General features: G+C 44.8%; 2 protein-coding genes and 1 long non-coding RNA gene across 8 annotated transcripts; 1 reads left to right on the forward strand and 2 right to left on the reverse strand.

Annotated features, from left to right (window-relative positions):
* Positions 1 to 20,763: 20,763 nt before the first annotated feature.
* Positions 20,764 to 41,849, reverse strand: Cep55 (centrosomal protein 55). 3 transcript variants are annotated; one of them, XM_048438938.3, is made up of 9 exons: positions 41,724 to 41,849; positions 38,454 to 38,648; positions 36,975 to 37,250; positions 34,402 to 34,470; positions 27,702 to 27,852; positions 26,489 to 26,799; positions 23,810 to 23,881; positions 23,041 to 23,166; positions 20,764 to 21,863 (listed from the first exon to the last, which is right to left on the reverse strand). In XM_048438938.3, exons 2-9 carry the CDS (start codon positions 38,634 to 38,636, stop codon positions 21,663 to 21,665), a joined length of 1,389 nt encoding a protein of 462 aa, XP_048294895.1. In that variant the 5' UTR covers positions 38,637 to 38,648; positions 41,724 to 41,849; the 3' UTR covers positions 20,764 to 21,662. The 3 variants fall into 3 exon arrangements, with proteins under 3 accessions (XP_048294895.1, XP_048294894.1, XP_048294896.1); XM_048438937.3 differs by lacking the exon at positions 41,724 to 41,849 and adding an exon at positions 41,507 to 41,694; XM_048438939.3 differs by lacking the exon at positions 41,724 to 41,849 and adding an exon at positions 41,450 to 41,693.
* A 7,967-nt stretch (positions 41,850 to 49,816) lies between these two features.
* Positions 49,817 to 197,733, forward strand: Myof (myoferlin). Of its 3 annotated transcripts, none has more exons than XM_087907939.1 (54): positions 49,817 to 49,997; positions 70,963 to 71,018; positions 73,845 to 73,936; positions 99,216 to 99,324; positions 102,360 to 102,447; positions 109,564 to 109,727; positions 110,298 to 110,426; positions 111,945 to 112,007; positions 112,097 to 112,147; positions 113,173 to 113,203; positions 113,676 to 113,791; positions 114,619 to 114,745; positions 116,946 to 117,049; positions 118,278 to 118,346; positions 118,446 to 118,489; positions 120,244 to 120,326; positions 122,614 to 122,652; positions 124,133 to 124,257; positions 125,423 to 125,539; positions 130,037 to 130,214; positions 131,512 to 131,636; positions 134,637 to 134,743; positions 136,555 to 136,747; positions 137,843 to 137,998; positions 140,859 to 140,990; positions 142,905 to 143,068; positions 146,118 to 146,232; positions 148,884 to 148,989; positions 150,145 to 150,290; positions 154,220 to 154,393; positions 155,495 to 155,603; positions 157,489 to 157,566; positions 159,244 to 159,425; positions 159,519 to 159,677; positions 159,795 to 159,893; positions 160,859 to 161,020; positions 162,082 to 162,247; positions 165,483 to 165,559; positions 169,669 to 169,680; positions 171,406 to 171,504; positions 173,150 to 173,275; positions 174,787 to 174,942; positions 175,454 to 175,545; positions 179,962 to 180,132; positions 180,870 to 181,018; positions 183,143 to 183,282; positions 185,516 to 185,604; positions 185,693 to 185,788; positions 189,050 to 189,191; positions 191,346 to 191,445; positions 192,848 to 193,038; positions 194,885 to 194,994; positions 195,465 to 195,612; positions 197,176 to 197,733. In XM_087907939.1, exons 1-54 carry the CDS (start codon positions 49,910 to 49,912, stop codon positions 197,215 to 197,217), a joined length of 6,186 nt encoding a protein of 2,061 aa, XP_087764065.1. In that variant the 5' UTR covers positions 49,817 to 49,909; the 3' UTR covers positions 197,218 to 197,733. The 3 variants fall into 3 exon arrangements, with proteins under 3 accessions (XP_087764065.1, XP_087764066.1, XP_087764067.1); XM_087907940.1 differs by having other exon boundaries at positions 109,567 to 109,727; XM_087907941.1 differs by lacking the exon at positions 122,614 to 122,652.
* LOC125403526 (uncharacterized) lies at positions 85,103 to 93,619 on the reverse strand. 2 transcript variants are annotated; one of them, XR_015738349.1, is made up of 3 exons: positions 92,776 to 93,619; positions 89,990 to 90,183; positions 85,103 to 86,001 (listed from the first exon to the last, which is right to left on the reverse strand). It is a non-coding gene; the product is annotated as an uncharacterized LOC125403526 (long non-coding RNA). The 2 variants fall into 2 exon arrangements; XR_007232983.3 differs by having other exon boundaries at positions 85,103 to 85,722; positions 92,776 to 93,613.
* Positions 197,734 to 288,358: the final 90,625 nt, after the last annotated feature.

The raw sequence follows: 288,358 nt of genomic DNA on the forward strand, positions 1-288,358 counted from the left end.
GCCCGCACAAATAACTATCTACACCCCTGTGTAGTGGCACCTACCTGTAATCCCAGCTCTTGGGAGGCAGAAGCATTGTGACTGTTGAGTTCAAGGCCAGCCCTGGTGCTACACAGTAAGCCACCACCTGTCTCTCTCAGTTGGTGAGGGAGGCGGTAATGCTGAGGTTGAGAAATTCTAGTCTCCTCAAACTTGACAAGATTACGTCCTACTCTCTGCTCTGTGGTAGAATCTCCTTCAGTTATGAAGGCCAAAAGAGTTATCATTTTGTCATAGAGGCTTCACTCCCAGTCCTGGAAACCCTTCACCCACCAGGTGAGACTCGATTTGGGCTATGGCCCCAGACATACACGCTGTGAAATCCCCTTCATCCACACGGCTATGTAGAGTCACCGGGTCATCTACACCTTCCGTAGACACCCAACCAGGAAACTGTGGGCTGAAAGTCAACTGATTGCTCATGGCCATTAATTACTATTAGCGTGCTCTCTTGCCTCTTCCCTTCTCCCGTGGAACCATGGAAACAAGACAGGGAGCCACCAAATGTAAATATGAACAGTAGGCTTCCGAGTGAACGGGAAGTCCAGCATTGTGGATGATTTTGTTCCTCTTTCCCTCACATTTTCAACCAAGCCAGGGGCGGGTAGTGGAGGGGATTTTTTCTTCATGTAGTTTTATTTCTCTTCTTGCAAAAAAAAAAAAAAAGTTATCAAGTTTGTATGGCAATGCTTGCTGCTCTATCTATCACTCTTTCTGGTCTCCCGTGCTGTGTCAAGTGTGAACTCCCTGTCTACACTTTCATACCTCTTCTGTGCTATTATTTGAGCCTGAATACCACCCAGAGCCTTGTTCATCAGAGATCTCTTAGGTTCCTTGAAGAAAGCGCAGTGAGCATTGGTGGGTGGGGGACCTGAGGATGTCTCCCAGGTGACAGAGTGCGTGCCTGGGATGCAGGAGGCCCTGGGTACAATCCCCAGCATGACTAAAACCAGATGTTGTGTATACAGCTGCATCTCAGCCTTTTGAGAGGGGAAGACATGAGGATCAGCAAATCAGAGCCGTTCTCCGACGACATAGTGGGTTCAAGGCCATCCTGGGCTGTATATGAGACCCTGTCTCCAAACACAAAAGCTAAAGTAAATTTCCCAAATGGGGGAGGTAAGAACAACCTTCCTGGGAGTGCAAGATGCCCACCACTCAGGGGCATGGGATCCTATCCTGAGAAGATGGAGCAAGAAGCAGGAGGAAAAGAAACTGGTTTTCAAAGGTGGCAAGGTGGGGGGGGGGAGAATGCTCTGTCTTCTGCTCTGCAATAGATCCTGACTGCAAGGGGAGCAACTGCAGCAATGGAACCATTCAGAAAATGAAAGGCTACAAGGTGTTGCTTGTGCATGCCTCAGACCTGTGAACCTATACCTAAAGCTAATAAAAAGAAGTCCAGAAACTGAAACTCATCAAAGTGATGAGCTACTTCTTTCTGAATTGTTCACAGGTAAAACCAGGGCAGACATGGGAATCATGGTGCCTAGGCCACAACTAGCACACCAGTCTTTCCATCAGACACAGAACCTGCTCTGAGCAGGCCTGTTAGGAGGAGGAGGCATCACTTCTTCAGGGTTGATACAGCCAAGGCTCCGGGGTTGTCAAAGCCTCTACAAACTGTCCTAGGTTGCAGGGGACAGCCGACACACTGGAGAGGGGTGGTTCTGTCTTCTTGCTGATGGATTTTGTCCAAATTCTCAAATTTCACTCCACCGTGTCACACGTGGGTAGCAGATGGGCAAGGGCCCTGAGTAGGTCCCACCGACCGGACCTGGGTATTTCCCCAGGCTTGTTGTTGTGGGCATCTGACTGAGGAGGTGAAGAAGGAAGAGCAAGGGCCAACCCTTCAGCAACCATGAGGATTGAGATGGCCCACCATGGGACAGCCCTGCTTGACCCCTGTCACGACTGGTGTGGCTCAGCAGTACATTTCCTGGGAGATAATCGATTAGGGTCAATCCAAAGAAGCCGCTGCCACTCTCAGTAGATCCCAAAAGTCAATAGAGGGGGCAGCCTCCAGTGCTGAGATAACTTAGGGAGAGAGAACTGAGGAGCAGGCAAGGAAGGCAAATAAAGCAGTAACCGTAGTAACAAGAATAGTATGAATGGCAGTCACTCGGGTGTAATGACCACGTGACTGGCGGTCTTCAGCAGTCACTCGGGTGTAATGACCACGTGACTGGTGGTCTTAGGCACTTACTTGCATTAATTCATCCAGTGTTCACTAAAGTCCTGGAGGTGTGGCGGTTGTGAAGTACAGTTGCTCACTGAGATGGGGAGGGAGACACAAAGTCCCAGCCTTAACTGTGAAGCTGTCTGCAATTGAAACCTGTTGGGAAAGGAAAAACCAGTCTTCTCTAATTCAAATCCAGAGCATCACTGGGTATATCAGCCATACTTGAGGAAAGGTCCCAAGCCCAGAAAAACAAAAATAAAATGAATTCCAGGTTTTTTTTTCTTTTTCTCTTAGGGTTTTATTTTTGGTTTTAGTATTGGCTTTGTCTTATTGGGTTTTTTGTTTGGTTGGTTTTTGATAGCCATTTTGGTTTTTGGGTTTTTGTAGGATTTTTTTTTTTTTTTTGAGAGAGAGAGAGCGCGTAAGGGCATGAAGTTGGGTAGGTAGGATTTGGTAGGAGTTGGAAGAAGAAGAAAATTATGATCAAACTATACTCTATAAAAAATGTAAATAAATTAAAAAAATTAAAAGATAAGGACAGCTGCTGAAAGTAGAGGCTTCTCCCGAGACATGGCAATGCTCAGATCTATGCCTATCATGAAACATGTATGTTCATATATGTTGTAGGAAGGCCGTTTGATCATTCTGGTCTCTCGGCAGCTCAGACCAAAAATAACCACATAAAAACTGAATGAATTAAATCACTGCTTGGCCTATTAGCTCTAGCCTCTTATTGGCTAGCTCTTACATGTTAATTTAACCCATTTCTAGTAATCTGTGTATCACTACGTCCAGCAAAGTGCAAAGCTTCCTCATGTCTGTCTCTGGCAGCTACAGTCTACTTTCTGACTCCACCTCCTTTCTCCCAGCATCCAGTTTAGTTTTCCCTGCCTAACTCTGTTCTACCCTATCAAGCCAAGCCAGTTCCTTTATTAACCAATGGTATTCACAGCATACAGAGTGGAATCCCACATCACATAGAGAGATAAAATTATTAATCATACAAATTAAGGGAACTGGGGTTTTGCTGTAGGAAGCTTGTATTTACCCACGTACTGGAGCGTGGCCTTTTATACTATTTATGAGAAAGCTGAACCTGCATGTGCCTTTTTTGTTCTCCTTCCCCTTGCTCTGTGCCGGCTGCTCCTTTGAATCACATGATTTAACCGGTAAAGCGGAGGATTCTGATTTGTGAGTTTACCCCTTAATAAATGACTACCTATTTCTTGATTCTGAGCTCGTGTGGGATTTCTTTTAAGCGTCCGACCACTGTAACACCTGGCACCCACGTGGGTTTAAACTCGACGCCCACCGGGTAGACGGTTTGGTCCTTCTATGGCCCAGACAGGCTTACTTTTGTCTAAGTGTTTTGTTTTGTTTTGTTTTGTTTTGTTTAAGTCTCCCTTTGAGGGTGTGGAACTGAGGTTATAGGATTTGCCTAAAATCCTGGGAAGTCAGACTTGAACCTGAGCAGCCTGGTTCTAAGGTCATGTCAAGACTCTGAATTGTAAGACAACAGGTTCTGTTTGGGAAGAAGGACTCAGTCTGTAGCTGGGTGACTGCTGGGTGGCTCTCCAGTCTCCTCACTTGGGCTCTACAGTCTCCCTGTCCCAACTGGGAACCCTCTCCTGCTGGGACTGGCCAGAAACAGTCAACTGCTGCCGCTGGTCACCAAGAAACCGAACCAACAGAAAACCTTCACCACCTTCCATTTTCTCTTAATAAGGGTCAGCCTGTCCGGATGTAGGAGCCTCTATTATCTTGCTCCTTCTACAGAAAGATTCAAAGCCCCCAGAGCAAACTTTTAAACTCAGGAGGGGAAGTCCCTTTCCACTTCAACGGTAACTTTCCTCTGTCGGCTTCCCTTGGCTAAGAGCCACATGGATTACCTAGTGGGAAAGAGGGTCATTCAGCACATGCTGCTGAAGCATGTACTTCAGGCCACCGGTGCCAGGACCACAAAGATGGAAGGTGAGTGACGCCAGAGCCAGCCCCAAAGAGCAGGCTGCAGCCCAAGACCCATTGGAACTGTGCGTGTCCCTCGGAGACCATGGTCTTGCGCATGATTGCATGATTCCCCTTGCAGCACTTTTTTTTCTTTTCTCTTCTTGGCTTCTTTATTTATTTTGTTTCCAATTGCAAAATATAAGTTTACTCAGGAAAAAAAATAGAACTATCCATTCTTCTATGCAGAGCTTACCATGTGGGATTTTGCTGGAAAAGATAGGAGTTATTTGATTAGTTCTGTGGGGCTGTCTACATGGAGAAGAGTCTTCTTGCCCACAATGGAGATCATGGTGTACATGCCTTTATTGTAATATGCTGCTGTGATTTAATCTGACCCTAAAAGGTTGTCTGTGAGAAGAACTATATAGATCCACTTCCCTCTTCGTGGGTGCTAATTGGATATGGGGTATTTAGGGAAGTGACTAAGATTGGGTGAAGTCTAAAGGGGGGCCCCCCATGGTGCGTGCAATAGATTTTACAAGAAAAGAACATCCCCAGACACTAATCCTGTCTCACCATTCATCCTCCACCATGTTGTGTTGTTATTTAATTTTAAAAAATAGTCCTCATCAAATGCTAGCACCCAGACGTGTGAAGCAAACAAACCTCTATTCTCTTTAAACCACCTACACTCAAGTATTTTGATACAGCAACAGAAACTAGATGAAGGCACACGCGGCTGAAAGTTTGTATGTCCAGCATATTTTTTTCTATTCTAGCCTTTTGTTCCCTCAATGCATACAACTAGCATGTTTAGCTTTTCTCCTAGGACGGGGCTGCTAGGCGAAAGGAACCACCCTCCAGCAGTGGCTCTCGGCTACCTGCTGCTGCTTGCCTCTTTCCTGAGTCTAAGGCGAAAAGGAAATAAAAGGATCAGGCGGTTTCCCCCTAGGCTGCAAACCGCGCCTACTTTTTTACTAGAGCAATTATGTCCTGATTTTCTGTTAAAGACAGGGTGTTTGTGTCAGTTGGAGTAAAGGGGAGATGAGAGGAGGGAGTGAACAAGAAAGCAACCTTATGCTTTAAAAAGAAATGGCAGTCTTGTATGAGCTCCAAGATCTTTGTTTTGCTTTCACACAGAGCCTCACACCAGGTAGCTCAGGCTAGCCTCTAGCTTGTGACAATCGTCCTGCTTCAGCTCCCAAGTGCTGGGACCATGAGTGGGAGCTGAAGCACATAGCTGAGTGACTGATTTTTATAGTACAAAAGTAGGACCCAGTCCTGTGCGGTCCCGAAGATGAGCAGTGACAGCTTGCGGCCTGGCTCAGGCCTCAACAGCCCTTTACCCCGTGGTAGGAGGACTCCTGCTTCTACAAGGAGAAAGGAGAAACCTCAGAATTTAAAACCCCTTTTCCTGGGGCCGGGGTGTGACTCAGTAGTAGAGCACTCACTTGTCCAGCGGATGTGAAGTCTTCAGTTTGATCCCAGACACCACAAAATAAATAAATAAATAAATAAAATTGGGGGAAAAAAAAGCTTTTCCCATTGATGTTCTTATCTCCTCCTGTGGACAGCCCTCTGGGCAGGTGGGAAAGTCTTCCGCTTCACAGATGAAGCAGGGGAGGGCTCAGCATGCCTGGGGAGATGCTCTAGCTGGCATGGCTCATCAGGCTCAAAGCCAGCTGACTCACCAGGTTCCTGCCTCAGCCCTGTTACCATGATGGGCCTCCTCTATGGCTCTATAACTCTGTGGTGATGCTGGGCTCCCCAAAACGTCCAGGGAGGAAACTGAAGCCAGGAAAACATTCTGAAATTTTATTCCAGGAGTCAGAAAGTGACAAGGCACTTCTGTGGCAGAAGCCTGGGTGGTGGTGGGACGGCTCTCTGCCTTCCTGCTCATCCTGTGCCTCTTGTGGTTCTGTTCCTAACTAACACTTCACCTTCAGTGGAGGTGCAGCTGATTTTTGTGGAGACCGAATCACAAGACCAATAGAGAACATCTTCAGAAGCGCCCAGTCATGGACAGCCAGCCACCTCCTGGTTCTCCCAATAGGGACATCTTCAGAAGTGCCCGATCATGGGCAGCCAGCCACCTCCTGAGTTCTCCCTGACTCTGTTTTTCCAGATCTCTGTGACTGACGCTGCTCCCCGAAAAAGGAACACTGCTTTTCCAGAACTCTGTGACTGAAAGTGCTCCCCCGAACAAGGAACAATACAGTGTCACCAATTAGATAGCCACCTTGAACTGCATTTCTTTATCCATGGCCTGCGCTTCTCCCAGGGAGGAGACCACTGCAGGCAATTTCTAAGCACTACCTATCCCACAAACTGGATTTTATCCGATGTAAATCCAATCCCAGGTTTTAAAATTGCTTGTAGGAGCTGGAAAGATGGTCCAGCATTTCAGACCACTCCCTGCTTTTGCAGAAAGCCCAGGTTCTTTTCTCTGCACCCAGTCAGACTGCTCACAGTCACCTGTAATGCAAAATCCATGGAGTCTGACATGCTATTCTGGCCCATGTGGGCACCTGTACAATGCAACACTAAACAACATACATACATACATACACATAAGAATGAAAAAAAAAGTCTTTGTTTCTTTCTTTGCTTGTTTTGGTTTTCAAGACAGGTTTCTCTATGAATATTCCTGGCTGTCCTAGAACTCGCTCTGTAGACCAGACAGGCCTCCAACTCACAGAGATCCACCTGTCTCTGCCACCTGAGTGCTGGGATTAAAGGTGTGTGCCACCACCGCCCAGCAGGAATCTTTTAAAAACTTGCTTCATGTTTTTATCTTAGGCCTAACGTTCAAGTTTTCTTTGAAGATTCTTTGAGAGGGGCTCTAAGTCAGTGCTTTGGTAGCCTCTCACAGGACCTCAGGGAAATCAGAGGGTTGAATCCTAAGGGAGAAGAGATAATTAGTCAGATTCAAGCTTTTCCACCGCAGAGGTGCAGGGAACATCTTCCACACAGGCCTGGCGTATCTTTGAGGGTGTTTCACTGTTTCATTTAACGGGTAGAGGTGGGAGAGGGGACTCTGAGTCCACATCTGGGCCACCTACAAGCAATTCACCTGACAAGGAGAAGGGTGGCTGGGTGACGCTTGGAGCAGTGGTCTGGACTTAGAGAAAGGAACACTTAAGCAAGGTGACAGTATTTCCTGCTGTCGGTAGTGGATTTCCTAAAATCCCAGGGGACCTAGGAAGGGGACCTAGACACAGTTATATACCTACTCCATGTATGCATGCACATATAATACAGATACTTGGCAGTGGGGTGTATACCATACTTAAAATGCCTCTTCAAGGTACAAGATCAACACTAGCTTCTCCGGCACCTTACAACATGGCCTCCTTCCTGAACTTAGCCCTTCAGACACATTGAGAGAGATGGATTTCAGGAGAATGAGGGAGATCGATGTGTATAGAAGGATGGGACACAGACACCGTCCTGGGCGGCTGGCACACAGAAGTGCAACACCAGCGACAGGCGTGCATTAGGACAGCCCCAGCGTGTAGACACGGGTTCAGGCTGGAGTATCTCCAGGGCCAGTCCTGTAGTCCTCCCAACGGAGAGTCTATGAACTACATACAGAATGCCCTTTTCTGTGGCCGCAGCCAGGGTGTATTCCTCCGCATGTGTGCGGGAGCTCACGTCTATTTCAGTCCTGCTGGGCTAACATCTGGCCGAGTTTCAGACAGAGCCCTTGAGAGCCTTGGCTTCGTCATACCCGTGACACCCTGCTCAAAGCACCAATCTTCACTGAGCCGGTGCCCAGGGCCAGGACTGTGTCCTCTACTTCTAGAGCCAATGCAAGGCAGAGGCGCTGAGGCCAGGCTAACTCTCCCCTAAATTACTGTCCTTCCTTCTCTCCAAACTGTATTGCAAAACCAGCCGCTTCTGTGCTGCCAACCCCTGCAGCTCCCATCCTCCATGCCCGATTAATCCTCCTGCTGTTTCTAATGACTGCTGACATAGTGGCTTGGGTTTCCCCTGACCCAGCACCATCTGGGATCCCGAGAGGGTGAGCATGTGTGTTCATGCATGTATGCTCGTGCACATGTGTGAAAAAGGCGGGGTTGGGGACTTTCAAGCCATAAAGTCTGAACTCTCAGCTTGCTGGTGAGCTCATTAACCTCTTTTCTCACGCTCTGGGCTCTGCTTTGCCTTCGCTTTTTCATTTTTAGAAAGGAACGTTTTCCTGAATTCAACTTTTCCTGAGGCCCTAGAAGCGATGGGTGGCACTTACCGATGCCCCAGAGCACGGTAAGCTCCGTGCTTATCCTGATAATACTGATTCACGCAAGGGTTACAGCCTGTGCAGAACTGGATGGTATTGTCGCCCTCAGTCTAGAGAGGAGAAAACTGAGGCTGCAGAATATGTTTTTCATGAAACACGTTGTTGATAGCTAACAGAAATCCCACAACAACAAAACTAAACCAGAAAAAAAAAAAAAAAAAAAAAAGAGGGCGAGAAGCAAGAAGAACGGTAGGAATGAAGGAAGGAAAAAGTAAAGTTGTCTCACATTCACAAGTAAGCACAACGTCCTAGGGGCAGATCTTCTCTCGGCACATCTGAACTGAGCTATCTATCCAAAGACTTGGCTGGGTGCCGCCTTGCTTCCGCCTCTGAACTGGCTTTGCGTCAACACCCTGTCCTGCAGGGAAAGCGAGGCCAAGGCAGCACTGGCCTGACTCCTGCTCAGGCCACAAACGCTTTTCTAACATTGCTGGCAGGATTCCTAGGCAGACTCCTGAAGGCGAGGCTGGAGTCACCCGCATCTGGAATTTGGACAGAGACAGAGGCGCGCAGGTTTCCAGTGCCGACACCACCGAAGGATGGAGTGATGGATTCTGGGTAGCTAAAGTAGCAGGGAGGCAGCTGGCACAGCAGGAGATGAAGTGGCATAGAAAATGGATTCTCCAAAAGCAAGCATGAGCTTGCAATGTGTTGTGACAGCATCTGAGGCCCTGGAGATCTGGCTGTCCCTGGCTGCAGTAAGTAGCCAGGTTAGCTTCACAGACTTACAGAAAAGACACTGTGGTCCAGTCTTCTGGAGTTGTAGAAACCAAATTAGACCTCAAATTAAAAAGCATTTGAAAGAGTCAGATGTAAGTTTGTAAGGTTCTAGACTGTCCGTTCGTATACTTTCCATCTTGGTGAGTGAGATCAGTTTAAATCTGCCATTTTTCAATAAATAAGTAAATCAAAGGCTTTGATCAAAAGGAATGCCTGGGCCTATGAGAGGGCTCACTGGCTAAAGCACCTACTGCACAGATCTGATGACCTGAATTTGATTCCAAGATCCCACAGTGGAAGGAGAAAACTGATTCCTGAATGGCGTCGTCTGACCTCTGAATGCATGCCCTGCAAGCATGAACCTGCACACACGTGCACGTGAGCATACAGCACACACATACACAAATAACACAATGGTAGCATCCGTTATGTGCAATTTGAAAATACAAGGAAAAAGAACAACAGTGAAATGAACGATGCACCAGTCGGAATTTCCGATTCGAGATGAGTGTCATTACTACTCTCCCCCATTTCTTTTATGGACTTCTCTTCTGCATGGGATGGTAATGTGAGTGCATGAATGAAAAAGAGGCCTGGAAGGATGGCTCAGCAGTTCTGAGCACTGGCTGCTCTTCCAGGGGACCTGGGTTCAATTCCCAGTACCCACACAGCAGCTCACAACTGTCTGTAACTCCAGTTCCAAGAGATCTGACACCTTCACACCAATGCATATGCAATAAATTTAATAAATTATAAAAATTAAAAAGAAGATAATTTTATATTCTTTCAAAAGTCTCCTTTTTCCTTGTAAATAATGCTGTAATCATTTATGTTGAGCTAAATATTTTTTCTGCAGCATCATTTAAAAAGAATAATATTCTTTGATGGTTTAACAAACTCTTTCTTAATAGACATTTAATTTTTCTTGTTTGTCTTATTTTGTCTTTGAGACAGGGTCCCTTCATACATGACCAAGCTGGTCTCTGAATCACTAGGAGGCTAAGGCTGACCTTTAACTCCTAACCCTCCTGCCTCGTCCCCAGTGCTGACAGCAATGTACCGCCATGCCAGACTTACTTAGATACTTCATTATTCCTGATTTTTAACTTTAACTTTTAATGCTTTTATTTAAACAGGGTCTCACTATGTAGTCCTGGCTGACTAGAAACCTGCTATGTAGACCAGACTGGCCTTGAACTTAGAGGTGTGCATTACCATGCCCAGCTACTAAGATTTAACTCCTAGAAAAAGCCTTAGAGAGCACAAAGCAATAGCTGAATATTTCTGGATATTCATGTAAAGGATGGGCCCATAAATCACAAGTCATACCCTGGGAAGTGGTGGGTCCATGTCAGTTTCCCAGCATCTATTTAAGTCTAGTCATGTGTCAAAACGCTTACCATTGTGCTTGCCTTCATGTTTTAAGTGTTGGCTCCATAGTTCCATCCCCTTGATTACACTGAGCTGGTGGAGACTCTGTCTTCTCCCCATTTCATCCAAAGTGCCCAAGAGTTCTGAACCTTGGCGATTTAGGTAATTCTGTGAAGTGCATTGGCCTAGGAGTCTGAACACCAAAGTTACAGTCCTATATTCAAGTAAAGAAATGGCATGACATGATTTTTTGCAAAGAAATCTCTCTGTCTCTCTCTCTTTCTCTCTCTGTCTCTCTGTCTCTCTCTCTGTCTCTCTCTCTGTCTCTGTCTCTCTCTCTCTCTCTCTGTGTGTGTGTGTGTGTGTGTGTGTGTGAATTAGAGATCTACTTGACCTTTTCACCTCACAGGCTATAAAAGACCATTACTTGAGAGATGGGAACTCTCTCGTGCCAGAGGGTTCTGTACATTTTGCTCACTTAGAGTTGCTCACAGAACTGCCAGTCTCTAGGACAGTTCCCAACAAAGGGTGGGCCCTGGCCATCATTCTCTTGTGTAGTCTTCTCCCCTGAAAACTAGCTTCATGTTGTGGCCTTTTCCAGAATGCAGTAGATGTGGCATTGAGTGGCATTCAAAGCTAGGTCCCAAGATGATCCAACATCAAGTAAATGAGAAACTAAAAGGGATCACCCAGCTGAACCTGTCAATCCAGGAACACATGCATGGAAAGAGAAATACAGTGTTGTTACAAGCCAGGAGATTTGGGCCAAGAGTTTCCAGGACCAGAGCCTGGATCCAGCTTAAGCTTGATTAAAATCTGTTGCTTTTGGAATTGGAGAGATAGCCTGGTTTTCATCTTCCTCACCATCATTTCAGACGTTAAATAATCCCTCTGGAGCCATCAGCAGAACAGGCACAGAAATGGAACCTGACTCATGGCCGAGTGGGATCATTAGGTCTGATGCCTTGCAGAATTAATCCTCCATATGTTTTGACCACAGTAGTGGTGACAATCCTTACTGGTAGTGTACCTTACCACTTAATTAATTTTTCTGGAAATTTAATTTTTAACCTCTTTTTAAATTATTTCTTTTATTTTTGAGATTACATCATTTCCCTCCTTTCCTTTCCTCCATCCAAACACTTTGCTTACTCTCCTTACTTACTCTCTTTCAAATTCATGGCCTCTTTTTCACTAACTGTTACTATATGCGCATATATATGTGTGTGTGTATATATGTGTATATATATATATTCCTTAATACTATATGCTTGGTGTGTATAATATTAATTGTATGTATGTTTTTAGGACTGGTTATTTGCTATTGGGTATCCAATTGATGTGTTCTTCCCTGGGGAAGACCATTTCTCCTGATCTCAGCATTTCTTAATTGATTACAGCTCTTGTGTAGACTTGAGGCCTCGTGGGCTTCCCCATCTACTTTGGCATTGTCCATGTTCAGCTCATGCTTGGCCAGTCACGTTGGTGAGACTTTATGGGTGTAGCTTCTGGCATGCCTAGAAGACACAATCTCACAGCAAACTCCCCGATCCTCTGGCCTTCACACGCCCTCTTTCTGTCCCCTTTTCCACAATATTCTCTGAGCCTTTGGTGCCAGAGTTGTTTTGTAGCTGTGTCAACTGCGACTGGGCTCCACTGCTCTGCATTTTGATTGGCTGTGGCTTTCTGTCAAGGTCTCCCTCTGTTGCAAAAAGAAGCTTCCTTGATGAGGGGTGAGGACCACACTTATCTGTGGGTGTAAAGATAAATGTTTTGACTGTAGCTAAGGATTATGCTGGCTTAGTGAAGGTTGTTGGTTCTGCTCCGAGATCTATGACGAGCCCTGGGTAGGTTAGGTTTCCAGTACCAGGCATTGCTTCCCTGCTGTATCAGCCACCATTGCAGTGACCATGTGCTGGGGCACGTAAGAAACTTCTAACACCAGCCTTGGAGAAGGACTTTTGGTTGTAGCTCCAAAGCCAGGTATTTTAAGACCGTTTGAGTTTCCAAAAGTCAGTTCCTTTAAAGAAATGCCTTTCCCAGGTCATATCATTGATCAAATATTGACTTTATTTATGGCCACATGTCTGAGGTAGGCTTTATAGTCTCTTTTACAGTCATGTTTGCCTACTGGCTGATTCATATCCCTTGCTCTGCCATGATTCTACTGGAAATTCTAAAGATTAAAAAAGCCAGGCGTGTCTTAGACACAAATGGTTGAAATCATTGTTTATAAAAAATGCTCATTCTTTTGGGGGTTCCTTAAAACATCTGTGGCGCTCACACCATGTGTCAGGCATGGAACATGGGAGGGAAACACAATCTCTGACCTTATAAAACTTACAGCTTTTTGAGGGTGGGAGGATGGTATGGCAAGTGAAAGATGGAAAGACGACCACAATTCTGAGAGAAAAGGACCACTATGAAGAGAGGCACAAGAGAGACCATGGAAGCCCAGAGGAGACTTTCTCTTTTCTTTTCTAGACCGCATGTTCTAGGTGTTACAGCTACAAGGCAAAGAAGACTCCCGGCACACAGAGATTGAGACACAAGTAAGGAATAACCCCATCGTGCCTAGATACTGACATTTCAGGGCTTACTGGGTACCAAGATCTAGTATGATCTTGTTGTTTATATACAACATTCTAGTCAATAGAAACAGGGGACATGCGCCACTTAGTTCCTGTCCAGATTCATTGCTCCAGCAAGCCATCGTCACAGTTTTAGACAAAGTTTGTCAGACTGTGAAGGTAGAAGCTGCTGCAGCCATAATGCGAACACAAGGAAGGGACAATAGTGTCACAGAACTTGGAGACCTAACGGTGTGGGATTGATGATCTAAACCGGCATTGTCTGGGGCCACCCTTCATTTGATCATTTCTAAAATTGTAATTAATTTCTTAATTACTGGGGTGGGGCGCATGTGTACCACAGTGCATGTCTGCGGATCATAGGACAGTTCTCAGGAGTCAGATCTCATTCCCCACCTTCGAGGCAGGCTCTCTCTTCCTGTTTCTGCTGTTCTGTGTTCAGGCTAAGCTGCTCCACAAGCTTCCTCTGTCCACAGGCTATTCTGCTGACTCCATCTGCCAAATCACTGTAAGGATGTTGGGCTTACGGATGCATACCACCTCACATCTGTCTTTTTACATGACTTCCAGGGATTAAAATCAGGTTGTCAGCTTGTAATGCCAGTGTCTTCATCTTCTGAGCCACTTCTCTGGCCCATTTTTTTTTAAAGCTTATTACTGTTGTATATGTGTATTGTGTGTGTGTGTGTGTGTGTGTGAGAGAGAGAGAGAGAGAGAGAGAGAGAGAGAGAGAGAGAGAGAGGCCAGAGGACAGTGTTGTGGAGTCTGGTCTCTCTTTCCACCTTACATGGCTTCCAGGGATTGAACTCAGGTCACCCGGTTTGGGCAGTAAGCACTTTTATTGGCTGAGCCATCTTTCTGACACTCTTGTTTTGGAAGCGGTAAACATCTTGATTGTGTAGTTCTCGGTTATTCATATTTGCGTGCCTCTGTACTGACACCGGGAAAGGACGAAGAAATGCAGTTTCGACAGATGGGCGAAGCGAATGGGGCTCTTGGGGTCAGGTGGTGTCACCCTCTTCTCCCGTATTCTTTCCCCCTCCCCCACCTACGCTGCAACCATTGCTAGAAAATGGAACTAATTCTGCGTGTTATTCTCCATCTGCAATGTTCTCTCCCCTATTTTCTGGCTTTGAATGCTCGAAAAGTGGCGGCCTGAATGCTTGGGGATGGGCGGCCGTAGCTCGGTCTCTGGAAGCAGAAACACATATTCACATTTTAGCTGCCACTGTCTTCATTGTCACCTTGAGCTCGTCACTTACATTCTCCAAACACTGCTTCCTTATCTGTGTGCTGATCACAGAATTGTCATACAGCGTGACGATGAGAATAAATCTACAGGGTCCATATGAGGTGTCACTGGAATATAAAGTAGACCCTGAGGGTCAGAGCACCCTATGGTGATAGCCGGGTGCCACCAATCCTATCTTGGAGCTGAGGAAACTGAGGTACAGGAACAGTTAAGTGGCTTGCTCAGGGTCAATGAGCACTAGAATTTCTACCCGGGCCAATGGTTTCCCTGCCCAGGCTTTTTCCAGGGCTCATGTTGTTTAAGATACAAAAGAAACTTTCAAATGGAAGTGCTTCCCTTCTCGTCTGCAATCAACAGACTCATTTCCGTAAAGTGCATTCCTGCAAGGAAAGAATTCATTACCGCCATATGTATCCATTAAATTCAGGAACACATTTAAACCTAATAAACATCTGATGAAATTAATATTGATGATGACATGCTCAGGAAGGCTGTCCTTAGTTCTGCTGTCTGCGGCCTGGTACTCACCTCTACCTCATGGAGATGAAATGAAAGGTACATCTCATCATCTTCGCCTTCATGCTTCTCCGTCATCCGTGGGCAGTAGCTTGCCCTCAGTGTCCACGTGAAACTGCTTGCCTTTGTCACTCATGCCTTCATCACCCACACCAGGTTGCCTGCCTTCATCATCAACGGGAGGTGGCTTACCCTCATCATCCACACAGAGGCTCACCTTTGCCTTCCATACAAGGTGGCTCATGTCCATTAGCATAACTTATGACCAAAATGGCCAAGTGATACTTTATCTGTTCTTCTTTTCCTTCTGCAAAACCCCAGTTAATTTATTTTCCCATATACCAGGTAAACATTTAAGTTTGCCTTCCATATATTTGAGACTATGTGGTTCCAAACATTAAGACACTAGGCTATGGGAAACACCCTTTATTATATCAGAATCTGGGTCAAAGCTATTGCCCTTCCCCTTAGACATTGACATCAGAAATTTACCCATATAACACAGGACATGTTTTCTTTCAATTCTGTTCAGCAATTCACTTGTAACAGCAAACATGATCCTTGCTTGAAGAGTTGTTTCCTTAACTAATAAACTGGCCATCACCTTGTTTGGAAAGTCTGTTTTCTCTCGACCTTGGGGAGACATCAGCTGGAACCCTCCAGTTTCCTCTACAGCTGTATAGCACCTTATCGGCTGCAGATGGTTAAACATTTGATGGTCAAGTGATGAGGTCTGGGCTTGGTAGTCTCTGAGACGGATAAGATTCTTCAGGAAATATAAGCCAGCTTTTGGTCACTAGAGAAAATGGTTAAGTTCAACCCATAAAGACAGTTTTATCCTGGGTATTTCAGTCATGATTGTTGGACCCTGTTTCTCTGGGGCCTGTGCATAGTTGGGAGCATGGAACAGAGCAAAGCCACTCTCCTCAGGGCCAAGACCACAGTCCCACAAGTTCCCTTCAAGGAGATGCTCAGATGATCTAAAGACCTCTCACGAAACTCAGACCTTTAAAGCTTCTACCCCTCCCAACAACGACTCCCTGATCATCAGTCCTTCAATGCACACATCTTTCTGGCATATTTCAGACCCAAACTCCAGCAGGGAGCTTTCCTGTAAGGGCTGCTAAGTGGGTGAGCCCAGAAGGTGAGCGAAGGCCGCTGTCAGAAGTCGACCTGTTCTTTCTGGCACGCCTTATTTCTTCTCTGGTTGTTTGGTTTGAGTGGCACTGTATGAGTTTGGTTCTTTGGGGATTCCCACTTTTTCAGGACTATGGGACAATCTCAGGGCTGTGTACCCTCAGCTCACTCTCTGTAAACCTTGCCCTTGGTCCTTGACCTCTCGGCCTTGTTTGAGCATTACCACTGGAAGCAGACAGGAGACTTCTCTTGAATGCCAGCCCTGGTGTTTCCCATTCAACCATCCAGAGCCAACAGCACGAGAGCACAAAGGACAAATGTGAGTGAGGCCCATAAATGAGTAGATCTGACTTAGGAGACGAAATACTGGAGATCTCCAACAGAGTAATTTCACTGGGATTTCACACACAAGGCCAGACAGCTCCTCCCTTGAAGAACCTGGGCTCTCCCTTCTTCTATGACCCTGGGTAAAGGACTCCATCTCTAGGATCTGTTATATCATAACGTTGAATTTATTCCAATCAGTAACGCCCAGAATGCTCCAGAGAACTTTTTAAGTACACACTTTCCCAATTATTAGATGGAGATCTGGAGGCCTAAGGATCAGCATTTACAAGAGGCTCTGAGGGCATTTCCTGGCCCCAAAGCCGGTGCATAGATGGTCTCGGAGCCAGTTCCTCCCACAGCTGACCTGCCTTCTGTGTGGGCCTGGGGCGAAGAGAAGGTAATCAGGAAACGCTGGCTGCTAGTCACCTCTGTCCAGAAATGTAGTCACTGACAGCTGCCAGATGGCAGGTGACAAGGGAAGGGCTAGGGAGGCCTGTGTCTGCCATGTGGCTCAAACAGCACCTGGTGAACTGGACACAAGGAAACCTCAGTGCTCACATGGCGGGCAAGAACCCTGTACTTTCCCTGGTTTCCTTCCCATCGCAAGCAAGTCACAAAGTGAAAGTTTTGTTTTATTCTGTTTTTGTGGGAGGTTTTATATTTTAAAATTTCAGGTTCCTCTGAGCAAGATCTAAGTTAAGTCATCGTGGTGGTTTCGCTGAGAAATGTCCTCCACAGGCTCCAGTATATGAACACTGGATCCCTTGCTGGGGGCCCTGTTTGGGGAGGAGAGGTATAGCCTTGCTGGAGGAAGTGCGTCACTGGAGGTGGACTTTGAGAGCGTATAGTATTGCTCCACTTCCGGTTTGCTCTCCCTGCTTTGTGCTCAAGTTTAAGAGGTTTAAGGTCAGCTTCCCGTGCCTGCCACCATGCGTCCTGTCATACCTGCCCCTTACTGCCATGCCTTCCCACCATGATGGACTCTTACCCCTCTGGAACCATAAGCCAAAATAAACTTTTCCTTCTAGAAGTCGCCTTAGTGATGGTATTTTATTATAGCAACAGAGAAGTAACAAGTACAGCCATATTACATTCATTATTCGTCGACAAAGAGCTCCCCTGTAAGAACATGCACTTCCAGCCTCCACGGTAGCGGCTACCCCATCTCATTGCCGGCCAGGCCCCTGAGATGTGGTACTCCTGCTCTAAAATGTGGCTGGGATAAGCCAGGACAGACAGCTGGAAAGAGTTTGCGCCTGAGGACCAGGGAGTTGCCTCTGGGCCTCAGGTTTTCACCTATGCAGAGACATTAAGCAATCAGTGATGTATTTATAGCAAAGTTGTCGCAGAAGTCACTAACTGACCACTGTGTACATGGTTCTTCCCTGAAGGGGCCCATTGGAAAACAATTCCTTTAGTCACTGAAAAGTACTGTTGGGTGCTTGTCAGTAAGGATAAATATTACCTAATATGACCCATTGTAAGCATTTTCCTAATAGAAATGAAAAAAATAGGCCCCAAAATATTTGCATAAGAGGATTGGGCTGTAGTTCAGCAATAAAGTATATACAGAGTATGCGTAAGGGTCTGGGTTTGATTCCCACACCACCAAAACTAACAAACAAGTACCCACAACACTTATGCAAGGTAAGGTGCAAATTCCTACCAAGAGAAGTACAGAAAAAATAAATAAAAATATAGTGTTTATAAAATGAAATGTTATTCAGCTATTAAAAACCAAATTATATGCACATGGAAGAACTGTGTCTGTGAATGTGTCTCTGTGTGTGTGTGTGTGTGTGTGTGTGTGTATGTATGTACACAAATGCACGCCATCATGAAAAAGGAGAATATATCTTAAGAATGGAATGGCAACACTCAGGAGGCAGAGGTAGACAGATCTCTGTTGAGTTTGAGGCCAGTCTGGTCTATAGAATGAGTTCCAGGACAGCCAAGACTACACAGAGAAACCAGTCTTGAAAAACAAGAAACAAAAGCAAAAAAGAAATGGAAAGGAAGAATAACGCAATACATGTGGATGAAAGCGGAGGTTTCTAAGACTATCTGGAGGAAGGAAATAAAGGATTTTTAAAAAGCATGACACACACATATACTATGATGAAACCCGTTACTTGTATGCTAACCTATACTTTTAAAAGAAGGGAAATTAAAAAAAAAACACGGAAGAGTTGAAAGCACTAGTGAGTTAAAGAAGCAAGATCCAAATATGTATATGTGAACTTTAAGGCCCTGCATGGTAACAGACACAAGACTGCCTCTGTGAGGAAGGGATTCGGGACTGGAACCAGAATAAAGAAACTTTCAGGGATGGTGCTGTGGTCTGCATGTCTATTTGGCTGAAAGTTACAAGTATACATATGTCAAAACTCATTAATTTGGTGGATGGGTTAGGGTTAGGGCTGATCTTCCAGAGGACCCAGGTTCAATTATCCAACCACATGACACTTTAACCCTCTGGGAATCCAGTCCCAGGAGATCTGATGCCCTCTTCTGGCCTCCGTGGGCACTGTAAGCATGCACAGATATCCATGCTACCAAATGCTAATATAAGATAAAGTCTCAAATATTATTTAAGAAAAACCCACTTTGTATACATTATGCACAGAATATTGTTTTTTTCCCCCTGTGGGCTTTTTTGTTCTATTTCTATCAGTCTTGCTATGTAGTAACTGGCCCGGAAGTCAAGAGTCTCCTAAATCAGCGTCCTAGGTGTTAAGATTACCTAAGTGTACCAATATGCATGGCTATGGGGAGACTCCTGAAATGACAGCCCCAGTGTGTGTTTGTTGGAATTAACAATATGAAAGAGAGGGATGATGGATCCTTCTGTAGAGACACTGTCTTTTCCTATACATTAGTGACGGTCCTGGGTGTAGGCAGTTTCTCTGTGCCCTGGCAGTCATCTTGGTCCTGTCAGCTGGCTCCCAAATAACCACACTGAGACTTATTATTAATTATAAATTCTCAACCAATAGCTAGGCTTTTATTAACTAGCTCTTACAACTTAAATTAACCCGTATTTCTTATCTATGCTTTGTCACATGATGGTACTTTTTCAGCACAGCATGGTCATCTTCTGCTTCTCCTGTGCCTTCTTGTGACCCCTTGGCTCTGCCCTTCTTCTTCCCAGCATTCTCTGCCCCCAAAATCATGTCTAGTTATTGGCTGATCAGTTTTTTTTTTTAATTAACAATGAGAGTACCACATCTTCACAGGACAGAAGGATTACCCCATAGTACCTGGGTGCACTGCTTAACCTCTGAATGTTGGTATCAGTACATACTTCAGAGCTGCGATTAGGAATAAGTATTAAACACCTAAAAGTTTCTGGCACAGCATATTTGTCCTCCAGAACCAACCATGGCCTAAGCACAGGTGGCCATGTGCCATACAAAAGGTAGACAGTGAAGAAACAGAACTGAATTTGACCCTTCAAGGTTTTTAGGTCTTAAACACTTGACTGACCCTTGCTTCTCTAACATGAACCGGTGGGCGGGGGGGGGGGGGGGGGAGACTGTTCCTGTGATCATCTACAAATGAAAATATGAAAAAAAAAGCTGCTGAACATAGGGAGTACTTCAGAACTGATCCATTTTCTCTATGTCTGAATGGGCAAGCCATCACCCACTGCCATATTCCACATCTATAAACTCAAGGTAGTGACAGATGGGCGGTGGTGGTGCATACCTTTAATCTCAGCTCAGGAGCAGAGGCAGGTGGATTTCCGAGTTCAAGGCCAGCCTACGGTGTGAGTTCCAGAATAGTCAAGGAAACTTGACTATACACAGAAACCCTGTCTCAAAAAAGTCAAAAACTGAACCAAAACAAAAACAAAAAAGAAAACAGCAAAAAAACAAAACAAAACCCTCGAGGTAATGCCTAGCTTCCTGAAATATTACAAGGGGAAAAATTTTCTTATGACACACATTTACACATTTAGAATTAAATACTGTGGCCACTTGGGTCAGACAGAGTAAGACCTATCTAACCAAAAAGTATCTCTGTATCTTTTGTCCAACTGCAGTTGAAGATACTAGACATCTGGGATGATTAACCCCAAAGACAAAATTTTATTTACATTAACAGATCTACGCAACTTTTATGCCCCCAAAATTCAAAAGCCAAAATTCCATATACCTTTACAGGCTCACTACTTTGCCTCTGTAACAAACAGCTCAGAAAAGTATTAGGAGTTGCAATCTGTTCACCAGAGGCACCTCCTCTCCTTTACCTCCCTCACAGCATGGCTCTGGTGTCTCTAAATTCCCCTGTCACCTCATGAGTGTCAATCCAGAACCCTAACACCGCTTTGTGATTAGAGATCTTAAAACTATATATGTACACACATATACAAGAGACAAGGTAAATTTATTAAATAATTTTATTATTTTCTCCTTCATATCGCTAACAGCAGCCCAGGTTTAAGCATGTTAGAAAATCTGAAGAAATAAAACATCTTTTGGTTTACATAAAGCATATATAAAAATATTTATTCAGAAAACAAATATCTGATAATTACACTGCTCACCCACCTTTGAGAGTGCCAAAAAAAAAAAAAAAACCCACCAAGATATAATAAAATACCTGCAAACTGAATGAGGAGGCAAGATAATTTTGTTAAAGTTTTGTTCATTTTGGCACCAAATTGTGCTAATGAAATTTAAGTCAGTTATGGTCAGATAATATGAGTGAAAATGTGCAGCTACTAAAGGCCTTCTTCAAACAAAACCTGCTTTGTGCCTAGAAGAGTTAACAGCAATGGAGATTATGAAACTCCCCAACTTTTCTAGTAACCGTTCGACAACAGCAAGAGGTATCAAACTGGAAGTGACAGTATACTAAGCACTTACATAAAAAGTATCAGCACAGTAAGATCCATGGTTAATTACTTCCCGATTCTCTGAAAACCCCCAAAGCATAAAATATGTGATTGCTGGTCAATAGTTTAAAGCCATAATCAATAACCCAAATAGCTCTTGTTTTTCGGGTACTAGAACAGTGTGAAGTGCTAGTTAGAAGAACAGTGTGAAGTGCTAGAAGTCTGGGTACCCACTGCTCACCACATTCTGTCACTGTGATGAAGCCTATGATGAAGCAGCTCAGGGAGGTACCACTACCAAGGAAAATGCCAAATGGCCAGAAAAATATAAGGATTCCCTCATATGTCAGTGTGCAAAAGATGTAATCTGTGATTCAAAGTGCCCATAAACTGACATAGGATACAGTGTGGACTTCTTCAGTATAAAGGTGAGAACGGTTCTGCTACTTCGTGCAGTATTCAACATGGACGAGCAGGTCTCGATGTTCATTGGCTGGGTACTGTACACTGCAGTTGGGACATTCCACCAGGCTTTCGTTGAGTGCAGATGTGGGACTTTTGGGTGAGGTAACTTTCACTCTGTTTTCAGGCTCTCTCTGAAGTGGGAACGACTGCTCTGTGAAGGCAAACCCATGTAGCTGCTTCTGCAGAACAAATTCCAAATGAATACGTTTGAACGTAAGATTGGGAGTTCAGCAGTTTGAACTGCTCTGTGCACCCTCTGCATGCTTCAGTCCTCCAAATGGTTTATTTTAGATTTCTGCTCATTAATATTTTAAGGGTAACATGTGAGGTCGTTATGAATAACTTGGATAATGTATTGTAATCACTCAGGAAAGGAGTGAGTGAGTGCTCATACAGATGGCTTTGTTAAGAGGCATACAGTCAAATGTAAAGGGAAGAACATTCCTTTTACTTTTTCAAATTCATGGTACAAAATAATGGGATTCATCATGACACTTTCAAAAGTGTGGATACATTTGCCAGTTTTGTAAAACAGAAGTAAATTAAGGAATAAAGAAGTACAAAGTTCCCAGCACCAAGGAGGATGAAGCGGGAAGACGGAGATGCTCTCACTGGGGAGTGTTTCACACCCTGAAAGTAAAACCATAATGCACAAAAGAGAGCAGCAACAAAACCCTACAGATCAGAGAGCAGAGGAGTATTTCAGCAGCTTAGATAGGTGATACACACAGTGACCAGGATGCTACATACCTTTGAGACTTGGCTGTTTCATTTTTCAAAAAAATTTAGAATAGTCAAGAAAGCTTAAAATTTTATAGCACATTATAAAGATATTTATTTTATTAACATATAAGTTATGTTACTTTAACAACTGCTTTTTTCCTTTTCCCTTAGAAACTAGGGCCATATTTATAATATTTTCCCACTTCCAAATATTCTGAAGTTCTAGGACAGAATATGAATGAGCACTGACAGGATATCTGGGCACACTGACAGATACATAAATACACACAAATTCCTTAGAAATATGAAAAAAGAATGCCACGATGTCCTCTTTTCTACCTTATGCCTTCTTTGCAAGGTACTGTTGGACATCTCTAGAATGGCAATACCCAACCTGAAATGAGATGATTCCAGACACCAGTAAAGTAACTATGAGCAGAGGCTTCATAACGCCCCTCCTTCTGAGTCCTGGGTTAATGCTGTAAGGTTAAGTGCCACATAGGGGCAACTGCTGACTGAGATAGAGATCATCTTAAGCTATACTACTGGTTTGGGGACTGAGCTGACATGTCAATGGGGAGGTAGCAAAAAGAGAATAAAGAGTAAGTTTCAAATTAGCCATTCAGAACTTACCAAGGATTCCAACTGTGTTATCTGACTTCTTGCTTTTCGAAGTTCCTTAAGAATCACATACAGTTGATGTTGCATATTCTGGCGGTCAAGTTTTTCATTTTCAAAGTCTAGGGTACATGCCTGCATCTGGAATGTCAGGACAAGGCAGTTAGATCCTGCCCAGTTCTCTTCATTGAATGTCTTTATCAGCACAAGAGAGTACTTGCTGGGACTGCTTACCAAAAACTCATCTGAGCACAGCAAGATTATTAGTAAATGCAGCTTATGGCTAAAGAGCTGGTTTATGAACTAGCAAAGCCAAAGCCTAAGGGATGGATGAATGGAGGACAACTTAAGAAGTTGCTGGTTGGAGTTATTCCTTAACATTCTTGGAATTTTTAGTGGAGGGTGGGAGATGGCTACTCCCTGGTTTAAAATATATTAAGAAATTCTAGTATACATTGAGAATAAATGGTGTTCACTCTGCTTGAATTCAAGGGGTGACCTAGTAAGAGATCCTGTTAGGCTAGAGTAGGAACTACAGCCATGGAAGAACAACATTTGCCAAAGCCAACCTGTCAGGAACATTGTCACCACATCTCTAAGAATCCAGTTTTAAAGAACAGTTACAGTATCTATGAATGGTACGGCGTCTCTAAGAAAATGTGTGTTAGTCTTTTAAAAACATTTTGTTATCAAAATTTCAAACAGTTCTTCATAGAACACTAAAGTACCAAGGGAAGTTCTGTTTTTTACCAGCAAGTGAACTTTCAAGCTTCCACGTAAGTACCTGCTGCTCCAGCAGAGCCACCCTGGTCTGTTCCTCTTGGTGCTTTAACAGAGACTCGTAGAGAATGCGGACCTGGAGGATGCAAAGACAGCCATCATCATCTCACCTGCCTCTCCTGACTAGACTTGGGATAGATAAGGAACCTACATCACAAGCCCCACCTCTATCCAAGACACCCACTGAGCAGGTTGACTCATCCCTGCTGGTTATCTGAGGCCTCTCTGGAAGCAGGATGAATAGTACCATCCTGACTGTTCTCTGAGAGCCAGACTGAGAGATGAAAACAGCTCCGTGTGGCCACACCCCCTTTCCTGGAGGCTTTGGTGTCACTCATCATTTCAGAGTAGGGTAACAGAGTAGGGTAACAGATGTGCCTCATCTACGCTACAGAACTAGAGCAAATTTACTTCTTTCTGTTTAACCTTTCCCAAATGTCACCACACTCCTACAGGTCAAAGTTAGCAAAATGAAGATTAGGATTACTGACTCGACCTCAGCTCTCAACTTCTGCAGGATGTTAAAAATTACAATTATAGCAGCAATAATCTCCACTGGCATCTACTTAGTTTACAAAGCACTTTCATATTACTCAGTAACCCCATATAGAATTTGACTAGTGAATGCTGTGTGAGTCAGAGAAGACAGGTGATTTGCAGCAGGCCATGTACTGTCTGGAGTCCAGGTGTGAATTCTGAACACCCTTCTTTCTATAGGTTTCTATGTTCTTTCTAAGGTGCTCTGGGAATTCATTTGAGCACAACAGTGCACTCAAGAGTACAGCCTAGGAAACAACTGGATCCCTTTCATTGCCTTTACTTTCCCATAATCTACCTCTTCACTCAAGCCTTAGTGTGTGTGATGTCCTCCACTGGTGTGGAAAGTCCTTCTGTCTATGTATTGCTTTCATTGGTTAATGAATAAAGCAGTTTCAGCCAGTGGCTTGGCAAAATAGAGCTAGGCAGGAAAACTAAACTGAATGCTGGGATAAAGAAGGCAGAGTCACTGAGACGCCATGTAGCCACCAGAGGGGAAAGACACGAGCTGCCAACTGGAACCTTGCTGGCAGGCCATGAGCCGCGTGGAAAAATATAAAATAATGGAAATGAGTTAATTTTAGATGTAAGAGCAAGCTAGCAATATGCTTAAGCTATTGGTCAAACAGTATTGCAAATACTATAGTTTTTGTGTGATTATTTTGGGAGTCTGGGCTGCTGGAAAAATGAACAAGTGGCCTCCAACAACAGATTGGCTCTCCAACATGTGCTAGCTAAATCCACATAAAACCTGAGAGGGCTTGGAAAGGAATTCTAGAAACTAAAAAACAAAGTTTAGCCACGTTTTTTTCAGAAGGGCTCTGCTTGCTGGTGCATGCTACAGCTCTTTTAAAAGAGGTTTTCCTGATTCAGTGGTAGCAGAAAAAAAAAAAGCATGATTTTGAAACAACGGCTTCCTAGGTCCTGCTGCGAGTATGAACTCTGGCTCTTTCAGAAAACCTAGCATTTAAATGGGGTCTATTCCCAAATATTGTTTATAAAGGTTTACTTACATTTAAAGGGGAATATGCTATAGAGATGGATACTTTGCATTGGCATGGATCTTGCTTTATTGATACAAATTTAAGGTCAATTTTGTTACATATATACTTCTGCTCTTGATTAAGGTATTGTGTTTGTGCAACTCTTTTAAAAATGTAATATAATTAAGAAATATAGGTTAATAGATAATCATATATGATTAATAATCAAGCTTGTAGTAATTTTAGTTAGGCTTTCTAGATATATAGAGATATATTTCAGTTAGATAGGTATTCTTCAAATCTTTCAAAAACCTTCAAAATATGGCATTTAAAATGTTTTAGAAACTTAAGACTTTTCATGACATGAGACACATCTGCTCCTGGCAGCACCAATTACTTTGAGGGGATGATGGGCAATAAAGAGGTTCCTTATGGCATTGTTTAGCCATTTGGGAAAGAAACCGCTCTTGCCTGGACTGCTTGGTGCTATGCTGTATGAACTGGACATGCAGGACCCACAGAGAAATGACTGATGAACTTGCCTAAAAATGAGACGATCCTTTGGGGTTCCTGCTTCATAAGAGTCTGCTAGACATTCTGCAGGGCACAGAAAAATGTGACTGACAAACTGCCAATATAGGCAGAACTGTCTTGAAATAGGAGGCAGAGTCAGGGCAAGTCATGTAGCCTCGCTGGAAACAGACAAGCCTAAACCTTGCTGGTAAGCCACTACCACGTGGCGATACATTAATGGAGACGGGTTAAATTAATATGTAAGAGTTAGCCAATAAGAAGCTAGAGCTAATGGGCCAAGTAATAATTTAATTAATACAGCTTCTGTGTGGTTATTTTGAGAGTCTGGGAGGCTGGGAAATGAACAAGCAGCCTCATACAACACTCCACTGAAGGGGAATTCCCAGAGAGTCACTGTGCAGGATACCACCAAAGTCTCTAAATTCCATTACTTCTATGAGGCTGCCAGAGCCCGTTTTCTTCACCTCACATCATCTTGTTTTAGGTACTAACTCGTGATCTGCTTCCATGCTAGACTATGAATGCCAAAGGGAGGGAGAGACTGGTTCTGATTTATGGCTCCTAGGTCGTCTGGACTCACTGACCCTTGGTAGAAATGTGAAGAACAGAGACCTCAGTGGCTGACTCACCTGAGATACGAGCTCTTCAGACTTTTTCCTCTCTTCTTCCAGCTTTCCCTTGAACACATTGCTCTCTTCCCTGAGCTTTTGGATCTTCTCTGTCTTATGTCTGTCCTCTTCCAGGTGTTGTATGTCTGCCTTTCGTTGCGCACTCAACAGCTGATGTAAATCTTCAACTTCTTTTTGAGTTTCTTCATATTTTCTTCTAAATTCATCAAGTTCTAAATGCAACTGAGTTACGGTTTGTCGTTCAACTTCAAGATCTTTTTTGGCACTTTCCAAGAGATGATCATATTTTTGTTTCTCCTCTTGAAGATAACCTGTAACAAACAACATGAAACAATGCATTTTGTAATATCCCACAAAATTAAAACTTCAAACATATGCCCACAAGTGAGACCTCAGCATTTCTCTGGCTATAAAATGAAGAGTCAGGAGGTGGAGGCTATAGCTGGCATTTGAGATAGTAGATCTTTTCTTCCTGGCTTACCACCTGCTGAGCCTACTTCTTCATCTGTTAAATATGACCCTTCTTGGCCTACCTCCTAAGAGGTGACGTCTAACTCAGGGGAAATCAGTGTAAGGAAAACTACAGGATTCTGGGCAGAGAGACAGCATCATGGGTAACTACTCAAGCTCACAGCAAGGATTAAACAGTTGAGCATCACCCACAAAGCCTGTTCTTTCTCCTGGAGCTAATATAAGAGCCACAAAACAAAATGACAACTGATGTCAATTCTAAGTATCACACATTCATAATTCTAGAACCTAGGAGATTGAGGCAGGAGAGTGCTCTGAATTAGAAGCTAACCCAGGATACATTTTAAGTACCAGGCTAGCCAGGACTATGTGACAAATCCTTATTTCAATACATCATCCTCCCCATCTATCCCCCCATCTAAAAAGGAAACCGGTGCCCAGGTCAGCTCTGGAGGGACTGAGGACTTTGAAGAGGCAGAAAGGTGTTCATGTAGAGAAAATCACCATGATTTCAAAACTCTGTGATGGATGTCTCTCACCTGTGGCCTGTGGCCTCTTCTATCCAAAAACAAGGGGATCGGAAACAGACTTGTCAAATGCTATTTCTTACTTCAGGCTTAAAGGACATGATGTTATTTTACTTTCTAACACATATCTATAAAAAAAAAATCTAAATTTGATGAATCACTCCTGTTGGAAAATGTCAGGCTTATCCCAAAAGAACACTTTTATAGCTCAGTACCTTCTGATTCAGTCTTTGTCGTCTGCTGTGGGAGTGAAGTAGCGGCTGCTGCCGTTCTCGTCTCCAGTTCAAAGATTTTCGCTAAAAGTCCTTTAACGTAAGCCTCTCGCTGCTGGTCATACACAAGCCACTGCTGATTTTTCTCCAGAGCCTTATAATGAATGAAAAATCAACAGCATAATAAGAATCCCAGATCTTAAAATGTGTAAGTACGGGAATCCCCATGACATTGTTTTCTAACATGTACAAAATCTTATGGCTTATAAATTACAGGCAGCCACTGCATGTATCCCTTTAGAATACACAACAATCAGTTTCCAGGGGATTAATTTTGCCTGTATGCTAAGCGGTGTTTTAGCACTGTGGACCCAGAGCCAGGAGTATCTCTTGAGAGTTTGAGACCAGCCAGGGCTATATAGTGAGACATTGTTTCAAAGATTTAAAAAAAAAAAAAAAAAAGCTAGCCAGAGAAGACCACGAACCTGCTGTTAATGGGGGAGGGGGACAAAGTCTAGACACTAACACAGTGTGAATACACAATGAGATCACGACTCCTCTCCAATCTATTTGTTCAGTCTAATAGGATATAATTGCCTCCTCTTGTTCTATGATCTCGAGAGGCTGGAAATAAGTCTTAACAATTATTTGTGCAAAAAGGCCATGCACATCCAAATCTGATACCATGTGCATGCTGAATGTTTTGGATGAAGGATTCTAAGAGACAGACACATGGTGATGCATGCCTTAAGACCAACGTTCCTTCTCAGTGGCCAGGATCCTCTGAATTCAGTCCTCATGAGGACTTTAGGCTCATGCCCAAATTTAGTTCTAAAAAACACTGTGTGTTAGTGGGCCTAATGATGCATGCCTTTAATCCCAGCACTCAGGAGGCAGAGACAGGTGGATCTCTGTGAGTTGGAGGTTAGCCTAGTCTACAGAGTGAATTCCAGGATAGCCAGAGCAGTTACACAGAAAAACCCTGCCTCAAAAAACAAACAAAACAAAAGAACACCATCTGACCCAGAGAGCACGTGTATATCTATTCAATATTATACGTTAAAGATATCTAATTTTATATCAAATTTTATATTTGTTCATCTTTAAGAAGTAGTAATACAATTTAAATCTACATACATTAGATGACCATCAATATTTTTCAAATGAACCTTCAATACTTTACTCAAGTACATGAACTAAAAATATTTAAGATTTCAGTTACAGGCAATTAATGATTGTTGGGGAGGAACCAGTCTTTCCGAGGGATGAACCACCTAACTGGCTATCCAATACCAAATGATAAACCCTAAAAACATATACATATGGACAACACTAAATGAATTCATCAGAGTGTATTTATATTATTTATATTTATATGTATATATGCATGTAACAATAATAAACACAATCTTTTTAAAGATTTAAGAAGCAATGCTCTTAAAAGCCACATGATGGCAATGTTACTTAAAAAAGTAAGTTCTCTTCCCTCCCCCCACCCCCAACTTCTGCTTTTTCTGGCCTTGAACACACTATTGTAACCCAGGCAGGCCTTGAACTTGTGATCCTCCTGCCTCAGCCTTCCAAGGAGCTAATATTACAGGTGTATGTCACCATGTCCAGCTAAGTAAATGTTGCTCTTCTTTACAATTCTTCTATATGCATCTGCCCTTTCTTCTCTAATGTTATCAATGATCAGACTAAAAAGCTCTCAATAAACACTGATATGGGGTTGAACATCACATTAGCTATTTCTTCTAGCTTTGGGTCATCTATATGTAAAGGAGGCATGCATTTAACATTTACCTTAAAAAAGACAAGTGAAGGGCACGGGGGTGCATTTCACCTTTGGCCAGGGGTTGCTAAGTACTCTGTGAACAAAAATTTCAAAATAGAAGAAAATGCAAGCTGCAGTGGAGGAATAAAAAATATGTGAGTTTATTCATAACACTGGATTAGGGATGGTATGCTAACTAGAAGTATTGTATCCATGTTAAATTTATTAAGTTCCTCTTTAATATATAAGAAATGCATATGTAGGTAGTGCTAAATAATTACATATATGTGCAGCTACCTTTTTGTGGGGGGGTTCAAGACAGGGTTTCTTTGTAGCTTTGGAGCCTGTCCTGGAACTCATTCACTCCAGGAAGTAAGGCCTTAAAGTCATAGAGATCTGCCCGCCTCTGCCTCCTGTGCTGGGATTAAAAGGTGTGCACCACCACTGCCTGGCTCCCTCCTGAATGGCTCAGGAAAAAAAATACTTTGTGTATTTGTGTAGGTAAAAGATAAGAGAAAAAAAAATCAAAAAGGGGATTAAAAATGTCATGAACAGTTAAATTTAGGTAAAGAGTATAAAAGTGATATAAGTACCATTCTCATTCATAGAACTTTTCTTTATATTTTAATTTATATTTTCTAAATTAAAAAAATTAAAAATTACATATCTTCTCAAAGTCGTTTGAAAATCCAATTTTGTAACATTAAGACCAAAAAATGCCTACTACTTTTGGCTAGTTTTCTAGTTGGTATAGTTTGCACAAAAAAAATGGTAACAGTTTTGACATTTGACAACATTTATGACATTACTGATAGCTTCCTAAAAAAAGACTATACTTCCCTGCCAGGTAAGCAAACTCCCCAGAAGGGAAGGACTGAAGGAGGGAACTTAATAAACGGCTAGTAATCATTTCTACCCCAACCTTTTCCATGGGCATTTCCTCATCTGCCTGCGTGCTGTGAGATGTATGCACAACCATCCACATGGGTGAGTTCATGGCCCTTCCAAAACACACATGTCACAGAGCAAAGTGCTGGGACAAGGTAATCTATCAGACAGAACTTGGAGGAGACCTAGTTAGATTTGGGGGCTCCCCATATTGGTCAAAGATTCCAAAAGCTTTCCACTGGCTAAGATTGGCCAAGAACTGGAATTCTCCACTGGCCAGTGGCTGAAAGCTCTAAGAACCTTTACTGGTCTGTGGACTATTTGAATCTGGGATGACAGAAGTAGAAGACGCATCACTATTTTTATGGGACATATGGCTCAACTACCCATGTGGATGAGATTATGTCCCTGGCCTTGTGTCCACCTATAAACATAGTCCCGCCTAAGGTCAGATGCACACTCCCTGTAATACCTGGCTGGGAAGCCCCTCCTACTGGGAGTCACCTTGGTCCGGACTCCACCTCCAGGAAAGCCTGCCAAGAGCTGACCCCTACCCAGGGAGGGTCAGGACCACTCCCACAGGCTATTTAGGCTGCGGCCCAGTGATTCCCGGAGTTTTAGGTGGATCCCTCTCTCCCTCTCACCATGTTGTCTCAGACACCCGAGAGTGCTACATTTATTAAATATGGGCATTGATTTGGTCTAATCTGGTTTAATTGGAATTATTTGCGGAGAGGCTCCTCTTAAGATTATACTTTCTGCTTTTGTGTCTCTTTAAGATGCCTAAGAAATCCAACAATCATTCACCATCATTTACACCCCGGCAATGCTTAAGCATGCATCAACAGTACGTTTTTGGAGGTTCCCCAGTTGTTCCTATCCTAGGCAGTCCTAGATGCAAGTGTTATTGTCACACCTAAGGTTCCACAGTCTTCCTTTATGCTGTCTATCCTGCGTTTCATCAACTTTAGGAAGGTATTCAATAGCATTTGGAGAAAAGAACTTTGGAAAACAATGCAGATCTACAGGTACCCAGAGAAAATCATAATACTAGAAAATGCCTATAAAGACACCTTTGCATCGGTCAAAGTCTGTGGAGAACTAAGTGATCAGTTTAAGACAATCGTAGGAATGTTGCCTCTCACCACTACTCTTTAATATATTCCTGGAATTAATAATAGCAACAGCCTTGGAGGATGAGGAGATAGGCATGCATAGATAGTGTGTAAATCAATTACCTGTGTTTCACCCACAATATCGCACTACTTGCTGAAATGGGGTAGGAGGGCCTTCTGTCTATGTGTTACTTTCACTGGTCAAATAAAAAAACTGCCTTGGCCTTTTGATAGGACAGTAGCTTAGATAGGTGGAGTAGACCGAGCAGAATACTGGGAGAAAGAAAGCAGAGTCAGGCAGACGCCATGGTTCTTCTCTCCGAGATGGACGCTGGTTAGACTCATGCTGGTAAGCCACAGTCAAGAGGCAATACAGACTATTAGAAATGGGTTGAATCAATATGTAACAGTTAGCCAATAAGAAGCTAGAACTAATAGGCCAGGCAGTGTTTAATGAATACAGTTTCCGTGTAATTATTTCAGGTATAAACTAGCTGGGAGCCGCTCCTTATACAACACTGAAAGTTCAAATGAGCTGCAGGCCATGCTAAATAAAGTGGTGGAAGTAAGCGAAAACCTTGGTATGAATATAAACATCAAGAAGATTTAGATACAACACACGGGAAGGGCGCACAAGGATTTTAGCATTGTAATAAAGAATCAGAACCTAAAGCAAACTGTCAAGCTTTGCCTATCTGGGAGGAAACCTCAGTTCAAACAAGGGAATTATTTCAGAGGTAAAGAGCCGGAGAGGGATAGCAAGGGTTACATTCCAGGCACTAGGAAAGGTTTGGTCAGCAAGAGACATAAAGGCAACAACAAAACTACAAGTATATGAGACCTTGTCTTGAGCCTTCTTTACAACTCCGAAATCTGAACAATGAAACGCTCCTAGAATAGCGGCTGAATGTGTTTGAGATGGCATGTGTCAGGAGGAGTCTAGGCATCACACAAAGAGGTAGGCTGTGCAACGAGGACGTTAAGAAACATCTCCATCTACAGAAGGAAGTAAACTGCAGGATATGTCAACAGCGTGCTTCAGATACTTTGGCCGTGTCATGAGAATGAATGACGGCAGATACCCGAAGATAGCATTGCTTGGAGGAGTGAACGGGATAAGGTGAAAAGGAAGGCCCAAAAAACGCTGGATAGACAGTTAAGAGTTATTATTACCAGGTAATTATTTCAAATTGTATGACAGACGGTGGCTGAAAAATAAGAAACATATTTTGGCTTACTTCCACCACTCTATTTAGCATGGCCTGCAGCTCATTTGGACTTTCAGCAAGTAGTGCTGTATTGTCAGTGAGACACAGGTTATTGATTTGCACACTACCTACCTGCATGCCTATCTCCTCATCCTCCAAGGCTGTTGTTATTAATTCCAGAAACATACATACGTTTATGTACTCTAAAGCTTATTTTATTTTAACTAATACTAATTCTTAATAAGACAAGCTTCTAATAGAAATGGGTTAATTTAAATGTAAAAGTTAGTAATAAGCCTGAACTATAAGCCAAGCAGTTTGTAATTTAAAAGAAAAAAAAAAAAAGACAAGCCTCCTTAGGCACTTCTCTGGGAACTCTGAAACGGAATTAGTTTCCAAGCTCTCACAAGACAATCATGCCAGTGTAGACCGAGGAATGAGTGAGATGTCTCTCTCTCTTTTTTTCCAAGTCTCCCAGCTACAATATTCCTCCTCCTCAAAGATTTTCTGAGATTTTCAAGAAACCAGAAGAGCTGAACTGCCTGGAGCTCTTCAGAAGTTAGGAATGATTCAAGTGTGCTCCAGGGACCAGCAGCTGCAAAAACTGCAAGCTTCCCCAAGACCCATTAAATCCAAATCTACATTTCAAGAAAATCATCTAGATTCACAGAGCTTAACCCCACCCCTCACCCCACTTTGAATTTAGCTTGAAGGTGAACTGAGTTAGAATTTACTGCACTTGTGTAAGTCTTTCTCATGTAAATGGGGCACCAGTCAGAGGAAACAGAAAGTGAAAAGGCTATTCCTTTCCAGGTTTCCAGGAAACCAAGCAGAAGCAAACAATGAGAAATGAAATGAGTATAAGGTAAATAACCTAAATACATACATCTAATTGGTAGGTACTAGTACACAGGGAGGGGCCAAATTCACTGTAAAATATGACAATAAACCCTATTTAATAATTTTAAAATTATATTTATTTCAATTACCTCCAAGTAAATACTTTGATGAAGGTACTACAGTATCCTGCAGACACTCAAGATATTTACATTCTTCTTTTGAAAGTCAAATAGGCTTCAAGGGACACTTGCTAGATTAAATAAAACAGGAATCTTAAGAGCACACTTATCAGTATCAGGATAGATACACCTGTAGACACACAGGTAATATCTCTGTAATCAGAATAGCTACCTAGTGATCTAATAATAAAATCAACAACTTTACACTTTACATATTTAATCTGAAACTTGAAAAAAACCAAGTACTCCTGTGCTCTCAATTATTCAATTTCCAGCAAAACTTATCCATTCACAAGGTTGAAGTAACAAAGCTTTCTGGCGCAGCTAAAGTAACCTCATGACTAATTCTAGAGAACTACTGAGCATACACAAAAGTTTCCTTCCCAACTATTCTCAGAGAAAGATCTGAAGATAATGAACACATACCAAACAGATAAAAGAAAATTAATTAAAATAAATTAAATCATATTATAAAGAGAAATATTTGGGCAAATTAGACTTAGGTGAAAAAGAACACTGGTAGGGTAGGTGAAGTTTATTTCTGTAACTTTCTAGTCTACAGATACTCTTGACGATCATCTCAAACACTCAGTTCTCCTGTCTCATTGGATTTGTTTTTTAAGACATAATACTAATTTCAATTTCTATGAAATTTAAGAACATATGAATTAGTCCTCTTTACAAAAAAAAAAAACTTACATCTTTCAGTTGCATTTCCTTTTCATGAATACTGCTCATTGATGAGTTGAAGCAGTTTGCAGGCCCGCTCTGTAAATAACCCAATACCAGTTAACATCATCCACTTAACAAGTTTCATTATATTTAGTTCCATAAAAATACAAAACATTTCTCAAGGCATCCCAAACACCCCTCTATCTACTGCTGAGCCACTAAGCCAGGTGAGAATCACCAAAGGACTACTGCCAGAACTACACTCCCCAGGAAAGCTCCTAAGCCAGAGTTCTCAACCTGTGGATCAGAGCTCCTCTGGCAAACCTCTATCTCCAGAAATATTTACACTATGATTTATAACAATAGCAAAATTACAGTTATGAAGTAGCAATAGAAGTCATTTTTATGGTTGGGGGAGTCACCAAAACATGAGGAACTATATTAAAGAGTTGCAGTGTTCGGAAGGTTGAGAACCACTGTCCTAAGCGATCTGGAAACCCTGAGACTTCTGATCTGAGATTTTCGGAATTCCACAGTCCTCAAAACAACCTTCAGTGCATATAAGTAATCCACTTAGTTTTCACCAAAAGGGGACAAACAACTAGTTTATTTCAAAGAAATAAATCAAACTGACAAATACAAATTTTTAGTATAAGTTGAGTATTCTTAAACTGAAATGGGATGGGACTAAACTCTAAATGTGAAATTCATTTTTCCTTTCTTTTCTTCCTTCCTTTCTTTTTTCTTAAAGAAAGGGTTTCTCTACGTAGCCCTGACTGTCCTGGAACTCACTCTGTAGACTAGGCTGGCCTCGAACTCAGAGATCTGACTGCCTCTGCCTCCCAAGTGCAAGGTATGCGCTACTACTACCAGGCCATTTCTTTCTTTCTTTCTTTCTTTCTTTCTTTCTTTCTTTCTTTCTTTCTTTCTTTCTTTCTTTCTTTCTCTCTCTCTCTCTCTCTCTCTCTCTCTCTCTCTCTCTCTCTCTTTCTTTCTTTCTTTTTTGGGGGGTTTTCTGAGACAGGGTTTCTCTGTAGCTTTGGAGCCTGTCCTGGAACTAGCTCTTGTAGAGCAGGCTGGCACTGAACTCAGAGAGATCCGCCTCATTTGTTTCATATACACATAACCTGTAGACAATTTTATACAAAATGTTTAGTGTGCTTAGATTCTGACTGTGACAGTTATGTGAGGTCAGGTGTGAAATTTCCCACTTGATAACATTCAAAGAGTTTCAGATTTGGGAGACCATAATAATATTAATTAGTAACTCTTCAAATAGATTTCATGGAACCCAAAACATAATTTCTTAATAGTTTTCCTTTCTTCATTCTCCCATAGAGAAAAAGAGAAAAAGCAGGTGTGACTATAATCCCATACTAACCAGCAAAGTCTAAAAATCCTGCTTTTCAGGGCTTGGGAGGATTTTGATGTTTCTCCTAAGTATCCATAAGGATAGTCTTGTGTGGACACTGGGTTGTTTGGGAAGGCTGAAGAGCCTTTAGGGGTGGATGGAGAAAGTGGGTCACTAGGGCCAGCCTTGAAGCTTTCTAGGCAGGGCTCCACTTCTGGTCTCCCTCTGCTTCCTGAGTAATGGAACCTGTAATGGCCTCTGTTCTTGCTGCCATGCCTTCCCCACAATGATGGACAAACCTTCCTCCCTTAAACACAGTGACAGAAAAAGTAACTAACACAGACAGCATCAGACCCCTGAGAAGTCACAGTTCAAACTTACTCTTCTATGGATAGTTTGACTAGTTGTTAGTAATATTCAAATGTCAAAAGGATCAAAGATTTGGTCGATAAGCAAGCACTTAGTATATTCCAGGCTTTCTGCAAGGCACCTGTCAATCATTATCATATGGAATCATCAGGGTTCTTGGTTTGGTTTACTAATGTGAAATCAAGGCTTATAAAAGGAGACTGACCAGCTCAAGCACTGTCTCTCAGGCCAGAGAGGCTAAGGGAATTAATGATGTCAGCTGGCAAAACCAAGATTGAGACTCAGATGATTTTTACACAGATCTGTGTTCATTCTACAATATAGTTTCTCTCAAACAAGAGGGAGAGAAAATGTATGTGCAGTTAGGGAAAATATATTTGGTTAACGCTTTATCTCAAATATGAAAACTAACCAAAAACTTAAACCTAATGTTTATATAATACAAACTATTGAAGTAAAATCTCAGCAAAATCTTTCTTGACTTTTATAGCTACAGCATGGGCTGTCTTCTGAATATTCATTTGGGTGAACCAATTATGTGAGTGCAGGGAATCACAATATTATTTCTGGAAGAAGACTCAACTAAAAACCAAAAAGAAGTGATCCTTAGGTACACTAAGGTGTTGCATCATTTCACAAACTCATTCTTCCCTGGATGGCAGTGGTACACGCCTTTCATCCCAGCACTCGGGAGACAGAGGCTGGTGGATCTCTGTGAGTTCTGAGTTTGAGGCCAGTCTGGTCTACAGAGCCAGTTCCAAGACAGCCAAGGCTACACTGAGAACCCAGTGTGGAAAAACAAAAACAAAACCTCATTCTTCCTTAGAATGATAAATGACAGCAGACAGAAAAACACTCAGAATAAAGGAAGTCCCGGCACCTGTGACAGATGGAGTGTGCAGGCTTTGCTTTCCAGTTCAGAAAGTCTTTTCGTCGTGGCAGACAATTGCTTCTTCAGGACGTCTGTCTCTTTGGATAAGGACTCCAACAAATGCTGCTTCTTCTCACATTCCTTCGTTTTCTCTTCCAGCTGCTCCAGCAGTGAGGAGGAACTATATCTTGCCGTTAGCTGATCTTTGAGTCTCTGTATTTCTTTGTCCTTCTCTGTGAGGTAATAAATGTTCTTCTCTCTCTCAGCTTCAAGAACTTGGATTTTCTAAACAGAAACTAAGAAGACTCTTAGAACTCAGCCAGGTCAAGCATCCAGCTAAACAATGTATTTCCACAAGCATTAATGAAGTATTTACTACACAGCAAATTTGATTTTATGATATCAGGATCAAAACCATATGACTATGGAGGTAAGTCAATCTCTCTCTCTCTCTTTCTCTCTCTCTCTGTCTCTAATTACCCAGTCTGTAGCATCATGTTATAACAACACAAAACAGACTGATATTGTATAACAAACTTTTATCAAGAATATTAATATAATTAAAGTAAATTATCAATAAGTTACATGATGAATGCCAGGAAAAAAAAATGTTAAGTGTAATGGCACATGACTATAATCATACTTAAAGGTAGAGGCAGGGGAACCAGAAGTTTAAGGTCATCTTCAGTTAAATAAGTTCCAGACCAACCTGGGCAACGTGAGACCCTATCTGAAAAAGTAAAAGAACAGCAAAAAAATGTGAGGATCTGTGTCTGGAGATTAGGCTCAGCAGTTAAGAGTATTTGTTGCTTTTGCAGAGAAATCATATTTAGTTCCCAGCACCCATACTGTAGCTTAAAACCATCCAAATTCCAATTCCAGGGGATCCTGTGCCTTCTTCTGACCTCTGTAGGCACCAGGCACACATGTGATACACAAACATACACACAGGGAAAACACTCATACACATAAAGTAAATCCTTTTACAGTGAGGGTTAAAAAACAGATCACAAGATCACAGAAATTAAAGGTACAAAACTATTAATCACAATGTATTATTTCTGAAACAACTTAATATCTGATAATCTCAAAACACATACTAAAGAACATTTTAAAAGAGAGACTTAAGACAGGTGGTGGCGGCACATGCCTTTAATCCTAGCACTTGGGATACAGAGTCAGGTGGATCTCTGTGAGTTCAAGGCCAGACTGGTCTACAAAGCAAGTTCCAGAGTGGCTAGGGCTGTTACACAGAAAAACACTGTCTCAAAAAAATAAATAAAATAAATAAATAAGAGAAGAAAATAACTAAAGTTGACTAAAAATTGGTAAAATCAAAGTAGGAATTTAAGATTCCAAATTCAAGATCAATTTTCTAGAACTAAAAAGAACAGGTCAAACAAGAACAAGAATAAGAATGTAGCATCAGAGAGCCAATAGCTGCTTTCTAAAATGTGTGTATCTTTAAAGGAGTCTATGACCATTTACCTCCAAAAGTCTGCATTTCTCTTTCTCAGTCACTTTTCCTTTCCCACTTGTGATTTCATCCAGTGATGTTTTAAAGGCAGCGATCTCGCCCTTGAATTTCTCTAATGCAGTGTCTGATTTGGAGCTGCTGGGCCTTGATCCCCACTTGCTTTTAATCAAATCTTTGGGGCTTCTGGAAGACATCTCTGAAATGATCTATGAAAAACAAACAAATATTTTAAATTCAACTGCATTTGAAGTCTGAGTTTTAGATTTTATATCTCAGATCTGGAAGAGGCCTAATAGCCTATTTGTTCTAAATAGAAGTGATTTATCTAAATCAGTGGGATACAGAAAGAAAACTGAGGAATATTTCTGGTGTGTTGTAGTGAATTTTGTTTTGTTTTGTTTTGTTTTTTGTTTTGTTTTTCGAGACAGGGTTTTTCTGTAGCTTTGGAGCCTGTCCTGGAACTAGCTCTTGTAGACCAGGCTGGTCTTGAACTCACAGAGATCCCCCTGTCTCTGCCTCCCAAGTGCTGGGATAGATTAAAGGTGTGTGCCACTGATGTGGGATGTCCCTCTGTATGTTGTGATTACCATGAATAAAGAAACTGCTTTGAACCTATAGCAGAGCAGGGCGGGGCAGAGCAGAGTTAGGCAGGGAGGACTGAACTGAATGCTGGGAGAAAGAAGGGCAGAATCAGAGAGAAGCCATGGAGCCACCAGAGATAGATGCTGGAAACTTTACCCGGTAAGCCACAGCCATGTGGTGATATACAGATTAATAGAAATATAAGAGTTAGCCAATAACAAGCTAGAGCTAATGGGCCAAGCAGTGATTTAATTAATACAGTTTCTGTGTGATTATTTCGGGGCTAATGGCCAGGACCAACAAGCAGCCTCCTCCTACATGCCACCCCTGTCCAGTGTTGCAGTGAATCTTTAAAAAGGGCAATATCCACTTTCTAATGATATGACAATTCACATACATTATATTTGTTATTGCTTGAGAGCAGACCTCTCAATATAGCCCAGGCTGGTCTGGAACTCACTATGTAACCAGGATGGCATTGAATTCACAATCCTCCTGCTTTAATCTCCCAGGTACTGGGGTTATAGGCTTGCACCCCTATGCCTGGCAATGTTCTTGAAAGTTTTTGTTTACAATTAATGGCAGGGCCTCCAGACCTTACATTTTCAAAGAGACCTACCACAAAAACAAAAAGCTAGTGGTAATCTAATTTTGAGTTTACTAAAACTCATTAACATGTGTCCTCTGTTTTAGAAGCATGTCTAGTTAAACTCTGTCTTAATAGTCTTTTGAGAGTATGGCAGGAAGAAGTGAGGAAATCCAACGTGAGATTATACCTCCAAAAGAGGTATAATGGTCAGGGATTTGGGGATGAAAGGAATTAAGGAGCCAAATGAAATACGAACATAGAAGACAGTTTAAAAGCATATGTATAGTACTAACTCTAAGCAGGCAAATGTATAGTAAAATACACTGTACATATAGTGTAGAAATAGCTCTTCAAGCTGGGTGGTGGTAGTGCATGCCTTTAATCCCAGCACTCAGGAGGTAGAGGCAGGCTGATCTCCATGGGTTCGACACCAGCCTGATCTAACAAGAGCTAGTTCCAGGACAGTCAAAGCTGTTACACAGAAAAACCCTGTCTCGAAGACACAAAACCAAAAACAAAATAAAATAGCTCTTCATTAAGGAGGCTAGAAAACAAACAAGCAAACACTTTTCCACCTCTTATGTCCTGAGATAAAAATGATGGCAGTGTGATTAAGGAATCTAAAGGAAGATGAGACCATTAATGCATTCAACTACTATAGAGCCAGGCATGGTGGTGCAGGCCAATAATTACAACACTCAGGAAGTGGGGGGAGGACGACCAGGAGTTCAAGGATAGCCTCATTTGCATATGAGTTGGAGGGCCGCCTGGGCTGCACAGACCTGTTTAAACAAACAACAACTAATTACTACAAAGCCTATTTACCAGGTAACCTATAGAGGGACTGCATATAAGCTGGTTAAAGCAACTGGAGGGGGAGGAGACAACAGTCTCTGAAGCCAGGAAGCCTTCGGCACAGTGAGGCAGGCAACAGCAATACACCAGCAGAACCCCGATTCCCACACTCTCAAACTGTACTAAACACGAAGAGGAGATGATGGAGTCATAAAAGCTACTGATAAAAACAGGGAGATCTGTTTAGGGTGGTCAGCGTGAGGTCATCCTGTGTGAAAACAGCCTAAAAATATACAACTGTGTAGACTAAGTCGAATAAAGTCTGTATCAAATCATTCATCCTTGATTTTGGCACATTAGCCCGTCAAAAACTAAGTAAGGTAGCTAGTACAATCTGCTGAGGCAAATGCAGCTATGCCTTAGGACTCTGCCACCACAAAAGTTTCTCCTTGCGCTTCTTGGTGTCACAGGGAGGCCTTGATACCCTCCCTGGGTTGGCAGAAAGGAAACTACCAAGTCATTGAGACAAGGATGGAAGAAAGATAGATCAACACAGTTTGAAAGAATCCTCACATTTGCTACCTAACTTTTGGAAAGGCCTCCTAAATGACTAGTGTTCCTGATTCTGGTCTAGCCTGAGCTAGCCCACTTTTCCCATTCATTCATAAAGTTCCATTCAGGGGCTCTCCAGTCCTAGAGGCATCTTCTTCAGGAGGCCCTCTCTGAACTCCAGGGGTCGCAGAATTCAGCACACATACACTTAGACCTGCTACTAACATTTTTTTTTCAGTCAATAACTGTTCAAAAGAACTATATTTTTATTTATTTATTTATTAGTCATCCAAAAGCTTAGAGGCAGATGCTCGGAAATCTCTGACTGACTGGGCTGAAGGGACCTAAGCCATTCTGGTCAGGAAGAGACCAAAGAAGGGTTTCCACCCAGTAAATCTCACCATTTATCTAAGGGGAGGGGGGAGAGAAGAGACAGGAAAATAAAGACTGCAAAGAGAAGCGCTAGCTAACAGCAAAGGCCAAACGCACGAGAAACCCGCTTCGGGCTACTGGGCTCTCGACGCCGGTGTTAAGAAGTGATAATACCGCAAAGCCGAATAGAATCGAAAGGAGGACGGTCGACGACAGGCACCCAGGGTGGTGTCCCTCAGGAAACGAGCATGAACTCCGGCGAGCCGAGACCGAGTCCTGGGCCGTGATCTGCCCACGGACGCCGCCTCCTGTGAGGTTCGGTCCGGCCCCCGGGCTGCGGGCCGCGGCTGTCCTCTCCACCCTCCTCCGCCAAGGCTGGGCTACTCAGTACCTCAGACCAAACACAGCGTCCGCGTCGCTGCGTCAGACCCCCTACAACTCTCCAGCCTGGACGCCGCTTCCGGGAGTTTGAATCCCGCGGCTGCGGGGCGGGACACGTCACTGCCGGCCGTGCAAAGGGCGGGGTCCGCAATCTGGGGGCAGGCGGGAGAGGGCGGGGCCTACAATCTGAGCGAGGGCGAGGCGGGGCCTGGGAGTCGAGGTTCGGGGATAGAGGGCGGGCCCAGGAGCCTGAGGGCGGGGCCTGGACTCGAGGACGGGGGAGAGAGGGCGGGCTCAGGAACCTGAGGGCGGGGCCTAGGACCTGTTGGTGGGCGCGGCAAAGTCTGGAACCTGAGGCAGGCAGGCTCTGAAATTCGGGGAGGGAGCGGGAGCGGGGTTTGGAGCTAGTGGGATGACGGGGCGCAAAGCGGTACTAGGGCTCCAGCCCAACCTGAACTCTGAGAAGGACGACACGTGTGAGGGTGGTAATGCCAAAACTGCAAAGAGAAGCGCTAGCTAACAGCAAAGACCGAACGCGGTTGAATTGGGAGGGAGAGGGAGGCATAGGAGGTTGTAGGGGCGGGCCAAGGACAGAATCGGACGTCCAGTTAATTCTGGGGCTGCCTGCTTTTTTCTGCGGGTCTGACACTGCTGTTTCCCATAGGACAAGCTCTGTGACCCTCGCCTGGGAACGACTAGTGTTCTGTGTGCTTTGAGCGGCGGTTTCTCTCTATATAAGACAGAGCCCCTCCACCTCCGGGATAACTGGATTCCCCAGGGAAGCGTAGCTTCCTATTTCCAGAGTCGGGGGCGGAGCAGTGCGCTGATAAACTCTCCCAGTTTGAAAACGGATTGTGAGCCCCCACGGCGACTCTGGATTGCAGGCGGTTGCGTCTTTATAGATCAAGTCTGGGTCTTAGTTGGCTTCCTTGAGAACTTTATTGTTTGCTAGGGTGTGTGTTCCTTAGACCCAGCGGGGGCGCGCCCAAAATTTACCGCGGAAAAATACTCAGCCTGGCGGTGGTGGCACACACCTTTAATCCCAGCCCTCGGGAGGCAGAGGCAAGTGAGTCTCTGTGAGTTCGAGGCCAGCCTGGTGTACAAGCGCTAGTTCCAGGACAGGCTCCAAAACTACAGAGGAACCCTCTCTCGGGGAAAAAATAAAAAATACCCCCCCCCAAAAAAAAGAAAAGAAAAATGCTCAGTAGCAAAGTATCCTAGGAAGGTTGTGTAGTACAAGGGTTAACCTCCTGAATGTCTCTTATGTGTCACCTTGAATACAACGTTTTCTGATCTATACTATCTCATAGTGTGATGGAGGGGTAAACGACAGAATGCTTAGGGTCTAACAAATGCAGTATGGTAAATAAAAGGTAGCAAAACCTCGTGTTATTGAATGAAGTGAATGAGAAACCATGTAAGGAATTTCAGATTTTTTTTTTAAGCAGGAAAATGGCAATCCAAGAAACTAGAATTCTCTTCTAATCTTAGAGGGTTCCGCTTCCTCCTGCCTGGAGTCTATGTTAGAAGACCGCAAACAGGCCTTTGCCTTTCCACGACCATCTTGCCCCCTGTCCTCTTTTTCAGGGGAAGGTATGTGGGCCCAAATAGGTGGAGTTGTCAATAACCCAGTGTTCCAAAGAGTAACCTGCTGTGGTGTGCTGGCTGTGCTTAGCTTCTTTACGCAGAGCCACAAGGAATACAGTTCAACACTTCTGTGTTGACTACAATGACATGTGTGGTTATTGCTGTGACTGGCTTTTCTGGCAAGCACCCTTTCCGACAAATTATTTTAATTACTTTTTTAATTAATAAAGACTGCCTGAAGATCTTAGAGTAAAAGTCCCAACTGGTCAACCTTACAGACCAGATTATGGTAACACACACCTTTAATCTCAGTAACAATAATGACAGGCACCTTTAATCCCAGTAGCCACACTAGTTGCCATAGAAACTGGGTGATGCATGCCTTTAGTGATGGTGGTACAAGCCTTTAATCCCAGCCCTAGAGAGGATTATAACATGGGAGGAAACAGCTCTCAACACAGTCTCATTCTGAGATTCCTGGAGGCAGGATCGCCATTTCAGACTGAGGTTGATGTAGCCAGTGGCTGGCTGTTTTGCTTTTCGGATCTTCAGGTTGAACCCCAATTTCTGACCCTGAGGTTTTATTAATTGTGCTTCAATTGACCTCTCATAATTTGGGACTAGGGAGTACTCAGGAGCGGGGAGACTGAGTTTCTAGCTAACTTTAGTGAGCCAGTGACCTACAAAAGGTGGATTTCAGTGGGCAGCTAATTCTGGAGAGTGCAGGATGGAGCGAGCAGAACAGGGACTTGGTAATTGTGTATGATTTCATTTCCGGGAAACAGTTTTCTTCATATTTGTGTCAGATGGAGGGATTAGGGGTGGGAGAAAGTTTGTCATAATGAAGTCAGGATGTGAATATTTGCTGTCCAGACTCCAGATAAGAGGCAAAATTAGAATCAAGAGTGGGGATCTCTCTCTCTCTCTCTCTCTCTCTCTCTCTCTCTCTCTCTCTCACACACACACACACACACACACACACACACACACACGGTGGGGGGCTTTAAAGTCAAATGGGAAGCAGAGCATAAAGGAGTATGGAAGGAATGGTGGGGAGAGGGTAACAAGCTCACTCTGGGACTGACACCTGACACCTGGTGCCCCATGGGGCCTGTGGGACCATACACTGCAATTCTACACCCACGCTGGGGAACTTGGTTCTGTTGGGAGCTGCCCGGATGAATAGGGACTACTAAGAGAGAGGAGCAGACTGGAGGGTCATTGTGAAGCTCAGTAGATTCTGTAAACGCGGTTCTTGGTTCTAGACATCAGTCTTGAAGCTTCAAGTAGCTGGCTGTTTCCATCACATCTCAAGGTGATCACATTCTCTAGGTGGTGCTGACAGATCCTGCAGGGCTATTCTAGGATAAGGATTCAAAACTCATCTTTATTCATGGAAGGAGAAAAATGGGACAGGCGGCAAGGTAAGGCTTTATCTCAGCAGGAGAGCTCATTTTCTGCCCAGTAGGAAACTGTTCTTAGGAAACAAAGAACGCCAAAGGCTGCTGAATGGCTTTAGACTAGTAAGTCTAAACCTGGAGGCTGCTTTGATTTGAAGGGTTGCATCTTCCAAAGGGTCTTCCATGATTCCACAGGATGCTGCCTGATGGCAGACCTCCATGTCTCATAGAATATTCTGGCACAGTTCCCCATGCTCTGTCCACCATGGCAGCGCTGGCCACCTCTCCTGATAACTGCTTGAAATGTGGCTGCTGTGAGTGGGACACTAAGTCTTGAATTTTACTTAATTGTGTTTTAGAACTGACACCTAATTCCATTATTAGGAAAAAAATTAAGTGTGTTTGCAAAAAATAAAACTTTGGGTACGGGAGCTAGTGAGATTGTTCAGAGGGTAAAAGCTCAGGTCACCGAGACTGAAAACCTGAGTTTGATCCTCAGGATCCACAGAAGAGAACTGACTCTGTAAGTTTGTCTACGCACAAAATTAAAGAAAAAATGTGTTTTAAAGAAAAGACATATGCGTATCTTTTGAACTGTAAATCTTATAAAAGTTAAATCTAGATCAAATACATCTGATGAAAATTTTATGTCCAAATTGAGATCTGGGACACTTATCAGATTTTAAAGACTTAGTGTAAAAAAAAGAATATAGAAGATTCTACTAATTCTTATTTATCGTCTTATATATTAAAAATCATAGTATTCTGGATTGACATTGAAATCAGTCTTAACTGTTGTGTTTATTTTTTTACTGTGACTACCGGGAAGTCTAAGATGGCAAGTGTGACTCATGTGAGACTCCTGTAGGACAGCACTGGTGTGCATAGACAGAGGGTCCTGTCAATGTGTTAGACTCCTGTAGGACAGCACTGGTGTGCATAGACAGAGGGTCCTGTCAATGGCTGAATCCTTGAAATGAATTCATATTAGGATGACATTATTGAGAGGTAGTGAAACGTGGGAAGTAGGGCTTGGGTGGAGACCATATTCTCAGGACTGCATTTCATCCTGCTCCCTTCTTGTTTTTGAGACAGGGTTTCTCTGTGTAGTTTTGGAGTCTGTCCTGTAACTTGCTCTATAGACCAGGCTGATCTTGAACTCACAGAGATCTGCCTGCCTCTGCCTTCTGTGTGCTGAATTAAAGGCATGTGCCACCACCGCCCAGCCTGGCCTCTTCTTACATCTTTTTCTCTGTTTCCTCAACCACACGTTCCCACCACCATGATTTTCTGCCCAGCACATCCTTTCCCCAGCTTGGTTACTTGTCAGGAGTTTTGTAACAGTAGTGAGAAAAGTAATGAACACCACTAACACCAGAACACCTCCCCCACAGACACACGTAGGCACACACACAAGCAGCCCAGGCACACACAAGCACACAGGCACAAACACACAAACACACACACACACGCACACATACACACACAAAGACACAGGGACACACGTTTAATCACATTTGCAGCACACACACACACACACACACACACACACACACTTCACAAGCCACTGTGATGTCAGACTGGAGCAAATTGACCAGCAGTCTCCACACATTCCCCATCTCCCACACAAACCCATGCAGCTGCCCCTCACTCCCAGAGTTCTCTTCTCAAACTCTTCTCCAGGAAACACAGATCAAGCTCCTGCAGTCGAGTGTCAATCCCTACTTGACTTCTTGTTTAGTTTAAGCGTATTTCCGGCTTACTCTTATATCTTAAATTAACCCAGAGGCAGATGGAGCTCAGTGAGTTCAGGGCTACCCTGGGCTACACAAGATGGATCCAGAAACAGATTCAGGTGGTGGTGGTTTACACCTTTAATCCCAGTGTTTGGGAATCACACACCTTTAATCCCTGCACTAGGGAGGTGGAGACAGGAGCGATTTGGCTGGGCAGAGAGCCGAATATAAAGGGGGAAGAGACAGGAACTCAGTGGAGAGTGGAGTCTGAGGTTTGGGGGAGACCCAGTGCAGGCTGGAGGATCACCCCTTCCTTCGGTCTGAGCATTGGTAGAGGTAAAAGGTCTCTCTAGTGGCTTATTGCTCTGCTTTTCTGATCTTCAGCTTAGATCCCAATAACCATCTCTGGGTTTTTAATTTTTCATGCTGCAGAGATTTATGTACCACCCTTGTGATTTGTTTTTTCCGAAGTTTTATCATCCCCACTGACATTAGCCCAGTTGACTTCACACAAAAGGAGTAGGGCATTTTCTTTGATTGATGATTGACGTGGAAGGGCCCAGCTCACCGTGGGTGACATTATTCCAGGGCTGGTGGTTCTGGACGGTGAAGAAAGCAAGCTGAACACACTATGAGGAACAAGTCAGGAAGCAGAACTCCTCCATAATCTCTCGTAACTTCCTGCCTCAGTGAGGTCCTGCCCTGGCTTCCCAGAATGATGAGGTTCAACATGTAAGATGAAATCAACCCTTTCCTCCCATGCTTCTTATGACCATGGGGTTGATCGCACCAGCAGAAACTCCAAGACACAGACTCTACTGACCTACAGAGGGCTGGAGTTCTTGGGGATGACAGTACCTTTCTACCAGTGTGTTCTCTAGTGAATTCTGAAATGACAATTCCTCCAGGAACTGAGAGGTGAACTAATATTTTTGTACACACATCAACAACCAGCCACAGATGGAGGAAGGGCTCAGAAAGCCCTACTCCTTCTTGATGGACTCTTTGCTTCTGACAGATTTGAAGACGGCAATAGTCATTGCCTTTAGTTGTGTATCTGCTGGTGGCTCCACCAGGCTTTAATGGATAGTCCTCATTCAGTGGTCCCACAGATGGCTCTGTTTAAACTAGATGGTCACAAAAATAAAAGTCATAAATCTAGGAAAGGAGAAAGGAAGGATTGAGGAGAGTGAAAATGGTGTAAGAAAAGGTTGGGGAGCTGGGTGGTGGTGGCATAAACACACCTCTAATCCCAGCACTCTGGAGGTGGAGGCAGGTGGATCTGATTTCAAGCCTGGTGTAGTAAGGAGAGCCTGCTTGTTAGTCCCGGCTGCTAGCTCAGCCCTAAAACAACCACACGGAAACTGTATTATTTAAAACACTACTTGGCCCATTAGCTTAAGCTTCTTATTGGTTAACTCTCATTTTAATTTAACCAATTTCTCTTAATCTATGTATTGCCACGTGGCAGTGGCTTACCAGCAAAGTATGTCCATCTCCTGTGGCTGATCCATGGCACCCCCTCACTCTGCTTCCTTCCTCCCAGAATTCAGTTCTGTCTTCTCCACCTACCTAAATTCAGGCCAAGACACATTCTTTATTCATTAACCAATACAAACAACACACAGAGGAGACTCCCACATCAGGCTGGTCTTCAAAGTGAGTTCCAGAACAGCCAGGACTAAGCAGAGAAACCCTGTTTTGAAAGCAAAGCAAAACAAAACAAAACAAAAAGAAAGAAAGGAAGAGAGAGAGAGAGAGAGAAAGAGAGAGAGAGAGAGAAAGGATGGAGTGGGGAGAATGTAATCAGAATGCATTATTTACATGTATGAAATTACCAAAGAACTAACTTAATAAATAAAAATCAGGGTGATTTTCCAGAGGATAAAAATGCCCTCTATTCTGCACAGTGGTGGCACACACCTTTAATCCCAGCATTTGGGAGACAGAGAAGGTGGATCTCTGTGAGTTCGAGGCCAGCCTGATTTACAAAGCAAGTTGCAGGCTAGGCTCCAAAGCTACAGAGAAATCGTGTCTCAAAAATAAATAAATAAATAAATACCTTTCACATGTGTGGTACACCTAGTGGCTTGTGCAGTGTGACATACTCTGTCATTACATTGAGAATTGTTAAGTGGTAATATTTATGATGTATTCATTTTTAGAGACATGTTTCACAGTAAAAGGAGAAAAACACTTAAAATTAATCTTTTCTAAACGACACTTAGACTTTCTGTGGCCACCAAATACAATTCTTTCTATAACTCCCGACTTTGAACAAGAATTTGAAAAACATCCTGAGATAAAATTCTCTAAGTTTAGTCCTACTTTCCCAATACACTTGCGCTGCCTGCTTCCAGTTGGTTCTTGATTGTATGCCAGAAGCAAAAATAGGTTCTATGTTTCCAGAGTCTGGTCTGGCCATTCTGAAACACAATGATCTGATTTACCAACTTGCATTAACAGTAAGACGGTGGAAATTATGAAATTCTAGTAAGACAACTGTGGTTTTCTACAATGCTTCCTGTCAGGTCCCACAGAGCTTGCGTCTTACAACACACATCCACTTATATCTATTTACAAATAAGGACATGGAAGGAGAGAGTGGCTAAGAACTTTGCCCCCCCTCCCCCCCCCGTGATGTAGCTCTCGAAAGTAGTAAAGAATCTCTTATGTGCTCTAACCGCCTTACGACACCCTCTTCAAGAGCAGACAGTGTATACTGACAACAGTGGACAGCCCTTTCTCCGTTTCCACGGAAGACTTTTATCTTTCCGTGACCCAGAGAAACTAGGATCCTACTTTCGAAGGGTTCCTATAGCGAATCTGTTGGGAAGGAAAGGGACCAAAGATAGTGAAATCTGTATAATCCGTTTCTTTCAGGTCCCGGACTTTAACTCAGCTATTCCTGCATCATGCAGTAGGGGGCGCCTCTTGGCAGCTTTTTAAAAACTCTAAAGTTGCGGAGGGGGCGTGTCCACCAGCGCGAGAGGAAAAGGCAAAAGCAAAATTAAACCCCGACTAAGTAGTTTTAAAACTCCACAAAACTCGGTAAACATTGCAAGAAGTGGTAGAAAAACAACAAATTAGGTTTCACGAGTTACTGCTAAGAGGCAAACAACATTCCTGTGGTTTTCCTGAACTGCCTGCCGTTTGTCCCAAATCCATCACTGTTTCATTTGCTGCACAAAAGTACTTTTCGTCGTGGTGTTCTTTTTCAGGTCCACATTTTCTGAATTCATGAGCCGTGCCTGCGGCCCTGCGTGGACTCTGGGAGTGTGGATATCAGTTTACACTGGGCCTTCTGCAAATAATCCTCCAGAGCGCCCCCACCCCACCCCGCCTCCTCCACCCTCCCAGCCCTGGAGAAACCCTCCCCTAGCCTGGAGATATCCTCTCCTAGGGCGGAGGGCCCAGCGCCAGCGCCCGCGTCTTCTCCGCCGCTTGGCAGCAACTTGCTTTCTCTAAGAGCCATGCTTCGAGTGATTGTGGAATCTGCCACTAACATCCCTAAAACGAAATTTGGGAAGCCGGACCCTATCGTTTCTGTCATCTTTAAGGGTAAGACAACGTTTTCTTCTCGTTCTGAAGCCCTTTTCTTGAAGGCGAGGCACTTGGATCTCATTCTTTTCAAATCAGCAGTTGGCCGAGGGTGAAGCGACTCTCTGTTCCCCTGGCGGTTCCAGGTTTACCTGGGCAGGTCAGGTTCGGATCACTGCTGAGGGCATTTAACTTGCTCTAGGGCTTTTGAGACTCAGTGAACGACCGGACATATCTGTGAACTCGTTGTGGGGAACCTCCATTTGCCACGCTCTTGAGTTCAGGTATGAAGGGCTTTGCTGGTTCAAAGTTTGTGTCCAAGGATGAGGGTGCATTTTTAAAACTTTCTCTCCTTGTGAGAAATGAGTAACGGAGGAAGAAGAGGAGCGATTCATTAACTGCTAGAGGCACCTTTACACTATTAACTAGTTCGATGCTGCTTTTACTGTCCTTTGTACTTTTGGAACATTATGAAGCTACTCTTTGTAATGTTCCGCATCTCCAGGAGTTGGATGTTTGCATAAATTCTGTAACTTTGGGATTGCCCAGCCCGAAGGAACTCTGAAGCGTGCACGCAGACACCTCGGGCGTCTGGCTGTGTGACCTTGGGCGAATGACTTCAACATTCCTTCGCGTCTCGGTGTTCCTCTGCAAGGAACAAGGGAGGAAGGTTTAGACTGGCCGGTCTTCAGAAAGTCTCTTGGAATTCCAAGCACTTATTTACGACACTAACAGTGTTTGCAGTGGAGGGGCACCAGGAAGGGTGAAACACCCTCCTCCTCCCAGGCGAGGCAGGTGACAGCAGCTCAGGCTGGAGAACAGGGGCAAACCTTGACTTGGGGGCTTCTTCTCTTTTCCCTTTGGCCATGGTCCTAGTAAGGTCACCATTTCACTTCTCGGTGGGGGCACCCTGCTTAACTAGAGCTTTGACAAGCAGGTATTTCCTTACCACACCTTGGCACATTTCCCTCCAACCCCAGGAATTAGACAACTTCTTCCTCACAGGTTCTGTGTGGCTTACCCCTTTCTCCACTCTTGTGTCCATTTCTAGTTTTCTTCTCAAATCTTTTTTTCCCCCTTGAGGGCAAGCAAAAAAAGGAAAAATACAAAATTCAAAGCTGCTAAATGGATGTTCAGTTAGAACGAGAAAAAGAAGGAAGGAAGGAAGGGAAAAGGAAGGAAGAAAGAAGGAAGGAAGAAAAATGAAGATTTTTGTTTGAAGAAAACAAAATTAAGACTCTTACAGGACAGTGCAGTTTACAGTTCTTACTCTGCTCTGGATTACCGGGAGTCATATGGAACTCATTTGCATATAGTACTTTTAAAGTCTATTTATCTTAAAGTTGGTACACAACACTGACATCACTTGAAGAATTTGTGCCTTTCATCACTGGCACTTAAAAAGGCGCTGGAATTGAGAGGTCCCTTTTGAGGCAAATTGTACAGATTATGGGATAATCTGGAATTATCACTTAAAAATCTAACTTATCTTGGAAGAATATGTAGTATCTGCAATTTCTAATTGTCCAAAAATAAATTGATGAATGAGAACACTCAACTGAAATGGGGATATTTTAAACTGGCAAATGTGGTCTAACCAAACAATCATGTTTCTGATTCCCTTTAGGTGTGCAGATTGTGTGGTAAAGTCATTCATTCATTCATTCATTCTTCATTCTTTGAGCACAAGAAAGATCATTGAACTCAATGTGGGAACATTTGAACTCTAGGCAAACATTCTTTTTGCTGGGGGTCTCCCCTTTTTTTTCCATCCTGGAGATCAAACCTAGGGTCTTGCACACACACAGTGCCCCTGAGCTGCACCTCTGTCCTGCACATCTGGGCACTAGCCAGCATTCCTAAATAACTGATAACCTTGGCTATCCCAGCTGTTACCATCCGGATCTCAGCTTTCTTAGCTATGGCATGCAGCAGGATGCTCTCTTTCTTGCTTTAAGATGATGGAACTTTCTAGTACCAAGACTTTGACCATGTGTTCTCAGTGAGTTCTGAGAGCCATTGTCTTAGACGGTATGGGAGAGACAGTAACGGATATGATTTCTTCTCATGCCTTCCTTCTTCCCCAGCAGTCTGAAAATTTTGGTGATGGCAAATTCTTCTCACTGTGTATCCAGTGTTGAGCAGGACTAAGTCCTGATAGAACTAAGGATCTTACATAGTAGTATCAATGTTCATAAATGGCCAGCGGGGGAAACCAGCTCTGCATACTTTCCATGACGGCAGGGAACACGGCTGATTGAGAGGAGGACACGGGGCTGATGATGCTCGTGTGGCTACTGTGAGGCTGTGTCCCCCAGTTTTCCATCGCCGTGACGACAGAGACAACCACCCAGGAAGAAAGAGCCTTGCTTTTGGCTGGGGGTTTTGGTGGTTTGCTCTATGACTGATCAGATCGATTGCTTTGGCACTTCCTGGTAGGAGTGTGTGCCAGAGTAAAGCTGTTCACAACACAGACAGAAAAGGAGGGAAAGGAAGAGATAAGGGTCTTAGCCTCTTTACAAACACACCCCAGTGATCTAAATCCTCCTACCAGTCCCCAGCTTTTACAGGTTCTACCCCCTAGGTTCTGCCACATAGTAGGCTGGAGAATAAGTCTTTTGCTGCTGGAACTTTGAGGGCCACATCTCTGAACCCCAGCAGAGGTCCTGCTGGCCTGCAGCTAACACTGCAGCCGGGAGCATACATACTGGTTATTAGGACTAGTTTGGAGCTGACCTCTGGCTTTGTGTAGCCTTCCATGCCGGCTGTGGAGTTGTCGTTCTGGACCTCATGAATCAGGAAGGCAGGTTGGGCTTCTACTGTTGGAATTGGAATGTGCAGGCATAGATTAGGAAGGCAACAAAGCCTATGTCATTTTTCTTTCTCCCTCTTGGGTTCCACGAACCAAATTCTAAATTTTAAGCCAGCTTGTCTGAGGGCTAGAGGTAGTCATCTGCTTGTAGACAACCAGAGTGTGTAGCTGAGTCCAGCAGGAATTAGACTGTACGGAGCTCTGAGACCTATGAACTCTGAGACACAACCATTTAGAGATTTTTAAGTATGGGCTGGTGAGGAGGCTCAGTGGTTAAAAATGCTTGCTACCAAGATGGATGACCTGAGTTCAGTCCTGGACGCACATGGAGAAAGAGAACGTACACCTGTAACTTGTCCTCTAATCACCCCACCAACACACACTCTCATACACACACTCACACAGGGACAGAAACTCACAGACATACACACATAGACACACACTCTCACATATAGACATACTCTCACACACATATACACACTCACACACAGACACACATATACATACACACACTCACAGACACACATATACACTCACATGCACACATAGACACACTCACACACAGACATACACATACTCACAGACACACATATACATACACACACTCACAGACACACATATACACTCACATGCACACATAGACACACACACTCTCACAGGGACAGAAACTCACAGACATACACACATAGACACACACTCTCACATATAGACATACTCTCACACACATATACACACTCACACACAGACACACATATACATACACACATTCACAGACACACATATACACTCACATGCACACATAGACACACTCACACACAGACATACACATACTCACAGACACACATATACATACACACACTCACAGACACACATATACACTCACACACACATAGACACACTCACAGACACACACATATAGGCACACACAGACATACACACACTCAAAGACACACACAGACTCACATACAGTGACACACACATAGACACACTCACACACAGACATACATTCAAAGATATACACACACATTTCCATACAGGCACACAGACATACACACACTCACAGATACACAGACACATACACGCATGTACACACACACTCACAGACACACACATACCACACACAGACGTATACACACAGACACAAACACACACACAAACAAAAGAAAAATTTAAATTTTAGTTTATGTCATATCTTAATTCTTTGAATATCAGCAAAATAAAGTAAAAAAACCCAGCACTATAGAAGGGATTATACAGCTGAAAAGTGAAAATTCTCACTCCACCCCTTCCTAACGTTCCCACTCTCCCGGGAATCTGGTCCAAATAATTTGTTTGTTTGAGGCAGGGGCTTATGTAGCCAAGCTCAGCCTTCGAGTTCATGGGTATCTGAGGATAAATTGAAATTTTCTGATATTCCTCATTCTCCGTCTCTCACCCGTTTATTCTGCACAATTAGGTTTATATCTCTTATAAGCCTCTTGCAGCAGACCTGCAAGTGGCTCCTGTCTTGTGAGCATGCGCACTTGTGAGCATGCGCACAAAGGGCTGGTGCTGTAGGGGTTTTTGTTTTGCTTTGTTGGTCTATAATTTTTTAAAGGTCATTTTGCTAGATGGATGTTACCATGCACTTTCATGGTCCCTCTGGCTCATCCCTTGCTTCTGTGTGGAAGAATTCTTCTCTTGAAAAGGTTTAGTGGAAAGAACCCTTCCTTGTGTGTGCCCACCCTGCTGTGCCTGTACAATGTGGCAGCATTTTATAGGGTCATCCCACTCCCGGGAAACAAGGCTGCCACAGTCACAGTTTCCCTATCCTGTCCTTACGATAGGGTCCTTTTGCCACCAAGTTTCCTGTCTTCTTGCAGAACTTTTCCTTGTGAGTTGTCATCTGCCAACTGTCCAGATGTGCACTTGGTGATTGTTGGCTTAGCATGTAGTTTTCTGCACTCTTCTTATGTCCCTTAGACATGTTTTAGTGTGCGAGCCTAGACATTTTTAGTGCCTCTTCCCATCAGCACAGTCAAACTTTGTAATCTCCGCCCCCGCCCCCTTTTGTTTGTTTGGTTTGTTTTTGAGACAGGGTCTCACTAGGTAGCTCTGGCTGTCCTGGGCTCACTCTGTAGACCAGGTTGGCCTCAGACTCATGGAGATCTGCATGCCTCTGCCTCCCACGTGCTGGGATTAAAGACATATACCACTGTGCCCAGCCCCAATTTAGAAAGCTTAAAGAAATCACTTCCTCTCCTTAAGAATCCTTGGGGGTGGGGGCGGGGATCAGTAAGGGCCGCTCTGGAAGGAATGAGTCTGTGAGTCTTCTGAGAGTGACTTGCCTGTCCTCATTCACCTGGATCCCTGAGCCATCTCAGGCCCCGCTTGCTTGTTTCTTAGCAAGAACCACTTTGTTATTTGAAATTACTATCTGAAACTTTATCATAAAAAACTTGCAAGTAAAAACCTCACACATTAAAATTAACCAGACTGGAAAGTCTATGCATCTCAATGAATTTACTGAATTTTACTGAATTTGATTGAATAGTCAATCAAATAGTTATGATAATCAAATAAGTAAATAAATACAATGCTGAACCAAAATCAAATAAATAAAAAGGAATTGTTATCTGCAATTTGTTTTTTGATTTTATTTTCATTTTGGGGGGTATTGATATAGAAGCGTGTGTGTGTGTGTGTGTGTGTGTGTGTGTGTGTGTGTGTGTGTATGTAAAATGATAAGGCAAGTTGACATAATTACCACATCAAGATTTTTTATTTCCTTGTGTGAGAAACATTCAAATTCCTGAGACATTTTCCTTCCTTCCCTCCTTTTTTCTTTTTCTTCTTGTGCGTGTCTGTGTGTGTCTGCTTTGTGTGTATATAGTGTGCATGCCAGCAGCACTTGTATGGAGGTCAGAGGTCAGCCTTGAGTGGCACCTCTCATCTCCCACTGTGGAGGCAGGTCTCTTGTTCGTGGGTGGGTGGTACGCACATTCCTGGGGACTCTTCTGTCTCTTCTGTAACAGAGTTTGAATGATAGAACCACGCTGTGTACAGCTCTGTGTAGGCTGTGGAGAGTTGAACTCAGATCCTTGCCCTTGCTCAGCAAGCGCTTTACCCACTGAGCCATCCCCACACTGTCCAGAGACACTATAACCTCTAAAAAGCTGTGAGAATTCATTAAGGCTGATGAAATCCGATGGGTGAAGGGTCTCCCAGGGCCCATTCTCTGTAGTCTGTGAAGGTGTAGTCCATAGAACTTTTGCCCTCCTACGGTCCATTATAGAGTCTAGAAGATTCTTCCTGGCTAATGATGGTCATGGAGCACGGATAATTTCATAGAACCATGGTATTGTATGGACAAATACTCAGGAAGGCCAAATTGTTTAATCTACTGAGTCATCCTCCTCGCTTCCCGGAGAAAAGGGCTTGGACACTCACTTGCTGAAGGATGGTGGACCCGCCCTGCTGAAGCACGATCATTGTACGTTTCCCAAAGGCACATTCTTTGGCGTTCAGTCATTTATAAAACCACAGTTGCCTTTAGAAATTAATTAACATGTCCCTTTTCCCTTTCCTCCTTCACGACATAGCTCACCCCGATGCCCTCAGTCAGGGACATTGGCACTTTTCTGATTATTGGTTTCTCCCTGCCCCTAGGGTTTCTAAGCCCTGTCTCAGTGGTGTGGTAGGTTTATGCCTTCGCCAACACGTGACACACTGGTATGGAGTATGCTTTTTCAGTGTGAATCATTGAAAGTAAAGAGCTGGCAGAAGATTAGAGACATCACGAATAATAAAACCTTTGCTTGCTAATTCTGATAAATTAAAGGGGCCGTGACGATTGGCCCATCTTCCTTTCTCAGGAAGAATCACACTTAAAGTTCTCTCAGGTGCTTGGTGGGTGGACCTAGGTGAGGAGCTACTGCCCCACATGTTCCTGAACACTGAGCACAGCTGCCTTGGAGCAGCTGCCTAGGAGACAAACTGACATGTCTGCAGGCTCATGTCTGGGAAGAGCCATGAGAGGCTGCTGACTTCCATGCCGAAAACAGATATGGGAAACACTCACTGGTCTACAGCACAAATGCTGCCTGGCACAGTCTGATGTGACAGCAGCCACCTTGGTGACTTCACAGTCCACTGAACAGCTGCTCTGTTGAACAGGGGTGTACTCTGAGCACAGGTCCCACAGAGACATCTGTGGAACATCTGTCTTAAGCCTTTGTCAACTAACTTCTAATTGGCCATTGCAGAGCAAAGGGCCTGGGCTTTGGAGCCAGCAAAGGGAGATCTGAATGAGAATTTTAATTGCCACTTCTTATTTCCTAATTGCTCCAGAACAGGTGAAATCTTCAGTGTTTTAAACAATACTCAGTTTTTTTTTAATCAATTTGACACAAACTGAGTCACCTGGCAAGAGGATCACTTCAAGTTTAAGGCCAGTCTGGTCTACATAGCCAGTTCCAGACCAAGCATGTATAGGGAGACCTTGTCTCAAAAATCGAACCAAACCAACCAACCAAGCAAACAAAAAGAATACATAGAAAATGAAGTTTTAAGAAGATGTTGACATTTAATTTGGTCTTAATTAAAGGATAAATGGAAGTTAGGAGGCAGCTGGACTGGGTTTACATCATAACAACTAGGAGGCTGAGACAGGGGGATCACAAGTTCAAGGCCTGATTGGGCGGCATAGTGAGACCCTGTGAAAGAAAAAAAAAGGAGTAAGGGATGGAGGGAGGAGGAAGAAGGCATTCCAGACTTTGAAACAATCACAAAGGACAGTGGAATTGTGGGTTTATGTGGTAAGATTAACAAGAGTAGTCTGGGGCTCGGCAGTGGTGATGCACGCCTTTAATCCCAGTACTCAGGAGGCAGAGGCAGGTGGATTTCTGTGAGTTCGAGGCCAGCCTGATCTACAAAGTGAGTTCTGGGACAGCCAGGGCTACACAGAGAAACCCTGTTTGGAAAAATCAAAACCAAAATCAAAAAAAAAAAAAAAAAAAAAGAGTAGTCTGGTCAGGGAGTTGTGATTCACTGGTAACTACTGGGAAGCCTTTCCACGAAAGGCATCCCCAGAGTCTGGTAGATTGCTTAGGTTTATTGATTGAGTCAAATGCTCCCTAGGGCAGAGGAAACGCCTTCAGGCTGCCATTGGAAGGGAAGAGCTAATGAAAAATACTAAGGAAGCATCCTGATTGATCCAAGTTAGGAGGAAACCACACCTCGCTGGCAAATTGGGCCCTCCTTCTTGCACTTCAACGCGTGTGAAATGGAATACAGTTACCAGACTGACTGCCCTGTGTCTAGTCAGAGTGTTTACCCTGCGGGTGAATGCAGGCTCAGTGGGGTGGCTCTGTAAGACAAGGTCATGAGGGAGGCTCCCGAAGGTCACATGGGGAGCATTTCCTCGTGGGTCTCATTCCCTCCTTTTCCTGCACCCCTGTCCAACCTGGAAGGGTAAGGTGTCACAGTCATTCTGCAAGGAGCCTGTCCAGGCTTGTGCAAAGAAACGGGAGGTTTCTACAGCTACAGAGAAATCTTACAAAGTATAGGTTATGTGCACACAGGAGTCAGACGCATGTCAGGCAAGGGCCGTGTGAGTGAGTATTTCCTGCTGGTCCAGTTGTCAGGTTGGTGCACCCCAATTAGCAGTGGCCAAAGAGAGCAGCAGCCCAGGACATACAAAGCAGGTATACCGGAAATATCTACTACAGTATGAGCTCTGAAGACCTAGACGTTGAACCACTTGGCTCCTCTCCTTTCAGCTCAGGGAACCAGACCTGTTTTCAATCAATTACTTGACCCAACCCTGTATAAAGAGTCCCCTTTTCTATGGTCAACACAGTGTGTGGAAAGTCTTTGGACTGGGGGGAGGGTAAGTTTTGCCTCCGGTTTTACTACTAGGAGGTGAATATCTTTGGGTAATTACATTTCTAGCCTTCATTTCCTCATCTGTAAAATGCTGGGAAAATGTTCCCCTTCCACGGTGTTATAAGGGGCAGTAGCAATAAAAATATCTAATACACTTTCAAGAGTTCGTTCCTTCCCCTTCCTGTGACTTCTTCTTCCGTCTCTGGGGGCATGCATAGAATCCTGGGGGACATTTCTCAGGGACAGCCCAGGCTTAATTGCTCAGAATAAGTGGAATCCCCTTTAGCTATGACTGCACCAGAATCTTTTTTTCTTTAGGTTTAAAGTCCCTCATGTTTGTTTTTATAATATATTTATAGTTTGATTGAGAGTAATATGATAAATGTTCACACACATGCAAAGAGGTCAGGAATATTTTTATATGGTAGGTTTGTTGCTTGGTTAACACCTATTAAGCTCTACTTACATCTATACCTATAATGCTGCCTCAACACACATACACATATAATGGTAGTTTTTAAATGTTTCTGAAAATTCCTTGCAAACTTTGTTGTAAATTTTGCCTCCAACCATGAGGCAGTGTCTAATAGTCCCTATACTTTGATGTAGGCTGCCTTGCCGATTCTTGCTAACAATTAGTGTGTACAGCAAAACAGCTCATGACATCCAGGGCTGTACCATCATGGGAAACATATCCTCTGTCTGGTTTTCTTCTTGGGATGTTCATCTTGGGAACTGAGCCAACACATAAAAAGTTCAGCTGAGGTTACCATGTTGATGAGATCACTTCCGCACAGAGAAATGCTGAGGAGTCCAGGCTTTCCAGTCCCCAGGGACTGCACCAGAACCTTAAGGCTGGGCCTATTCTGGTTTATTGTTGAGAGTGTGTCAGGCCCTCTCTTAGGCACAAGGTTAAGTTCTTTGTTTTTCTTTGTAGTGAGAGACATATAACATTTATCATCTCAGCATTTTAAAGTACACTGTTCTGTTATGAAATATTCATGATGTTGCTCTTACCTTTAGGCTATGGTAAATAATGCCGCTATGAACGGTGGGATGCAACATGGGCCTATATGCATTTTGTGTGTGTGTGCGTTGGGGAGGGGACACGACTCAGAGGTGGAGTAACTGGACCCTGCCATCATTTTGTTTCTAATTTACTGCTGTGCTCCCCAGCAACTGCTCTACGAGCAGCGCATGGAGGTTCAAATGTCTCAGCATCCTTGACACTGTCTCAATGAATGGACCATATAGGTGCTTAGCAACTTCACTTGGAGTGATCTTGCAGCTCGTTTGCCTCATCAGCACAATGGCAAGGGCTACAAGGTTATCCATTCCTGAGGTTCTGTAGCCAGAGTTTTGCTGAAGGTACATGGGAAACATACTTGGTCCTCTGCACAGGTCTCTTCCAGTCTGGGCTCCTCAGCCAGTGCTGAAGGCAAAGGCCACTCTGCTCTTGCCACAAAAGTATGTTGGGAGATGAGATTAGCATTATCCTTAAGTCAGGTGGTCTTGACATTCTCTCCTCACCCGCTGCACTCCCTGGTAGTGGACTGTGGGCTTGCTGTCTGCCCCTCTGTTAGACAGTACATTTCATGAACACAGGGCGTAGGTCTCTTTTCTCTAGGAACTAACTGGTTGACTGGCAGACAGGTAATAGGAAACACGTAGTAACTGAATTAACGACCTTGTCTCTTCTCATTCATCTGACTAGGGAGTCACAGACCACAGGAACCAAATGGGACCAGATCTCTGTCCCCTAACTACAAACCTGATTTTGAGTGTTTATGGCTTTGGGAGTTTTACAGACTGATTGGGATCAATGAATCTGTACCTGAGAAAGTCAGGTCTCACCAGACCACTCCCAACCCAGACCTTTACTTGTTTTATTTTGAGACAGGGTCTCTGTGTGACAGCCCTGGCTGTCCTGGAACTCATTATGTCGACCACGCTGGCCCTGAACTCACAGTGACCTGCCTGTTTCTGATTCCCGAATGCTGGGATCAGAGGCCTGTGCCACTATGCCCAGCACTAGAGCTGTAATCTTAAATCTCAAGAACCTCAAGTCTCTGTTTTCCCAGCTGTTGTTGTTGTTTTGGTTTGGTTTTAGTTTTTTAAGACACAGTTTCTCTGTAGCTTTGGAGCCTGTCCTAGAACTTGCTCTGTAGATCAGGCTGGCCTCTAACTCACAGGCTGGCCTCTAACTCACAGAGATTTGCCTCTCTCTGCCTCTCAAGTGCTGGGATTAAAGCGTGCACCACCACCACCCAGCCCAAAGATCTTTTTTCTTTTTTAAAGATTTTTTTTTTTTTTTTATAATACAGAGTTCTGCCTACAATGCCCACCAGGAGAGGGCACCAGATCTCATTACAGAGGGTTGTCAGCCACTATGTGGTTGCTGGGAATTGAACTCAGGACTTCTGGAAGAGCAGCCAGTGCTCTTTACCTCTGAGCCATCTCTCCAGCTCTCCCCCATGATCTTTTTATAAAAATGAAACAACTTGGTGTGTCTCAGGTGTCTGGACCTAAAAGGCTGTTTATTGTCACCCCACCTCTTGAAGTCCGGCTCTCTTTGCTCATTGAGAAGTGAAAAAGCCAGTGAGCTATGTTAGGGACTAAAGAGACAGGAAGTTTGTAACTCAAGTGAGGACAACTGGGAGGAGCCGGAAACTCTCCTTTAGAAGGCTAACCTGAGTCTAGAGAGGTTTTTACATTATATTAAAATAACAAATCAGTCTGTTTAAATCAGAATATTTTATTATTTTTTAAAATGTCATAGCTATTATGTTCTGTGACCCTACTGTGTGCTTCACTATCTACAAACACACTGTCCAGTGGAGCTCCTACTGTGTGCTTCACTATCTACAAATGCACTGTCCAGTGGAGCTCCTACTGTGTGCTTCACTATCTACAAATGCACTGTTCAGTGGAGCTCCTACTGTGTGCTTCACTATCTACAAATGCACTGTCCAGTGGATCTCCTACTGTGTGCTTCACTATCTACAAATGCACTGTTCAGTGGAGCTCCTACTGTGTATTCACTATCCACAGACACACTGTCCAGTAGAGCTCTTACTGTGTGCTTTACTATCCACAGACGCACTGTCCATTGGAGCTCCTACTGTGTGCTTCACTATCTACAGACACACTGTCCAGTGGAGCTCCTACTGTGTGCTTCACTATCCACAGACACACTGTTCAGTAGAGCTTCCTATGATGTGGAAATAGTGGAACAAGATCTGGCCTAGATAGGAGGCCACGAGTCACATGTGGTTGCCATTCACCAAAATGCAGCCACTGTGACCAAGGGACTGAAGTTTTAATGTTAACTGTAACTAATGCAAATGTGCCTAACTGCATGTGGTTACCGACGACTCTAGAGCCGCACAGATCGCAGGAGATGGCCACAGTGGCTGCGAGTCCATATCTTCCGCTTGTTCATGGTGGCAAGCACCTCCAGGTCCTGGTGACCTCATCTGTCAAATGCAGAGCATAGTAGCCACTAACCCACACAGCGCAGGTGTGGGGATTCACACTCAGGCATTAAGAGCAGAGATTACTGAGTGTTGATGGCTTCTGAGTCTTCTGGAGGCTTGTAGTAGACAGCCAGCCTGCGGGATCATCTCAGGCCACTTTACCGCCCCTTACTCCATCAGCTCCTGCACCTCCGCCGTGTGTATTATCGAATCCCCATTGTTTTCTTAGGGAAGTCTTTCATCTCCATCACATGCTGGGAACTTGGGCAGAGGCAGGGCTGGGTTTAATTGGTTCCAGATTACTCCTGGGCTCTGACAGAGCTCAGTGTAGCAGAGGTGACTGCACACAACTAGGCCCTGCCATCAAGTCAGGTGAATGAGTACTCCGGCCCCCTCTACAAGGATTGGGTTGTTCAGTATGCTGGGGTCATTTGGATCTAGTTAGAAAGCAGTAGAAAGTTTACTGAGAAAAAGACATTTTTTTTAAAAAAAAAAAAAAAAAAAAAAGGAAGGAAAAAGAAAACCTAACCTTCCTGCCGGAGCTTTGCCGCAGATAAGGCAAACATTTATGACAGGCTGTGACTCAGACCCAGAAGTGACATGGCTTAGCAGTGAATCAGTTCCACTGATAAGCAAGATCGGACTATTTTATTAGCAGGAACTAAGGCCTAACTCTTATTCATCAAGTGTTTCTTAAAGTCTCATATTTAACTGGCAGGGTGAAGCCTCATTTTATTTGACCATAAAGTTTTATTTTTGTTTGTTCTTTTGCCTACACCATCGTTTTCATCCCAGTACCACTACATGTGAACTAGGAAAACAATTTTGTTTCCTTCCGTCCTTCCTTCCTTCCTTCCTTCCTTCCTTCCTTCCTTCCTTCCTTCCTTCCTCCCTCCCTCCCTCCTTCCCTCCCTTCCTTCCTTCTCTCCTTCCCTCCCCCCCTTCCCTCCCTTCCTTTCTTTTTTCAAGGAGGGTTTCTCTGTGTAACAGCCCTGGCTGGCTGTCCTGGAACTCTCTCTGTAGACCAGGCTGGCCATGAACTCACAGAGATCCACTGCCTCTGCCTCCCAAGTGCTGGGATTAAAGGCCTATGCCACCACCGCCTGGCCTGCTATCTTCCTTCTAATAAACAACATAAAAGTTATGTTTCTGCTCATCCTTCCTCATTACCTGCGTGTGTCACCCCCCCCACCCCCCGCCCCGTCTCTGCCTATTGATAGCATCTTCTTGGGACTTAAAAGCATGGATAATTCAATAACTATGGGTGAGGGATGCTATGTCAGATATCACCGTAGCTCTTCAGATAATGGGGAGCAAGCTGAGCTTATACCCTACCCACAGGCAGCCTATAGACTATGCTGTTAGCAGAGCAGAGTTTGATGAAATCAGCCGGAAAAGTTGTCCTCGTGTTGATGACAACTGTTATCTACTGTGTAACAGTTTCACACCTACTAGCTTCATTCTAATTCATTTATTTTTATCACTGAAAATATGTAGGTTTTTGTTTGTTTGGTTTTGGTTTTTGAAGACAGAGCTTCTCTGTGTAGCCCTAGCTGTCCTGTCCTGTAGACCAGGCTGGCCTCAGACTCACAGAGATCCACCTTTCTCTGCCCTCCCACGTGCTGGGATTATAGGTGTGTGCTGCCAACCACAGCTCTAAATATTTTTTTAAGTTGTGCTGGCGGTGTGTCTGTTCGTACACGGGTACAGGCAGGGAGGTGTGCCTGACGAGCACGTGGAGGCCGCGGAGGACACTGCGCATCCTCTTTTGCGCTCCACCGTATCCCTTTGAGGCGGTCCCTCACTGAACCTTGTGGTTTTTAGGCTAGGTTAGACTGGAAGCCCCCACACCGTTCCCATCTTCCCAGTTTCCAAGCCATGTTGCTAGGGTCACGGGTATATGCAACCACATCCATTTCATTTTTCTTAAGATCCAATCTCAAGTCCTGCCCTGGGCCTTCTCTTCAGCTCTTTCAGTGCTGGAGAAATGGTTTTGGATAGAGTAACTACCTAGTCTCATAGCCGGTCCCAGGGAGAGCTGGGGTTCCACAGTGTGCTACCCTCTGGGGAGGCTGTTGCCTTGTTTCTTATGCAGAGCTGAGTGAGTCTCAGCCACGTCTGCTCTGTCTGCTGGTGACTGACCCTCTCCTCCCCTCGGCTTTTTCAGCACTCTGTTTCCTCCAAAGGAGAATCGTAATACCGTGGGTTTTTGTTTTGTTTTGTTTTAAGCAGTGTCTCTCTATGTAGCCCTGGCTGTCGTGGAGCTTTCTATGCAGACCAGGTTGGCCTCGAACTCACAGAGATGCTCCTGCCTTCACCTTCCAAGTTTCTAGGATCAAAAGTGTGAACCCCCATGCCTGGCTCCAGGCTCTTTTCTACCATTGCATTTCCTTGGGAATCTCAGCCCTTGGGTTTCTTACCCTACTGGGGTCACAGACTGGGCGCCGGGGCCTTCAGTCTGCACACTTCTGACCTCCAAAGCCTTATCTGAGACTCCTGATGCTATCTACAGGAGTGGCCTGGTTTGAAGAAGCCCTTCCCCCAACGAGGTGTCCAAAGCCATTTCATGGGTGTGGTATATTTGTTGTTCAGAGCCCTTGGAGCAGCTAGGGTGTATTTCTACGTTTGTAAGTGAGGAGGGTACATACCTCAGCGAGACTGAGGGAGAGCAGAGCTGTGTGGCCAGGAAGAGGCAGAGAAGGAAGAGAACCTGGATTTGTATTTGGGTTCATAGTCTGGACATGACCTTTCCCACAGCTCAGGGCCCAGCAGGTCCTCTCTGTGCATCCAATCTCTCACTTTAATTCCACACAATGTTCCGTCCTAGGCTCCACTGACAATGAGCAGCCCACCTCCACCCCTGACTCCAGGTCCTTCCTCAGATCTGTCGCTAACAGCTAGCCAGCTTATTTAGGAGCTAGAGGCCAGAGCCAATCACAGCACAGGAAAGAGGGCTGAGATTGTTTTAAATTGTCGGCAATGATGAGACCCTCCTCAGAGATAAGATGACCTATGATATGAGATATTGCCTATTGTGGAGCACGGGGGCTGAGGCTTGGAGTAAATTCAGTCATTTTTTTTCACCAAGGAGTAACAGGATCTGATTATCATAATCTCTACTCTGTTTTTGTTTTCAAATTTCTCTTCTGGGGTTATTTGACTTCCTCTTGGTACGATGTCTTGGGTAGAGACTGGCTGAAGCAGTTACTGATTCCGATTCACAGAACTTCCCATGATCTCAGGCACATTTCTGTTCTTTCATTTGATTCTTGGTTGCCTCCGTCCCTGGTGGGCTTTTAATATCTCCCTTTTACAGAGGTTCTGGGTCCCCTAAGATTCAGGTCCTCAGCTGCCCTGGATGAGAGTTGGCTAAGGACCAGCCCGGATTCACTCTCTAGCAAATTATGTCTCAGAAACCAGCAGGAACCGAAACTCGTGCATTCAAATAAACTGTTTAACTTTATTGTGTCTTGGAATGAAGGTGGTGAGAAAAGGTTAGGCAGGGAGTGTGTGTGTGTGTGTGTGTGTGTGTGTGTGTGTGAGAGAGAGAGAGAGAGAGAGAGACAGACAGAGAGACAGAGACAGAGACACAGAGAGAGACAGAGAGAGAGACAGAGAGAGGATAAAGTGCTTACTTAGCATACAGAAAGCCCTGGGCTCAAGTTCTGCATAAAGGCATATATATATATATATATGCAATCCCAGAATGTAGGCTGAGTTAGGCAAACTATATATCAAGTTTATGGCCAGTCTGGGGTACCTGAGACCCTGTCTCAAACATTAAAATTAAACTTAAAAAAAGAACAGGTGACCTCTTACACCCTACAGGTGTCTGGCAGATTATAAATCCTACACGAGGAAGCTGGTTCTCATGAATATTAGATACCAAGGCTCACTAGTGGAGACATCCAGATAGAGTAGGGGGAAGCAGCTTATATGGCTGGGAAGTCTTGAGAAAGACATGGGTTGCTGGGTTCCTCAGCCTACAAAGGCGTCTCAGCGTGCAGGCTTAGAAGTGAAGCTGACTTGAGGTGAAAGACTATCCTGCCCTTTTCCCTGTAGGAAGCCTGGGGCAAATTAACATCTCCTGCTTCTGTTCCTTCATCTATAAAATGGGCACTCTAGTACCCCGGTAGTAAAGTTGGGCATGGGTGTAAAGTGCCTACATAGGGTGGAGGCTCACATATAAAACCAGCCTACTACCAGTGGGGCTGGATACCATTCCCCAAGTGGGCTTTAAGAGGGGGCTTTTGTGAGTCTTTCAGATGCCCAGGGTTCACTGCAAGTCTCTTGGAGGACTAGTGTTTCCTTCAGGAGCTCACAACCCAAAAGGCCATCTCAGAGGCCTGTGGGGCATTGGGCTGCAGACGCAGGAGCAGGAACCCAGGCTACTTTGGCCTGGGGTGTTCCTGTGTCTGTGTTATCAGCCGTCTCAGAAATGCACAAAGCTCCTTCTCTTCGCATAGCGGTTGCGGTTTGGCCCCAAAGCATTTTCCTTGAACTTGTTTGGCGACATCTTTCTGAAGCACTGGAGCAGCCAGGGTTGGGGTGAAAAAGTCAGGCATGCCTCCAGGAAGCTCCCCCCCCCCCCCTGGGTGGCTTGCTAGGACTGCCTTTAACTCCTGGTGACTGAGAACTGTCCCTTGCCCCACTACAGACGGCTCTGGCCTCCGGTTCTTGTGGGATTGCCCCATCCTTGTGGTTGTCAGGCTGACTGACAATCAGGACAGTCACTGTCCCGTGTACCAGTTGCCCTAGGTGGTCACTGAGATCTGAAATGGAGCCATGAAGGAGTTATTCAACTAGGGCTGTCCCTTGCTTCACTGAGCACTTCCTGTCCCTTGGGACTCTGGGGCCTGGGAATGTCCTAGGGAAGGCAAAACGGGGTGCTGCCCTGGTATCTTAATGAGAAACACTAATGGCTGCTGTTTGCTCAGTGCTGAGACTCAGCACTGTAAATCTGGTATTCATGTTCTCTTTTTTTTTAAATATTTATTCATTTATTATGCATTCAATATCTGCCTACATGTGTGCCTGCAGGCCAGAGAGGGCACCAGATCTCATTACAGATGGTTGTGATCCACCATATGGTTGCTGGGAATTGAACTCAAGACCTTTGGAAGAGCAGGCAATGCTCTTAACCACTGAGCCATCTCTCCAGCCCCCTCATGCTCTCTTTTAATCTCTGAGGCAACCCTACTCATGACACTTAGGCACACCTGAGAAGTTCAATCACACAAATCACGGAGAAGCTACTCACTAACAAGCACTCTGTGGGCACCTGCATAACAGTAGTAATACAGTATAGTTCTGACCTTCAAGGAGGCCTATTCTTTTCTTTTAAAAGGTATTTTAAGGGTTATTTTTTCCTTTTTTTGAAAAAAGTTTATTCTTCTCAGCCAGGTGGTGATGGTGCAGGCCTTTAATCCCAGCACTCAGGAGGCAGACAGGTGGAGATCTGTGACTTCGAGGCTAGCCTGGTCTACAGAGAGAGTTCTAAGAACAGGCTTCAAAGCTATAGAGAAACCCTGTCTTGAAAAACAACAACAAAAATTTATTCTTCTCTTATAAAATACATCCTAAGTTCATCTTTCCCTCCCTCCACTCCTCCCCAACCTCCCGTATAGGACTCATATTCTTTAAGATTGATTTTTATTATTTGTATGCATCTGTGTGTGTGCATGTGTGTGTGTGTATCTGTGTCTGTACACATGAATGCGAGTGTCTGCAGAGGCTGGAAGTGTTAGGTCCCCTGAGAACTGGAGGTAAGTATGGTTGTGTGCTGTCCAACGTGGGCGCTGAGAATGAAGCTCAGGTTCTCTACAAGAGCCCTCAGTGCTCTTAACTGATGAGCTGTCTTTCCAGGGCCGAGGCTCCAGAATGAATGTAAAGACAAAAGAGCCAAGCACCAGCGTCCTTTTCTCTCTGCCTCCCGACAGCAGGAGCAGTGTGACCAACCCCCCTCTGGCTCTGGCTGCCGTGATAGACTGTCTCCGGACTGTACCCCAAAATGAACTTTTTAGTTGCTTTTGTCACAGCCACAAAAGAGTAACCAATAGAGAGAGTAAATCTCTGTTCAACCGATTGTAAAATGTCAACTCTACCTGCGCATCCCAGCTGGTCTCTGTGCACAGCTAAAGCAGGCTGGTCAGCCTCGAGTTCTCTCTCAGGCCTCATCTGCAGGGTCTGTCCTGGATTCATTCCTGTGGCCCTGATATAATAGCCTGACAAACTCTACACAGAGGAGAAAGGGCGTGTTATAGATTACGGTTCCAGGTTGCTGTCCATTGTTAAGTATGGTGACAGGAACTTGAAGCAGCTAGTCACAACACATCCACAATCAAAGGCCTCAAGAAGTTAATGCTGCCGACTTGCTTGCTTTCTCTACTTTATACACTTCAGAACATCGTACCTAGGGAAAACTTCCAGATGTCTTGGTCTTCACATATCAGTGAGTTTAATAGGCGAGTCCCCCACAGGCACTCCCACAACCCAAGCCAATATACACATTCCCTTGATACTCTTCCTGGGTGATTCCTGGCCATGTCAAGTTGAGTCAACCATCACAGTGCAAACGGCAAGTGGCCAGCAAAGGAATTATCCTGTGAAAACAGACAGGGGTGTCTGGGTCTCTGGCACGGAGGCTGGCAGACCGCGTCAGCTTTCCAGAGCTGAGTCGGAGGCAGGCTCCACTAATCAGAAAACAGGAAACGCCCTGAAGAATGCCTTTAGCCGTGGTCCAGGGTGTTCTGCTTTTGCGACTGTTGTTTTGTTCTGCGATGAAAGTGCTCAGTTCCTTTCCAAAGGAAGGGACCGTTATCTTACTAACTGCAGAGGTGGCAGCCCACCGATGTAGGTGATGGGGAGATTGGAGAGGGCATTTCCGGTCATTTAATCTGACGTTCAGCGTCTGGCCCTCTGACCTTTGGTAGGAAGAAAAGAGGCAGAATACACTGAATGGAATAATTACCTGCCTGTGGCTACTGATAAGAATTTTTTTTTTTTTGGACTCAGACTAGGCCTGACTAGAGGCCTTCTTCCTAGCTCTGTGATCTTGGGTAGAGTTCGTGAAAGGAGCCTGTAGAAGCTCAGCAATACCTGGCTCTCGCTAAGCCCCCTGTCTCCACCCCAAGGCAACGCTTTTAGTATGTCTGTCATGTGACCAGCCTGGAATCTACTGGAAGTTCCAGGTGAATAGCTCCACCTGGTCTGTGGTCAGCCAGCTTCTGTTTAGCTTCACTGAGTAGCCATTGTTCTCAACATCTGCTCAGCGGCATGTGTTGGATGTTTTGGGGATAACTTGGTTTTCCTCGTTGGGTTGTGAACTTCTGAAAGTTCTTAAGGCTGGATTCTAAAATCCTCTTTCCTTTATCGCTTATATCAGTTAAATGAAATGGTGTGGAATTCAAGGCTCTCGTTGTGTCTGGCTATAACCTTTCTATACAGCCCCAAGCTCCTTTGCTTCCAGCCAGCTGACATCATCTTTCTTCCTCTGAATTTTCCGTTTCTGTAGCCCTCGGATGGTAACTGAAGTCATCCTGCCCTCCTCCGTGACCTCTGGGCACACCCCCAGTAGGCCACCTGAGGGTCACCTATTTTCTCAGTGTCCAGTTCAACGCCTGGCAAGTGCTATTTTTAAAAAGTCATTTCTGGGTGGAGGAATGAAGGAGTAGGTTAATGTCTGTGGGAGACCTCACTTGGAGAATCGTTGCTGTGAGGCGCCTTGGCCTGAGCTGACTGGTCATTTCTCCCATGATTTCTCTTCCTCTAGGAGGGAAGCTTAGGAAAGAAAGCCAGTTGGACCATGTGAGGCCCACTCAAGTGGAAAAGTTAATGTTTAGCAGAGCGAGGTTCCTGACTCACAGTATTGCTGTGCTGAGGTCTTGGAAGAATGAGGTGGTTAGGCCCTCAGCCGGCTGTGTGCTGGGAGCAGAAGTGATGTGGCAAGTGACTGAACAAAACCCACCTCCCCCACATTCCTCAGCGGCAGGGCAAAAGCAATGGTTAGGCGCAACTTCAGAGTGTGGCTGCCAAGGCACCCTGCCTAGGTTCAAATCAGAACCACACCACTTAGTGACTGGTGACTGATATGTAATTAGCCTCATTTTCCTTAGCTGTGAAGGGAGGTATGACAAAAGTAATAGTAAAAAATACACTGTTTCCAAGGAGATGAGATGATACTTTTAATGTATATGGTGCTCAGAGGCAAGCATTTATCTTGGTAAGTTTTGGAGGATAGACACAGGAGCCCAAGAAAACTCAAGGCTAGATTTACCCATTTTCTCATTAAGGCACAGACACAGAGAAAAAAAAGATCTTAGGTCTCAAAAGGTGGTCCAGTAGTGAAGGGAACCTCCAAATCTTCCACTGGTCATCAACAAAACTGCTTTCTGGATGAGTGTGTGGATGAGGCTTTGGGAGAGAGCCCAGCTTAACTGCTAAGCCATGATGTTGTCTTATCAACTTTGGAGCAGTGAGGGCTTCAAGGTTGAAATCTCTGGCCCCACTGCCAACTGTGAGCTCATTGTATCACATTCCATCCTCAGTGTGTTCATCTGTAAAATGGCCATCCTAGTGTCTCAAAGGTCAGTCAGTCCCTTGGGTTCTTTCCACAACAAAGTGGAAACACCAGTTAGGAGGCCTGAGTGAGAGAGGTGGAGCTGAATCCTTATTCCTTGGAAGCTGACTCAGGTGCACCCCACAGCTGTCAGACAAAGGAGTAAACGGTGGCATGAGAGACTCTGGGGAATGGTTTTTAGGGGCGCCAACTAGATGGTACACGATCTTGAATTATTTCTAGGTAATTGAGTCTCTTACTTTTTTGTGTTTTCAGATGAGAAGAAGAAAACAAAGAAAGTTGATAATGAACTCAACCCGGTCTGGAATGAGGTGACTGCATTGCTTTTTTTCAACTCTCTTTTAAAGGATAAGTTTTGTCCAGTTGTCCCCTCTTTGGGTTGGAGGCTAATGCTCTTCTTTGGAAGAAAATCTCTATGTGACACCCCAGCAATGGCCTGACTTGTGCCATTTCCTGAACACCAGAGGTGTGCGTACAGTGCCTGCCCAGGAGGGAGGGGTCCTAGCCTAGTCCACTAGCTTGACCTATGACCCCATCCACTTCTTTAGCACAACAGTGAACACTAGAACACCTCCAGTCTTGGAGAGCTCCTTGTAAAACCATGTGTGCATGCCATTTATTAAAAGACAAGCCCTTAATACTTGATATTTCAAGTATCTAGCTGAGTGATGGCATTTACTGACTTCTGGGACAAAAGCAAAGTTCTCTAATAGAAATCATAGGACTTCAGGTCTTAGTTAGAGTTTCTGTTACTATGATAAAACATCATGATCAAAAGCAACTAGGGAGGAAAGGGTTTATCTCTTTCAGCTTGTAGCTTCCATCAGAAAAGTCAGGACAGGAACTCAAGCAGGGCAGGAGCCTGGAAATAGGAACTAGCAAAGACCACAGAGGAATGATTCTTCTCACCTGCTCTTCATGGCTTGCTTAACTTTGTTTCTTATAGCACCCAAGACCAGCAGCCCAAGGGTGGCACACAGTGAGGGGGCCCTCCCACATCAACCACCAGTCTAGAAAGCACACCACAGGCTTACCTGTAGGCCAGTCTGGTGGGGACATTTTCTCAATTGAGGTTCCCTCTTCCAAAATTACTCTGGCATAGCTGGGCATAATGGTGTACACCTTTAATCCCAGCACTTAGGAGACAGAGGCAGGTGAATCTCTGTGAGTTCAAGACCAGCCTGATCTATCTAAATAGTCAGTTCCAGGACATTCAGGTCTATAGAGAGAGACTCCCTCTTTCTCTCCCTCTCTCTCAAAACAAAAAAAAAACTACTTAAAAAACCAAAAACAAATAGACTCTCACTTGTGTCATGTTGACATTAAACTAACTAACCTAGCATTGCAAAAAGAAGTTAGACTTAACTCTCTAGAAGAGCAGTTCTCAACCTGTGAGTTGTGACCCACATAGGGACCAAATAGCAGACATCCTGCATATCAGATATTTACATTATAATTCATAAAAGTAGCAAAACTACAATTACGAAGTAGCAATGAAGATAATTTTATGGTTGGGAATCACACGAGAAACTGCATTAAGGGTCACAGCATTAAGAAGGTTGAGAACCACCGCTATAGAAACAAATAGTTAACTTCTACATGTATGAATAGTTGCTTTCTCAATGAACAAATTTGATGCCTGAAATACTGTTATGCATCATAAATTAATGACTTCCTATGCTATTTCTTCTTACTATCACATCCCAAGTGTGTATTATTATCATTCAACTCAGAAGTATTTTCATGGCTATGTAATATTCTGCTGAAGAGAAACCATGTAGCTTATTTACACCCTGACACACACTGTTGACTTTGCATTTATTTTATAAGTGGCTCAGAGTTTAGTGTTTTTAGAGACAGACGAAACGTTTCATTTTTCCCACAGAGTAGGATTTTCCAAGTCTGACTAATTTTTTGATGACCAGTCCCATTGTTTCTTTCAAAAGCCGGGCTAAACCTTCCTAGACCAGAGCAATGTCTTTGTTGTTGCTCCTGAATCATCAGCGGGAGATTTCCCTTTCACCAACCCAAATTCTTCCCTCTGCCAACTGCTTTTAATAAGTCTAAATATAAGGACCATATCTGGGCATCAGTGAGGTGAAGTTGTGAAGCCTTTTGAAGCCTCTGTGGGAAACCCTGCTGGTATGCAGGCTGTGAGGAAGTCTACCCTCTGTAACTCACAACACAATCCCTGGACCTTCAGACCTGTGAGAGCAAGAAGCCCCTGGTACCTTGTGCGCGCCTAGCACCTGGCACAGAGCTCCAAGGATAAAACAAGGCAAAACCATATTTGTATGCTTTCATTGCTTCTGAGTTGTATCAATCTGACATGAGTCTTAATCCACATGACCCAAGGAGAAAGGTTTGTTTTCATGTGTGGTCATTATCCACCTTAACTCCATTTTGTTTCCAAAGTGTTTCCCCCATTCACTTTGCAAATGTAGTGAACAAGTAAGTATCTTACCTGCTGTTTTGTGGCTGAACCCAAACCTCAGTGAAATGCTAGCCCCACACTCCTTGGGATTGGTGGGTGTATTCTCAATTCTCAGAGGGACTGTGAGACAAACTTCTTTTATCCTAAAGTCATTACAAAGAGGCTCAAATTGCTCACTTTGAATAATCAGTTGATTATCTAGTCAATCAAAGGCATTCATGGTGTGTTGTTAATACTTTTGCATCTATTATTAGAAAGTAAGTTACTGAATTAAAGTGAGAAGCTGAAGGGAAAGAAACAACTGTATAAATCACAGCCCTGACCACAATGGGGCTTACAGTAAAGAGCTAATGAGTCTTAGAAGATGGGTTTCTGGCTTATTCATTACTCAATAATAATGCCTAAAAGAGCAGGGTTTAAAAATAACCATTAAAGGAAGTATTTTCTCAACAGTTTTGGTAGGCGTTAAGTTCATTTTCTGACCATGAGTCAGAGGTTTGGTGACCCAGCTATAGCCCTAAGATCTAGAAAATGAGAAGCCAGGAGTGGCCCACACATTCCCTGAATCTCTATCTAGTCTGCCTTTTCACCACCCAAACTATAGAACTTAGTAACTCAAAAGATTGTTAGTGAGGATTACTGCCCAGTATATCTTATATTCTGTTTAACGGCCTTCTTGTTTCCATAACCTTTCTGTGAACAGATCTTGGAATTTGACTTGAAAGGGATACCACTGGACTCCTCGTCTTCCCTTGTGGTTGTTGTCAAAGATTTTGAGACAATTGGACAAAACAAGTAAGTTACTTCCAGAGACTATATCATTTTACATATTGTGGTACTTTGAATAATTGGCCCCCATAATTTCATAGGGAGTGGCACTACTAGGAGGCGTGGCTTTGTTGAAGTGGGCATGGCCTTATAGCAGGGAGTGTATCACTGTGGGAGCAAGCTTTGAGGTTTTCTATGCTCAGGATACCGCCCAGTGGCTCAGTTGATTTCCTGTTGCTTACAAGATGTAACACCCACTCTCAGCTCCAGCACCACATCTGCCTGCACACTGCCATGCTCCCCATCATGATGATAATGGACTGAACCTTTGAAACTCTAAGCAAGCCACCCCAATTAAATGTTTGCTTTATAGCAGTTGCCATGATCATAATGTCTTTTCACAACAAAAAAGAAAGAAAGAAAAATCACGTCATGGAAGCTGTAGTGTGACACAGTAACACAATATACCCTTTGTCCATATATCATTACTTACAAGTGTTCATTGAAGTCATTGGTTTATTTTGAGGTCTCTGGTTTCTGCTATACTATTGATACTGGGATCTGACTGGGACTCCTCTTAGTTATTTTGTTGTTGCCCTGTGTCGTGGAGATCCTGCAGCTTTAGGTCTGCAGGACCAGCCCATTCATAAGCTCCAGCAGATCACAGATGGGGTGGATATTGAGGTGGGCCAACTCATAGCCCTGGTTCTGGAACTAGGTGGTTGCAGGGTTGTTCAGGTCACCAGCTCTCCTCCATCCTCACCACTAGGGTGAGCTCTCCAACACTGCCCTAGTTAGTTCACCCTAAACAACAAGGAGCAAAGGGTATGGCCAGTTCTCCTGCTTTCAAGCCCTCAGGGCAGGCTCACCCACACCAGCTCTACTGTGTTGCCCAGGCAAGGTGCAGGACTGGCTCTCCTGAATGCTGTAGCTGGTAAGGGGAAAGAACAGCTCTCTTGCTCTCATGACCTCAGGGCCAGCTCTCCCATTTGCCACAATAACACACAGACACACACAGACACACACACACACAGACACACACACACACACACACACACGACATCTCTCCCTCATCCACTATGGTGTGGGGGATGGGACCAGGCCTCCCCCAATCACATTCTTACTCCCACCCCAACAACAGGGTCAACTCTACTGTACTGCCCAGGCGAGGTGCAGGGCCTGCTCTCCTGTGTAAATGGATACTGTTCGTTCATTTTCCCATTTCCCAGATCCAAATAATCACACAGAAACTGTATTAATCACAACACTGCTTGGCCTATTAGCTCAGGCTTCTTATTAACTATCTCTTACATTTTAAATTAACCCATTTCTGTTAATCTGTGTTTTGGTAAGGCTTACTGGTAAGGGTCCAGCATCTGTCTCCTTCAGCAGCTACATGGCATCTCCCTGATTTTATCTGCTCTGTTTATCTCTGTTCTGATTTCCTGCCTGGCTTTGCTCTGTTAAGCCATTGACTGAAATAGCTTTATTCATCAACCAATAAAAGCAACACATATACAGAAGGACATCCCACATAATTTCCTCTTTTCTGTCTAAATAAAAAGGAAGGTTTTAACTTTAAAATTGTAAAATTACATATAACAAAACAGGTATCAAGCAAGAATTACAGTTACAATATTTAGTCTATTTGTATCTGGCAAAATTGAAGAAAATATTCTATCATCTATTTTATCTTTGTAAGTCTAAAGTTTCACATCTAATTTATATTTTATTATAACTAAGAAAAACTTTAAATATCTGTCTTCAACTCTTCAAAGACCAAAGAAGGATATAATATTACCTAAGTAAACAGGAGGTGCATTGTAAGCAACTTCCAAAGTTCTAGAATTGACAGAGACATCTTACTGCCTGGACAGTCAGCCAAAGTTCTGTAACATCTTCAACCTACAGGCCCATATTATCCAGCAGACTTTTCCATGAAGCAGGAAATTTGAAGATCTGTTCTGCCTTATAATGGCAAAGTTCATCAGTTGCTTTTTTATGTTTCCTTCAGAAAGTCTGGCAGACTCTTTAATGAAACAGGAACGCTGAAAGACTGTCTCACCTTCTTTAGGCAAGTTCAGCAGTCATTTTTCTGGGTCCTGAATGTCCAGATTATATAGCATACCATCAAGCAGTCCAGGCAAGAACAGTTTCTTGCCCAAATGTCTAGCTTTGTCACATCGAAGGTAAATTCTATAACAAGTTTCTTCAATACCCATCAACTCTCTGAAGTAATTGGTGCTGCCAGAAGCAGACATGTCTCACTGTAGAGAAAAGTCTAAGTTCTTAAAATATTTTAAATGCTATGTTCTATAGGTCTTTAAAATGTTTGAAGAATACCTATCCATCTGAAATATATCTCTGTATATTGAGAAAGTCTAACTAAAATGACTACAATTTGACTATTATAGATGACTATTAATCTGTATTTCTTAACTATACATTAGATTTTCAAACTGGCTGTACAAACACAATACCTTAAACAAATGTGGAAATATATATACACAGTATAACATAATCAATCTTAAATATGCATCAATAGACCTAGATCCATACCAATGCAAAGTATTTATCTCTATATCATAACCTCCTTTTTCCCCTAGAAATTGACTGTGATCATTAATTACCTATAATCAACCCTTTTAAAGTGAAAATTATAAACAATCATTTTGGGAATTTGGGTTTCCTGCTATTGTTGGACTAAGTATTTTTAGGCTTCACAGAGACCTTTCAGGTGGTCTTGTTCCATCAAATCACATTAGTCTGGAAGGGATTCACAGGTTTTCGTCTTCTGTGGAAACAAAAGCAGAACCTTTTCTCCAAAGTAATTTATTTTTAGACCCAAATTTTGAAATCAAAATACCTTTATGTTGGTTTAACTTAGCAACCCCCTCTAATGTCTCTCTGCAGTCAAAAGACTCAAAGAAAATACAATAATATATATAATCCAGACTCTCTGTGTATTTCTCATCTTTACATGGCTTATTTTTCTTTACTCCTTTAATCTATGACTGTCTGTACTCTTTGTTACTTTTACTGCCTCTTTAAAGACTTTGTTTTATTTTTTAAAGCTATTTATTTTTTTTATAACTGTCTATATCCTTTTTCCTCTCTCTCCCAAACCTATGCACACACATTAAACACCCTGTGTCTTGTTTAGAGGTCTTTTATGTCTGAATCTGTCCTATTGTGTATCTGAAACCTTTTTCTAACCAGGAGAACTTTTCTTTTTAATTGCTATGTGGTGTGGCTAGAACCAATTCCGTGGCCCTGCCTATTTATTCTGCCTAGTCCAACATGGTGGAGGCATGTTCACCGCTTCTGTGAGCCATGCACAGCACCCCAACTCCATAGATGCAGCGGGTCTCTGTCACCATTAAGCAATTTGTAACATGCTGCTCATAGACCCCATTTAAGCGCAGGACCTCCTGAAACAGAGCCAGATTTTGTTCTGTCAGCGCAAACCAGGAAGTCATGCAATTTTGCTGTTTATGCTGAGTCAGGAAGCCTTCTCTTAAAGAAGCTGCACCTCTGCTCGCCACCGGCAACCAGAGCCTATCTGAAAAAAAAAATGTGGCTACTAAGAAGCTGTGCTTAACTCTGTTCTTTTGTATCCAGAATTCTTTCCCAAGCTCTCTTAGTTTTTATGTGGATGTAGTTGCCCCACGTTGGGTGCTGTTTTGTAAATGGAGACCGCTTGTTTATTTGATGGAGACTGCTCGTTTGTTTCCAGGCTGCCCAGACCCAAATAATCACACAGAAGCTCTATTAATTATAACAGTGCTTGGCCTATTAGTTCAGGCTTCTTATTGACTAACTCTTACATCTTAAATTAACCCATTTCTATCAATCTGTGTATTGGCATGAGGCTGTGGCTTACAGGGTAAGGTTCTGGTGTCTTCCTCTGGCAACCACATGGCATCTCCCTGATCCCATCTGCTTTCTCTATCTCTGTTCTGATTTCCTGCCTGGCTTTATTCTGCTAAGCCATTGGCTGAAAGAAGCTTTATTCATCAACCAATAAAAGCAGCACATATACAGAAGGACATCCTGCATCACTCCTGAGTGCTATAGCTGAACCATTGTCTCTCTTTCACCAATACTCCACCATATATTTGCTTATCACAACAGGGCTCTTGTGGCACCAGACAGGCCCACGTTTTCTCCTTGAAGGTGGCCACCCTGGACAGATGTGTGAGTCTCCTCCCACTCCCACTGGGTCTTTTTGCTTTTTACTCGTTTGTTTTTCTGGAAAGGATTTCTCTGTGTAACCTTGGCTGTTCTGAAATTTACTATGTAGGCCAGGCTGTCCCCAGACTCAGAGATCCTCCTGCCTCTGCCTCCCAGGTACTAGAATTAAAGGTGTGTGCCTGGCCCCTGATCAGTATTTTTTTTATTTTTATGGTTTATTTAACTTTATTTTATGTGCATTGGTGTGAAGGTGTCAGATCCCCCGGAACTGGATTTTCAGACAGTTGTGAGCTGCCATGTGGGTGCTGGGAATTGAACCCGGGTCCTCTGGAAGAGCAGTCAGTGCTCTTAACCGCTGAGCCATCTCTCCAGTCCCTACCCCCCCCCCATCAGTATTAATGACCTCATTTCACTTTAAAAATTTTTTTTTGAGACAGGGTCTCTTCCTGAATCTGGGACTAGCTGGCAAATACACATCTCATTCAAACTCAACCCCCTGCTGCTTTTCTGTGCAGGCATCTCATTCATCAGACCTAAATCAGACCGCCCGTTTTACTTACTGCCTTTTGAGTTTCCAACGCGGTGGGGGGCGGGAGGCTCTTGGTACCCACGAGACACTGAAGCATGTCCTCTAGATTAAGCGTCTCAAGTACAGCTAGCTCCACAAGGCAGGATGGAATCCCTCTCATTCCCAGAGCATGGCATTGATCTGAAAGACTCAGAACCCAGTCTTGGGTTCGTAACTCAGAGTAATGGAATCCTTTGATGAGTCCATAACTCATGGGAAGGTAGATTATTCTCAGCCATGATTATAAGGTGTCATTGTTTATCAGGTGTATTCCTACATTAAAAACATATTTGGAAGAAAAAGAGATCCCAATGTTCAATTCCACATGAGTCATAAGAAACACCTTGACTTTCAGTGTGAGTGCATTTAAAAATGTAAGACCTACCTCAAGCACATTTGGCACAATCAGAAGGCTGCAGTGAGAGGAATTAGGAATTTGAGAACAAGACCACGTGCTCTGGTTTGCTCGGCTCTCTCCCAGCACAGTGATCACTAATGCCTGTTTTGCTATCGGTAGGGACTTGGCTTAGACAGTAAATTCTATGATCAACATAATATGTTGGGATCTTATGCTCAATGGTATCAGGGAGTCTTGACAGACATCTACTCCCCAGATAGAGCTTTGTGTGTGTGTGTGTGTGTGTGTGTGTGTGTGAGTGATGCACTCTTAGTTTGAAAATATTTGGCAATCAGAGGCTGACATTGAAATGTCTTCCTCAATTGTTTCTCCATTATGATGATGATGATGATGATTTGAGGCAGTGTCTCTCACTAAATCTGGGACTTTCTGGTTAGACAAGGCTAGCTGGCCAGTGAGCCCCAGGATCCACTTGTCTCTGATCCCCAGTATCAGAGTTACATTACCATCAAACCTGGGTTTTTATGTGGGTGCTAGTGATCCACACTCATGCTCATGTACCCTGCCCTGACCCATTGACCATCTTTCCAAACCCACTTTATTGTTAGCCTTTTAAAATGTGCTCCAGCACGCATGCCCCTGCGACAATAACAGCTTTTTAAATTATATAAATTTGTTCTAGAATGTTCTGGTCCTATTCCCTTTCTTAGACTGAAAAGCAATGTGCACTGGAATTTATGCTACAACAATGTAATGTTTTGTTTGTTTGTTTGTTTGTTTTGGAGATGGGGTTTCATGTAACCCAAACTGATCTCAAACCTGAGGAGATGACCTTGAACTTCAGGTTCTCTTGCTTATACTTCCCAAGTGCTGGGATTCCAGGGGTGCACTACCGCACCCAGCTCCAATCTAGCCTTTTAAGGTTGTTGCATATCTTAGTTCTGAACCATTATATAAAGTCATCTTCCCCCTCAACCTCCAGAAGAGAGTTTTAGTTCCCATAATCCAAAGTTCTGGGGAAGTGGTTAGGAGAGCCCCAGAGTAGCCTCCGACTGTCACTAGCAGTATGGACGCCCTTCTCTTCCTCTCTCTGCAAATGAGGGTGCTGTCACTCTTCCAGACAAGCCCCCTCCACTAGGAAGAGTTAGAGCGTGCACATGCGCACTAGCATTTTCTAGTGGTTACATTAGCAAAATGAAAATGAAGCCAGAGAGAGGATCCTACTTTTTAATCCAAGATGGCGTGATCTCAGGGTGGGATCAGTCTGCCTGAAATCGTCCAGACAGCTCTTGCACAGACATGAAATCCACTCTACACGCTGTGTTTCTCACTCCAAGTACTGTGCCCATGCGTTTCTGGACAGAGTGCTTGTACAGTTTCTCTCTGAATCTCTACCTTCTTTTTTCTAGTCTGAAAAGAGGAAATATCGATGGGTTCTGTTCTAAGAGGACCCACCTAAATTTGGGGATTCTGCACATCTTTCTTAGATACAGGTTTTTATAGACAACTATTTATCGCAGGGATTGAGGAGGGCAAGCTATGTCGCCATACGAGGTCTAAGGACAGCTTTCGATCGTTGGCTCTTTCCTTCTACCGTGTAGATACCAGGGATCTGATTCCAGTAGTCAGGCTTAGCAGCAAGAGCCTCCGTCTGCTGAGCCTCCTCTTCTTGTTTTGTTTTGTTGTGATGCGATCCCATGTAGTCCCTGTTAGCCTTTAACCCCCCCAGTAACCAAGGTCGATGGTCAAGTTCTGATCCTTCTACCCCTGCCTCCCAAGTGCTAGCATTACAGGCATGCACCACCATGCCCAGTTTTATACGAGGCTAGGGAGTGAACTCATGCATGCCGTGCAAACACTCTACCGCCTGAACTATAGCTTCAGACTGTGGCTGAGATAGGCTACTCTTATTTCTGGATATTAAGAACAAACATGAATAAGTTCACTATGAGACCACACAAAACCCATGTTCACTACACAGACCACACGACACTCATGTTCACTATACAGACCACACAAAACCCATGTTCACTATACAAGACCACACAGAACCCATGTTCACTATACAGACCACACGACACCCATGTTCACTATACAGACCACACGAAACCCGTGTTCACTATACAGACCACACAGAACCCATGTTCACTATACAGAGCACACGAAATCCGTGTTCACTATACAGAGCACACGAAACCCATGTTCACTATACAGACCACACAGAGCCCATGTTCACTATACAGAGCACACGAAATCCGTGTTCACTATACAGACCACACGAAACCCATGTTCACTATACAGAGCACACGAAATCCGTGTTCACTATACAGACCACACGAAACCCATGTTCACTATACAGACCACACAGAGCCCATGTTCACTATACAGAGCACACAAAATCCGTGTTTACTATACAGACCACACGAAACCCATGTTCACTATGCAGACCATACAAAACCCATGTTCACTATACAGACCACACGAAACCCATGTTCACTATACAGACCACACAGAACCCATGTTCACTATACAGAGCACACGAAATCCGTGTTCACTATACAGACCACACGAAACCCATGTTCACTATACAGACCACACGAAACCCATGTTCACTATACAGACCACACAGAACCCATGTTCACTATACAGACCACACAGAACCCATGTTCACTATACAGATCACACAATACCCATGTTCACTATAAAGATCACATGAAACCCATGTACACTATGCAGACCAGATGAGCAGAAATAGGTCAGTTCTAGGCAATACAATAATCTGGTCCTCAACAGTCTTTTGTCTCTTCCTCCCCCCTTTCCTCCTAGTGACTGAGGTACCCAATGTCCTTGATTTCCAGGGATCCCACAGGGTGCCCACCAGCCTGTCCTTCTGACTGTACCCTGTATTCTCTGCCAGTTCTTTTCTCCCGAGACTGTCACCTGGCTTGCTGCTCCAAGGTCTTCACGGTTTCACATTAGGTGCTGTCTGGAAACCTCAGCTGAGGGATGGTGTATGGGTGCCAGGAGCTCACGGGTTATCTTGGTTACAACTGTTGTGATGAAACACCATAACCAAAGGTAACTTGGGGAGGAAAGGGTTTATTTCACACTCAGTTCCTTTTAACAGTTCATCTTCAAAAGCAGTGAGAGCAGGAACTCACGCAGGAGCTGAGGCAGAGGCCGGGGAGGGGTGCTGCTTCCTGGCTTGCTGACCATTGCTTGCTCAGCCTGCTTTCTTACAGAACCCGGGAAGTCAGGATAGCCCCATCCACAATGGACTGGGCCCTCTCCCATCAATCACTAATTAGGAAAATGCCCTACTAGAGGCTGGAGAGATGGCTCAGAGGTTAAGAACACTGTCTGCTCTTCCAGAGGTCCTGAGTTCAGTTCCCAGCCAACATGTGAGACGGCTCACAACCATCTGTAATCCGATCTGGTGCCCTCTTCTGACCTATACGAACACATGCGGGCAGAACACTGTATACATAATAAATTAATAAATCTAAAAAAGAAAAGAAAAGAAAATGCCCTACAGCTAGATCTTACAGAGACATTTTTTTCCAGTTGAGGTTCTGTGGTTCTGCCTTTCCGATGACTCCAGCTTGTGTCACCAGTCAGCGCACAGGTTATCATCCCAGAAACACTAAGACCAGCTCACCTGAAAAACTTCCCCAAATTGGTCTTAGTCTGTACTGCTCCTTCATGGGGGCAGGTGTTTCTTCAGATGAGGTCAGCTCTCTGCCCTGAAGATATCTCTGTGTAGTTGCTTACAGTCTTGAAATTCTGGCCTGAGTTAGCTCAGCATGGAGCAGAGGATGTGTTTCCATCATCCCTGATTTATCCAACTAAGAGCAGGTCCAGGACCATGCACACCCTTGGCTCTCTAGACATTCTCATCAATCCAAAGATACATCTATGCCAGTCAAATAACCTGTACATTCTAAGAGGGAAAGCCATCTGGGAAAAAACTGTATGTTTGTACAAACTATCTGTATGTTTGGCTTTTTCCCTAGGGATTTGGCCTCAAGGATCTGCTGGCTGCCCAGGGAGGAATGGTTTTATCAGGGTGGGGCTGAAGGTTTTTCTGCCAGTTTGAGAATGTTCTCTGTGCTGACTTACCTGTTGCCATGGAGACTGGCAGTACAAATACAAGTTCCTACTTGGCTTCTGCTGTCCTATTGCTTAGGGCCTATCAGCAAACAGTGCTAGGCAGCCTGGGGTGGCCTGTGTGAGGCTGCCACACCTACAGGGATTAGTCAGACAGTCCCAGCATGCTCTGCATTGGCTCAGTGGCAGCAGGGATATTGCTCCAGGCTAGGAGCTAGTTGATTGCTCTATGCTGCCTCCAGCCTGCCTCTCTTCAGTCATCTGAACCGAATGAGGGCAGCAGAGAAGCCGAAAGCCTCCTGCTCATAGGAGGCGCATAAAGGGATATTTTTAGAAGTCCATTCTAAGATGCCAGATTTTTCCAGTTAAAAGATAACTGGACAAGCAGGGGCCTCACTTGGTAAGGACTTAGCAGAGACTGACGGCTAGCCCAGGATTCACAAAGAGGCACCCAGTGAGTCAGGGCCTCTTTCTTCAGAGTGGCTTGTTTAAGCTTACTCAGAAGGCTTGAGATGAAGTCAGGTTATTTTTATCCAGACTTAAAGTTTTGACATTTTTGTTACTCTGGAAGTCTCGGACCTGTTGGAACAAGATTATAGGTAGAACAACAGATTTGTCTTTGCTAAAATGGAAGCAATTTTTCTCCCCATTCTAAAAGAAGAGACAATCCCTTTTCAACAAAAATGTTAACCACTCTCAGTGTCAAGGGTATTAGTGCCTTTCCTGGGGTCCTCCTTTAAGAAGGCCTGTTTGTGCTGTTAGATAGAAAGTCTCTTGTGCTCACATACATCACTGGTCAAAATGTGGTCCAAGATAGTTCTGCATCTCATTTAATCTTCATACCAACCTTAGGAGCACAGAGGACAGTAGAGGAACTGTCTCCATCCACTGGAGTTCCTACAGAACAATGGTTCTTGGATGGATAGGAATGAGAGAGATTGCTAGGTCCTCAGATGCATGTATGTGCACACATACTCATTCAACAAAGAAGCCAAGGAGGAAACAGCACCCACTCTGCATGGGATGCTCTTTGCCTTACACTGCAAATGTAACATCTTGTCATGGGGTCCTTAGCAACTCTGATCACCAAACCATAGCACAGGAGCCAGGCCTCTCATTGCATCATTGCCCTGTCCTAGGCAGCTCTTAATGAGTATGGGAGTAAGATGGGAAAGCAGATATTAGGCTGGGTTTGTGCTAAAGCGCTCAGCATATGTGCTATCCCCATAACTGCTGTGTTTACCTTGGCATTTAGCTCCATCTTCAAGGCTCTTGTGTAAATTAGTCATTTATGTCATTCTGCTAGACTATAGGCTAGTTGTTTTGATCAGTGTTATAGCATATACAGTGTAACAATGCCCAGCATGCATGGGGTTCTCAATAAACGTTTGTTGAAGGAATGAGTGAGCAAGTATGTTCATGACACTCCTACATGGGTATCATTTAACAGTTACAGTTACCTTGTGGCTGTCATGCCAACCCACTAATGACAGGTCATTTGTGTAGAATCTCTCTACCTCAGCTCTCTGGAACAGTTCTCAGATAACTTGCTTTTGGCTACAAAAGGCTCAGGACAATTAAAACACAAGGGATACAAGTGTCCTCACAAGACCATCACCCTTTTAAAGAGATGTAGAACTGAAGATTGGGTTGATAAGAAGGCAAGAAAACAAGATAAACGTGATATTCTGGAGCCAGAATGAAGCCAATTAGAGATCCAGCCCTCAGTCACTAGGGAGTGGGCCTGTGGCAAGTTGTTTGTTGTTTCTCAGCATCTGGAGCCCCATCCTTAAAGTACCCATACTTTAGCAGTTCTGCTTTGGTGAAGCAGTATTACAGGGACCATATTTACCCTCCCACCAGACACAAGTGAAAACCTGTGCACAACACAGGTGGTGGTTGTAGTATAAAGGCCACTTGTTTGCTCCCAGCTGCTCAGCCCCTAAATAATCACACAGAAACTATATTATTTAAATCACTGCTTGGCCCATTGGCTGTTAGAGCCCATGTGGCTCCAACACAGATATTTATTTTCCCTAACTCGACTGATACGGAGGTGCAAGGAATAACCAGACATAGCTTACACCATTATTACGGAAAAGGGCATCTCAGGCTTCTTTCTAACAGTTGGCTCTAGCTTCTTATTGGCTAACTCTTACATCTTAATTTAACCCATCTCCATTAATCTGTGCATCAGTATGAGGTCGTGGCCTACTAGAAAAGTTTCAGTGCGTCTGTCTCCGGCGCCGGCTCCATGGCTTCTTCTGATTCCACCTCCTTTCTCCCAGCATTCAGTTTAGTTTTCCCCATCTAGCTCTACTCTACCCTATCAGGCCAAGACAGTTTCTTTATTAACCAATGGTATTCACAGCATACAGAGGGGAAATCCACATCAGGTGATAGTCTTCAGATATTAGATGTTTTTGACAGAGTGCCATGGTCCTGAGAAATGATGTGAGCCAACTGAGTACGCTCGTACAGTGTAGTGAGAGGGTCCCAGGCAGATTCTGGCTGTCACCCAGTGTCAGAGAGATGCATGTGGATTCTATAGATGCCCAGGGAGCTGTCGGGTCTAGAGGGGGAGACCTACAAAAGAGTGAGAGAGGGGGAATAGTGACGGACCTGGATGATATTGTTATAGATGTGACTAGGGGACCAGGCTGTGGCATTCCAGTCTATAGATTAAAGCAGAGGCGTGTGTAGGCAGTAGAGACAAGGGCATTATAAACAGGATCAAAATTGGCTGCTGGAGAATGAAAATGACAATGTCTGTGATACAATGACCATAATTAGCTCTGCAGGAACCTGTGTTTCCAGGGTTCTTTCCCCATTTGCATGTGTGTATGTATTTATGCAAAGCCGCCACTACACACACACACACACACACACACACACACACACACACACACAGAGGGAGGGAGAGAGAGAGAGAGAGAGAGAGAGAGAGAGAGAGAGAGAGAAGTTAGCAACAGTGCTGGAATGTTGGTCCCTGGGTAAGGCTCTGATTTGCTATACTGTGCATAAGAAGGAGGTGATGGAAAGCCTAGTTGTACACCAAGAAGGAAAACTACCAAGCTCTTGCATAAGAGACTGCAAAGAGCTCAGCTTCCTGATCCTGGGCTTAGCTGGGACTTTGTTTTGTCAGTCACGAGTTGGGTCACTCTTGAGGAACTCCTTCACCTTTACAGTGGGAACGCCAGTACTTCCTCAGTAGAGGCTAGCTAGGGCACATTTGATGTAATTAGAGAAGCGTTACTCCAACTTCCTGATGAACAATATAATTGCTGTTTTTGTGGGTTCACAGAAATCCAGGGATTGGGTTATAAATATTTCACATGTAGCTGCATTTAATCTTCGGAACAATTCAGTCAGACAGTCACATCCTCGCTTGACAAATGAGGGAAATGTGGCTCAAGAGGTTCAGCAAACCCTGAAGGTCACTTGGCTCCCTAAGTGGAAATGAATGGAGTTAACTGGGGAATGCTAAAATCCTCGTATACAGAGGCCAGAACTGTTCTTCCTCTGTGTGTGTGTGGCTGTGTACACACCTGCTCTGTGGGTGTTCTCCCTCTGTGTGTGTGGCTGTGTGCACACATGCTCTGTGGGTGAGAGTCAGGATGCAGCAATGAGTGTGAGAGGACAGCCCAGTAGGCATATGTCTGGAAGTGTGCATACATGGTTTGGGGGAGATATGAAATAGAAAATGAAAATGACAAATTTAAGTTGTGAAATATACCAACTTCCTGAGCAAAAGTGCTTTCCAATTGCAGAAAGCAAAAACTGTAGTTTGGAATGAAAAGAATTCTGTTCTGGGGCAAAGTGTGGTCTGGATTGTGAGAAGTTTTGGTTCTGTGGCATGTCAAAGACCTTGTCTCCTAGCTTTTAATCCTGATTTTCCTCGGAGCTTTGGCTTCCTCCTGAGAATGATGTGATTGTGCTGTCCTCTCCGGAGAGGGTTTGGTGAGAGGTCAGCAGCTGTGAGCTATACAGTTTTGCTTAAAAGAGAAAAACGTGGTGGTGGCGCACACCTTTAATCCCAGCACTTAGGAGGCAGAGGCAGGTAGATCTCTGTGAGTTCGAGGCCAGTCTGGTCTACAAAGTGAGTTCCAGGACAGCCAGGGCTAAACAGTGAAACCCTATTTTGAAAAGCTAAAAATAGACAAACAAACAAACAAACAAAAGGAGGGGGAGAAACTCTTAGGGAAAGTTTTCTTAAAAGGGAAAAGCTGGGAGTAGCCCTACCATACCAGCTGTGTGAAAAACCTGATCAGATACTGGGGGACTGTGGAGTGAAATCATCAGTTTTGATTAAAAACAAACAAACAAACAAAGCCTGTATTTTCAGCAGAGAAGCAGTATGAGAAGGAATGAGATACTCATGTTCCTAATGAATATCTCTGAATGTTGGAGAGGTCTCAGAAACATAGACAAACATGTCTGTGTATTTCTATAGTGTCCAGACTTATGGACTAATAGTAAAGCCATATAGTATGGTGGCTTTGTTGGCAACCATTTGCCAGATAATACCACTTCCCTTGATAGCTAGAACTGAGACAATCACAGATTCTTTTATTTCAACCTTAATTACTAATATGATCTCTTAGAGCACATTATGCATCACGCAATAAATGTTTGTTTTTTGTAAGTATGTATATATGCATGCATGCATGTTACATAATTCCAGAATGGCTACAAAGGGCTAAAGAGACAAGGCATTTCAGAGAAATTCTAGAGGTCAAAGCCAGAAACCCATGGAAATGTAAAGGAGACCTGCTGGACGTGAGACAGGAATCAAAGGAACCCAGCTGCAGGAGAGGCTGGGAAGCTGTTGGCTGCTGGCCATGGAGTCTGGCTGCAGGATTTCAGTGGAGCTGCAGCAGTGAGGCAAGAAGGGCCAGACCTGGCCTGGGCAGATGGCCAGCTGAGCAAATGAGTAGACAGCAGGTCCAGATGGGTGAGCAGATAGACAGGCAGATGACAATTCCAGTAGGTGGCATCAGTAGTGGGGACCCAGTGAAGCTGAGGGCCTTGGGCAGTGAGGAGTTCACTGGCCTATCCGTCCCTTGACCACATAGAAGGTGATCAGATGGATGGGTCACCATCACAGAGTTAGAAGTCCATCTCTTTTTGGGGTCTATAAGAGGGGGTTATATCATTCCTTGGTCTGGTGTGTCTTATAATTTCTTGGCCCTCGTTTTCTTACTGTGATTTTAATATGCTTACATGGTATCAATTAATGTAAGAAATTTTAATATGGCACCCTCTGTAGTCCTAGGAATAGGTTGTTTTTTGGTTAGTGCAGTGAAGGTGATGTCAGACGGATGGTGCCATTCACATGTCTACCCAGGGGCAGAGTTATCCTGCTTTCTCAAAATGGATTCAAAAGCTGCCTGTAAATGCAATCTCTTAAGGCAAACTGCAGCCTAAAGAAACTACTATTTTATATGAGTCAGTGCACAGCCCAAACTAATAAGAGACTGAACTACGGGGCCTGAGACATTGGGTCTCGCCTGAAGGGTCTGTACATTCCAGAGGAGGGGAGTGTGGATTGAGAAAGAAACAGACAAGAGACAACAGATACAATCAGGAGGGCATCCAGTGAGTACCATGTTCTGTCCTACGTTTGTTACTCAAAGTTCTTAAATACTCAAATCCAAAAGAAGGTAGGAAGGCAAAGACTTCTTTACCATGATACAAAGAAAAAACAATGTAGTCTCCTCCTCACATTTTCAAATATCAGGTAATCATTCCCTAGAACAAAATATCCTTTTTGTCTAGGTAAGACATCATGTAGCTCTACCTTAGGTCAAGCATCCTGTCATATAACTTTGAAGGAGCAAGAATAAGTCTGAACTCTCTGACCTTTAGTCAAGGTGGAATGGATTCCATTCTTAGGGTTCCCACAGTTCTTCCTTTTCAGTTTAATTATTAGTGCCTGTGCTTCTGCCACAGGACAGACAACTGTGCCTATCCTAGGTTATCTTCTTCTACTTTCCAGACTTACCCATCATTGGTGTACGCATTCCGTCACACAAGTTCTGTCTTAGGTTGACTGGAGGGCAAAAGATCTTACTCATCTTTGACTACCAACCTCTGTTTACAAAGGGCTAAGGGAGAGCGCACAGCTTGATGACACATCCATCTGAGCCAACTTTCCATTGAGAATTCACAAGTCACTATAATCATAGGCAAGCAGATAATGCCTATCAATGCACATGCTCCTATGGCTGCAGTACATCCTAATACTCCTCTCATATAAGTTCTGACCTTTCTCCAACCAGCAACATTTTCATAGTGAACAGAAGTGGTTACAAACATTAACAGGTCAATGCCATAATTATATTATAAACATTAACAATAAACACCCAATTGGTCAAATTACAACTCTGATGACTTTTGTTCTAATCAAAAGAAATGTTCTTGTGATGGGTGAGGTATGAGTTTTTATCCTCTCCTATAGTCTAATTGCACTGCTGCTATCAGCTTTCAAAGATATGTTTGAGCTGGTACAGTCCCTGAACGCCAAATATTAGCAACAAAATCTTTATTCTTCTTCTCCTCATCTACTGAAGATGGATCTTAGTCTCTCATCACCTACAAAATAGTGTTTGATTGCTTCAACAGGTTTCTTTTTCCCACAGAGGGGAAATTTCTGAGGTCTCAGTTCTCCAGGCCCCCTATTTCAACATCAGATGATGCACTACACTGGCAAAGTTAACATCTATGTCCCAAGTTATATTGCAGATGCAAGGCCAAACATTCAGTCAGCGTTTCTTGGCTGGATCTAGCGTAATAAAACTCACAGTGTTCTGGGAGGTTTGTGCAGCAGTTCTAGCAAGAAACTGGGACTCACCACCCACTGCTGTAATCTCCTGCCTTTCTCAGACTGCAGCATGATGACACTGGAGGGTCAGGAGCATCGGTTCAGCAGTTTCACTCCAGCTCCTCTGGGAGGGCCTCAGCAGCTACAGTGTTGTCAGGGCTCGTATTCCTCTGTTGCACACAGCATACCAAGTGTTCAGGGAGCCCTCAGACTTCATATTCTTCCTGTGGGAAAAACACAAACATGCCCTCAACCCCATAGTAAAACAGGGTTGGATCCTTTCTATAATCCAGTGTAAGGATGTTTCTATTTCGCTTTAGTGAAATTTGCTCTGGTGCCATCATGCCCAAATCTATCAGCAGATTGCTTTTGGGCATCCACATTCAAGACATTTAGAGTAAAAAGGGCATGATTCAATGCATTATGTGGTGACAGGGGGTATAACTCCCCCGTATTTATTTTTTGAAGTTGTGTTTTCAAGGAGTCATGGGCATGCTCCACAATTCCTGGTCCTCATGATTGTTCAACAAATGCTATTATTATTAACTTCTGAGCTTTTTCTCCAGGCACTTGCTTGTTTGAGACAGCCTTGCTATGTAGCCTGGGTTGACTTCAAACTTATGGCGATCTTTTTGTCTCAGATTCTAGAATTCTAGGATTGCAAGCATGGACTACTATACCCAACATTTTCTAAGAAATCTTACATTCATGCCTACCTACTCTGCCTCATGTCTTTTGAGATTTGGGCATGACATGGGTCTGGATCAGAGGTTTCTCTACGTATCCTTCTATGCTTTTCTTAGCTTCCTTCTCCAGAGTGTATCTGAACTAGTTAAAGATGATTTTTAAGTACTTTATAGATTGGGTTTGTTCATTTTATTTTTTAGGTTGGGTTTTTCTGTGCAACCCTTGCTATTCTGGAACTCACTCTGTAGACCAGACTGGCCTCAAACTAAGAGATCCACCTGCTTCTGTCTCCCAAGTGCTGGGATTAAAGGTGTGTGCCACCACCATCCAACTTTGTTATTATTCTTTTATCTCAGCATCATTAGATAAGATCTGTCATCCCCATATAAAGATACAAAATCTGGAGCCCCAAGAAATCATATAGGATATCTAGTACAAAGTTGAGTCCAAGTTACTTAAGTTTCTGTCTTCATAATCACTGTACTGTGCTGTCCCCTTGCCTTCTAAGGTCCACGTGTGAATGGATGAAGGAATGTGTTCATGAATGATTAAAAACTGATCTGATTCTGAAGTCCAGGGAATTAGACAGCCAGACTCTGGGAACTCCACTGACCTATTGCAGAGGGCAGAGAAAACAGAATTGGACAGGTAGAAAGAGAAAGGTATCAGGATATAGTTATTAATCACAATTATATTTATCTAATATGTGTGTGTGTGCATGCGCGTGACGCATGCCATAGTGCCTATGAGGAAGTCAGAGGACAACGTGCAGGGATCAGTGTTCTTCTTCTACCATATGGGTCCCAGGGATCAAATTCAGTCATCGTATTTGAAGGTAGCAGCCTTTACCTGCTGAACCATCTCACCTGCCTGAGTACAGTCATTTGTAAGAAATAATATTGAGGGTGTGGAGTTTGTGAAGAGTGCATGGAAGGCTGGCCCACAGCAGGTTTGGGAACATTGTGGAGGACCACTATGTCTGTGTTTTGTTTTTGGTTTTATTTTTAACTTCATGCTGTCTTTAAAAGGCCAAGAAGAAAATCTTGGAGTTGCAAAAAGGCCACTTGTTGGTTCCCAGCTGCTTGGCCCTGAAATAATCACTCAGAAACTAACTGTAAGCTTTCTCAGGATTTATGTGGATTTAGTCAACCACATTGGTACTATGACCTACTGTCATGGCTGTGTCCAAAAAAAACTGTTCTGGGCCACCTGTCCAGGAAGAATAACCAGGGCCATAGCCACAGGAACGGGATTACAGGATGGATGAACTTCAGTAGAGGGGAGAGATGGGGTTCAAGTCCTTACACAACATAGCCAAATGTGAACTTACAGTCAGGGGGTGGGGAGGGCTCAGTGGATGGAAAGTCTCTAAGAGGAAATGCCAGGGATAGGGGGTTCTGGCAAACCTCAGAGGATTCTTGCTGAAGGCAGGCCAGAGTGATCCCTTTGTCCCATGGGAGAGAGAGTCTGAAGGTTATTAAAGGGGCCATATCCGGGGTGGCCAACCTACTCAACCCAGAGGGGTCCCTTGCCAGATCTGAACCTGAGGGTGAAGCGTATACTCTGCCTAGAAGGGTCCTGGGAAAAAGTTGGGCTGTGTTAAGAGCCTTGGTTGGTTGGCCGCCCTGCTTCTCCTGCCAGTCTCTGGGGTTTCTCTGGGGGGTGGGGAGAAGATGACTGTTCCCTCCCCTATTCTTAGGACCCAGGAGGAACTTGAGGGACACAGGCCCAGAGGAGGGAGCAGTGTGGGGAAGTTATACAAGTCATACAGGTCCAGCCAAAATGATAAACTCAGGCAGCTGGAGTCTGGGCCTTTAAAGAACGGATTAGCAAAGTCTCTTCACATCTGCACAGGTCGCAAACTTTCTGTTCCCAGCCCATTTGCAGGCTATGATTCCTCCCAGAGGATGGCAGTCCTCTGGCTGTTTACAGTCCCTAGAGATGGCAGCAGTGAGTGTATGATTTATTCGCAAGCCTCCAGAGGATCTTTCCTTCCTTTGTGAAGGAATTTCCAGCAATCCTCATGGGCTGGGTCCGGGCTACCCAGAGAAGGGACCTGGTGTGCTGTGTATGTGAACACCCCCTCCCCCGCCCAGCTGAGGCCCTCAGCCAGCAGAGTTCTTACTCACCACAGAGGCATGTGGCTGTAAGTGTGGGCCCAGCCTGTGGGGAGAACATTTCCATTCCTCTTTTTAAAAAGCAGATGCGTATTTCCAGAGGCACCCAGCGATGGAGAGGTTCTTAAGTGACACCACGGAGCTAACCTGAGTGGCTTGACTTTCCGCTCCCTGCCCCAGGTCCCTGTCATGCATAGGCCTGACTGAGTTCTTCAGTCACAAACTGAATGGGGCGGTGACCTGAGTTTCCTGCAGTGTCCGATGCACCCGGAATTTGTTAGTTCCCCAAAGAGCTGCAGAGTCAAGTCCCAGGCATTTCTGGCACTGTAGTTTCCTTTTGGGACTGCGGCCCATCAGTTGTAATCTTGGGACAGTCCATAGGCGGCTCCTGGTTTTCTGGGGGAACGCAGGGCAAGGGGTCCCCATTGCCGGCACATCGTATCATCTTGGCCTATTTCCAGTATCGCATTAGTATCGAGGAGGAAAAGAATCCTTGGCTCGTTGTCACCTCCTTTAAAGGAAACCAGCTTATGGTCAGACTGAACCGTTCCTGTCCCCTCCTTGTGTAAGAGGCCAAGCTATCATTCCTCATGTTCTCATAGTTTTCTGTATCCAGGCAACGGCCCAGAAAACAGGCCTGGCTGGCTGTCCTGAGGGCTCTGCAGGACTGGCGGTAGGCAGTCTCCTTCAGTTCACAGGCAAAGGTCTCGGGAGCTACATTCCTTTACATCTCTCCTCAACTCAGGCTCACTGTGAAAGCGTCTTTGAGATTATCTTCTAAGGCTTTTACCAAAACACAGTCTTTCCACGCAGTCTCGCACGCATGCACGCACATGTTCACAGATACACACAACAACGCATGCACGTGCGCCCCCCACCCCCCCCACATCAAGTTTTCTTTGACATGCCCCCCAATAAAACCATCGGGATTTTATAACAAGAAAGTAAACCTTAGGAAATGGGGTTCAAGCTTTTTAAAAGCAGGACTTGAGTTTAGGGTTTATAATTGGCTGCTTTCACCTTCCTCCATCCCTGCCCGGTCATCTGATGCCGCCCTCTCCTCGGGAAGGAAACCCAGCAGACTGAGTCAGAACAGGTTCTGAACCACTGAGCAGCATAAAAAGATTAACAGATGGGCTTTGTGTGTACGCAAGCCTGTTCTTTCCAGCTAGCCACAAGTCCCACTGTCTGCCATGGTATCGTGTAACTTCACTGCATTTTATGGTTCTCTTCTGACTTCATCTTTGCCCCTACGCCATGTGTGAATTAGTTTTGATCTGTGACATTAGAGAGCAGTAATTTGGAAGGCAGAAACCCTGCCTTTCATTATGAAGTTTCCAAAAGAATTCTAAGAGATTTTAAACACACACACACACACACACACACACACACACACACACACACACACACACCAAAAAGTGGCAAAGTAAGAAAACAGGTATTTAACATGCAGTAGTTTCCTAAGTAGACCCTTAGGAACTACTTAGGCTCATATGCATAAGCCCAGCCAGTGAAATGGTTCATGTCTGTTCATTCGTTTGCTAATAATGCAGTGCCTCAAAGAATGGAGGGCCTAAGGCGAGGCCTCAGAAGGAACTGGAATCCAACGGTTGGGCCTACAGTAGCAATTTTTCCCCACCTGGTGACTTTGTCCTCCAGGACACTGGGCAATGCATCTGGTGGTCACAGCTGAAGGCACTGTCCTGGGCATCATCGAGTGGGTGGAGGTCAGGGGTTCGGCTGCATGTCTGACGAAGGGCAGGACAGACATAGTCTCAGGTTCAAAATGTCATTAGTGTCAAGAATTAGGATGCTGGCCCAACCCCTCATCAGGCCTTTTTCCACATGACCTGGGCATGGCCCCCTGCCCTGTTCTCAGATTTGTTTACTACTGATAAGAGGCTCAGGTCATTCTAGCTGTAACTGGCTTTACCAAAAACAAATCAGTACTTGTTCAAATATGTGATGTCATTCTCTTAATCATAGAACTGTACCATGAATCATGAACCGTGAAGGATAACGTTTGTTCCCCTGTCTGCCAGGTGAACACCATATTTAGGCAAATCCAGACAGATTTTCTATAAAAGAAGGAAAAATACATATTTTATTATGTGTGTGTGTGTGAGTGCCTGTGGTGTGTGTGTATGTGTATGGTGTGAGTGTGTGTACGTGTGTGTATGGTATCAGTGCCTGTAGGGGATGTTTACATGGTGTTTATTCCTATAGGGTGTGTATGTGTATGTTCGAGTGGATGGTGTGAGTGTTTGTGATATGTGTGTGTATATGTGTATATACTCATACATATGTATGAGTGAGTGTGTGTGTGAGTGTCTGTGATGTGTGTGTATGTGAGTGTGTGTGTGTGTGTGTATGTGGAAAGAGAGAGAGAGCCTGTGATATGTGGCCCTATGCACATCCACTGTGCAGAGTGGAGGCCAGAGGACACCTGTGGGAGTGGCTCTCACTTTTCCCCTCCTTAAGGGAGGGTCTCTCTTGGTTTTTGTCCCATCTCCATGGACCACAGGCTAGCTGGCCCCCAAGCCTCTGTCCATGCCTCCCACCTGCAGGCAGGAGTGCTGAAATTATAGATGTGTCTACTACACCTGGCTCTTAACAAGGGTCCTGGGGATCAAATTCAGGTCACCGGACTTGCACAACATGCAAGCACTCTTAAACTCTGAGTCAGCTCCCCAACCCTCCCAGGCGACTTTTAAGCTATTTTTAATGATTTTCTTAAATTTTTGAACTTGTAATTTTAATTTTTTGCGTATGTGTGAGTGATGATCGTGTGCACAGATGGACTCGTGTGAGAAGGTCAAAGGTTAACCTTGGGTGTCACTCCCTGGGAGCCAGCTACAGTTTTGGAGATAAGATATCGTTCTCACGGACACCTAGGGTACTTGGTTAGGCTGGGCTGGCTGACCAGCAAGCCTCAGGGACCCCAACCTCATCTCTATCTTCTCAGCAGTGGATTACAAGTGTGTACTTCAACATAAAGCTCTTTAAACTCGGGTCCTTGTGCATTGGCAGCAAACATTTTACTGACCTCAGCCCCCCATTTCATTATTCTTAAAATATCAGTTTGGTCCACGCCATGACTGATTGCCATATTTAAAAACCATGAGTCAAAACTCTCCTCGGGTTTCTGTGAGAGTTTGAGAGTGTGGTGGAAATAGTAGGGCTGTCATCTTGTGTTGTGGGGTAACAGTCTTGTCTGGTGGAGGTGGAGCGAGGTGTGTATCTCTGTCTTCATCATGTTAGAGAAATCAAACCCAAGCAAGGAGAAACAATGCTCCAAGTATATTAATCATTGTTTTAATATGCTAATATTCCTTAAGGTACTGTGTAAAGTTCCCGTAAGTTCTCAGCATTGTTTGGTAGACCTGACTGCTGTATGGACCCACAAGTGAAAAGCTCGCCCATCCTTCTGGAGGAAATGTCGTTCATCTTGCTGCCTAGCAGCAGGCTGTCTTGTGCTGTATCAGAGAAAGATGAGAATCTGTGATGGTTTTTCTATGCTGAGAGTTGTATGTACACGCAGCTCTGTATCACAACATATACTCTTCCAAGAAACCATGGGCACATAGGCCAAATTACTGGGCAAACTGTGTGAAGCTGCCTTGATGCTCCTGTGCAATAAAATCTTCCGTTCCCAGAGTAAGACAGCTCAATACCCAAAGTTACTAAAGTGTGGAGGGCCACAGATCCTACAGTCTGAAGTCTGCGAACATGGATGTACGTGTGTCACTCCAAGAATGATGTGCCTGCCCCACCACCAGAACTTCAAAAATGACATGTCCACGCCGACCTTAGTCTTCACTTCTGGTTTTGTTTCTGGTGGGGCAAGAGATTGAACCCAAGACCTTGAGTGTCATAAGCAGGAGCTGCATACTCCAAACCTACTTCCTGGTTTTTGAAGAAACTTAATACATTCTAAGAGGAAACAGTTTTCTACAAAATCAACTTTTCTGACTTTTGCTTATGCCTAAGAGTACACTTTGCCTAGAGTTACACAAAAATAATCAACCAGTCTCTCCACCATGTGCTGGTTTTTTTTTTTTGAGACTGAGTCTTACTATGTAGTCCAGACTAGCTTTGGACCCTTGATTCCCCCGTCTCTATCTCCTGGGTGCTTAGATTACAAGTGTATACTGCCATGCTTGGCTTATGTTGATATGCATATACTGCATACACATATACTCATATATACATACATATGCATACATACACATGGTGGTACATGCTAGTACTGCCAGCACTGAGAATACAAAAGTAGAAGGAGTATGAGTTCGTGATCAGCCTAGGCTATGTAGTAAGTTCAAGTACATCCTGAGTTACTCAGTAAACCCCTGTGTCTTACATTCTTTTCTATTTCTATGACAAAGTGTCATGACCAAGGAGACTTAAAAAAATAAAACATGGATTGGGCTTACAGTTTAGACAATAGTGGAGCAAAGACAAGACATCAGGAACTGCTGAGATTTCATATCCTGTCCACAGCAAGAGGGAGAGGGCAGTGCACACTAGAGGTGACAAGTCCTTTGAAACCTCAACACTCAGCCCCAGGGACACATCTCTTCTAATATGACCCAACCCTTAATCCTTCCCAAACAGTTCCACCAGCCAGGGGTCATGTATTCAAACATACGTGCCTATAGAGACCATTCTCATCCAAACTACACACCCTGTCTCCAGAACCAAACAGAATGAACATAACTATGATTTTTGGCTTGGAGATATAGCTCAGTGGGTTGGGTGCTTCTCTAGCACCACCTAAGACCACGCCTAGCACCATAAGCACAAAAATCATGTCCTCCATTGCTTAGGGTTTGGTGCTTAGTTTTCTATTTTAATGTTAGTAATGTTCTGTTCTATAACATTGCTTCCTACTAATGAGTCACTGCAAACATCAGCGAGCTGTAAATAACTGGACATCCCTCTTCCTATTTCTCTATCCCCTTTCTCAGTCTGCACATTGAAATGAAAGCCCCCAGGTTCTGTGCCTCTCTGGTCCCCTCCTCCACCCACATTTCAGGTCCCATCCTCCAAGTTACAGACAATTTTCCAAGGGTTCCTTTCCCCTTTAAACACTTTAATACTAACTCCCCGAGAGTGTGTGTTCTATATATTTAAAAAAGCCTTTTAAAATAGACCTTAATTATATAAAAATTTCAGCTATTCATTCGCAGCACCTGTAGACTTACTCACTCTTTCCAATCATCCCACAAAGACCTTTAAGCGCCTGCCATAGTCCAGACAACGGGCTGAGCAAAACAGAAGCAGCCAGTGTGCCCAGGGAGCAGATGCGAGGGACAAGCACACCGTGTACTTTTCCGCCCACTAGACTTGTGCAACAGGGAACCAAAGAGGCAGTGACAGAGAGCTGCAGTGATTGCTGGGACCAGGAAGAGAATGCACAGAGTACATCCTCCTTCCCATGCTGCAGCAGAGGGTATGGGCTAGCCAGCGAGTCAGCCTGTCTGTAAGACTGACCCCAGCAGCCTAGACTGGACGTGACTATCCGAGAAGGTTGACACGGGGAAGTGCTGTCCAGTGGGCCGTGTCCGGGTCCTTTTCAGTCCCCATGACAGAGGACTGCTTCCCTTGGTTACTGAGGTTTTTCTTACATCTCTCTTTCTGGAGTCTGGAGGGCTGTATTCAGTTGTCCCCCACCCCCACCCCCCATTCACGACAGTCAGAATTTCATGTTTTAGTTTGACTCCCTGATGACCTTGTCATGGAGAAGTCACGCGTGTTCTGTTCGCTGTGAAATACTCTGGCCCACATTTGATATGTTGTGGTTTTTTTAATACGATGTTATGGGTCAAAGCCTGGACCCTGGTGGCCCTAACAAGCTAGGCTCAGCTATCTGCCCTCAGGAAGTCGATTGGAGAGAGACCTAGCAGCAAAAGGCAGAGAAAGGAAGATTATTTGATGTGGCCACACTAGGGAGAGTAACAGAAGTGAACTGCATCACCGCCCCCCCAGTCCATCTTTGGGGTCCAGATTTGTGGTTTATGTTAGTAGGGGGCAATAGGTACACAGAACTAAGTAGGTCCTGATCAAGTGGTGTGGTCCCCACCCATTGGCGACCTATCCTCGCTAATCTCCCACAAATTCCTCTTCTGGCTGATACATTTTAACTTTTTTCTTCTAGCAGGAGTCACCCTAGGGGAATTCCAATTTCTTGAGAACCATTGTTTCAATAGTCTGAGAGCCAAAGGCAGGGTGCATTCCTGCCAAGGCGGTTACTGGCTGAGTAGATGTGAGGACACCGAGTGGCCTAAGGGTCCGTGGACGCACGCCCCCACTAAGTGGCCTAAGGGTCCATGGACGCACGCCCCCACCGAGTGGCCTAAGGGTCCGTGGCGCATGCCCCCACCGAGTGGCCTAGGGTCCGCGGACGCATGCCCCCACTGAGGTTGCTGTGTGCTTTCTTGTCTCCTCTGCAGATTAATCGGCACCGCGACTGTCTCCCTGAAGGACCTGACCGGGGACCAGAACAGATCTTCACCCTACAAACAGATCCCCCTGCTAAATGAAAAGGGACAAGACACTGGGGTGAGCTCTCTACTCAGTGGAAAGACAAAATAGGATGGTTGAGTAAATACTCACTTAGGAAAGACTTGACAATCTCTACCCAAAACACTGGAAACCTGGTTTCATGATAAATGGATCCATTTGCCAATTATTTGGACCTTAATTCTCAGTCACAGAGTCAGCAAATTTGAGATTTCATTTGATTTGACAGACCTTTATATGGTAAGCTGGACCCCTCTGGAGGTAGCTCAGTGCTATCCATGTGGGTGTTGGCGTTTGAGTGGTTGCCGTTAACTCTGGGTAGCTTTGATAACACAGCAGACAAACAGAAGGTTTTTGTTACCGTCTGTGTTAAGACAGTAATGTCATGGCCACTGTCACCACACGGGTTTCCGACTACTTTCCGATCCCAGCCCCTCTATGTACGTATATATTGGCTAACGTAAAACCAAAATTCAAAGCAGAGTGTGGTGGTGCACACCTTTCATCCCAGCAATCAGGAGACTGAGGCAGGCTGACCTCTGTGAGGTTAGCCTGATCTACATAGCGGATTCCAGATCAGCCATGGATACACAATGAGATCCCATGTTAAAAAAAAAAAAAAAGAAGGGCTGGAGAGATGTCTCAGAGGTTAAGAGCATTGCCTGCTCTTCCAAAGGTCCTGAGTTCAATTCCCAGCAACCACATGGTGACTCACAACCATCTGTAATGGGGTCTGGTGCCCTCTTCTGGCCTGCAGACATACATACAGACAGAATATTGTGTATGTAATAAATAAATAAATGTAAAAAAAAAGAATTATTCAAGTGTGTTTCACTCAAGCAACTCAGGTTTAGAAGCTACATGACTAAGAAGTCTTCAAACACTCTCATGCTCAGCCCATGACTTCTAACCCCTTTATTTTCCAACCAATTTATTTTGCTCCTGAACCTGAGCATTTTATACTAGAGGCATCACTGTAAGCCTTGTCACAGCCGAGGCCTCTCGGGACCCAGGGGAGACGATGCCAATGTGGCTGTGCTGATCCCTGGGGCTATTGGCTCGTCTTGAGTCAGGTTTATGATCATAACATGTGCACCCAAAATGCCCTCTGCCATCTCACTACAGAGAGAAATGATACTAAGGATACTAAGGCAAGGCGGGATGTCTGTATTTCTTTTTTTTTTTTTTTTTTTGGCTTGCTAGTGTTTTTAAAAAGCTTAGAAGAGACAGTGAGAGAGTTCATGGACTATCCAAAGCAGCAGAAGTGTTAGGACTGAGATGAACATCTCTCCTCCCCTCCCCCCCACCTGGGATATCTTCATCCCTACTGAAATTCCTAAGTATCCCTAGGAATACTGAGGCAATTGAACCACAGCGTGTAAACCAGCAATCTGGGGATGAATCACCATGGGCTCCGCTGGGTTTTAAAAGTACAATTTCTCTTGTTAAGCTTGAGTCCCATGGTGCCGGCACACATAGCCTTCATGCTGAGCCTTGGTCTGTGGAAAAAGTAGCCATCGATGCTGCACTTGTGACTGCTGGCTTGACATGGAATTGTGGGTGTCCCCAGGCCAGTCTCAGGCACCGAATGTGCTGATCCATGAGTAAACACTCACTGATGAACAGACAAGAAAAAAACAGGAGCAATACAGATATGTGTCTATGCATGCACACATGAGAGTCACTAGCCATAGCAAGCCTGTAAATGAAGGAAGAAAGGTTCACTTAGATTTAGACTTCAGAAAAATAACTAATAATTCTAGCATTAATATGTTCTAAATACTAGAATATCTTATTCTTTATTTTATCTTCTTTAATTTTTTTTTTTCCAACACAGGGTTTCTCTGTGTAACAGCCCTGGCTGTCCTGGAAGTCTCTTGTAGACCAGGCTGGCTTTGAACTAAAATCTCTTTTTTAACCTTTATTTTTATTTTGTGTATATGACTGCTTTGCCTGTATGTGTCTCTGTGTAACATGTGCATACAGTGACCACAGAGACCAGAGAAGGTATCCGATCACCCGAGACTGAATTTACAGAGCTACCGTGTGGGTCCTGGGAATCAAATGTCAGTCCTCTGCAAGAATAGTTGGTGCTCTTAACCACTGAGCTACCTCTCCAGCCCCTGCGTTTTATCTTCTAACCTGACATGTGTCTTGGGGTAGTGGATGGAGGTGGAGAACCCTCCTTTGCAAAGGACTTCCTTAACTTTCAAGTTTGTCTTTCCTTGCTTTGGGTATTTAAAATGCCTTTCTTTTAGCAAACGATTGTGGTAGTCAACAGGCAAGTGTTTGGTGAAATAAAAGTTAGCAACTCGTCCTCAAGGTTGAGGTGAGGCTCAGGGGAAGACCAGTTTTCTAGCATATGCAGGGCCCTGGCTCCCATCAGTGCAACTGAAGGGAAGGGGGCAATTACAAATTTTTTTCCTAGCAAACTTTTTTGAAGACTTGTAGGTTCATGAAATATAAAGACATAAGCTTTGCTTTGGTGCCCTTTTTGTTTGATTCCTAGGTGTCTTGGGATCACAGTTAACACGGGAGGGATGACAATTATGTTTAACTTTATGATTTGTGCATTTGTCTTTAATCAGGCTCAGTTTCCCCTTTCATTCTATCTTAGGATTATGCTATTATGCACCTTCTTGCTAGTTACTTAAACTTCTTTCCTGGAGAGAAGTATAAAAACAAATCTCAACCATCAGTATTCATGAGCAGCAAGTGAAGTAAGCGTTCTAGATGAGCATGTCCATTGGTAATTCTATGAGCAGAGGCCATCTCCAGTGCAGAGCAGGAGCTAGCTGCAAGTCACACATGCTTCTTACTGCTTTACTTCAGCCAGTGAGGTTGCCCTTGGCAACCTGTGACAAAGCAGCTTCTTTCTCACCCTCCCCTGGCTCACGGGGTTGGGAGGGGGGAGATAGGAATAGTCCAATGTGACATCACCCTCACCACCTCTCCTGTCTCACTTTCTTGGCCAGTCCTCCCAAGACGGCTACCCCTACTGAATTGTTCATGCTGCACATATAATGTTCTTTCCCTCGCACTAATGCTCTGTGCAATGGGTTCTTTCTATTCAGGCCACCATTGACCTGGTGATCGGCTATAACCCACCTTCGGCGCCACATCCTAATGACCTGAGCGGGACCAATGTGTCAGGCATGGGTGGTAAGTTGGCCTTCCTGATGACCCAAGGAGAATCAGCTAAAGCATGCAGAGTCTCAAAAGAAACTGCCTTTTCAGTGCCCATAGCCTGCCCACCAGACAGGTGCAGTTCTTTACAAAAATGCCCTTCCAGTAGAGGGGAGACTGAGCAACTCCCGTGGTGAGCATTCTCACAGCGCTCATCCAGTCCGCACAGACGGCAGCACCACTACGGAGCTGCCTCAGCTTTGTGGTTTCCGCTGGATACCGTGTGCCAGGCTGTGAGATTCAAGAGCAGTTTCTCTGCTCTCCTCCATATGCCATGGCTCCCACAGGTGTGACTGATGGAACGTGTTCTCAACCACTTGCCCTCGGCCTTTCTTTCTCTGAGCTCTGGTCCTCTTTCCTCCCCCAAACACTCACTCTGTCTTCTAGCCAATTGTTCCTCAGCACAAGCCACTTGTCCTCCTGGGTCATTTTGTCATCAGACATCACTCAGACAGGGGCAGCCTGGGGCCTCTGGGAAGGGGTTCAAGCTCAGGTAGAGGGAAGGTCTATAACACAATCCAGTCTTTCACAAGGCTGAGTTTGACTTTTCCTTGATGTTTTCTCTGGGATGACAGTGGAACTGAAAACAAGTTTTATCCCAGTGAAGTGGGAAGGTTTTCAGAACAAGCAGTTTATTAAACTCTCTAAGGTGGAGGGAGATTTTTGTCTCTTTAGATTGGCCCTAGGAGCCTAAATTACTCTGTGCACAAAAGTGATTTCCCCAGAGTGGTGGGCTCTGCTTTCTTAGAAGTGACGGACCCTCACAAGGAAGACCACCCCCACCCCCTGCTGCCACCAAGGCTCCCTTTCCCTAGGCTGTTTCTTTTTTAGAGGGGAGGGGTTGAGACAGGGTTTATCTGTATAGCAGTCCTGGCTGGTCTGTAACTAGCTTTGTAGACCAGGCTGGCCTAGAACTCAATGAGATCCACCTGCCTCTGCCTCCTGAGTGCTGGGATTAAAGGCTTGCGCCACCACTGCCTGGCCTGAGACTCTTAGTTCTTGGAGTGATGTTATCTGTGGAAGCCTGGTCCTGGTAGCACTGTAGACTGGAGAGTCTACCCAGGCCCAAGAAGCTGCGTCCTGACAGCTCAATGGCTGGCCCTGGGCAATCACGTGCCAGGTCTCCTACAAAGGTTCCCACCATCCTGATCAGCCTGCTAGGCTGGTCTGAGATGGAGATGAACCAGCACTTAGGTCCCTTGGATTGGGGTTTTAAAGACATCACTACGCACTATACTACCAAAGAGCAGGCTGGGTCATGGACAATGTAAGTATAATATGACAAGATGAAATGTCTTGGTTTAGAAAAGAAGCTGATTCCCTCATCTGAGAGTGTGGATTCTCTCTCCACATATAAAATGATTCCTCACCAAGGCTGGGTCGGGGTGACGTTCAGAATGCTGGCTTCACAATCAGGCGGAAAGTCACTTTTTTGAGAATATTCAAAAAAGGGAAGGAAGACAGAAAGAGGGGAAGGGAGTGGGGAAAGAAAACTAATTTTTGGAAGACAAGACCACACTGCCAGTCTCAGTACTGCACACCTTAATGGCATGCGCAGGACGTCTGGTCTAGAATTATTACCCCTTGCTCCCCTTAACTTACATAGCTATTTTTAATTTTTTTTGTAATTTTAACATGTTATCTTTTTTGAATACAAAAGAAGTATCTGCTTATTAAAATACAAGCATTGCAGAAAGGACCTCAGAAGACATAGGAAGAAAAAACAAACCCTCATTCCCCTAAAATATATCTACCAGCAGCTACTACCAGTGATGAGTGCTGCTAAAAACATCTCCTCACACAGCGGCTGCTGCACACAGTGTGACATCTTAACAATAGAACAATGCTAAGATGGGCAGAGAACGCCCTCTGCAAGTTGAGGAAACTGGTTATTACCATTGACCAAGGAACTCTGCCGGAGCTCCCTTTGAAGGATGCTTTCGATGAGCCCTTATGTCAAAGTGAGAGATGTAGCACCTGGGGCATTGGTGGTTGACTGGCAGTATGCTGTGTCAAAGACGTCCCCTTCACTGGCCACCTTGGAAGCTGGCCCTCTAACAAAAAGATGGGCTATAGGCTTTGCAGCCAGGAAATTTGTTACCATGGCAACTTGTCCACCTTCTGCCAGTCAGCTTGACTGGAGTGTACATTTCTGTTACCAGAATGAGCTATTTTTAAAACCTCACATCTATTTTTAAAGAACCATCTGTCAAATGTATGTTTTACCCAGCTAAAGAAAAGAAAAAATTCATTCATAGCCTGACTCCAGTAGTTCAAATTTATATCGTTTCATGAACAATAAAGCACTTTTACTTGGAGGTAAATTTGATCTACTTCAGAAAAGCAATTACTGATACCTGTGCGTGTTGCTTGCAGAGATGAGTAAGGCAGTGCTTGACCACAAGGAGCTCACAGTCAATACAAAGATAAGATATAAACTGAGTAACAACAGCCCAGTCAAGGTGATAAATTCTTCTTCAAAAATGAACCAAACAGGGGCTAGAGAGACGGCTCAGTGGTTGAAGAGCACCGGCTGCTCCAGAGGACAAGGGTTCAATTCTTAGCACCCACAAGCCAGCTCTCAGTGATCTGTAACTCCAGTTCCAGGGGATCCAATGTCTTCTTCTGGCTTTCTCTAGCTCTGCAATGAACATGGCGCACAGTTGTATACACAGACAAAACACCCAAATGCACAAAAGAAAATGAAAGCCACTTTTTAAAGGAGCCCAACAAATCAGTGCCCGTGTATCCCATCATCTTCTGTCGACAGGCCCATGAGGTAGTGTGTCCTACGCTGTGCTAGCAAAGGCAGATGTGTTTCTCTCACTAAGTACTTTTCTTCAGTAGTACGTGTGTGTGTGTGTGTGTGTGTGTGTGTACCAGAATCATGTCAGCAGTTTCTTGGGGGTACACTTATCCGAGAGTTGGGTGTAAGGATATTGGACATCTCACAGCAGCAAACAGTTATATAACTTCTAACAACAACAGTAAAGAAAGACAAAAGAAACCCAGAAATATTGTAATTAGACATCCTGCTGCTATGTTACCCTTTTGGGCTTCGAAGCTTCCTTTTTTATGTTCTATAGTATTTTTTTAGTATAATTCCTTTTAAAGATCTATTTATTGGGCTGGAGAAATGGCTCAGAAGTTAAGAGCACTGGCTACACTTCCAAAGGTCCTGAGTTCAATTCCCAGCAACCACATGATGGCTCACAACTTCTGTCATGAGATCTTGTTCCCTCTTCTGGTCTGCAGGGACTTATGCAGGCAGAACCCTGTATACTTAATGAATAAATATTTTTTTAAAAATATCATTTATTTCTGTATTTTATGTATTTGAGTACTTCATGAATGTCTACAGGCCAGAAGAGGACAACATATCTCATTACAGATGTTGTGAGCCACCATGTGGTTGCTGGGAATTGAACTCAGGACCTCTGGAAGAGCAATCAGTGCTCTTAACCACTTAGCTATCTCTCCAGCCCCTCTCTGTTATAATTTTTAACTTACTCTGAAGATACTGTTCTGGTTTACAATGACCTTTGTTTCAAAATCATGAGATTCTGCCTTGACCACTACAGATACCTAGCTAAACTTCATCATAAGAAGCCAGATTAATATCACAGACGAAGAAAGTCGGCATAGTGGAATGGGAAAAATGATAAATATTGACCAAAGGAGTGGCAGGAAAGAGACTATTCTAGAAAGGCCTTTTTATTGGGAACAGAAAGGATTAAGTGGGTGCTTAGGCACAAAGGACTAGTGGAGAAAAGGTCTGTGTGCCCTGGGATGAAGGCCTGGGTGACTGGGCTAGGGCTCTTTCTCAGTGCCATCCCTAGGCAGCCCTGTCTACACTGGGAACTCTCTCCCTCCCCAGCAGTGTAAGGGCAGCGGATGGCCTGCAGATACGGTGCCATCTGTGCTATCTTCTGCTTAGTGGAGAAAGTGCGTGAGGAGAAGAGCAGGCTGTATGGAAGGCGCACAGTGGTTGGCACCTATGGAGAAAGGGGCAGTTCGGATGCCAGAGGCTAATGTGCTCAGGCGTCTGACCGTGGCCAGCTTGTCTGTGGTGGGTAGGAAACGGTACCTGTTACCAGGACTGCACATAATGGTGGTCTTCAGAAATACTATTGTTGAGTTTCTAAAAAGAAGATAATTCATTTTGGTATTGGGCAGACTCGTGTGGTTGAGTTGCTGGCGTTATGATGGTGGACCAGTCCCAAGTATCAATGGAAACATCCCTGGTAGGGTAAGGCTCACACAAGGAGCTACTAGCATTTGGGAAGGGCACAGGTGATCAAAGCTTGTGAGGATTTGACCTAGGAATATTGTTAGGAAGCAGGGTGGCATTTGCACGGGGTCACAGCTAGATGGGGACACGAGGACTCTGAGCTGCAATGACTCAGCAGATCTGATTCTGAGCATTGATGCATCCATTTTTGGGTTGTCAGTCTTTCTGATCCTCTAATTCCCTGCACCATCAGGAGCCTGGATTAAATGACACATAGGGGCTCTAACCAGTAAGTTCTATTTGCTGTTGTTTTAAGCAGGGTTCCACTGTAGCCCAGGCTGGCCTGGAATCTGCTATGTAGTTGAGACCAATTTTAAATAGCAAGAGGAGATAAGGGTCATTTAAGTGTGCTAGTTGGTCTGAAGTTGGGAGTCGGTTATTTCAAGAGAGAATACACATTAGTAGGATGGTTGATTTGTAGTTGAAAAAAAATGGAGAAATTTGCATTGAGGATTTGTTATCTCACTGAAATAAGCAGGATCATTAATGGAGAATGAAACTTTCCGGGTAAAAATAACTGCTAGGTGCTGGAGGCTGGGAGCGTAGCTTGGTGGTGGGATGCTTGCCTAGCTTGTGCAATATCCTGGGCATATTCTCAACAATACGAAAGGTAGGAGTTGGGAAAGATGAACCAATTTGACCTTCGTGGCTTATAGGGGCCCTCTCAGGTCAGGATCCAAGCAAGCCTTGTCTTAGAAATGTTGGAGCTAGCCAGGCCACCCTAGATGTCCACTTCAGGTTTGTGAGGCCAGTTGAGGCAGTGTGTACCTTTCTCAGCTGGGCTGAGCTGTCTAGGAGCAGAGGCAGAAGAAGTATAAAGTTGAACAAGCACGTGGGAATGATGCATAAGAGGAGGAGATGGGTTGAAGGGTGCGAAGGGCAACCACAATGTTAGATCACAGGCTCCAGAACCTAGGAGACTACAGAAGGAACCAGGGGAATGCCAGGCAGGCCGCTGGTGTGGGTGGTATGGACTGGGGCTGCTTGTGTAGAGAAGTAGCTAAGCAAACTAGGAAGAATCAAAAGATGCCTTCTCTAGTGGGTTGAGTAATGCCCCCTAGAAAGTCACGTGTATGTGAAACTTCAGAACCCATCATTTGGAAATAGTGCGTGGATGTGGTTGGTTAAGATGAAGCTGTCTTGGATTACGGAAGACTCTATATCCCATGACTGGTGTCCTTAGGAGATGAAGTAAGGACACTCAGATATGCAGGGAGTTGGTCACGTGACCACAGGCAGCAGTTGGAGTGACGCCTGGCTAAGAACCTCTAGGAGCCTGTGTGGGAAGAGCTAGGAGGACTCTTTCTCAGAGTCTCCATGTGGAGACTCTGCCAACTCCTGAGATTTCTCTTCCAGCATCTGGAGCTGTCAGAGAACATTGCTTTAAACCATCCAGTTTGTAGATCTTTGTCAAGATAGTGCTGAGAAGATGCCACACCCATCCACTCGGCAGTTCCTAGCCTGGCATTGTGCTTTCTGGTCATGACAGAATCAGTCATTGTGTGTGGCCCCGGGTTACGTCCATGCCTGGGTCTCATTAGTGTGCCATGGCAGCATAGGCATTAGCATGTTGGAAGGGAAGCAGCCTGTGTAGTGGGTGTGTTCAGCAAGGCCTGAGGGTTCCCTCGTCCTTGATGGAACACTTACTGTTGTTCAGACCTGAAGGGAGAGGTTCAGAACCCAAAGGGAGAGGTTCAGAACCCAAAGGGAGATTGAACAAATGGCGCTATTTTTCGTCTTCTGGGCTTTCTTAGGTTTTATAGAGAACCAGGATTTGAAGTTTTGCCACATGTGTGTCTAGAGGTCAATGCCTGACAACTTCTTTGGCTGCTCTCAATCTTGTCCTTTAAGATGGGAGACTCTCCTTGAACCCGAGGCTCACTGAATCAGCGAGGCTGGTTAACCAGTGAGCTCCAGGGATTTGTCTGTCTCTGGCTCCCTTTGCCGAGTGAGCTATCTTCTCGCCCCCTTTTTGTCTGTTAAGAAGTGGAACGCTAAAGTTTGTCAATACATTTCAGAGATTAAGAGAATGAAGCAAGGACAGAGTTGGTTTTATTTTCTTAGGGCAAGGAAAGTTTGTAGTTGAAGGCAGGAGGAGGTTGGCAGTGAGAAGGGGCCCCTGGGGGTACCTTAGAGTTAGGAGATATCTGTGGGGTCGGACCTCAGAGACAGCAGAGGGTGGGGGCATTAACCTGCTGTGTGGGGAAAACTTTCTCCCGTGAATCCGTGAAGTGGCTGGGAGGTAAAGAAGGGACGGACGAGTGTCGAGGGAACAAACAGAAGGACAACGGGAGGACACGACTGCTGTGGCTGCCTGGCAAGAAAAGGGAAGTTTTCATCCGCCGTGAGGGCAGTCTTGGTGATCACAGCGACCATGAATTAAGAAATTGAGCAGGAGGGATCCCAGCATGACTTCTGGGTCAGTCTCTGGAGGAGGACCTGCTGCGAGAGGCGGGAGGTAGAGGTGTGTCTACAAGTTTGGTTCTCCATGGCATTTCCTTATCTCTCAAGCTGGCTCCTGAGAGGAGGGCACACTCATCAGTCAATCCAAGGCCACAATATTCTTCTCCCTGTGCTCTCTGCCGCTCTTTTGTCTCTTTGAAGGTAGTCCAACCAAAGGTCCTAATACACTATCAATGCATTTTCTTAAAGAAGCTGTGTCTAAGCCCCAGCTTGCCACTCAGAGCCACCAAAAGCTTTTTCACCTGTTACCTGGGAAACAGGACACACCCAGAAAGCCAGGGTGCTAGACAGTTGCAGGCTAAGGACCATCGCTAACTGGACCCCCTTCCATATTTCAGAAGAAGAGGAAGAAGATCAGGATGAAGACAGGGTAGATGGCATGGTCAGGGGCCCTGGGCCCAAGGGGCCCTCTGGGACACTGTCAGAGGCTCAGCTTGCTCGGAGGATCACCAGAGGAAAGAGCAGCCGGCGGATGCTGTCCAACAAGCCGCAGGACTTCCAGGTGGGAGGGCTCTGCTGCTCTGTGTGTTTGCTGTCACCCCACGGTCACTGCTGTGATGTCGAGATAGACCTAGTCCTATGCGCAGGGGTTCATCTGCTGGAAGGGATATAAGGGCATGAACCCAGAAAGGAGAGTCCTTCGAACACAAAGGGTTTAGTCAAAGAAGACAAGCTGTTCAGAGGGATGTAACGGGAACCTTCCTTCCCTTTGGAAGTAGGTGGGAGCTAATTAGCAAAGAGTAACAGCTCTGTACATGTTGAATTTTTCTTAGCGCTCAGCATGAGTTTATCACAGAGACGCTTGACAACCAGGTAAAGGGCTACAGTGCCAGAACCTAAGTCTGCCCTGCTCTTCCCAGTCTAGCGCTGAACCCTTTCTCCTGCTCAGCTGATATGGGTTGAGGAACCCAGTCATAGTTCCCATGTTGGAGATGGTCAGAGAATGCCCCTTCCAGACTGAGGGTCTCAGTACTGTAAAAAGTGCCTGCTTGGTTTCAGCCATCCTTATGGAGGATTCCTTTGCACCACACAACTGGGAGAGTTTGATAATAGCTCTGCTTTGTGCCTGCAGATCCGAGTCAGAGTGATTGAGGGCCGACAGCTATGTGGCAACAACATAAGGCCCGTGGTGAAAGTCCACATCTGTGGTCAGACACACCGAACAAGAATCAAGAGAGGGAACAATCCATTTTTTGATGAGGTGAGTGGGTGGAGAATGCGCAGCCCTGCTCGCCCAGTCTGTCCTGTTTGTACACGTCCCCTCCTCCTGCCAGTTCCACCCGGTTCACAGAGCAGGGAAACACAAGGGCTAAGGACTGGAAGGTACAGCCCAGGACTCCAGTGTAAAGCACAGAGAGAGATGTGAGAGCCATGTGGGCTTGAAGCCATCGAACTAGCATCTATTGGTTTCCGACTGTCATTCTCAGTTTCCCTGTGGGCCCCTTCATCCTGGTGATGGAACATGTGATGTCACCTGCATCCACCCTTTCTTTTTAAGAGTACAAAATGACCCTGCCACTATGTGATTCATATTTTAAGAGGTATCAAATTTTGCTTGACTACAAAAATAATTCATATTAAAGGAAAGCCACACGAGCAAACAAGGTCTTTTTTTTGTCTTTGTACTGAGAATATAGTCTGGTTCTGTTGTTTTCTATGGCAACTCAGTGATGCTTAATGCCTTACCAGTCGTCTCAGACACTGTAAAACCATAACTGGGTCTGGGCAGAAATGGTTTCCGAGTCTCTCTGAGTGTAAAAGGAGCGGCAGGCTGCATCCCACCACCCGGTTAGCTTTACCCAAAATAATTACATGGACACTGTATTCATTTAGACACTGCCTGGCCCATTATCTGTAGCCTCTTATTGGCTAACTCTCACATCTTGATTAACCCATTTCTAATAATCTGTGTACCACCACGAGGTGGTGGCTTACCGGGAAGATTCTAACCTGCATTTGTATTGGATAGGAGAAGCATGGCGACTGCCTCTCTGCCTTCTTCCCAGCATCTGTTCTGTCTACTCCACCTATCTAAATTCTGCCCTATCAAAAAGCCAAGGCAGTTTTTTTTATTAACCAATGAAAGCAACAGAAATACAGAAGGTCCTCCTACATCATCGGAGGCCAGCTGTGCTATGCCGAGGAGACACAGCTCTGAGCTTCCTGGGGCGTGAGCTTCACACTCTGCTTTCGTGCCCAGGTCTTTCCTGGTCTCTCTGTTTCCGACAGCTTCTAATCCCAGCCCCATTCAGGCTTTGTCTTTTTTCCTGTCTACATTCACAAAAAGCAACCAGTTTTTTCTCTTCTACACCCAGTCTCTTGTCTTGTGCAAATGAAGTGGGAAACCCCATTTTCTTCAAACCTGTACTTCTTAAGTCAATGACAGACAATAACACATGGATGCCTACAGATGCCAGTGACTTGGGGCTTTAGCCATGAGCTTTATCAGTCAACGCTTTCACGATGTAGGCTTTATGTTGACTGAGCTACTATGAGGAGGGCAACAGGAGTCTCCGTCTTCCTCAGAGTTTTCACAATCATCACCTCAACCAAGTCATTAACTCATATTACCAATAAAACAATTAAATGACATGGCTACCTTTTGTTTGTGTGTGAGTATGTGTGAGGCATTGAACCCAAAGTGACAAATTATCAGCATCAGATCCCCTGGACCTGAGTCACTGGCTAATATCTGAATGTGTTCTGTGTTGTTTGACAGCTATTTTTCTACAATGTGCACATCACACCTTCTGAACTCATGGATGAGATCATCAGTATCCGGGTAAGGGGATGCTGCTGCTGGGGCAGGGGAACACTGCTCACTGACCCCTGGATGAAGGCCGTCAGCTCGCCCCCTCTCTTGTCTTCCAGGTTTATAATTCCCATTCCTTGAGGGCAGATTGTCTGATGGGGGAGTTTAAGGTGAGTGGCAACTGCATACTTCTTTCAATTATGTAAAGATGAGAACTCTCAGAATACAGAAACTGATTCATAGCCAAGACTCAGGGCATACATCTTGGTGACATCTTAGGGTTCTAGGTAAAGGGCAGACACTATGATTTTTACTGCATCCTTCATGGATTTTGTCTGCCTTCAAAGTAAAACACTAATAGTTACATAACTCACCATAAGCATTGCACCTTGGTGTGTCACTGAGAGCCCTTGCCAGCTCCCATCTCTGGATAGAAGCAAAGCCATCTACAAAGGGTGTGCTTGGTGCTGGCAAAAACCTCCTAACAAGCATGCCATACTCACCAATGGCCCCAGAGCTTCGTCTGAAAATCCACTTAAGTGAAATGAGTAAAGAAAGTGAAGTTGGGCAAGAAAAGAAAACACTTTTTCAAGTTGTTCTCCCTGGGCCGATTCTTGATTGGTGCCTCAGCCGTTCTCAGAGGATGGGTTACCTTCTGAAGGGACTAGCTTCAGTCCCTGAAATGCTCAAAGGATGATCTGGGTCAGACGCACCTCCGGTCGTACTCCTGCTTGTCACCTTGGTAAAATCTCTTAACCGCCCTGATCCTCAGTGGCTTCATCTGCAAGATGGAGTCATCACTATGAAGATGTGGAAAGACATCATGGAACTGTCCGACCAGAGATTAGATTGGTACTCACATTAGGACTGACCAGAGAAGAAGGAGGGTGAGACGGGAGATGGGGCCAGGTGATGTTCTGCATGGTGACTAATGGTCCCAGTTTTCTCTGGTACTTTCAATGCTGACACTAAGAAAGTCTCAGGCAAACTGGGACATGTGGGTCGCCCTGCTTTCATGGTCTCTTCCAGCCCTACGTCATTCATTCAATAATTATTCATTAAGAGTCTTCTACATCAGGCATGGTGCTGATGCAGACTGGATGAGGTGGAAATTTAGATCTTAGAAATTCAAAAGGAAGGGTGCTGTATCCAGACACAGTGCTGTCTATTTAACCTGCTTCCATCTTTTCCCCAGATTGATGTTGGCTTTGTGTATGATGAACCTGGTAAGTAATGCCCTCCCTATCAACCTGTATCCCTGCTCCTTCTAATTCTGAAGATAATTTTAGAGTTTAAGAAAATCTCAGAGATTGAAGAACTGTCTTTTCAATGGTGGGGATCGAGTTCAGGTCTCATAAATGCTAGCAAAGAACTCGTCTTCCATAGAGGCATGCCTCCAAGTGCGTCACAAGAGCACTGTTTCTGAGATGGGGAGGGTGTTTGATGATTTTAACACTCATACATAGGTAATGTCTTGGTTTTGTGATGATCTCTTGATCTTATTAAGATCAAGTTATGAAAGTGCTACAGAGCTTGAAGATTCTTGCTTGAGTCACACCGGGATAGGAGGGTGGGACTAAGATGTTGGCAGAGTGAGAACATGAGATGCTGATAGGTGGACCTGATTGGGGACTTGAATGAAATCACAGACCTGCCAGCACATCTTCATAATGTCCCTGTCCTTTGTTCCTTTCCTAGGCCATGCAGTCATGAGGAAATGGCTTCTTCTCAATGACCCAGAAGATGCCAGCTCAGGTGCCAAAGGTTACATGAAAGTCAGCATGTTTGTCCTGGGAACCGGCGATGAACCCCCTGTGAGTTCTCATCCTCTGCCTTCTGTTGCTGAATAGAACTTAAGTGGGCTGAGACACAGAGCTCAGACTCCAGACTGTCACCCTCACCCATGAGTCCTCCGATTCCTAGAAGCTCTCCTTTTATGGTCACTGATGATCGTAGTAACTCAGATTCCTTCTCGGTGCTTCTTAGTATTTGTGAGATTTTCTTTTAGGGACCAAAGGCACTGAGTCAGGGTCTCATTTAGCCCAAGCTGGCTTCAGCTCTGGTTAGAGCTATGTAGCTAAGGTTAGCTTTGAACTTCTGATCTTCCCGACTTTACCTAATATATGCTGGGATTACAAGTGTGCACCAGAGCATCCAGGAATAAGTCTTTAATTTAAGGAATGTATTTGTGTTTAATAACTTTTTTAGATCATTAGAAAGACCTGAATTCTTCTGTACAATGGTTCCTTACCCTATCACTTCCTTCTACCCAAAGGGTTAGTGATAGTTCTGAGAAATCAGACAACAAATTAGGAACATGAATTGCCCAGAGAGAAGTCTGAACACAGGAATACACACACACACACACACACACACACACACACACACACACACGTGCGCTCGCGTGTGCACGCACACACTCACATCCTTAACATGGGTGCTCATGGGACTACAGAAGGATGCAGGAGTATTGAAACATTGATGTTGTAGAGGTTTTGAGGCTGAAGGAAAATCAGTGGGTGAACCTTTAAGCTTCAAACACTAGAGATCATAATGGGGACAGTTCTGGGCATCAATAGCTTGGTTTCTTTTGGAAATGCATCTTTTTATCTATGCAATTCTAACCATGTGTCTCTGATAGCCCGAGAAACGAGACCGTGATAATGACAGCGATGACGTGGAGAGCAACTTGTTACTTCCAGCTGGGGTGGCCCTCCGGTGGGTAACCTTCTTGCTGAAGATCTACCGAGCGGAGGACATCCCCCAGAGTACGTACTGCCCTAGTCATGCGTGGGGCTTTCAGAAGTCTTTGGGATGGCACATGTCGAACTCACTCTGAATGCTGATGGATACTCCTTCCTTGGGTTACCCCTGAAAGGCCTTCCTAGACATACTTCCATTCATCCCTCTACTTCCCGGATGCTTTCTGAAAAGCTGCTGGGCAGCCATTGCTCATCCATCTTCTTTCTTGAGTACCTGCCTTTGACCCATTCTGCTCCATCCTTTCTTCCTTCCGTGTTCTGTTTCCTTCTAAAGACTGATAGAGATGAGAAGTAGCATTTTCAACCTCCTTTTTCTATATTAAATTTAGAGTGAGTGTGTGTATGTGTGTGTGTGTGTGTGTGTGTGTGAGAGAGAGAGAGAGAGAGAGAGAGAGAGAGAGAGAGAGAACATGAAGTCAGAGGACAGCTTGTGGGAGTCCCTTCTCTCCTCCCATCATGCAGGTCTTGCAAGCAAGGGTGCAGTGAAGCCACTGAACTGGACCACTCTATAGGTAGAAAGAAGGGCTTATTGGGGATCAAATTGCCAAGCTTTCTCTTGGGGGCTAGAGAGCAGCAGGGTGGGGTCTTTGAGCTGATACAGGTTGCTCAGATTGACCCGGAACTAGATGCCTTTGCCTGAAGGTGATCTTTGAAGGTGGACTAAGGGAGGTTCCTGGTAAACAGAAACTCATCTTTAGGCCTCTGTTTACCTAGAAACGATTCTCCTATTTACATGGCCAAAGTCCTTATGTTCAGGACACTGTTACCAGAACTGTCATTTTGGGGGTCTTATTTGGATCTAACAGATCTCAAGAACTCAATTCAGATTGTAGGGCTTGGTAGAAAGTGCCTTTACCAGCTGAAACATATAACTGGCCCCTACTAACCTTTGTTTGTCCTAAAGAAAATGTTAAAGTTTTGTATCAAAAATATGTGTTTAGTATTGGACTATTAAATATAGCTTAGCAGGGACTGGGATGATGCCCAGTGGGTAAAAAATGCTGCTCTTCAAGCTTGAGATCCCCAGAACCCAGGTAAATCTGAATGTGGTGGCTTGTATGGGCTTAGTGCCCCTAAAAAGAAGAGATGCCAAGACCCCTGAAGCTGAGCAGGCCCACTAAGCTGGCATACATAGTATAGTGGCAAACAACTCAAGAAAGAGCCTGCCTCAAAAACAAGTTAGCAGATAGAGCTAGACACCCAAGGTTGTCCTCTGACTTCTACATATAAGTCAGGTCATGCATGTACCCTCACGTACAAACTATGTACACATACATCATAGGTACATATATGCACAAAACAAAGAAAAAATATTTTAAGATGTGTAGAGCAAAGTATAGTGAAGTCTCAATAACCGTGTATGTTTCTATTGTATTACGAGACATATTTAGTGAGAGGCCGAACCCTTGACAGCAGATGTCTTATGGAGATTCCTCTGGAAGGGACGAAGCCAAGCACTGATTGTCTCTGCTGCCAGTGCAGCATCACTTCTGCCTCCTCTGCTGGGCTCTGGGACACAGGACTCTTTCCCAAGTCCCCAGGTGGCAGCACAGACCACTGATGTCTTCAGGATTTCCTTCTTTTCCTCGGAAGTCTTTCCTCCTTTCAAAGTTTCCAAAAGGTTCCCGTACTATCTTTCCCTCAGAAATATCTTCAATCGATTAAATTTAGCTTCACATCATTCTTCCTACACTGGTCCATTCAACTGATCTCTGTCCAGTTTGGAATTTGATGAAACAGAGGCACTCACATGTGCAGTGTGCCGATGCGTGAGAACTATACTAATTATGAGTATATTGACTTTTCTTACATTTCTCTAAAATGTTATATTGGGCCTTCCTCTTGACCTGATACACATTCTCCAAATTGGACAAAGGCCTGAATTTGACAATTGGCTCTTACTCTAACCAAATAGATATCTGGACTCTTCTTTCTTCTATGAATGATTAGTTCCTTTTAACATAGGAATTTATCAGTTTATTTTTCAAGGCACTCTTGATTATTTTAAGACTTTGCAGGGAGAAAACAGTTCTTTCTTTCCCTCTTCCCCACTCACCCTCCCCTACTCTCACCAGAAAAGAGAATTTCCTCTGCTCCCTTGCCACCCCAGAGAACAATTCTTCTTAAATCTCTTTCAATGTGTTGTTTAACTTCATTGTTTTAAGAGAGTAGGTTTGATTTCTGCCGTGTGACCTTCCCTTTCCAGTGGACGATGCCTTCTCACAGACGGTGAAGGAAATATTTGGTGGCACTGCAGATAAGAAAAATCTTGTGGACCCATTCGTAGAAGTCTCCTTTGCTGGGAAAAAGGTTCGTATGTGATCTAAATGTGTATCTCTCTTAGAACAGACATTTAAAGTGCCATGACTTCTTTGGGGGTGAATTCCTAGTTATCTTTGGTAAGAAGCCCCTAGTCAGTGGGCCATCCTGCAGAGAGACTGGCTATTTGGATCTGGTTGTGCCAGATTTCCCGATGACATTATTTTGGAAGTGAAAAGTATACAGACTCAAATTAGAAAATTCTACCTTTCAAAGATTATAACAGTGAGAGCTACCCCTGCACTGTTCTTGTCATTTCTCAAGTTTAACTATTCCTTTAATCTTGGGCAAAATCCTCAGTCAGCTGTCCATCATTCTGCCGCTGTGATGAAATACTCTGACTAGAGCACCTTAGCGGAGGAAAGGGTTTATTTCCATTTCCAGATCAGCGCCCATCATTAAGGGCAGTCAGACAGCGATTGAAGCAGGAACTGGAAACAGAAACCACAAAGGAACACAGCTTACCTGCTCAGTCTCTGGCTGGTTCCCAGGCTCATGCTTAGTCAGCAGGGACCACCTGCTTAGGGAATGGTGCTGCCCACAGTGGACTCGGTCATCCTTCATCAATAGGATAGTTGTGGAGCACTAGTTTTACGTAGATTTGACTATGAGAACAAAGGTTTAGCTGAGTGAATGCTTTCACACCAGGGCACCATAGTGTGGGAAAAGGTATACATTTGCCCATATGAAAGAAGTTATCTCAACAAATGATTTATACACTGCTGGGATGTTGTGGAAGGTAGAAATGCCATGATATCACAAGATTTCTTCAGAATTGACAATGACTATCAAAAGACAAGTGTTCCCAAATCTCTGCAAGTCGGGTTCTCCATGTGGAGTGGAATATACTCCCGTGGGTCTGTCTATAGGTCTGTCAGCTGAACTTTTGCTGTATATAGTCTTGTGAACTTGTGACAGTACAAAGCCCTGGTTCAGTCCCTGTCACCAAGATAAAAGGGAGGGGTTGGGAGAGAGAAAAACAGAGAGGAAGGAGGAGAGAAAAAAGAGAGAGAAGGAAGGAGAGGAAAGAGAAGGAGAAAGAAAGGAGGGGGAGGAAAGGGAAGAAAGGATGGAAGAAAGGGACAGAGGAATGATGTGTAGGTTACTAAATGTATAACTAATAAGTAGACTGCTAAAGTCACAATCATAGGCACACACACGACAACTGTAGCAGTTAGAAATGTGACTACCTACTGTTTTTCTTTGGTGATTTTTGCAGGTTTGCACAAATATAATTGAGAAAAATGCAAACCCCGAATGGAATCAAATTGTCAATCTTCAGATCAAGGTTTGACTTTCTTTTCTTCCATAAAAACTAAGAATATTGATTCCATTAGTTAGTGAATAAGTGGAGAAATAACTGCCTTTTTCTCTTTCACTTCAACAGTTTCCCTCCATGTGTGAAAAAATAAAACTAACAGTATATGACTGGTGAGTTGAAATGGATTCAGCATTAAGGAGCTAAACATTGGGGAGTGAGTGCATTGCTTTAGGTGACTTAATTCTCACCTTTTGGTGTATTTGCTATTCTTCCACAAGAAACCTGAACCTGGAACTGGATGGCAGGGAGTTCTTTAAAAACACAATAAAACAACAACAACAATAATAATAGTAATAATAATAATAATAGAAAAGACTTTTCAGAAAAGTTTTGGATATCTTAGTTCAGTTGTTCATAACAAAATAAGGGAGGTAGTCATCCGAAAATACTCAAAATAAGAAATTAAGGAATTTTAATTCCACCCAGCTTTCCAAAATAGATTTCAGAAAGAGAGTAAATCAATATTTAGGAAGACTCACCAAACTGTCTGAAAATAATTCTTTGTTATTCTAAGAAAGGAAAATTGATAAAGTTTCATTCCCAAAGGCCCCATTTTTTTTTTCATTAAGTCAGGCATGGTATGTGTCTGTGATCCCAAAATTTAGAAGGCTGGGGGGGGGGCATTGTGAGTTCTAGATCATCCTGGGCTACATAGTAAGACTGGGGCTCAAGAAAAGACAGGGAAAGGGAAAGGGGAAGGAGGAAGGAGGGAGTTTTTTGAAGTGTTCTTACTAGACTAACTTCTTAGAACAATTGTCCATCTGAAGACTGTTGGGGAGGCTACTTGTTAGTTTTCCAGCCATCCAGACTCCAAAAATAATCACACAGAATCTGTATTAATTTCAAAACTGTTTGGCCAACAGCTTAAGCATATTTCTGGCTAGCTCTTACACTTTTAGAGAAACAAGCAAGCAGCCTCCCCCAACATAAGACCAAAACACTGAGCCTTAGGCTTCAGAATGGACATGCTCTAGATGGCTAATGAAAAAAGAAATAGAACAGACCAATGTTCATGTACATGCCAAACCGAAGGCCTCTCTAGGATGCCTACAGAAGGGCACGCATATTTGTACTTGTAGTGAATATTGGCAAAACTTTCCCCACAGTTTAGGTAAAATTTAAGTTTTAATCAAGCAGTTGTGCTCTGAGAAACATTTGTCATATAGTAGGCGTTCAATACATATTTGAATTTAATTAGAAGAGACTTTTTCTCTCTTTGATAGATCCCTAGATACAGCCTATTATACTTGTTAAGCCATTTAAGTCACCATAAAAATTGCTGTGGACATGGTAAGGCATATCTGACTAGTTTACACACCATAATTACAGTCCACTCATGAACCCATAATGTAACATCATAAAAGCTGAAGTGTAGCCATTTGAAAATCCTTTGACTTTTCTGTGAATCTCAGCTTCATGACAGCAGAATGAATAATCCAATTGGACCAGGGTTTCTAGAGTGGCCGGAGAGTCATCTAGACTCGCAGGCTGTGTATACATTCCTGGACGCTAGCCCAGGTTTCCTGAATTGAACTTGGACAGATGAGGGTGGGAACTTTCCACACAGTCCTTAAGTATAGTAAAGATTGAGGCCACTGGGCAGGATCCTTCTAACTCTTCTGTTAAGATTATTGAAATGACCCAGGTGGTGGCGGTGGCACAGGCTTTTAATGCCGATGATCAAGAGGCAGGTGGATTTCAGTGAGTTTGAGGCCAGCCAGGTCTACAAAAGTGAGTTCCAAGACAGCCAGAGCTGTTACACAGAGAAACCCTGTCTCTCCAAAAGCGAAACAACAACCACCAAGATGATTGAAATGAAGGTATAACTTTACAGGCAGAAGTTGTAACGTCTTGTTTTACACAGGGACCGGCTTACCAAAAATGACGTCGTTGGGACAACGTACCTATACCTCTCTAAAATTGCCGCCTCTGGGGGAGAAGTAGAAGGTAAGTCCCTTGAGGGTCAGAAGGAGACTGGACTCAAAGCCTCTAGGAAAGAAGGGGCCAAGGTGCTCCAGCAGTGCCATGGTCAGCGAGCAGTAGTTCTTACACAGAAAGCACAAACTGAGGTGGTCACCTAGAAACAGGCTTGGCGTCTTAAAAGGCAAGTGTGTTTGGGCACAGGACTGGGACTCCAGTTGCAGAGGGGACTAAGACAGGAGAATCACATGTTCAGGGCCTGCCTGAGCTACAAGGAAGTTTCCCTCTAGCCTAGGCTACTAACACGACTCTGCGTCAAAACAGGAATGAAGGGACTGGCAGTGTAGCTAACCAGCAGAGTGTGTACCTAGAGAATACAAAGCACTGGACTCAGTTCTCAGCATCCCCACCCCTAGACAACTCCCCCTATAGGTACACGGAAGCCCAGTGAGTCCAGTGAGCCGTGACAGTGGTGTTTTGGCAAAACACCACTATAATAATTAACGATGGAAGCAAAGAACAATTTCAAATTGTTTAGCTCTCTTGCTCCCATCCAAACCTTTTATGCCAGGAGCTGTTTTAGAATTGTCTTGCTTGTCAGTATGGAGCGCCCACACATCGCTGTGCCTGTTAGGGTTTGGTGCATATCCAGGGAAGTACTTAGACAAGAGGAAAAATTAACGTCAGCACATTGATGCCTGCAGCTCGAGTTTTCCAGGGGCCAGTAGGTTAAACATGTTGAGGAAAGTGAGGTAATTTGGAATAAGATTTTTGTCTTGAGAAGCTGAAGTTTCCTTTTATCCTAATTTTATGTGCTTAAAGAAGAGCATCAATATGGGGGTGGAGAAATGGCTCGGTGTTAAGAGCATTCACTGCTGTTGCATGGGACCCAGGTTTGGTTCTCAGTACCTTCAAAGTGGCTACAATCATCAGTAAGTTCAGTTCCAGGGGCTCTGATGCCCTTTTCAGGCCTCTGCAGGCACTGTACATGCATGATCCACATATACAACATGCAGGCAAAACACATAAAATAGCAAGTAAATCGTATCAATCCTAACCAATGTCAAGAACCTGAAAGGTCCTAAAGATAGGATTTTAAAAAGGCACTGGTTTTCCAGATCTTGAGATGTTAAAAAGAAAGACAATTATAAATCTCAGGGGAAACAAACAGGAATGCATAGTTCAAATATAAAGTCCTGTGTAGCACTATTTTAAGCAAGCAGTTGAAAGTCAGAATGAGATTGCACCTGCATGCTCTCTGCTGGAGGGATCCCAAGACTGGAGCTTCAGCACAGAAAGCGGAACGGTAGCCCCTTTCTCTGCAGAGGAGAAAAGTGGATTAAGGTAATAGTTATTTATTTTATTTCTTTTAAGCCCACAGCCCTAACTCTGAACAGAGCGCAAAGGCCACCGCCCTTCTCAGATGTTAAACAAGCACAGAACACAGAGATGAAAAGCGGAGCGAGGAAGGGCAGGCGTGCTCGAGGCTCTTTGTGTTGAGTGGGCATCATAGATGCACCCACTATAGGTTAAAAACAAATCAGTAGAGGTTCAAAAGGGGCCACATCTGTAGAGAGAAGGGGCAAAAGCAACCCAATCCATTTATTAAGTAAGGAATCATTAAATATGATCTCAAGGTAGTGGTTCAAGAAATACCGGTAAAAGTATTTTACTTCATGATAGCATCAGAACCAAACCCAGAAATTGTTAGAGGCAGTTTCAACCCCCTCCTCTGAGAATTTCTGCCATTACAGGTCCTACAGATAGCCTGGTTTGGGATCTAAGAGTCTGAGAACAACAAGGAGCTGCCTCCCCCCACCCCGTGCCTCCCCTCACCCCCAACTCCATGTACACAAAGAAACAAACTGTGCTTTGCATCACATAATCCAGGGCTAACTACAGGTGTTTGCTTATATTACCTCAAACCAAATTAACTTGCATTTTCTGTCCCTGGGCCCAGCTAAAGACATGTAAATGTTGTATTAAAAGCATGCCATGTTGTTAACTTCACCCGCTTCCTATGGCCATGGGAACCCAGCTCTTCTCAAACGCCAGCTCCTTGGCGCTGGTGAATTTGGGTTATTCACATGTGCTGGCTCTACCACTTGTGACAAAGCTTTTCACCCAGTTGACATTTAGCTGGTGAGACTAGGACGAGGAATTCGAAAGACTCATGGGATTTGGAGGTGAACTGGGGATTCCCTGCTGTTGCTAAGCTGCTTACTCAGCACAGAATACGATTAACTTTGCGATGTGTGTTTTTATACTGTCCATGTGTTTCTTGTTTTTAACCAATCATATTTTTACTACATAGATCTCTCCTCTTCGGGAACTGGGGCTGCATCATATACAGGTTTACGCTTTGTAATTTTGCTGTCTTCTAGAGCTTCCTATCTACTGTCATCTTACTGAGAATATATTGATTGACTGATTGCCTTAGAACCTTCTCCTTGGTGTTTCACTGTCTCAAATACAGTTTTGCTAGAGTTAGGATGTTTCATGAGTTGTGTGTGCTTGTCCTGCATGACTAAAAATTGAATATCAATTTGATAGCCAGCCTCCGTGCCATGTTTCGTCTTTCACCCTGATGCACACCATTCTGTGTGGCTTTACTGCAGATAATTGTTTGGAGATATAATGCTTTCTGTGATTGCTTATGCTCAACGGGTAGAGATGCGGGGCACTACTAAGTTAACGATTCCGATAGCATGTGAAGTACCTTTGCCCCACCTTTGATGTCAGTCTCCAAGTTGGAGGATGAGAGTACTTTCCACTTCTCATGCCTGCCTAGTAGGAGATATCATAACTTGTCTTTGGTTTCTGCAGCACTCGCCATTTTTTGCAAGTTTGCCGATTGTTGCCCAGCACAGTTCTCTGAAGGCAGATGTCACTGTTCCTCTTATAGCTGAGGATTCTGAGTCAGAGAAGCAGTGGTTTTAGCAACTGTCGAGTACGAATGTTTTCTCTGAGACGCTCTGCTTCAATCCTTTATTCCTAACCAGCTCTCTGGCCCGCTCCACCACTGAATGTCAAAGACATAAAATCAAACTAGTGAACCAACTTTGATGTCCATGTATTGCCCAAGAATGCTCCTAACTCTGCTTTTTGGAGAAAAAAAAAATCCACCGCTCTTCCACTTGGGAGCCTTCAGACTGTTGATGGAAGCTCTTGTCTTCCCCGTGGTCACCCATGATTTCCTCTGGGCTTGACTGTTTCCTTATGTTGCCCTTATAGTCTTTATTGAGAGGTAATCTTGCTGAGTCCAGGTAGCAGAGACAGAGTTTATCCAAGTAGCAGAGACAGAGTCAATGAATGGCCCCTGCTTAACACTTCCGAACACCATATGGTCTTAGAACCAACCATAAGGAACTCCTCAAGACATTTAAGATTTTCAGTGTACTTTTAACAGCACCTACCATACTCCTCCTTGAGGTTAAGTGACATCTTTATGGGTAACATCAAATAAATCTGGCACATCATTTAAATGACTTCTTAAAACAATGTCATTTTTTACTCCAAATGTGACGAAGTTGTAAACTTGCAAAAAATGTGAAGATTGATCTATGATTCTTTCATTTAAATAGCATTATTTTGTAAGGATAGGTTTTCTAAATTATCCCAATTTTTGTCTAACATCTTAAAGCGATAGTAAAATGGAAATATGGCAGGTCCCACAGCATTAATAATTTTCACTAATATAACTCATTTCACTAATATAAATTCACAAACTAGAGAAAAAAACTTCATCTCACCTAACTGACTACTAACTAACTTTTATTTCCGTAGTGTGAATGTGAAAGACCTGAAATCTAATGGTGATGTTTATATCTCAGCAAACACAGGAGAGACAGAGGTGGGCTTTGTCCCCACATTTGGACCGTGTTATTTGAACCTTTACGGAAGCCCCAGAGAGTACACGGGATTCCCAGATCCCTACGATGAGCTGAATACAGGGAAGGTTAGTTTCTCAGTGAAGGGTGTGGTTGACGGATGCTGGTTAATGGGGTTCCTTCTTATAATAGCAATAGACATCTCATGTAGGGGCACTAACATTCCCCACCCGTAACTCACACCTACCATCCAGCTGATAAAATGTTAACAGAGAGAAATCTTACATTTCTTAAAGACTTAGAATTAAAGGTGTCTGGAAGGCTGGGCATGGTAGTACACACCTTTAATCCCAGAACTCTGGAGACAGAGGCAAGTGGATCTCTGTGATCTTGATGCCAGCCTGGTGTTCTAGGCCAACCAAAGCTACATAGCAAGACTCTGTCAAAAAAAAAAAAAAAAGAAAGGATTGAAAAGAAAAGACAGATTCTGGCCAGCAAGTAATCAATTAATGTGGTTAGTGACACATCTATGTCTGTCCAGTCTTCAACTTGACATTAATGGAAACATCAGGAGTCAATGCTGTCCTTCCTAGGAAGACCCTGCACGGCTTTGTTCCCATGCATGGTCCAGGACTGGCAGTGGAACGACTGTGGAGACACCACGCTGTCCTTGACACCACGCTGCTCCGTTTCACTGATGGGAAGCTCTCTTTGGATTATAGTAGAAGTAGTCACATCTCTTTTGATTATCCCCCAATACTCAAAATTAAAGCACATTATAAATGACCCTGAGAAGGGAACAGTAGGGACAGTGAGGAATTGGGAGCCGTTCATTTCCCTCCAGCAGATTCTATGAACAGCACTGTTGAGCATGGTGGAGAAAAAGATCCAAGTAAATAAATACAAATGCAGGGCTGTTCTGATGAACTAAGATGGAGGAGACTTTGAGCCTAGACACTCACCACCCTGCTTGAGGAGCTCCTTCCAGACCCAGAGCATGGTTTCCGAACCCTGGCCTTGGCCAAGATAAGACATTTTCTGACCTAGCGTCTCATGGCATCATTTGGAGTCCACCTGAAAGTAAATGGCTCTACTTTCCGATATTAAAGTCTGAGATTAGTAGGAGTTACTAGCTGATTCACTAAGGAGGTTGGGACCACACACACACACAGGTGCATGTGTGTATATGTGTGAGAGAGAGACGGGGGAGGGAGGGTGAGAGACCCTGATTCGATAGACGTTTTTTGCTGTGTTTCCTGTCTATGGGGATAATCCTGTGTTCTTGCCTTCCAGGGAGAAGGTGTAGCCTACAGAGGCAGGATCTTGGTTGAACTGACCACTTTCCTTGAAAAGAAACCACCAGAAAAGAAGCTTGAGCCCATTTCAAATGATGACCTTCTGGTTGTTGAGGTAAATGTTAGTGTGACCATTGCATGGGATGGAAGGGATTGAGGGCACCAAGAGTTATCTATAGGAGAAGTGGAGAAAGACCAGCTTCGTAGACAGTCCCCCCGACATTCCCTCACGTATCTATGACAACCCTATGAAGATAATGAGGCTTGCTTCAGCCATTGAGATGTAATAGGTGTATCGCCTTTGGCACTCTGGCCAAAATTGCTAAACATAGTTTCAGGGCAGAAGGACTCATTTTTGGTTCACTGTTTCTATGGGTTTGGTCCATGGTGGTATAGTCCCATGCAAATTGAATAGAACAGCATCAGGAAAGGAGTGTGTAGTTGAGGGGTTTCTTCACTGTGGACAGGCAGCCGTAAAGGGGGGGGGGGGTAACAGAGAAAGATGCCAGGATCTTACAGTCCCTGTGATCTGCTTCCTCCACCTCCTACTGTCACCAACTCCCGATTATGTCATCATGACATAAATCCAGCAAGGGATAATTGTAATTATTCTCAGGAGAGGAACCTTGGTGGGTGAGCAGATTGTATCTTGATTTTAAACATATCGTTTGGAATTAAGAACTATGAAGAAATGCCATGATGGATGGACCTCCAACCATTATGATACTTCATGGGTTTTGTTGTTGTTGTTTTCTGCTCTCTCATCAGAGTATAATTTAAATCCAGGCTCCTTCTCTTCACTTTAAAGAACTGTAATGAAAGAAGGGTAGCTGGGTAGACCCACTGAAAGTAATAAACACCAGCAACCAAAGAAATTTATTTCATTCGTTTGGTTAAAAATTGGAAACAAAAATGAAGAACAAAGAACAAACCATGCATATTGCCCATTGCATATGTCAGTGATATTTTTTTTAACTGAGACATAAAACAGAATCTGTCTTCTTTGTTCCAAATAATTAAACACAGATAGTGAAATAACTTGTACCAGACACTTAATTAAAACCAAAATGTGAAAAACAACACCAACAACTAACATTTCAAGGCATGAGAGGAGATGAGAGTCTTAGCGTACCCCCACCACAGAGCAGTGAGAATCACACAAGAGTGAGGTGAGCGAGCGTCTCTACCTAGTGAATCTGGTTAACTCGGCCTAGAACATGATCCTGGCCATTTTCTCACACAGGTCGGATGTCAGGGTAGAGCTGGTGAGGCTGCAACAGAAAGGGAACTTGTTGTCAAAGAGCCCAGAATACCCAACTCCCTAGAGCAGAACCGACCTTGCTCTGGGTGGGCCTGGTGGATGGATCCTGCCAGGCAAGAGTTGCGGTAGGGTCCAGCCTGGTGCGTCCATCGATGGTTCCAGATGGTAGAAGATAAAGTGTTGCAAACACAGCGTTGTTCTAGCACCTACTGCCTCCTGTTTCCTTGATTTTTTTTCTTTCATTTTTGTTCTCAGATCTGGGATCTGGTTTTTTGTTGTTGTTGTTGTTGTTGTTATTGTTTGTTTTTTTATTTTGAACTTCCTGTTTTGTTTTGATTTTTAATTAGCTCATGCACAATTACTTGTTGTCTGGTTTTGTTGAAATGACAAGACAGACTGTATTTGCTGCAGTAATGCCCATCAAAGTGGCTGGCTATAAACATACTAGAACCACATGTGTCTTAAGGACACTCTTAATAAAGGCAACTGATTTGCTATTTTCATCTACCTTATAGCCTGTCAGGACAGACAGCCAGCTTGCCCCACCTTCTTTTCTGCTTAATTTTCTTGGGAGTAGTGTAAGGCTTTTTTTCTTACTGCTACCACAAAGTCTCAACCCAAGATGAATATCTAGTTTAATGCTATAGTCAAGGTGTATCCATCTTTCAGCTGGTTACCAGCAAAGATCAGCCTTGGGCATCTTGACCTTAACATTTTCTGTAATGTGAGAGGGTTCAACCTTGAACTTGATGGCCTTTCCCATAAGGATCTTTATGAAAATCTGTATCTTGGTGGTAGTTCTATCTCAACTGCTGGATCGTCTAGGCTCTGTTCCTGAACCATGTTCTCTCTATTCTTCCTTCCCATCCTCCTTGTATATGACCTACCTTATTATTCCAGCATTTTATGAGCTTGTATTTCCCCCTCAGGCACAACTAAGATTCCCCCTTCCCCCTTGATGTCTCCCATTGGTCTGGACAATATTAAGGGCTTGATAAATGTTGCTTGAGTCGGCGCATACAGATTCTCGCATCATCTCAGCTAGTTGTTGGCCTTAGGCAGCTCATAATTATAAAGTCGCCATTTTGGTGAAAGATGATTTTGACATCATCTAGCAGAACCCTCTAAGACGGCTCTAAGACACCCTCTGAGCTACGAGCTCTTGCAGAATTCTTTCTAAATCGTTTGCTGCAACATTGGCTTCACAGTCAACCACCTGGAGAGCTTTAGCCTGGGTATTTAAGCTTAAGGGTTTCCTATCTTAGTTCCCTCACTGTCTTGGTGGTAGAGGAGCTGGGGACACAGATGCTATTTACCAGGAGCCTGAAGAAACTCACAATGAAGCACCTTCAATTACTTTGGAAGAACTTTGGGGATATTGGAAGCTTAATTTGAATTATCCAAGGTTTTAAAAGCAGGAAGCTCTTTATACTAGTTATAATTTTATACACAGCATAACTTCTTCTTTACAAAATACCAAGAATAATTTAAGAAAAGGAAAGTTGTTGGGAAAAAAAGGAAACATAATTTGGGGCTTGAGTCAGGGCCTGAGATGGGTAACATTGGCTGTAACTTGATGAGATCTGGGGTCACCTAGATGATCTCTCAGCACACCTGTGGTAGAACTGTTAGACTTGGTTCACCAAAACAAGTGAGATGACCCACCCTAAATGCAGGAAGCACCGACACATGGGTTGGGGTTCTGAGCTGACTAAAATGTAAAGGCCAACTGAGCATGGTAGTTACCTCATCCTGCTTTATGTCAGCCTAAGCAGTATGAGCAGCCACCCCAAGCTCCTGCTACTGTGCCTTCCTCACTATTCTCAAACTATAAGACAAAATTAACACCCCTCTATAAATTTTAAGTGCCCATTTGTCTGCGTGAGGGTGTTGGATCCCCTGTAGTTACTGAGAGTTGTGAGCTAACATGTGGGAATCAAACCTGGGTCCTCTGGAAAAGCAGCCAGTGCCCTTAACCACCGAGCTATGTCTTCAGCCCAACTGAAGTTTAAAAGAGCCCAACTCTTTTAAAGTTGCTTTTGTCAAGTATTTTGTCACAGCGATAAATCCAACAAATAAACAAAAATCCAATGTAGGATCCAGAATAAATTGTCATTATTGAAGTGTTAATTAATACGTAAGCCAACAACTAGCTGAGATTGCCTGGCTGTCACGAGAACTTCTCACAGCCTGTAGTCTTGTAGAAAGAGAAAGGAACATCAAGAATGACGCAAGAATAATTGTGTCTGATTATACTTAGTAAATAAAAAGGATCTTAGTGTTTTTTTAAATGTTTCTGAATCAGTTGTCTGGGTATCTCTGTAAATCAATGGCCAAACTTTTGACTCATATAAACCAGAAGCCCACAATTAGTGCTCCATTCTATTGAATAAAGCCTTGATCTAGATAGAGCAAGAAAGAGTCATCAGTTAAGTTACTAATGGGGAGAGAGAAGAGAGACTGGGTGGAAGAGAGAGAATACAATTCACTTCTTTTTAAACTGAAAATTAAAATCTTGATTGTTATTTCTAATTAAAAATGAACACTTCAGTGACTCGAAATATCAGCCACGTATAAGTTAGAAAGTAAAGCTGCCGCTATCTCTCTGCCCTCTAAGATAATATCACCGTTAGCAATTTGAGTTATATTCTTCCAGACCCCTTTCATATACATCAATATTAAAAATATATATTTAATGAACTCATTTTAAATATATCCTTTTGGAGCTGGGGGTGTAACTCCCTGGTGGAGTATTTGCCTACCATTTGTAAGGTTCTAGGTTTAATCGTCATCAAAATTAAGTATGAATAAAATAAAATACTCCCCTTACCTATATTTGCACTAGGGTTTACTTAGGTTGTTGTGAATTTTCATCCTATTAGGACAGTAACATACTTTGCTTAAAGGGTGTTGTGGCTGGAAGCTTTTTCTCTGTCCTGTCTGGTCCCGCTAGACCGGTTTCTCTCCCGTCCTCCGGTCCCCATAGCCACTTATAAAATAATCATTCTGAAGCTCAATATTAATTATAATTCGTTGGCCGATGGCTCGGGCTTGTTACTGGCTAGTTCTTACATATAAATTAACCCATTTCTATTAAGGTGTATTGCAGTGTCTCGAAGACACTTGTATTATTTACCCCTCTTTCAACCAGCTCCATAGTGATGATCCTAATACTTTAATCTCTGCCCACTTACATGAGAAGTGGAACTGGTGGATCCAAGAACATTCCCCTCTGTCATTTCGTACAGCACTAATTACTTGGGCTTAGAATTGTAGCTACTGGAAATCCACATATATATATACACAGACGAATGAAGTGGTACTGAACTTGCACCTATGCTTATTTTATAGAAATACCAGCGAAGGCGGAAGTACAGCCTGTCCGCCGTGTTCCATTCAGCCACCATGTTGCAAGATGTCGGCGAGGCCATTCAGTTTGAAGTCAGCATCGGGAACTATGGCAACAAGTTTGATGCAACCTGTAAACCTTTGGCATCAACGACTCAGTACAGCCGCGCAGTATTTGATGGTAAGACTGGTGCTGAGTGCGCTCTCTTATTTATTCTTCCTTACAGTGGATATCTCTCAGGACAAGAAGCCTGTACTATACCTTCCCTCTGGTGGTCATTATGCCTGACATCTCATTAGCTAATATAAGTGAGGAAGATGATTGGAGTTTAGGAACCCACAAGAGTGGCTAGACTTGGGGGGCCAGTGAGTTGGCTCCATGGGTGAAGGAGAGTGTCACCAAGCCAGGCGACCTGAGCTCAGCCCTCAGAACCCACCTGTTGGAAAGAGAAAACTGTTTCCTACAAGTTGTCCACTAATTGCCCACTCACGTGCACACCCCATTACATGGGCGTGCTAGCACAGGGCAGGTAGGGAACGGGGGTGGCTGGACCCAGGTCCTATTTCCCAGGAACTGAATCCCAGGTTCCCGATCCTATGCCCAGGCTGGACACAAGATCTTATAAAATCCCAAGATGGTGACCCCACTAAATGCCCTATTCCCTAGAGCAGCTGTACCCACCAAGCCCTTATCTCCCTTAGATTCAGTAGATGATTTGAATTACACTCTGGCTCAGGTGCCAGGAGGGCCAGACTTTCTGATCCTCGCTGTTACTCACCCATCACCTCGTTTTCTTCTAAAAGATTCCGTTTTTATTTTTGATTATATGTTTGTGTGTATGGCTCTGTGCACATAAACAGTCCAACAATATTGCTACATTTTTACCTACATTGTTGAACAAGATGATTTAAAACATAAAATGCCCTTAAAATATCAAATACTTAGTCCTAGTTACAGAAAGCTTCCAAGTATTGCCAACCCCATGCAGGCAGCCGAGGTTTGCAAAGAACAGGGTTTGGGGTGGGGTGCTTGTTCCTCTTCCAGCAAAAACAGTAATTTAAAAGAACAGTTTTCATGAGGAAACAGTGAACCCCAGTGTGCTTTACTCTTATTGCAATGCATATGACATAACCACCGTGAATGTCCAGCTGTGTGATCCTGAGATTATTGTCCTCAGTTTGCTGGTTATTTTCGAGAGATTTACAAAAGCAAATGAACGGACCGCCTATTCCTCTGCTGCTCAACAGAATAAAATGGATGAATCAGAATAGTGCCTGGGTGTGGCTCAGTAATAGAGAAGTGCCCCAGCTTGTGCGAGGCCTGGGTTTGTTCTCCAACACCCAAAACAACAAACAAACAAACAAGACCATCCCCCAATTATGTGGATTTATGAGTATTTTTGCAGTGCGTCTATTTAATAAATATGCTGCCCACTTCAAGTGTCCCATGTTCACTGATTTCTGACTCTCCGTACCAGGGAACTACTATTACTACTTACCCTGGGCCCACACGAAACCGGTGGTCACCCTGACTTCCTATTGGGAGGATATTAGTCATCGCCTGGATGCAGTGAACACCCTCCTAGTCATGGCAGAGCGGCTGGTGAGTTATCCGTCCTGCACTTCCTTTCACCAAACCGAAAGTTAAACACCAGTTAGTATGTTAGCTTGGCCATTGTAGCACAGGGTCTTAAGAGACAATGGTTGACGAGGTAAGAGGAATTTCTGACTAAGAGCTGAGGGAAACGGTCTGGAGCTAGCAGAAGTTCATTGGTACTGTGGCCCAAGCTCTTCCCCTCTGGTTGAAATTACCTCAGTCTGTCCCATAGAGACAGCTCACCACAAACATCCACCCTCCGGCCTAAGGGGCGGGAAAAAGTGAGGCAATGACAAGGACCTCTCACTAGGAAAAACCCAGAGGTCAAACACTTGATTCCCGCTCACTTTCCATTGGCCAGAATCCAGTCATATAGCCATATCTAACCACTTCCATTGGCCAGAATCTAGTCATATAGCCATATCTAACCACAAGGAAGTGCAGTCTTAGGCTTGTGTGAGCACATTCCAGAATACAGGTTCTCTTCCTGAGAAAGACAGGAGGATGCAAAAGGCTAGAGGCCAGAGAAGAGGGGCTCAGGTGTTACCATGATTTGTAGATGAAGGGAGCTTTGTTCCTATAGCCATGTGCACCCTGTGTGGCTTTGCTGTGGTCATAGTAATAACTTCTACCATGGGAAGAGCCAGGCCTGCATTCTCTGCTCTTGCTTCAGAATGGAGGAAAGTTCTGTCTTTGAAAACCGTGACGGGAGTTCCCTCTGGTGGAACTCCATAGTGGTATCTGTATGATTTCACCTTCTTGACATTGGTCTCCTACAGTTGCGAGGAGAACGTGGCACGTCTGAGACAGAGATCCTAGGTTGCTTCTGTTGGGTCTGGATAAAATCCACCTGGCATCAGTGCTTTTATTTCAAAATTATGTTAATTTAAGGTGCAAGAAAAAGGGTGTATGGAGACAATATATGTCATATATGTGAAATATCACAGTGATCTCATTAATATGTGTTTAAAATACCTTAATGACAAAAATTTTAATTTATATTAATATGATTTTATAAGGGCTAGACCAAGATATATGAGAAAATAACCTGATCAAAGACTTCATAGCAAATATAAAAATACTGCTTTTTGATATAAAGGCAATATGAGCCCTCTTCCTACCATCTTTCCACGCCATCCAAATGGTACATGTGAATGTCCTGACTGATGCTCTCGAGAGTAGCAGCAATGCTGAGAGAGGCAAGGACTGGGTCAGTATAGGTTTCCCAGTCAGAGTCCAGTTTCTGTCTGTGATGAGCAAACACAGTTACCCTGGGGAATTTGAGATCACTGATGATTGCAGAGCTGGGAAGCTTGTCCTGAACCTCTCCGGCAGTGAGTAGTCACAGGCGTGGATCAGTCAGCCCCAGATTTCATGCGCAGCTCCAAGACCCTGAATGGAAGCAGAATAATTTGTTCCCATCCCATCGCTCGGGTTTCATTTTGCCGACAGCCCCAGGGAGCATCACAGACCCCTGAGAAGTAAACATGCTTACGAATAGCGGGCATCACAGACCCCTGAGAAGTAAACATGCTTACGAATAAAAAGCCTCCGTGTGGGGGTGGGAACACCATTGCAGAAGGATAGTTGAACTTCACTATAAAATCGAGGGGACTAGATAGATAGCTCTGTGATTAGGAGTGCTTGCCCCTCTTCCAGAACACCTGGGTTTGGTTCCCAGCACTCCCGTGGCAGTTCACAACCACCTGTGATCTCCAAGGGATCTGCTGCCTTTTTCTGGCATCAAGGGTACCTGGTACATGTGTGGTGCACAGATGTACACCGAGGCAAAACATTTATGCACACAAAGTGATACAATTTAAAAAATAAATAAAATTGAAATACTCTATTCTTAATAGTTTCTAATTCCCTTCCTCAAGGGAGCTGGTGGAGAACTGGTCCCATCTTTCTTCTGGTGATGTGTGGAGCATTCTTTGGGGGGGTTTTACCCTGGTTCTTACCATCTCTCTCCACTGACCAAGCTGTCTGAGCTCCAGGCCAATCTTGACAGAGACAGTGGCTTTCCATGACCAGGACTTTGGCTAGGCACAGGGGCACTCCCTTCCTCTCTCTGCCGACAGCTGCTCAGCACTAGCATGCTCGTGTGTTCTGAGCTTATCTTGCACTTTCTCAAGCCCAGCCCTGAAATAGTCATTCTTCTAAAATGCTTTAGCTATTTTAATGGGAAGTGGCATGAAAAAAAGAATCTGGTTACTAGAGTGATTATGATTACTGTTATATCGTTGCTTATAGGCTTTGTCAGCCAAGAAACTCAGGCTCTCTCTCTCTCACACACACACACACACATGTGCACACATACACACACACACACACACATGTGCATACAGACATATGCATAGTTACTTCTATATCTGTTGAATTTTATTGAAGGCCAGAATGATGCCTCTAATTTTAGTATTCTACCAAGGATGTAGGCTTTCTTACTTACGGTGACACTCCAGTTTCTGCTGTCCTAAATATAATCATTCATTTGTTCAAACTTAACTTCCATAGATCCTTCACTGTGAACAACAAGCCTCCTGATTCAAGTTTGATACAGTTGGGACTGCCTTTGTTTTGTAACTCAGGATAAATAATCAAAATGCTATTTTCATAGGTTTCTTTGGTTAGTTCAAGTATTCATCTAAAATATAATGAAGCCCATAGTGTTTCTATTAAATTCATTTTAGGGTTTCCTCACCTATTTCTACTGTTTCTTTCTGTTTATTTTTGGACTGTATAAAATATTTTCATGGTTCCAAAGGTCAAAACACGTGATAAGGTTTTCTATTGCTTAAACTTACTAGTGCCGATTGCATTTTGAAGAAAAGTAAATAGCAAAAAACTATGGTAAGCATTACTAAGTGAGAAACAAAACCCTCTGGCTTTTCTATAATTCTGTCTTTTTATGTCCTAACCCCACTCTCTACTCTACCTCAGAAATAATGCTGTCCTGGGTATAATGGCAGAATTTCCAGTTATCTCTCCTCTTTCTTAATTCTTCAGCAATCAAACATAGAGGCTGTGAAATCAGGAATCCAAGGTAAAATTTCTGCAAACCAGTTGGCGGAGCTGTGGCTGAAGTTGATCGATGAAGTCATAGAAGACACGAGGTACGGGGGGTCTTCCTGTCTCCACATCCCAGCCATGTCCTCAGACTGTAAACTCTTCTAGAATTCTTAAGTATTTCCCTGAAAAGCACATTTGAGCATTGTTTTTTTAGCTTCTTGAAATCTCCACCTCACCCCAGAAGGAGTTTCTGAATCTGGTTTGTTGCCCAGGGAGGCCTAGATTGAACTCCAGGAAGCTGGTCCCAGCAGCCTAAGGCAAAGGGGGAATAGAGGGGAAGGGAGGATAGAGTGACAAGCCTGAGCCACCCTCCTGAAGAAGGACTCTTGACTTCCACAGGGAGGTAGGAACATTGATTCCACCTCTCAGAACAATGTTCCTAATTCATGGTTTGAGAAACAGTTTGCTTCTTTTACTTAGTGTCTCAAGCACTCCACACCCCTTTAGCAGCAACTCTTACACTAAAATAACAACAGAGACAGAGTGGCCCCTAACAAGGATGACATGCAAATTCATAAAGCATTATCTGTTAAAACAACAACACCAACACCACACACACACACACACACACACACACACACACACACACACACACATACATGCACACACGCATACACTCCCCAAACCAAGTTAGACAAAACTAGTACATAGGCTTCGTCACAGGCCTTTTCATTGCTGTGGTTTGGAGAACTAACTCAGATCTTTTGTTATTTAGAAATCAGGGGGGAAAGTGATTCATCCCAAACTCATTTTAAATATTGGCTAATAAAGCCATGACCCAGGAAGGTCGAAAAGAAAAGCACATTGAGTAATTCCTCTTGCTCTGAGGAACCAGATACTTCCCCCTCTAGGGTAGGACTCTGAGTCACCCTGTCTTCTTGTGCCTTCTAGTGGTCTAGTCGGGTTATTGACGAGCAGCTGAAGTGGAGAGGCCACTGGCTTTGTGAGCACTTAAAGCTCACACTGAGAGGCTGAGGGATCCTAAGGGGTCACCTCTTAGTTACAGATAGGAGAACAGAGAGGCCCCAGGGCGCCTTGGTGCTGAGAAGGACCTACCCTCTTAGCCCTGCCGCTCCTTGTCACCGCCAGCATCTCACTCATCTCACTCTCGCAGGGCCCAAGTGTGACTTGAGCTCAACAGCTTTTCGCATGTGTTTCTGCTCTACGTGGCCACTGGAGGATTTTAACCCTTTACACACATGCTGCCACGGTTGTTAACGAAATCAAACCAAAATGTGGAGTTGCAGTTTTCAGTTGGAAAATGCCTGTGAACCGTAGGCTTTGCTGAAGAAGGCATGGCCATATCCAGCTGTCTTTAAAGATGTGAACTGGAGTCTCTTAAATGCTGCGTAGCAGGCAATCCCATGATTGAGGAAAACCATGCTAGATATCCTTCCTTTAGGGTGTCGGGTGAAGTACAAATGGCTGGAAATTCTAGGTGGGGACAGGGAAGCGTAGATGACAGGGCTGACCTGAGTCACTCACTTAGCCTTCTTTCTTTGGGTGGGGGGGGTCCCACCACTGGGACATGGATGGAAATGGTCCTAGGCAAGCGGTCCTTCCTGTTTTCTGGAACTCTTCCAGAACCTTCTGAGATGACAGCAGTGATGAAGACGGTGGCAGTGAGAATATTGTTTAGACTCTGCTGCTTTGAAATCTTTACTCTCTTCCCTGTCAGGGCCACAAAAATGTCCTCAGTTCCAGCTCAAACCAAGCAGTGCCATAGGATCAGTGCCGACATTTCAGTCTACATGAAATGCATGCAGACATATGTTCAACACGTGTGTAAACATAAGGACTCTGTTTTGAAGCCTAGAATGTCACTCTTAAGTTCTCTTTCTTTCCCTTCCTTTAGATATACCTTGCCCGTCACAGACGGAAAAGCCAACGTCACGATTCTGGATACTCAGATCCGAAAGTTGCGGTCCAGGTTTCTCACCCAGATACACGAGGCAGCTGTGAAGATGAGATCTGAAGCCACTGATGTGAAATCCACCTTGTTGGAAATCGAGGACTGGCTTGATAAATTAATGCAACTTACTGAAGAGGTAGACACCTTGGAATTGTGTTAATGGCATCTACTTCCAAAAGGATTCTGTGGACAGCACCATGGATGGGCTGATGGATGGAGCATCTGGCATGATGTTTGTTTGAGACCGTGAATGATCTGGTGAATGATAAAAACCAAAAGAGTCACTGGGCTGGGAAGGCCACTGAAGACTGGGGTGAAAGTCCCAAAAGTCAGGACAATAATTTTGAGTTGGGCCTTAGAGGTGCCTGCAGGAAAATCGTTGCTGTCACAAAGTGTTCTGAGTGATGAAATAGTAGAGCATGACATAGAGAATTAAAATATCTCTATATTGTGGATTAGAAAGATGTAGATTTAAGTCCTAAATCATATGTGGCCTTGGACAATATTATTCACTTAAGCCCGCTTTCCCTACCTGTAAAATGGAGAAACACAGTACTTGTATCACAGCGCTGTTGTGGAGATACTTAAAGAGGATGATGACGGTTACAAAGGGGACAGCACGGTGCAGGGCACACAGGAGTTGCTAGATAAGTGTGAGGTATCCCTCACCTCTGCGGCTGAAAGGACAAGAGTAAACAGGCTCCTCCTGTCGTCCAGTATCTAGGGGATAGTGTCTTAGAGTCTGCCCGTTCTTATGAGAACTAACCCTCTTCTGCAATAATGGCGTTAATCTGAGCTTGCGGGTCAATCACTCATGACCTACTCATCTCTCATTAGCCCAATTAACATTGTTGAATAAATCTTTGGACATCTAACCCTGAGGAACACATTCAAGCCATGGCAGCGGGTGACAGCTTGCAGCTTTTCAGTCTGCTGATGTTTTCTTTAAATGATGCTTGAGAGATGAGAGGGTGTTTTCTAAAATGCCTTTCAGACCAGAGTGGGGTGCAACTCTTCACCTGCTTCCCTGTTTCTCCCTTCCTTCCCCCCAACACCCACAGCCCGTTCCTTAGCCCTGTGTAACCTCTGTGTGACTGAAGAAGATGTGTGTCTCCTGACTTTGAGACACAGTATTGACCACAGCCCCAAGGGTCTAGCCTGCTATTTCTCCAGCCTGTCTACATATAAACTCACCTTGTCTGCTTTCTTTTCCACCCAACTCACTGCGCAGCCTCAGAACAGTATGCCCGACATTATCATCTGGATGATCCGTGGAGAGAAAAGACTGGCCTATGCACGGATTCCTGCCCATCAAGTCTTATACTCCACCAGTGGTGGGAACGCGTCTGGAAAATACTGTGGGAAAACGCAGACCATCCTTCTGAAGGTACGTCTTCACAGTGGAAAAAGTGCATGCAAATTCTGTTCCGAAGGAGGGGTTGCTATGTCATATTCATCTGTTACAGAGCTAAGGTGTTTAAGATCAGTGCTGGCCTGTCTGGTCCTTTCCGGGATCATAGGTTTTAGAAAGTGACATGAAAATGGCTGGCCTTCAACCACAGACACCTCTCTAGATGTCTCTGACACTAATAGTAACACGATACTGCCATTTGCTTTCTGGCATGCATGTCGCGCTCTTAATGTCTCAGACAAGCAATACATTTATTTCTTCCGCTGATGCCAAGTGTTTGAGGAAAGTGGGTGGCATAGTCAGTCATGGGATCAAGGTTCTCTAGAACAGACAGAATGAATACACATTAAGAGGATATTTATTAGATTGGCTTATCGGATAGGATCTGGGTGGCTCAACAATGGCTTTTTCAATCAGAAAGGCCAGGAACTGGTGACTGATTATCGGTCCACGAGGCTGGATGTCTTAGCGGTCTCAGTCTGGTGCTGAAGGTTCGGCCGATTTCTGAAGAGCAATTGGTCTTCAGTTTCCATTGGAACTGGAAGCTGAGTCCTAATATTAGCAGTGGCAGCACCAACGTTGATGAACTTGACAGCAAAAGTGAAAGCAAGCAGGCATAGAAGAAAGATCTTTCTTCTCTTTCCTTCATCTGGTTGCCACCAGCAAGTGCTGCCCACATTTATGATAGATCTTTACACTTCAGATTATTTGATTAAGAAAATTCCTCACAATAGAGCTGGAAAGATGGCTCAGTGGTTAAGAGCACTGGCTCCTCTTCCAGAGGTCCTGAGTTCAGTTCCCAGCAACCACATGATGGCTCACAACCATCTGTAATGAGGTATGGCATCCTCTTCTGGCTAGCAAGTATAAATGCAGACAGAATACTGTGTACATAATAGATAAATCTTTAAAAATATTCCCCACAGCAGTGTCTAGCATCTTACCTTTTGATTCAGATCCTGTCAAATTGACAACCTTGATCAACCACCACAAACAGAAGGTGCTCTAATATAAAAAAGTTTTGATAATTGCTACTTTAAGCAGAAGTTTTGAATATCATCATCATCAAAATAGTCATCATCATCACTATCGGTTTTTTGAGACAGGGTCACTATGTAGATCAGGTTGGCCTAGAACTCACAGAAATCTACCTGTCTATGCCTCCCAAGTGCTATGGTGTGTGCCACAATGCCACACTCATTCTGAATATTTTAGAGTCATGGACTCCTTCAAGTACTTTTTTGGGGAGTATTGTGCATGTATCTGATATTCTTCCCATACTTTGCAAGCTTCCTAGGACCCATAACCCCATCCTAGGAACCCCGCTAAAGAATTTCTATGGACATGTCTTGAAAAACTGACAGAGGCCTGGGCTGCATCTAAGAACTCAACATAGCCCTCATTGGCATGCTTTGATGCTCTATCCTGTCTACCCCAACAGCAGTTCCGTGGATTTAAGAAAGGAATAACCAGTTTTGAGACGAGAAAGGGCTGGGCTAAGGAGATGAGCTCTCTATGACCAGGAGCTGTCTGCTGACCTTTATTAGTGTTCACATGGCTCTTAGCCAAGAGGTTGTGAGTAGTGTTCGAGTGGCCGTCTTCTTTCAGATGTCTTCTGCAGCATGAATCAGGCTTCAGATAAACCTCAATTAAAATCCCCATCAGCAGTAGTGGAAGCAAACTTATTAATTAAAAAGCTTCAAGGAAGCCAGAGAGCCTAGGGTGTGTGTCCCAGGTTAGGTTGTAGAATCTAGTGAGTAAACAGAAACAAATGCTTTAAAGAAACTCTGTATATTTAACCCTCATTATATAGCTTGAGAAGTCGTTTAGTTCAGTGAGATTTTTTTTTTAGTCTCAGCGTCTCTTTGTAACATTAAAAATATTATTGTAGATTACAAAGGGCTTTTGTTTATATGACTTGTATCCCCAGTACTTGTAATAGAAATTAAAATAGAAAACAAACACAGGACACAGCAGACTTTGTCTCAACACACACACACACACACAAATATGCTCACTCACACACACCCCTATCTCTAGGTCAATTTATAACAGAGCTTTTTGTTAAGATACTGGTCACTTGCTAATGTGTGAGGTGACCTGTGAGAGCTTCCTCCTTTATCACACCAAGTATTAAGCAGTCAGGCACTCAAGGGTGGGGATTTAACAAAACTAGTAATCAATACTGGGTTTTTTTTTTTAAAAAAATCCATCAAAATTGTTTTACGCTTTTTTTTTTTTTTTTTTTTTTTGCCAAAGGAATTCTTTAGTGGAACTGGCATTTCATCTTCTGTGCTGGAGAGTTGAGTGCTGTTAATCTGTTAATACCCATGGGTACAGTGGCATGCCACTGCCTCATCTGTACAAATGCCAACAAAACAAGACAGATCTCACGTTGGTGCTCTTAGGAATAGTGTTCTGCCCTTGTAGACCTCCTGAAATGGTCTCAGGAACAGGTGACAATCTACGGCTCACACTTTGAATGGTCTCAGGGACAGGTGGGAATCTACAGCTCACACTTTGATTGACTGACTGGTTGGTTGAATGACAGACAGTTTGTCAATGAAGGAAAAGACGTTCTTGAGAATGGAAGTGAGTCAGAGAGCTGGGAAAGGCCAGGCACTCTTGACGGCTGTGGGAACTTCGAAACTTACTGCTTTAGCTCCTATTACAGTCTTTGCTGTAGGGTCATTTGTCAGTTTTAACTAAAGCAGATACAAACTCAGTCCGGCAGGAGCCATGAGTAGAAGTTGAGCATGCTTGAGCTTTAGAGTGACGTCACAGTTCATGCGGTATCTGTCCCATTGTCACCTAAGATGCTATTGTTCATCCACAGTATCCACAAGAAAAAACCAATGGGCCCAAAGTGCCTGTGGAATTGCGAGTGAATATCTGGCTGGGTTTAAGTGCCGTGGAGAAGAAGTTCAATAGCTTCGCCGAAGGCTCCTTCACCGTCTTTGCTGAAATGGTATCTTTAATGACAGCCCTGTCTTCTCTCTAGTAGAGCAGAACTTTCTCTTTTTAACTACTGATAGCAGTCATTACTACCTCCTGTTAAAGAATCTTAGCCCAAGAGATGAGGAGAAGACCCTCCTGAGGATTATTGACAGTAGAACACTCCAGAGTGACTACCTCCTTTGTGTGACAATTCAAAGAGGTGACCTCCAACCAATGGCCTTGAAAATGCACGCTTTCCCAGCGTATGGCACTAGAACCAGTAGCAGTTTGGTGAATTGGTGCTGACATGCGCACACTAAGTAGGCTACACAAACATGCACACATGTCTCTGGGTGTCTTTGAAGTATTTCACATGTGCCTGTGCATGAACTTCCTACTACCCTGCCTACTGCTGCCGCCTCAAGGCCGTACTCCCAAAGTCACTGAAGGTTACCACTTCTACTCTTAGTGAATCCCTGTGTCCGTGCTGAGATTTGTGCTTGGATTTTATTAGCGTCATTCTGGCTTCCAAGCAGAAGTGACAAGAAAGCCGTGTTCCTTCATTCTGCTCCCTTATCACATGCATCCTAGTCTCATGGATCCTTGTCATAACCACTTAGAGGGCCTCTTCTCCAGGCTCAGATCAGTACCTGAGACTATACTCTTGTGTTCTTGCTCCAATGCCATCAAGGACATCTTCACATTTCCTGCCTCCCTTCGCAGGTAAAAACTTACCTGTGTCCTGGTAACTCATCTTTTCTATAAGATCAACATCAGGGGGCTGGAGAGATGGTTCAATTACTAAGAGCACCCCCTGGCTGCTCTTCCAGAGGACCTGGGTTCAGTCCCAGCACCCTCATGACAGATCAACTGTCTGTAACTCCAGTTCCAGGGGATCCAACACCCTTATACAGATATTCATGCAGGCAAAACACCATTGCACATGAAATAAAAAAAATATAAATAATTATTTAAATAAAGATCAACATCAGATAAACATATGAGTTTGAAACCAAACGACACCCACAACCCTGGGAAGTCTCACCTCTTTCCATGGTTGAGAGCATGAAGACCAGACCATCATGGATTTACAGACGATAATTTAGAAGGGAACGGCCAGGGTGGTGAGACGGCTCAGTGGATACAGGAGTTTGTAGCTGAGGCTGACAACTTTAGATTAAACCCTGAGGCCCACATGGTCAAAGGAGAGAACCAGCTACCAAAAGTTGTCCTTTGACATCCTTGCACACGTCAGGGCTTGTACACACACACACACACACACACACACACACACACACACATACACACACACATAATATATTTTCTTAACTTAAAAATGAACACTGTAAACCAGAGTCAACCATTGCCATGAAACTTGCTTTCTAGAAAGTTCTTCTTCTGCCTGCCATACTCAAGGAAAGGTTCAGAAACTCTAAAACCCCTAAAGGAAATCATGTTTCTTGTGTATTGTTTGTGCACTACCTGGGCAATACCACCATCCATTGGTGATTCTTGTGGAGAAACATGTCCAAAGTTTCTAAGCAGGAAACTTCACGAAATCCACACGCATTCATAAGTTGAAGACTGTTGTGGATTTTTCGCTGACATCGTCCATTTAGTGTTATTTAAAGAATGAAAACAACTCCCATGATGCATCACGGTTCGCAGAACACATTCACAACCGTTTGCACATATGGACTCTAGAATAAGTCTAAGAAACCTGTTGTGCCCAGTTTACAGACGACTATATTGGCTCTTAGGAGGATGAGCGACTTGCCCAAAGTCTCCTGAGCACTGGCAGGCCCGAATTTAGGTCCATACTTTTTGTGTGTACAGCTTTTCTGCTTTCTGTTGCAATCTAGTCTCAGATCTGGGCAAATTTAGATTTCACAGCTGGCTCGCTTTCTCAGTCTCTGATAGTATTTCTCCAATCTGTTTTTAACAGTATGAAAACCAAGCCCTTGTGTTTGGGAAGTGGGGCACATCTGGACTGGTGGGACGTCATAAATTCTCTGATGTCACAGGAAAAATAAAACTCAAAAGAGAATTCTTTTTGCCTCCCAAGGGATGGGAGTGGGAAGGAGACTGGGTAGTCGACCCTGAAAGGAGGTGAGTGTTCAACTTTCTATGTCATTTATTTTGTTTAGTTGTGTGTGTGTGTGTGTGTGTTCAAGTGTTTGCTTGCCTTAGCACACATGTAAACATCAGTAGACATCTTTGAAGAGTAAGTTTTTACCTTCCACTTTGTTGAACCAGGGTCTTTTGATTCTGCTGTTATTCTGTGTCCAGGCTAGCTGGTGCACAGCTTCTGGAAGATTCTCTTATCTGTCTTCCAACTTGCCTTAGGAATGCTGGGATGCCTGATGTTCACCACCACACGCAACTTTTTCTGTGGGTTCTTGGGTTCCAGCTCAGGCTATCAGACTTGAGTCCTGGCTGGAGCTTTTACCCATGAAACCGTCTCTCCAGCCCATCCATCGTCATTCTTATTAATATTAATTTTACCCACTGACTAGGACTAGGTCCATAGAAATTTACAAGAAGTTGGAAGATACCATCAGTCCCAAAAGACAAAAATAAGGCACCTAAGGGAATGCAGGGTATAGGTCTGTTAACCCCAGCTACCCAGGGGCTAAAGTAGGAGGGTTGCACACTTGAGGTCTGCCTGGAGTGCAGATCGACTCCATTCAAGTCCAGCAACTTACAGGACCCAGTACCAAAATGCAAAGTAAAAGTCAGGGAAATGAGCAGGAATATATCTTCGTGGTAGAGTACTTGTCTCTCATGAGCAAGGTTGTCAGTCCAATACCCAGTACAACTCTGCCTATGCCTAGATCTAAATACGTTTTTATATATGTCTGTCTTAGTTAGGGTTTCTATTGCTGTGGAGAGACACCATGACCACAGCAACTTTTATTAAGGAAAGCATGTCACTGGGGTGACTTGCTGGCTTATATCCATATCATGATGGCGGGGAGCATGGTGGCGTGTAGGCAGACATGGAATGGCTACATCTTTGTCAGAACGCAACAGGAAGTGGACTGTGATTCTGGGTGCTATCTTGAGCATATATGAGACCTCAAAGCCCACCTCCACCGTGATACATTTCCTCCAACAAGACCCCACCTACTGCAACAAGGCCACACCTTCTAATAGTGCCACTCCCTTTGGAATTATGGGGACCAATTACACTCAAACTACTACAATCTCTCTCTCTCTCTTTCTCATATACATATATATATATATATATTACAATCTCTCTCATATATGTATATATGTATATGTGCACATATACATGTATGCATATGTTTGTCTGTATTGCAGATGTGCTAGGTGTTAGTTCTCAAAGCAGATTTTGGCTGCAAGGATCACAACAACTACAGAGCCATCCTGGCTGGTGACCCTGCCCCAATCCTAAACTCTCTAGCCCAGAATTGGGCTTCGCTTCCCCCAGCTTCTCTGATTTCTCATATAACCCAACCATCTTTTTTATTGTTTTTATTGAGTTATGCATTTTTCTCCACTCCCCTCCTGAACTGACACTCGGTCATGCTTGAACATCCATAAGAAACATTAGGGGGTACAAGTCAAAGAGGTGAATTATGTGCTATGTGGATTGTATCTCAAAAGTTGTTAGTAAAAAGAAAAAAAAACATGTACTGGAGATATTATATCTCAGTGGTTCATTGTTTGTCTTCCGTGTGTGAGGTCCTGGGTTTGATTCTCAATACACAATAGAGTAATAGAGGGTTAGTTATGCTTCCCCTGAAGTCTGGGAGTCCCAGATTTCTAAATGTAGCCAGGATGGTTGGGGACCTAGTTCAACTGGTTGAGTGCTTGCCTGGAATGCACAAAGCCCTGGGCTCAAGGTACAGCATAGAATAATCCAGGTGTGGTGGCCCACACCTATATTCCCAGCAGACAGGAATTCAAGGTCATCCTCTGCTAAGTGGTGAGTTCAAGGGTATCCTGGGCTATAGGAGACCCATCTCAGTCAATCAATCAACAAATACAAAGTAAATAAAAATGGTTGGTGACAGCATTAGTCCTAGAGCTCCCTCTACTGACCACCTTGTGATGGCACATTTTGGGACCTGTATTGCAAGGTCTCCTTTGGAGTCATCGCATGGGCCTAAAAAAATGAAGGAAAAGGAGCATGCTGGTCTGCCAGACCCAGGGCCCACACGTCCTTGCTTCCGGTGCAGGACTGTTTGCTTTGCTTGGAATTGTGGGAATTGGTGAGGAGTGGAGGTGGAGAGTTGAATTGAACAGAAGGAAGGGGGTGAGGACTGGAAAGGTAGAGAGAATTGTGACTGGAAAAAGACAAGGTTGGGACGCCAGCCAAACCTTTGGGCCTCCTCTGGGGTGCAGAGGAGAGATGGATGATTTCAATTTATACAAATGGTTGGGGCTATTGGCTCTTTGATACCCCTCCAGGGTTTGGTTGGAATCAAATAGTAGAAATATTAGGGAGGGTAGAAAAAGTAAGGGAAAAAGAACCGTCACTTGAGGGTCCCTGGCAGACAACTCAAGGCGAAGTTGGAGCCTCTGTGTCCTTCTTCCATTGAGTTTTAAAATCCAAGCCAAAGCTGGCCAAGCAGAGTCAGCACAGAGCGATCGAGGGCCCCAAAGGGTCTGGAGTGTGAAATGAGCTGGCTCAGCTGTCTTCTTAGAAACCACCAGCTCATGTCGCGTAGAGCAAGCAAGCCAAGGGCACACATTTCCACACAGCCTCACTGCATTCCCTGTCCTTTGAACTGTCAGCCAAGAGTTTCACTGAGAAAACTCTGGAAAGCCCATACTGCAGCAAGCAGTGTGGAAGACACTCTCTGGGCTCCCTGTAGGGAGCGGTTCAAGAGCCCTTTTAGCGCTCTTTTCCTGGCTCCAGTCTAATTACTCAGAAGGAGCGACCGTGCCAAGGCGAAGAGTCCTCTATAATTTAGGTCTCGCTGGCCCAGACCCCTCTCCGAATGACTGTCAAAAGCTTTTAGTTCAAAGTCAGATTTGGAATGGAGAGACCAAAGGGCTCAAGCCAGAAGGCCAGAAGGGAAGTGGTGTCATTGCAAGCTGTAGGGGTCGCCCAACAGTGTGAAATAGCTGGGGTTCCTGGTTCCGCTTCCATTTCTCCTGGGTAACAAGAGCCCTCTCTCACCCACAGCCTCCTGACTGAGGCGGATGCAGGTCACACAGAGTTCACGGATGAAGTCTACCAGAATGAGACTCGCTATCCTGGAGGCGAGTGGAAGGCAGCAGAGGACACCTATACGGATGCGGTGAGCCACCTGCATGCCCCATCTCTGCATCATGAGACACAGAGATGCTCCACCCTCTCTTCCCTCTGCATCCCCGGTTCCAAATAGTGTCCCATTTACAACAGAGGCCCCGCAAGTGCATGCTCATCGCTGACATCCAATAAGCGCTGGGCCTCTGTGGCTAGACACTGCTCCAGCATCAAGTTTGAGTTGTGCACAGTTTCTAGGTAAAAATTTACTATCTAGTTAGTATTTCAGATCACAAAAAAATGAAATGTTCACTTTAAAGAAATACACAGGCAAGCAAAAACAAAAACAAAAAAAAATAAAAGTTAAAAAAATGGAGCTGAGGAGATTGTTGACAGCTAAGAGTGCTTGATGCTCTTGCAGGGGACTGGAATTCAGCTCCCAGCGCACATGCTGGCAGACTGCAAACACCTATACTGCAGTTGCATGGGCTCCCATAGCCTTCTGGGGCCTCTGTGGACACTCTTATGCACGTGCACATAATTGCACACATCCCCAAAAGTAAAAATAAAAATGTTAAACTTTAAAAAAAAAATCCAGTGGTCAGGGAAAGGAGAAGTAATTCTCCCCGCCTACCACTGTCCTCTGTAAAATAGCCACTGTTGCAGGCTTCTGTTTTTATACAAGTGTGCTTTTTCCTCTTCAAACTAGAATTGTGTTGGCCACCCAATTCCACAACACATATTTTCACATAATGATATATTTGAGCACCTGTGTGTGTGCATGCTCATGTGGATGTGTGCACACATGCACAGAGAAGCACATACAAGTGTGTACACATGCACGCAGAGGCAAGGCCAACATACAGTGTCTTCCTCAGCCACTCCCTGCCTCAGTTCAGGGATGTTTACTGAGCCTGAGTCCCACCGACTGGGCTGAGCTGTCTGGCCACAGGCTCCTGAGATCTCCTCACTCCTCCTCCTGGGCGCTGGGGCTACAGATGTGGGCTTCCACTCCTGGATTTGATGTGCATGTTGGGCTTCTGAACTAATTATTAACTGAGCCGTCTCCCAGCTCCACTTTTGATCACTGCATACACAGAGCTGGGAACTCTGCCATAGGCCCCTATTATTGTTTATTTGTGCATCTCATAGACATTTAGGGTTTGGGGTGAGTATTTTATTTTTGTTTCATCTTTGATTTTTATAAAAGATGTGGCAGTGAATATCTTTATACAACAATTTTTCACAATTAATGAAAGCTTAATGTCTAGAAAACTATCCTTGGAATTGTGTGGTCAAATTCCAAGTGCAGGGAACTGATACATACGTACTCCCAGCAACAGCGTAACAGGGTCCTTGTTTCCGTACCTTCCCACCACGTCATCTTTGTTGATCCATGACATGGGGTCCCTGCCATGGATCCACTTTGCAGTCTCTTAATTTGAAATGGAGCTGAGTATTTTCCATGTTTACAGTCACCTTTATTTTTTTTACATCATAACTTTTATGATCTTTTACATCTTTTGCATACATCTTTTACTTTTATCATAACTCTTTTTGAATTTTAATGTAAACCTAGGTCAAGGTTTTATATAAACTTTGCTCAGCCTCATGTGATCAGCATCATGAGCCTCCGGCAGCATTTCCTGAACTTGAACACATGTGTCTTTTTTTTTTTAAGATTTATTTATTTATTTATGTTTGCAGTGTTTTGCCTGCACACCAGAAGAGGGCACCAGATCTCATTATAGATGGCTGTGAGCCACCATGTGGTCACTGGGACTTGAATTCAGGACCTCTAGAAGAGCAACCAGTGCTCCTAACCATCTCTCCAGACCCTGAACACATGTGTCTCAATGCTTGATCTGTTCTTTTCTATTTTTTTCCTGAATAAACTCTCATAAACTTGAGTGTCACCATCCAATAGAATTAAATGGGACCATATGCTAATATTAGATCATTTTGGTTTACAAAACTAAGAATTTCACATGGTTCAACTTAAAGCTATTCTTTAATAGTAAAAATAGAAGGTACTGGAGACAAGTAATTTTCATGTAGCATTTGTATGTGTTGCATGAATAATAAAAACCCAGAGACAGAAATTGGGGTTCGACCTGAAGATCAGAAAAGCAAAGCAGTCAAGCCACTAGAGAGATCTTACCTCTACCAAGACTCAGACAAAAGGGCCATCCTGCAATGTTTTCCACCAACATCAGACTCAACCCTCCACTGAGTCCCTGTCTCTTCCCCTTTATATTTCTCTCTCCACCCAGCCATATTCCTCCTGTCTCCACCTCCCTAGTGCTGAATTAAAGGCATAGGATCCCAAGTGCTGAGATCACCTTTGTGTGAGCTCTATTTCTCTTTTAGCCAGATTCAATCTTAGGTAGCCCAGGGTGGCCTTGAACTCATAAAGATCCCTCTGCCTTTGTCTCCCAAGTTCTGGGATTAAAGGTGTAGGCCACTACTCCCTGGCCTGTACGGCTGACTAGTATGACCGCTTTGTCCTCTGATCTTTAGACAAGTTTTATCTATTAAAACACAAATACTATACCACTGTATGTATGCAAGTAAAGATTACAGTTTTCTGAATAAAATGGATCTGGAAGAGGTTATCTTAAAGACATGCGCACTCTGTAGTTAAGTATTAGGAAAGTTTCCTCATCTTTGAATCTCATTCACTCCTGTCTGTCTGTCTCTTAGAACGGAGATAAGGCAGCATCACCCAGCGAGCTGACTTGCCCTCCAGGTTGGGAGTGGGAAGATGACGCATGGACATATGACATAAATCGAGCAGTGGACGAGAAAGGTAACATATATCTGTTAGCCCGAGTGTGAGTCAGCAGAAAGGCCTTGGTTAACCTGAGCAAAGGCTCCACTGGAGGAAGGGCCCTTCCCCGCTGGCCTATGACAGTTAGGTCATGTGGTGCTATCCATGGCTATTCAAATGAGCATCTGACTCCCAAACAAGTAGACAGACAGATGCTGGGTGAAGAGATGTTCCAAGTGGAAAATGGAGGTGATGGGGCCAACCAGCTGGACTCTAGGAACCTTAGAAATCCAGAGTTAGAGTGAGGGAGAGATCTAGAGCTTGGGTTTTCTCTTTCCCAATCACATTTCATGATCTCCCTGGGCTAATCAAACTTAGAGGTCCTATAACTCAGACAGGAGAATGGCAAATGTCTTGTAAGTCATCCCAGCAGCGGGCGTGTGATTGACATAGCTTTTAGGTGTAGCAGTACTTACCGTTCTCTACAAATAGCCAGGCCAGATGAACTTACCATTTGGAACTAGCAGGGGAAGAGCGTCACTGGTTCTTTCCTCTAAGAGGTGATGAAACATGGGCAGAGTAGGATTGGTGCAAAAGACTCCAAATGGATGAGCAATTCTGCATCGGTTGTGATACATAATAATATATCTTATCATAATGGTATTTATTGAGCAATAACTGTGTACCCACCACATAATTGTGTGCCTTTTACCGTTAAGGCCATCAAGTCGGAACACAGACAGGTTTACCAGCTTACAGGAAATGCTAGTGAAGGTCTAGAAATGTAGTTGGGTAGCAGAGCTCTTACCTGGTATTCACAGGGCTCTAGGTTCAATCCCAAAGGAACAGAAAGGTTGAGTATCTCTTACCCAAAATCCTGGGACAAGAGGAAGTGGTTTTCAGTTTGAGAAATATTTAGAGTTTGGAATACTAGCACACACGCATGCATATGCATACATACACACACACATGCATGTATACATATACATACTTTTACATTTGTGGCCTGGTGGCACCCAAAGCTTCAGTCTGGCATGCTTCATCGTCTCAGATTAAGCCTGCTCAACCCTGTGACAGTCATAACAGCCCAGAACATCTGTGAGCAGAGAGAGGAGCTACTCATTACCTAGCAAGCTATTTGCTGGCCAGGCAGATGCTGCTCTTTCGAGTAACTATTCTCAAATTCTATTACAGGCTGGGAGTATGGAATTACCATTCCTCCTGATAATAAACCCAAGTCCTGGGTTGCAGCAGAGAAAATGTACCACACTCACAGACGGCGGAGACTGGTCCGAAAACGCAAGAAAGATTTGACCCAAACAGCTTCAAGTACTGCAAGGGTAAGAGAAGTAGGAGGGGGCGGCCCCGGGTGTTCTGCCTGCCACACCGTGCAGAGGTCCAGCTGCATGGCTGTTTCTGCACAGCCGTTCGCAAATCAAGGGTCTGGTGCTGGGATTCAGGGCTCTGGAAGTGTGCCCTGCTCACCTGATATGTCAGAAATAGCACTCCAGCCTGCTTACTGAGTAGCTCCCGGGACAGAGCAGAGAGCGATCTGTGCTTCCGCAGCCCCCCATGACGCTGAGGCAGAGTGGATAAGGCCTCTAGAAGGATAGAAAAGGACTCTGAGGTTATGCTGGCAGGCTAAGACAGGAGTATCAAAACCTCAGGACCTAGAACAAGACACAGAATTCAAATCCCGACTCTACAGTCTTTCTCATTTGTGAAATGGGAACAAGACTTAGAACCATGTGTCTTAGGTAGGGTTTTCTCTTGCTATGATGAAACACCATGACGGGAAGCAGCTTGTGGGGGAAGGGTTCATATTTCAGCTCACATTTCCTGATCACAGTCCATCATGAAGGAAAGCTTTTGCTGCCTGGAGGCACCAGCCTCCAGCAGCACAGAAGTCAAAGGGAATCCACAGACTCAGCGTGCTATGACTTTTTTATCTGAGGGGTAAGGGGAGCACTCAGGCTCTCTTGATAGTTTCCTTCTTCTGTAGTCTTTACTCTCTTTCCTTATCTCTATCCAGAAATGCTCCTTCTGTCTCCCTTGATGTTTTCCTCCTAACTCTATCTTTATCCTTATTCTCTTTCTCTGTTTTTCCTTATACACCCCCACAAAATCTTTCAAGCAATATAACAATTACAGTGTGGTTACATTCTATTTTTCAAGTGAATGATTACAATGAAAGCAAGTAGAAAACATGCTTTTCATTTTTTTTACATGATTTAACATTTCACGTATTACAGGTAAAAGACAAATTATCATCAAGAACCCACGGACATTCATGCCCAAGCAACTTGTTATAGATTAACAGAATATAAACAGGCATGGTATTCTTGTCAGCCAGTTCTATTACTGGCAGGCTGTGTTTTGTGGTTACAAAGAAAGGACCAATTACTTTATTACTTATCTTGAATGGTGATCTTATAAGGACTCTTAAAGGAACCGCAAGCCTAAACTTCTATACATGAATAACAGTCAGCTCTACTTTAAATCTTTAGCCTGCATACCCACTCATCAGTAGTTTTTTATATCAGGAAGATGAGGGCAGAAATGGATACAAGGAATTAATCATCATCTTTGATCACCAACCAATTTTTAGAAGGAAAGTACATAATTGGGCTGCTTTGTTTTCTGGTCCCTAACCTCAAAGCTATTATCAAAATATCTTACCCTAACCTGAGGCTTTGTCTCAGCTATGATGCACTCCCAAACCTGCGAACACATCTCCCAGCATTAAGATGAGAAGAATTTAAGCTAGCTGAGCTACCAGGACTCAGTTGTTTTTCTTAATCGCTATCCTAAGGCACAGTCTATGTGACTCCTCAATTGAAACTCAAGTGTTCTAGCCGTGTGACATTTCCTTGTTTTATTTTTTATCCTCTGCAGCCTCTGCTTTATCAGCAGCAGGGAAGCATTTTATCCTACCTTTACCTGTGTTAATTTTCCCACTAAACTAACCTCTATATAATCCCTTACTATAGTTATTTAAAATCCTCAATCATCAAAATTAAATTTAAGCTCACACTAGGTTTTTATTTTCATTTTTATTTTTGGTTTTTCAAGACAGGGTTTCTCTCTAGCTTCGGAGCCTGTCCTGCAACTTGCTCTGTAGACCAGGCTGGCCTTGAACTCACAGAGGTCTGCCTGTCTCTGCCTCTGCGTGCTGAGATTAAAGGTGTGTGTCACCACAGCCTGACCTAACACTATTATTGTATAAAATCATTGCTTCGGTTAAACAGTACAGCTTAGGAGGAAATCATCTTCATAATAACCCACAGGTAAAAAAAAAAATACCCAGTAGAACGGGATGTTTCCATGAGATAAGTGCACTACATTTCAGGCAGGGGGGACCTCCCCACCCCCATTCACACCATGCCAGACACCAGAGAAAGAAGGCAGCAGCAGACATGTGAGGCCACAGCGGAAGCAAAAGTCACTCTGGGTCTGCAGTCTTGGGGCCTTGCCTGTCTGAGATTTACCCATCAGGGTTTCGTTTCCTGGTGGGCCGGTCCCTTGATGTCAACTGCCATCTACTGCTCCTCTGACATGGCCACTGGCAGAAAGTCAGGAGAGGAACTAACTCAGTGCAGGAGCCTGGAGGCAGGAACTGATGCAGAGACCATGGAGGGATGCTTCTTACTGGCTTGCTCTTCATAGCTTGCTCAGCCTGCTTTCTTATAGCCCAGAACAACTTACCCAGAGGTGGTACCATCCGCAGTAAGCTGGGCCCTCCCACATCAATCATCAATCAAGAAAACCCCCTCCAGGCTTGCCTACAGGCATTTTTTCATTTGCGTTCCTTCTTCCTAAATAACTCTAGCTTGTATCTAGTTGACATAAAACTACCCATACCCTAATTTAATTAGGGTATTACAAGGCTTTAAGCTGCATAGTAAATTAAGTGGAATAGTAATATGAAATTAATACCAAATGGTATGTTTTACATGTCATTTAGAACATTCAACATACAAATGCGTCATGCATAAGCTGTAAGGTCTGGGATATTGCTCATTCCACAGATGGAGTTCATAGCCATGAAATAGACTTGCTTTAGGTCATATCTTCAGAAGGTGACAGAAATGACCTTTGAAGCCAGCTTAGACTAATACTAACCAGGAACTCTTCCTATTGCTCTGAAGGCTCAACTCTAGCAGGTGCTGGGAAGTCACATTTTAGTCAATGATGATCTTCCTGGGAAGGAGAATAGTTAGACCATCTTGGTGTCTACCTTGCTTAGCAGCCTGCATCCCAGGACAGGGTGTGCGAGAATGGGTGTGTCTTAAACCGACATTGTCCCTACCTGACTGGGTGAGAAATTTCCAGACATGCTTCACTTTCTCTTTCCACACAAGCACCAACATGACTCAGGGAGAACACTGGACCGTTAGTCAGAAATCTTAGTTCTGTTCATGAGCCTGCTGAGACTTCAATCGTGTCCCCTAACCTGCTTCATTTTCGGCTACATAAGATATGCCCTTGTCGTTATTCACACTGTCACAAAGGAAGCTAAAGGAAGCTGCAAGTTCATATGAAACCTGGGCTTTATATTTATTCAAAGTGGAAAGAAAAAGACTACCCACTAATCACAACTGTACATGGAGCTTTTACTTCTAAGCTCATCAATAATATTCACTATCATTTTCCATTTATTCAAGTTGGTCACAATTGTAAGACAGTTATATAAAAAAATTCTGGCTACTCAAATGTCAAATACATGGAAGCAAAGACCGCACCTATTTTTTTCTTCAGTCTTACTTCAGCTTTGAGGACAATTTCTCAGAATGGATCATGTGCACATAAATCATGTTTAACTTAAGATTACTGTATTGGGTTAATAGTTACCACAGACATAACATACGCTGATCTATCACATCATTACTAACTAAGCAGCTTTTGGCACAAACAACACATTTAACTCCTAAGGGGTGATACATTTGACCCCATATATAAAATGCAGATAGTAATTCTTTCCAAAAATGTCACATCGCATGTTCTTATGAGCTCATTCTGAGAAAGCACCCCCTCTCACACATACCCATGTTCGAATGGTTGCTATAGTTGCCTTCCTGTATCCTACAGTCCGCTAGCTCTGCCAAGTTAGAGCTCCCATCTATTCTCTCTTAGCTGTATTTCTGACTCCTCATATAGTTCTTGACAGAGTGGATATTTGTGACTACATATTGTCCATTGACCTAATGGTCTGCCTTATCAATATGAGGAAGAGTATTGTTTCTCCTTAAAAGTTATACTTCTATTTTAGGCCATGGAAGAGTTTGAAGACCGGGAGGGCTGGGAATATGCTTCACTAATTGGCTGGAAATTCCACTGGAAACAGCGCAGTTCGGACACCTTTCGCCGCAGACGCTGGAGGAGAAAAATGGCTCCTTCGGAAACACACGGTGCTGCTGCCATCTTTAAACTTGAAGGTGCCCTTGTAAGTAACCAGAAGTCAAAGCGTGAATAGTACTTGTGTAGAGGAAATGTGTGAGTCACCTAGAAAGCACAGACAACTCCAGAGAGGCCCCTGAAATCTCAGTGCTGCATGGTTGTGAAGAAGTTGGGGGAAAGGTGTATTCCCTGAGTGCCCGCCCAATGACTCCCATCTTATGAAGAAACCACTACTGCACGAGAGGTCCCCAGAACAATACTGAAGGCACATCTAGTTCTCCCAGAATTTCCCAAGTATGTCTGCCAGGACCCTGATTTCAGGAAACATCCAGTAATTGTGTAGGCAGAGATGGCTTGGAAATTGTAGCTATTTAACAGACCAAAGAGCTGAATATACAGATTCACAGGGAGAGAAAATTAAAAGATGATTCAGATGACAGTAAAGGAAGATGATGGGGTGGGTGCAGGTCAGTAGAGGGAATGAATAAAAACAGCAGTGGGTGATCTGTGCAGCATGGTGGCCAAGATCCAGTTCCATGGATTGGGGAGAAGGTTCCATAGTTAAGAACATTTTCTGTGCAAGCCTAAGGGCCTGAGTTTAGATACTTAGTACCCGTGTCCAAAAGACTGGGTGTCTGTGGCAGTGGATGACTGTCACCCCAGCACTGAGGATGGTGGTGATGATGATGGTGATGATGATGGTGATGATGATGAGGACAATGATGGTGATGTTGATGGTGATGATGATGACGATGATGATGGTGATGGATAATGGTAATAATAATGATGGTGATGATGATGGTGATGGATATGATGGTGGTAATAATAATGATGGTGATGATGGATGATGGTGATGGATAATGGTAATAATAATGATGGTGATGATGATGGTGATGATGGATGATGGCGATGGTGGTGATGGATAATGGTAATAATAATGATGGTGATGTTGATGGTGATGATGATGACGATGATGATGGTGATGGATAATAGTGATAATAATGATGGTGATAATGATGGTGATGATGGATGATGGCGATGATGGTGGTGGTGATAATGATGGTGATGATGGTGGTGATTATGGTGTGATGGTAATGGTGATGATGGTGATGACGATAATAATGATAGCGGTTTCCTCCTCCTTTAGGGGGCAGACACCACAGAGGATGGAGATGAGAAGAGCTCGGAAAAGCAGAAGCACAGTGCCACCACCGTGTTTGGAGCAAACACACCCATTGTTTCCTGTAATTTCGACAGTAAGTTTTAAAGACAGCTGTTAGTCCTGCATCTGCCACTTTCATCGAGAAAACTCTTCAGATCATCAAATATGATAAAATCTCAGATGAAAATGACTTTCTAGTTCTTCACTTAATGAAGATTTTAAAAACACAGTATTTTATGTGGGATGAAGAATGATCAAATCACTGATTTTAATGTCTGTCTAAAATACTCATTCTGGCTAAATTATTATCTTAATTACAGAAATCACTCTGTTACTCCTCAAACTCTGTGTGTGCATGTGTGTGTGTGTGTGTGTGTGTGTGTGAGAGAGAGAGAGAGAGAGAGAGAGAGAGAGAGAGAGAGAGAGAGACAGAGAGACGACAGAGAGATAACAGTAGTAGTAGTAAGTGGTGGCTGCTTGTTCATTCCTGGCTGCCCAAACCCAAAATAATCACACAGAAACTATATTAATTAAAACACTGCTTGGCCTATTAGCTTAGGCTTCTTATTAAGTAACTCTTACGTATTAATCCATTTCTATTGATCTATATATCACCACTAGGCTGTGGCTCACTGGTACTGACATGTTACTCCTTCAACAGCTACATGGACTCCACATTCCTTTTTCCTCTATCTCTGCTTGGAATTCCCACCTTGCTCTATTCTGCACTGCCATAGGCCCAAAGTAGCTTCTTTATTAAACAATGGTAAGAAAATATAGCCCCAGCATACAGAGAAGAATCTCACATCGTGTGTGTGTGTGTGCGCACATGCATGAATGTGTGTATATGTCTGTGTGTATGGGTGTGTATATGCATGCATGCGTCTCTGTGTGTGTGTGAATTAATAAAAGGAGTTTGAAAATATTTAAAAGTCAAAGAAACGTCAGCAGGAAATTATAGCAGACCTTGGTCTAGCATAGCGCCGAGGCCGTGTTCTGTGGCTGCTAGAGACCCAGGCTCTTTGGATAGTCTCTGATGAACAGCTGTGTGCTAAATCCAGGAAGCTCACAGTGGGACTAGTGTTCTCCCAATGACCATATTGGCATCGGAACTGTTACAGCAGTTACTTGTTTAATTTTATTTTACCTTTCGAGGAGGGTTTCTGTATAAAATCCAGGCTGCCTCTACCTCTTGTTTGCTGGGATTACAAGTGTACAGCACCACACCTGGCATATAGTAGTTTAAATATACTCCCTTTATACGCTCTGCTGCCTCTTAACCACACTAGATCCACTCTAAGACTCCCTGCCAACCCTGCTTATAAACTGTCCAGTATTATACATGCATACATGTGGTGAAGTTTAATTTAGAAATTAGACACAGTAACTAGTAAATAGCAGTAACATGATAAATATAAAAAGTCTTACAATGCACTATAATAATGTGCCAGTATCACTACTCTTATGTTGTGGGCTTTTATTAAATAAATAAGGGTTATTTGCCATAAGCCCTATAGTGTGACTACATCAGTCAGTCTGAAAACTGAGATAAGGAACTACTGGGTAACTACCATGCAGGCAGCGTATACAGCATGGATACACTGGACGGAGGCATGACCCACATCCCAGGTGAGATGGAGCTGAATACTCTGAGATGTTCACACTACAGAGCTTGCAATACGAAACTTGTGAATTAGTTATTTCTGGACTATTCCACTGTTTGCATTGGAATTTAGACAAACATTCTTATGTTTGTGACCTGAGATTGACTTGGGGCAACTGAATTACGGGAAGCAAAACCATGGCTAAGAGGACCACTAAGTTTTCTTGTTTAAGAAACCACTCTGTTGGGGAAATCTGTGCTCTCTGCTACGGAGAAATAGACAAGCGGCCCATGAGTCTGAAACACATATCACTTCAAACATTCCAGAAAAATCTTGCTAACGGTGTCCTATTTCTTGTCACCCTCTTGTTTTCAGGAGTCTATGTCTACCACCTGCGCTGCTACATTTACCAAGCTAGGAACCTCATGGCTTTGGACAAAGACAGCTTTTCAGGTGACGGGGAAATCCTTAACACACTAAAACATGGCAGGCTAGCTTGACTCGACTGCCCATCAAGTGGTTTTGTGCTTTGTTTTGTTCTCATTTTTTATAAGAAAACCCTCTTCATAGAGAAACTACTTTGAAGTATACTTGAACTATACTTGAAGAAAATGATCCAGTCGTTTCTGAAGGAGTTACCAGCTGCTTCAGGAACTGTTTCTGAATACTAGCATACACAGAAGACAGGTGGCCCTAGGACACTAATGATCACTTATTGAGCCATGGAGTGACACAGAGAGCATCTTCTGTGCTCCCCTTGTGTGCATGGCTGCGTTGTAAACCTGGGTCCTGGGCCATTTGGTGAACTCAAATTCTTTACATTTTTTGGTTATGTTCTTGAGATGATAAAAAAGATCACACAGTTAACCCCTAAACCCACAACTGACTGTGAGCCATATGTTGTCTATTTTTGGCCTCCTCTGCTGCTCTCCCCCACCGTCACTCCATCCCGATCCTAGCCACCTTCTAGCACTGTGTCACTATGAGGCTTCAATGTCCTCATATTGGTGCTCCATGTGGTTTTGGCTTTGCTCCTTCCTCCGAAAGTGCAGTGAGTGCAGGAACCGTCCTGAGCTATTTAAGGACATTCCATCCGGAGACCTGCAGGCCAGCAAAGCTTGCCTGGTTCTTCTTTGGAAACAACTCTTGAAACACTCACCTAATGCTGTCATGCACTTGTGTCGATTCTGAGCTGCGTCTCAAGCACTCCCCTTAGTCGGTATTTGCAAATTGTTTTTTCCTAATAAATTAGATCAAATTATCTGGGTCTAATCTATAAATTAGATCCTGTTCTTTAAATCAGATCAAGATTATCCTATTCTGTGGAGCAATGATTCAAAAATGGTTTAAAGAAATTTTCAAATAGTATCCACCAGGGGGCACTCCCTTACTGTAGATCCAATTGGGAAATTTCAGAAAACTCTTTACTGATGTTTGCATAAAACTTCAAGCCTCACAGCTGAAGACACAAGATTTATCAATGGGGCAAAATAAAAAAAGTTCTATTCATGTAATGGTGTAGACATTATTTTATTGCTGGAATAAGTCAGCCCTCTGGGAAACTGTGAAATGGTTTAGTGTTACTTACCATGTAGGAGAACCCAGAATAATTCTTGGTATGTAAGATTGGAAGCACTTTTCTGCTGTTACAAGCTGTAGATTCTGAGAGCAGCTGAGCCTTTCTTATTTACTGCTATATTCATAAAACCCAGTATTCTGGGTGGTGGTGGTGCACACCTTTAATCCCAGCACTGGGGAGGCAGAGGCAGGCAGATCTAAGTTCAAGGCCAGCCTAGTTTCCAGAGTGAGTTCCAGGTTAGACTCCAAAGCTATACAGAGAAACCCCATCTCCAAAAACCAAAAAAGCAAAACCAAAATAAAAATCCTGGCTCGTGTTATCGAGTGCCTGGTTTATACCCACAGAAACAGCTGACCTGAGCTAGTGAGAGCTCACTGACTCTGGACTGGTAGCGGGGGAACCTTCGTAGGACCAAACTAGGCCCACTGAATGTGGGGGGCAGTTGTGAGCCCGTGACCGCCATGTGCAGAAGAAAAGCCTTGGGAAGAAATGGGCTGTCCTGGAAAGGCAGACTTCGCTGTGACTCTGTTGTTGTCTTTCTCTGTCTGTAGATCCCTACGCTCATGTCTCCTTTCTCCATCGAAGCAAAACCACGGAAATCATCCACTCCACCCTGAATCCCACCTGGGATCAAACGATTATATTTGATGAGGTGGAAATCTTTGGGGAACCCCAAACAGTTCTACAGAACCCACCCAAAGTTATCATAGAACTTTTCGACAATGACCAAGTGGTAGGTAATATGAAATTTTAGAATGGCCTGGAGACATGGTAGAGGTCTTAATGGTTCTTTGATCAGGAGTTTGAATGTGGTTTCCTTCTGTAGGGCAAAGATGAATTTTTAGGTCGAAGTATTTGCTCTCCTTTGGTGAAACTAAGCTCAGAAACAGATGTCACCCCTAAGCTTCTCTGGCATCCGGTCATGAATGGAGACAAGGCCTGTGGGGATGTCCTTGTGACAGCGGAGCTGATTCTGAGGAACAAGGTACATCTTTTTGTTCTCACTCTTGTATTCCTTGAACGACTTGAAGCATGCTGCTCATTCCAGGCACTCTTGGCCTTAATGAAAAGGAAGTATTGACAGCCTATGCTTGTTCCACAGGATGGCTCCAACCTTCCTATTCTTCCCTCTCAACGAGCACCAAATTTATACATGGTCCCTCCGGGGATCCGGCCCGTGGTTCAGCTCACTGCTATTGAGGTATGTATTCTCACCAATGTTTACCCGATCAAACCAAAGGGTAGAACAAAGCAAGAACTGTTAATGTAAAGAATGAGGTCAGGCTGCATGTCTATAAAAATCTTCCCCCCAAAATACAAATAGTTATAGAAAATTGAAATCTTAACAAAAAGCACCAAGAAGCAGATTTCTGAGATTTGAGGGAGCTCACCAGAGAAAGAGAAGATGGCCCAAGAGAAAGTGCCTGAGGGAACAGAGAGAAGGGCCTGCAAGGGAGGCAGAGGCCAGGAATAGGGAAACCTGTGGACAGGGGCGGCAGGAGAGATAATTAGGGCAGACACAGGCTAGTGGAGATAATGTGTCTCGATAGAGTGTCCTGATAAGGCGAGCATTGTTAGCACCTCTGTTTCGCTGGGGTGTTCTTGAAGACAGACACGGGAAGCTTCAAACACCAGCTACCAGTTTGGAATGCTTGTGAGTCACTTACCGGAGAAGAGGTTTATCCTTGGTCCTCCATATTGCCCCACGGTAGAGCACAACATGAGTCCTGTTTGCAGCAGACGCACAGAGAAGCTGACTTTACGTTACATTTACAGCTAAAGGGCTCTTTTTATAGCTCTCAACAGAAGGAAAGGGTAGAACCACTTCCTCTGCTGTCCACAGGCTCCTGAAGATAACACTCCCTGGTATTTTAGACAAATGTACGGAAGTCCATCTGAAAGACTGTCCTGGTGATTGAGTGGATTTCTGCTTATACGTTTTATTATTCTTGTTTGGTAGTTTTGGTTTTTGTTTGTTTCTTTGTTTTTTTGAGATGGGGTTTCTCTGTGTAGCCCTGACTGTCCTGAAACTCACTCTTTAAGACCAGGTTAGCCTTGAACTCAGAGATCTATCTTCCTCTAGGTGTGTGCCACCACCACCAAAATTGATATGGTATATTTAATATGTCAGGTTTCCTTTCCTCCTCTTTTACCTTGTTTTCTCAGATTCTAGCTTGGGGCTTAAGAAATATGAAAAACTACCAGATGGCTTCTGTCACATCCCCCAGTCTGGTGGTGGAGTGTGGGGGAGAAAGAGTCGAATCGGTGGTGATCAAAAACCTTAAGAAGACGCCCAACTTCCCAAGTTCTGTTCTCTTCATGAAAGTGGTATGTATGTAGACTGTGCAGGGGTTCACATGTGTCCATGCCTGAAGCATGAGTGTATATTCTCGTGTGTGTCCATATCTGAAACATGAATGTATAATCCCATGTGTGTCCATATATGAAATGTGAGCATGTACTCCATGTGTGTTCATACCTGAACTGTGAGTATATATGGCCATGTGTGTCCATGCCTGAAGTGTGAGTATATATTCACCAACAGTTGATTCATTTCCAGAGTCTGACAGACAGAAAACCTAGCCTTGTATTGAGCCTGTCAGAAGCTCCCCGTCCTTAGGTTGTCTGTAGCCAGTTTCTGAAAGCTTCAAGCAGCTCCAGCCACAGGGACATGTCTATGAACACCACTTGTTTCTCCAGTGAGTGTTTGATCTCAGTATAGGCCCTGAGTCGCCGTGCTCTAATCTCATCCACAAGCTTCCAGGTCAGCCCATGTTCTCCAATCAGCACATGTCATCAAGGCCCCTGCATTCCAGGACAGTGAAGGCAAAATGAGAGCATCTCCGTTTGGCTTTGAGTATCTAGCACTGAAGGATTCGCTGTCTGTTATTTCCCTTGAAAGTTCATCTGTGTCTCCACCGGCCCTAAATTCTGCTTAAGCCCTGGCTAGCAGATAGCTAAAGTTCTGGACAGTTACTGTCACTGAAATAACCTCTCAGGAAGAAGATGGGGTCAGGAGGAGAATGGGATCAGTGACAAGGACTCATTCCCCATGATGCTTGCCTTCTTCCCGCTAAGTGCTTCATGTATGGATTCCACGGCTCTACTATTAATGATGAAGTAACTGGGCATAGAGGGTTAGAAAAGTTCCTAAGGTCATGCACTCTGTGGCAGCAGAGGGAGGGTTTGATCTCGCAGAGCCCGGCTAAAAGAGAATGCTCTAAGCTCTGAGCCCACTACTGGGCACCCCAGCCACTGGAGGACCCATGGAAGGTCCCCTGGGTTATATTCATAGGGCACAAAGAATCTGGACTGGTCCCTTGGGAGAATTGACAGCTATCCATGCCAGATCTTGGGGGGAAAAAGACATCTGTTTTTGTGATCCCTAGTTCTTGCCCAAAGAAGAGCTGTATATGCCTCCACTGGTGATCAAAGTCATCGACCACAGGCAGTTTGGGCGGAAACCTGTGGTCGGCCAGTGCACCATTGACCACCTGGACCGCTTTCGCTGTGATCCGTATGAGGGAAAAGAGGATATTGTACCTCAACTAAAAGGTATGTCTGTGGGCAAGTCTATACATTACATTTTTGAGCTTTTCACACCTCCTCAGATTGAATGTCTACAAACCATAGCCTCTGTCTAGATACTAAAGAGGAAGAAAGTTGTGATTTCCAGTGGGCTAGGGAAATACAGATAGTCATGGGACAGCCAGTCTGAACTCTTGAACTACTTTGAGGGGCAGAATCCAGTGCTTTGCTCCTGCATAAATGCGGTGTGTCTTTGGAGGGAAAGTTGCCTGCTACACGAGCTTCTCCTGGGGATTCAGGGGGTACTGTCCCCACATCAGCAAAAGGATTGAGACGTTCAGCCTCCAACAAATGGTTGTTGAACATTCATAGAATGTCATTAATTGGTTTAAATGCTGGGGAGACCAAGGGACCAAAACAATCTTGTCCTTAAAGTCAAAGCATCCAACAAGGAAATGAATGTGTACAGGTCAGTGCTGTAAATACTTAGATGTGGAGAAACATGGCCTCCTGTGTATGGACACAGAGATCCCATCCATGAGCCTTAGAGGAGGAGATTTTTTTTTTCTAAATGGCAGGGTTTTTCTTTATAGTTCACGATGAACTTGGACTCTGCCATCTCCTCCCTCTCCGTCTCAAGTACTAGGGTTACAGGTTTGTTTTCCCTGGCCAGCTCTAGGGAGGAGATTGCTATTCCGAGTTACTTTGTCCATGGGCCCGCTTCATTGACACTTGACAAAGATGTCGTGAGGTCATTTAAAAGCTACCCCATTGTTACCCACACAAGAAAACTTTAATGATTTACCTTAGGTTGTATAGTTAATATGCAAGTGATAGGGCAGGCTATAATATTTAACTTAGACTTCAATAACAAATAGGTAATGATACAGTGTTTTACCCTTCTCCGTTCAATAGATCTTTGTGTTTAGTTTACCATGTACTTAGTACTGTGTAAAGGATAGGGGGCTCAGTCACTTGATGTACAAGATCACAGATCCTTTGTCTTCATGAGTTTAGACCTCAGTCAAGGACTGGAAAATTCTATCCATTTATCTCTGAAAATTCTAATCAACATATCTTCTGTTTAAGCAAATATACTACAAGTCAATCCTGGGTAAACTTCCAGAAGGCTTAGTATTGATATTATAGAGCCCCTAAAATCTATCTACAACAAGAAGAAATATATCAGGCACATTTGAGCAAAACCTTACATGTATTTATCATATAGACATATGTTTTATATGTATTTGTCAAATATATATTATCACACACTGTTGAATCCATAAAATGTCAACTTTTTTATTGTAACAGCGAAGACTATTATAACCCTGGGTCTCATTTATCTGGCTAATAAGTGGAGAGAAACCATTTTCCCAGTATCTTTTCTATTGGTTCAATGACAGAAAGTTCATTAGTCCAATATGTGAAAGTGTTAAGAAGGTACAAATGCTATAGACTGCCCTGCTCCCAGAATCGTGCACATGGGCTGATGGTCAAAGATAGGCTGGGCCCCATGGCTGAGATCTCCTAGTAAGTGATGCTGTATAATTAAAATGATGTGTAAGCCGTGCTTTGGAGAGCCACAGAAGAGAAAAATCTGGCATTTTCTTAAGTTTAATAATAGATCAGGTCTGCCGAGTGGACCTTGGGTAGCCTGACCTGAAAGCACAGGCGGTGTTTTCTGCCCTGCCCCTCAGATTTGCCTTCTGGAGGATCATAAAGTGGAGAACTGGTACTTAGGAAGAAATTGGCATACGGAGGTATTCAGTCATCCTTGTCCATCTGGCTCTTGAGTCCTGTGTGGTCTGCAGTTGCTTATATTCGAAGTTTCTGGGCAACTTGTCTACCTGAGGGTACCAGGTAGATGGAACACTCCACCTTAAAACAACTGGCATCTCATAGATGTTCAGTAAATGTCCAATTCCTTCCTCTATCTGAGTGTTTCTCTGACATTTATTGAGTGTTTGCTCTTCCCTCAGTTCTGGGGTGATTGATAATAAAGAAACCAGAGTCTAACAGAGCTAGTCTATGAACTTATTCCCATCTATCAAGATTCAACTTGCAGCAACTAACCTTTTTCTTTCTTGCTTCAGTTTAAGTTTTTATCTTTAAAGTGGAGATTATAGCATATCTTAAGGATTAGCAAAGAGCCACATGAGATCATGTAAACAATGCGCTTAATTAGCCCAATGCAGGAGCATGGTAACCCCTTCCCCAGAGTACCTTCCTTTCCGTTCATGTCCTATATGTCCGATGCCTGGGTAGATAACCTTACCGGATGGTCTTTTGACTTGGTGGAGCTTCTTCTGTCTGGATTTTGACCTAGGACTTCATGGGCTCGTCTTCAATTATTCAACAGCTATGTTCCTGTGACTCCACCCCGGGTATCAGGCTGGGCCCTTGGCACCTGCCTTTGACTGAGTGAGATAAACCCAGGGACTCCAGGGCCTGTTCCTAAGCCCCCGCTCTTAATCCTAAATCCAGAGTTGCATACATCTCGAAACTGCATGTAAGATCACGGTATGGGCTTCTCCCTCTGTGTGTACTGGGAGAGCAAGGGCTGGCTGAACAGACAACAGCAGCGTCTCACTGATGAGAAAACACATCCCTGCTTTTGCTTCTCCCCGCTTCTCCCCTCCGCTTCTCTTCTCTCTAAGCCCCTTCTCTGTCCTCTATCTCCCTCCACCCCTCTTCTGTGTTTCTCTATCCCATTTCCCAAGGAAACGAGGCTCTTTTAGACACAGGTTCGCCATCCTCGTGCCCACTCCTACATAATCAGCACAATCTTTTTAACTATTTTTATTACAGTGTGCATGGGTGTGGTGCCTAGGGGAAGGGTAGAGGCCACTTGCAGGGGTCACTTCTCTCCTTCCGCTGTGAGGTCCTGAGAACCAAACTCCTCAGGTCATCAGGCTTGGCATCAAACATGAGAGTTTACCTTACCTTTACCTGAGCGTTGCCTCTCTGCTCTCCAACACAATTCTTTTTCAAGCACTTGTCATGGGTAGGAATTGTGTTAACTACCCCAAACCAAGAAAAAGCAGGCCCCATAGTCCCCTATAAAATGCCTAAAGTCTTTTGATATTCTGAGAAGGTGATGAGGGTAGGGCCATTTCTACATTCAGGTGTGGTCCTCCCCTGGAGAGTCTCACCCAGGTTAGCTCTCTCATCCGTCCAATAGCTGCTCAACTGACCAGGAAGTAGAATGCTCTCCAGTACGTTGTCCCAAGTGTCCTGTATTATGAAGTTCTTTGCCTTGCAGCCTCCCTTATGTCTGCACCCCCATGTCGGGATGTCGTCATTGAAATAGAAGATACCAAACCATTATTGGCTTCTAAGGTAGGTTGTATGCCAGATGCCTAAGCAATGTGTGTATTCAACCATCCAAGGTTATTAAAAAAATGGTCATCAAACCAATTTACAAGGGCTGAATAGTAACAAGATCTGACTCTTATATTCATCCATAGACATTTATCAACCAGGCCTTCTTAAAATTTTTCTATTTATAACCCTTTTTTACCTGAGAATTTTTTACACAGCCCCAGGTATAAAGGTATGTAAAATAAGATATACAAATAAAACATATACTAATAATTAATTATAAAATTTGTGTAAACAATTCTTTACTAGACATAATTTTACCATTTGTCTAAAACAAAATCAAGTTCGTATTCTAATGAGATAGACATGCTTGTTCATTTTTACATAAAAAATTAAATCTCAGCTGGATATGTAATACTGCAGGACATAGAACATCATTAACAATTTTCATGGTTGATTAGTATTTTGATTTTATAGTCATCAACGCTGAGACTCCACTTTGCATAAATGTGTAGTACTAATTCAAAATGGCAGAAGTAGTTTGGGGCCATTTCAGAAATGGTTGAAAATTCTGTCCAAAATACAAGCCAAAATTCATTTAACTTTTTTTTAAAAATGAAACTCAAATAGAAATCTTTAAAACTTGAATATTCTAACTAATGCAATCCAAAGATATAGTAATTTGACACCTATATGATAAAGAATATGGTAGGAAAAGAACATGTCTTTATTTTCCATCATTCAACCATTACGTTTCTATGAGAGCAGAAAGCTTGGTGTATAGAAACACTGAGTGTATGCTGGTCTCAGACCTGAGCTGGGGTGTTTCAGAAGACATTCATTGGTGTTGTATGGTGTGACTACATACACAATGCAAAAATGCATGGGCTGTGGATTCAGAACCAAGTTTACAATGGAGTTGCACAGTGCAGCATCGGTAAGCATTGCCAGAAACACTTTGGACTCATTACACACTTATTTTTAGTTAAATTTTAGTTGTTGCACATTTAGAAACCTTTCACTATTGTCAACTTTCCTGTGACACCCCCGCCCCCCCACCAGGTCAGAACCTACAATTTAAGAAGCTAGGGTGTGTACTAGCAGCTTCAGCCCCTACTAGTCAGTCACCTAGGATACTTAAAACATTATCCATGTACATAATTCAAACAGAAGCATAAAGAACGGAGAACTGCTGGTAGGGGCAGCCCAAGTGATACCAAGTGCTAGACGCCTCTAGAACAAATTGTAACATTTAAAGCAATAGTGAGAACACGCATGTCAGGATTTTCCCCTGTGTGATGCTGGAATGTCATGGTTAGGAATGACCCTATTTGTCAGTACATGAAACACCCTGGGTTTTTATATTCACTCTGTAAGAGGTGGATGGGAATCTTTGCTCAGGATCCAGTCTGAAAACCATCCTAGCCACTTCTACAGGAAGGAACAAGAGAATTTCAACCCAGAGAAAAGAAAAAACCGAAAAGCTCACTGTTTCTCTTGGCATTTAGAATAAACTTTCACAGCATGTTTTAATATGCACACTGGCTGGAAAATACACATGATTGCGCTTTAATGTGCTATGTCCATAAACGGCACCTTTTAAAAACCCACTTCTTCCCCGCTGCATTAAACTCACTAACAACTGGACTGTGTTAAATGTGGTCTCCACAGCCAGTTCTGGAAGGCTGTGTTTGAGTCTACTACGTGGCAATTCTCCACAATCACAGATCGACAATATCAAATTCTCAATCCCACAGGGCAACATGACTATGCTCACTTATTGAAAATAACCCTAATTAGTATCAATAAGTATCAACAGTAGTTGCCTAGGGAGAAGCTATGCGCTTAAGACTGAAGATCTTCACAGGAATTTTCACAACTACCCTGGGCAAAGGCAGTGTGAGATCCCACTTGATACTCTGCCTCCAGCTTACCACCAACCGCTGCCAATCAATCCTACCTGTATGCCTTCTGGGTATTGGGCCATCCTCAGTACTATTGGGGAACAGGGAAAATAGTGTCATTACTACACGCCAGTATTTCCGCTCCTTTCTTGACAGTGCTCGGATTAGGCTACTCTAGCAACACACAATGAAAGGTTTGTTTGCCTCAGCATTTAACCGGGAGGAGTAGCAGGCCCGGAGATGGTTGTGTCAAGACATTCCCGCTACACTATACATGACTATAACTGGCGTGCTCCCCTCACACCTAATTGAGGTCCTCTGTGTTGATAGGAAAAGATAAAATCTCCTTTGAACACCCACGTCCCTCTGTCCAGGTAGACATTACATCTCTCTGTAAAGTCTAATGAGCAACGTTGAGATTTGGAAGAGCCAATGGCAAGCTTACTAATGTCTTTTATTACATGTATCACACGTACATGTAATGTATGCGTTATTACCACTAACTCAATTTAGACTTTGTATCTGGATGAATGAGTCTGTCTATGCTGCTGCTGAGGACTGGAGGCCGGAGACTGAGTCTTTCGTGACGGCATCATCCTCTAAGATGTCTGTGGGAACTCTTAACGGATGAGCTTAGTGCTCCGTAAAGAAAAGCAGGAAGCGAGGATGGGGGGCATATTGGTCAAGTGCCAGCCAGCCAGCACAGACATCCTTCCATGGTCGTCTCAACAATTGCCTTCCAATTCCAGTGCTTAAGCAGTATGTCGACAGCACTCAGCAAAATGGCTTCTCCAAGGACAGTGCATGTATGTATAATAAGATGCGTGAGGATACACGGGACTGGGGGATTGTGGTCTAAGGACTTGAATTCCTCCGGGGTCTATTAGCAGATTTTGGAGTGAAAGGCGACCTTTAGACAATACCATCATTCTAGAGGGAAGACTGGCCCGTGCCATGTAATGCTTTGAATTGGATTTTCAAGTTCATTTATTTGATTGAAAAAAGAAAGAAAGAAAGAAAGTCACATGAGTTGCTGTCCTTCCTTTTCCGCACGGGATAATGAGCAAGCAGAAGTGAAGGAACCCTCCTGGACTAGCCCTGAAATTTAAAGTCAGCAACTTGTCTTGGATGTCTTTTCATCATGGCCTGTTCTTTACCCTCAATCAGTTCTGCATGACTTAAAATAAACACAAATGAACAGACTAAATACCTGCATTCAAGACACTGAGACTGTGAAAAGATTTTTTTTTAATTCCTCTCTCCAAAATCTCACTCCACCTGTGATTATTTAACCCTAATCTTGCTTTGGGATGGATCTAATAAGAAGAATTGATGTATCTCATTCTCTCTGCCTCCCTTGGCAATTCTGTTGTAACAAGGGTCAGTCTAGATAGGAATACTGAGGACCTGAAGAAGCCGGTGGCCCTCCCCACAGCAACCACAAAAGTGTAGTAGTGAACAGTTGCTCTTACATTGGAAAGGAAGTTGGGATTTCAGGAAGGGGGACTGGGTAGCATTTTCTCACACTGTCTCAGAGGGTGAGCTTAGCCAGAGTCCCAGGAGGAAACTCAAAGTCTAGCAAACTCCAGCTCTTCCTTCTCTCGCTCCTGGGCATGCCCTAACACCAGGGGCGAATTCTCCATGCAGGAATTCAAGGGGAAGGATTTGGCTAGAGAGAAACCTACCATCCTTGTATTAGAAGACTCTTCTTGTGTCAGGATTGCTGTGGTAGTATCACAGAGGTGGGGAAAACACAGGAAAGGCATAGACATGGTGACCTGCAGTCACGCACACCTTGTTACAGGACAGCTCTCGAAGGGTTGAGAATGAGGTCACACTGGGGACATGCTTTGGAGCTATGTGGAATGAGAGGCTGGGAAAAGGAAAATGAGTATCTCGTGCCAGTGTATCCACCATGTTAGCTGACCACAGTATAGTCCAACTCCACTAAAAACACAACATGGGTGCAGACCTCCACACCATTCAAGTACTGTGTGGAACTTCGTGGTGTGTTTCCAGAGAAGAATTCTAAGATATGTTCAATGACAAGATGCTCTTGGCTGGAATAATTAGATGATCTGTTAAATGCTGATATTGTAAAGTATGCAGGAAAATAATGTTTTTCTCTCTCTTTCTCTTTAAACCTAATGTTCATGGGATCTTAAACCAAACATCCACGTGACCTGTGTATGATTTTCCTTACTACTGACCTCATACGCTCAGCTGTCAGAAAAGGTAACTTTTGTACATATTTCTGCACATCTAAGACTCATGGGGTCGGGAGTTCTGCTCAGAAGGAGAGAGCTTGGTTTGACATGTACAAGACACTTGGTTCAATACATGTATTTCCTGTCTACAACTGGCATGCAAAGATTTTTCCTAAGTTCAGGGATGGATTGATGATCTACAAAGGGCAAATAACTCATTGTAACTACACACATGTGTGTGCACACACATATGTATGATATACGTCTAAAGGCATATAAAGATACATATGTATATAAGAATTTATATACATAAATCTGTAAGTACAAAAAAGAAACACCTTTTATGATTTTATTTGTATAGATATGTATGGTGTGTGGATATGCACACGTACGTGCAGGTACTGAAGCAGGAGGATGATTAGTTTGGGGCTAGTTTGAACTCTGTATCAAAACCCTGTGCAGGAATGAAGGAGGGAAGGAAGGAAGGAAGGAAGGAAGGAAGGAAGGAAGGAAGGAAGGAAGGAAGGAAGGAGAAAGGAAAGAAAGGAAAATGGAATGGAGGGAGGAAGGAATGGAGGGAAGGAGGAATGGAGGCAGAAAGGGAAGGAGAGAAATAGAAAAAAAGAGATTAAGATCTATGCAGACACTCTGAATGCCTTATATACTATCTCTTCTGCCCAGCCAAGAACCATCAAAACAAGAGGTTTGCAGGTCTGGCTGTAACTGAAATCACCTGGGGGGAGACTATAATGAATACCCAGTTCTCAGCCCAGAATGACTGAATCAGAATCTTCAAGGATGGAGTTGGAGTCACTAGTGTAAATGAACCATAACCCTCCCCACCTTTGTTTCACATGTGAAGTGTTTCAGAGTTCGCTTTCCTATTTGATTTCCAAATCAACTCTAGGAGGCGGATGGAGCCGGTTGTTACTATCTTACTCGCTAGATGAAGAAACTGACGATCAGAATTGCAGAACAAGTTGCCCAAGGCACTGTGGCTTGTAACCTAAGGTCTAGAGATAGAACCAGCTCACCTGACTTCTAGTTTAGAGAGCTTGGTATTACTGCTAACAGAACTAAAGAAATGAGGTCATAGAAAGCACATGTTGGAAATGCTATGCTAATTTATCTGTGGAAACAAATATTAACAGCAAAGAAACAAAGAGACACTAATAAATCATACGCATTAGATCTAAGAAAAACTAATATAGATGTGGACATGGAAGCGAACACATTTCATTAGCAGCAAGGGTGATAGATGGCAATGGGTACAGCGCTTGCTCACAAGCTCGGGGATTCAAGTTCTAGCCCCAGCATATGCGTGAAAATGCGGAGTACAGTGGTGAATGCTTATATTCCAGCACTGGGGAAATGGAGACAGAAGGATGACTGGGTTTGCTGGCCAGCAAATCTAGCCTAATAGGTGAGCCCCAGGCAGTAAGAGACCCTGCTCACAGGAGGTGACAGCATTCATGCAATGTCACCCGAGGTTGTCCGCTGGCCTCCACACACATTCCTACACATGTGTGCATGCATGTCTGCACCACACACGCACACCCCAAATGCATGTCATTGGTTGAGGTCTACTTGAGCAGAATCATCATGAACGTGCTGCCCACAGTGCATATGAACAGAAGCATGTCATCTCAGAGCAGTCAATCACCTCTCATCTATTACTACACAGTGCTTTTCCTGTCTGAATTAGAAATCCAGACTGTCAGTAAAGATGTTTTTCATTTTGTCATGGCTTTAGGAGGAAGAAATCATTGACTGGTGGAGTAAATTTTATGCTTCTTCGGGGGAGCATGAAAAATGTGGACAGTATATTCAGAAAGGCTATTCCAAACTCAAGGTACTTGAACCTATGTCTGTGGGTGGGGAAAAGCTAGTCCCAACATGCAAAAGGCCCTGGGTTTAAAAGGTCTCATTGGTGGGAACTGATGGAAAGGGGCCAGGAGTGTCTCCTGAAGAGCTCTCTTGCAACAGGTTCGCCTTTGCCAAGTACCAGGACTTGAGGAAAGCTGCTGAGTTATAGTTGCGTGACTGTCACTTTGGAGCTTGGGGGCATCTGACAGAAGGTTAGGAATGGGTTGGTACCATGCTAATTAGGCCAATAATTATCCAGAATTGTTTGGCTCAGGGAGACCCAGAAGTCACAGTGTCCTTGCAAAGCCATTGATGTCAGCATGCTTCGTTATGTCTTGTGAACAGTGACCAGTTTTGCTACATGAAACGTTGATTCTGTTACATGTATGTGCCCCTGGTTGTCACATCACAACCATGGGCACACATGTGCAGGAGGAAGCTGCAGAGACAGTCAGGGATGGCCATCTGGACTGTTCTGTTACATGTATGCCTCATTGCATCACCACCATGGGCACATGTGTGCAGGAGGAAGCTGCAGAGCCAGGCAGAGGTGGCCATCTGGACGATTCTGATCATGCTCTGAGTTTTCCAGTTCTCTGTTCAGTTGCTAACTCTGTCAGCTGCAAATCCAAGTCAGAGCAAGGTATAAGAGAAAAATAAAATTAAATGAGAAGCATCTAGTTGTTAAAATCATCCCTCTATCAAAGTAGAAGGACCTGTATCCTTGCTTGTTGATGCCGTGATATGTTTGTGTGGCTTAAGTAACACCAGCACATAAGTGATCACGTTAAAACCCGATGAGACTGAGCTGAGGGGATCATGTTCCGCCTTCCTCTCCTCCCTGACTCCCTCCTTCCTCTCTCTCCTTTCAGTCCACTTTATAGTTGTCTTTTTTTAAATCAAGATATCATTGGTATGCCATAAAGGGATCCTTCCACCAAGTTTCGATGTTGTGCACACCTGTGCAAAGCAGCACCCAGGGCAAGGGGAGGAGCATTTCCACACACAGAAAGTTCCTCTGTGCCCCTTTCACGCCAGTCCCCACGAGCGCAGCCCACTGGTGGACCACAGATCTGACTTTCTACCATGTTAGGTTGGCTCTGCCTGCTGGTGTGCTCCATATAACTGGACTCACACTTGTTAACATCCTGCATTTGGCTCCATTGGTCCCATTCTCGGCGGCTGAGACTTACCATGTTGTTGTGGTGTTAGTCGTTTCTCTTCTTGCTGACTAGTATTGGATTAGACTGGACTGGGGGCGGGTCAGCTCCACACTCTATCTTACCTCCATCCTCCCTCTTTCCTCCCTTTTCCTCCTTCTCTCCCTCTCCACAGTTTGTTAACTTGTTCTCCTGACACTGTGGGCGTTCTTGAACTACAAGGATTTGTTTCTATTTCTCTTTGGTAAATTCCTAGAATCATGATTTCTGGGCCATAGGATAGGTGGATATTTAACTCCCTACAGGAAGCGCAGCATTTTCCCAAGAGGTTGTTTTATGCTGCCGCTACCAGCAGAGTTAAGTGTCCCATGTGTTCCCTCGCATCCTCCTGCCTTTTGGTACTCAGTCCCGTTGACTTGAGAGTCCGCCTGTGTTTTAATGAGAAACTGAGACTCTGTTGCTGGTTTCCAGATCTATGACTGTGAACTGGAGGATGTAGCTGAATTTGAGGGCCTGACGGATTTCTCAGATACCTTCAAGTTGTACAGAGGCAAGTCCGATGAGAACGAAGACCCATCTGTGGTAGGAGAGTTCAAAGTGAGTCAAATATGTGTCTTCGTCCCGTTTTAAATTCATCTTCATTGCTTTTGTGGATCATGGAGGGAAGATGTCTGCAGCAGAACAGTATTGCATTAGACGGTCCTCTGCTCTCTGCTGGGAGGAAAAGCTGCCCACAGGAAAGGGCAAAGGGGAGCCAGGGTGTGCTTTTCCCTGCTTGGGTCAGCCAGGCTTGAATCCGCCAGGCCTAACTCTTTCCAAGCCCCACTTTCTCCTCTGCACTTCTGCCCTCCGGGATTTTTCACAGGATCATTATGGCAAGTTCCCAGGCCAAGATCCTCACCACCTTTCTCCTTCCAACCAGTCTGCAGCCAAATCTGATCCCTGTCTGAATGGCTTAAGCACACCTCTTGGTTTCCCAGTTCAGGTCTCAGCTCCTTCCAAAGCCGAGCAGACTTTTCGCAAGCCAAGTGTCCCTTCAGCCTGGAAGAACCACTCCCAAGTCCCAAACACACCTTGCAAGCCCTCTTGGATGGATGCGCAGAGTCTTGGGCCAGGCCCCTCTTCCTTCCCTGGATGCCCTTCCTTTCCTCTCTGTGGTCTGACCAAGCCCTGCTCCTGCTTTAAGCCAGCTCGAATGTCAGTGTTTGTCAAGAGTCCCCTGATTGCTTTGGGCAGCATGACTCACCCATGCTCTGGGCTCCCACAGGTCTGGGTTCACTGCCTGTTGGGTTTGATTGCTGCTTCTCCTCCCAAGCACACTTGGCAGAGCCAGGGCACCTAACACTGCCTTGTCCTAATCCTTTGCCAATAGCAGACATGGCTAATGGATCAGAGGATTACACCCGACACAGGGTCTCAAATCCTCCTTGCCCTAGCGTCCCACTAAGCCAACAATAGGGCATAGAGTCAAACTAATCTCGCATCTTGTACCACACTCTGGTTCTTGAGTTTTGGGTCCTCCACACCCAGTATTCAGTGGTTGCTTGCTTCATGACATGTTCCTTAATGCAGCTGGCCAGAACAAAGGCCCAAACATCCTAATCCCAACTCCGATGCCTTTCCCTGCACTTAAGCTGGTTTCAGAACAAAGTTTGCAGTCTCTCTCGCTGAGACCTGAAGCTGAGCATGGATTTCCCTGGGAGTGGGGCCCAGGCAGGCAGGGCTGACACAGAAGGGGAGCCACCTTAGTACTCCACTGGGCTGGGCTACTCCCATTTCCAAAGTAATCTAAACTTCTTACCTCTTTGCCACCACTTTCCGTCACACTGACCAGTCACCTCCACCCCCTGTCCAGGTTGTCACCTGCTTCCTAATCTGCCCTCTTCTGAAGTGATGGCTATAGAATCCCGTCGTGTTCCCTACTGGACTCACCCAAGAGCCAATGAATGTTGTTTCTTCCACAAACACAGATCCACATTGCCCAACTGCGTGATATGGAGGGGACCCTGTGTGTTCTAAAGAGGGGGACATTTCCTAAGAACCCTTTACTCAGTGGCCAGGGCCTTTGAAGTCATCAGTATGTGTGTGTCTCTCTCTCTTTCTCTCAGGGTTCCTTCCGAATCTATCCCTTGCCCGATGACCCCAATGTGCCAGCTCCTCCCAGGCAGTTTCGGGAACTGCCTGACAGTGTCCCACAGGAATGCACGGTTAGGATCTACATTGTTCAAGGCTTAGAGCTCCAGCCCCAGGACAACAATGGCCTGGTAAGAGTTTGGGTGTGGGGCCTTCTCCTGTAGCAGGATAATTACAGTCATCAGCCATGGTAATTGTCACCTTCTTTCTTGCTGGGCGTCTGTTATCTCACTAGGAGAAAGATACTCTATCAAAACAATATGCGCAGGAGGATTGGCCCCATGGGGATTTACCTAAGAGCTTTGGGGGGTGATGCTTAGGGCTCTTTAGTTCATCCTTCTCATGTTACTGATGTGACCCGGGACAAGATTTGCTCCAGTCACAAGCCCAGCCTGAGCCGAGCCAGGTCACCCCTACCTCCACCCAACCCCACCTTCTCACCCACACAACTGCTCGAAAGGTACACTGGCTCCCTGCCACCCAAAGGAAAACCTTGCACCGAGCTCATCTGAGGCCCTCGGGTGCCCCAGCGCCTCCTTTGTCATCCCTGGGGAGTAGAGAAACAAACCAAGTCTATCCCCGAGATTGACTTCAGTTTGCACCCCGCGATGATATAACATCTCACCCGTCTTGTCTCCACAGTGTGATCCTTACATCAAAATAACCCTGGGCAAAAAAGTCATTGAAGACCGAGACCATTACATTCCCAACACTCTCAACCCAGTGTTCGGCAGGTAACCAACAGTTCAAAACATTCCTCCCTCACAAAAGGTGCCCTGCCCTGTTCGAGGCGCTCATACTGGGGGCGTGTAGCCATGTCAGGGAAGTAGGCAGAAGTAGAAGGACTGGGAAGGACCATGAGGGAAAAATCAAATATGGGTTTCTCTGGGTCGAGCTCTGTCCCAAATCGTTGGGTGGAAAGCAAGGCCCCATGGGACATTAAGCATTGGGGGCAGTTGGAGTGGTTGGGGCTCAACCGCCAATAAATCCTGTTTTCGCTTCCAGAGGCTAGAGTGGGCTGTTTGCTAGACTGGCACTCTCCTTGTGATCCAGTGAACATGTCCCTGAAGGGAGGGTGCAAAGGGATGGGACAGAGAATCTATGTCCCCAAGATCCTTAGCACAGCATTGTTTTCTTTGTGGTTACAACCTTGACTCGTTTCTGGCTATAACATCTATATTTTTAAAACATCTTTATTTATGTCACTTCTGTGAACATGTGTGTGTGTGCATGTGGCAGTCAGGGACAACTTGGTCCCCAGGACTTGGTCTCAGGTCGTCAGGGTTGGCAGCAGAAGCCTTTGCCCAAGAGTCATCTTATCAGCCCCATTACATAACTCTTGTCAGAGATGTCTTTGCTACCAATGCCAGATGACTGTTAAGTAAAACCAGCATTAATCAGCTGTAAGCACTTTCCATATTCAGTAATAATTAATTTGCTGAGCATTCAGACTGAACAGGTCCTCTGATGAGCTATTTAAAGAAGACATCTCAGACAATCTCACGAAACTCTGAAGGGTACAAAAGAGGCCCAGAGAGAATGTGTGCCTAATGTTCTCCTGGCCATAGGCAGAGGTCGTACTGGAACCCACGCCCTATGACCCCAGTGTCTTCATGGTGTCGGCACCGCACTCTGTCCTGTCCAGGTCTGATTTTCTCCTGCATTAGACTCCCTGGCTGGGAATGGCAGGGTTAGGAGCCCTGTGTCTCAGTTGAACACACAAGTCCCCACAGCTCTGTCAACAAGCTGCAAGATCAGCGACAGAGACAGACGGGGCTAGCTCCACAGTCGCAGCTCCAGGCTTTCCCAGAGCCCTTGGCAGTACTTCATACTCAGAGCACAGCTACCGTCTGTAGAGAAATGTTTGTTGTGCCGGACATGTGAGGAAGGGCTGGGGAGATGATTCTGTGACCAGCTGTGCAAGCATGAGGGCTGGGGTTTGGATCCCCAGCTCTTACATCTGTAAAATAAGGTAGAGGGCAGAGGCTACAGGCTCAGTGGGTACAAGATGTGGCCACAGGATTCTGAGAATCCAAATTCCATCCCTGGAATCCTTGAAAGGAAGAAAGGGAGGGAGGGAGGGAGGGAGGGAGGGAGGGAGGGAGGGAGGAAGGGAGGGAGGGAGGGCCAATCAGAGGCAGCTGTGCACATCTGCAATCCCAACACTACTGTAGCCAGATGGGAAGAGAAGACAGAAAAATCATCCAGAAACTTTCTGGCCAGCTAGCGTGCAGTGTGCAGCACAGAACAGAAACAAGAGAGAACCAACCTCAAAAGGGTGAGAGGGAAGGACTGACCCCCAAAAGCTGCCCTTTGACCTTAACCCGTGCACTGTCACACATACTGCCCACTCCCCACACAAAATTAAGAACTAAAAATATTTGTTCTTGGGTTTTTTGTTGTTGTTGTTGTTTTGTTTGGTTGGTTTGGTTTTTCTAGACAGAGTTTCTTTTGCTGTCCTAGAACTAGATCTTTAGACCAGGCTGACCTCGAAGTCACAGTGATTCACCTGCCTCTGCCTCCCAAGTGCTGGGGTTAAAGGTGTGCACCACCACCGTTCTACTTTGTTCTTAATTTTTTTTTTTAAAAAAAAAAAGGGCAGTGAATGATAAAGGAAGACATTCTGGCTTCCACATGCACAAATGAATGCAATACTTTGCATATATGTATACATGCACACACACACACACACGGGGGTGGCATTATTCTCCCAAAATTTTGCTAAGTGGGAGAGCACTATTCCTGTTTGCCCTATGGCCTACCTTCTCATTACTTTATGCCTTACATATATTCCTCTTTGTCTTTTTCTGCATCTCTGTGTCTGTCTCTCTCATGCATGCTTATATGTACACACACACACACACACACGCATGCATGCACTCATACATGCAGATGCACAAATCTTGGTCATCCAGTTTTAGATTCAAACAAACCATCCTCACAGGCAGGAACATACATGTGCAAAGGACCACCCACTTGGCCCCCAGCATGTGTGTATACATGCGCACACACGCATACCCTCAGACACCTGCACACGAACACCCTCCATGCTGCGTACCCCTAGGCTGAGTGCCGGGCCCAGGGAGGGGAAGTAATCCTCTGGCACAGCAATGTGATCATTTTCCCTTTCTTCCACTGATCCAGCCCCAAGGTCTAGACAGGAAAAGGCACGCAGGGCAGGAAGGAGGGCTCCGTGCGAAGGAGACTGGGAAGCAGGCAGAGTCAGCTTTGAAGGCAGAAAGGCGGCCCTGTCTGAATGGCCTGTTTCAGTGGTGCCAGCACAAGCTTAACTAAGCGGCAGGAAAGTCTTTCTCAGAGCCACCCTGGGAGGAAGGGATGCTGTCAGGCTCTGCCAGGCCAGTGGCTGTCTCGGGGGATGCACAGACTTCCGTCCATCCAGCTGGTGACCCCAGGCTGGGGCCTCAGTCTTGGGAAGTGGCTTATTTCTCAGCAGAGAGACTCTGGGACAGGGCTTGAGAAAGAAACCACAAGGCCTTTGTTCTTGGCCATTGTTCATTCTGGCTTCTCTAGATCACAGTAAATTCCTGAGTGCTGTCCTCTGACCTCCTGTGTGGGTTGTGGTGCCCACACTCATCCACACAATAATAATAAACTAAAAGATTTCTTTAAAAAAATTGATATCTCATGGGAGAAGAACATTCCTTAGTCAAACCAGAACACCCAAGATACTTATAGAGTTTTGTTTTGCTTCCCTTGAGACAGGATCTCACTCACTGTAGAATCCTGGCCATTCTAGAAATCACTATGTAGACCAGGCTGGCATCAAATTTGCAGCAACCCTCTCCTGTCTCTGGATTGTTGTGATTATAGGAGTGCACACCATGCCCAGCTTACTGCTTTTTTTTTTTATTGTTGTGTTTTTGAGACAGGATCTTTGTACATAACCTGGCTCTCCTGGAACTCAACATGTAGACCAGGCTGAACTGCAGGTCACAGAGATCCACCTGTCTCTGCCTCCCAACCACTGGCACTAAAAGTGTGTGCCACAGCACTCGGCTATTGTGTGTGTGTGTGGGGGGGGTATTTGAGCTGTGTGCATGTCTGCATACTGTCTGCACCTGGTGCCCACATTGGCTTTGATGATTTGTGTGTGATTGTGACACAAGTACCCCTTTCCCTGCAGTCACTGCCTACCTGGAACCTCAGGGTAGCTGCTGCATCTGGAGCAGTCTCTGAGATTGTTGCAGGAGACATTCAGGAGGCTTTCTTCCAGGGTGCCATTGCACACTCCTTCCTGGCTCACAGGGCAAAAGCCTGCCCAACCAGAGTGTAACAAGAACAAGAGGAAGCCCAGAGGAGGGGACCTTGCACAGTTCTCCTTCAGTCAAATGTACTGAGCACCTGGAATAAGAGGGATCCCTCCGGGAACAATGCGATACTAAAGCTAAGCTCTGCCTGTCTGCAGCTGGCGCGTGCAGCCAGCATCCCCTGGACCCCAAAGTTCACCCACCAGTATGATAGCTGTTGCGTTATCTCTCTGCATCTCAGAAGTATTGACATTCTAATGTGGATTCCATAGAAAAGGTTTAAGAACTGAATGAATCTGTGGCAGAACCAGAGGTCCTGGCAGGCTCCCTACATGGCACACTATGCAAGTTCATGCATGGCCCCTGTGTCCTTCCGAGTACAGAATGAAGTGGTATATAGACAAATGGCTGTAGATCGGGTGCCTTATCCATCTTCCTGGAGAGAGGAGAAAAGTGTCCCAGGTGATAAGGTGGTAATACTAAAATTAGCGATATAATGTATTATTATAATATCCTAAGCTTTAATCAACCCTCTCTTACTAAATCTTTCCTAGACATCTCTTTACTTGGTTCTTAGACTAGATTAGGTGATAAGAGCTGATATGATCATTTCGCAGAGGAGAAACCGAGCAGAGAGGCTGGCAAAGTGAGTGTCATAGCTGGGATTGGAACATAGGTAATCAGCCCGGGCTCTTCTCCTGAGCGAGCGTGCACTCTCTCGTTGTTTTATTACTCGTGTCTACTGTTTTTCCCTTCTCCCCACCCACACCAGTTGTCCTCCCCAAACATCGCCACCGCTTGGCAATTCTTCTTTTGAGTCTTGGTTTCTGGAGCCACACAGAAGGCTGTATGTGATCATTCTATATGTGCCCCCCCCCCCAGAATGTATGAACTGAGCTGCTACTTGCCTCAAGAGAAAGACCTGAAAATCTCGGTCTATGACTACGACACCTTCACCCGAGATGAGAAGGTGGGAGAAACTATCATCGACCTGGAGAACCGCTTCCTGTCCCGGTTCGGGTCCCACTGCGGCCTTCCTGAACAGTACTGTGTGTAAGTTGCTCCCCCGTGAGTGGAGGGGGGCTGCTGTACCTGAGGCTCTCTCCTGGGGAGGCTGTGGGACTCTGGCTCCCTTGGTGCCTCGCTTCAGTGTGCCGCGGTTCTTTTGATCCATCAAGCGTCATTTTTGGCAAAGTTATCTGAGGATGACCTAGGACCACCACATTGCCTCATTCATATGATAGTCTGTTGAAGTGGTGGTCGCTGGAGCCAAGCAGAGCCATGCGTATGACACAGCTGTCGTCGGTGCTCTGAGAACCAGTCCTCTCTCCTGTTCCTGAGCTCCTGATGCCAGGGACTTAGGCTAGGCAGGTGTCATGGCACGGATTCGCTAGTTTTTAGAAACAGCGATTGATTGTTAACTACCAATTATCCACCCTTCGACCCCTACCACGCTGCAAAGATTTTATGTCCAGTGTCCCCTGCTGCTAACCAGTGGCTCTCCAAGCATCCAATAAGACTGCAAGTCACTTCTGGTTTTTGAATTTGTCTCTCTGGCTATGGTGATCCCAGGTTCCTCATTTCTGTTGAAGAGGGAACTGGACATAAAAAAAAAAAAAATGATGAGTTGGCTGAAGCCAAAGTCCTATGTGGGTTTTCCACCTCTGAGAGAGGTGTCCAGGAGACACCATGTGTAGACCTGTCCCTCCCCGATTAGCCGCGTGCCCCTGGACACTTGTGTGGAACACTGTGCACCTGGAGTAACTCCAGGCCTGTGGTTCTGTCCACAGTTCTGGAATCAACACCTGGAGAGATCAGCTGAGGCCAACACAGTTGCTTCAAAACGTAGCCAGGTTCAAAGGCTTCCCACCACCTGTCCTTTCTGAAGACGGAAGCAGGATCAGATACGGAGGACGAGACTACCATCTGGACGAGTTTGGTGAGCAGAAAACTGTGGTTGTTGTAAAGCACAATGTGATAACCTGCTTCCGCTGCTGCGTAGGGGGGGGGGTGTGGGCCAAGGCAGCACCCGGTGATTCCATGCGAGACTGTATGTCTGATCTGACCTAAACAAAAGCCGCAGGTGTCACAGCGGACACATTTTCTTATCTGCCAATTTTCCTGTAATACACAATCAGCTCAAAAATGTTCCAATGACAGTGAAAGAGATTCTACCCCAAAGAGACTCCATCACAGACAGGTGCTGGTAATACTTGCTGTGAGTCCCAGCACTTGGGAGGAAGAGGCAGGCAGATCTCTGAGTTCAAAGCCAGCCTGATCTACAGAGCAAGTACCAGGACAGCCAGCACTACACAGAGAAATCCCAAAAGATAGGGGAGAGAGAGAGAGAGAGAGAGAGAGAGAGAGAGAGAGAGAGAAAGAGAGCAGAGAGGGACAGAAAGAGAGACTGGCTCCATCGTATTTGAGTCCTCTCTTGAGAAGCCTCAGGGATGCTGTGGGCAAAACAAATCATCTGCTTTGTTCCCGTCTGTCTCAAGTTTAAGATTGGGGTCCTGCCCCTTCATGACACATCCATCCTATACATACCCTGTTAGCCACACTGAGGCAGTGATGGAAATGTGTTTCCTAGCATATGAACTATAGGATGCTCCTATGGCCTCGGGGGATGGGAAGGGGTAGGACTCCCAAAGAGGGTCATGATGGGGTTGGCCTTCAAAGACGCCTGGTAAAGCTGAGCAAAGACATGTGGGGGTGAAGCTGGTTCCCGATCCTCAGCTTGATTATTAACATTGTGAGAAACTTCTCTCTCTCTCTCTCCATTCTGAAGAAGATACAATCAATCTCAGGGGTGATTAGATGCTTAAAGAGCTGCCGATGCTATGGTTAATGTATGAACTTGCCAAGGTAAAAGAGAATGAATAAAAAAGCATCATGGTCTAGTGGTTAAAGGTGACCCCCAAATCATCAAAGACCCACCAGAATCTGTGATCATCATCGTGATGTTCAGCTACTTCCAAATTTAGCAACTGGGAGCAACTGTTTTGTTTTTCTAAGAGTTTGAGGAGTCGGGAAGTCAGGAATGGCTCAGCTGAGTGCTGCCCCCTAAGATGTCTCAAAGGGCTGCAGTCATCTGAGAGCCCAAGTGGTGGGCTCTGGACATGGTAGGTCATGCCTGGAGCTGGTCCTTGTGGCCGCCTGTTCCTGGAACTGATGGCCAGACCACCTACACAGACCTTTCTGACAGGGCAGTTTCTGAGTCCTCAGACTCCTCACGGGAAGAGCAACTTCCTCAGAGAGGGTGACCCGAGAGAACAAGGCAGGAACATCCCAGCCTGGCATGCTTAACCTCCAAAAAAATCACACAGCCTCGTTTCTCATGTTCTCTGGTTTCACTCTGTCTCCAAATTAAAAATGAAAACATAGTGAACCCACCTCTCTTCCTGGAAGAGATGTCTGAGAACTGAGGGACCCTGTTTTGAAATGCTGCAATGGTGCTTGCTGCTGTAAGAGATGAACTTCCAGATCTCAGTGGCTTAGCACATTGGAAGTTTAGGGTGGCCTTCCATCTAAGCCAGCACATCATGGGGTGAGGGCGCTTTCCTCTTCCAGCTCTGCTATTCTTCAGGATAAGCATCCAGGCTTTTTGCTTCCTCCACATTCATCAGAGAAAGGCACAGATTGCATCCGAGGTAGAGGGCTGAATCCAGAAACGATGAACACGTCATTCTGTTCATGTTGTCTTCTAGTTGAACTTGGTCTCATGGCCACATCTGACTAGTTGCAAAGAGAGGCTAGGAAATAAGATGGTGGCAAGCCTGTGCTACAAAAGTAAATACGAACTATCCACCCGTTCTAGTATGCTCTGCTCTCTTTTATTGGCAGAATACAAGGTAGGTGTGAGTCTCAGTAGGGAAGGCCCCATAGTCAGGAGCTGTTTGTATCCATTCAGTCCTTCACAAGTCCATACTGACGCTGTACATACTGGTGACGCCTGAGCATTTTTTTTTTTTTTTACAAAGTTTGGGATGATACGCTGCAAATTGTTGGGGGCTGGATTATTCCTGGCTGTTCCTCCCTAACTCAATGCAACTTTGCATTCCAGAAGCCAACAAAACCCTGCACCAGCACCTCGGGGCCCCTGAAGAGCGTCTTGCCCTCCATATTCTCAGGACTCAGGGGCTGGTCCCTGAGCATGTGGAGACAAGGACTTTGCACAGCACCTTCCAACCTAACATTTCCCAGGTAAAGGGGGACCCACAACCCGCTTGCTCATCAAATGCAGTGGCGATCACTGATGGGCTTGCCTCTTGAAACATGCCTTCATCCTTTTAAATCTGTAAGAACCAGAACAGAAACTCAAACCAGTTTCATCCCGAAGGAGTTTATTGCAAAGATTTTCAGGGATCTCGTTAAATACCGACAAGAGATTATCTACGATTCAAAACCAACTCAAGCCAGGGTCTCCCTTTGTCTTTGTTTCTGTTCCTGGTGCTGGCGAATCCTTTCATTGCTGTCACCATCTTCCTCTGAGTCTGTGTGTCGCGGAGTCCTGCATACTTTCTTCTGTGTTGTGTACTCGGGGACCGGGTGTCCCAATGTGGCACAGTTGTCTAGCCTGGAGCAGCCCATGTAACCAAGAGAACAAACTGAGCTTGGCCTGACTTGGAGAAGAGGTACCCCCTGAGTTCAGAGTCAAGGAAGTAAGGGCACAGTACACAAACAGTAGGTCAAAGGGACCGTGCAAGTCAAGCCCCAGAAAATAGACCTAGTTTCTGGAGGAGCAAAGTGAGGCACATTCAAATACAAAGTAATCCACGTAGAAGCTTGGGATACTGGATGCTTCCAGGCTGTGTCCACAGAGATTTAGGTACCGGAGGCCTGGAATAAGGCCAGGAGTGTGAATTCTAATACACACCTCGAGGGACTCTGCTATAAGTAGCTAGGAGCTCACACTTTAATAAATATTAATTTACTAGAAGCAAATATCATCAGTGCCTACTATAAGATGATAGACATGCTTGTTTTGTTTTGTTTGCTTGTTTATTTTTGTTTTTTTCAAGACAAGGTTTCTCTGGGTAACATCCCTGGCCTGGCTGTCCTTTTACCACTCAGAAGTGGCCATGGCTTCTAGATAGCTTTGTCACAATTTGCTTTTATCCCATGCTACACTTTGATTTCTTGTTCTTATTCCTTCTCCTCTCTGCTCAAAGCCTATCCATCCTGCTCGCCTGCCTCCCACCCATCAATCCTAGATGGAGCCTGGAGAGCTGACCAAGTGAGGAAGCTTTCTTCCTGAGAAGGTTCCAGCCTGCCTTCGCGCCTGCCTGCAGCCTTAGACTCAGACTGAGGCTTAATCTTAGGCGACGCCTGGATGCCTAATGTCCTGTGGTGTGCCTGATGTATGGCGGAGCCCTGAGCCTAGAGATTAGTTGGAAAAGCATCAGGATCATAGTAAAATATATTCCTTTTCAAGGGTTCCAGGTAATTCATTTTGATCGCAATGTCTTAGGAAGCCAATCCAGTGGTTTCCTTGGCAAACTTCTCAAAGACCAGTCTACGTTTGTCTGAAGGCAGAGTCCATACAAGATCCAAAAATAATGTAGAGATTATAAATTGATTTGAATGGTTGGATAGTTTGTGTTTTTTTTTAAACTGGCATTTGTACCTGTCTGGAAGAACATTCCAGTGGAGTAGAAAGGCTTGGTCCATAGTAGTCAAAGATCAGACCAGGGCCTCACCAAGATGGCAGCACAAGTGTCAGAGCAGGCCCTGCCCCTTCTCTCATACGGGTTCTCTTCTGGCATGGTGGCAGTGCTATCCCCAAAAATCCTCCCTTTCTGGAGACCGAGTTATTGTTTTAGAATCACCTCACAGAATGAGGTTGTTTTTCTTTTACAAAGTTTATTGCCATTTTGTCACCCTAAGGTAAGTGGGAAGTCCACTGGGGTTGAGGCTGAATTCGGGAAGCAATGTGACATCAGATAGAGTGGCGGCGTGAGGGGGAGGACTCGGTTTTAAATGTTTGAGAGTGAGTGTGTGTGTGTGTGTGTGTGTGTGTGCCCGTGTGCGTGAGCGTGCATGAGTGTTTGCACTGGCGGTTGGGTTAGTAATAGTAAGCCCCTCATTTTATTAACAGGGTAATTTTGGGCCACGATACAAATGGGTGAATGAGCTCTATCACTCTTGGGGTGAGAATGGAAAGCAAGTGGCCTAAATCACACTGTAGACAAGCTTAACCTTGGTTTGCTCTTTTATCCATTATGGCCTTCCATGTGGAATAGTAAATCAGCAAGTGCGCAGAAGTGGTTTCTCTTAAGAAATGGGATGGAAGACGTGGTTTTATGTCTCAGTGGCAGAGGGCTCTCATAGCATGTGGGAAGGCCTGGGGTCCGTGCTCAATACTGCCAAAAGGAAAAGAAAACCATGATTTCTCCCATATGTGACTCCCGCCTTCTTTCCTCTGTGTATGGTTTAGGGAAAACTTCAGATGTGGGTAGATGTCTTCCCCAAAAGTTTAGGACCACCAGGCCCCCCTTTCAACATCACTCCCAGGAAAGCCAAGAAGTGAGTACACCTAAGACCCGGGTTCCCTGGAGCAGGGACTCCATCTGGGACCAGAAGCAGCACACTTCCAAAATGCATTGTGTTCCAGGTACTACCTGCGTGTCATCATCTGGAACACCAAGGACGTCATCTTGGATGAGAAGAGCATCACGGGGGAGGAGATGAGTGATATCTACGTCAAAGGGTGAGAACAGCAAACAGATTCCCACAAGCTGGGGAGGGAGATGGACCTCCTCTTTCACTAGGAGCCCCTGTTGGAGGTGCCCACCCATGTGTTCTTGGTATGACCTGCTATGGGGGTACCCGGGACAGCAAAATGCAGACGGGGCAGAGAAGAAAAATCAGTCTAGACAGTATCTAGGGGTGGGATCCCCTCTCACCTCTCAACTGTAAGAACTGATAAACATGTCTTCATCCTTCTTTATTTAATTGGTTTTTTTTTTGCTAAGCAGAGTTATTTCTGAGACCCCTTAGCTACGTAGTTGCTTACTTCTTTTTGATATTGCAGACAACTAGCCTAAAGAACCCAATAAAGCTCCCCAAATTTCCTTCTTCTCCACGTTGTTGTCAATAGACAGCATTTGTGAAAAGCAGGCAACATTGATGGGTTTTTAAGAAATCCCACATCCCACTGACATCTGCTGGATATCTTTCTCCGATGTGAAAAATGCCTGCTTATTATTTTCTTACTTGTTCAATTCAATTTCAGGTGGTCCGTGTAGTTAGCTTCTGCTCCGCCATGGTCATAGATCCATAGATGCTGAGAATGGTACCATGTGGTGATTAAACAACCAGTCTTTGTAGTCAGACCCCCTGTGTGAGAGTTCTGGCTTCTTCCCTGCTAGCGAGGGAAAGTCAGACATGGGCAGCTACTCGCCTGTGCAGTGAAGATAATGATAGCGCTGCTTCCTGGAGATAGCTAGAAGATTCCAGGACTCGCGGCGTGTAGTTTAGCCCCTGGCAGCTGGCGTGCATTACGTGGGTGTTAGAATTATTGTTCTTCCACACGGGCCAAGTTCTTCCTTCCTTGATATGTAGGAGATAAGACGTGTTGAAATGTGATCTATTCATCAGCGAGAACAAAGAGCCTTCATGATCCCTAGTGAACTTCAATCACAGCTGAGTTAAAGATGTAATGACTGTCATTCAGACGCGTGTAAGCTTCATCAGGTTCTCAATTATTATTTGCCGTTTCGGGGCATCATTACCATTCCCCCAGGAAAACTAATCCCAGCTAATTAGAGCTATGCAAATTTACTTGACTGTCATAAGAATATTTTTTTTTCTTTTCAAATCAAGGCAACAAACAAGCAGTGATGGCCTGAGATAAAACTAGCAGAAGAATAAAACTCAGCCTAAAGTAGTTTGTAAAGTCTGGAATTACATTCTGAACACCAGGGCTGGGAGTCCAGCTCAGAGGTAGCAGGGCTCCGCAGACTGAGACTCTGCGGAGTCTCTGCCATTAGTTGGTTGCTTACTTATTAGTTTGTCTTTTAGATAAGATCTCATATAGCCTGCATTGGCCTCAGACTCTCTGTGTAACCAAGGATTGCTTTGAGCTTTTGATCCTCCTGCCTCTGTCTCCCAAGTATTGGGATTACAAGTGTAGATCACCATGATGTGCTGGGGCTGAAACCCAGGGCTTTGTGCGTGCTGGGTGAGTACTCTACCGACTGAGCTAAGAACAGGGTTTGCTCTCCAGAACTGCAGAGAGGGAGGAGCGGGATCTAAATATTATATGTGAAAAGGTGAGTGATACATAAATGCAATGCCTAACCAACATGACACATGTTGACGTTACATATGAAGTGATGCATGCTTGCACCCAAGCACATGTAACGGGAGTATTTGCCTAATTAACATGTCTTAAAATTAAAATGAGAGAAGCTTTACAAAAAAAAAAATGGAGAAAGAGAGAAAAAGCCAAAGAGACTGAAAAGTCTTGGGTCAGATGATGGTGAAGTTTTAGGGCTGGGTCAAAAGGTAAAGCTACCAGGGTCATATTCAAGAAAACGTGAACTCTTCAGTAAATTAGCTTAAAAGTTAATAGTCAAGTAGAACCGTGATGCCTGGGGGGATGAAGGGGATTATGGTAGGGCAGGGCAGTGAGGAGATAAGGGGAAAGGTTGGGTACAAGGGTGTGGGCATGCTCCTGGGGGTCTAGCCCTCTACCTCTGAATTTCAGACACCCAGTCTTGGGAATCTTCCCACTGATTTATCTAGAGAGTTAATTAACCAGCAAAAGAGAGGGCTCAGATAGTTGACTGATAATGCTGCTGTCGCTGACAATAGGGCTAAGGCTAGCAATTGACATTATCATCTCCATAGTCAGAAGGAAACTAGCAGAGTGGACTTTGAATTAGACCGACCAGGAGTGCAGACCTTGTGACCTGCTGTGAGTCTTAAATCACTTCCTGAGCTCCGTTTCCTCTTGGAGGAAAATGGAAATAGTTGCAAGGTCACTGGGAGAAATGAAATGACACTAAGTGCCTAGGCCACAGGTAAAAATCGGAAGGCTGAGTTGAGGATCCACTTCTCTGAGCTATGACCTCTAAATCTGTCCTCACGCTGACTCGCAGAGGGCAGAAAGGACAGGTGGGACCCGAGGGTCCAAAGCTTCACATCCAAGCTCTTCCTGCTGTGGCTCTAGGAGCTGGTTCTTCTCAAAGTTGGAATTAAAGGTGTGCTCCACCAGGCCCGGCTGGAAAACAGTTCTTAGTTTCAAAACAGAAGCAGGCAGATGCGACAGCGGCTTCCTTCTGGACACATTCGTTCGTTCGTCAACAGGGAGTTTATCTTATATCCACTCCGTGCCAGGCACAAGCAAAAAGAAATGTTTCCAACGGTCTAAGTTAATACGCTGTTGACGGAGGGGGCTCTTCTCAGCGAGGCGCCTGGAAATAACAGCCTGCCTCTTCCTTGCCTGGCTCATTAATAAGATCATAGTAAATTTTGAGAATAATAAAAAAGGAAGCAGCAAGATTACTTGCTTGGTGCCTCTTTTTGTTTGCTTAAGTTAAATATGAGGAAGGAGACGCTGAAATTTTGAGCTAACTTGCATTGGTGGAACCTAGTAGCCCTGATGATAGACGCTAATGAGCCGTAGCTGTGAAGCCCCCAATCATAGCCAGCCAGCCACAGCTTACCCAAAATAGAAGCTGCATTGTTGATGATACTTTCCAGAGAATTTCACCTTAGCTCGGCTAACTACAGTCTACAGGGTTTCCTGCTTTGGTTTTAAAGGAATTCTATTTTATTTGGCTCCAACCTGGGTTGGATGCGACTCGCCCCCATAAATCACTCCCAGCCTGTGGATCCCTGGAACCTGCCCAGAGAAAGGGCCTTGCTGCTGCTCTCCTCCCCCTAACCACGGCGCAGTTCTGCAGTTGGATCCCTTGTCAATCACCGCGAACTGACGCCGCCGCCGTTTGCCTCTTCTTTACAGCTGGATTTCCGGCAGCGAAGACAACAAACAGAAAACAGATGTCCACTACAGGTCCTTGGATGGCGAAGGCAATTTTAACTGGAGATTTGTTTTCCCGTTTGACTACCTCCCGGCTGAGCAGCTCTGCATAGTGGCTAAAAAAGTAAGCCTTGAAAGATGCAGGCAGGATGTGGACATTTTGGGGTCTGCTTGACTCTGAGACTCAAGGAGGTCGGGATGGCTCGGGACCTGGGAGGTCACCGAGTCCAGCTTCCTCTTGGTACAGACAAGGAATCTGAGACCCAAAGAGTAAAGCCTTGCCCATGGTCACATAGCCACAACAGGTATTTATTTGTATAGTTAGGATTATGAGGAATACCGCTTCCTTTCTGTTACCTGTTGGCAAGTTAAGAGACAGGGCAGGACAATGGCTTTTGTATCCCTGTACACACGTGTTCTGTATGGAACAAAGAGATGGCCACTCTCCATCTTAGGCCAAATACAAGCCAAGTATTAAAGGTGAGGCATCCCTTTCGCCTCCCTGGTTAAGCCTCGGTATCTGCATTCCCTCACTCAGAAACACTTCTAGGAGGGTTGAAGGCCCCGGTGGACTTAATTAGACAGACTTTCGGTTACAGAACTTAGACCAAAAAAAGGTGATTTATTGGTTCCCATTCCTAACAAGTCCAGAGTTGGCTCATTTTAAGAACGTCTGGAGCCCACGTAGAAGCAATCAATGTCTTTGGAAGTTGGTCCCACATTCTTCTCCCTCTGCTCTCTGTCCTCTATGGACCTCACTTCCAGGCAGGCTCTTCCCTGGAGGAGGAAACATGGTAGCCAGCGGCCCAGGCCATCACCCATCTTCCCAGCAAACCACCACAAGTAGAAGGTGTCAGAACTGACATCCTAGAACTGGAACCAGGGCCTCTGCCTACCAGAGACTTGTGGCCCTCCCCAAACCAACAACCACTATCGCCCAGGAGGAACTGCTCAGGCCAAGCACTGGGATTAGAGATGGAGTCAGTCTTTGGCTACTCCAGCATCCCACCCCACCCCTGCCCAGACTGTACTAGCTGGGGAAGGAAGAGTTCCAAGGAAAGTCCGGGTCCTGAAACCTTGGTAAACAAACCCATGGTCTCAATAGGCCTCTGGTCCCAACCCTTCCTTCCATCTCTCGTCAGTCGTCCGTACCTCCATCTGCTCATATCACTTCCCTACACCGTACAAAATTGCACCTGCCCTGAGTCCCCTTGCCTCTGATAGCCCTGCCCACTGTGGATGCTGTAGTGAACACTTCCTATGTCAGATGGAATGGAACCTACAGAAGGGACTTTCCAGAGGTTCAGAGGCTCAAAATGGTGTCGACTTGTGTTTTCAGACACGGAAGCAGGGTAGGACAGAGACGGGGATATTTGGGGTCAGTCAGGCCTGAGAGGTGGTTCCTTTTCCTTTTAACCCACATCTAAGGCTATACCTCTCTTCCCTCCGTGGTGCTTAGAGCATAACCCCACACTTAGGACAGCCAGTCAGGGACTAGCTGTGTGGGCTTTCGGAGCCCCTGGAGCTATCACTAAGAAGAGAGCCTTCCAAGAGTATGAAAAACGAGGGCCAACCCCACGATCTTTCCCATTTCCAAATCACTGGTAGAATTCCTGAGCTGCCCAGGCAAAGGAACTTAGGTGTAACTGGCACTGGTTTATATTCTTAACCAGTGTCTGGGCTGAAGCAGGGACTAGAGGTGGGAATTTGGCTGTCTGTGTGCCTACCTTCAAAGTGAAGGATCGGAGAGTTTTAAGTGACCACAAGTGCATAAAAGTCCATGGTATTTTCCAAAAGTTAAAAGTCCTAGGACATTTTAGAATCTGTATTGAAACAAAAGTGGAATCTGAGCCCTAGATTAAGCCCACTGCAAACGGGTCCAATGAAACTGTCCATCAGGCCTTGGAGATTGGGGTGGGAGTTTGCTCAACGGGGATAAAGCCCAGTGATGACAGCGTGGGCTGGCCCATCCCTAGCTTCAGGAGAGCCACAGCCGTGTTCAGGGGACAGGAGTGGCAGCAGGAAGTCACACTGATAGGAATACATTGAGAAACCTGCTGTTTGGGAACTTCTGAGGACATCTGGTTGTCACCTGCTGGTGGCTTTGAGACTTCCTAGGGAGCCTGTTGGTCTACTAAATACCAGAGGAAGGTCAGGCTGTCCCACAGGGCGTGGAGGTGGAGGCTCCAGTCCTATCGCGCCGTCTGCAGCTAAAGTAAGGGTCCCTGAGCCCACTGACCATGACCATGTGAATCGTTTGTGCCTCTCCCTATTTTAGGAGCATTTCTGGAGCATTGATCAAACAGAATTTCGCGTGCCCCCTCGACTGATCATTCAGATATGGGACAATGACAAGTTTTCCCTGGATGACTACTTGGGTATGGCTTATGTTACCATCACTCCTCTAACGCTGAAACCAATTACAATCTGGAACAGTTAGTTACCTTCCTAACACCTGCAATGGGGGAGGCGGGGGATGTGCTCACTGACTGGGTGTCCTCCAAGAGGTGTGGTCTGCTCGTGAATGCCTCCCCTTTTCACCGGCTCTACTTGCTCTGAAGGCTTCACTGATTAAGCTAGAAAGCTAAGTACTTGTGCTTGCCTAGCGAGAGCCAAGAGTTCAATTCTCAGGACCGCATAGACAGGGAATGGTGCTATATGCCTTTACCCCCAGCACTTGAGGAGGCTCAGGCACTCAAGCTTGTCCTTGGCCATATAGTGAGTTAGAGGCCAGCCTGGGCACAGGGAGGTTGCCAGAGCGCTGCCTCCACTTTCAAGCAGCCCGCGCCCTCTCTTCTTGGTACTTCGGAACCATCTTCACGAGTTCGCTCCTCGCTCTCAGCAGTTCCTAAGGTCCTCTGTGCCTCCTTCTTCCCTCCTTCCCTACGCTGTTCTTTTCCTTAAGTCCACCCTCCTCTGGCCTCGAGGCCCTCATTGCATGCACCCTACCTAACCTTTCTTGTTCTCCCTTCTATATTTTAAACCCAAGCATTCCCAGAAGGTCTCAGAAGGCCTCCCGATTCTTCTGCACCCCCCCCCCCAACACACAAATGATGTAAGCCCTGGCACTTCGGCTGATGCTGAAGTTCAACTTTTGCACATCATCTAACCATGTAAGGCTCCTAAACCAGGCACAATAAGTGGGGCCTCTCACAGCCCTTCACAAAGGCCTACGTGAAACTATCCAGGGGCTAGAGAGTAAAATCCTCCTCCCAATCCACAGCAGAAAGTGTGTCTCTCCAGACACCCTGATCCTGGCTGGGATTTCTCATTTCCTGGTGGGGATTTTTCGGGTGAATTATGTTCTTTCAAGCTCCTGTTTCTGGGGTCACTCTAGGAGAGAGCTGTACCAGAATGTTCCAAGGAGCATCCTGTGTTCCATGCACCTAACTGTCTTTCCCCAAAGGCAATGACCTCTGGTCAGGGTAGCTCAAAACCACAACTAGTACCTCTCAAATACAAAGGCCCCGAGCTCAGTGGAAATTTTAGGTGTAGATGTTTAGTCAATGGGGATTTATAGAAGAACTGTTTATGCTCACGCCTTTGAGAAAGAAGCATGGCGTCCTCTGGGAGACACTGAGCAGTAAAAAGCTATTCCTCCCGCCATCTCCCATCCTATCTGGAAGGAATTTAAACATCTAGCATGATCCGTTTCACTAACTCACCCATCACCTGTTCGCAATCACCATGTCCCCTGGACAAGAACGCTCTGTTCACCTAAGAACAATGGCGTAGCCACTTGCAGCTCATCTGGACCTCGTGTTGTGTTTCTGGGGCCAGGTTTCCTGGAACTTGACTTACATCACACGATCATCCCAGCCAAGTCAGCGGAGAAATGCAGTTTGGACATGATCCCCGACCTCAAAGCCATGGACCCCCTGAAAGCGAAGACGGCCTCGCTCTTTGAGCAGAAATCCATGAAAGGATGGTGGCCGTGCTACGTGGACAAAGACGGCTCCCGTGTGATGGCTGTATGAGTATTTTCTGGCTGGGGATCATTTCTACGCCTTATCAGTAGACTTACTCGGGATAAGGGGATAAAGACAGAAGAGGCTGTGGGCGTGTGCTCAGGGTTGGGGGAAGGGCATGGATTAGAAAGATCAGAACCAGGAACCAAGGTGATGCTGTATTTCCTTAGGGTTCCTTTACAGGGAGCTTACCGTGTGCAGAGCAGTGAGAGTAGGAAGTGGAGTTCCCAATGTGAGCTTTGCACATCCTAAAGAGGAAAGGGTGAGGGTGCTGAAACGAAGTCCAGACCTTACAAGCATCTTGGAGAATTCAAGATAAGCTTTGGAAAGAAAGCACAGTGCAGCTCGCAATATCGCCAACACTGCATCATACAGTACTGATGGTTTCTAGCTAACATGTGTGAGCCAGGTAACATGTCGCCAACGCTGCATCATACAGTACTGATGGTTACTAGCTAACATGTGTGAGCCAGGTAACAAGTCGCCAATGCTGCATCATACAGTACTGATGGTTACTAGCTAACATGTGTGAGCCAGGTAACATGGTAACTGTCTCACATGTATGATCTCATGTCTAAAATAGCTTACCAGTCCATGTTAATTGCATATTAGTAGGGTTGGGTGGGAGGTATAGTATGTGCTGATCAAAGGATCCTCCCTTTTCCCCTTAGCCACCACACACCCTTCTCATCTGTAGGCTGCATTGTGGGGACGGAGCGAATGCTCACATAGAAGAGCATATCTTGTCTGGCTAATCCATCCCCAGAAGTTTCCAGTGCTTTCTTTCTCTGCCCTGTCTTCAGGAAACCATTGATGTGGACTTTCTGTCACCATAGAGATTAGTTTTCACGTTATCTTCTTAGACTCTGCTGACAGGCCTTTGAGGGAGACTCAATCTTCATTTTATGGATTCAAGCACTCCTGAGAGATAAAGCCCCTGGCAGAGTCAGGCCTTCAGTTTCACCTGGCATAAAAACAGAGACACTGTCCAGGCCCCTCCACCTAAATGACCTCTGTATCTGCATTTCCCGAGTTGTTAGGGACCGAGATGGCTACCTGGGTCCTAAAATGCCAATTGCAAGTTAGTGACGGCTGGGTATTAAAGTTACCTGTTGTGCTGGCACATTCTTAATCCCTGCCCTTTGGAGGGACTAGCGAGACAGAGGCGGGCAGATCTCTGTGAGTTTGAGGCCAGACTGGTCTACATGGTGAATTCCAGGCCAGAGCTACATAGTAAAGCCCAGTCTCAAAAAAAAAAAAAAAAAACTTAGAATGTTAGACCTTTTTTGACCTTAGTGCCCTTAGCCACAAATTCAGACAACAGCACTTTTCTAAGGATGCCACGAGAATTCTACAGGTTATTCACACAGAACTGCTCCCTGTGTAGATGCGCATGCAGGGGCCTGTCAGCAGAGAAGCAGCCTCCACCCCCCCCCCCCATGCACCTTGAGTTACTACCAAGCACAAGTTCTGCAGCACACTGGAGGGCTGCGGTGTAAGCGGGAAGAGACACCGCCCCATCTCCCAGAGCCTACAGAAATGTTAGCTGCTGTTCTTGACAGTAAAGTCACAGAGGAAGTGAGAAATGAGGCACAGAGATTGATGTGGGAATGCCAAAACCACAGGGACGCGGGAGAAGGAAAACGCGAGGCGGGAGAGTGATTTGTCCTCTCGGTTCAGAAACACATGGGAGAGGAAATGGGAAGCAATCTCAGGAGGAAAATTTGAGGCAATCTAAGGATTGCTTTACAAGAATAAAAATTGTAGCTTGGGGAATATTCCTCTGGTTGAAGTAAAAATATTTGTGAAACGTGATGTCATGTGTTTAACCTGTTCTGCTTTACTGAAGGGGAAAGTCGAGATGACACTGGAGGTCCTCAACGAGAGGGAGGCAGACGAGAGGCCAGCCGGGAAGGGGCGGAATGAACCCAACATGAACCCCAAACTTGACCCACCAAAGTGAGAGGCCTTCTTTGTTCTGTGTGTTGTCTGGTCCCCAAACACCTGCAGTTTGAAAGCCCCCCTTCCAGTTGGCTTAATGGGCTGGATTAGCTATTGGCCTTCTAATTTCGTTCTTCACATGGGCTGTAGGGGGGGATGGAGTGGTAGGTGCTGTGGTCTCGTTTTAACCATTCGCCTTCCCCATTAAGTCGGAGTTTGACATCCTCAGCATCTTACGGGACAGGGACGGGACGGACCGGACCGGACGGGTGTGGGGACCTGAGCTATTCCCAGCCAATTGCAGAGGCTAACAAAGGAGAGCTACCCGGAGACTGGGAAGGTGGTGGGCACAGTAGGAAAGGGGAGGCTGAAACTGGTCTTTCAACTGTAGCTTGTCCCAAATTTATTAATTCACGATTCTTGAACTGCTACAGTCTGGTAGTCAGTCCTTTGTGAGTTAAGTAGGGGAACTATGTTTTGCATTGCAGCCGACCGGAAACCTCTTTCCTCTGGTTCACGAACCCATGCAAGACTATGCGCTTCATCGTGTGGCGCCGGTTCAAGTGGGTGATCATCGGCCTGATTCTGCTGCTCATCCTGCTGCTGTTCGTGGCTGTGCTCCTGTACTCATTGCCGGTACGACGTCTGGGCCTCAGCTTCTGCAGCCCTGAGGCGCCACGGCCACTAGGCAGCGACCCTAACACAGCCCCTCTGCTTTTGAAAGTTTAATATACTGCCCAGTGGTAGAAGCTGCATCCTTAGATTTTAGCAAGGTTACCACAAGCTATTATGGTCTAAACAAACCAAACAACAAAAACCCACTGGCTTTAAGAACTCAGGAGAAAGGTCCCATGCCTCTATCAGTATTTGTCTAGGTTCTGGGCAGTGTTGCCAGGTGATTTAATGCCTGTGTGTGTGCACATGTGTGTGTGCATGTGTGTGCAAGTGTGTGTGTGTGTGTGGGGGGGTGTTTCTGTACTCGTCCATGCATATATGTGTGGAGACCAGAAATCAATGTCCAGTGTCTTCCCCTGACATTTGCCACCTTATTTTTTGTGATGGGGGCCCTCACTAACCTGGAGCTTACTGCTTCTGCTAGCATGGCTAATCAGAGAGCATGGAGATCCTCTTGTCTCTGCTGTCTGTCTATTACACCAGAGCCAGCATTTCCTGATATGATGTGAGTGCTGGGAATCCGGACTCAGTTCCTTGTGCTTGGAGAGCAAGGACTTTACCCACAAAGCCATCTCACCAGTCCCCTGCTTTTCCAAACAATCCTGTACCCAAACTCCGGGTCCCCAAGACTGCAACAAAGCCCTCACTGCACTCCAAACAGTTACTGCCTTTGCCTCTCTGGGTTCCTGGACCCACATTTTGTTTTTAAAAATCTTGTTCTTGACGACCCATTTCACAAATAGCTACTCCTTAAATTTCTTCCAGTCACCTTAGTTATAAACAAGAGCCTGAACTGAAGGTTTGGCTGTGTGCATAGACGCTGTGCTCTTATTCCTCCATTCAGGGGATGCATGGAGCATCTAATTAAAATGCAGAGATGAGAAGAAGCAGCCCGAGGGAAGGCAGCATGAATACTTACTGGCAGTGTGGACGGGAAGGTCTTAGCTAGGAGCGGTCACCTCTAGGAGCCCGCTGCTAAGGACATCCTCCCCTGGGAAGCAGTTTAGTCACTGGAGAAGGGGTGGTCCAGGCAGAGCAAGTCATGAGCCCTGGACAGAGCAGCAGACATCCCAAGGCTCCTTTTCCAACGCACTTCCACCATCCTGTAGCTCCTGAATGTTCTGAGTTTGGAGACACAGTCACACAGTCACAGTAGCATCTCTATGCCTGGCTCCTATCTTCCCCTGTGTAATAGTTTCAGAATTGACTTTGATTATATGAACAATGTTTTCTGGTTGTAGGTTATACAATCTGTCTTGACTATTTAAAAAGAAATTCCATATAGTTATTTTTCATGATTTAAATTCTATTTTTTAAAAACTCCATATAGCTATTTCTTCATAATTTAAATTCTATCCTTGGTGTCACTCAGAGGATGACAGTGTTTAGAGTTATGGGCACTCAGTAGGCAGAGGGAGGCCAGGGGTGGCTCTGAATGCCCCCATGGTGACATGCTGAAGGATGGCATGTCAGACGGAGAAGTCACATCTCCAAGTAGTCACACAGTTTCTGTCTCTCTTGCAGAACTATTTATCGATGAAGATCGTGAGGCCAAACGCAAAATGAAAGCAGAGCCTTCAATCAGGTGGTGATGAAGAATGGCCTCACACACTGAAGTGTGATTTCAAGACCAAGATCACCCCAAGTCGGTGTGTTAAATACTTCACCAAGACTCATCAGTTCCTAGCAGGTCTAAATCCTAAAAGGTCAGATAATAGGCTGCCTTCTTATCCTGTTATCTTTTTAAAGTATTAAAAACTTTATTTTCTAAGTTTTAAATCTATTTTCTGAGTATTTTTTAAGGTGGCTGGTTCCATTTTAAAATTATCTTTCTATGTACTTTACATTCTACGACTCAAGTTTGGGAAATTACTGAAATGGATTTGAAATGGTCTGTGCTTCATGTCATATGTTTCCTATTTGTAATCAAGAGAAAGAACCTCCATTATAAGAGGTAGAGGGGATGGTTAGAACAGCTCTTATCAGTGCTGCAGCCATCGTTGTGGGATTCTGTGTGGACAAATGTCATGAGACTCTTTGCAACCTCAGTGATGAATGCAAATAAAAGTATCTCACCTGGTACACGTGGATGTATGTCCTCTGTTCTGTCTGAGTGGGGAGAGAGGCAGAGTCGGTTCCTCCGGTCCTCGTGGGCAAAATGCCGTGGCATTCCACTTGACCATAAGCCCTTTACGAGTGAGCTGCCAACTTGGGCCAGTGGGTCCAATAATAAAGCTACCAGTTATGAATAGCGTGGTAGCAGCCTGTGTGTGCCACTCAGTGAATGTGCAGTGTAACCCATAAATTTAGGCCAACAACACTACCAACCTTATTTTACAGTATAAGACATTGAGGGTCAAAGAAGTTATAGCTTTTCCAAGGCCATTCAACCAAGAATGAGTCTGGATTTAGACCCAGGGATTACAGATCTGCCACCACCCCACCCCCATCCCCAGTTTATGTGGTACTTCATAGCTACTAGGCAAGCACTTTACCAACTGAGGCACGTTCCCTAGCCTCTCTTAAGATCTCTTAGAGCAACACTGCAGTAAGGAAAGTATGACCCCATGCCAACACCAAAGATGCTCAGCATGTCTGCTGGAACAAGTGAGAACATTGTGTCGTTCCTACATGTAAGAGAAGGTTATCAAGTAGGTCACGAACAGTTCTATTCAAACAGAAGTTCAAGACTAAGGAACAAGAAACGATGCGATAATTCTGTGTAGTTGGCAATTCGGGCAGTTTGTACTGCAAAGGCAACTGTCCATCTCATTGCTGAGGTGTTTTGTGGTTTTGATATTTTAATTCCCTCTAGTGTCCTGTCAAAATTCCCAGCAATCCAAGTGTACTCAGTCACAACAAACTGTTAAGAAATAACAGCTCTGGCTGGATTGACATGTCCCTCAGTGAGGCTGCATGCAGCAGCCACTCTTGTGAAAGGCCACCCCTCCCAGGCACTGACAGAACTCCTGAATGCCACTTTCTCCTGGGCCTCAAGTGATTCTTCCGTCTCAGAGGTGAGCTGGTTGCTTCAACCTTCCTAGAGAAATATAGACAACGAAAGACCTACAAACATCTCTGCCCTTCAACTCCAAGGAAGTAATCAGAAGATCAGAAGGGTGGAGGAAGGTCCATGTACAAAATCCACATAACAATGTGCCTACTAATGGCACCAGCTGTGACCTCCCTAGGTATCCATTATGAGACAATGAATAGATAGTAAAGATCCTGTATAGATTTAAAAACTCAAAATTTTCCTTTTCTCAGGGTTCATATCGACATAAAATAAGGTCTTGAATGTGTAAGCTATTTAATATAATGCATTAAAATGGTGCTGGAACAGTTTGTGGAATATTTATATTTGGACTTAGTGAGGTTATAGTTTATGAGGGTTGGTTGGCATTGGAGTTTCTTGAATCTCTTCCCACAGAGTCTAAGCTGGGTTTGAACAGTGCTGTTATATGTTTCACGTGACCGCTGTGAGCTACGGTTAATCTCCACAGCTGACCGTAGGTTCCGTGAGGGATGAGGAGCACCTAGAAGACCTGTGCCCCAGGGTACCATGGGGCAGCAGGCTTGGATCTGTATCGTGGACCAGTCCTCAAACAGATTTATGTGCCACGTGGAAGAAATAGTGTCACCTCTAAACCGAGACGAGGGTGTTAAGTGCCCAGAAGGTTCTTAGTGCGGGTGACTTTAGTATCACATTCAATTGATTAAAGTTGGCTGTGTCATTCTAAGTATGGAACCAAGAATGAGTTCTCTTTACACAGGACCCAGATTCACTAAGTGGGAGGGGCCTAAGTCAGGGGTACGGGTGCATTATCTGCCTTCTAAGCTGTAGCTGCAACCTAGGGGGAGTTCAAACTCATGGTATAGGAGTCCAGTGGTGGTGGGGACACTTCCGTCGCTTAAGGAGCAAAGGTACATGTCCTGTTCATTATCTCTGGCTACACCAGCTGACCCCTATGTGCAGCTCACTGGTATTATCAAACTTTCATTAAGAGTGGCCCACTACCCACAGGTGAGGCCCTCAGGTTCGCATGGCCTTCCAACCCTCCAAGTCACAATGAGCCATACCCAGGCAATTACTTCCTAACACTTGGACCAAACTGAAGGTCCATGGTTTTCATCTAATTCCAAAACGGTATTTTTTTTTAAGGTGATATATTCTTGTTTTGGTTTTTGCTTTTATTTTCCGAGACAGGGTTTCTCTGTGTAGCTTTGGAGATTTTCCTGGAACTCGCTTTGTAGACCAGGCTGACCTTGAACTCACAGATGTCCACCTGCCTCTGCCCTCCCAAGTGCTGGGATTAAAGAGTGTGCCACCACTGCCCAGCCAAGGTGACATATTCTTAGAGGGAGAAAATAAGTCACTTAACAAAAGAGTATTCATTGTTCCAGACATGTATGTTATCTGAAGATGCACAATTAGTATAATACTGGGATGGACCAATCAGAAAGGATGTCTTTGCACATCATGATGGATACAGGCTAGTAAACATTCTAGAGCATCAGCCATACCAGTAAGTGCAGACCGGTTACAGCCTTCATTCTGGGGACTCCTACCGCCATATTCTCCACAATGCTTCCCTGAGGGAACACTTGCCAAGTAGACAAGGGAACGGCTGACAGAAGTCTTTTCCTTGCTTCGCCATGTCTATGTGGAGTCACTAGCAACCTCCTTTTGGGTAAAAGCCAGCAAAGCTCCGCTAGGGTGAAATGATTCATGGGGGATACCAGGCAAGGTTTTCTTCCCCTCCCTCAGAAAAACCTTCATCTTGTCCAAAGATAATGGTCCCTCAATGGAGGTTGTTAGTGGCCTGGTGACCTATAAATGATAGCTAAAAGCTGGAACTAATCCCAGTCCAGTCAGATTGTCGCTTCACTGTGAATTAAATAACACTCAGTCCTAACTCACTGTAGCACATGCCGCCATTAACACCGGAGCCTTCACAGGGAAAATGAGTCTCAGTCAGTGTGGGAGAGGAGAGGGACCCGAGAGGCTGACGGGCAGACACTGGAGTTGCTTTCGTTCTTCTCTCTTTATTGTATATTTAGAAAATAAAATATGTCCCCTTTTGACCTTCCTGTTGGTTAGAAGGCTATTTAACAGATAGGCAAATTCTGAAATCCACAACAGGGCAGAAAGGGGCCCGTCTGCCTGGCTTTCCCGTTGGTGGCCATGTGACAGTCCGGTACCCCTGAATCCTACCCTGGCTGTAAAGGTCATTTGCCCAAGGACTGGAGTTGTCTCCTTTGGCTGTGGAGCAGATGGTTGCACTAATGTTAAACAGTGAGAGTTCCTTCTAGAAACTTCCCTTTCGGTCCAGAAAGTGGGAGCATCCCACCATATGGAGAAACAACCTGATTTCAAAGTTTTGCACCCTCAACATCATAAGCATTTCGTGCTAAAGCGCTTCTTTGGCTAAGGCGCACTCTGGGCCATAGGCACGCAGCTTCTGCAGGCAGATGGGAATTCCATTCTGAGGGATGCCTTACTTGGAATGAGTTCATAATGAGTCAACGCTGTAAAGAGATTAAGCGCCCACCATCTTTGCAGCTGAGCCTTGTGTTTGTTCAGCGTCGAATGAGAATTCCCTAATCTTCCTTCAGTTAAACACGGTGAGGTCCCAGGGAAGATGAAAGGGAGGCCACTTACCCCCCTGGATAGACATCCGTGAAGTGAAATGCCAGAGTTCATGAAGTTCAAGAAAAACACAAGAGAGACATGTAGCTGGGACTAACTCTGAGTATGGGGACATAATGGGAAACACAGACCCGTGCGTGGGGGGCGCTCTCCTGACTCGCATGCAGATTTCCAAGAGAGGCTTGGTCCTAGGTTTTCATGGTTGGAATAAACTGGATAAGGGGTGTGTGTGTGTGTGTGTGTGTGTGTCCCCAAGAGCATACACATATAGAACTTTTGCATTTGATCTCAGCTGAAAGTCTGAGAAACAATGAAAAAAATCATAATTTTGGAACAGCTCCCTCCTAGCACACTGTATGCTTTTAAGGGCAACCTGATTTTGCCAAAATTTGTCTCAGCTTCTCCCCCAAGGGCTCTTTCAGCCTTTGACTAGTATTAATGCACCACTTCCACGTAGTTTCACAAAGTCCTAGAGCCAAACCTGTAATCCTCTCCCCTCATATTTCAATGAAGTCCTGCCTGGGTAATTACCAGGAGGAGGACCACGGCTATCCAGCTGGATCCAGATGCGGCACGGCAGCCTCACAGACGAGGTTTCACCTGGGTCAACGGGATAAACAAAATAAATGATGGAATCCTGTCTTAGAGCAGCAAGAGCAGGGGGCCAGGGGATTCCAGACGTCTGCAAGCCTGTGAGCTCGGCACAGCTTGGTCACAACATGACCCCGAGAGCTGGGGCATCTCCCCCAGGGAACCAAAATTCCCTCCACTGAGAAAGTGAGTTCAAAGATTCTTGTCTGTCCCCACATCCGTTCAGGTTTCTGTTTCTTTGTGACTCAGTTTCCCTGTATGTAAGATAGAGACAATAATCTTCATCGATTGTGAAGATAGAATGATTTACCATGCAGAGTTTTACGAGACAGTGTAAGCCCTCCGTGTCCTTTACCCTTCACCGTGGGCAGTACCTTCCTCATGACAGAGCAGGAGCTGCCCAGATGTAAGTCAGAGGCAATGCCTGTGACAAATGCAGTCCTAGGAAGTGGGACACAAAAATAGGCATGGGGATGCACACCCTTCATTCCAACACGCAAGAGGCAGCGACAAGAGATTTGGGCGTTGAGGCGACCAGCCTGAGCTACTTAGTACGATTCTGTCTCAAAGAAACAAGTCACACAAAATCATGGCTATTCCAAGTGAGCCCCCCGCCCCGCCCCAGTTCTGACCGTACAATTCTAATTAAAGAAAGCCTCAGGAGCAGATGCAACTCAGTGGTAGAATGTATGCTTGGCAAATGCAAAGTGCTGGGTTCGATCCCTAGCAACGAGTGAAAAGATAGAAGGCGTGGGGAGAGTAAGAGAGGGAGAGAAGGAAAATAGAGATTAGAGCATCACTATTCCTAAACATTAAACAGAGTTGCGCCAAACAGCTCAGCAATTCTGCTTTTGGATGTGTGTTCACAGGAATAGGGACTCAAAGCCATTTTTGCAATCTTACCATAAATGATCAAAGGTAGGAATAAGCTGCTATAAACAGAATATCTGTGTCCACCCCAGCAAAATTTACATAATGAAATGCAAATCCCAGGTAATGATTTTAGAAAGTTAGGACCTTCAAGAGAGACTAGATTTTTGGGGTGGAACACTCATGATTGGGTGATTAGTGTTCTTATATAAAAAAAAAATCTGTAGTACATTCCTCTCCCTTCTCCTTGTGAGGACACAGTGAGAAGATGGCCAGTTATGGACAGAAACCAGGTCCTTACCAGACACAGAATCTGCTGGTGCTGGAGCTGAGATTTTCCCCAAACTCTGTCTCTCTCAGAAACAAGTTTCTATTGGCTATAAGCTTCCAAGTCAGTAGTGCGCTGATCTTTCGGGCCAGTGGCCTAAGACACCACTCCAGGGACTGCTGATGGATGAATGGACAAATAAAATGTGGAGTATACCCATAATGGGATATTATGCAGCCTTCAGGAGCAAAGGCACTCCGACATCCTGCCGTATGACCCAAACTTGAGGACATAAAGTGACTAAGTCATCTGTGAAAAGACAAGTACATATAGCCTAAAATACCTTGCTTGTTCAAATTCCTAGGGAAAGTTAGGAAATAGAGTGCCAGTTACCGGAGGCTAGGGGACAGTGGGATGCGGGAGCTGGATGATATAGTTGCAGTTTTATGAGATTCAGAGTTCTGTGCAAGGCTGTGATGGTTGTACACGTATGTATTTAATATCATTGAACTATACACTTAAAATGGTAAATCTTATGTATTTAAATGGTAAATGTATGTATTTTACCTCAAAACCATTATGAGTGATGAAAGTACTTCTCATACCCTCTGGGAATCCAGGAACCTACTCTTGTTTTCATTTCCTGTAGAAAAGTATGTGTTCAGGCTCCCGAGGACGAGTGGCACCTATTGATTGTCCTCAGATGAATCTTGTTTCAACACGCAGGTCTTCATGAGGTCTTTTGATGGCTAAATCCAAAGATAACTGCTCTTATTTAAGACCTGGGAAAAGTCATATATATGAAGTCATTTAGCAGGCTTTTTAATTTCTGACATATTGAAAGCTCTACCAGGACTTCACAGTACAGAAATGGGTTGGAGACATGTATCACCAAGTCAAGACAGACCTATGTGCCACGGACCCTTGATGCCCAGATCCTCGGGGCTCTGGATGCGGGACTCAGTTATATTTTGTACCCATCAACAGAACAGTGGTCTCCACCCAAGATGGAATAAACTGGAAACTAGGAGGTTGGGCAGCTCTGAACCCATCTCTGTCATTGCAATGATGCCCTGCCTCAGTCTACTCTGGACTTCAGAGAAGTATCCCCCTTCCTGTTAGATCTTCAATATATTCCCAGGAACCCCAGTTGGACCACGACCTCAGGGTTCCAGGAAAATGAGGTTAACTGAGCTCAGCAGGCTATCTCAGAAATGCAAATCTGCATGGTCAATATGATCAGATGCTCAGTATTGTTAGTGGGAAGAAAAATTAGAACGACAAGGAGATAACATACAAATTAACAAATTGCTTGTGTACGGAGGATGGATCTGGGGACTCAGACCCAAGGAGTCCCACGTGTGGGCAAGCTTTCTGCTACTAAGTTACAGCCACATACCAGGAGTTTTCTGATACAGGGTCTCCCTATGTAGCTCAGTCTGACTTCAAACCCTCAATGCTTTGGCCTCTGCCTTTTGAGTGCAGGGATTACAGGTGTCCACCACCATGCTTGGCTCCTGCATCATGATGTCTTATATTGCATAAACCCTACAGTTTTTTGCATCCGATTTTTAATTTTAAAAAGATTAGAATCACTTCCCTTCACTTCCCTTCCTAAAACGACTGAGTCTGAACAGTACATTAAGGTTAAAAATACAGACCATCTTGCAAGGTATGGTAGAGCAAACCTTTGGCCACAGAACTCAAAGGTAAAGACTGGCAGATCTCTAAGTTTAGGCCAGCCGGGTCTATATAGCAACTTCCAGGCCAGCCAAGGCTACATAATGAAGCCCTGTCTCAAAATAAATAAATACCTTATTGTTAAGTAAACAGACACATTGCACAAGTCATCTAAAGATGGTTCGCAAAACAAAAACATCGTTCTTGTGGTCATTCAAAGGCACAGGTAGACGGAAAATCAGAGTGTCGGGTCTAGCCAGGAAACTGAGGTATTGTAGAGACTTTGACAGAGGTAACTGATACAAAAGGCACCTTGGGTGCTGCCCAGTAGGAACAGGACTTCAAATGACTTGCAGATACTGCCATTTACATTGCCCATGGCAGAATAAGAGACAAAAAAATGTCCCCTGTCCTCCTGCCAAACCAAGAGCCCAGGCCAGCCCTAAGGAGAATAGAAATGGCCTGAGTTCACGTAAGCAAGGAGGGCAGCAGGGGGCTATAGAGCCCAGTCACGCCACTTGGCGTACGAGGTGTCCCTTCAGCCCTCCATTTCTCCATCTCACGTACGAAGAAAGCTCAGGGGAATTACCCAAGAGCCCTCAAATTTCATAACAATTCCCTTGTGAAACTAAGATTCAGGCCTGAACAACCTGGGGTCACAGCCACTCTGATCTGCTAACACCACTTTGAGATAGAGTATAGTCAAGACAGATGAACTATTAACCAGATCAAACAAAAGGACCAAAAATCTAAAGATTAAATCAAGTTACTTAACAACTGTCCTGGTTTAGTTTCTGTGACCGTGATAAACACTACGGCCAAAACCATCTTCGGAGGGAAGGGATTGTTTGGGATCCAGGTCACAGCCCATCATCAAGGGAAGCCACGGCAGGCACTTGAGGTAGAAACCTGGGGAGCGGAGCAGAAGAGGCATGGCAGAATAGAGCTAAGTGGCTCACTCGCCCTCTTGTTTGCTTGGCTGGCAACAAAACTCACCGGGACAACCGCCTCCCAAAGCACTATATTTTCAAGTTTCCTGTAATTTGCCTGCTGTCTTGCTCGTGAGTTCTGTTCACCCTGGTCCCAGGGAAGGGGCAGGACTTCCACAGTGGAGCCAATGGCCGCGATCTATCAGTTCTCACCTGGATCTTTGCTCAGTTCCCACTCCTGGTGCCCAGTGGCTGAGTCGGTGAGGAGGGTGAAGGCCTGACGTGGGCCCAGAGAAACTCTGGAAGGCACGTTGTGGGAGGGGAAGCTAAGCCTTCCTCTACTACACCCTGGAAGGCTGGAAGGCTGAACATGCTTCCTAGGAATTTTATCCTTTTCCATGGTCGCTTTTAAGATTTTAAATGGGGCCGGAGAGATGACCCCGAAGTTAAGACTATACTCGCTGCTCTCACAGAGGAGTGCAGTTCGGTTCCGGCGCCCACTCGGCAGCGTCAGCCACTCATACTGCAGTTCTGGGAAATCCGATGGCCTCTTCAAGCTTCTCACACACACACACATACACACACACACACACACAATTTAAAATAAAATAGATCTTTTTTCAAACTAATGTAACTAAAGTCATTACAGAAACTTGAAAACGCATGCCAAACAAAGGAAAAATAGTTTAAGAAAAAAATTAAGATATCCATAATGTTATTACCGTAAGCTGTCACATTCATGTTTCTCAGTACTTTCCTCTATTCTGTTTTCAAAAAGCATAAAATTGGATCCTAATTCCAGGACTTCCTTGGATTTGCCTTCTCTTTCTAAAAAAATTTTTGACTTTATTATCATCATTATTATTATTTGGTTTTTCGAGACAGGGTTTCTCTGTGTAATAGCCCTGGCTGTCCTAGAACTTGCTTTGTAGACCAGGCTGGCCTCGAACTCACTGAGATCCACCTCCTCTGCCTCTCAAGTGCTGAGATTAAATGTGTGAACCACCAATGCTTCACCTTGGATTTGCCTTCTTGCTACCTTAGTTTTATTTCTTGAATTTCTGACCCTTCTTAAATTCTGTTTCAAAAACATTTTCCCGCAGCACGGGGAATAGTAGCTTAACCGTCCAGTATATAATAACAATCCTTTCATATTGATCTGCCCTAGGCTAACTCAGTTCCCTGTTGTTAGACAGACTTTGCTTCCAGTCCTTTGCTATTTAAAATTCCTCCTTACACATCCAAGGCCAACGACCATGGTTTACACTTGGGGGACCTTGGGATCTCTTCAGTCATTAATATCATAAGAGCAGAAATGATCTTTGCTTTGGTTCACCCAAATTTATATCTGAGACAGAGCAGCCATTGTTGAATGGATGAATGACTTTCTCATTCATTCTTGAAGATATCAAATTCCCAGAAGGAAAATGTCTAAGGCAAAGGGCAGGAACACATTGAAAGCCCCCCAAAACACGTGGTCAATTGCTTCCTGGACACATGGACCTGTTTGTACATACAGTTCCAGTTCCCAGCAGAGACGGAGCAGCTCTGACCAGACCCGGTGTCCTTTCCTTGGCCTCCTTCGTTCCTGTGAGTCCCTCCCCAGGTCCTAATTGTGGGGCCTCAAGAGCATCTTAGAAAGCAGAGAAACCTGTAGGTCTGTTTGGGGGGCTTCTGTGGGGTCCAGATTTCCCCTTCACCGTCTGGAGAAGCAAAGAAATCCTTTAACATCTTTCAAAAAGAAGCATGTGTGTGGGCTTTTCGACTTAAAAACACGATTCCTCAAACATCCCAACATACACAAACACAAAAGACATCAATACACTTAAAATGCCTGAAAGTGTCTCTAGCCCTCACTCTAAGATCTCCACTCCGCATTATGGTCTCACCAGTTATTAAAACAGCACATTTTATTTTTAAGATAAAAATTAAATTGTACATTCCTTTTAAAGGAAGAGGAGGGCTTTCACTTAGTTCACACAGAGGAAGTGGGAGGGGGGGAGGCAGAATTGACTGTAAAACAAAATTTCACAAGACCAAAAGGTAAGAGCAGAAAAGTGACTGTCCACGAAGTTGAATGGAATGGTTCAGATTTAGATTTTCAAAGTGACTTTAGCCGTCTAGGAAAACAAGTAAACAGAAAATGCAACTGTTCTCACTTGGTTTCTAAAACTGTTGAGATTCCTGGGGGAATTAAAAACACAGAACTAAAAATGACCCAGACCAGAGGCGTGGTGGAGTAGGTGCTGCTATAACGGCGGCCCTGGGGCACAGAGGCCAAGGCCAGCCTGCACTACCAGAGGGCCATCTGCCTCAAACAAGGACACCACCAACTACCAGCAATTTCTTTTTCTATTTGAGAGGGGGCGGAGGGCTGGCAGCTCTTTCAGTGGACCTGGGTTCAATTCCCAGCACCCACAAGGCAGCTCAGAGCTGTCTATCACTCCAGCTATAGACACCACCCTCACACAGACATTCATGCAGGCAAAACAGCAGTGCACATAAAAACAATAAATCAAAATTTAAAACAGAGGACCATGGAGTTGACTCCCCAATGAGTAAAGTGCTTGCCACTCAAACATGAGTTTGATCCCCAGCATCTACAAAAAAGTTAGACTTGGTCACATGCACATGACCTGAGCAATACGGGTGGAAATGGGAGCCATGACCAATCCCAGGGTTTGCTGGCCAGTCAGTCTAGCTAAAATAGCAAACTTCAGTTTCAGTGAGAGAAACTGTCTCAAAATATAGAGAGTGTCAGAAGGACACACTCGATGTTTAACTCTGGCCTCCATATGTGGGCACACAGGCCAGCACATACCACCTACCCACCCTCCACCCCTACCTCTGCTCCCCACGCTAAAGGCAAAAATGTTTTAAAGTTTCAATATAGTTTGTACATTTGCTGAGTCCACAATGAGGGCTGGCTGATTTTTTTTTTTGCTTGTTTGTTTGTTTTGTATTTTGTGTGTGTGTGTGTGTAGGTTTTTTTGGGGGGGGGGGTTGTTTGTTTGTTTTGTTTTTTCGAGACAGGGTTTCTCTGTAGTTTTGGAGCCTGTCCTGAAACTAGCTCTTGTAGACCAGGCTGGCCTTGAACTCAGAGATCTGCCTGCCTCTGTCTCCCGAGTGCTGGTATTAAAGGCGTGTGCCACCACTGCCCGGTGGTGTTTTTATTTTTGGTAACAGTACAGAGTTCTTCTTAGTAACAACTTTTAACAAAAAGCATGATCCTATCAAATAATCTTTCAAAGGGCTTTGTTGATCTGGCTGATGTACATACCTGGGATGAAGGACCAAATTCTTAAATTCTTATTCTTTAAAATAATTTATTTTTATATCATAATGTATTGATGTTTTACCTGCATACATATTTGTGTGAGGGTGTCAGATCTTAGTGTTACAGACAGTTTTCAGCTGCCATGTGGGTGCTGGGAAATGAACCTGAGGCTGGTTTCACTTAATGCAGCAATCTGGTTTTTTCACCGCACACTTGGTCCCTGGCCCACCATCACCACAGATCTGGTCCTGGGCTTACCATTACTGCAGAGCTTGTCCCTGGTCCACCATCCCTGCAGATCTGGTCCCTGGCCCACCATCACTGCAGATCTGGTCCTTGGCTCACCATCACTGCAGATCTGGTCCCTGGCCCACCATCACCACAGATCTGGTCCCGTGCTTACCATTCCTGCAGAGCTTGTCCCTGGCCCACCATCACTGCAGATCTGGTCCCTGGCTCACCATCACGGCAGACTTGATTCCGGGGCCCTCCAGCTCTTCTGTTGCTCACAAGACTGGCCTCTGTCAGTCAGCACGATGATGCTTAGCGGCTAATAACTGACACTATGTTCTCAGCAATATTCTGGCTATCAAAACAAGGATGTTGGTGCTGCAGTACACAGAAGCCGACCTGCAGTACCTGGGGAAGAGGTTATGTGGTGGGACAGAGACAGTTGCAGAACATTTGTTCCTGCCAGGCATTTCCCAGGCACCTAAACAGGGTGGTTTTTTTGTTCAAGCCAACTCCAAGCTCTCAAAATATCGTAAAGGTCCCCCTAACCCCAAGAGTTTAACTTGATTTCACTCAAGCCTTACTTTGCCCTTGACTCTTCATTTTCCTCCCTCCTCCCCTTTATCTCTCCTCCCTTCTCCTGTCCTCCCTCCCCTCCTCTCTCTCTTTCCCTCTTTATATTTTCTGTCTCTCCATTGTCTGTGGCCCTACACTCACTTTTTCTGGTTTTTACAGCCGTGACACCTAGCCATGTAGGACAGGGGCAGAGGCTCTGTTCCAGAAGCACCTGACCTGAGGAATGAACCTGTCTTCTGTTCCTGAATGAAGCAGAAAGGACAACTGTCCTGGATTGAGTTACTATGTATGACATTGTATCTATACAAAAGGATGACATATGGGTATCTTGGGAAAGGTTTCTCCAAATGTCCTACCACACAAGGACACAGTTAGACCCACAAAGTATGTACCTGCAGGTCTAAAGCTTTCTGACAGTCTTTTATAAATTTATTCTAATTTTTGTATTCCATCTCACAGGTTTTTAGAAAGTTAACTTCAGATTCCATCTAGTTTTTAAGAAATGACTTGTGTAGTTCAGCTCAAACTACAGACTCTGTAGTACACGCGAGACTAACCTTATACCTCCATCTATAGGCTGTTGCTCCTCCCGCCCACCCCCAGATGCAACCAAATGGCTTCTCACATGTCGAGAGCTCCAAAGCGCAGGTATGAATTTAATAATGGTTACAGCTCAGGCTGGAGAGATGGTTCAGTGGTTAAACACATGCATTGCTTTTGCAGAGGACTTGAGTTTGATTCCCAACCCCACACACATCACCTGACTCCCAACCACCTGTGACTCTAGCTCCAGGAGCGTGCAATACCTCTGGGCTCTGTGGGCACCTTCACTCATGTGCACAGACCCACACAGAGACGTGTGTGTGTGTGTGTGTATGCCTATATATACATATATATCAACATAAAGTTTAAATAATGGCTACAGCTCACCTGAGCAGTTCTGGGGAGAGTGATTTGTGTAAAATGAGATTATAAATAACTAATACAATTGCTAAGCACCCCACTAAAAATCTCCTTCAATTGTCAGAGGCAGTAGGCAGGAACCAGAGACCTCTGTGGGTCCAGGGGCAAGTCTGGGACCTCTGAGGGAGTAGGCAGGAACCAGTGACCTCCGTGGATGGGGTCCAAGCCAGGGACCTTCGAACCAGACCAGGGACATTTACGGAAACAGATCTGAACCAGAGACCTAGGCTGGAGCAGACCTGAGACAGCAAACTCCACAGGAGTAGGTACAAGGAAGCAATCACTGAGGAAGTAGGCCAGAGCCAGAACCTCTGCAGGCCCGGGTATGAGTCTGGGACCTCTAAGGGAGTAGACCGGAACCAGAGTTCTGTGGGTCCAGGCTCAAATCTGGAACCTCCAAGGGAGTAGGCCTGAGCCAGGACCTCCACCAAAGCAGGTCCAAGGCAGCAAACTCAACAGAAAGAGCCCCACGCAAGCAACCTCCATGGGAACAGGTCTAAAGGATCCCTGGTATTGCAGAGCAAACTCCACGAGCACCAAGTGACCTCTAGGATCATGGAGTGACCAATGGGGTGACTGAAACCATGGCCCTCTGATTACATCATGAGGAACAGCCATCTGAGCCTTGGATCCACTGGCATCTGGAGGATTGATCACCAGAGTCACAGACAGCCCTAACTACACCAATCAGAGGAAAAGATGGGGGGACAAGGTAAGAATGCACGCAACACCACAAAGAGCAATACAACACCAGTAAAAACTAGTGAGCCTACAACTGCAAGACTTGAACAACAAAATATAGATGAAGCAGAGGAAAATGACCTAAAAAAATAATTTTAGGAGAAAGTTTGAGGCCCTTAAAGAGGAAATGAAAAATGCCCTCAAAGAAATGGAGGAAAAGACAAACAAAAAATTAGAAGACATCAACAAATCCCTTAAAGAAAACCAAGAAAAAGCAATCAAACATAAGAAAGAAACTATTCAAGATTTGAAAATTGAAATAGAGACAATAAAGAAAACACAAGCTGAGGGAATTATAGAAACAGAAATCATGAAAAAACAATCAGGAACCACAAATGCAAGCATAAACAGTAGAATACAAGAGATAGAAGAGAGGATCTCAAGCACTGAATATACAATAGAGAAAATAGACTCATTAGTCAAAGAAAACATTAAATCTAGCAAAAGGTTAACACAAGATATCCAGGAAATATTGGACACTGAAAAGACCTAACCTAAGATTAATAGGTATAGAAGAAGGAAGAGAAGTCTAACTTAAAAGCACAGAAAATATATTTAACAAAATCAAAGAAGAAAACTTTCCCAACCTAAAGAAATATATGCCTGTGAAAACACAAGAAGCTTACAGAATATCAAATAGACTGGATCAAAAAAGAAGTCCCCTTGCCACATAATAATTAAAGCATTAAACATACAGAATAAATAAAGAATATTAAGAGATGCAAAGGAAAAAAGCCAAGTAACATATAAAGGCAGACCTATCAGAATTATACCTGACAATAAAATTGACATTGGAGACAATAAAAGTCAGAAGGTCATGGTCAAGCATTATGCAGACATTAAGAGATCATGGATGCCAGCCCAGACTACTATACCCAGAAAAACTTTCAATCACCATAGAAGGACAAAACAAGATATTCCATGACAAACCAGATTTAACCAATACCTAGCCACAAACCCAGCACTACACAAAATACTAGAAGGAAAACTCCAACCCAAGGAAGTTGGCTACACCAACAAAGACACAGACAATTAATGATCTCACAGCAGCAAATGCCAAAGAAGGGAAAAACACACAAAATAACATCACCAACAACGAAAACTAAAATAACAGGAGATAGCAATCACTGGTCATTAATATCCCTCAATATAAATGGATTCAACTCACCTATGAAAAGACACCAGCTAACAGAATGGATACAAAAACAGAATCCATTCTTCTGCTGCATACAAGAAATACACCTCAACCTCAAAGACAGACATTGCCTCACAGTAAAGGGTTGGGAAAAAATTTTCCAATCAAATGGGCCTAAGAAAAAAGCTGGTGTAGCTATTCTAATATCTAACAAAACAAACTTCAAACTAAAATCAATCAAAAGAGACAAAGAAGGACATTTCACATTAGTCACAGGAGAAATCCATCAAGAGGAAATCTCAATACTGAACACCTATGCCCCCAAATACAAGGGCACCCTCATATGTAAAAGAAACACTTCTAAAGCTTAAATCACACATTAAACCCCACACACTAATAGTGAGAGACTTCAACACTCCACTCTCACCACTGGACAGGTCTGTCAGACAAAAAAATTAAAAGAGAAATAAGGGAACTAACAGATGTTATGACTCAAATGGACTTAAGAAACACCTATAGAATATTCCATCCAAACAGAAAAGAATATACCTTCTTCTCAGCACCTTATGGAAGCATTTCAAAAACTGACCACATACTAGGTAACAAAATAAACCTCAACAGATACAAAGAAAAAAATGGAATAACCCCATGTATCTTATCAGATCACCACGACTTAAAACTAGAATTCAACAGCAACACTAATTCCAGAAAGCCCACAAACACATGGAAATTAAACAATGCTCACCTGAATCATCAATGGGTCAAGGAAGAAATAAAGGAAAAAAATAAAGACTTCCTAAAATTCAATGAAAATGAGCACACAACAAACCCAAATTTATGGGACAGACACAATGAAAGCTGTGTTAAGAGGAAAATTCATAGCACTAAATGCCTACATAAAGAAGCTGGGAGAATCCCACACTAATGAATTAACAGAACATTTGAAAACTTTAGAACAAAAAGAAGCAAACTCACCCAGGAGAACTAGATGGCGGAAAATAATCAAATTGAGAGCTAAAAATCAACAAAATAAAAACAAAGAAAACAATACAAAGAATCAATGAGACAAAGAGTTGGTTCTTTGAGAAAAATCAACAAAATAGACAAACCTTTATCCCAACTAACCAAAAAGCAGAGTTAGACTATCCAAATTAACTAAATCAGAAATAAACAGGGGGACATAATAACAGACATGGAGAAAATCCAGAGAATCATTAGGTTATATTTCGAAAACCTGTACTCCACAAAATTGGAAAACTTAAAGGAAATGGACAACTTTCTGGATAAATATCACTTACCAAAATTAAATCAAGACCAGATAAGCAAATTAAACAAGCCTATAATTGCTGAAGAAATAGAAATAGTCATCAAAAGTCTCCGAACCAAAAAAGCCCAGGACCAGATAGTATCTGCTCAAAATTCTATAAGATTTTTCAAAGACGAAATAATACCAATACTCCTCAAATTGTTCCACAATAGGTAAACAGAACATTGCCAAACTCTTTTTATGAGGCTACAATTACCCTGGCACCCAAATCACATAAAGACATTACTATGAAAGAGAATTACAGACCAATCTCACTCATGAATATTGATGCAAAAATAACAAAATACTGGCAAATTGAATCCAAGAACACATCAGAAACATCATCCACCATGATCAAGTCGGCTTCATCCCAGAGATGCATATGAAAATCTGTCAATGTAATTCACCATATAAACAAACTAAAAAATAAAAACCACATGATAATTTCATTAGATGTTGAAAAAGCCTTTGACAAAATACAGCATGCCTTCATGATAAATGTCTTGGAGAGAGCAGGGATACAAGGAACATACTGAAACATAATAAAGGCAATATACAGCAAGCCAACAGCGAACATCAAACTAAATGGAGAGAAACTCACAGCAGTTCTACTGAAATCAGGAACAAGGCAAGGTTGGCCACTCTCCATATCTATTCGATAAAGTTCTTGACATCCTAGCTAGAGCAATAAGACAACAAAAGGAGATCAAGGGGATACAAATTGGAAAAGAAGTCAAACTTTCACTGTTTGCTGATGATGTTTACATAAGTGACCCCAAAAATTCTACCAAGGAACTTCTACAACTAATAAACACTTTCAGTAATGTTGCAGGACACAAGATTAACTCAAAAAAAAAAATCAGTAGCCCTTTTTACACAGATGATAAATGGGCTGAGAAAGAAATCAGAGAAAAATCACTCTTTACAATAGCCACAAATAGCATAAAATATTTTGGAGTAACTTTAACCAAACAAGTGGAAGGCCTATATGACAAGAACTTTAAATCTTTGAAGAAAGAAACTGAAGAAGACACCAGAAAATGGAAAGATCTCCCATGCTTTTGGGTAGGTAGAATTAACATAGTAATTCTTACCAAAAGCAATCTATAGATTCAATGCAATGCCCATTAAAATCGCAGCAAAACTTTTCACAAACCTTGAAAGAACAGTACTTAACTTTATATGGAAAAGCAAAGAACCCAGAATTGCCAAAACAATTCTGTACAATAAAGGAACTTCTGGAGGCATCACAATCCCTGACTTCAAACTCTACAACAGAGCTACAGTACTGAAAACAGCCTGGTATGGGCATAAAAACAGACAGGAGGGCAAATGGAACAGAATCGAACATCCATTTACTAATCAACACACCTATAAACACCTGATTTTTGACAAAGAAGCAAAAATATAAAATGGAAAAAAGAAAGCATATTTAACAAATGGTGTTGGCACAACCGGATATCAACATGTAGAAGAATGAAAATAGATCCATATCTAACACCATGCACAAAACTTAAGCCCAAATGGATCATAAAGCCAGCCACACTAAACCTCATAGAAGAGAAAGTGGGAAGTACACTTGAACCCATTGGCACAGGAGACCACTTCCTAAATATAACCCCAGCAACACAGACACTGAGGGAAACAATTAATAAATGGGACCTCCTGAAACTGAAAAGCTTCTGTAAAGCAAAGGACATAGTCAACAAGACAAAACCACAGCCTACAGAATGGGAAAAGATCTTCATCCACCCCACATCAGACAAAGGTCTGATCTCTAAAATATACGAAGAACTCAAGAAATTGATCATCAAAAGAACAAATAATCCAATAAAAAAAATGGAGTACAGACCTAAACAGAGAACTCTCAACAAAGGAATCTAAAATGGCTGAAAGCAACTTAAGGAAATGTTCAACATCCTTAGCCATCAGAAAAATGCAAATCAAAACAACTCTGAGATTCCATCTTACACCTGTAAGAAGGGCCAAGACCAAAAACACTGATGACAACTTATGCTGGAGAGGTTGTGGGGAAAAAGGAACACTTCTGCATTGCTGGTGGGAATGCAAGCTGGTACAGCCTCTTTGGATGTCAGTGTGGCATCTCAGAAAATTAGGAAACAACCTACCTCAAGACCCAGTAATATCACTTTTGGGTATATATCCAGAGGATGCTAAATCATGCCAAAAAGACATGTGCTCAACTATGCTCATAGCAGCATTGTTTGTCATAGCCAGAACCTGGAAACAACCTAAATGACCCTCGATCAAAGAATGTATAAGGAAAATGTGGTACATTTACAAAATGGAGTACTATACAGCAGAAAAAAATGACGACATTTTGAAATTTGCAGGCAAATAGATGGATCTAGAAAACATCATATTGAGTGAGGTAACCCAGACCCTGAAAGACAATTATCACATGTACTCACTCATAAGTGACTTTTAGACATAAAGCAAAGAAAAACCAGCCAATGATTCACAATCCCAGAAAACCTAGACAACAATGAGGACCCTAAGAGAGACATACATAGATCTAATCTATATGGGAAGTAGAAAAAGACAAGATCTCCTGAGTAAATTGGGAGCATGGGGACCTTGGGAGAGGACTGAAGGGGGGAGAAGAGAGGAAGGGAGGGAACAGAGAAAAATGTAGAGCTCAATAAAATCAATTTTTAAAAATGTCCTTCAATTGTCAATCAGAATATGTTCCAGAAGGGCCGAATGTGGTGGCACACACCATTAACCCAACACTTGCAAGGGCAGAGGCAACAGATCTCTCTGAATTTGAGACCAGCCTGGTCTACATGTGAATTTCTAGGCCAGCCAGAGCTACATAGTAAGACCCCGTCTCAAAACAAAGAATAGACTCCAAGTACAAATTGTGTTCCTTTCCTGTGGGTTTGCATCCCCGCTCCCCCACATGGACACGCTGGGCATGCCTACACCCGTACAGTGGGAAAGATGCTTACATTCTCTTAAAATAACATGGGGGCTTGTGCATAGTTGGTGCACAGAGGTCAGGGATGTAGCTCAACTGTAGAATGTACGTATGCTTGGCAAGTGTGAAGTCCTAGGTCCACAGCCCCGCAAAACTTGAACAAGTTCTCAGATCCCTGCCGGTTGGGGAAACAAATCACTGAGACACCACATGATCACGGGTGCCAATATATTGTCACACCAGGCCTTGACAGGAAGAAGAAAAAGAAGCAGTAAGGAAAGTATGCTATAAATGGTCAAGAGGTAGGTTGGGGTCGGATCTCAGTCTTAATGAATTGTATAAAACTCAGTAAACATTATATTATTACTTTCACAGAAGAACAGAAATAAGCTAAGGGAGATTCTGGAAACATGGCCTAATAACTTTGCAAAGGAAAATATTCCATTGTAGAATGGGCCAAAAGATTCTTGGGAAGAAACAGAAGTGTATTTCAAATAGTGTCCACAAGATGGCAGCAGTATCCTCAGGTTCTCAGCTGGCCCAAAAGGCTTTTCACTCAGTCTGCATTCCCCGGAACCCCACCCAAGACAGGCATCTCTGGGACATATTTTAAGTGGAAGGTGACCAGCACCACCGCATCTAAAGGATGCCCTTTCTTCTGGAATGCTTTGGAAGTTTTCGACTAGACAGACAAAAATGCTCCAGCCTTGAGAAAAACTGGAAACCACGCACTCGTTGATTCACTTAACCGGTTATTCGCTCATCCAGGTACTGAGATCCCGCTGAATTCCACGCCTCCTGCGAAGAAGTGAAGCAGAGATCTGTTACCATGACGTCACAGTCAGTTTACACACAGTCTACCAAATCAGAAGGGTCTCCCATCCAACTAAAAATCTCTATCTTGCGGACTGCAGCAAAGCACGGGGGCAAGTTAGAAATCACCCATGGGAGAGAATGCTCACAAGAACTCTGTTCTCTCTGTTGTAGGGAACAGCGGGGAATTCAAAGCCTGCGGAGTTAGAGCAAAACTGCAGGTTTGCCCCCCTGTAAAACCGACTTACGTTCTTTTTTCTACAGCCCGCTTGAAGTTAAAAATCTGGGCCGGTTAATGGAAGTCGCCACCTGGAATGTCTGGGGCAGCAGTGCAAGGTTACATTCCAGGCTCCTAGCAAAAAAAAAAAAAAAAAATGCCAGCAATTCGCCTTTTGTCTACTGCAAATTAAAGTAATTTCCACGCAGAGGGTTTCTCCTGCTGGCGGTGAGCACCCAAAATACTGGGGCGTTTACAGCAAGCCCTGACCTGCTTCCCACCCTCAGGGCGGCCACACCTGAGGTTGGATGCACCTTGGGGCTGCAATCAAAGAAGGGTTATCTTCCCTCTTCAGGCTCCGAAGTGCCAAACCAGATGGGCAATGGTAGGGCGCAGAGGAGGGAAGTGCGGAGTCCATCTTCTTAGTTCCCCCACCCCCATGGCACTTTCTAGAACCTGGGGCAGAATGGCACTCAGCTCGACATAGAGAGATGAGTCTCTGTATGCTGCAATGCCTGGCACTGAGATCGGAGTACGGGCAGAGCCGTGATGTTGGTGGTGACACACCCTCGTCTCCTCTATGGTGAAAGAGACAGTATTGTCGTCCTAGACAAGGGATCTTTGGAGCAAGTCCCCAGTCTTAAGTGAAAAGAGTAGGATCTGAAAAGAGTAGGATTCATTTGTCAATCTCTTGGCTTCTTCAGCCCCATGCGGGCAGCCAGCTGCAGGGGTGGAGGGTGAGACTTCCGGTGCATCAAAGAGGGAAGTCAGTCCTTAGTGTTCAGGGAAACTGCAAATGAGTGGTCAGGGTCTCTTCACGTGCGAACGCATGCTTGGCTGGCCAATCACATCACTAAAAGTGCACACACACACACACACACACACACACACACACACACACACACCACATGCCTGCTTGACTGAGGACATCTCAGAATCTAGAATCTGTACCTCCTCAATCCTACACTCCTTTGCCTGCCTGCAGCCCCAGAGTCCTACACTCCGTGACCAGCACTGGAATTCTATCATTTGTCCTAACCTCTGACCTTCCTGAGTTTCCTTTCCTGCTCCACCAGGTCAGATGACCTGAGGTCTCTTTCAGCTGGGACACCTCTCAGCCACAATCTACAGGCCAGGCGCTGTGCAGCAGGGCTGGGTGGTGGCTGGGTTCAGGTTTTCACAATCCTCATCTCCCTAGCTTCACAGACGGAACGGGAGGTCTTTGGAGATAAGGAAAACAAGACGCAGAGATAAGAATCCCGTGACTGCTCCAGGGTCGCACAAACTGAGAGCCATCAGCAGAAACCCAGTGGACTGACCCTTTTAATCCTCTGAGGGTTAATGAACAAAATACCCCAAACTGAGTGGTTTATAAACAACAGTTCTGGGAGCTGGGAAGTCCAAATCAGGGCAGATTTCTCTGATGAGTTTGTCGGTAAAGCATTTGAGTGAAACTTCGTAGTCCCAAAGGACTCGGCTTTGTCCTGTCCCGATTCTAATATGTCAACTAAATGGGTAGGAGAAAGATTCGATCAGTGTGCTCGGAGAAGGAAGACAATCAGAGAGAGGGCCAGGGACCCTCTTATCTTTGGGATACCAACATGAGATTTAGATTTAAACAGAACAATTCTGATGAGGGCCGAATAACTTGGGTAAGTGGGCATCTCTGCTCAAAGTGTGGTCCAGTGGGTCACCAGCATTTCTGCTTCTGCAAAGTGGTGGGAAGCAGTTCTGGGCGACAATGGCCCTGCTCCAAAGGCCAGCCTTGCCATCACGGGTAATCACCCTCGTCCGGGGCAGCCCGTTCTGCAAGCCTCTGCTGTTCTGGAATCTAAGGGGATTGCAGGGTTAGGGCTTGGGCTGGAGACCTTCAGGCACCTTCTGGGGGTCTGGAAGAGGACACTGGAAGACGCCTCGGTCATTCTTATCTTTGCGCTTTCGACCTGGCGGGGGACGGAGATAGGTTAGGTATCCCTGGTTTCTAAACAGCCGCCCTGTGAGTGATTAACAAGCCGCTGTGCAGAGGTTACGCAGGCCATCCGAGCTAGAGGAGGCAGGTGTGGACGGAAGGCAGATGCCAGGCTTTGCCTCATCCTGCGTTTAGTTAGCTTGTGGGCCCAGGTGAGGAGTCAGCTCAGCAAACACGGCTTCTGAGTAAGCAGCTTCCGGGTTCAAAGGCCGTGTTTGCGTGTGCTGTATTTTCACCCCATAGGCAGCTGTGAGACTTTCCACAGTCCTCTGACCCCCTTCGTGAGGGGACGAGCTCTTCCCCTAAGGCCTTACTTTCAGATACTCTGTATCAGAGGTTGGGTTTCTACACATAAATTTTGGGAGACGTAGACATTTAGTAGATAAGACCCACTATCAAGGCCCAGTGTTTCTCACTTCCTCTAAAAGGAACAGTTTGCTGCAAAGGCTTCCTTTCTGTCCACCACTTCCTGGTTTCCCGTCTCACCCTCTTCAGGACCTAACGGCAGTGTCTCCTGACCCCTGGGCCTTGGGCCTTCTAAGGTCCTGTAATTTTTAATCAATGCCTCTCTCTAGGTGACTCGCACCTCCAGCTCAGACACCACTCATGACCTTTGGAGAAACTCAAGCCCTTAACTCCACACCAACCCAGCCACAAACCGCCGGTTTACCCTGTGTGTATCATGACCTTCGGTTGCTCTTCTCATCCCAACCTCCCTGTCCTCCAGCCCAGTCCTTGGCCCTCCTTTCTCCATCCACAGAACCCATCCCATGTCGGCCATCTTAGCTTTACCTTCGGCATCTTGGTTCTTTTTTGCCTGCCCAAAGGTCATATGTACTAACCATTTCTCTGTTTCTTTCTTTTCTTTTTTTTTTTTTTTTAGAAAATGATTTATTTATTTTTATTTTATGTGCTATGGGTGTTTTGCCTCTGTGTATGTGCGCACATGTACCTGTTGCCCTTAGAGGCCAGAGAGGGTGCTGGAGCCCCTGGAACTGGAGTTACAGATGGCTGTGAGCTTCCAGGTTGGTGCTGGGGATCAAACCAGGGTCTCCTGGAAGAGCAGTCAATGTTCTTAACCACCAAGCCATCTCTCCTGCCCCTCTCTCTGTCCCTTCCTCCCCCTACTTTCTCTTTTGAGACAAGGTCTCACTTTGTGGCCCTAACTGGCCTGGAACTTTCTATGTCAACCAGACTGGCCTCAGATTCACAAAAGATCTGTCTGCCTCTGTTTCCCTAGTGCTGGGATTAAAGGCGTGCGCCACCACACCGGACCCCTAATTGCTCCTTTCCAGCTTCAGGTACCCCTCCTTTCACAGCCTCCCACTCAGGTTTTCCTCTTTCTTGGGGACAGTTTGTCCTGACCTCCTCTCTAAGCCGCCAGTCCTCCAGGAAAACACTCTTCCCCAGTCCCCCACCAGTCCCCTTAGACCTCAGACTCCCGTGGCCTCTACTAGAGCCTGAAATCTGCTGAACTTCCAAGATCTACCAAAGTGGGCTCGGTGGTGTCCTCGAGCAGAGCTGTTTTGAAATTTTTCTTGCTGTTTAGATTTGGTTTGGTTTTCTTTTTTTGTTTTGTTTGTTTTGTTTTGAGACAGGGCTTCTTGTGTAGCCCTGACTGTTCTGGAACTAGCTCTATAGACCAGGCTAGCCTTGAACTCAAACATTTGCCTGCTGAGATTAAAGGCATGTGCCACCACACCCAGCTTGGTTTGGTTTTCTTTTGAAACAAAGTCTCATTATGTAGCCAGGGCTAGCCTTAAATCACTGGGTAGACTCAAATTTCCTGAGATCCTACTACCTTTGTCTGCTGAGTACTGGAGTTACAGGCATGCACCATCACACCATGCTGGGTACTAGAGCAGCAGGCAGGCACCACCATACCATGCTGGGTCCTGGAGTTGCAGGCATGCGCCACCACACCCAGAAGGGAAGATCATCTTCCTGTCTGACGTCACAGAAGCATCACTACTCACCCACCAACTCTTAGGTCTAAATCTAATGACCTTCTCTCAGTTCTTCCTTGTGACCTAAACAAGAAGGAAGAAATGGCATCCGGAGAGACCAAGGAGACTGAAAGCCCGGCCTTGCTGGGTTTCCCGTTTGATCTGGTCTGTTATCTTAGATCAAATCCTCCCCTGCCCCTCTTTTTCTCCTTCCTCTCCTTTCCTTGCCCTCTCCCCTGCTCAGACAAGGTCTTCCTATTAGAGCCCACGAGAGCATAGACTTTACCTGTTGCCTTCCTGAGTGCTAAGATTACACACACCCCGCTCTGCCCATCAGATCATACGTACTTTGTCCAGTCACATTTCAATATGGCTGTCCATTCTTCATCAACTTCAGGCAAAAAGCTTTTCTTAATCTCCGGGTCTCCAAATCCAAAGCCTCTTGTGTCCTTTGCGGTTAACTTGCAGTCTGTTTTCTGTCTCCTACTGACCTGTCTCATGAACGTTGGCCTTACAGATGGGTAGAGGGCAGCCATAGTAGGGTTGTTTAGAACTCTGGAGACGCCATGCACACAGCCGCACTACTGTTGGCCTTACTATTCTCCCCATCCTGAATTCCTCTTGACATACAAATCTCTAGTGCAGTGTTTTATGTCCCCCAGAAAACCTAGGAGCTTTCTGTGCACACAGTAGGTGTGAAATAAGTACTGTGGACCGCTTTGTAACCTTCAGCCACTTCCTGTAGTTTAATTTCAAAAAACCACAAATGTTATTTTCCACCCTGGACTTGGCTGCCTAACGGTTTCAATCCTTTGAAAGGGAAAATGACTCCCTTATTTTTTACTTAGTCGCTGCAGAGCGAGAGGCCTTTGATGTTCCAAAAGCCTTTCAAGAAGGCCTCCTTAGAAATAGGAGCTTGGCTTTTGCCACGGGGAAGTGAACTTGAACCCCAAAGGTTGTGCTGGGACCCCAGAGTCCCAGGCAGGGGCTCACTTCACGGACTCCAAGCCTGACCCCCGCTCAGAGCTCGAAGAAAATGCTATTTGCAAACTCTTCAGCCTTCCCAAAGCTGTCATTTTGGTCAGCCCCACCGGGCATTTTGACAAATGCCTTTGCTAATTACTTAATTATTTTGGCCTGTACAAGTGTGAGAGCTGTTTGCTTAAAGAAAAGAAGGCTTTAGCTAGTCCATTCTTATCCGAGCAAGACCCGAGAGTAGCCAGTCTCAATCCTATTAAAGTGTTTGGGTAACCAAGCACCCCCACCAGTCAAATTAACTCAAATGCATTATGATGCAAGTGTCCAAAGCCAGCTCAGGCCAGCCCTTGCTTTCTTTTGCCTTTGGTCTGTTTCTTCTGGTTCGAGCTTCTTTAGCATGGGAAAGAACTCGGTGCTTATCTGCTGCCTTTCAATTAGAGAAACAATTAGGCTAAATGGTAACTGTGTCTTTGCTGGAATTAGCCGGGAGTGCGAGGCTGTCACCCAGCCATCAGCCCGGTGGGGTGCAATGGCGGGCGGCCGGAAAGCCTGGAAGAGATTCCGCGCTGGGTAGGAGGTTGAACTAGTGACCTGGCCAGCTGGCCACCCTGACATTCTTAATTTCTCTGAGAAATTTTCTCTCTAGGCATCGTCACTTCCTAAAGCCTACTCAAGTGAAGCACCTCACCGAACTCAGTCTGTGTCTTCTCCCTGAACAAAATGCCTTGAAGTTTTTTTTATTTGAGGTCTTTACGCTAAAAAACAAACAAACAAACAAACAAAAACTGATCTCACACCAACTCTCCACCACAAATTGCACTTGAAGATCCGAGTGATCCCAAGAAGTCTACCCGGATAAGCAGCCCATGGGCTCATCTTTAGGCCGGCTTGGAACCATGTATGGTAGATGCCGGGAAAGCTGCTGACCGAGCTGCTGGGGTCCCCCTGAGGGAGAGTTGGGGCAAAGTCCCTGAGAGTGGCTCGCAGAGGGCTCCAATTAAGGTTGACCTAGGTGTTTGTTTGCACAGCTGGGACCAGAGACACTGAGCTGACCTGGGGTCTTTCTCATGAAAATGCAATGAGGGTGAAGCGAGCCCAAAAATCCCAATGTGAGGACCACCTCAGAGCACCTAGGAGCTAGCTCTCTCTCTCTCTCTCTCTCCCTCTCTCTCTCTCTCTCTCTCTCTCTCTCTCTCTCTCTCTCTCTCTGTGTGTGTGTGTGTGTGTGTGTGTGTGTGCGCGCGCGCACATGCATGTGCATGTGTGTGTGCCTGTGTACAGGAGTGCAGGTGTTCACGGAGGCCAGACAAGCAGCTGTGAGCTGGGATGCTGAGAACTGAACTATGGTCCACTGAAAGAACAACACCTGTTCTTAGCCTCTAACCGTCTCTCTCCAGCCCAGTTCCCTTCCTCACAGATGAGGAGACGGGCCCGGAGAAGGTGAACTGTTGCTTGAAGTCAGCCCAGCCAGAGAAATGAAAGATGCGTGGCTGAGTGGGAGGCCCAGCTCAGAGAGGGCCTGGCCTGCTGTGCAGGAGTCTCTGGCCGCTCTCCCCAGCACCACATAACAGACACAGAGGCGAAACACAGGAAGAGTGCAGGGTGACAGTGGGGCTAGGGGACACTTTAGAGAGCCAATGGCTTGTCAAAAGAAAATGGAGGTGAGCAGGAAAGCGGCCACTCTTCTCACTCACACCCACTAAAATGAACCTGCAACTCCACACACTTCCCATTAAATATCAGGAGAATCAAGGCCTTAGATGATGATGTTCAACTCACCTGGAAAAATGAACATGTAAGAATGGCTAGAAAAAGTCCAAAGATAACAAGGAAAGAGTCTGCCTACCAAATATTAAAATATGATCTAAAACAAGAAGTTGAGAAGCGTGTGGCAGTTGGGCATGATCGTGATGTGCTGTGGAGACAGGGGCGGGCAGGTTGTGAGTTACCAGCCTGTTTAAGCTACATAGCAAGACCCTGCCTGGAGAGAAAGGTTCGGGAAGAGAGGAGAGGGAAGAGTCATAAAGCAGAGGGGACCAGAGCAGACGAGAACACATCCAGAAGCTGAATGTGTGACAATATTTAGTGAGAAATTATCTGAGGCTCATTGATAACCTTAGGAACCAAAAGGAAATTACACGTTTACTTTGATCTCAACCTCAGATAAATTTCAGGTAAATCAAAAACTTAAGTCTTAAAACTGAAAAAAAAAAGTCCCAGTGAAAATACATCAAACTGATCAACTGAACGTCTACACTGGCCCCAAGAAAACAAACCCAAAAGAAACATTTACTTGTTTGTTTGTTTGTTTGTTTGTTTGTTTGTTTTTAAGAGTCTGACTATGTAACCCAGGCTGATTTAGACCTCCCTCATAATTGTCTTACCTCAGTCACCATTTCCTAGCAAACTGATCTATCTGACTAAACAAAACAAATGTCTACATAGTAATAATGTATGCGATTAACAAAATAAGACCAGGGAATCTGTTCATACATTGTGGCTATTGAAAAGATGAGCAGCAAGCGGATCTGCCACGAGCTAGCAGATCCACCATGAGCAGGGAGCCGCTCTGGAATCCCAGGACTTGGAAGGCTAGGGGACCAGAGGCTCAGATGGAGGCTGCAGAGAAATGGGGTTTCCTGGTTTACAAAGAACTCGCCCCAATCACAAGATCTCTGTGCACAGCTCAGCAGGAGAACAGCAGAGCTTGTGTGTGAAGTGAACAGATTGTTCACGGAACAAAAGAAGCAGGGGCGCAGGGCAGAATTTACAATGGTACCACTCCAGCCCATTAGGCAATCCCTCCTGAGATTGATTTTTGTGGATTGTCCATTGATATTTGCTTAGAATGGTCATTGCTGGGTTTACTCTCTCTGAACCAGCCCTTCAGTACAAAGAGTTCCAGGCACATCCTGAGGAAACGAAGAAACTCACAAACTAGGCCCAAAAGTGGCCAGATACACAGCGTGGAGTTTTCTGGGCCCCATGCTGGTGGGAGAAGAAGACCCTAGCTGTCTACCCACTCCATACTACTATATCTGTGCCCAGTCCTATATGTATAGTATATGGGGCTCCGACACCATAAACACTGACAATTTTCAAACTCTGCTTTGGTTGGGCTACCTAGAGTCCAGACAACCCAGGATGGTAGTGACAGGGAGCCTCCTCTCGAAAGGTCCCTTGTAACCTCCTAGAACTGATTCTGATGCTCCTGGGTCCTGACTTTCTATATACAGTTCTGTCAATACTTTGTCTGCAGCTTCTTCCTCTGACACGTCTGCCACAGGGAACTGGCTGATTGGACATCTGTCCAAGGCCCCAAACACCAAACCAAAGGTGTGTTTTACGATGAAAGTATATCAGCTATAGTGACAATTACTTGTGTGTGCGTGCACATGTGTGTTGTCATTTTCACTGTTTCCCTTCTGCAGATCAACATGGCTCACCATGAAAACACCACCTTTTGAAGTTCTGTTGAAAACTTTAACCCAAATCTAGGGTCTGAGCTTCCCTGGTGACTGATAGATTGGAGGGTGGATGGCAGGAGGTAGAAACTTGTAGGGGCTGAATTTTAGTTTATGGACAAGAATCTCAATTCTTCTTATTAAACCAACATTCATATTCTCTCTCTCTCTCTCTCTCTCTCTCTCTCTCTCTCTCTCACACACACACACACACACACACAGAGAGAGAGAGAGAGAGAGAGAGAGAGAGGTCAAAGATTTAAGGTCTTTACGTTTTACTGAGTGTATAAGCAAAAACTCATTTTTCAACCCAACAATTAGTAATAATAATAAGACTCAGTTGTAAACTGAAGTTCTCAAGGAAGAAAAACCAAAACCTTGTATCTGTATTGAAAATTCTACAAGGTTGACTGGTTAAAACTTTCTAATTATAGAAAGTTAGAAAGTTACATATCCTTAGCCTAATTATCTTGGGGACAATATTTAGCCCTAGGAACCCTCAGTTTCTGAGGCCCATAGTTGAGGTTGTAGGCACTTTGCCGCAAGCCCCCCCCCCCCGCCCCCGACTGGTGTTCCCAACAGCCTGTTTGAAGGGCATCTTGATTTGTGATTTCATTTGCTCTATAACTGTAAAAACTTTCCGAAGCCACCTCTACACTGGAACACGGTATTTAGGGAATCTGAGTCCATGTTCCCAGGCCATATCCACTTGTATTTACTCCAGAATAAACGATCTCTTCCTCCCTTTGAAACGAGAGCTGAGTGTTTGGTGCCCTCTCAGCTCCACTTGCGGGTCTCTGGCACATGCCGGGCACAGGTCTAATTAGTCGGGCCCCACCAGGAAGTGGTTCTATTACCTCTCGGTTTATAGAAGCGACTGAGCCCAAGGAAATTAGTAGTATTCACGAGGTCTCGCTCGGACAAAATGGCAGGCAGGACTGGAAAGTGTGACTTCGTGAAAGCAACACACACATCAGAGTCAGCAGTCTGGGTATCTCTAGGTACACACAGAGAAGGAGAGGGCCCCATGCTGGGTGTGAGGGGGCAACTGATCTTCACTTTAGACCCTTTAGAACACACACACACACACACACACACGCACGCACGCACGCACGCACACGCGCACACACACGCACGTACACACACACGCACACGCACATGCAACACACGCACACACGCACACACACACACGCAATTGTCACTATAGCTGATTCGTTCAGTGTAAAATACGCCTGTGGTTTGGTGTTTTGGGTTTGGAGAGATTTACCACCAGCCAGTTCCCTGTGGCAGACCCCGCCCTGTCTTCAGATCTTTAGAACCTTCTGATGTGTGTGTGCTTTTAAATACATGCATTGCCCATTCAAGAACTTAATTAATAGAAAGCTAGACATGATGCACAGAGTATACATCTATAATCCTAGCATTTGAGAAGCTGAGGCAGGAGGATTGACATGAGTTTGGGGCTAGTGTTGAGCTAGATAGGCCAAGAAAAAAAAAAGATTTTCTGCCCTTTGGTTTTGAAAGAGGGTCTCCTTTTGGAGTCTTGGTTGACCTCAAAGTCACAGTAATCCTCCTGCCTCATCCTTCCAAGCACCGGTGTTGCAGGCATGGACACCACATATGGCCAAAGGGAATTTTAAAAAGGATACAATTATTAATACAGTAACTGAGTTCTCTTGGCTCATGCAGACCCTTTCTCCCTGGGTCCCCTAGACTGGCATCAGCACCAGAAGTTATCCAGGGCCTGGATGCCACGCTTCTCCAGGTCACAGACAAGAGGCTATCTCTGGGAGTTTGAAAAGAAAATCAATACTTGGAGATCCTCTGACCCCCAGTTTCTCCTGCACCAGGCTTGGAATTAGAATGTCCGGGGTAGGGGGATGGGAAGTTGAGGGGAGAGGACCCCCTCCTTTTTCTTTATCAGACCTCCCTAGCCAGCTTTTCCTTTCGGGGGAGACAAAGACTCGCATTCCACAATTAGCAGCCAGGCTTTCAAATGCAAATTCCTGGAGGAGTTTTAACCTCCCTATGTGTGTTTCCACTTAGGTGTTAATTACGACCACCTCCTTCCTGGGAAGGACTCCGCAGAGGAACAAAACACGGTGGGACCCTTGGCCAGAGGTGAGAGTCCTGGTAGCGGTGAGGGCGCTCACCCCCACCCCCGCGCGCCGTAATCCCCTGCTCTCAACTGGGCTTCTCCGAGGCTGCGCTTGTGGCTCCCTCCCGCCACCGTTTCTGCCACAAAGAAGTCTCCAGGCCAACAAAATTGAGTCTGAGAGGCGAAGGAGACCTAAAAGTACCCCCTAGTACCCCAGCACTCCCAACACCCCAGCATCCCTTCCCCTCATCCGTCTTCTGCTACTCAAAGCACCGCCGCAGCTAGAGGACGTGCAAGCCCCTGAAGGGAAGATCCAAAGGGCGGGAGAGAGAACAATTCCGTCAAAGGATCTGGTCCACAGTGGTCTCAGAGGACAATGGCTGGAAACCAGTGGAAGCCTCCAGGAGTGAGAAGGCACGGGGACTTAATTCAGCCTTGACGTAACAAGTGAAGTGAACAATGCCTGAAGACAAGATGCGGGGGAAGGAGGGGGGTGTCTTAACCTGCACAAGAATCACACGCATGCGTTTCAGATGAATAAGACAGCAGAACCCCACCCCTAGAGTAAGAGTAGGCTCTTCTCTTACAGTAATGAGATGGTGCTTGGTGTCTACCGTGTGGTCCGCTGGCTACTGTTCTTCACCCAGTGATACACTGTCGACATTTTTCTGTGGGGATGTATTTGACAGTAGCTTCAATGTTCTATAAAAAATAAATTATTTTTTTTTACTGATTCCAAAAGCAATGAATATCTTAAACGCTAAGAGATACTGTAGAAAAACATTAAAAAAAAAAAAAAAGGAAAGGAAAGAGAATCCCAAAACACCCTCAATTCTATCACTTTGATCTGTTTGGTCTGTGGACCATGATTGATATGAGGAAGGGCGCACTCACCGGGAGCTGGGTGCTAAGGCAGTCTTACCTGGCTGCCAAGGATGAATGGGGAGGTCATCAGCAAGGCTCTCTTGCCCCTGAGACAACAGGCAGGATGTGTTCTGCTTTCTCAGGAGGTTGGTAGCCGGAAGTCTGCAAAGCCCTTCGCCGATCTTCTTCCCCAGGAACTTATAAAGAAGTCTTCAACATCTTGACATGGAATTCTCAGGAATTCCTGTCTCCCTCCATGCCCTTACCAGCCACCACCAGGTAATGAGCTCCCTAAGAGCAGGGTGGTCGGGATGCCTGTGAAAATGCTGGCTGAGGGAATGGCTTGGCTCCACCAGTCTGTATGTGCCCCCCTCAGTCCCCCTCCGCCTCCCTCCCTGGCTCATAGCATTTCTGGGCTGAAGCACCCTTCCATTCCTTCTGTAATCCGTGGTCACTGTGTGCTGTGGTTGGAATAAGGTTGTCCCTTCCAAAACCCTCGTTGATGCTCAATCCCCAGCGTTTGAGCAGTAGTGCAGTTGAGAGGCGTGGAACCCTGAGGGATGTGTGAGCCAAGAAAGACCTATAGACAAAGTAGTGCCCTCTTCCAGGAGTTAGTGGATTATATTTATGAATTAGTGACCACAGGAAAGGGTTAAAAAAGGAAACAACCACAGTTATCTGTTGTGTTTTGTCTTCACACACACCTACTTGGCCATCTACTCTCTGTCATGAATTAAAGCATCATGAAGCCCTCGCCAGAAGCCAAGACATCAGCGCCATGATTTTGGAGTTCTCATTCTCCAGAACTATAGGCGAGAATAAATTCCAATGAACATGCCCAATCTCATCTGGTCTCAGAAGCTAAGTAGGGTCTGGCTTCGTTAGCTCTTGCATGGGATAAACAGGTGCACTTCAAAGTTCATCTTCTCTGAGGCTCTCCCAGCAGACTCGCCTCCCTGTCCTCTAGCTGGTTCTCGCCAGCCAAGCAGTTACCAAAGAAACTGCAATTTACAGCCAATCACATAAACGCATGTGTGCATGTGTGTATGTGTGTGTCCATTCATTCACCCTAACTGTTGATCTCACTAAACCTTTACCCAGAAGCCAGAACCTAATCTCACTGTTTGATTTCACAAGCCATCCTGCCTCCTGAGAAAACCCGTGAGCCTGAATTCCTGGCTTCCGTTTTAAGAGTCTAAAACTAGGAACCAGCTGTGGTAGTCTGCCCCTGGAATCCGTATCCAGGAGGTAAGAAGATGGATCCTGAGTTTGAGGCCAGCCTGCTCTAGCCTCAGCTTGGTTGTGTTTCCTTTCCTCCCCACTGGGCTCCACACCAGGCCTGACATGCCCTTATGCTGGGACCCGACCTCTCTCCTTCTGTGGTGAGCTAGACCTTTACAGGCACCTGCACCTCCACTTCTCTTTGTGCAAGTTCTGCTTGCTTTTTGCTTTTTTCACATTTGCTACTGTTTTTTCATTTATTAGTCCTTTGCAATATGTCTGAGTTAGAAATTCCCATAAGAAAGACGCATTTTGTAATCCATCTCTGCTAATTTCACTACCAGAAGTAGATGCAGGCTGTTTACGCTGTTTGTCAACACACACACACACACACACACACACACACACACACACACACACACACACACACTATAGTCAAACCTGGGCCTGTGCTAGGCAACCACACCATTGGACTTTAGCCCAGCTTATTGTGTTACTACCCTTGATTTTTTTTTTTAGCTCCATTGTGTTTCTTGCTCTGGTCCCAATCTTAAACCACACAAAAAGGTTTCAAATGACTCATTCATTTGCATGGAAACAAAATTCTCAGGTCATTCTTTTTTTTAATATTTTATTTATTATGTATACAATAGTCTGTCTGTGTGTATGTCTGCAGGCCAGAAGAGGGCACCAGACCTCATTACAGATGGTTGTGAGCCACCATGTGATTGCTGAGAATTGAACTCAGGACCTTTGGAAGAGCAAGCAATGTTCTTAACCTCTGAGCCATCTCTCCAGCCCTCTCAGGTCATTCTTAAACCTCAGCCATTCATTATCTTCTTCAAGTAGGAAAAAGCTTTGGAGAGAAATGTGCCAGGCCGGGATCATCTATCAAAGTCAGGTGCAGCTCAATCGATTGTTGTTAACTTCATCTCTTTGCAGCTGACTTCCGGACCTCACTCTTCCATCCTTCGCCATAATTCACTCACTGCCCTTGGGCTCACATGATGATCATATGTATGTAATGTCTAAATGTCAAACCCATTACTGCTGCCATTCTCCCTATGATCTACCTGTCGCCAGATGGAGGCCTGCTCGCTCTGAGAGCATGTCTTGCCCAACATCAGAGGCATCAAGAGTAGAGACAAGTATGCCCGTCCTGTGAACTCTTCCTCTGCCTCAGGAGTGTCTCTCAGTTTGGTATGGTGCTCACAATCACAGGAGACTGAATTCCCAAATCAAGGCCCTACTGGGCACGGGACTGAAAACAGGCTGTGACAGAAGGAGCCACCCTGCCTCAGACATCTCAAATGATTGGAGAATCAGCACTCAACTCTTTCTAAATCAAACCAGGGTTCTCCAGCCCTGGAAATCAGAAGCTCCTGGGATTTCTCGTGTGTCTCCCAACTGAAGGGAGGACAATCACCAGGGAAGCTGGGAGGAAGGGGGAGGGACAGGCCTCATTAACCGGAGCCTGGGCCTGTTGGGTTCAGACCTATTGGGGCTAAAAGCCCCCAGGAGAAATGTCACACCTACTTGTAGAACTCTTTACAACAGGAACTTAGAGAGACAGACCGCTGAGGTAAGGTCCTAGAAAGTGCTGGCAATAGCCAGAAAATTGACATTTTGGAAGTCTCCCCCAGGAGGTCCCAGGTAAAAGACAGTAAGCACCTTGTCAAAGGTCATCCCGGTTGTCAGACTCCTGGCTGCTGGAATGTGGGGACTAAGTAAGAGTGGGCCAGGTGTTTGCTTTTTAAGTGAAGAACTCTGATGTGGGTTTGTTTAAGAAAAATTACCTTCACAACTATGAGGACCTGTGGACCCCGAGAAAGAGCGGCCCCAAAGGTGACGGGTCTGCTTCACACAACCCTTCTCTCATGCAGGACAGGACAAAGACTGGCAGGGAAGCCTTTGGAAAGCTGTTTCTTGATTCACAAAATCAAGGTGGAGCAAATCCCCTATTGTAGGGTGGTGCTTAAAAAAAAAAATGAAATGACCCCAAGCCCCTTAAATGTATGCCACACAGCTAGCAATGCTGCCCTGCATTTGCCAGACAGAGCAGCTGAGGTCCAGCATGGTACCATGACGACCCACTGTGTGGACTCTGTTTGTTAGTTTCTCAAGGATGCGGAGTTTGCATCCTTTAGAAGGACTATGCAATATGCACCGTCAGTATTTTCTCTGACCACCTCAGAGCTGGGGTTCAAGCGTTTTGTGGGAATGGCACACCTCAGAGGGGCCTGGGCAAGACCCAGGAAACAGTCACATCAGCATTTCTTCAGGAAAATATGGGGTAATTGCATGAAGTGGAAGAAGTAAAGGGCGTGTGGTGGAGTAAGGAGAAGCGTGGCTCAGCTTAGGTGGCGCTACAGGGCCGGGAACAATTTTAGAGCTGGGTCTGGAGGTGTATACCTGGAATCCCAGCATTCTGGCGGTGGAGGCAGGAGGACTAAAAATTCAAACTGGGCTACACGAGACTCAGCTACAACCTAGATTACATGTGATCATGTCTCCAAAAGAGTTATTTATTTATTTGTTCATTTGGAGTTTCAGAATTTTGGGCCATGCATCTATAAAATTCATCTCCCAAATGCTATGGAATATCTGGGCGTGATCCCAACTACTAGGAGTGTCGAGGATCTCAAGTTTAGAGGGTAACCCAGGCAATTTGTCAAGACTCTGTCTCAAAATAAAATTCAAGGAGATGAAGGTGTAGCTTAGTGGTAGGTGCTTGTCTAACATGTGCAAAGAGCCCTGGGCTCAATCTCTAGAGCCATACCACCCACAAACACACACAAAAGTCTTGATCAAGAGGTCAGCAATTGGTGGGTGGATGGATCGCTACCTCCAAGTTAACTCCTACTCCCAGCTTACCCACAGCATTTCCCACAGGTAGATTGATCTTAGTGCGCCCCAGGAGGAAGCGTTCCCTAACCTAGCGCCTGGTCTAAGTGTACATTGTACTCCTTCTTTCTGTTTACAGAGAACAGAAGAGGGCAGAGCTCGGTGAAGATGCTCCACATCAGCAGGTTGAACCACAAAGCTGAGACTCCCCCAAAGCATCCCTGCGCTCCTACTAAGTGGTCCTGATTCTGGGGCTTCTGGAATCTATGCCAAAGTTGAAACAAGAAGACAATGACTCTTCACTAAGCGCCAAAGCCCCAAGGGCCAGGCAGGTAATGCAGAAGAACAAAGGGGCCTGGGTGTGGCTGCCAGTCAATAGAACAGTGCCTTCCCATTTCAGATGCCACCCACTTAGACTTGTTAGTTGTCCGGATGATAATTAAGTCCAGTACTCACCAACCCTTTAATTTTTCAAGAGAGCTTGAAATTCAAACTGTGAAATGCCCCGACTTTTCACCTGCTGGAAAGTCTGCACCGTATCGCTCTGCACTGTAGACCTCTGGCAAAATCCACCCGTGGGCCTCCTATCTGTAGGCTCCAGGGACTGCCATTTGGCTGAGCTTTGTGTGAGCAGTGCGGGCAGGTGCTCTGTGGGCTACACTCAACCTTACAGCAACCATGGAAAAGAGACCCCATTTATTTGTTTACAAGGTTTAAGAGATGGAGGAAGGGCTCACCATGTAGGCCAGGCTGGTCCAGACCTCCTGGACTCAGGATTACTTGAGCCTCCCCAGTGACTGCACACTGCTGTGCCCGCTCAGGTGAGACTATTGATGACATTTTACAAAACTGAAAAACAGACTCAGATTACGAAGGCAGATCTGCTGGTTAATGTTCTACATGTCAATAACAGTGACCTTAGGGCTGGAGAGGTGACTCAGAGGCTAAAGGCTAGGCTCACAACCAAAACATCAAAAGTAACCTTGGAGGCTCTCATTTTACAAACAGAAATAATTTATGTCTTTACTGGAACAACTCACAAACAGCTTATCAGTCTCCAGCAGGTTAATATCCGAAGTGCCCTAACCAAACCTTAAGCAACAGAGAGCATTGCCGACACAGGTTGTCAGGACCAGGTCCCATGACTGCCTGGCTTCCGCAGTGGAAATGCATCCTCTCTCACAGCCCCACAAGTAGAGGATCGAGGTTTTGGGGACTGTTTCGGGTGAGGGCTCTCTTTCTGCTTTTCAGGGGTCTGCTTTTTTGCTGTACGCCCTCATCTGACCTTTCTTCGGTCTCTACAGACTGGTGTCCTTCATAGGGACTGGCTCCTATTAGATCAGGGCTCCACTCTTTCAGCCTTATTTAACCGAGTTTGACTCCATAGAGTCACATGGCCTCCTGTTTGTTTGTTTTCTGTCTTTTTGACACAAAGTACAGTTATTTGAGAAGAGGGAACCTTAATTGAGATGATGTCCTACAGGTAAGCTTAGAGGTCATTTTTTTTTGATAGTGATTGATATGGGAAGGCCCAGCTCTATAGGTAGTGCCATCCCTAGGCAGGTGGTCATGGGTTGCATAAAAAACAAGCTAGCTGAATGAGCCATGAAGAGCAAGTTAGTAGGCAGTGTTCCTCCATGCTCCCCGCTTCAGTTCCTGCCTCAAGGGGACTGCCTTGAAGTTCTTGCCCTGAGTTCCAGCCCTGATCTCTTTTCACCGTGGACTATAAACTTTATGATGAAATAAACCTCTGTTCCCCAAGGTGCTTTTGGTCATGGTGTTTATTAGAACAATAGAGAGTAAATTAGGGCTCCTCCAAATGCAATTACACCACGTAGGAATGTGGAGAAAAATACAAATATTCATATCTGAGCAGAGAATAAAGAGTAAGCTAAACATGTTATTCCTATAGCGTCAGGGGGTCTGTAGGTGAGCTGCTCAGAGAATTCTCCAATGTGTCTTTAAAAGGGGCATGTATTGGTTCTTTGGTTATTCCCAGGTTTGGGACAATTTCTCCTAATGATAACTCTGGGGATCAAACTCCAGGCCACACAGATGCTAGGCATGGGTCTACACCAGGCTGCAAACTACTGAGTCCTCATCTCATAGCTCAGAAAAGTTGGCTTGGTCACATGACATCAGTTAGCACTGAAAATTGCCAAAGACAGACTAAAGTGTTTCCATTGATTTCCCTTTTGAGCAATGTTCTTCTTCTTCTTTCTTTGTCTTTCTTTCTTTCTTTTTTTTTATTTTCTAAGGCTGGGTTTCTCTGTGTATCCCTTGCCATCCTGGAACTTGCTTTGAGACAAGGCTGGCCTTGGACTCCAAAGATCTGTCTTCCTCTGTGTCCTGAGTGCTGGGATCAAAGGCCTGGACCACTACCACCAGGTTTTGAACCCTTTTTTAAAAAATGTGTTCTTTTTTATTTAAAATCTTTTTCAAACAATAGGTTTTGACCCCATTCCCTCTCTAACTCCTCCCAGATTGTTCCTGCCTCCCTATCCTACAACTTCCTGTTCTCTCTCTCTCTCTCTCTCTCTCTTTCTCTAAAAAAAAGTCACAAAAATGAAAATCAAAACAAACAAAAAACAGTAAGGAAAAAAAATGTCAAAATGAAACAAAAAGCCTATCTAAACAAAGAAAAACCCCATACACAAAATGTGCACTTTGCTTTGGCCAACTGCTCGTGGCCATGGAGTTTTCCCTGAAGGATGGTTGATATACCCCATGACGATCCACTGGAGAAAACTGATCTGTTTTCTTTGTCAGCAGGTATCAGTTGCAGATAGCTTCTTGTGAGTGGGACCTTGTGTCTATGTGCGCTTCTCAGGGCTGGGACCCCATCTGGCTGGAACTGTTAGATCCTGGGCATGTTGCCTCAGTCTCTGAGTTCATATGCACATCAGTCCTGCCTGATGTGCCTGGAAGATGCTGTTTCCTTGGAGTCACCCACCACCTCTGGCTCTTACGGTCTTTCAGCCTCCTCTTCTACAGAGGTCTCTGGACCTTGAGGGACAGGGTTTGATGAAGATGTCCTGTGTAGGACTAAGTGCTCCTAAGTCTCCGAGTCATGAGCCTTTCTGTCTGTCAATCCCCACCTTCCACAGGAGGTTGCTCTGAGGCAGACTGATCCTGGAGTGTGAGGATGATGGACCTTTTATCAGATGTATAATTGGTAAAGGTCTTTTCCCTTCTGTGAGAATGGACAATGGTGTCCTTTGTTGTACAGAAGCTTTTCAGCTTCATAAGGTCCCATCTATTGACTGTTGGTTTCAGAGCCTGTGTTATTGGGGGTCCTGTTTCGAAAGTCCTCTCCAGTGCCGATGAGTTCGATGAAGGCTACTCCCTGTTTTCTCTCCTATCAGATTCAGAGAGCCTGGTCTTGTGTTGAGGCCCTTCATCTATGGAGTTGAGTTTTGTGATAAACGAGAATCTACACTGACCGCATATTAAGGACATGAAAAGTGATGCTCATATCTCACAGGTAGTGAACTGGAAGGCCAGAAGTCAGACTTTCGATTTCTTACTGTAAGACAGTCTATGGCTGGGCAGTTGGGTGTTACAAATATTACAACAGCTATTATTAATTAAACAAAGGTTTGTGAGCACTGAACACTGGACTGCTTGATATTGTGAATAACCAACACAGGGAATGTGATCAACAGTCTCTGCCCTCACGGTGGTTGGAGTCTGAGGGTCAGGTTGCTCACTTTTGTCAATTCATCTAACTTCTGCCAACTCCACCACCATTTCATTGGGCATCTCCGCAGCTTTTTAGAGAAAAATGTTTTCACACTCAGTCTAATACTTCAGTTTGAACTTTTGCACTATGGGCACAAACGTATTCCTTATGGTCAAAGTATGCTGATTGTGGTAGTTTCTATTTTCATTAATGAATATGTGCTGTATCTAAATGATTATGATTTAAAATTCATGGTCCCAGGGCTGGAGGGATGGCTCAGTGGTTAAGAGCACTGGCTGTGCTGGGCGGTGGTGGCTCATGCCTTTAATCCCAGCACTTGGGGGCAGAAGTAAGCGGATCTTTGTGAGTTTGAGGCCAGCCTGGTCTACAAGAGCTAGTTCCAGGACAAGCTCCAAAGCTACAGAGAAATCCTGTCTTGGAAAAAAAAAAAAAAAAGCACTGGCTACTCTTCCTGAGGTCCTGAGCAACCACATGATGGCTCACAACCATCTATAATGGGACACAATGACCTCCTCTAGCAAGAAGAGGAACATGCAGACAGAGCACTCACAAAAAAAATAAATAAATTTTAAAAAAAGCTTTAAAACATTCATGGTTCATTAGTGCAACTTTTCTTGGCACAGAGAAGAGCAACTGCATACAATAAACTCCAGAGCAGGGCAAAGCTGTCAGGATGGGAGTTTAACAGCAGAGACAGCCTTGGACAGCCTTGGGCATTTGAGAGCATCCAATGGCTTGCCAGCGCCCTCCACGAGGCAGAGCAGAGTTCATTGCAAGTGCTCAGGGCTGAAGAAACACACAAGTGTGCCTGACCCACACCCATGCATTCATCATCCTTTGAACTATTTTTACTCTTTTCTTTGTATCCACGGTGCTGTTCTACAGCCCTGAGTAACTGGGCACACCGGATTATATTTAGTGTCTCTCTTCTCCGAAGGTTTTGTCACTGTATTATTGTTCTCACGGCCTGTTGATGTCACAGGGTGAAGATGCCTCATTCTGAAAGGGATCGTGTTTTTTTGCAAGAGGGAAAGAAAGAATCATAATTGGTTTTGATTGTTAGACGTTAAGAATGGGCCCTGCCATCTCTATTTAAACTCAGTGAGATGAGAAAATGATGCTTCCATTCTGAATGAAGAATCTCTACTGCTTAAGTAGTGTAATTATAGAGGGATAAGTAGAGAGACACAGAACCCACAGGCCACGGGCAGGCCATGATGCCACCCAGCTGCCGGTCTCCCTGATGCAGCCAGTTCTTCAGCTACAAAACAAGATATGGAACCTGAGCATCTCTTCCTTGTTCGTGACTCTTCTTCCCGGAACCTTGTTTGTAGCACGATTAATAAAAACCCAGAGACAGACACTGGGGTTCAACCTGGAGGTCAGAAAAGCAAAACAGCCTGCCACCGGCTCTTTCCTCTACCTCAGTCTGGAATGGCGGTCCTGCCTCCTGGAATCTCAGAATGAGACTGGCTGAGAGTGATTGGGGGACAGGGCAGGACAGAAACTTGTGTCTACACTGGCTGCTTACTCGAGTCATGGGGCTTTCAAAGAGAAACACCGACAAGGCAAAAACAGCAACAACACAACAGTGGCATTTTCGTCCCCCTCCTTTTACCCTATCTTCCCTCTGCCAGCCTTGAGCACTTTTTTCTATTTTTTTTTTTTCAGTGTTACTATCTTGCTGACCTCAGCTTCACCCTCTCTTCCTCTTGGTTACTCTCCTGGGCATCCCCAGGGGATGGGCTTACTGCCCAATGATCTCTGAAAAAAGGAAAAAATAGAAGACAGTTCCTGGAAGTCACGAACCGCATGCTGAGTCCCAGGGGCTCACACACCCATTAAAAAGGCCCCTGGGAACACTGTGCCTGATTCTCTTAAGTCAGGTTTTGTGTGAACGAAGTTGAATGTTTCAGTTTTCAAAACAGAATGTTAACAAGGCTGCTTTCGTCCTGGTTTGTCCTTCTGAGAACGTACTTGCAAGAGAGCAGGGCTCCATCCAGGTTCAGGACTGCCCGTGGCAGTATTGGTGGGAGCGGCCAGATGGCAATGGGCTGGGCCTCTGCCACAGGGAGACAAAATCACCGCCCACCCAGACTAAGGGTGGCCCTTCTGTGCTCCGGGGTAACTCAGGAGCTCAGCTACTCTGAGGATTTATTCCAGGACATTGGACAACTTGGATAACTTCTTCAAAAATCTCCTAAGGACTCCCAAAATAAGGCCAGCAAGACAATTGCACTGCTTCCAAGCCTGATGACCTAAGTTTGATTCCCAGGTGGTAGGAAGAGAGAACCAGCTCTCGCAGGTTGTTCTCTGGCTTCATACACATGCTATAGCGTGTCATCAGGTAACATCGAGGTCCATAGAATACCTCTCCCCATTGGCTGCAATCACCTCTCTGATACACCTACCAATGCATTTAAACTTGCTTTACCTTATGAGTCTCTTTGTTCTGTGAAACTATAAAGTTTCATGAGACCTCTACCATGCTGGAACATGGAATGTGGGGCAACCAAATGGTCCCAGTAAAACAAAACAAAACAAACAACTATCTCTTACTCCCCTTTAAGGTGAGAGTTGTGTTTTTGCACTGACAGATCATTCTCCCAGCTGTCATCCTAACCATGTTAAAGTATCCAGTTTGATGGCACTGAGTGTGTTCAGAGGCTGCGCAGTAGTCTTGCCACTACTGTCTAGTTCTAGAACATTCTTATCACCTCCACAGGAAATTCTGGGCAGTCACTCACTACTCATCTCCCAGAACCTGGCAACACCAATCTGCTTTTGGTCTCTATGGATTTGTCTATGTTGGGCAAAACACATTTAGGATTATGTAATGTATAGTCATTCATGACCGGATTGTCATTTAGCGCATTTCCAAAGTTAACTCATGTCGTAGAAAGTATCAGTACTTCACTCCTTTCTATGAATGCATACTATTCCACCCCATGGATATATTACATTTTTGCTTTCTACTCCTCTCTTGATATTTGTGTTGTTTCCACAACTTTTATTATACTTCGTTTATTAGTGCATGTGTTTGTGTGTGTTGGGGTATGTGTGTGTGTACACCCATGTCACAGCATAAAAGTGAAGGTCAAAGAACAAACCTGTGGGTGTAGGTAGGTTCTCTCCTTCCACAGCATGAATTCTGGGGCCGGAACTCAGTTCATCAAGCTTGGTATTCAGTGCCTGTCTGTACCCATGGAGCCATCTCGCCAGCCCTGTTTCCACATATTGACTATTATGAATGGAGCTGCTGTTGAAAGCACACAAGTTGGATGCTGTTGTTTGCTGTGCTAGAGGTCAATTCTTAGGACCTTGCACACGCCAAGCAAGCATCCCACCACTGAACTACACAGGTGGGATTCCTGTTTGACCATCACCTGTTCTTTTGGTTACATTCATGGGAGCAGAATTGCTAATATAGACTGTATTTCTATATTTTTCTTATACTGAAGAAAAGTGTATACGATTTACTGTCTCACAATATTAGATAACAATTAGGAATCACTATTAATTTTGTTGACATGGATAATGATGGTGTCACATATCTGATGGTCATTTTATTGAGAGATCTGTTTAATTACTAAAATGGTATAGCAATTAAAATAGTTGAGAATCCAGTAAAGTTAGTAGCTTTCTTCACAGATTTTTTGACAATGTTCCACTAGCTGAGCAGGTAGCAATCCTGTCTCTACTTCATAGGAAATAGGCTCCACCCAGTCATTCTTTGTAACTGTCACCTGGAAGATTACTCCACTGCCTTTGAAACACTGGTCATGTTGGCATCTACGATGGTAGTGGAAGAAATGAGATTTCTATGGAGCGCACACTGGTAATAACATGCGCTTGTTCTCTCCGCCCCGGTTCTGCTATTCCAGGAAACAGCAGACCAGCTGGCCATTCCCCCCAGGAGCAGCTGGGTGGGGTCCTGGTTGGCTTTGGCCTTGCCTCATAGCCACTCAGGCATGAAGGTTACCAACATGCTTTGGATCAGCCCAGAAACATCAGCACCTTGCACAACTGACTATATTTCTCTCTTTGACTTATGGAACATATTTTCTTTTTACCCAAGAGAAGTTGAAAGGAAAAGTTATCTCAGAATAAAAGGAGATGGGCTTTGGGATCAGCTTCCTGACTGAATTCCAGCTTTGATGCTAGCAGTCAGTTGGCCCTGCTAGCCTATCTACTACCCAGAGAAAAAAGACCAAGGGCCAAAATGATGGCTCAGCAGGTAAAACCACTAGGTGCTCCATCCTGATGACCAGAGTTTGATTCTCGGAACTCAAGAAAAAGCCAGATGTAGTAACACTCACCTGTAACCACAGCACTCCTAACCTGAGATGTGGGCAGAGACAAGAAAATAGTGAGGTCACTTATGGGCCAGCTAGCCTGGAGTATGAAGAAGAGACCCTGCCCCAGCAAGGAGGAAGGCAAGAACCAGCCCCTGACCTCCTTCACATAAGCTCACACTCACCTCTCTCTCTCTCTCTCTCTCTCTCTCTCTCTCTCTCTCTCTCTCTCACACACACACACACACACACACACAAATAAATAAACAAACTTCAACAAGTATAATACTTTGGTAACCACATCTTACTAGAATGCAACTGCATATGTTGATATATGACATAGATACATAGACAGACAGATAGATGACAGACTAGACTGATAAACAAGCTAAAGATCAAATCTAGACACATGTATGCATTCATATGTGTGTGCATATTTGTATGTGTGTGTTTGTGTATATGCATGTATGTATAGTGAGACCTTCAACCAAACCCAGAGCTTCACACATGCAAGGCATGTGCTCCATCACTGAGCTACATCCTCAGCCCATTTTCCGATGCTTTCTGTGAAAATAGTGTTTTACTATTGTTTCCCACTCTCAAAATAGAAGTGTTGCAAAAGAGACAAAAAAGGAAAAAAAAAAAACATTCTCTAATAGTTCAAGATAGCCTGAAACTTGCCAGGTAGCCAAGGCGGAGTTTACTCTCTGGTCTTGCCTCTTTTAGTCTCCAGTGCCAGGGTTATGGGCTTGGGCCACCATGCCTGGTCTGTAAGGTGAGCTTGGGGGGTTTTGTGCATTCAGGGTTCGCACTCTCCCAGCTGAGCTCCATCTCCAGCTGGTGGCTGATTTTGGCCATTTCTCATCTCCCATCTACTTATCAGATTAGGTCTTGCTTGGCTTTGACTCTCTTGATACCTATTTCCCAGAATTCCCAGGGAAGTTTGTTCTTCACATAAACAGTACAGTGCCTACGCATGGTCTTTTCTCTTTGAGGCACCATGTCCAGTCCCCAATACACTATGGCCATCCCTGGAGAGTCTGCTGGTGGTCTCTCCAGGCAGAACGGGATGGGTATGAAAACGGTCAGCCTTCACTCTGCTCATGAAGAAACGCATGACGTTTCGTTCCCAGTCCTGTACTTGACAAAAAGTCCCTTACAAACACAGGTCCATCCCTGATGCAAGCCCTGCATCTACACAAGAAAGCAGAAGCTGTCATCTACAGCTCTCCTCCTTCTCCAAGCATTCTGCGAGAAAGAAGGCCAACCCTTCCTTCCTCCCAGAGTTGAAGTGAGGTGTGTACCAGCTCATGTGAATAGCCATGTGAATAGCCAGGGATGAGGAGGCCAGGGAGGCCCAGCTAGCTCTTAGTCCCAGCTTAGCCTAGGCAATGGCTTTCATAAACACCATCCCAGTTTGCCAGTGGGTGTTGTTTTTTCATAGACAGTGAAGAAGTCTGGCAGTGTGAAATGTTCCATATTAAAAAGGAACAGACCAGAACTCTCCAGAAGCTGCTAATGTTGGAGTCCCCGGACAGGAATTTGGTTATCTCCAGGCACATAGATAACTTAGACACTTGCGTCTACACTTCTTCGTGGCTCCTACTTCCAGCTAGTTGTTTAAGACTTACCATGTTGATTTCCTATCTTCACTGGCCATGGTCTTTTATGGCCCTTGATAGGATCACAGACACCCCCTACACACACACACACACACACACACACACACACACTCGCGCACGCATAAAACTTAGGTTCTGTGACAACAAGATGCCAATTTCGGCTCCCAAAAGACTGACTGGCAGAAACAGCCTGGGTCTGGCTTCTTTCTTTGTTTACCCGAGATGGCAGAAGGAAACAAGATTCTGGCTGTAAAATCTTCTCTTCTACCATCCCTCAGCAGGGGTTGAAGACTTAGATAAACCTGGGCCTTAGAGCTGCCATCCTTCAGGCTCTGGGGCTACCTATGTTCACACTATGACTCCGGGCTGCTTGTGGTTGCAAACGTTCGGTGGAAAAATTTCCAGGAGGGCCTAGCTTAACATTTTCATTTTAACGCATTCTTTTCTTTGTATGTCCTGCCCACCCATTCTGGAGGTTGAACTCAGAGCCCTGAGCATGCTAGGTAAGCACCCCGCTGCCGAGCCCCGCCCCGCTGCCGAGCCCCGCCCCGCTGCCGAGCCCCGCCCCGCTGCCGAGCCCCGCCCCGCTGCCGAGCCACAGGCTGAGCTATTTTCTCATATTTCTAACTGAAATTTATCATGTTCTTCTTTTAGGCAACAAACTTCAGGAATACAGACGTTGCTAAGCCATTGTCACCAGTGGAAAATGTGACATTCTAGTTATTGTACGAGTCTTAAAGTGGCATTTACACTCATCATTGTTTTTAGGGTTGTGGATCTAGAGCTCCCTAATGCTGCCACCTTGAATACAGTTCTTCATGTTGGTGACCCCCAACCATTAAATTAATTTTGTTGCTACTTCATAACTGTACTTTTGCTAGTGTTATAAATCGTAATAAAAACATTTTTTTTTTTGGAGATGGAGGCTTGCCAAAGGGGTTGTGACCTACTAGCTGAGAACCACTGGTCTAGGGTTCTAATTCAGTCACAGAGTATGCTTTTTTTTCACAGGTGCAAGGACCCTGGGTTCAATACTTGACCTCCCACCTCAAAAAGGTAAAAAGCAAAACAAAATTTAAAATAGTTAGGCTTGCCGCTAGATCTTATTTATTGTATTGGTAAAGGAATTAAAATTCTTTCTCCCTTCCTCCCTCCCTCCCTCCCTCCCTCCGTCCCTCCCTTTCTGTCATGCAGTAGCCAGGTACCAAGGGCAAATCACATAGCCTCTAAGCTTGTGGTACTTCAAGAGGTGTCCCTTTGATTTTTTTCTTCCTGGGGCTATAGCTGAAGGCATAAAAGCGGGGGTGGGGGGAGGGCGAGTCAAATAATCCCAAGCTAACTCCAAAGGATTCCAATATTATTCTTTTTAGTTTAGTTTTGTTTTGTGAGACAGGGTTTCTCTGTAGTTTTGGAGCCTGTCCTGGAACTAGCTCTTGTAGACCAGGCTGGCTTCAAACTCACAGAGATCCGCCTGCCTCTGCCACCCGAGTGCTGGGATTAAAGGCATATGCCACCACCGCCCGGCAATATTATTCTTTATTGTAAGGAAAAAACTCACGGAACAGGAACGGGAGGTCCATTCTCAAGGTGTTGAGCGTGAGAACAAGAGAGTGAGAGCTGGGTGGGCTGGTGGGTTTTCTATGCGTAAAGGTCATGCCCCAACCTGGTCCAGCCTCTTAAAGGTCATTGGCTGAAGGAGGTTCTCCGTCATGGGGCTGATGGGAAAACCAGCAGAGGCCGTGGCATCTGCTACCATCCTCGCCATCTATCCCGTCCCTGCTCCTCCTCACTGACCTTTCCATGTGAAAATCCATCTTCTCTCAGCCCCAGGGTCTTTCTTTCCTGCATCCTGCTCCTCTACAAGTCTGTCTTCAGTGGCATTAGCTCAAAACTCAGCCCCAATTCTATCTTTGGTTATTGATCTTTCGCCCATAAATGTACACCCCCAATCAACCAATAATCAAGAATAGACTTTGGAGTTAGCCAGAATCTGGGCACCGATCATGATCTCGGCACTGACCCAAAGTTGTATTTCTCAGGGGTTAGCCTGCCACTCGACACCCCCTAACCTGTTTTTTCATCTACCAAGCAGTCAGAAAATAGGCTCCTCATTACAATTGTAACAATTCATCCAGATCAGAAACATATTTAATTATTTAGCCTAGAACATAGTAAAATTTAATGAACAGCAAGCAACTTACATTGCTATTGATCTTAGACAACACATACTTTCAAACATGAATAAAATATCTGTATCCCCACAAACCTCTAGACTTGGTGATGGAGTTGAGAGATGGAGCTAATTTGTCCAGGGTTTTCACACTTAAACCTCGCACCCAGGAGGTGTGAGATTAGGGGCTAGAAGATCCCTAAGCACCCTGCTTTGGGCTCTGCTTCTCTATAGTAAAAGACTTAATTTTCTTGCCTTTGATTTGCCACCTGGGAAATGAAATGTTTTTTGCCACCCAGCAAACCTTCCCTGTCTGGTCTAATTGACACCTGAAGATCTTCTCTTTTCTCTTTAGGTCTTCCTCCTCAAGGTACCAGGGTCTGGGCTCAGTCTGCTAACAGCAGGTGGGTGATACACAAAGCAGGCCGAGGACCTTCAGAGTGCGTCTACGGCAGGTACCACCTACCTCTTTACTCCTTAAGACTCAGCCCCCCCCCCAAAACACACCTCTGCATCCCACTTCCATCCTCCTAGCAAGAAACTGAAGCCCCAGTTCTGAAAGTCATTTCTAGTAGCAACTGGTGCTAGACTCCTGAGGCCCCAGGAGCAGGACATGGGCTCGCTTGGCCTCCATTCACCAGGACGGCCCTCTGGCCCCCTATGCCTGGTGATTGGAGCTACCTCAGGAGGCCTCAACTGCTGCCCCGCGTCACCCTGTGCCCCGCCTCTCCCTTCTCCCAGACAACGGTCACCTGAGCTTTTCTGCTCCTTCATGCATTGTTCATGTATTCGTTCCACACATTCTCTCTGTATAACAGACCTTACTGTTCTGGAACTAGCTCTTGTAGACCAGGCTGGTCTTGAACTCATGGAGATCCACCTGCCTCTGCCTCCCAACTGCTGGGACTAAAGGCGTGCACCGCCACCACCTGATTGAATTCTCTCCATCTTTCAACTTGTATTGAACTTGCAAAAATGACAGTGATAACAGAAGAAGATAATTCTTGGTTGAGGACCCCCACTGTGTATGCTAGGCATCCTATTGCCTGTCATTTAAGAACTCTATAAGGTGTTAATATTGTTGTTGCCCCAGCAATGAAAGACGGAGAGGGAAGTATGCCAGGATTTGAGTAGTACTATGACTTAAATATAAAAGATCTCCCACAGGCTGATGAGTTGAATTATTGGTTCCCAGCTGGTGGGCACTTTGGAGAAGTTTTGGGAAGTTTAGGCGGTGGGGTTTAGTTGGAGGAGGAGGGTAACTAGATGTACCCTTTTGTAGGTAATGTCTGGTTCCAACTCTTTCCGTCAGGGTCTGCTTCCTGCCCACTGTGAGGTGAACTGCCTCCTCTTCCACATGCTCCTTCCGTCATGACCCCTTCTTGTCATTGGTAAGTATTTCAAAAATCCCTGTTGTGGATTTCTCCACTGATGCAATAAACCAAATCCAGCCAAATTACTAAGTCCGGGTTTAATAAACCTGAGCAAAGCAGCTCCCGGGTGACTCTAGGGAAAGGCAGGAGAGAAATCATAGGGCAAGTCTAGGGCCAGGGTCTTAAATACGCTGTAGGTGTGGTCTTGGGCTTTGGGGGAGGAGCTACATCTTGCTGGGCTTTCTGAGAAGGGGCGAGGCTGAAGCAGGGTTCCCAGCTAAGCAATTGTAAGCCCAAAATCAACCACAGCATGGACTGACATATCTGAACCCCTGAGCAAAATTAAAAAACGCTTACTTTTAGTAGATTTGTTCAATGGTGTTTCTATCACAGTATGTAAAAGTGATTAATGCACAGAACCAGTAAGTAGGTGGCAGAGGCCCACGTAGTCTGCCTTCAGAGCACAGTTCTGAACTTCCCTGTTCTGCACCACCCCTAGAATGGGCATAAATAAAACCACAGGAAATGCATGAGTTGGACTCACAGCAAAAGCAACATGAGATGGAAACCATAAGGAGCTCCCCCCATCACACCCACCCTGCTTCAAAGAACACAGCCTAGGAAAAGATATAGGCTTTCTCAGTCTCAGTTTCTCCACCTTTCTCTCTCTCACCTTTCTTTCTTTTTCTTTCTTTTTTCTTCCTCCCTTCCTCCTTCCCTTCCTCCCTCCTTCCCTCCCTCCCTCCCTCCCTCCTTCCCTCCCTCCCTCCCTCCCTCCTTCCCTCCCTCCCTCCCTCCCTTCCTTCCTTCTTTCCTTTCCTTTTTCAAGACTGGGTTTCTTTGAGCAGCTCAAGCTGTCCTGGAACTAGCTCTGTAGAACAGGCTAGTATCAAACTCACAGATCTGCCTGCCTCTGCCCAAGTGTTGGGATTAAAGGCTTGTGCTGCCACCACCTAGCACATTTTTCCTTTATTGGAAAAGTCTCATGTAGCCTAAGCTAGCCTCAAATTATGTAACTACAGATGACCTTGAACTTCCATACACTTCCTGAGTGCTGACATTAGAGGTATATACCACTATGCTAAGTTTATCAGTACTGGGGACCTGAACTTTGTATATACTAGATAAGCATGTCACCAGCTGAGCGACATCCCTAGCTCCTCATGTTCCCCACTTGTAACAGAAATAGCCTTGCCAGGTTACTGTCAAGGTTAAATACAGTAAGGAGAGAATGTGCTTGACCTAGTAAGTATGTAATAAACCATAGCTGCCTCTCTCGTTCTTAAAGTGGAACCAGTTGACCTTGGCAGCAATGGTAAGGAACTTGGTCTTGAAGAGAATGGTATAGATCCACATCTGACCTGACACTGGTGTCCTGTGCAGAAAACTGGTGGCAGAAGGAAGGAGCAGAGCAGCAGCCGTGTAGGCCTTTGTCTGGGGGACACTCTCTGGCGCTGTGGAATTGGATGGGTGGGACACTCGGTACCATGGTAGGAATGTGTGGTGGTTTGAATAAGAGTGACCCCCATAGGCTTATATGTTTGAATACTTGGTCCCCAATCGATAGAACTGGTTGGGAAGGATTAGGAGGTGTTGCCTTGGAGGAGGAGGTATATCACTGCAGGTGGGCTTTGAGGTTTCAAAAGCCCATGCCATTCCTGATCACTAACTCATCACCTCCCACTTTTGGATTAATCTGCAAGCTCTCAGTTGTTCCTACTACCAAGCCTTTGTTTGACCATCATGGGTGATGTGCTGACTGGGCTTATGTCAACTTGACGCCCAAGCTAGAGTCATCTGAAAGGAGAAGATGCCTCCATAAGATCCAGTTGTAAGGCATTTTCTTAATTAGTAATTGATGGGGGAAGTCCTATCGTGGGAGGAGGTACTAGTTCTACAAGAAAGCAGGTTGAGCAAGCCACGAGAAGCAAGACAGTAAGCCTAGCCGTCCACACCCTCTGCCTCAGCTCCTGCCTCCAGATTCCGGCCCTGTCTGAGTTCCTGTCCTGATTTTCTTTGATGATGAACAGCAATGTGGAAGTGTAAGCCAAATAAACCCTTTCCTCCCCAGGTTGCTTTTTGGTCATGGTGTTTTATCATAGCAATAGAAACTCTGACTGATACAGGCTCTAACCGGGTGAAACTGTGACCCTAATTAAATGCTTTCTTTTACAAAATGCCTCAGTCACGATGCTTTAGCACAATAGAAAATTAAGTAAGACCGTATATTCTTGGTCTTCTAACCCTTGTTTCCCATGTACTCACAATGCAGATCGGATGCCGAGATGGTCATCTGTTGTCAGACAAGTGCAATCTGGCAGATCCAGGAAGGGAAGGTGGAAGGGAAATGGAGGGGAAACTGAAAATGAACAGAGTCAGGTCTCAATTTGTAAATCATTGGAATTTGTGCAGTTTTTGTGACTTTTTCAAGCAGTTCAGATTTTATCTAAGTCTCCATACCCCTGAATGCCTAAGAAACCAAAGGCATTACTAGTGCAGGGTCAAACCTCTTCAATACTCCACCATACCTATTTCAACATCTGTGGTGGTATCTTTGAAGAAGGAAATTGAAAAAGACACCAGAAAGTGGAAAGATCTCCCATGCTCTTGGGTAGGTAGAACTAGCATAGCAAAAATGGCAATCTTACCAAAAGCAATCTACAGATTCAATGCAATGCCCATCAAAATCCCAGCAAAATTCCTCACAGACCTCAAAAGAACAGTATTCAACTTCATACGGAAAAGCAAAAAACCCAGGATAGCCAAAACAATCCTGTACAATAAAAGAACTTCTAGAGGGATCACAATCCCTGACTTCAAACTCTACTACAGAGATACAGTACTGAAAACAGCCTGGTATTGGCATAAAAACAGACAAGAGGACCAATGGAACTGAATCAAAGACCCAGATTTTAATCCACACACTTTTGCACACCTGATTTTTGACAAAGAAGAAAAAAAAATACCAAATGGAAAAAAGAAAACATATTTAACAAATGGTACAGGCATAACTGGATATCAACATATAGAAGAATGAAAATAGGTCCATATCTATCACCATGCACAAAACTCAAGTCCAAGTGGATCAAAGATCTCAACATAAAGCCAACCACACTGAACCTCATAGAAGAAAAAGTGGAAAGTACATTTGAATACATTGGCACAGGAGACCACTTCCTAAATATAACCCCAGTAGCACAGACACTGAGAGAAACAATTAATAAATGGAACCTCACTAAGTAGAACAGGCTGACCTTGAACTCACAGGTATCTGGCTGCCTCTGCCTCCTGAGTGCTGGGTTTAAAGTCGTATGCCATCGTACCTGACTATTATGTACATTTCGAAAGCAACCTCTAGTACATGAGAACCATTGTCTTCACTCTAGAATTTTCTTCTTAGCAAACTGAAAGTTAACAGTTCCCAACTGGGACACTGAAGTCCCAGATCTTCCACACCAAAGGTGCCCAGACCTCCCACACTGCACCAGCCCCCCACCTCGTTCCCTCCTTCACGCCATCATGTCCAATCTCCCTGCTGCCTACTCACATCTAACCTGATTAGCATGTAAGCCTCAGACTGAACTCAGTATTTTAGGAATAAGACCTAGAAAGAAGAATTTCCAGGGAGAAGAAGAAACAAACTCCAAACACTCTGTAATCATTCTTTTTACAAGGAGAAATATATATATATATATATGTATGTATATATATATATATGATGGATATAAAAGAGTCCTTTCATGTCAACTCTACAAATGTTTAAAATAGGATTGGTGATAATTAATGTTTCTATAAGTATATGCTTAAGCAGTCGCTACAATCAGCCTTTGTGTGCTCAAGTTGGCCCTGGACCACGGCATTTCAAAAGGGAATGCTCGGGGGTCATTGGGCATTGCCTCACTCCTGGCAATTCTTGAGTTGCTATAATTCAGCCAAAGAACATAGAGGGTTTCCCAGTCAAGTTCCATCCTGATTTTGATTATTGTTTATCTCCAGTCCCTGTCTGAATAGTTGTAGTAAAATAGAGGAAGTTTTAGTCCTGAATCCAAGGTCAGCTTGTAATGAACCATGGTTTCAATTGCAGGAACAGCTGCTCCTTTATAAGCCCAGTGAGTTCACCTACAGTTCAGGGGGACACAGAACGAACTTAAGAACAAGACTGCCTCTATTCGTTCCTTTATTTTTTTTAAATATATTTTTTGAAACATTTTGACATTTGAGTGGCTGCAGAATGTGGATTATTGACTAGACTCAACAGGAAAAAAAGACCCAATAAAGTAAAAAATAAGAGAGAAAAAGAAATACAGTATTTCTTGACCCACCTTCCACCCCAAGCGTTATATTAAAGTTTAATTTGTATGGGAAAAGCTCAAATCATGGACTCCACTTTCTTTTTAAAGGCATGTTGGATGTTTTCACTTTTTTTTTTTTTACACCAAATACCTTCAGAAAGTTCCAAAAATAAGGCTTAAAAAATTGAAAACACTACAGTGCAGAACAAAAAGGATGGGTTTTTGAGTTCAAAGACTCTTTCTCCTCCTAACTGCCAGTTGAACAGAAAATGAAGTATTTTAGGTTTGCAGTTTTGTGCGGCAAATATACCTGGCACTTGGCCATTCCTTTACATCCAGAGGAGCCTTGCCGCATGCACAGCCTGGTCTGGACCAACGGAAGGAATTACTCCTACTGCAGAGACCTAGTCCCATAGTCCAGAGACCAAATAAGTCTCTTTCAGGTAGAACTTTCCAGGTTCTTTTCATTATTTACCTTATCTTTTCAAGTGTCTACCCCACTTCTCCTTTCTTGTATTGTTTCAAGACAAACTTTCACAGAGCCCAGGTTGGTCTCAAACTGGCTGTCAAAGGGAATACGATCTGGGACTTCTGCTCTTCCTGCCTCTGCTTTCTAAGATCTGGACCACAGGCCCATGCTTCCACACAGCAGGCTTTAGCTCTTAAAACTGAATGTTTGTGTTCTTCTGGCTCCAGTTCCTCCATTTCTAGAAATTAACCCAACAGCTAACACTGCTCATCCACAAACTGGCCTTCGGCACAAATATCTCCTTCACAGCTCCCAGTGTAAACAACCTATCCTGAGGAACAGTCAAAGAGCCCAACACACCCCTGTCGTCCGCTAGCAAGAGCCTACACATAGCGCATGTGACTATGTGCCAGACCCCGTTCTAAATGTTTTCAGTGTCTAAACGTGCTTGGTATTCATGTCCATTATACTGCTCTCTCTACACAGCAAAGGGTCTTGGCATAGAGCTTGCTGAACAAACATAGCCCTGTGGGGCAGGTTACACCATGAAGAAACGGTGCTGACTTGGAGGCAGAGAGTGGTGGAAGGAGCCACTCCGGTTCAGGTAGACCTTTTGTCTCTTAAACATGAATGGCGTAAAGCAGCGAACCAGGAGGCTGAGAGGGCAGACTGACTCTAGACTGGAGTTCTTCCTAAATAAGACTGAAGAGCCCTGGCCATCAACACAGAGGGGCAACCCTGGCCAGCTTTGGGAAGCTCTGCAAAGCTTGTGGGACATGTGAAGCAAACCGTGATGACAGCGTGCAGACCGTGGGGACGGTGCACAGAGGGTGCAGCCTCTGTTGGAAATGTATGTTTTTGAAGTGTTTGTTTCGGTGGTTTTCGGAATGTTTGTACAGTTGTACAGCTGTTACCGTAATGAAATTTAGACTCTTCCCCTCTCCAAGGACAGCTGTACCTAGTAACAGTCACCCCGTATTGCCCTAGTCTGCCTTCCGCTCACCAAGGCAACCAGGAGTCTGTTTTCTTCTTCTCAGACAGAAATTTCATGGGTGAGGTGTCCAACCTCTTGACACCATGATGTGACATTGACAGCTACAAAGTGTACACCCGAGAAAGATATATAAATCAATCTGATATGCATCCCCAGTTGCCAGAACACCTCACAATATTTTGAGTACCTTTATGACTTTGTATAGGGCCACATTTTTAGTGATTTTCCGCAGAATGTTGGCAATATATGTAATAATAGTACATAGTCCTTTGTCACTAGTTTGTTTATCCATTTTGTGCTAAATGTAATATTTTGAACAGTCATCCACATTGTGGTCTATTCCATTTGTGACTAGAACACATTTTATTCCTTCATTTAGCAGTTGAAAGATGATTTTTAATTTGGAGCTATTACAGGGCACCCACCAGAGATGACCACCCAGCCACAGTTTATCACCAATTGAAAGTTTTTATTCCAGCTGGACTACACTGAGATACCAAAGTCTAGCCTGGAACATTTAAACTAGAGAAATTTTTTTGTTTTGTTTTGTTTCTTTTTTAGCTTAAGGACAATTTTTGTTTCTTTTTTGAGACAGGGATTCTCTCTATATTTCTGGATGTTCTGGATCTCACTCTATAGATCAGGTTGGCCTCGAACTCAGAGATCCCTGCCTCTGCTCCCATCCCCACCCCTAGCAACGACTAAGGGACTTTTAAAGATGGAAGTCACATTTGTTATCTCATCTAGCAGCTGCATGGGAGGTTTGCACAAGCCAGCAGTTTCACAGAAGCTAGGATAAGCTGTTAGCTGGAGAGGAAGGTTCCAAACAAGCAGGCAGTGTGATAGAAGCTAAACTAAGATCTGGGACATCTTGGCCTTGGGTGCCTAGAATAGAGCTGAGTGATCTTTCATGGGATTTTCCATCAGGGAGATCAAATTCTAGTTAAGCTTGAAATGGTCTCAGCAAAAACACAAGATGGAGGAAACTCTTCACTGCCTTGCCCTGTTACATTACAAATAATATTGCTTATTATCTTTCTTCTTTTCTTTACTTTTTTAAGAAATCTTTTCTCATTTTACATACCAATCCCAGTTCTCTCTCCCTTCCCTCCTCCCTCTCCCCTTATCTTCTCCCACTTCATCCCCCATCCACTCCTCAGAGAAGGTAAGGCTTCCCATGGGGAGTCAACAAAGTCACTTTTAGGCAGGACCAAGGCCCTCCCCTCTACAGCTAGGCTGAGAAAGGTGTCTCTGCAAAGAGAATGGACTCCAAACATGCAGTTCAGGCACTAGGGGATAAACCCTGTTCCCACTGACGGTGGCCCCACAGACTGCCCCAGCCACACAATTGTCACCCACATTCAGAGGTTCTAGTTTGGGCCTATTCAGGTTCCCCCACTGTCAGTCCAGAGTCAGTGAGCTCCCACTAGCTCAGGTCGACCCTTTCTGTGGGTATCTCCGTCATGGTCTTCATTCACCCCTTTGCTCATATTATCACTCCTCCCTCTCTTTGACTGGACTCTAGGAGCTGGGCCCAGTGCCAGCTGTGGATCTCTGCATCTGCTTCCATCAGTTGCTGGATGAAGCTTCTATGATGACAATTAAGGTAGGCATCCATCTGATTACAGGGAAAGGTACCCTTCCCACTATTGCTTAGGGTCTCAGCTGGGGTCATCCTTATGGATTCCTGGAAATTTCCCTAGTGCCAGGTTTCTCACTAGCCTGATAATGGCTCCCTCAATCAAGATATCTCTTTCCTTGCTCTCCATCTCTGTCTTTCCCCTATCTGGGCCATCCCATTCCCATCCCATTCCCTCATGTTCTCCTCCCCCTTTCTTCTTCCCCTCCCCCTCCCTTTTCACCCCCTCTTCTCCCACTCCAAGCTCCCAATTTTCTCAGGAGATCTTGTCTATTTCCCCTTCCTATGGGATCCATGTATGCCTCTCTTAGGGGTTTCCTTGTTACCTAGCTTCTCTGGGGAAGTGGACTATAGGTTGGTTATCTTTTGCTTTACATAAAGCCTAATATCCACTTATGAGTGAGTGTATACTGTGTTTGTCTTTCTGGGTCTGGGATACCTCACTCAGGATGGTTTTTTCTAGTTCCATAAATTTGCCTGCAAATTTCAAGATGTCATTTTTTTTTTATCTCTTGAGTAACACTCCATTGTGCAAATGTACTACATTTTCTGTATCCATTATCCAGTTGAGGGCAATCTAGGTTATTATGAATAATGTTCCGTGAACACAGTTGAACAAATGTCTTTGAAAAAAGAAATTGAAGAAGGTATCAGAAAATAGAAAGATCTCCTATGTTCTTGAACAGGTAGGATATACATAATAAAAATGGCAGTCTTGTCAAAAGCAATCTACAGATTCAGTGCAATACCCATCAAAATCCCAACACAATTATTCACAGATCTCAAAAGAGCAATATTCAACTTCATATAGGAAAAAAAAACAGGATAGCCAAAACAATCCTGTACAATAAAGGAACTTCCAGAGGCATCACCATCCCTGGCATCAAGCTTTATTATAGAACTATAGTAACAAAAACAGCTTGGTATTAGCATAAAAACAGACAGGTGGACCAATTGAATTAAATCCATGACTGCTATATTAATCCACACACCTATGAACACCTGATTTTTAATAAAGAAGCTAAAATTATACAATGGAAAAAAGAAAACAACTCCAATAAATGGTACTGTCATAACTGGATGTCAACATGTAGAAGAATGCAAAGAGATCCATATCTATCGCATGTACAAAATTCAAGTCCAAATGGATCAAAAGCTTCAACATAAATCTAGCCACACTGAACCTCATAGAAGAGAAAGTGGAAAGTAACTTCGAATGCATGGGCACAGGAGACCACCTCCTAAATATAACCTCCAGTAGCATAGACACTGAGAGAAACAATAAATAAATGGGACCTCCTGAAACTGAGAAGCTTCTGTAAAGAAAAGGACATAGTCAACAAGACAAAACCACAGCCTACAGAATGGGAAAAGATCTTCACCAACCTTGTAACATGAGGGGCCGGCTTGTTGGGGTTTCTGTCCTGCTCGGTACCCCACAACCGGCAAACCCCAAAGAAAATCACACACAAGACTCCATAAGATTATAAACTGATTGGCCCATTAAGTCAGGCTACTTATTAGTTCTTATGACTTATCTTAATCCATTATTCTGATCTATGTTAGCCATACGGCTCAGTACCTTTCTCAGCTGAACAAGTTACATGCTGTCTCTTCGGTGGTCTGCACAGGAGTGGCAAAGGGAGCTGTTTTCCCAGAATACTCCCAGTCTCTTTGCTCACCCCTACTTCCTGTCTGGCTTTCCCTCCTATACTGCCTGCCTGGCCAATCAGCGTTTTATTAAAATATGATTGACAGAATACAGACAATTCTCCCACACCACAACCCCACATCTGACAGAGGACTGATCTCCAAAATATATAAAGAACTCAAGAAACTAGATATCGAAATACCAAATCCAATTCAAAATGAGTACAGATCTAAACAGCGAAACCTCAACAGAAGAATCTCAAGTGGCCAAAAGACACTTAAGGAATTACTCCTTAGCCATCAGGGAAATACAAATCAAAATGACTCTGAGATCCTATCTTACACCTGTCAGAATGGCTAAGATAAAACGCAAAGATGACAGCTTATGCTGGAGAGGACGTGGGGTAAGGGGAACACTCCTCCATTACTGGTGGGAGTGCAAACATGTACAGCCACTTTGGAAATTAGTATAATGGTTTCTCAGAAAATTGGGGATCAATTTGCCTCGAGACCCAGCAACTCTTGGGCATATACTCAAAGGATGCTTATTATCTTTTTCCAAAATTTATTGTATAAACACCGTATATATCTAATATACTGCTTCATCTGGCATGCTTTTGGGTAAATAAAAACTCTCATCCAGGCCTGGTGGCATACATCTATAACCTTAGCAATGTAATCATTATTATTTTTTTTTTTTTTGCAACAAGAATAACAGTTCTGAATGGGCAAAGCCACTCAGGTGGAGCTAGGAGGATTAGGAGTTCAAGGTCATCCTTTGCAATCTGATAAATTTGAGGCCAACCTTGTCTCAAAAAAAAAAAAAACCAACAAAAACAAACAAACCAGAATAAACTGGGCGGTGAAGGTGCATGCCTTTAATTCCAGCACTCTTGATCTCTGTGAGTTGAAGGTCAGCCTGGTCTACAAAGTGAGTTCCAGGACAACCAGAGCTACACAGAGAAAAACTGTTTCAAAAAGCCAAGAAACCAACCAACCAAACAAAAATCAGAATAAACCCAACCTGTATCATGGGGTGATAATGTAGCTTAGTGGCAGAGGTCTTACCCCACATGTTCAGACCCTGAGCTTGACAGCCAGCACTGCAGACAGACAACTCTGTCTCTAGGCTTCTAGAATTGGTCTCTTAGCAACACTGCTTCCCTGTTCCCTGTGCCTAGTATTCTCATTTTCATCACTGTATAGACTATCCTATTCCTCACAAATACGGACTTTACTTCCTCTTTCTCCCACTGGGAGACACTTGGTGCTTACTGCCCAGAGCATTCTTATGCACGTCTGATACAGATACAGAAGAGTGTCCCTGAACTAGATAAGTCTAGAGACGGCTGAGCTGTGGAATATGGTGCTTTTCCATGTGACTACTCTGCCAGTCATTTATAAAGGCAACATGAACCACATCATACAGAATAATGACAGCCGTTAAATTTTGCACCATGTGTTTTCTATCAAAAAAGAAAAAAAAAAGACAACAACTGATATCTGCTTTCCTAAATCTGACCGCTGCTGGCTTTCACTAAATTTTACACACACACACACACACACACACACACACACACACACTCACACACATACTGGATTTTTGCTGCGTGGAGAAGGGAGGAAGGCTGTACTCTGACTTGAGTTTGAAGGCAGCTTACTTGCCCAATAAATTTTCAGAAGCGTTATAGGATAATGTTTTTGTACACCGTGAGGATGTGACTTTGCCAAGGTGCCTTCTGAGTGGCTTAATAAAGAGCTGAATGACCAATAGCTAGGCAGAAGAGGATAGGTGGAATTTCGGGGAAGAGGAAGAGGAATCTAGGCTCGGGTTTTGCAGGCAGATTCGGAGCAAGTTGGACATGCTGTACTGAAGAGAGGTAACCGAGCCATGTGGCAGAATGCAGATTTAAAAATATGGGTTAATTTGAATTATGAGAGCTAGTTGGGGACAAGCCTAAACTAAAGGCCAAGCTTCCATAATTAGCAAGAAGTCTCTGTGTTGTTATCTGCGAGCTGTCCATCAAAGATAGTCTACAAGGAAGCTTGCTACAAAGAAGATGAAATGGAGAGAAAATTTCCCTCCCTTAATCAGACGTGGAGCAGAGCTTCCTCCAGGAGCTGAGGGGATTGGTGTCTGAAAGGCTTCTGTGGACAGCGAGCCGGGCCATCTAAGCCGGAGGAAGCTAGAGGTCTTTGCTGGCTGGAGAACTTCTCCGAAGCATCACTACAGCGGCCCACACTGTGGACTTTGGAGAGAGGGCACAACTTCAAAGAGAACTTTTTGAGAAACACGAAGGCCAAATTGTGTGACGGGGAGACAAGGACTCAGGCTCTGGTTCCTGTTTTCGTTCTCTTTTGCTTCCTTTGGGCTGTTTTCCTCATCATCGTCCCTGTTCTTACTACGAGAAACCCGTCTCATAATGTTTTTGATTAGTCATTTAGAATTAGAGTGTGCATTCAAGCCTAAGCCTTGACTCTCCCAGAGGTTTCAGCCCTCAACTCCAGAATAAAGCTTGGAGCCCAGATTAAAGAGGGGACTACAAAGAGGAGGGGACCTCAAAGGAAGTAATAAGAATGTTTTCCTTCTCTTTTGATTTTTGTTCATTGTGGTGTCAAGAACTACAGATCTGAATGACCAAAGCCAAGTGAAATATTCCCAGATACTGTGTTTTATCGAAGGCCGAGGGCAAATGTTCTTATGGCTACAGTTGGTTGAACGATACCTAAGATTTAGACTTGACAGATGGAGTCATGTGTAACCCTTCAAACCACGCCAACAAGTGGGTGCTCTCTCTACCTTTCCAGAAAGGGAGCTTGAGTCTCACTTGAAGCTCAGCTCCATAAGCTCTGACTGACCCGAGTGCACACTCAGCTTGGCTCAGCATCCTCCAGTGTCTGTGCGGCTCTTCATTACCAGCTCTGAGAAGCCTGCTGTCTGTCACCTTCCTCTAGGGGAACACAGTGCAGCCCCCTCATTAACTCTCGTCTTTTTCCTGGATCACGGGTTTCAGCTACCTTCTCTTCATCAAGAATATTCAGAGCTCAATTTTTGGCCTTCATCGTTTTCCGTGGCCCAGTGTCTGCTCTATGTTGATTACACTACAATCGTGTAAACTATACTTGTTTCACCCCTGGGTGAATAGATATCTAAATAGATAACAAAATGCCAGCATGACAACCCTGACCAGTACTGTTCCACCATGATCACAGCCTAAAAAATTACCCAATGAAATAATTTTTTTTCTTTTACCTCTACAAGGGTCCATCCTGACCCAACCTTAGCCTAAATCAGATGTTTGAGATTGTCTGTGAATTCAAAATTGACTGAGTGGTTGGTGTGATGGCTCAGTGGTTAAGAACATGTACTATTCTTACATAGGGCCTAAACTTAGTTCCCAGCACCCATGTTAAGCAGCTCTACAACTATCTGTAACTCCGGTTCCAAGGGAGTCGATGCCTTCGTATGGACTCCGTGGACAGCTACACTCAAATATGCACACGCACACACATGTACACACACACACACACACGTACATGTACACACACAAATTATAAGTAAATAGATCTCTATTCTTTTTTTTTTAGTAGAGATTGAAGATGACAGGGATTACCAACCAAGCGGGCTCTCTCTTCCTAGTTTGCTTTCCATATGTGTCTACAAACACCATGATTTATCAGTGAGTCACACACGAAAGAAGATAGGGGAGAATAATGATTCACTGCGGTGAGATGGGGGGTTGGGATAAACATGATGAAATTTTTTATATACACATGTGAAACTGCCAAAGAATCTTTTAAACCAAGAAAGAAGACTGGGTTCCTGGTTCCAGTCTTCAAGTGTTATGGGGAAGCCCCACCCCTTAACGTGTTACTCTCTCATACAAAGTCAAACATCCTGGAATTCAGGAGCAAGCATGGGCATCCCTGAAAGTCCTGATTCAATGATAAATGGCAACAGAAAACAAAACAACTTTCTATTTTTGCTTTCATATCCCTGCCACAAAAATACCAGAAATATCTGAGGGAAGAAAGAATTATTTTGTCCCATGAATTCGGGGGACTGCAGTCCATCATAGCCCGGAGGACATGGAAAAGTAGCTCTGTCTATAGTTACAGGAGCATGAGATGGGATTGATTACATTGTAATGGACCAAAAAAGCAGACAACAGTGTAAACCTGTTTACCCTCCCTAGTGACCTTCTGCAAGCCTGGTCTACTTCCTAAAGGCTCCAGCACCTTACCAGACAAGGACCAAGGACTCAGAACCCGAGCTTATGGGGGCCATTTCAAATCACAACATTTGTCTCTGTCTTCCAAAGGCTCACGATTTGAGTTCTTGTCTCCCAGCAGGCTGTGCCATTTGGGAGTTCGTGGAACCGTTAGGATGTGGTCTTGGCTGGCAGAAGGAGGTCACTAGAATGGGCCTCTGAAGGTTAAAGCCTGACCCCCCAGGTCCCACCATCTTTGGGTTCCTGGTCTGCCACTGTGAGAACAGCAACCATCTCCCATCCGGCTGCCATGGATGGAGCTGTTCTACTGTGCCTTTCCTGCCAGGATGCACTGAAAGGCGTACAAAACCACGAGCCAAACTAAATCATTCCCCTTTGAAATTCTGTCAGGTGTTTGGTCAAAGTGATGCCAAAGTAACTAACATGATATCTGTCCCCAAACACTGCCTTGTTGGGGAATCAGCCTCTTCCAAGGGGGCTACTGTCCTTAGGGAGCATCTCTGGACCACCTGTCTCTGGCCACAGTTAATGGGACAAGAAGTGATGTGGACCCCAAAGGGAGGCCGCTCACCCATAAGTCAGACAACAATCTCTGTCTTAGATGTCTGGGTTTGATAGAACGAGGCAGAGCAGTTACATTTCCCTACCGAGAATTTAAGGCCCTCAGTACGGAAATGACCAAGTGCAGGTGAGGGTGGCCCTGCCACTGAAAATCCAGGCAGGGCTGAGGGTGGCCCTGCCACTGGATATCCAGGCAGGGCTGAGGGTGGGCAGCTGTTCTGAGACTGTGGGAGAGCAGAAATTAAAACACACAGCAAAAGCTAAGGGAGGGGAGAGGAAGTGACATGCTGAGAGAGAGCTAAGAGGCCAAGAGAGGTTGAGGGAGGACACTATGCAGGAGTCCCAGTCACAGATGTCTCAGTATTTTCCTTTTGAGCTGTGAAGGCAGTGTCTCCTTTCTCACTCACGGGGTCTCTGTTCTCTGTAAACAGATGGGTGCTGACTAGAATCTCTGAGGACAAGAGACTTTTCTTTTTTTCTCCTCTCATCTTCTTTCTTTCTCTCTCTCTCTCCTCTCCTCTCTCTCTCTCTCTCTCTCTCCCTCTCTCTCTCTCTCTCTCTCTCTCTCTCTCTCTCTCTCTTCCTTTGTTTTTTGTTTTGTGAGACAGAGTTTCTCTGCGTAGCTCTGGTTGTCCTGGAATTCACTCTGAATTCACTCTGTAGACCAGGCTGGCCTTGAGCACACAGAGATCCACCTGCTTCTGCCTTCCAAGTGCTAGGATTAAAGGTGTGCGCCACCACTGCCTGGCCTGGCCTAGAACTCTTTACGTCAGTGGTTCTCAACCTATGGGTCATAAGCCCTTTAGGAATTGTGTATTAGCCATTCTGCGTATCAGATATTTACATTATGATTCGTAATGGCAGCAAAATTATAGTTACGACGTGGTAACAAAAATAATTTTATGGTTGGGGGGGTCACTACAACATGGGGAACTATATTAAAGGATTGCAACTTTAGGAAGCTTGAGCATCACTGCTAAATATAGACCAGGTTGGCCTCAAAGTCACAGGGATCCACCTGCCTCTACTTCTGCCTCCTGAGTGCCAGGATTAGGTGTACACTGCCACATCCACTATTGTCTTGATTTTTAATTCACCCAAATCAGGAAAAACTTGCTAACAAAAGTAAAATTTCCCATTATCACAAAGACATAAATATTGTTGTCTTTTGAGGACAATCAGGCAATCAAAACATTAATCTTGGGGGAAAGACTAACAGAAGAAATAGAGAGAAGAGAATACCCCTAAACTTACTAAGCAAGCTTTGGCTACAGCCCTGCAGCCTCCTCTTCTTGGGTTAAACTCTCAGCAGTTTCCACTTTGGCCAAAGCTTCAGCTCCGCTGTCTTCACATCTCTCTCACACAAGGATGTTTGGAGCAGAGATAAGACGAAGTGTGAGGTGCATTGGACTCTGGGTCATGACTTAGACTCGACTTTAACACTTCCCACACATGTGAAAAATCTTTCTGAACCTCATAGCTCCTACCTCTAAAGCAGTGAGGAAAATCAGACCACTGCTAGATTGGTTTGAGTTCTAATTAGCTTCAGGTTCAAGTCCGCATATCCACAGGTAGATCCAGAGTCCCTGTGTCCACAGGTGGATCCAGGGTCCTTGTGTCCACAGGTGGATCCAGATTTCTCTTGTCCACAGGTGGACCCAGTGCTTTGGGGTTTTTGTAGACTTAGATGACTTCCTTCCCTCCCAGCGTAGACAGTTCTATACCAGGGTGACAGGGGCTGGGCTGGATTGAGAACCTGCCAGCCCGGCATAGACAGTATTGGAAAGTTCCCAGACCACATTCCTGATCAAACACCCAGAGTCTGTGACATGAAAGTATCTTTCCAACCTCAAGACCCAAGCCAAGGCTTGACTGTTTAGCCTCCTCAGAAACACTAAGTATTACTTTACACAGCTGCCTTGATTGTAGACAGAGGATATTTACCTTTGTGTGGCTAGAGTGAGCAAGATCCATTTCTTCTTAGTTGTGTGTGTGTGGTGTGCACGCTTTAAGCATGTGTGTGGGCATGTTCACAAGCATGTGGTTGCACCCATGTGCACATACACATAGAGGCAGAAGGGTAATGTTGGGTGCCGGAAGCAAAGACCTGTATTTTGAGACCTGTATTTGTTTATTGCCATCTTAAGCTCACAAGTTAAGTAAAATAATTTCCTCTGTCACCTCTGCAGGGTAAATTCCCGGCCTAGGAAATTAACCTAGTATCTTGCCTCCCTGCAAGACCTGCAGGCCCCAGGCTTTACAAGCAATTAGCATTTCCTTTGTTAGTTAACAGTCACAGACCTCAGTATTTCCTTATCAGCTAGAGCCACCTCCAGACCTAAATTCCAGCATCCTACCTCCGCTCCCCCTTGCCTGTTTGCTATATCACAGCTCCTGAGGAATAATAAAATGGACAGCTTGATCAGAAAGCTAGATTTGCTGTTATTTCTCTTGTCTCTTGTCCCCTCCATTCCTCTTCCTCCTCCAGGTTTATCAGGGACCCTCCGTTCGTGTCCCGCTGGTCGGGATAGATGGTGCGGATGGTTTCTTCAGACTCTCTTCTTGCTTCTTATGTGTATCTTTGTCTTATTTCCTATCTTTTAATTTAAATTGTGGTTTATAATTCATTTGTTACTGTTTTATATAATATCACTTTTTAATTTAAATTTTTTTCTATCTATTTTTGAAAATTTCATCCATGTATATGCTGAAATATGGCTATACCTATTCCCCATTCCTCCCTCTATTTTTAAAGTTGCATACAGCAGGAGGCAGCTCCTGCAAGGTCATATATCCTGTGGCTTCCATACTCCATTTCAAATTCAGTGGACCTGGACATTTCTTTCAAAATGTGACTTCTGAGGCCCATTTCAGAATGACTGAAAGAGAAACTTGGGGTGTAGAACCCATTGATGTGTGTCTTAATAACACTGCAAGTGATTCTGAGAAAGCTGGGATTAAGTCACATTGCCATTGCTGTCACCCTGGAATTTTGGGACTATCCCTCGAGACAGTTTTAGCACTCTGCAGTGGAGATGAATTCTAGAATCCCACGTGTGAAGTGGCACCTGGAAGAGTGGCAGGAATTCCTGTTCTGGGCAAGAGGAGGTACAGTCACCGAGAAATCTGTACCTTCCAGGTCTGGGGCTGAAGGGAGTCAGTCTGAGGAGTTCCAGCTTGGGAACTCATCTGTGGGAAGATTTGGCTCACTCGTCTGTTCTCAGACACTATGCCCATGGCACTGCCGACTCTCAGCCTTGTGCTAGACACACTGTCATGTACGGAACAAGCTGCCATTTAGTTGCTTAGCCATACGCTCACTTTCCCAGAACCTTTTCATTTTATGCTCCCACCACCCATCCCCATCCCCACTACCATTCTGGCAACTGAATGCAGGTCCTTGTGTATTTCAGGTCAGCACTCAACCATAAGCTACATACGTGCCCAGTCCACTTTTGATTGTAAAAGATATCAAGCCTATTGGTTGCTCTCCATAAACTGAAGGTAAGGTCCTTTTGCTGAAGACAATACTTACATATCTCATCTAACAAAGAGAAGTTGAGCTGGTGCCAAGTAGAGGCTTCCTTCACCCCTTCTGACTAGTATTCATAGTGCCAGAAGGTTCTCAGCATGATACTAAAGAAGAAGGGTAATCATTAACTCGGATGCAAACCCTGGGACCTACAACAATGTCCCACCTGGTGAGAGATGTTGATGGTGCAATAGTGGCACAAACATTGTCGGTGTAAGCAACTGCTCTCCAGCTAAATTATGACCTACTCCATGAGATAGAATCCATTCCTAACACTGCTCTGGTGGTCAAGAATCTGAGACTAGATAGGTCATGGACCTAGGGGAAAATCAAATACTGTTGCTCTACTAAAGGAAGGTAGCAAAATGACTTGTAATGACATTCTGCTATATCCACAGATCGGTGACTTACTCAGCCATGATCAGAGAGTCTTCTTACAGTAGATGGGAGCTGACACAGAGTTCAACAACTGGACATTGGAATAATCATTCCTAACTGGATGTTTTCATCAAACCCCTCCCCTCAGGAGGATTCAGAAGAGGAGGAGGCAGAAAGATTTTCAGAGGCAGAGGTGAGAAACAACTCCAAGGAAGCAATGTTTTTCAAACACAACAAAACTGATGTGCATATAAACTCACAGAGACTGTGGAAGCATTCACAGGGCTCATCTGGGTTCAAACCAGACTGAGCCCCAGCACTGAGAGGGGGAAATGGAAAGGGGCTCCCACACCTGACCAAGACGCTATCTGCAACTGATACCTGCTTGCAAAGGAAAACTAGTTTTTATCAATGGGGTCTCACTGGGTATATTAACCACACACTTCGAAGCAGGTCCCATGCCCAAGTGTAGATGACCAACACAAAGTGAGCTCAATAGTATTTCTTTTGTTTGTAAACTTTTTCTTGTAGGAGGCTGCTTGTTCGTTTCCTAGCTGCCCAGGCTCCTAAAAAGAAAACCACACAGAAACTATATTATTTGCAATACTGTTTGGCCAATAGCTTAAGCATGTTTTTAGCTAACTCATATCTTAAATTAACCCATCTCTACTAACCTGTGTATTGCCACGTGGCTGTGGCTTATCAGCAAGTTTCTAGCTCATCTGTTCCTGGTGGCGGCTTCATGGCATCTCTTTGACACCACCTTCTTTCTCCCAGCATTCAGTTTAGTTTTCCCTGCCTACCTCTATTCTTCCCTGAGCAGGCTCAAGACAGTTTCTTTAACATTAATCAATAAAAAGAACACATATACAGAAGAACTTCCCACACCAACTTTTGTCTGGCATTTTTTACCTTATTGTTCTTTTGTTTATATATTTTTATTTCTGGGGTTTTTGTATGTGTGTTTCTTGGATTTTCTGTTTTTGTTTCTTTGTTGGTTAGTTTGTCTTTCAAGATTGGATTTCTCTGTGTAACAGCCCTAGCTATCCTAGAACTCACTTTATAGACCAGACTGGCCTTGAACTCACAGAGATCCATCTGCCTCTGCCTTGAAAGTGCTGAGAGTAAAGGCGTGTGCCACCACTGCCCAACATTTGTTTGTTTTTTAAAGGGAGAAAGAAAAAAGGAAAGGGCATAATATTAAATGGTGGGGAAGTAGATGGGGACGATCTGGGAGGAGTTAGAGGAGGTGAAAATCCTGGACAAAATGCATTGCATGAAAAAAATAGTAAAAGTAGTTATAGCACCTACAAAAAAGTTGGGTGTTAGGAAGCACAGTGCAACCCACATTGTATACTTTTACCTAGAAATTTTGGCTATCATGTTAGTCTATTTGTTCTGAGATGTTTTCTTTCTATTTTTTTTTATGTAAATGCTTCTTCTCCCCTTGTAATCACTGCAGAATAAGTAGCAGACATCAAAACACTCTCCTTAGGACTTAGGCATTTCTTTCCAAAGCATAAGAACATTTTGCTTCTAAATGTAACCAGTACACTCAAGAAAAAAAATTGAGACAGTCTTATTTAATAACCCAGGCTGGCCTGGAACACATTATGTAGCTCAAGCTGGCCTTAGACTCACAGATATCTGCCGACTTCTGCCTCCCCAGCACCTGGATACTAGAGATGCAAACTGTTCTACTGTCGAACCCTACTTACATGCCTTCCATTACCCCTGCCAAAAATCTAATAGCATATAGTACTCTTCCATAATATAGGTTTCTATTCAAATCTAAATTGTCTCCAAAATATTTTCACCCCCCCATACAAATATATATATGCTCAATCAGGCCAGGTGTGGTGGCACATACCTTTACACAACTTTATTCCCAACTCTCAAGAGGCAGAGGCCAGTGGATCTCTGTGAGTTCAAGGCCAGCCTGGTCTACATAGTGAGGCCCCTGTCTCAAAAAACAAATAAATAATGGAAAATGGAAAATGCTTCACATTTAATTATCATAAAAGCCTTTCCCCTCTTTTTCATCCTTGTGATTTTTCTTAAGCTGCATAGACATGTTATTTTGTAAAATATGCCTCAAATTTGGGCTTGTCTGATCGCTTCTTTGTGATGGGATTCAAGGAGAACACTTTGGCACGGACATGAGAGAGGTGGCCTTGTGTGTCTCCCAACGCCTTCCATCAGGAGGCATATGCGGTCAGTTTGTCTCATTGTAGGTGACATGTGAGTTTGATCATTTGACACAACATTATTTTTCCCTTTAAATATGAATTTCAACAGGATGCTATTTTGAGGCTGTGTAGCTCTCCTGTTCTCTAGTGGTTTTAGACAGTGCCTTTACCCGGTGACTCTGCTTGTGCTGTTGAAATGCTCAGAAAATAACTACTTTTCTGAAGTCAGTCATTTTCACGACTATTTGACGGCACTGTTCTGTTAAGAAGAGATGTCACACCCCACTGCATATCTGATAAGTATTATTTGGGGATCTCATTGAACATATTGCTTTTTCCCCTTATCATTACTTATTTCTCTCAGGATTCTTCCTTCCTTTCTTTTTGGAAACAGGTTCTCAGGTACCCTGGCTGACCTGAAACTCTCGTTCCCCTTGTTGAGTGCTGAGACGACAGTCACACACCAGTATCCTGTTTATACAGTGCTGGGAGCAGAACTTGGGGCTCCAGGCACCCTAGGCAAGCTCTCTGCGGGTAGAACTTGGGGGTCCAAGCTCCCTAGGCAAGCTCTCTGGGGGTAGACCTTGGGGCTCCACGCTCCCTAGGCAAGCTCTCTAGGAGTAGAACTTGGGGCTCCAGGCACCCTAAGCAAGCTCTCTGGGGATAGACCTTGGGGCTCCACGCTCCCTAGGCAAGCTCTCTGGGGGTAGACCTTGGGGCTCCACGCTCTCTAAGCAAGCTCTCTGGGGGTAGACCTTGGGGCTCCACGCTCCCTAGGCAAGCTCTCTGGGGGTAGACCTTGGGGCTCCACGCTCCCTAGGCAAGCTCTCTAGGAGTAGAACTTGGGGCTCCAGGCACCCTAAGCAAGCTCTCTGGGGGTAGACCTTGGGGCTCCACGCTCCCTAGGCAAGCTCTCTGGGGGTAGACCTTGGGGCTCCACGCTCCCTAGGCAAGCTCTCTGGGGGTAGACCTTGGGGCTCCATGCTCCCTAGGCAAGCTCTCTGGGGGTAGACCTTGGGGCTCCACGCTCCCTAGGCAAATACTCTAGCAGAGGAGCCCTGCCTCCAGCTCTCAGTATTCTTTTTAGTGTCTCAGGATTAACTGGAGTGGGGCCTTCAAGGTGCTTCTATGTCTTTTGACATCTCATCAGTTTTTAGTGCTTTCTTACTTTGACTACAGCAACATTGCAGCCTCACCTTGTGTTTACCCTTTCTCATCCCAGAGTCAGCCTTTCTCCAGAGACCTCTGGTTCTGGGCAGGGCTTATCATCACTCGCCTGTCACTGTTTGTAGGCCTTTGATGTGAGCAGAACTGAGAAATACAAGTCTACTTTCAAAGGTTGTATTTCTATCGATACTGCTAATTCCTGTCAGAGCCTCAAGTTCTCCTCTCTTCCCATTCCTTCTCCTTCTGGTCTCAGATCTTCTTCCTAGTAAAACCCTCGTTTCTCCAAATGACATCTGTGTACTCATTTGCTATAACACACACGTGCGCACACACACACACGCGCACGATAGTTTGAGAATGACTTCACCACAATCACCATCTACCACAAACCACCTAAAGAAGAACAAAGGTTTCTTCAATGTGGCTGCAGCTGTCCCCGCAGGCCGGGCACCCAGCGGACTGTCTCCCGCAGGCCAGGCACCCAGCGGACTGTCTCCCGCAGGCTGAGCAACCAGCGGACTGTCTTCAGTATCTTCTTGGATCAGTTTTGTCTTCTCTGCATTCACACAATATCAATTTGATCTAGTGTTGAGTTTGGTTATTTTTTTTTCAGAGCTTAAGTGAGGAATTTATTGGGATAAAGGGAGTGGAGAGGGAAGAGACCAACCCCTGGGGACAGGAGCAGCAGAAGAGAAGAGACAGAGAGAGAGAGAGAGAGAGAGAGAGAAAGAGAGAGAGACAGAGACAGCAACAGAGAGACAGAGAGATGGGGGATGAAGCGAGAGTAAGAGACACGTAGAAGAGCGAGCTTGGCTATTTTTAGCATTGAGGACAAGCTTAAGGTCATAGGTAGTCTCTGTCAGAGCCTGAAGGATAAGGACACGTGTAGTTAATTCAGTGTAAACCAATATTTTTGGTCATTGATGGAGCAGTGGAGGATCCTGCTGAGGTGATAAACCAGCCCCCTTTTTCTGCCCTATGATGTGAAAATGTGAGAAAATACCAGGAAATGAACATATGGCACTCCCGCAGAGCCCATGCCAAGCAAAGCGTCCAGCTCAGACCTTCAGCAGTCAAGGTTTGTGCCGTTGTTTCAGAGCTTCCAACAGAGGAAGAAAGGGGCCAAGGAAGGGGATGAAAATGGTGAAGGAGAGAAAGGACGGCCACTGATGAGAATACCCGCTGACTGGTGCAAGTGCACGGTGCCCAGCAAGGCACGGCTTCCTTCAGCCCCGTCCAACCTATCCCTAACTCTGCTCTTCAAAGTCGGCAGGTTGGAGTGGGAGGATAAGTCTTCCTGTCTGGGCTAGTTAGAGAGCTGGGAGCCCATTAGAGGGTTCAGGAGCTCCACCACCGAAAACATTGACCAAGCCTCCCTTCCAGGCAGCCCAGGCCAGGGAGATCTAAGCGGTTCCTGCCTTGTGGGCACTGGGGCAGCTTCCCTGTTACCAAGGTGCCACAGGGTGGTGCTGGAGTCCTTATGTCAGCGGGTTAAGATGGAAGGTGAGGATCATCTCTGCTTAGGGGTCTTCCCTGCCTTGGGCAGGCACTGAGAGCCATTCTCTTCATTCTGGAGTCTGCTGTTTTGTTTTGTTTTGCTACCATGGTGTAAGAAGAATCCAGAAAACCCCCTAGGTGAGCTGTTCCTGAGAAGCCCAGGTTAGGATAAAGAGACACGGAGGGATTACTGTTGATCCAGATGTATCAGATCCACCTCGGCACCCGCCCTTCCATTGACAAACCTGCCCAGGGAAAGCCTTTTGCATGCAGCGAGGCTCGGCTGGCCTGTGGGACAGCTCTTTCCTCCCTGCTTCTGACACCCACACCCTGCTCTATAGAAAGCAGTTAATACATATTCCCCCAAAGCAAAATCTTGAATGCAGTTTAAAGTATGACACCTCCAAATCGGAGTTGACAGGGTATTAAATGAAAACAAACAGAAAAAAGGACATGAAGTTGAGGGTGGGTAGGGGGTCTGAATGGGTAAGGGAGGGTATGGGAGGAGTTAAAGGGGGAGGGAGTGAGTATGGTCAAAGCACATTTGTATGGAATTTTCAATATATTAATAAAATATTTATTTATAAATAATTTAAAAATATAAAGTATGACCCCATCCAAGAGAAATGTTACATTTCTACAACAAACTTCCAGGCCTAGTCATTAGTACAACGATTGATTCAGGCAGCCTTCCCCTGACTTGATTCAGGGCCAGGGGTCTTCAGAACCCCTTTCCATTCTGACCACACATTCGGCTGGCTCAGAAGAGAGAGTTGAGAGATACTCAAAGGGTCTCTTCTCCTAACTAATGTGTTCTTTTGAACTATCACAGAATTTTTGAGCCGGAGGAAATTCAGACACACCATAATATTTATTTCAGTAAGAACCCGCCAAAAAATCTCTCAAAATTCTGCCTAAACCACCTCATGTAACAACAGTGCCAAAACAAAACATTGCCAGGGTCCAGGCAAAGTATAATCATACCACACCTCTTCCTCCTCTTACTTCTGCTCCGCCGTGAGCTGTCAGCAAAATCCTCTCAGAGAAACATATGAGAGAAGGGGGCCACACACAGGCATGGAGCCAAAGACCTGTGCTAGAGAGGAGCCATTGCTAGCTTCTAAGGCAGCAGTTCTCAACCTGTGGTTCGTGACCCCCTGGGGGTCACCTAAAGATCATCGGAAACCACAGATGTTTACATTATGATTCATAACAGTAGCAAATTTACAGTTGTGAAGTAGCAACGAAAATAATGTTATGGCTGGGTCACCACAACTTGAGGATCTGTGTTAAGGTGCTGCAGCCTTAGGAAGGTTAAGAACCACTGCTAAGTTGTGACTGAGTTCTGGAGAGCCCCCGGAGCTAGAGAAAGAAGGAAGGGTGGCTTTAGAAGTCCCATCTTCTGCAACACGTCAGACTGGGAGGAGAGCAGACAGGTTTACCAGTGGGAACCTGGCCCTGAGAAAGACTGTATTAGCGGATGTAAGGAGAGTTACTAAAAAAGAAGTTCAAAGAAATTCAAGCAAAGGAAAAAGAAAGAAAGAAAACCAACAATAATTAGTTCCAGGGAACTGAAAATTAATACAATAAAACAAATATCATGATGGTGCACCATTTGGATCAACATCAGACAAAATTAACTGTGTGCTCTGATTTTTTGATATTAAAAGCTTGTTAACAAAATTTGGTTTAACTGTGCTCAAATATTATTTTTGATAGAAAGTGACTTGGGAAGCTGTTAGTGACTTTCGAACCTCTCAAATCTTTTAAAGTAGTTGGGGTCTGAGTTCAGAGTGCAGTTAGCAGAGTTCGTTGTGATGTCCTGTGGTTTGCTCTGAGCTCCCCTCTCCAAATGCTTCATCTTCAAAGAGAAGTCAGGGTTTTTACATAGGGCTTTGCATCTCATCCCCTTAGGGCAATGGACACCCCAAGTCACCACCTCTCAGGGCTCAAGAGCATCAGGAACAGGGTCAGGCAGCTTTTGTTCTTAGGGCAACCTGGAACTGAGCATCAGTGGACAGGGTTCTAGCCCTGGCTCTGCCAACGTCAAGTTGAGTCTGCAGGTCTTTTCAGCAGAGGTGGTGATCCAACCACCTCTTCTCACAACTCATCTCACAATGACTTTTGTCATCCTGAATTGGAAGGGCCAGGACCCTCAGGCCTTAAGCAGGGATCGAAGGACATTTCTTAAGCAAACAGTCAGCCTAGACGGACTACTCGTGGGCTTTTATAGCAGCGCGCTTTTCTCTGACAGAACGCAGCAGACTTCCCCAGGGCTCCTGGCTTAGCAGGCAAGGAGGTTGAGCTTTCTGCAGAGCGATGCTTTCACACCCCGAGGATCCGGACCTCTTCAGGATCCAGACCTCTTCCGCCATCCACGTCCACTCATCTACCCAATACACACCTATTTTTGAGCGCGGGCCTGAGTGAGGGGCTAGGATGCAGACATGAGGCAAGGACGCCCAAACCTGTTCTCTGTGGCATTTAGGTAGACAGATGGTCATCAAACTAAAGCCAAATACAAAATAAATGGAAATAGGTATGGAGACGGAAGAAACATCCTCTCTCCGGACCCATGATGGGAACCTGGCACCATACACCATACTTGGAGGGTCAAGGATTGTGAGAATCAACTAGGGTCCCTCGTCGTCTTAGCCAGCTGCTAAGGTTTCTTTTTCTACCTCTGTAGTCTCCGCGGCATTTGGAAGCTGCAGTGCTGACTCCCCGCTCGAAACCTTCCAGCACACGAGTCCTCAGAGCCCACAGGGGCCCATCCAGTATGTTCACAATTAGGACATAGACGAATTTCACCGACAGTCAGCGTTAGGAGCCAGAGCGTGTCTGCAACTAACGTGCTCACATTCCGATACCTGGCACCTCAGAATGTTGGCGTGTGTGGAGCCGACTTTAGAGAGTGCTGTTAAGGTAAAATGAGATTATGTGTGAGGATCCTAATCCCACAGGACTGCGTCTTTTGTAAGGGAAGATATTTGTCACGGACACATACAGAGGGTAGCCAGAGTGAATATCACAACCAGAAGGCAAGAGGACAGAGGCCTTGCAGAGCCTGCACTTCCTGTCATGGGACACTAGGCTACAGAACTGAGAACATGCATTTATGTCATCTAAGATACCCATTCTGCACTATTCTGATATGCCAGACCTAACAGGTTAATACTCAGATCACAATTAATTTTCTCTATTTGTTGCAGTATCAGCTATATCATTAAAAAAAAAATTCAGGAATCCCTCAAGAACCACATGGTGCATTCCACTGTTGGTCCAATCTGGAGTAGTCTAGCTAGAGAGTCTTTGTAAATCAAGGGGTCTTTGTAACCATTTCCTGCAAGATGCCACTGGAGTCTTTGAAACTGAGGAGCGCTCATTATTGTTTTGTCAGCCTGACAGGCTAGAGTCATCCAGGGAGAGGGAACCTTCATTGATAAAATGCCTCCATAAGACTGGCCTGTAGGCAAGTCTGGGTATATCTTCTTGGTTAATGATGGATATGAGAGAGCCCAGCTCACTGAGGGTGGTGGCACCCCTAGGTAGGTAGCCCTGGGTTATATAAAAAGCAAGCTGAGCAAACCATGAGCAGCAAGCCAGTAAACAATGCTCCTCCAAGGCATCTACTTCAGTTTCTGATTCCAGAACCTTGCCTCAGTTCCCGCCCTGATTTCCCTTCATGCTGAACTGTAAGCTCAGGATGAAATAAATAAACCATTTCTTATTCAAGTTGCTTTTGGTCATGGTATTTACCACAGCAATAGAAAACAGGCAAGGACATGTTATGTTCTATAGATGTGTCTTTTTGTTATATTAGAATTAGCTACAATACTTCTGTCTAGAATATTGCACAATACTTATAGATGAAGTAACTACTGAAAACAGGCAGTTGACCTATGAGCAGAAGTTGTAGCAGCTTTTGTCAATAGAGCACCTGTCTTGAGAGCAGCAGACCCTACTAAGAGCATCACTACGGACCATCTGGAGACTGTGGAGAAGGAAACACAGGCTCCTGGAACACAGATAGAGCTGAGGATGGATGGGAGACATTTAACAATGGAAGAGGTCAATTTGGCCCAACTGTAGAGGTGATAAGGGCAAAGTTAAGGTAGTTGGCTTTTGACAAAAGTCTTGGAAACTCCCCTGGAGGGACCTGAAGTTTCTGCAGTTAGAGGCATGCAGGTGATGAGGAAGCCCAGGGTGACCAGGTACTCTAGACAAATCATACCACATGGCAGGGCTACTGCTGACAGGCAGGACTCCCAATTTCTAGGAATTTTCTAGGCTCTGCCAACCATGCAATGCAAATGTTAATAACTGTTTAGTGTGCTCCTTGGGAACCACGGCAGTCAGGTCAGGGAGAAGGATCCTTAAGACATAGCGTTTGAGCAGAGAAGCTTCCAGAACCAGAGTTCAAGTCCAGATGTAGTCTGTAGGGTATGCAGAAAGTGCCAAATACATACTTGCCTCCAACCTTCCTTTTGTGAAATGTTTTCACCTAATCATTTCATTTCACCTAGATAACAGCTCCGTGCAGTGACTGGGAAAATGTTCTATCTCTCTGAAAACCCAAGGCCTAGAGAAATACAGACTGTCCCAGAATTAGCTCTAAGATTAGAAGGATGTTACAAATTCCCCAAAGCCCTCCATGGTGCTCCATCTCAAGAGAAAGAACTATGCACCCAAAATAACTCTCCAATAAGATTGTCATTAGTACATATACTAACGGCATCAACGGAGTATATGATGGAATCACTCCTCCCTAAATTAATATGCCCAAGTTCTAACACTCAGTACCTCAGAATGTTGTATCTAGATAGGACTTTTAAGGGTGCCATTAAGGTGAAATGAGATCCTAGATGTGTGTATTTTTTCTTTTTTTCTTTTTTCCTCGTTTGGTTTTCTGAGACAGGATTTCTCTGTGTAACAGCTCTGGCTGCCCTGGAACTCTATTTGTAGACCAGGCTGGCCTTGAACTCAGAAATCTGCCTGCCTCTGAGTGCTGGGATTAAAGGTGTGAGCCACCAGTGCCTGGCTTAGATATTAATCTTAATCCAACAGAATTTGTGCCTTTAAAAAATTTTTAAACCAGATTTATTCATTTTATTCTATATGTGAATGTTTTGCCTGCCTGCATGCATGCGCACCATATGCATACTTGGTGCACTTGGAAGCCATTGGATGCCTAAGAACTGTAGTTATGAAAAATTGTGAGCTACCACACGGGTGCTGGGAGTCGAACCCAGGTCCTCTGAAAGAGTAACAAGTGCTTGTAACTGCTGATACATCCCTCTAACACCTGATATCTTTATAAGAAGAGAAATTGTTGTGTTCAAAGGGTTGGGCATAAAAAGGGAAGGATGAGGCTCTGGGTTCCCAGGGGGAAGGATAAGCCACTCCCCTTGCTGCTCAGACCCGTTTGTGAGCTCCTTGCAGCTGAGCTGGTGAGGTTGGGGGTTGAGAAGATGCTGAGCCTTGCAAACAGCCTGGGAGGGTGGGCATAGTCGGGGCTCAGCAGGTCGTGTGGCAGGTTCCAAAACATGTGCTGTTGCAGTTCCTTTTCAGGGATCTAGTACCAGCCTGATTATGGGCCACAGCACAGCCAGAAGCCCAAGGGCACAGACCCCATGGTGGGGCCCGCGAGATGGCACAAGCCTGGAAAAGTCTGATGATCTGAGTTTGAACCCCAGGTGCCACATAAAGGTGGACAGAGATTAAATTTCGCTCTGTCTTGTCACACATGTACTGTGGCAAGCATGTGTCGTTCCCCCCACACACAGTCATGCATTCATACAATAAAAATAAAGTTGAAAAGCTATGATCCCATGGTCACTGGCTCAAAGGAAGACCAAGGAACCCTATCGTGTTCTGGGGTAGCTCTCTAGGTGTAGACACTGTAGGAAGGATCTGGTATTCATGTGGGTACACAGCAACCAGAGTGCTCAGGCCTAGGCTGCAGGGAGGGGCTCAGTAGGAGACATCCAGACCCTAGTCTGTGAGTCGCCCCAGGCCAAACGTGGCAGTTGATTATAACTTGAGATGCCACAGACTTTGGTGCCACTGGAGTCTGATGCGCCTGTCAGGAGATACACAGCAGGGATAGAGGGCACTGGGCTCAAGCCATCTGACTGCTCAGCTGCCCCTGTTTCCATAAAAAATGACCCACAAAGGCATGATTCCCTTAGGCCTTTCCCACATTCATCTTCTCGGCTAGGAGCAGAGTCACAACAAATAGGACTTAGGAAAGAGACAAAATTCCAGCACTTACTGAGTCAGAGCTCCCCCAGACCCAGGGCCTGTGTGAAGTCTCTTTATAGGGAGCTACACAGTGGAGATCAGCCACCAGGAGTCTTTGAAGGGTTTGGTTGTGAGGGAGAAAGCAAGTGACAATCCAATCTAGCACCTGGTTTAGCAGGAATTCTAAATGCACGAAATGAATCGTAGACAGAGAGGAGCGAAAAAAGAAGGAATAGGAAGGAGAGAGGAGGAATGAGAGAGAGGGAGGATGAGCAGGTTCTAACGACCTCACTGTAGGATTCTGCGATGCTTTGGTGTCAGGGGTAAATGTTCTGAGTTTTGAAATTAAGAGTCTCATACACCATGAGAACACATGTCCTTCAGACTCATGGCCAGAATGAGCCAGAGCCACTTCTACCGCAGTAGACCGTCAACCTCACGTGACCGTCTCAAGAGATCAGTCCCAGAGATCCGTAGGAGGGTTTCAGGTCACCTTCCCACCCTGCTGCCTCCTGCTATTGATGCAAAACATGGCTCTCCCCTCAAAGAGAAAGAGGGCATCACTTGTTCTGAGCCAAGGATGTGTGACCCTGTGGACTCGGAGTGCCACAAATAGTGTGCTCTAGTGTGGGAGTGGTTACATATTCTATCTATAGTCACAGGACAAAATGAAGTCGCAAATCAAGGCATTTTTCAAACGTACTGTTGAGAACACTAGGCAGATGGCTGACAGGCGAGGACACTAGGTACACGGGTGACATATAACAAAGCGAGGGAATCTACGCCATCAGTCTTGGCTGTCGGATGACATTCTGGGCTCTGGGGTTGGTGAAAATTGGTCATCTCTTAAGCTGGCATTTTCAAGAGTCCTTTACCTGACCGTGGGCAATGACTAGCTACTGAGAGGACTAAAGAGAGCTCAAGGTAGTTTGTATCTGAATCTGCATCATGCCAACTTTCCACTTCCGAGAAGCTCTAGTTAGCCAGTTAGCCTCGTAGATTCTTTACCATAAGCATGATTACTTCCTGGGAACTTTAGTTCCCATCACTTACCCTGACACAGGACCACCTCCCTCTTGATAGGTCTCAGCTACTAGCATGGCATTCTCCAACTACGCTTCGTTCAAGGATGCCCTTGCATACACTAGACACTCAGTTCAATGTACAAACAAAGCAAAAAAAAAAAAAATAAAAAGACCTTCGGACAAAAATTTCAGTGTCTGAGTGTCAAGTAGTAGAAATCAGGGCTAGCTAGGGTCTGCATCACGGAGATTCACTACCTCCCTCAATACCCCTCCCCGCACCCCTCACACACAAAATGACCAGTGGGAGAAGTCGAAAAGGAAGAGAACGAGGTAGACAAGGAAGAAAACAGAGGATTTCCCAGTCTATACCAACAGATAGCCAAACATTCTTCCCCAAGCCCCTGCTCCTACATTATGGAAAGAACACTCCTTACAGGAGCAGGCATCGCCATCCTAGACAGGCCCAAGGTATCCAGGTTCCAGAATGTGGCAGGTCTTGGGGAAAAGGAAAAGCTCAAGCCTGGCCCTCTGAAGCATCTCCAGGGACCCTCCAGGTTCTATTGCCTGTCTCAGAGAAGAGCACAGTAAAGGCAGGAACACGGCCCATTCAAACCCCTCAGTGAGAGCGCCATTTTGTTTTTATAATCATGTCTTCCAATGCATTTGACCAGGAGAAAAGAGGCCTGGAGCCTCTCAAAGAGGCCATTTAAGGTCCTCGTGTGACAGGTCTCATTGCTTTGTATGCTCTGATGCTCGCACAGCTATGAAACCTAAGAGTGCAGACTTCGCTCATACAAGGAGGGACTCTCTAGACCATACCTAACCCAGTGCCCCTGCAAGTCTGCTGGCTTATCCCTGTGCGCATCCAGGACAGCAGTGCCCAGGAGAAATACAGCATGAGGTATGTGTGTGATTTCAAGGTTTCTGGTCATCACATCAAGAAAAATGAAGAAGAAATAGGTAATAGTTTGAATTTATCATATTTAACCCTTGATAAGCACATTATTAGCACCCGACCAATAATCAGTGTTTGGGAAATGGTATTTTAGGTTCTTTTTTGATGTGCTGTAAGGGCACATCTACTCCTGTGGGAAAATTTCACTGCATATACTCGGTCTGCCTTTCGTGTGTTCATGTTTGCAGTTGTAAAAGTGAAGGGCACAGGCCTGTCAAGAATCAGTTTTTAAACTGACTAAAACTAAATCCACCCACCTGTGACTTAATGATGGAGGGACGTTTTGAGAACTGTATCATCAGAGTTCACAGGTGTGTGACCATCACGGAATGAAAAGTCCTGTTCAGGCCGAATGCCCTACCACATGCACACACTGAGGCTGTGCAGCATGTTTGGAAACAGACGCACAGAACGGGTGCCGATGTAAAAACACATGCTTTCCAGCGAACGTCTTCTTCCATTTATCTATTCGTTTGGGAGAGAATGGCAAGTGAGCCGTGGCCTGTGTCTGGAAGTCAGAGGACAACCCATTGAGTTGATTCTCTTTCTGCCATGCAAGTTCCAGGGCTCACACTCTGGTTGTCAGTTCTGGTGGCCAGCAGTGTTGCCTACTAAGTCACCTTGCCAGCACCAGTAAGTATTTGTTTAAATAAGTTAAAGGAGTACACTCTAAAATAATTGTTATAAATATAGCACAGTAGATGTGTAAACCAAGAACAGAGCAGTTTATTGTCAAGCCTTAGGTACTATATATGTTTGTATTGGACTTTTATATAATTAGCAGTACAATAGGCAGACTTGGTTTATGCTATAATGTCACCACAACACCAGGCCTGAAGAAATTTTCAGCCCCATGAAAATCTTACGGGAACATCTGCATATGTGTAGTCTGTCATTGACGGAACTGTTGTTTGAGACAGAGCCTCTCTCCGTAGTCTAGGCTTGCCTGGAACTCACTATGCTGCTAAGATTGGCCTTGCACCTCCAATTCTCCCGCTTCCATCTCCCTCGTGCTGGGACTGTAGGTGCTCTCCACCTGGCCCAGCCCCAGAAACAGCTCTATGCAGTGGATGTGTGACCTTAAGCGTGATACGGGCCATACTTCAGGGGCGCAATCGTAGCATGTGGCTACCATTTTGGACAACCTTAACTGGAGAATGAAAGAGAACTTGGGGCCCAGGGGCCTTCCCCTCCTCCCATCTGGGCGTGCTTTCTGTTCGCACTGGTCCAACCCTAGTGAGAGTCAAATGAAACTGGAAAGAATCCGTGGGCAGAGCCATCCCCGGAAACACCTGCCGCACCACCTCACTGTTGGCACGTCAAGGAGAAGCCAGACGAGAGACCTGCTCACCGCGCCCACGGAAACACTGCCCGGCTCCTTTCCATCGCAGGCTGCCAACGTTTCCGCAGGTGGAGGCCATGTTTCCAGATCAGACGCAAGGCCACGGGGCAGATGCAGGGCAGGCGGCTGTGCGTCCTCACCAAGGAATGCCAACCGGGCAGCTAGCCCGCTGCATCCCAGACTCTACGTGTCACTTTGGGGATTTGGACCTCATTGTGAGCCAGAAACAGAGTCGTGGGAGCCAGGTGTAAAGGTGCGAGGGGCGCAGAACCAGGAGACACTGAACAAGCGCTAGCGCCAGCTGCAGGTCAAGTGGAGGGCACATCTGCCTCATGCACCTTGTGATTTCACAGCTACAGGGAGTTTCTAGACTCCAGAAATTCTACCTGGATCCTCGTAGCCGGCGCTGACGGGAAGCCCTCAAAGACATTCCTGTGACTCTTTTATGCCTTCTGGAGGGGGGGAGGTGAGGGGGGCATTGCAAGCATTGCAGGGTATTATTCTCTTCCTGGAAAATGAAATTCAAATAAACAGCTTGCCCAAGATCATTCAGCTACAAAAGCGAACTGAAATTTAATGCTTGCCCATTGTGGCGGCGCTAGCCTGTTATCCCAGAATTCAGGAGATGAGAGCAGGAGAATCGGGAGTTCAAATTCAGCCTTGGCTCCGTAACTGCTCAGGCCAAGCATGGAGGACACGAGGGGAGAAAAGATATTTTGCTTAAAAATCGAGTAGAATGGACTGCAAAGCCGGTCAATCTTTCCATCCATAATTTACAATAGTAATGGGCGATGGTTACTGAAGGGAGCTGTGTGTCTTGCATCATGTCATGTTCTTTATGAAAATGAACTCATGGAGCTGAAGAGATGGATCGGTGGTTAAGAGTACATGCTGTGGCAGGGTATAGTGCTGCATTCCTCTAATCCCAGCACTCAGTGTGCAGAGATCTCCTTTAGAAAGAAATTCAGTCTTACTGAACCAGGGGTCTACCCAGCATGACCTCACATTCTGACTTCACAGATATAAATCCTGGACCCCGTTAAGTTCAGTAGAATATTACCCTCTTCTGCTTCCAGAAACCTCATTCTTCGATGGCACAATTTCCAGTAGTCATCCACAAAGGTTCCCCAACTGACCTGCCTTGGTTGCTCCCAAGAGCCTGATCAATGTGCACCCAGTGTCAGCTTTTCTTATTTCTCTGTACCACTTTCCCTACTTCCTTTGTCCTGTGGGACCATCTTCCTGCTCTGCGTTGTGTCAGAAGCCTTGGTGGTCAGAATCCAAATGTGTGGCTCACATTCGGTTACAGAATCTCAGGCCTTAAGTCTGCTCTCAGGCTCCTCCGTTCAGGCATCCAAGCAGACTTTGCCTGGGTAATCAGATGGTCCCTTTCTCTCCCATGTCGATGTCAGTAGATTGTTGGGAGACCCACAGATACCTTTCAACTGACCTCTGCTAGGAAAGGCTGCTCTTGGGAGAGTTAGGTAGGACGGTCTTGCTGCTGGCTCTGTGAACAGTGGTGAGGATTTTGATTGGTCATTCCCAATCAATGTTTCACAACCAGGTGTGGTGCCACAGGCCCCTAATCCCAGCACTCCGGCGGTTCCCGTGAGAGGCTCGTGAGCAAGACCAGTGTGAGCCCCACAACCATCTGAGGACAGTTTGAGATACATAATGAGAGTTGTCTCGAAAAGCAGGAGGAAAAGGAGGATGAAGATGGGCAGGAAGAGAAAGAGAAGGGAATTTAAAGGTGGTCCCACCAGGAAATTCCCCAGGACTCTCATTTGTTGCTCCCACCACCCCTTGGTTTGGTTCACAGCAGGTTTGTCTGTCACCTAGTTTGATATTTCTTTTGTTTTGTTTTTTTTTTCACCAAAAGAGTAAATGGCAACTTTATTAAACACAAGTCGGGTTTAATAAACACAAAGGGACAAAGGGGACAAAGGGAAAATAGCCCCTTCCATCCGGAACAGGGGAAGAGGATGCCAGGTGTCCGGCACCCCTTTCTTTTGTTTTAAATTCTTTTTATATTTACTTATTTTATTTGTATGACTATTTTGCCTGCAACTGTGTACGGACACCATGTATGTTCCTGGTGTTTGCAGGAGTCTCAGATCCCTTGGAACTGGACTTACAAACTGTTGTGACCCACTATGTGGGTGCTGGGAATCGAACCCGGGTCCTCTCAAAGAACAAGTGTTCTTAAGTCCTGAGCCATCCCTCCAACCCTCAACTTTTCCTAAAATACACCCCAAAAGATGTTCCTAAGGAAAGATAAAGTTTCTATCCAGTCAATGGATGAATGCTGATTACTCTGTGCTCTTTTCGAGAATACACATGAAGTTTTAAAATACTGCTCTCGGAAATAAAATCAAGTTTAATATTGCTTCCGATTTATTCTGTCATGGGACACTTTCTTCATGTAAAGCAGCAGAACTGCTACTGCCCAGGGTCTACCTTGGGAAGCCCCACTCTCTTTAACCAGCCTGTGTGTAAAGACGCTTTCCCCTGGGGGCTGGGAAGGTGTCTCAGTTTGGCTCCCAGCATCCACGTCAGGGAGCTCACAGTGGCCTGCAACTCCTGCTCCACGGCATCCCTCTGGCCTCCACAGGCACCTGAACACACATGGAGTACATACACACACACACACACACACACACACACACATACATGAGAGGTAACACGAGAGATAATATTTTTTTAATTGAATAACTTCCATGAGTACTTTCCCAGCCTGCAAGACCTCCATGGCAGTGTGATGAGGTTCAACACTCACTTCTGTTTCTGCCTCCTCCTTCCTCTTTTTGTTTCCCTCTCCAATTTGGGTTAGGTCCCCTGGATTTTGGCAGTAAGTGAAATCCCCCACCCCTTCAGAAAGCTGAGCATAGTCTTATTTAAATCCCCTGTAGCCATTCTGGGTTCCCTCATCCCTGCCTCCCCTAGGTTTAGAAGGGTTTGGGGTCGTCTCCAGGAACCAGAACTTTGCTCAGGGATGTGCCTGTCGCTGGTGAGCTCCCTTAAACATACACCCTGATTCAGACCCTCTGCCTGGCTAGCGACGTCGAAACCCTTCTCTGAGCATAGGATCTGATAGAGATTGAATTCTGTGCTCTCAGAATTCATACGCAGAAGTCCTAATCCCTGTACCTCAGAACGCAACCTTATTTGGGAAAAGGGTGGCTGCAGATGTAAGTAATTAAGTAAAGATGAGGTCATATTGGAATAGAGAGGGCCCCTAACCCAACATGGCTGGTGTCCTTATGAAAAGGGGGAAATTTGGAGACACACCCGGAGGGAGAACACCCTGTGAAGATTGGAGAAGCCCTCACACATGCCAGGGATCTACCAGAAGCCAGGAGTGAGGCTTTTTCCTCAGTGCTTTCCAAGGGGACGTGGCCCTGCGGAGACCTTGATCTCAGACTTCCAACCTTCAGAATGTGAGAAAAGATGTCTGCTGGGTAAACCTCTCAGCTCCTAGTGCTGTGCTACAGCTGCCCTGGCAGATGAACACATCGGGCGAAGTCTCAAGTCACAGTCCTATTCCAGACTCACTAGTGGATCCGTTCCTAACCCAGCTCCCTCGGGAGGGAAGGAGGTGACAGACCGGAGGAACTGAGCCTCGAGCAGCCCCAGTGCCAAAGCCTCTCTTCGTCAGAATTCTGCCAGTTCCCATGATGCCTTGGTAGCAGCTGCATGAGTAGACTTGCGTGTTTCTGCCCTGGTCCTAATTTCCATTGTGTCTCTGCCCTCCGGTTTATCACCCTAGACTCATGGTCTGTGGGAGTGGCGCTGTGGCTACCCTCCCGATCTCTGAAAAAGTGGTGGGACACTGCCTCACCAGGAAAACATTCCTACTGTGCCATACCAAAGTCCTGCCAGATGCAGGAATGGGATCCAGGATCCTGGCTTCCTCAGAAGTGAGACCAAAACTTCAGGCTCTCACACAACCGTTATCAGGGTGCACCCTCAACATTTTGAGGGTCGGGGCATGGAGATGCACAGGCTGCACCTTGCCTGTATCCAATACTGACAAGACACTACACCTAGGGTATCAGATAAAGCCAGGTCTCCAGATCACGGCACTATTGACGTGTGGGGGTGGGGTGGGAGAGGGTATATATGCCCCAGCGTGTACCTGGAAGTCAAAGGACAAATCTGTGGAGCCCATTCTCTCCTTTCTCCTTTCCGTGAGTTCCAGAAAACTCTGCTCATAAGGATTGCTTCTGCTGGCCCAATGGTAGTTACATTAAATAAAACACAACATTTTTTACTTTGAAAACTTCCCACCAAATAGAAGAATGAACAAGATCAGAATGGGAGAACCCAGGGTCCCCCGATTCCTTGAATGCACACTTACAGGCAATCTTTTCCACTTACAGCCTCCTTTGCTTTCCTCCAGTCCCACCTTCAAACTTCTGGAGCAAATTCCAGCCCTCATACGATTTCATTTCTCGATGTTTAGGACAGACCTCCGAAATCTGTGCCTCCTCCTTTTAAAGGGGATAGTACCAATACCACACCTTTAAAAATTAACACAATTTTGATATCATATCAGAGTGTCTGTTTTTCTCTTGTTGTCACATCAGGGTTAGTTTGTTTGAGTCAAGAGCCAAATTGCACCCCCATGTTGTACTGGTTAGGATCTTAAACTTCTTTTAATCCCTAGGTCTCCCCTCAGTCTCTTTCTCCCCGCAGGGCATTTGTGTAGGACACAGAGTCATTTGTCTTAATGTTCCATTAATGTCTTAATGCTAATTGCATCCCTGTGGTATTACTCAGTTATGTTCTGCTGACCTGAATACTTCTTGTAAATTAGTTGTCTTGCAGGCTTAGTCCAATTCTGAATTGGCTTGGAGCCAAAACTGCATTATGGGTAGTATGATGAATTTCTACTTGGAAGACATGTATCTGTCTCCTTTGAGAAGGGAGCGGGCTTGTTGAGCGTTGCTCAAATCCTTGTGGTTTGGTGGGAGCTACACAGACTTATAGTCTCAATTGATCAATATTTTCCATTTATTAGTTGGAATTTCCTATAAAGAAAAATTTACCTTCCTCATGAGACACCATTTACACAGGAAAAACAAGATGGATGTATGGGGGGTTTGTCTGGTCAGTTACTAAAATAAAGATCCAGGGTGCAGGCTGTAGCTCAGTGGTAGACCAGGTGCCTCACATATGGGTCCTCAGCTTGATCTTCAACACCACAGAAAGCAGATAATAAACAAACAACCAAACAAACACATCCCTGGCATGATTCAAAGGTGGCTAGTGAATTTTGTTGCTTTGTCCTGTAATACTACCAGTTGGTGTCTGTACACTAAAACATGGGTATAAATATACTTCATCCGATTGTAACTTTGCTAATGGTCAAATGGCTCTGAAAGCAGCATTGTATTACTTAATCCATAAAGGCCTGGTAGACTTTCCCCATGAAATGATTTGGGCCTGGGTGCTTTCTTCCAATAATTGGTCTGTTGACAGTTTGTGTGTCTTCTGAGATCATTTCAGGTAGGCTGTATTATTCTAGAAAATTATCCATTTCATCTAAATTTTCAAATATTTTGCAGAGAACTGAGAAAAACAGTTTCTTGTGTTTGTTCTTCACATTTCCTCTGCTTTCACAGTTACTGCTGCATACGAAATGGCCAGCACTTTTAACTTTGGGAGCTTGTACTTTCTCCCCCTTCTTGTGACCATTTTAGCAGTGGTTTGTATATTTTATTCATTGTTTTAGCCTTCGGTTTATTCATTCATTCTATTTCCTAATTCATTCCTTTCTATTTTCATCTTCATTAATCTCTTCCTTCTAGGCTATTTTGCATTACTCTGCTGTTCTTGTAATTTGAATAGGATGTTTGATTCATTTAATTTTATATTTACTGATTCTAGTATTTAATGTTAGACTTTGTACTCTACGAACTACTTTAGTTGAACACATGGATTTAATTATTTATGTTTCTATTATCATTTCCTCCCCCCGCCCAAAAAAAAATTCTGTATTTCCAACTTGTGTATCCAGCAGCTTCTTAACATTAAAATAAATTGTTATTTATTCAAGACTGGAAAGATGACTTAGTAGGTAGCACAGGATGCTCTATAAACTTGAGGACCTGAGTTCAAAACCCCAGCATCCACAAAGCCAGGCATGGCTGTGTATGCCTGTAACTTAGCACTGGGACACTGACATAGTGATGCTGAGAGCTCACGGTGTGAGGGTGTGAGCGATCCTGAGAGCCAGTGGAGCTGGGAAACGGTGAGCTTTGGCTCCATCTCAGGGCGGTGGGGCAGCAGAGGAAGATACTCTCTGGCCTCTGCGCGCATTTTGCAGGCACGTGCTCCCACACTTGCGCGGTCACAATCCTCCCTCGTCAAGTAAGATTACAAGCTGTGCTTTTGAACTTCAGCTTGCACTGGCGATCTCTGTCTGTTCTTCATTCTCACTCCTTCAGGAGGGCTGGCTTTAGAGAAGCCTCTTGGGTAGAGTTGAATGTTGCTCTCGGCCAGACTGGAAATCTTTTTCTGGAACTCCCTTTTTAAGAACTGCATGTAAATTCAGACCATTTACATTTGCCGACCTGATTGATGTGCTTGACCCCGGCTCTGACATCTTATTTTATCTTATGATTAACTTTTAATATCATTTTTATCCCCGAAGCTTCCCTTGCAGTCTGGTAATCCCCTTCCCTGGGCAGCGTTCCACCCGGGTCTCTCCGGTTTCCACATCCTTCATGCTGGGTTTGGTGCTGTTTTCGAGTTCTCGCCGATCATGTATCATAAAGCTTGGAAGCCTCGGGCTGTTAAATCACTTAAGAATCAAAGCTCATTCGTTGGCCATGGGGTGTTCATCGGGAGCGAACTGACTGTATAGAGACCCAGCCGGGTCTCTTTGACATAGCAGTGAACCCGGAGTTTGAAAATGAAGAGACAAAGGGTGTTAGAAGAGAAAGCTGTTTCTGGGAGCGTTTCCCTCTACTTAATGAATTACTAGATTTGTGGCTGCCCGGTCTGCCGGGTCCATCTTTCAGCCCGCGGACCCAGAGGTGTCATGGGCTCACTCTGCTGTATCCTTGCTGCCCTTTCCCTGAACTGTGACTCTTCCTGTCGCGAGTTTATTTTCACTTCTCCCCTGGCAGCTGTCCACCGCAATTGGCATGCATTTGAAATCATTTGCTACTTACTTGAGAATTCACACGAGGGGAAAAGGGGAGGAAAATAACCATTCCTGGGGACACCACCTCATCAGGAATTTGAAAGGAAAGTCAACACGGGAGATGTGTTCCCTTTACCACCTAAAAGAGACTAAAGATTCAGGGAGACCGCCAAACACACTGTAGAAGGGAACGGAAAGTTCAAGTCAGTGTCTGGGGTGGGGGTAGGGGGTGGTGTGTGCCAACTGCAATCCCACTGGGACTCCTGCAAAGTAATTGGGTGCACAAAGGAGCTGAGCCTCAGCCCATGGTCACCCTGCCTGTCACATCTGCTCTGGAATTCATCCTCTGACTCCCAGACCAGAGGCAGAAGTTGCACTTGCTTGGGGGTTTCTGGAGAACTTTGATTTGGTCTTAGACAAACGAAGGGATTTTGGCATTTTGGCCTTGGTAAACTTGAAACACAGGATATTGAATCAAGGAGCAACCTCAGAGGAAGGCAATATGGTCCCCGTGGGGACTCCGGTTCTCACCGTTTTGCATTCAAATGGTTAGCTCTGGCACCCCGTGGTCGCTCTAAGCTCGGCTTCCCCCTCTTAACCACTTGGGAATAGAGTACCACAGAAGGGTTTCTGAGGCCTGAGTGAGGTACCACCGTGAGTCACAGACCAGCATCACTGCCTCAGTTGAGATGTTACTACAGCACAGCATCGGGCCTGTGCAGACACACCGCTATGGCTTGAATACAAACCGTTTTTTCTGAGGCTCGCACTGCCATTCTCTCTTCCCTCTCTGCTTTCATTCCTTCCATCCCCCTTAACTCCTTCCTCTGTCCTTCCTCCCCTTTCTTCTCTCTGTGTAGCATGGGATTGAAACCAGGGCCTTGCACACACAGTAACTGTTCTGCTGTGAACCTTATTCCATCTCTTCAGACTGACACTCGATTGCACTGTGGCAGGATTTGAATGTAAGGCCTTTAAGAATGATTCAATCCTTAATGCCCTTCTTACCGGACTGGCTAATTCTCTTAGAAGTCTCTCTTCTACTTCCATGACACTTTTCTTGTGTGTAACCCTGCTGAGGTTAATTAGAGTTCTTTGCATGAGCGTGGGTGGGAGGTTATTTACAGGAGTAAGGGCAGCTCATCACTGAGGAGACACTGAAGAAATGCGTGACCCATCCCCCAACAGTGAAGACTAGGGAGATTGCTAGCCCTCAGCAAAGCTTGGCTCATTCCTGCTTCTTAATACACTAAGAATTCCTTGACAATTCCAAAACAAATTACTTATCACTGCTTAGTTTGAATGGAGGTACTTTCCATGGGTGTGGACTCCTCTCTAAAAGACAGGTTAGTAAATAAAAATTCCAGTGGCTCGTGCGAGGGACTGTTAAAACATACTGAACATATGTTTCTAATTTTGTTTGCGGTATTACACCTATACAGCTCATTTAACGATGTAATGCAAATTTCTAGTTCTTGAAAGTTATTATTACCAACTATTTAGGATAATAAGGGAATGCAAGTTAGTAAATAGTCTCCTGGTACAATCAAATTTGTAGTCATATTAGGTATGTTTTCAAGTTCAAACAGAGATATATTTTAAATAGACAGGTTGTCTTCAAACTCTTCAGAGATCTACAGAATACGGCATTTTAAATGTTTTAATAATATAGGTTCTTTTTTCTTTTTAATTTTTTTAAGACAATGAGACAAGTCTGCTCCTGGCAGCAACAATCTACTTCAGAGAAGATGATGGGTATCGAAGAAACTCTACATGGAGTTTACTTTCTTTGTGGCAAAAATAAGCCACTGGGCAAGAAAATGCCCTTACCTCGGCTGCTGACAGTATGCTGTCCTAATTGGACAAGCAGGGCACAAAAAAAAGTGATTGCCAAACATTGTCAAGACAAGGTGGGACAGACCTTCAGAATATCCTGCTTCACAGAAAAGTCTTTGCAATATTCTAGTCCTTTAGACTGATGATGGATGTCCCAATGTTGCAGAGGAACCTTGGGTGACTGTCCAGTCAGTTATTTCTGTCATTTCTCACATTTTTTTTTGAAAATCACTTGCTTGCACTTCCTGCCTACTCAGTCAATATTATATCCTTGCTGGGTCTCTGAGATAGTTGAAGATTAGATAGCTACAGTTAAAATTTTTCTTGTTTATGTGACTCAGAAAAGAAATTCACTAAAGAAGTCTAAAGTGTGTAAAGTTGAAAAGATAGTTTTGTATGGTAATGTCAGTTATGATAGAAAGTAAATTAAGTACTAGACTTTGGACTCACCAAGATAGGAAAGATAATGGAGTATTTTCTCTAAATTTGTCAAATGCAAATGGGCTAGACATGCCTGATGTATTCATTGCATGGATACAATGTATATAGTTATTGTACTTAATGTATACATTTTCTTATATTAGTTATAGCCTTCTTTTTTATTTTAGACAAAAAGGGGGAATATAATGATACTTATTTGTGTTTTAATAAATAAAGCTTGCATGAAGTTCAGAGTGCAGAGCTAAGCCACTAGAGGCCAGGGAGTGGTGACACCTTTAATCCCAGGACTCAAGACCACCCTGGGTTGCATAAGATTGAATCTGTCTAAAAGGAGAAACAGACCTCACACAAAGGAGCTCCCAGCACTTGGGATCCCAGAC

Source organism: Myodes glareolus, chromosome 7 (genome assembly GCF_982192425.1).
Source record: "Myodes glareolus chromosome 7, mMyoGla1.1, whole genome shotgun sequence".
Taxonomy (NCBI): domain Eukaryota; kingdom Metazoa; phylum Chordata; class Mammalia; order Rodentia; family Cricetidae; genus Myodes; species Myodes glareolus.

Bases quoted from the DNA above. Each gene is read 5' to 3' on its own strand.
- Myof (XM_087907939.1), top strand. From the start codon at position 49,910: ATGCTTCGAGTGATTGTGGAATCTGCCACTAACATCCCTAAAACGAAA. The intron at 134,744-136,554 runs GTACGGGGGGTC...CCCTTCCTTTAG, and splicing joins GAAGTCATAGAAGACACGAG to ATATACCTTGCCCGTCACAG. The intron at 159,678-159,794 runs GTACATCTTTTT...CTTGTTCCACAG, and splicing joins AGCTGATTCTGAGGAACAAG to GATGGCTCCAACCTTCCTAT.
- Cep55 (XM_048438938.3), bottom strand. From the start codon at position 38,636: ATGTCTTCCAGAAGCCCCAAAGATTTGATTAAAAGCAAGTGGGGATCA. The intron at 37,251-38,453 runs GTAAATGGTCAT...GTTTCTGTTTAG, and splicing joins AGAAATGCAGACTTTTGGAG to AAAATCCAAGTTCTTGAAGC. The intron at 34,471-36,974 runs GTGCCGGGACTT...GGTTATTTACAG, and splicing joins GCACACTCCATCTGTCACAG to AGCGGGCCTGCAAACTGCTT.